The sequence below is a fragment of the Trichosurus vulpecula genome, chromosome 1 (genome assembly GCF_011100635.1).
Source record: "Trichosurus vulpecula isolate mTriVul1 chromosome 1, mTriVul1.pri, whole genome shotgun sequence".
In the NCBI taxonomy this organism is placed as follows: Eukaryota; Metazoa; Chordata; class Mammalia; order Diprotodontia; family Phalangeridae; genus Trichosurus; species Trichosurus vulpecula.
Genome location: NC_050573.1, coordinates 310,061,030 through 310,349,387, shown reverse-complemented (window position 1 = coordinate 310,349,387; position 288,358 = coordinate 310,061,030). Strand labels below are relative to the sequence as shown.

General features: G+C 39.3%; 1 protein-coding gene across 3 annotated transcripts; it reads right to left on the bottom strand.

Moving 5' to 3' along the window:
* Positions 1 to 162,144: 162,144 nt before the first annotated feature.
* On the bottom strand, positions 162,145 to 277,932 carry RNF152 (ring finger protein 152). Of its 3 annotated transcripts, none has more exons than XM_036755716.1 (3): positions 277,869 to 277,932; positions 239,036 to 239,160; positions 162,145 to 171,106 (listed from the first exon to the last, which is right to left on the bottom strand). In XM_036755716.1, the coding sequence occupies exon 3, from the start codon at positions 170,939 to 170,941 to the stop codon at positions 170,324 to 170,326; it is 618 nt and encodes a 205-aa protein (XP_036611611.1). In that variant the 5' UTR covers positions 170,942 to 171,106; positions 239,036 to 239,160; positions 277,869 to 277,932; the 3' UTR covers positions 162,145 to 170,323. The 3 variants fall into 3 exon arrangements, with proteins under 3 accessions (XP_036611611.1, XP_036611606.1, XP_036611617.1); XM_036755711.1 differs by lacking the exon at positions 277,869 to 277,932 and adding an exon at positions 277,102 to 277,623; XM_036755722.1 differs by lacking the exons at positions 239,036 to 239,160; positions 277,869 to 277,932 and adding an exon at positions 277,102 to 277,623.
* Between the last annotated feature and the right edge of the window lie 10,426 nt (positions 277,933 to 288,358).

Genomic DNA, 288,358 nt, shown 5'->3' with positions numbered 1-288,358 from the left:
ACAATAACTATGAATATGCCTGTATACCACAAAATATAAGAAACTCTCCATTTAGAAGGTAGAAGAAGTAAAACATTAATTCAGACACCAAAGAACCAAATCCCCAAACCAGTAAGTCCAACCCATCCAAGCAGCAATCAACTCCCAAAACCAGTAAGCCCACTTCATCATAACAGCAAGGAACTTAAAACACAATATTACAGCATGGAGCCTTGCCATCCCATTAGCCTTCCCTTCTGATGGGGCCTTGCCACAAACACACTCACAGCACAGCTAGCAAGCCTCCTCTCTCTCTCCCTCAGCTCTAACTGCTCTGAGCATTTCCTGCTCCACCCTTTCCTGTTTGTCTTGTTCAACAAGCTCCTCCCACCACATGTAACTTAGGCTTCCTGTGACATAAGCAGGTCACATGAGCCTACTAATGGGTGGAAAAGATCTTCAAATTCACATTACCATTATACTATTTTACAGATGAGGAAACTGAAACAAAGACTAAGTGACTTGCCCAAGGTCACCCAATTCATAAGTGTCTGAAGCCATATTTGAACTCAAGTCTTCCTGACTCCAGGCCCAGTGTACCATCTAGCTGTCAAAAAAGTAGCCCAGAGATCCACCATGTGACAAACTTGCAGTGAGTTCCACTATTCCAACACTATGAACCTTGGTCTATTAAAAAAAGATGCAAGACTTGCTTGACTTTGGGGGAAAAAAAATCTCAGAATTGGATGCCAGTAAAGAGGCTGACCTTAATATGTCATAGCAGAAAGAGTGCTAAGCCTAAAGTCAAGACACCTGGATTTGGATCTTGACTATGTGAGCCTAGACAAGTCACTCAATACTTCTGAGCGTTGGTTTTCTAGGATATAATAATATTATAATGTTTTCCCAAGCTCATAAGGTTGAAAGAAGAAAAGAGCCTTGTAAACTTTAAAGCATTATATAAATCAGACCTGTTATTATTGTGGGGAGAGACAACATGACATAGTCAATAGAAAGTCTGGAAAACCTGGGTTCAAGTCCCAACTCTGACACATTCTAGCCATGTGATCCTATGATGCAAGTCACTTCTTAGCACCCGAGGCAATTCTTTGAGACTTTCAAGTTGCAGAGCATGTACAGATCTGCCTTGGTAGCCAAAACATGGGGAGTTCTCTATACCAAGCAAATCATAGTCCAAAGTCCAATAAAGTCCAGTCCAAAAAAAAAATTATGATACAAGTTTCTTACAAGATGACAGGTTACTGAGATGAAAATGTAACTCTTTCCATTTCCCTGTGTCTATCCAGATGTTAGGTGTCTTGATCCATATAGCAAATCATTTGCACTGGGAAATGAGGTTCTCATCTCCTGGCCAAAACAAATGACATCAGAGGGGAAAAAACTGCTCATGGCTGCCTTGTCTTCAGAAGTGTGGGTGTGTGTATGTCTGTGTGCGCACTTGAGCTCAAGGGAGAAAGAGAGAAAAGGGGGCAGGGAGGGAGAGAGAGAGGTGGGGGAGAGAGGGGAGAGAGAGGCAGGGAGGGAAAGAGACAGAGGGAGAGAGGGGTGGGGAGAGAGGAGAGAGAATGGGGAGTGAGGAATAAACCTGGAAGCGGGGAAGCCAATCTCTGCCCAGACTGTGGTGCCACAGATGATTTTGCCACAGGCTCCTCCTTAGTCATGACTATTCTGAACACTTTGTCCAGGTTGTTTTTCTGACCCTGCACCATGAGGGTTTTCCTGGCTTTGGAATCACTGTTCTTAACACATGTTCATGCCTAGAAACTGGATCTGGTGATTCTGTTATTGGTAGATTCCAGGCTTTGATCTTTAGACTGTAAGGCTGCTTGCTTTGTTAATTTTCAGTATCTGACTTGGGCTGTGACTCTAAAACAAACAAAAATGGCTGAGTTCAAACTAACCTGTCATAGTTTTTCTACACTCCTTGACTCTCTCATACTCTAAAATCTATTAATCATCCACTAACCCCCGAAACCCACTGCCTCCCACCCCAAACCATCCTAGGGGCTATAATCTAGAGCTTGTCCTCAATAATAAGAACTCGTATTTATAAAGTACAGTTTACAAAATGTGTTCAGACACAAGGGAGGTGGTGTGGTGTGGTGTGGTATGTTGTGGTATGGCATGATATGTAGTAGTGTGCTGTAGAGTGGCATGGCGTGGCATGGCATGGAGTGGCATAGAGTGGTGTGATATGGTAGACAAAGGATTGGATCTGGAATTAGAGGCCCTGGACTCAAATTCCGTCTTAGCCACTGATTGTCTTTATGAACTTGGAAAAACCACTTATTCTCTTGGCCTCAGGCTCTTCTGAAAAATGAGAGGACTGGACTTAGTGATCTCCAAGGTCCATTCCAGATCAAAACTGGGAATTCTAGAATTTCATTTGTGACTCCCAACACCATTAAGCAGACAGTTCTAGATGAAGCACTGGGAAGTTCATTGGGTTGATGAAGTTTACACAACTAATAAGTGACAATCAAGACATGAACATTGGACTCCAAGTTCCCTGCTCTTTCATCTATTCAAGACTTTGTTGTTGTTATTCAGTTGTTTTAGTCATGTGCAACTCTCTGTGACCTCATTTGGGGTTTTCTTGGCAAAGACATTGGAGAGATCTGTCATTTCCTTCTCCAGCTCATTTTACAGTTGAGAAAACTGAGGCAAGCAGGATTAAGTGATTTGACAAGGTCACACAGCTAGTAAGTGTCCAAGAGCAGATTTGAACTCAGGAAGATGAGTCTTCCTGACTTCAGGCCCAGAACTCTATCCACTGTGCCACCTATCTGCCCCCTATTGTAGGCTACCTATCATGTGTCTGCTTGTCTCTTTAGCCATCCATTTATAATTTTTACAAAGGAATATATTTACTTCAAAAGTACAGTAAAAAGCAAATGTACAAGCATTTTCTCTAATATTTGGGGGGGGAGGAGAAGTTAAGAACAGGGAGGGGAAAATAGCCTCAACTTGTCTCAGATGCTACCTAGCATTTATCCCTCCAAATTCATGTCCAGATGCAGCAGGTCTGCAAGATGAGTCAGCTTCTACCCATCTGGGTCCAGAAAGATTTTATTTGCTCCTAAAGGTGTTGATGCTGAGCTTGCCACAAAACCCAACCTTGGAACAGCAAGACACTGAAGCTCCCTCTGGATTTTGGATGCTGGGGTGTCCTCTGCATCTTTTGAAACTCACAGGGTCACAGAGGCTCCATTCCCTTCACTTAGAACAGAAAAGAACAAACACAGAGGCCAAGGATTGAGGTCCATTTTCTGGGGCTACATGCCCTCAGATGGGGGAAGACCCAAAGGCCTTTCCCCTTACAACCTGGTCTTCTACTGGATGCCATAGATGAAGAAGGAGTCCACAGCCCCAGGCACAGAGAAGCCAAAAGAACTGAGGTTAAGATTGCTACTTGCCTTTATTAAAAATACACATACATATATACATACACACACACACACACACACACACACACACACACACACACACCACTAAGCTGCAGCCACGTGAAGAGAGCACTAACAAGATATCCATCAACCTGCCCTTATGTGGAGGAGGCAGCAGGACAAAGTGGAAAGTAGATTCACTCTGAAGCAAGAATCCCATGGACAAATTCTGCCTCTCATGCTCGTTAGGACAGTGCAATTAACATCTCTTGGCCTCAGTTTCCTCACCTATAAAGTGAGAGGGTTGGGCCACATGCCATCTGAGGTCTCCTCTAGCCTTCCATCTATGACCTTATAATCAAGTTATTGAAATCAAACTTGCTTTATAAAAATGAAATGAAACACTTACCCATTGTATTCCAGACTTCCCACTGCTCCCATCCTCCACGACTCTTTCATCATACTTTAGAAGGGAAGAAAGAACAAAAGGTAAAGTACTGACATTAAAAGAAGGGAAACTTCATTCCAACCATTTACAGAAAATGCCAAGCCTGAAATGGTGCTCTCATTTCAAACTCTGGTGGCTTATCTAGCCAAAGAGGTTTAATTCACTGTAGGCTGAATCTTGGATTATCAACCAAGGAAAAGCAATTTTTAAAATCTGTGACCTTTTCAGTTTGAGGGTCATTTTAGGTTGGAGATTTGGTGTCTGCTATGTCACCTCTAATTTTCAGGAGACCAGCCTTAAAAAGCTGACTGTGCAGATCATCAGCATTCAACTGCTGTTGGGAACTTATAGGCTGCAGTTCTCCACCCCAATTCACTCCATTTTTTTTCTACTTCCAACAGGCAGTTTGATTTCCAACTTTTCAACCCATATGCAGTTTTGTTTTATAGACTACAATAGAGTATGGTGAACATATGAGGATACATCTGATTGTAACACCATGATTAATATACAAGAGGAAACCTGAATTCATTTAAAATGTTACTTACTCTTTGGCAACTTTCCAGTAAAGTGAGCAGGGACCATAGCATAGATATCTATCAAATAGAATGTTCAGCTCCTTTGATGTTACATCTTAAGATGAGAAGCTTTATTTGACAGCTTCTGCTGGGGAAGATAAGTAATATATTGGATGAATAACCAGGATCCATAAAGATCTTGATCATCGATACGATGGAGCTAATAAGATGAGATAAGATAGGGATAGATACAAAGTCCTAACCTTGGGGCCAAAAAATCAACTGCTTAAGAACAGAGGAAATATAGCTAGGCAACAATTTATGGCAGGGGGTGGGGGTGGGGAATGGGTTTTTAGCCAAAATTGCAAACAGAATCCTTCTTGAATTGATAGACTTACAGTATCTAGACCTTCCCCAAAATCCTTTTCCAATGCCTTATCATGGCATTGTGGTGACCCTATGTTCTCAAAAATCATGCCAACAGAGTTTAAGTATTGGCAGAATCTACCAAACTAGGAAGGCTTCAAGTACAGTCCTGGCAACAAACTATGTCTGCTACCAAGGACTAGCCTGAGCCCAGAGAGGCTCATTAGAGATAGGCTGACCTCTAGGTGATGAATTATTTGTCTATGGCAACCTACGAAACAAAGACAAACACAAAGTGACCTCAATCCTGGTCCATTTCTGCAGTAGCTGTCCTAATGATGGAAAAGGGGGACAAAGAAAGCTAAGAATCACACAATTTTTAGATTGTCAATAAAATTGTGCTTTCTGAGATTTCCATCAAGTGACAAGTTCACAAACTGCTACAATAACTGAACCATACCAGTATTGACAGTTTCAGTATGAATTAAACCAGAAGAAATAAAGAAATTCAAACCAAGGGGAAGGATGACTCACTCACAGGTTCTAAGTGGTAGCTAAAAATGTCAGGGGAATTAACTTCATTAGGCAAAGACAAAGAAAAACAATCTCCTGAGACACCTGTCATCTCACCTTGCTGTACACATAACGATAATTGTAGTTCATGCACCAACATTTGTTGCAGAGAATAAAGAGGGAGAAAAGTCCTACAAAGAACTTGACCAGACCTTCCAAAACAAGTCAACACAAAGTACACTTAAATGTAAATGGAGAGGACAGCAAAATTATGTTCGAAAGTATGGTTTAGGATTAAGAAGTAAAAGCAAAAGGCTTATAGCCTTCTTATAAGCCTCATACCTACATATCATTAATATCTTTTTCAAAAAAAAAAACCTGGAAGATCCTGGGCAAGGAAAACAAGGAAAAAGGAAGAAAGGAAAGAAGGAAGAAAGGAAGGAAGGAAGGAAGGAAGGAAGGAAGGAAGGAAGGAAGGGAGGAAGGAAGGAAGGAAGGAAGGAAGGAAGGAAGGAAGGAAGGAAGGAAGGAAGGAAAGAAGGAAAGAAAGAAGGAAAGAACTGACTTTATTTTAGACAGAAAATGATGAACTACTGTATAGATGTCATAGTCATTTTTAAATCAACTATGTGTGTGCAGTTAAAGTAAATAGATTAATTTAAATAAAGGTTAAAAACCCATCAAATTAGAATAGAAGAAAGGATAAATCACCACACATAGCTTCAATACGTACAATCTAATTTATTCAAACATGCTGTTGATACAAAAAAAATAGAAATTAGCAAAGGAAAAACTAGAGACCATCACCATTTTCTACAGAGTTTAGCTTGTATAAAGTAGTTGACATAAGGACAGAAAAACTCCCCTTCAGGCAATAAACACTTAATATCTCCTTGCCAACTAGAGAGGGAAGCATTAGTTTATAATATAACCTAATTTGAAAACATTACAAAGGAGAATGATAGAAGACTACCACATTAAATTAACTCATAAAACAATGAAGAATGGTAGAGGAGATTCTTTGTTGTGAAACTCAACCGATAATAATAATAACTGACATTTATATAACACTTTAAGGTTTCCGGAACCTTTTACATACATTATCTCATTGGAGCCTTACAACATTCCTGTGAGGTAGATTCTACAGAAATTTGAGGGGGTTAAGGGATTCATCTGTGGTCACATAGCTGGCAAAAGTCAGAAGCAAGATTTGAACCCAGTTCTTTCTCACTCTAGGTATAGTAATATATCTAAACTCTCTCTTTCACTGAGCCAAATCATCCCAAGAATATTTATGGATGAAACTGGAATTAAGACAACAAGCGGATGAAAAAAGGAATAGATTTGTCAGCATTTCTAAAACAAACCGTTTTTATTACTGATGACAGCAGAACCACTACGTTTAGATTTTAGTCTTCTTGATGTGATGTGTAAGGAAATGGAATTGGCACCAAAGAACACAGAGGGAAAAGCAGCTGGACCAGACCAAGTAGAGTTTAGTTCTTGAAGGGAGGAGTGGTTAGGCTTTTTTGGTTGTTTTGTTTCTTTGTTTTGTTATCATTGTATCTTCAGTGTCTAACTCAGCGCCTGACACTGAAGAGGTATTTAATAAATATTAATTGAACCGAAATACATAAGAAGAAGTCTTTTCTGGAGGCAACACAATTTTGAAAGCTCTAAAGAATCAATGTTTTCAAATCAGAGAAGACATCAGACAATTAGAAAAAAATCATGGGTGGAAATGTCACATCCCATCCAGCCATATACCCCAGGAATGTTGTCATCTGCCTTGCCACCAATTTCCCTCTCCCTGCCCAGAACAGTACCTGACCAACGCTCTAGAGACCATGCTGTGCCCCTCTCTGGGGGAGTTAATCCACCCAGTTTTGAACTGGGTCATGAATGGTGAGTGACTGGGATGAGTGGAGTGAATGAGTGGAAACCTGCCTAATTTAATTATATTAAGCCAGCCCTAGGCCATACTTCACATGCCATGTAGCCATCCACACAAGGAATCTTACCATCTTCCCTATACCAGGTAAGTAAGAACTCCCTTGCCCCTACTCGCTACTTTTTGTTCTGAGAACAGTAATCAAATCAGTGTTACCATGGCTTCTCCAAAAAGAGAGGCACTCTACTTATGTCACCATTCCTGTGACTTTACAAGACAAAATTAAAATACCTAACCCCCTATATGTGTTGTCTTCATCATTACAATGGAAGTTCCTTGAGGGCAGGTTCTCTATCATTTTCATATTTGTATTATCAGAGCCTAGCCCAGTATGTAGCATGTGGTAGGTGTTTAATAAAAGCTTTTCACTTATTCATTCATTTATATTTTAGTGCACCTGTAATTTTATCAACTTGGGTATTTCCTCCAATGATGAATCATGACCCACCCATACCTCCTCCTCCTGCTTGACTCATGTCTACATCCTCTTGAAATCCTCTAAGCGAGGCTACCTAACATTCTATGATCTTCCTCTAGATCTTTTGGCATTACATGGGTACCAATGCAACATGCAGGCTTTCCACCTATTATCCCTTGCTCTTACTATATGATGACAATATTGCTGATAAAAGGAGATTAATCAAGAGGTCTTCAATAGCTAATAACCCGTATTCCTACTTTCTTATCACTGAAAAAATATCAGAATGATCTACTTGCATACGTCAATGGTATTATTGATAAAAATATGAAGACAAAGGCAAGTTATTTGCCATTGTTATGCATCAGAATGTCATACATGGAGTCTAGCCAAAGGAGTTATCCCCTATAGATACTGAGGTCCTCCAGATGTTCCTATTTACAGGTGTTGTGCTGATTGCTTCAAACCCCAGAATACTATAGAGCCTCCTTCGATAAAATCCACAAGAAATCAAAAAAAGATCTGCCCAGTAATCCACACCAGAGGAAACAAGTGAATGAAGAGCGCCCGTTGTCAATGCAATGACTTATAAGATCTATAGATAGACAAAATACTGAACTCAGAATGGAAGGGGAGGAAAAGAATAGGATTGGTTGCATTGGGGGAAATGGACAATACTGTCAATAACATCTGCTTGTCTGTATCCAAAACACAGAAAGAAACAAAACTAATTTTTTTAATAATTACATCCTTCCAATGATGCTATATGGGTGTGAATATTGGAACATGACAATCTGACAAATTTTAAAGAATTAGAGCTGCAGGTAGACAAACTCAGATTTTTTTGACTGCACATGGAGCAGGGATACTGAAGGTAACACTCAGAAGCCTGCACTTCAAATTCTATACATTAAGAATAGGCTTACTTTCACCTATGGCTTAAGTTAGAGGGGTTCCTAACCTTTTTTCCTTTAAGTTCCAACTAAAATCTCATCTTTTGCAGGGAGCCTTCTCTAATCCCTCTTAATTCTACTTTCTGTTAATTATTTCCTATATATAATTTGTTTGTGTATTGTCTCACCTATTAGATCGTAAGCTCCTTGAGGGTCAGGACCATCTCTTCTGCCTCTTTTTTGTATCTAAACAACTTAACATACAGGACGCACTTAATAAAAGTTTATTGATTGATTTTCAGTTCCCAAACCCATAGACTTTCTTTATATGTGTGTGTATATATATATATATATATGTATATATGTATATATATATATATATATACGTGTGTGTATGCATATGTATATACATATACATAGAGAGAGAGACAGTGATAGTGATTGATAGTGATAGTGTGCATGTCTATGTAAATATATGTGAGTTAATTTATATATTTTTAGTCTTCAACATTCACTTCCATAAGTTTTAAATTTTCTCCCCCTCCCCAAGACAGCATACAATCCAATATAGGCTCTACATATACATTCCTATTAAACACATCTTCACATTAGTCATGTTGTATAAAAGAATTAGGACAAATGGGAGGAACCATGAGAAAGAAAAAAAAACAAAACAAAACAAAAAAAGAAAATAGTCTGCTTCCATCTGCATTCAGACTCCACTCTTCTTTCTCTGGATGTGGACGGTATTTTCTGTCATGAGTCTTTTGGAATTGCCAAACCCATAGATTTTCAATGGACCTTCTTGCGTCCCCTATTCAATATGAAAGAAAATACATTCTGAAATTTACTATCCAAATGCACATAAAAATAAAAGTAATTAATTCAAAAGAATAAGTTATTTACCAAATATTCCCCATACTCTTCAAAAAGCTTCTGCTACCCTCTTGGAGTACATATACTCCTGGTTGGAAACCCATGGCTTAAATTGGTCCTTCGTACGTATAGGCAAATCAGGTGATGATATTCATTTAAGTTATTTTCATGATTAATGCCAATTAACATAGCCAGATTGATGAGTTAATGGTCTTTTTGTTTTAGTCACAGCCCAATTATACATTTTTTTGACCAATATGGCCTCTGTGGCCTTGTAATAAAACATTTGTCTAAAGTTGTTAGAAAAAATATACCCTTTCCAAAAAGTTATTATGAGTTGAGAGGTGATCCTAGATGGATACGAAAAGTTCATAGGATAAAATATAAATGTAGGACCTTAATTATTTTTAAATTCATAAGGGACATGACTATACACTTCCTAGGGCCAGATGATGATTGTCTTGAGCAAGTGAATGTGTGTATTTGAGTCTCTAATAAACTGGGACATCCATTCTGAGTCAGGTGGTCTGATAATTGGGGTATGGGAAGAGGGAGGCTCTGTAAAGAGCTGAGAGCCTTGTAGGAAAAAGTACTGAAGTGATAGGGGTGAGAGTTCTATTCCTTGAGTGTTTTACTACTAAGGCATTATAGGGGGAACCTCAGAGCAAAAAGTTACCAGCCCAGCCTGCAACCAACCCCAACTTATATGATGGACCACTTCCCACATTCTCTTCTTCCATTCACAGTGGACGTGAGATGGTGTTGATGTTTCTCCTCTGGCTATTACCCTGGTGGACTGGATCTATGGAGGGGGAGCTCACCATATCTTTTTCTTTTTAAAAATCTATTCTGAACAAAACATGAAATAAAATGGGTGCTTTATTTTCCGAGGTCTTTTGGTTTTGTTTGTTTTTGAGTCCCTCTTCCCAACCCCTCAACATCCACTGGAAAAACAAAAACAAAAACAAAGTGCTTACACCAAATATGCTATCAACAATCCCCAGGCCTCTGATCTTTATAACCTTTAAGGCGTTACAATGAAAGTTATGATTTATAATCTTTACCAGTCTCAATTGCCCTTTATCAGCTCCCAGCTGGTGGGAGGAAAACTGCCAGCTGAAATCAGTATAGTACAGAAGAAAGAACACAGAGTCAAAGGGCCTCAGTTCAAATCCCACTTCTTGGGCAAGTCAATGTACTTTCCTGGGCTTCAGGTTCCTCATCTGTAAAATGAGGGAATTTGACTATATTGTCTCTGTGGTCCATTTCTGCTCTAGAGGCCCTTTGATCAGACTTTGTATGTCTGATGTTGCTTCCCTTCACTTTGAGTGAGGCTTCCTGTTTCCATATTTCCTTTCTGGCTCAGTAGCTGACAATGTACCTCATTCAATGAAAGCCTGGTCTTCCTCTAAGTGACTGTACTTCCACCTCGTTCTCCCCCACAATTGAGAGACTGAGGATGTGGGGACCAGCTCTGATGACATAAAGAGGCTGAAGAGAGGGAGGCAGTGTTAATAGGTGACAGAAAATAGGCAGGACTCTTCAACCCATATGTTGATTCTGTGCTCTCTAGCCAAGAAAATTATCAGACAGAATGAAGATGGGCAATTCAGTGAAAGAAAAGGAAGTAAGGCTGAGCCCATAACTAGGACAAAGACTAGTCAAAGATTTCCTGAGGGCAGAATTCGGAGGGACACTGAGTTGGCAAGACAGGTGAATGTCAGAACAGTGGTTTTGATATGGAGCCAAAGGGGACAAGAAAGAGATCCCACAGTCCTCAAGGGGCCAGAGGCAACAATTCTGCCTGAATAAACTAGCAAAAAGGACTCTAATTTATAAGGGGGTGGGTCTACAGACTGAAAATGGGTCACAGGATTTTAGGGACAGAAAAAACCTTAGATACCATTCAGTCAAACCCCCTCGTTTTAAAACATCAATGTGGAGTTGTGGTTAGAGTTTTGGCATTGGAATCAGGAATCCCCAGACTCAAATGCCATCTCTGATAATAAGTGACCATAAGTAAGTTACAACCTCTGAGCTTCAGTATTCTCATCTCAAGCAATGGAGTAAGTAATACCTGTAAGACTTCCCTAATAAGGTTGTTTTACGGTTCAAATGAGATACCTTATGAAAAAAAATACTTGGCAAATGTTAAGAAGTGCATACAGGCCAGGTATTGTCTTAGATATACATAGATAGAATGCTTTCTCATTGGCCCTTCTCCTAAGAGTCAGGGTCAAGATAAGGATTAGGGTTAGAGCTAGGTCCTTTCCCTAAGGGGAATTGGAATGCTCCCCCAGCGTGTTGGCACAAGCAACCCAACTTTGTGAAAGCTTATATTGTTACTATAGATGAGGAAACTGAGGTCTTGAAAGGTTGTGGCTTGCCCAAAATTACATAGTATAAAAGCTGCAGAACTAGGATCTGAACCCTGGTCTTTCTGACTCCAGATTTAATCTTTTTTCTACTGCACCACCATGGTGAGAGATCCTGGAACGGGCTGTTTTATACTATACATCTGTAACTGGCTAATTGAACAATGAGATTTAATTTATATTCTACCTCCACTGTATAAAGTTTAACCTCAAAATGCTCTTATAAATTTCTAAGACTAGTTGTGTGCTTGAATTCACTATAATGGTGTTTAGAAAAGAGTCCAACTGAAGAAGAAAAAATGGGAAAGGCCAGGAAGCCAGGGTGATAGTCTTCAAAGAACAGAGCACCCCACCCACATTTTACCCTCAGTGGTGGCAGCAAATGGTTCCCTAGGAACTAACAAAGGGACTGGGAAAACCTGGCAGGGAGATTGCTTTGTTTGGAGGCTGCCTTTGATGGGTCAAGGGTTTTGTCACTGAGACTCTCTGACTAAAGGATGATAAGGAATCCAACCAATTGCCAAATCACTGAATAAACAAAGGACATTGGACTAGTCTCTGGAATTCCTGTCTTTTTAATAGGAAGCAAGGTTAGAGTTTTATTTTGTTTTCAAGTTTCCATCGTGAATATAGGATTAGCCTCCTTTTTATGTCAAACTGACATGGGGCTGACATTTGCCTCAATAGTCAACCATCTGATATCAAACTTTTATGTTCAGGATCGCAGATTTAGAGCTTGAAGGAACCTTAGAGGTTATCTAGTCCTCTTGACTTCATTTTACAGATAAGGAAACTGAAGGAGAAATTAAGCAACTTGTCCAAGGTCACACCAAGACTAAGTCACAAAGTAAGGATTCAAACTCACATGCAATGGTCCTCTATCTCCCAATGCAGGGCTCCTGTCATTGTACCATAATGGGGTAAAGGTTGACCTGCGGTAAAGTCTTTGTATTCATGTGTAGGGTTTTAAAGGAGTTCTATTGCATTTTGGCCTTTCAGAATTCTTCACCTCTTGAACAAAAATGACCCCTTCCAATTATGACCATTGTATCCCTAAACCACACTGAACCAGATTCAGCCATTTTCATCACACTAGCAAGAAACACTAATTTCCCTGGCACTGGAAGCATTTACCTTGCCTCTCAACCTTGCTCATCCAGTTTCATGAAGGAGTTAACGAATTCCTCATATTAAACCTCATACACTCATAGAGCCATATGACAAGGAGAAGATTTTTTTTAATGTCCCCCTTACTTCTAATCCATTATCTATGATAATCCATTGTGTCCCATGGGTACTTAATCATCAAAGCAACCTTAAACCTCTTTTTGAAGATCAAATGGTTCTTTAATCCATTTACTTAGAGCATACAGAGTGATAGAAAATTAATCAGAGGCATAAGTTAGTCAGACACTAAGTTTTTCCTGATGCCTGTTAACACCCTTCCATTGATAATTGCTTAAAAGCAGAAGGTGGGTCTAAAATGTGGAACAAATCACCTTGGTCTGTTTCCTTTCCCTGGGCTGCTCACTGGGGCTCCGCCATTATGTCTGGCTGGCCTACCTCACCAGACCAAGATGCTATCCCTAAATTATTAATACTAAGCAACTCTGAGAGTTAATAGGACTTTAAACTTCCTGCAGAGGGTATCATTAATTCTCATCTTCCATTTTGTATCAAGTTAAATGAAAATACTTAGGAAAAAATCATCCTAGGCCCCTGAAGACAGAAGGAAAAAAGGAAGCAGGAATTGTCATTAGGCGCTAGTACAGGGTTCCAGGGTAAATGGATCCTGGCCCTTTGACCTGTTCTCAGTCTATGCCTGCAGCTACTGGGAACTGATGTGAAGAAACTGATGTGAAACTACCAGCATGGCCCAGTAAAGTGATAGGGAGGAGAGGGATTTCACAACCGACAGAGAAATGATGCCTATGTCTCACTCTAGATTTTCATACTTAGAAGGATTAAAGTATAATGAATGCTGTTTCTGCCCACCCGACGCCCCCTTCAATAAGTGGCCACATTGACTAGAAATGCTCAGTTGTTAATAGCCTTCCTCTGGAAATTCCCTTTGCCACGGGAGCTTCAATCACTCCATCATCACTTCTGCATAATTAAAATACCACAATTTAAATTCAGAAGTAAAAAGCTGGCAGAAGTAGTCTACAGTGACTGTTCTGAACCTATGCCAATATTCTTTAAGGTAAAATATCTTTCTAAGTAGCTGCATATTCATACGACATAAAGAAGGACAATATGTTCTTGAATCTTTTGCAAATAAGAGGTCATTGGATAGACAGATAGACAAAGATATATACATATATATATATATATATATATATATGTATATATGTATACATGTTCTCCAATATTCAAAAAGTTGTTAGGCCATCAAGGGGGGCATTGCCTCCAGAGGTACAGATTGTAACACATCTAGGCGTACCCATCCTGTGCAACTTGGGTCCCTACCCCTCCATAAGTTCACCATAGGGGTTCTACCCAATAGGTTGGTAACCTCTTGTATAACAATAATAATAATAACAATAATAATAATAACACTTAACATTAATATGGCACTTTAAAGTTTGCAAAGTACCATATATATATACATATATATGTATATATAAAATCTCATTCAGTTTTTATAGCAACTTTATGAAATAGGCACTATTATTATCCATATTTTACAAATGAGGACACTGGGGCTGAAAGATGTCAACTGACTTACCCAGGGTCACACAACTACTAAGTGACTGGGGCGGTATTTGAGTTTGAGCACAGGTCTTCCTGCCCAATAAGGTAGTAACAATGGATCTAATGATGAAAAACAAAAACAAAAAGGCAAACCCCAGCCTCCTATCTCTTTAGAAAAAGAAAGAAAGAGAGATGATAGAGACAGAGTCAATGACAGAGTTAGAGATGGAAACAGACAGAGAGAGAGAGACAGACAGACAGACAGACAGATCACATGTATAGGTTTAAAAAGATCATAGCCATGGATTGTTAACACATTTCTCCCCAAGTGGGTTTTTTAAAAAACTTTTAAAAAATGTCTTCATACCTATTGTTTCATATTAGTTTTATTTCCAAATATATACCTCCTCATTCTTCTCCCCAGAGAGTCACTGCTTATAAGTAAGAAAACAATTCCATAAAACTAATCAACATAAGCTGATATATAATAGTATATATCCTGTGTTCCATACACATAGTACTCCGTTTCTGTAAAGAAGTAGGGGGGGAGGTGTATTTCCTCCTTTTTTTCAGGCCAAATTTAATCACTGTATTCATAGTATTCAGTCTCTTTTTTTTCTTGTTTTCTTTTTCTTGCTGCTTCTCTTTCCATTTGGATTATCATAATTGTGCTCTATACTACTTCCCAGATTCTTTTATTTTTAATCATTATTTATTTATTTAATATTTTTTTGTTTTCAGCATTAATTTTCACAAGAGTTTGAATGACAAATTTTCTCCCCCCTTCTTCCCTCCCCCCACTCCAAGATGGCACATATTCTGATTGCCCCATTCCCCAGTCAACCCTCCCTTCTGTCACCCCACTTCCCCCCATCCCCTTTTCCCTTTCTTTCTTGTAGGGCAAGACAGATGTTTATGCCCCATTGCCTGTATATCTTATTTCCTAGTTGCATGCAAAAACTTTTTTTTTGAACATCTGCTTTTAAAACTTTGAGTTCCAAATTCTCTCCCTTCTTCCCTCCCCACCCACCCTCCCTAAGAAGGCAAGAAATTCAACATAGGCCACATGTGTATCATTATGCAAAACCCTTCCACAATACTCATGTTGTGAAAGACTAACTATATTTTGCTCCTTCCTATCCTATCCGCCTTTATCCAACTTTCTCCCTTGACCCTGTCCCTTTTCAAACGTGTTTGCTTTTGATTACCTCCTCCCACTATCTGCCCTCCCTTCTATCATCTCTCCCTTTTTTATCTCCTTCCTCCTTCTTTCCTGTGGGGTAAGACTCCCAATTGAGTGTGTATGTTATTCCATCCTCAAGTCAAATACAATGACAGCAAGATTCACTCATTCCCCCTCACCTGCCCCCTCTTCCCTCCCAAGAGAATTGCTTTTTCTGCCACTTTTATGTGAGATAATTTACCCCATTCTGTCTCTTCCTTTCTCAACATGTTCCTCTCTCATCCCTTAATTTGATTTTATTTTTTTAGATATGATCCCTTCATATTCAACTCACCCTGTGCTCTCTGTCTACATATATATATATAATATGTATGTATGTATATATGTTTATGTATATATGTATGTATCTATACATGTGTATGTATATATGTATGTATATTCCCTTCAGGGAATATATATATACACACATACATATATACATACATACACACACATATACATATGAAGATATGTACATACATACACACACATACACACATATGCCCTACCCTAATACTGAGGTCTCATGAATTATACACACTATCTTTCCATGTAGGAACGTAAACAAAACAGTTCAACTTTAGTAAGTCCCTTATGGTTTCTCTTTCTTGTTTACCTTTTCATGCTTCTCTTGATTCTTGTGTTTGAAAGTCAAATTTTCTGTTCAGCTCTGGTCTTTTCACTGAGAAAGCTTGAAAGTCCTCTATTTTATTGAAAATCCATATTTTGCCTTGGAGCATGATACTCAGTTTTGCTGGGTAGGTGATTCTTGGTTTTAATCCTAGCTCCATTGACCTCCAGAATATCGTATTCCAAGCCCTTTGTTCCTTAATGTAGAAGCTGCTAGATCTTGTGTTATTCTGATTGTGTTTCCAGAATACTCGAATTGTTTCTTTCTGGCTGCTTGCATTACTTTCTCCTTGATCTGGGAGCTCTGGAATTTGGTGACAATATTCCTAGGAGTTTTCTTTTTGGGATCTTTTTCAGGAGATGATCAGTGAATTCTTTCAATTTCTATTTTACCCTCTGGCTCTAGAATATCAGGGCAGTTCTTCTTGATAATTTCTTGAAAGATGATCTCTAGGCTCTTTTTTTGATCATGGCTTTCAGGTAGTCCAATAATTTTTAAATTATCTCTCCTGGATCTATTTTCCAGGTCAGTGGTGTTTCCAATGAGATATTTCACATTGTCTTATAATATCTTGATTTCTCATAAAGTCACTAGCTTCCACTTGCTCCAATCTAATTTTTAAGGTAGTATTTTCTTCAGTGGTCTGTTGGACCTCTTTTTCCATTTGGCTAATTCTGCCTTTCAAGGCAGTCTTCTCCTCATTGGCTTTTTGGAGCTCTTTTGCCATTTGAGTTAGTCTATTTTTTAAGGTGTTATTTTCTTCAGTATTTTTTGGGGTCTCCTTTAGCAAGTCATTGACTTGTTTTTTATGGTTTTCTTGCATCACTCTCATTTCTCTTCCCAATTTTTCCTCTACTCCTCTCACTTGCTTTTCCAAATCCTTTTTGAGCTGTTCCATGGCCTGAGACCAATTCATATTTTTCTTGGAGGCTTTTGATGTAGGCTCTTTGACTTTGTTGACTTCTGGCTGTATATTTTGGTCTTCTTTGTCACCAAAAAAGATTCCAAAGTCTGAGTCTGAATATGAGTCCATTTTTGCTGCCTGGCCATGTTCCCAGCCAACTTACTTGACCCTTGAGTTTTTTGTCTGGATATGACTGCTTGTATAGAGTACTTTGTCCCAAGCTTGAGGGGCTGTGCTGCTGTTTTCAGAGCTATTTCTACACAGCAAGCTCTGCCACATCAGCACTACTCTTCCCCCAAGAATCGCCAACCCGGACTGGACTCAGATCTAAACTGGCTCTGCACTCCCACTCAGATCCGCCACTTACTCCCACCAGGTAAGCCTAGGGCTGGAAGCAACTGCAGCTGTAGTTCTGTAGCTGCACCTTCTCTGCTGCCAGTGGCCAAACCGCCAACTCCTTTCACTCTGACCCCCACAGTTTTTCCCACTAACCTTCTCTGTTGTCTTTGGTGTTTGTGGGTTGAGAAGTCTAGTAACTGCCACAGCTCACTGATTCAGGGTGCTAGGGCCTGTTCTGCCTGGCTCCTGGTCTGGTTGGTCCTGGTGAAGCCCATGTTGGGCTCTGCTCTGCTCTGCTCCCAGTTCTGGGTGATAGACCCTTCCACATGACCATCCAGGCGTTCCTGGGCTGGAGCTCTGCTTCCCTCTGGTATTTCATGGGTTCTACAGATCTAGAATTTGTTCAGAGCCATTTTTTATAGGTTTTTGGAGGAATCTGGTGGGGAGTTCACTCAAGTCCCTGCTTGCCAGCTGCCATCTTGGCTCCCACTTCCCAGATTCTGCTTATTGCCCTTTGCATAAGTTCATATAAGCCTTCCCACGCTTTTTTTGTACTTTTCATATGCAACATTCCTTAAGGTGCAATAATACTCTGTCACATTTACATTTCACTAGTTATTTAACCATTTCCCTTAAAGACGGGTATCTGCTTTTCTTCTAGTTCTTTGCTATCACAAAAATCAGCTACTATTAATGTTTTTTATGTATATGGGAACTTTCTTTCTGTCCTGAAGTCTTTTTTTTAACCTTCTTGGGATACATGCTTAGAATCCAGCTCAAAGAAAATTATTTTATAAAAGTCTTCCAGTTCCATTAGAGCCTGTTAGCAAAGTAAACCAGGCTAGCATTTTACAAATCAATTTACATTTCATACTCAGAAACAAGACTCAGTCAACACTGACTGTTTTTCTAAAAGATCTGTTTGTTTGTTTGTTTGAGACCAGGTCTTTCTAACTTGCCCAGGCTAGAAGTGCACCAGCCATTCATAGGCCATAACCTACTGCTTGTCAGCATGGAAGTTTTGACCTGCTCCATTTCTGATCTGAATTGGGTTGACTCCTTCTTAGGGAGCCTTGTTCACCACCCCCTACACACACACACACACACACACACACACACACATACCACATTCTCACTGGTGCTAGACTTAGTGCAGATATCCAATTAGCTTTAGTCCCATTGTAGCTCAAAATTCCTGAGCTCAAGTGGTCCACCAGCCTCAGCCTCCCTGGCAGCAGGGATCACAGCCATTCTGAACTATGAAAGGTTTCTAAAGGATATTAATTGGGGAAAGAATCCTTTTTTTTAAGGCAACGAATAACACCTTTAGGAAGAAAAGCATAAACATAAGCATGAAATCAATGCTCATACTAACAGTCAGTCTTTAGCCAAGAGCATAAGTTAGCATATTCAGTACCACACTCATTCATTCCCAGGCTTTTTTTCACCAATGATATTCTACTTCTAATCAAAATTATCTTCAGATCCATCCACCAGAGGAAAAAAAAAAGATGCTGAATAAAAAGAGGCAGCTGTCTACTGCCCATGTTAGTACCATTGGTAGCTGCTCTCTCTGTATTAGTCTAAACACCAGGAGGAAGAATGTGTGGCAGGGAGAGAATACTGATGGCATCTTGGTCTTCCACAGAGGAGAAGGAAAGCACTGGGAGATGCTTGATTCTCTTCTCTGTATTTGAATAAATGAATAAAAACCATTTATTAAGTGTCTACTATGGGCAAAGCACTGTGCTAAGTGTTGATGGAAAGTCCCCATGATTGTTAAGGTTCAGCAGCAAAGCAGGTGGCAAAGGATCTTCTTCAAGGTATTTAGCAGGACCCTTCTTTTCCCTTCTGTTCCCTTCCCTTCCAGTGTCACTCACATTGTTAGGAAGTTCTTGCTTATGTACACCTCTCTGCAACTTCTACCACTAGGATCTCTAGAATCAAGAAGAACAAATGGAATCCCCCCTTTCACATGGCAGCCCTTCAAGACTTTAAGACTTCTTTTTGGGAGAGGGGAGACACAAATAGAAACACTGTTTAATATTTGGCAATGATTTTGATTTGCTTTTATTTTAAAGGAATCACTTCAGTCAAACCAATTAAATGTAATGAGTTCGGAAAAATGCACGGTGCTCCATCTCTTCTTCGGGTTGGTGGTTAGATCAGAGATTATGTGCCTTCATTACAAGGCTCATCTTTAGAAAATATATTCACAAACCTTTCATCTTACATTATAATGCCTAGTTCAGCCAATAATACCTTAATATAATATTTCAAACTAAAGAATATGAACTTATTTAAATTTTTTTTATATTTTTTATTTTTCTCCAATTACATGTTAAAACAATTTTTTTAACATTTGGATTTTTTTTTAAGTTTTGAGTTATAAATTCTATCCCTCCTTTCCTCCCTCCCCTTCCCCCTCCCTGAGATAATAAGCAGTCAGAAATAGGTTATACAAGTGTAATCATATAAAACATTTCCATATTAGTCATTTTGTACAAGAAGATTCAAATAAAAGAAAAAGAATGAAATAAAGTGAAAAATAGCATGCTTCAGTTTGTATTCAAACAATATCAATTTTTTTCCTCTGGAAGTGGATAGAATGCTTTATCATTAGTCTTTTGAGATTGTCTTGAATCATTGTATTGCTGAGAATAGCCAAGTCATTCACAGTTCTTCATCGTATAATATTGTTGTTACTGTGTACAACATTCTCCTGTTCTGCTTACTTCACTTTGCATTAGTTCATATAAGTCTTCCCAGGTTTCTCTGAAATCAGCCTGCTTGTCATTTCTTACAGCACAACAATATTCCATTATAATCATATACCACAGCTTGTTTAGCCATTCCTCAACTGATGGGCATATCTTCAATTCCCAATTCTTAGCCACCACAAAAGTAACTGCTATAAATATTTTTGTACAAATATGTCCTTTTCCCTTTTTTGACCTCTTTGGGATATAGACTTAGCAGTGGTATTGCTATATCAAAGGGCGTGCACAGTTTTATAGCCCTTTGGGCAGTTCCAAATTGCTCTCTAGAATGGGTGAATCCATCATGGCTTCATTAAACCTTCTCTTCTCAATACTGAGCAATCCCAAATCTTTAACTAATCCTCAAATTGTATAGTTTCCAGTCCTTTGCCCATCCTGATCACCCTCCTCTGTAGGCCTTCCTACTCGTGACATTCCCAAAAAATAGAGCCCTAAACACAGTTCTCCAACTGCAGTCAGAGAGGTCAGAGTACCTTGGGACATGATGCTTCTATTGATGAAACAATGTTGAATTATCTCTCCTGACTGCCACATCACACTATTGACTAATACAGGGCTTACAGGTCACTAAAACCCCTAATTCCTTTTACTTTAATTGTTTTCAAGCCATGTTTGCTGAACTTAAGCATTGGTACCTGGGTGTGAATCTATTATGTTGGAATGATTTCCTCAAAAAATCAAGGGGTTGAGAAAAGGGGATGAACTAGGGAAAGGAAGAAGGAAGAAGTAGAATGGGGAAAATTTTTCTCACATAAAAGAGGTACAGAAGGAAAAGCTTTTACCATGGAGGGGAAATTGGGAGGGGCAGGCAGTCCTTGAACCTCACTCTCAGCAGAATCAAAGAGGGAAGAATACAAACATACACACATACACACACACACACACACACACACACACACACACCCAATTGTGTATAGAAATGTAACTTACTCATTTGGGAACTAAAAGGGATGGGGATAAAGGAAAGGAGGTAGGAGATGATAAAAGGGAGGACAAATTAAGGGAGGCAGTGATGAGAAGTAAAATAGGAGGGACAGTATAAAAAGAGAGAGAGGAAGAAGAAGAAGAAAATGGGATGGAGGTAAATATACGGTAATCATACTTGTGAATGTGAATGGGATGTGCTTGCCCATAAAACAGAAGCAGATAGCAGAATGGATTACAAACCAGAGTCCAACAATATGTTGTTTACAAGAGATACACTTGAAACAGAAAAACACACATAGAATAAAGATAAGGGGCTGCAGCAGACTCTAATATGCTTCAGTTGAAGTGGAAAAGGAAGGGGTAGCAATCATGATTTTAAACAAAGAAAAAGCAAAAATAGACCTAATTAAAAGAGATAATCAGAGAAACTACATTTTGCTAAAAGGTACCATAATGATACGGACTTCATAATAACCTGGAAAAACCTACACGATATAATGCTGAGTGAGGGGAGCAGAACCAGGAGAACATTATACACAACCACAGATATATGGATTCTGTGATGACTAATCCTGATAGACTTGGCTCTTCTCAGCAATACAAGGTGCAAAGACAACTCCAAAGGACTCATGATGGAAACTGCTATCCACACCCAGAGAAAGAACTATGGAGTCTGAATGCAGATTGAGGCATACTTTATGCTCACCTTTTTTTTCTCTTTTGTTTTTGTCTTTGTTTTTTTTTTTTTTTGGTTTTGTTTCTTCTTTTTCGTGATTTATTCCATTGGTCATAATTCTTTACAACTTGACTATTGTGTAAATAAGTTCAATGTGAAGTTATATGTAGATGATATACCAGATTCCATGCAGTCTTGGGGAGTGAGTGGGGAGAAAGAACTGGAACTCAAAGTTATGTAGAACTGAGTGTTGTAAACTAAAAATAAAAAATCTTCATTATGAATAAATAAGTAAATAAATAAATAAATAAAAGGTACCAGAGACAATAAAGTACTACCACAAATGTTTACAACATTTGTGATCAAGGCCTCATTTCTCAAATATATTCTGAGTATAGAACAGAATTAAATATATGAAAATAGGAGCTATTCTCCAATTGATAAATGGTCAAAGGATAGAAGCAGGCAGTTTTCAGAAGAAGAATTCAAAGCTATCTATCCTGAAAAAATACATTCTAAATCACTATTGATTAGCGAAATGCAAATTAAAACAACTCTGAGGTACTACCTCACACCCATCTGAAATGACAAATGCTGGAGCTGGTAAGGGAAAATAGATACACTAATGCACTGCTGGTGGAATAGTGAACTGGTCCAACCATTTTGGAGAACTATTTGGAACTATGCCCAAATGACTATAAAACTGTGCATATCCTTCGACCCAGCAACATCACTACTAGGTCTGTACCCAAAAGAGATTAAAAGAAACAGACCTATATGTACAAAAATATTTATGACAGCTTGGTTTTTGATGACAAAGAATTGGAAATTGAGGCGATGCCCATCAATTGGGGAATGGCTGAATAAGTTGTGGCATATGATTGTGATGGAGTACTATCATGCTACGGGAAATTATGAGGGGAGGTGGTTTCAGAAAAACATGGGAAGAACTATATGAAAATACAAAGTTAAGTAAGAAGAACCAGGAGATCATTGTACACAGTAACAGCAATCAATACAATGATCCAAGACAATTCCAAAGATTCATGATGAAAATATGCTATTCACCTCCAGGAAGAAAACTAATGAATGAACTCTGAGTGCAAATTGAAGTATAATTTTCTCTTTTTATTTTTCTTGCTCTTTTGAAATAAGGCTAATATAGAAGTGTGTTTTGCATGAAAAAAAACATTCAATTGTGAATTGATTCAGGGAGAAACTTTAACAGTAAAATCTCTGCAGATCACTGAACCATTCCCCCTTCTATCCATACCTATTGACACTTAGATCCTTAGTTCCATGTGGCTCTTGCTGGCAATTCTCCCTGTTTATTGCCATCCCTATTACACTACAAGCTGTCACTGGGAACTCCTAAGTGTGGCTTTTTATAGAAGATTTCCTGGCCTTTTCTGACATTCCTTTCCCAGGTGCATTGATCAGCAGTTAGCAGACGCCTATCAACACCCTAAAGCAAACAGTAACTGCTCTCAACTATTATGTGTAATATTTTCATTAAAAAAATCACTACTTCCACCCATTTTCTACCTTTTTCTCTTCCTTCTATTTTCTCACACTCTGGCTGCTGCTTTGTATATCTTCAGTACACTATCATCTTTGGATGAGAAACACCACCTTATCAATGCCTCCTATTAAAACTATGCCCCACAAACTGATCAACATCCAGATGTGGTCTGGCCAGTGCAGAATGCAGTAGAACTACAGTAGAATCTCCTCATTCTAGACACTCTACTCCTTTAAGGGCAGCATAAGGTCACACCAGCTTTTTTGTAACCTAAAATTCTTGATGAAACAAACATTTATTAAATGCCTAGTGTGGTGTGTAGAGGCCAATGCTAGGTACTAAGATAGGTATATCATTTCGATATAACATGGTCCCTGATCTCATAGAGTTTACAGTCCTGAAAAGAGTAAGAAGCAAAAATAACTCTACCACAAAATACTACATCAGTCACAGAACCATAGAATCTCAGTTGGAAGGGACCTCAAAGGTCATCTACTTCAACTAGGACATGAACAGGAATTCCCTCTACAACAACATCCCTGAGGAGTGGTCATCCAGTCTTCACCTGTAAAGCAGTAAGTGAAAGATTTTTCCTGCCCACTGAATAGGCTTCAGGTGGGGCCAACAAAGGGAGGCCTGATTAGAGACAGGCCCACAGTCTTTCACTAACTAGGTAAGAGGCCCCAGGCTAGTTAGCAAACTAGTTTGCTCGTTTGTGAGAGATGTGAAGCCCTTGGGGCCCTAAGGGAAGTTGCAAAGACCGGAGCAATGGTATGCGCACTGAGGTTCTAGTCAATCAGATGACAGCTAGGACTGTATAAAAAGAAAGCCCAGAACTGGGAGCAGCAGAACTGGGAACACAGCGGCAGGATTCAGAAGCAGAGAGCCAGCATCAAGAGAGAGTGCTGAACAAGAAAGTGTTGCGGACATCAAAGAGTCAGCAGAGCTGCAGGAGAGAGTGCTGATCGGAGAGTTAGGATTCATGAACGATCTTTTCTAGGAAGGCCCTACCATCAAGGGGAAGTTACAAGTATGACTTGATTCCTTGCTATAATATTTTGTTATAATTTTCTTGTTACTACACTGAGGTTGGCTTACTGGTTTGGGAACGTTATTGCTACTATATTAAATTGGGGTCATTGGTCCTTGGATTTGATCTTCTGAAGTCTAAATAAATGTTACATTTCTTCTGCCTTCTACATAGAAAATTCCTTATACTTCGTGATTCCAAACCACTCAGGCATGTCCACAGCCCTCTCAGAGGTCATGAATTTTGCCTTACTACTATATCACCTGAAGATCTCCCATTCTCTGGGGCTAAGTGGACTGCCTAAACCCTCTTCCAAATGTTGTTGTTGTTGCTGTTCAGTCATTTCTGTTGTATCTGACTCTTTGTGGCACTGTTTTGGGTTTTCTTGGCAAAGACTGGAGTAGTTTGCCATTTCCTTCTCCAGTTCATTTTACAGACGAGGAACTGAGGCAAATGGGGATAAGTGACTTGCCCACAGTCACACGGCCAGTAAGTATTTGAACTCAGGAAGATGAGTCTTCCTGACTCCAGGCTTGGTGCTTTATCCACCGCTCCATCAAGCAATAACCCTGCAAATACTTAAAGATAGCAATTATAAACTCCCTCAATGTCTTCTCTTCTCCTCTCAGCCAAACACCCCTTGTTCTTTCAATGGATCTTCATATGATGTGATGTTTAATCTTACCAATTTGGTTGTCCACCTTTGGTTTCTCTCCAGCTCACCAAATTACTTCCTAAATCATAGCTCTCAGATCAAAAGAAAATACACCAGAACAGTATATAATGAGATTATGACTTCCTTTGTCCTCTTTAACTATTCTATTAATAGGGACTGTTTTTTGCCTCTTTGTTTCCCCACTGTTTAGTCCAGTATCTGGCACATAGTAGGCACTTAATAAACGGTAATTGATTGTTGCCAAAAGTCTTAAATTTTTTTTGTGGGGGGTGGGGGCTGGTGCTATTGTGTCACACTGCTGACTTATACTGAGTTTGTGGTCTACTACACTAAAACCTCTAGATCATTGATACTCAACAGGCACTTAATAAATGCTTGATGAATAAATGAATTAATACTGTCTGGTACATTTAATGGAAATGAAGGAGTAATGTTGTTAAGAATAATGACCTATCATTACTAAATAATATCCCTCAAGGAATCATATCCTCCTATTATTAAAAACCACATTCAGGGCACAGGCTGATGTTTCATCCCTTGAATGGTAATATGACCAGGATGATTGCCCATAAAAAAAAAAAAGTTCTGGCTGAGCCATGAAAAAACACATCTTACTGCTGCAAACAGAAAGAAATCAATATAGTCTTCAAAGGATTAGGGTTGTGTGGTCAGAGAGTTAAAGTGGCTTGGGTGGATCAGGGGAGTTAAAGGAGTTGACCCAGAGCTTTAGAAGCATAAAATATCACAGCTGGAAAGTGCTTAAGAGATTGAGTCTAGCCCCTGCCTCCTAGAGACAAAGAAACAATGGCCCACAGATAGATAATATTTACATGTAGTAGCCCAAGGGGGCCAGGACTAGAACCTAGTTCACCAAACTCCAGGTTCAGCCTTCTTTGTCAGAGCAAGGCCCAGGACCCAAATCTTCTCACTCCTAGCATCATGTTCCTTCCAATTCCTCCATCATGCCTCCCTCCTTCCACCAATAGACTGTAATGGAGCACTTTGTTTTTCCTGACAATAAATCAGGAAAACACAAGCAATCAGTCCCTTCATCCATTCGAAAAAATGATTTGTTGGGTAAATCATTTGTAATCTACATTGTGTCCATTGTTTGCTTAATGATCAACTATGTATTTTCCTAAAAGTTTTGGCATCTTTCTCATTCAGGAATTGGTCTGGTTGTGTTTATTTCCAAGCCAGAGAGACTTTGTTCACCCAACACATGGCTATGACATGCTTGACTACTCAGAGCTTTCATGCTTCAAAGGAACTATGCCCCTTCTCCAAGGAAAATCTGATACCTACTCACTCTTCTTTGCCCCCTCCCTTTTAATTAAAGGGAAATGTCTTGAAATTCCCTACATATAAGTATCAAAGACTCTGATGATCTTTTAGGATCCTGGAATTTCAGGACTGGAAGATCTTAGATGACATAATCCAACCCCATCATTTTATAGATAAGAATACCTGAAGGAGGCCAGAGGGGGGGGGAAATTGATATGTACAATCATGCTGCTGATTAGCAACCCCTATTCCCATCATCCCCTGCCTCCTAACTTCAGTTCCAAGGTTCTTCCCACTATACAATGCTGCCTCTGTCCAGAGAGGGGTAGGAACATGGGCAAAGAGTTAACAGATGTTTTTTAATCTCAAATGGGCAATATGTGTATAACGATTCAGACAACTGAGCAAGCATTGAACCAGAATGTGCTGGAAAATATTTACACTATGGAGATTAGAAAACACGACTTGCCTTGTACTGGAAACAAGTCAATGAGCATTGCAAATTAAGAAGTCTAAATGTGAAGAGGTCTCAACTACAAATGGCCTGCTGCGTTCTACCCTGGTTCATGAGCTCAGGAGTGGAACTTGGTGGAGAAAAATTCTTACTGGAGAATGACATGGGTATTATACCAAGTTTAATGAATTCAACGAGCATTTATGGAGTGAAAACATAATACCTTAAGGTAGAGAAATGGTATGGTACTGTAAAAGCATAAAGTAGTCAAACGAACACTGAACTTGTAGCCAAAGACAGAACAGAAATCTGGTTTCAAGTCCTAACTCTTCCATTTTCTGGCTGTGGGATCTTGGACAAATCCCTTTACCTCTATGGATCTCAGTTTCTTCATCTGCTACTTGATATTCTTCATGTTCAATATTTCATCTCCCATCTCTGGGCTTTTGCACAGGCTCTTCTTCATGCCTGGTATTCAATACTTCCTCACCTGTTGTATTTTCTAGTTTCTTTCAAAGCTCAATTCAAACGCCACCTCCTACACGAAGTCTTTCCCTATTCCCCTCCGCTTCTACTGTCTCCTCACCTACTCATTACCCAATATTTGTTTCCCCAAAGAATGTGAGCTCTTTCAGGGAACTGTTTCATTTCTTACTTTGTAGCCTCTGCACAGTTCTTGGCACAGTAGGCACTTACTAGATGTTTGCAGGTTGATTCTTTGTAAGATGGATCTGGACTGCATGATCTCTAAGGTCCCTTCAGCTCCAATACCTACTATGTGCCCAGCTCTGTGCTGGGTACTCTGAGAAACAGAGAAAAAGTAAAAGACACTGGCTCTGCTCTCAAGAAGCTCACAATCTTACTAGGAAGGCAACATTCAAATGGGAAACAATACTGGAGCAGTAAAGAATCAGCAGTACCAGGACCACTAGAAGGAGTAGGCCTTAGATACAAGACAACTGACTGGGACCAGGAAAGGAGTATCTAGGCTGGACATAGTCAAAAACCAAACTGGCTGTTGGGAGATATCACAGAGAAGCGGAAAAGGTGATGGATTTGGGGTCAGAGGCGTTTAAGCTGGGCTAAAATCTTAACTCTCTCAACTTATTACTTGTATGATTTTGTGGAGGTCACTCTACCAGTATGGGCTTCATTTTTCTCATCTTTAAAACAAAAGGTTTGGATTCAATCTAGCTCTAAATCTATGACCCTGAGCAAGTGCAGAAATATATATAAGTTGAAGGTCAGAATAGAGCAATAAGTCAGAAAACTGGGCAGCAAGCATTAGACAAGAAATAATTGACTAATGGAGGTGTCGGCAAGCAGTGGGTCAGAAACCTATTAAGTAGACAGGAAGACACAAATACTAAAGTGTAAGGCATGGGGGCAGGTCAGGTGTCCAGGCAGACAAGCAAAGGCAGGCAGGAAAGCTGATGAGAAGCATCAGCACTAGAATGACCTTGAGAATAAAGGTCATCTATTGCCAGAGTCAACCAGGAAGTGTTAGTAAAATTCCAGTTAAGGCATAAATCTGCACCTAAATGTGGAAATGCTAGAACTTACAGGTGGAAGCAAGTGAGCAGAGACACAGACAGAACAGAGAAAGAGAAGTACAGGTGGAGGAGGCAGCCACATAACAGTAAATGCTAAAGGTTTACCTCAAGGGCTGTCACCTACAAAGACTCTCCTGATACTACAAATGGTTAATGCTCTCTCCTACAGTCCCAAATTACTTTGTTAATCCGTGTGTCTGACTTCCCCCAATAGAACATAAGCTCCTTGAGGGCAAACCGTTTCATTTTCATTTTTGTACTGCTAGCTCCTAGTACAATGCTTGGCACATAGTAGGTGCATAATAAGTGCTTGTCAAATTGAACTGAATTAGCTCAGCACAGAGTCAACTCTTCAATGTTCCCTCCTGAGCAGGATGCTCTTCTAGGGCTCATGAATAGTAAGAAACAATAGCCAGATGATCACCATCTTCAGATAATTAATCAATCAATAAATATTTATTAAATACCTTCTATGTGCCAGGAATTGTGCTAAGCACTAGGGATACAAAAAGAGGCAGAAGTCAGTCCCTGCCCTCAAGGAGCTTACATTCTAATGGGGGAGACAACATGCAAACAAACATATACAAATAAGCTATATACAGGCTTTAAAAAAAGGATATAATTAACAGAGGGAAGGCACTAGAATTAAGGGGGGGTCGAGAAATGCTTCCTGTAAAAGACTATCTTTTAGTTAGGACTTAAAAGAAGCCAGGGAAGTCAGTAGACTGAGACAAGGAAGAAGACACTCCAGGCACATTTAAAGGACCATCAACCAGAAGAGGTTTTACGTTGGCCACTGAGGATGACAGGCTTATGGTGAGCAAAACCGTCTAACGTAGATTGTCACTGTGTGATGAAGCTTGGAGCTTGTCTGAGGAGGAACTGAGATGCTGCCTTTGGAAACATAGGGAGGGAGCTTAGGTTAGCTTTATTTGACTTCATCTACCTGGAGATGATGAGCTGAAAGGAACCAGAGAGTTCATCTAGTCTAACTTCTTCATTTTACAGACGAGGAAACTGAGGCCCAAAGAGGTTAAGTGACTTACTTGCCTAATATAACATAGTTAGTATACATTTGAGGTAGGGTCTGAACCTAGGCCCTCTGATTTCATAGCCAGTACTCTTTTGCTGTTGCACCAACCTGCAAATCTAGCTTCAAACACTTCCAAGACAAGATTCTGTGATGCTGCTGAAATAATACAAAACCCCTCAAAGCTTTGTGATTAGATTGGTTCACATTTCAATCACCAAGGAGTATCTGGGTGGGGTCCAGGTCCAACTTTTCCTTCAATCAGAAAGATGCATCATCACTAAAAATAAATAAATAGATAAATAAATGAATGAATGAATGAATAAGAAGTCTTCTTTCAATAATCATTCCTATCACAAGGCTTCTTATGCTAAAACAGAGATTTTGACCTAGAAGAGATCTTGGAAATAATTTAGTCCAGTCTCCTTATTTTACAGATAAGGGACTCAGGACAGTTAAGCTGTGTGACCATGAGTTAGCCATGTAACTTCCTTGTGCCTCAGTGTCCTTGTCTTTGAAATGGGAATAATGCCTGATCAAGTAAGACCATGTAAATGAAATACTCTAGAAGCCATAAGTTACTAGATAAACGTCAGCTGTTATTACTTTTGAGGAAGGAGCATGGTGATGGAAAACAAGTAGTTGATTTGGAATCTTATGCAAGTTTCTCATCTCTAAGTCTCAGTTTCCTTATTTGTCAAATGAAGGTTTTGAACTAAGATCCCTACCTTAAAATCCTAGGATCCCAAGAAAAGAAAGTTTAGAGGGAACACAGGCTGAGATGATCAATGTTTTAGACCAGGGAAGGCATTTAGAGGCTATCTAACCCAGCCCCCTGTGTTTTACAAATGAGTAAACTGAAACCCAGAGAAGTTACATGACTTGCCCAAGGTCATACCAGTAGTAAGGGACTATTGTCCCTTAGGTTCCCCCTAAACTTTCTCTTCCTGAGATCATAGGATTTTGAGCTAGAAGGGATCTCGGTCCAAAGCCCTCATTTGACAAGTAAAGAGCCTAAGACTCAAGGAGGATAAGCAACTTTCGTAAGGTCACACAGTCGAATCCAAACCTAGATTCTTTGACTCCAAACCAAAGGGGTTACTTTGCCCAGAGTCACCCAGCTAATAACTAGGAAAGCCACGTCTCCTAGCATTCTTTGCCGAGTGCTCATTCTACTTTACCAGATTTCTACATCACGGCTTCAGGACCATAGTTCAAATTACATCATTGTATATTTATGGACCCACAGCCAGAAAAGTTATTAAAAGCCGAATTATTTCATGTAGTGTAAAATATCACCCAAAGTCTTCTTTAATTAGGAAGTGACTCTGGCCACATTGTTTAACATTTGTGGCATCTGACCACATCATTTGAAAGAATGTAACACAATCAATATAAAACAATTTGTCAAACACGTGAGATGAAGCTCATTTATAATTAATTATAAAAACCATCTAGTTACACGGGTGTGCGTAAGAATACTGAAGTCAGCTGCTGAAAACTCTCTTTAAAAACAGAAATATCCATTTCCAAACCAACATATGAACTATTAGTCAACTCTCCCACCAGCCTGCCAAGGGAAAAAGAATCTTATCGAAAGAAGGTTGTAACGCCCACCTTTCTCTATAAACATGACCCTTCGAGAATAAATTAGGAAAGAAAATAAGACTTTCTAGTCAATAATTCACAACATATTACTTAGAGAACCCAAAGAAGGCATCCTGTATTGGACAGGATCTCTATGGTGGTTTAACAGAAGGAAACATGTAAATATCTCACAGAACGAGAGTACATAAATGGGTTGTGACCTGTACCCATAGACAGAGTACCCATAATTAAGGCAGAGATCCGCTGAAGCACATTTTTAAGGGAATCAGAGAAAATCTGCACTGAGAAAGTCTCAAGCTAAGGAGACAAATAGTTTCTGGATTTAAGGGGAAAAGAAGGATGTGAATTAGACTTTGAAGGATGAGCAGGAAGGAGGCAGTAGTTACCAAATTGCACAAACATTAAGACAGAATCAGGTAAAATGAGGTCCCACTGGCATATACAGAAGTGACAACAAAATAAGCTAGCACTTCAAGGGAGATGTTTGAATCTGACTTTTTTTTTTAATTCTGATCTTAAATATATCCTCCAAAATGATCATTTCCATGTACAAAAAGTAGGACAGAAAAAGAAACTGTCCTAATTATGTGTTCTTCTAAATTTCTTTCTGTTCTCTTCTGTGAATTTTTAAAATGCTTCAATAATCCTCTTTACTTTATTTTTTCATGCCAGTTCTCTGGGCCAACCTCTTGCTACTTGAAGGGGTCCCTTCTTCCCTGCAGTGGATCAGAAAGATGCCCTTCCATAGCCTGCTGGTTTCCTGGCCTGGCCTCTTCTTGCCAATAGGGCTTCAGAGAGATGTCACTGGGTTCGTCAGTCCCCTAGGCTAGACCCTTCCTGATTACTGGGTGCCCTTCTTGCCTGCAGGGATTGGAAAGTTGCTGTTCCATCACATGAAAGTCTCCTGACCTGGTGTTTTCTTGCTTACAGGGGACCTCTCCTGCCTACGGAGGACAGATACAACTAGGTGGCACAGTGGATAGAGCAGTGGACTGGGAGTCAGGAAAAGACCTCAGTTTAAATGTTGCCTCAAATACTAACTGTGTGATCTTGGACAAGTCATTTAACTTCTGTTTGCTCAATTATAAATTGAAGATAATAACAGTACTCCCAGTGTTCCAGCGTTGTTGAAAAGATCAAATGGGATAAGACTTGTAAAGTGCTTAGCACAGCACCTGCGCCTGGTATATAAATGCTGGTTATTTTTATTGTTGTTCCTTCCCACTCACTTTTTTTCTCCTGGCTTGCGTACAGGGATAAGATAGAAACACTATTCCATAAGCAGCCCCTACTGTTCCCCTCACCTGAGCTGCCTAATACTCTGAGAGGATACCACCCTTAAGGCAAACCCCTACTGATGTTAATAACATTCCTAAACTCATTTCTCAATGACCAATAAATTCCCACCTGCTCATACTCTCCCCATCCCAATGATCTGGACCCCTGGCTATCATTATACAAGTCTTGTCTTCCACCCTCCACCAACCACTCCCTTATTCTCATCCCCCTTAACCAAACCCCTTCATTCCCACCCCCACCGCCAGCTATCCCCCAGCCCCTAGCTTAATGTCATTCTCAGAAGCTAACCACCCCTTCCATTACGCCCTATGGAATACGTGCTCTTTATGAAACAAACTTGTTTTCATCTTAAACCTCATCCTTTACCACTCCTTTTACCTTTTGGCTCTCATCGAGTGAGACCTGGCTCCCCCTTGGTGACACAGACTCTCTGGCCACCCTTTCCATCACTGGCTGCACTTTCACTTATTCCTCTCCCCTCCCCCTATTGGTTGAAGAAGGGGAGGTTAAAGTACTTCTTGTCATTTCCAGGCTCCATCACCATCACTCAGTAACCTCTTTTCCCTTTGAGGTTCACGCAATCCTCATATCTACAACCCAAGCAAAATTGTGGTAGCTGTTGTCTACCTCCCTCCAGGACTCTTCCCTTCCTTCTTCTATGAATTCAGTGCCAGGCTCATTGTCTTTCTCTCTTTTTCCCAATTACTGTTTTTGTACAAGAGGCCTTAAACATACATATTGATGCTTCCCAGTTCCTCTATTTGTTCACTTCCTACTTCCACTACAAACACATTCTTGATCTTGCTATAAGCCACAAATGTTCCACTTCCATGTTAAAGAACTCTGAACTCCCTTATCTGATGACGAACTGTTGCCCTCCCTCTGCTTTGTAGTACAAAAACCTCCAGTCCCTCAGTGCTTTAGCTCTTTCTCCCTATTACACCTACATTGGCTATACTTTCTTCCTTTGTTCATCTTGACTGGTTGGTGAGCTGATACAGCTCTACACAGTTTGCTCTTGAAACCCTTGTACCTTCATCCTATAGCCAGTCTTGCCCCGTCAGGCCTCAACCCTGGATGACTGCCATTGCAGCTTTCATTCCTACTCATGAGCTGCCAAACAAAAAAAAGGCTAGAAAAAAATCACAAAACCACACTGACTAGATTTACTCCAAACTTATGTTACCTAATCTCAAATGAGCCCTCACTGCAGCAAGGCAATTATTTTATGCCTTCCTAATAGATTTAATATCCCACTCACCACCACAGCTTTTCTAAACGTTTTCATCCCTCTTCAAAATCCCATAGCTCCCCCTCCTCTACCCTTCTCAGGTGACAACCTTGACTCATATTTCACCAAAAAAATTAGTTTGTTCAACAAGATCTTCCTCTTCTACCTTCATCCTCAACTCACACCATCCAGACACCCTCTGCCACTATCTCCACCATCACCTCTATCTCACATAATGAGGTCAGACTTCTTTTTGCCAAGACAAACCCTTCTACATGGACAAGTGATCTCATTTCATCCTGTCTCTTCCAGTAGATTGTCCTCTCTATCATTCTCACTTTCATATTTATCACCAATCTGTCTTTGTCTACAGGCTGCTTCTCTCCTGAACTCTGATTGGTTAATAATTAATGAGAATGAATATTATAATGAGAGGTAGACCTATTCTAATGAGGTACTGAGGGACTTGATTGATTATGTCACTCTTACTCCCATATCACCCCCAGCCTTGGCAAATCTAGAGAGAGGATCTACCCTCCCTCCCCTACCAAACCTGAATATAATACAGTGGGCTTGCCCACTTGGATGGGGTCTGAACAAGATTGAGTTAAAAATTAATCCAATCTCATTACCAGCAATGTCTTCCACCTGCCAGCTGAATAACCTACAAGGGGCTGATTTCTGAATGAGGAAATAGAAAGGGGGAAAACTCAAGTACTAATTCAATAATTGATTATTTATATGAGAGAAATAATCATTTCTCTTGCATATATTAAAAAGGACAATGATAAGGCTAAGAGAATCCCCAAGAGGGCAATTAGAATGATGAGGGGGCTTGAATTCAGGCCATATGAGGATGATTTGAAGGAACTGGGTATATTCGACTTATAAAAGAGAAGACCCAGGAGATCCATGATGACTGCCGTCAAGTATTTGGTGAGCTATCTTGTGGAAAAGTAATTAGACTTGTTCTCTTTGGCCCAAGAACTAGGAGCAGAGAATGAAAGTTGCGAAGAGGAAAATTTATCCTTCCCAACAATTAGAGCTATTCAAAAGTAGAATGGGCTGCCTCTAGAAATGGTAGAGATTCCATCACTGGAGGTCTTCGAGCAGAGGCGGTATGACCATTTTTCAGATAGGTTCCAGTGGAGCTTCTTTTTAGATATAGTTGGAAGAGATGGTCACTGAGATCCCTTCCAATTCTCAATTTCTGTGATTCTGTGAAGATGGAGGGAGTGTGACTAGAGAGATATTTATGTAAAAAAATCTGAGGATTTTAGTGGATTGTAAATTCACTCTGAGTCAAGATGACAACCAAAAGCGCTAATGCTAACCCTGGCTACACAGACAGGAATAGCGTTCAAAACGATGGAGGCGATAGTTCTGTTCTACTCGAAACACACTTGGAATACTGCTTTCAGATCTGGGCACAACATTTTAGAAAGGACATATGCAAGATAGACGTGCAGGATGAAACAACCAGTATACCAAGATGAATTGAAGGAACTGCGGATTTTCAGGGTGAAGAAGAAATTATTTGGGGGTAGGGTAGGAGGATGGAGGAGGAAGAACATATCTGTCTTCAAGTATTTAAGGGAAAATCACACGGAAGAGCCATTAGACTTGTTCTTGGCCACAAACGAGAGAACTAGGAAAAGCATGGAATCTGAGAAGTGGATTAAGACTGAAAGATAGGAAGACCTTTATATCAATTAATCAAAAAGTTGCCTCAGGAAGCAATGGGTTCTCTTCATTGGGGTGGGGGAAGATTCTTTAAGTAAAAACTAGAATAAATTTTTTTTGATTATGTCATGGGGATTCTTGTTCCATTGTGGGTTGTAGAAGATGTCCTCTAAGGTCCCTTCCAGCAAAGGTAGTCTGTGATTCTGTGAAGCCAAATCCCTTAGAAGATGGGAAGGAATGGCTTCTAAGGCCCAAGTGAACGGTCAGATTTTAAAGAGACAGGATATCCCTTCCTATGAAACTGAAAGGAAGGAAACAATATGAGAGAAGGAGGAGGAGAAGGAGAGGAGGGAGGGAGGGGGAAAGAGAGACAGAGAGAGAGACAGAGATAGACAGACAGAGAGACAGAGAGAGAGAGACAGACAGACAGAGAGACAGACAGACAAAGTGGGAATGCTGATGTGGAGATAAGGGTAAATGAAGGACCTCAGGCCACTTGATCTTGATTTTCTAAGTAAAGAAGAAGGTGAGATTATATTTCAAGAGTGACACCCAGCAGGTCAATAGAATTTGGGCTTAAAGATAAAAGAGAATGTTTATAATAGCTAAGAAATAAGGAATACACAAACAGTGGAGGACTATTGCAGAAAGGGCCCAGGTGCAGTTGGATAGAATGAATTTGTATATTAAGCCTTCGAGTGGTTCTGGGCTTTCCTCTTGCAGCCTCCGGTGATCTAGGAGCAGGAGGAGAGAAAAGACAAGGTAGAGTGATCCATGACTGTAGATTAGTGTATTAGTGATAGATAGTAGAAACAATCCTGGCAAGCTCACCTCACAGAGGTAACTTTATAGACCAAATCTATAATCCTTTCTTTAATAGAACCAGACTCCTTAGTAGCTTTGCCCACCCTCACCCATCCTCCCCCTCTGAGATGCCTCTGCCCTGATCAGTGAGGCCCTAGCCCAGTCCTCCATCGTGAGAATCCCCAGCCATGCTCACCTCACTCCCATCTCAACTCACTGCCTGGGTTTCCCCACCTCTCCCACAAGAGCTTTGGCCCCCATCCTCTCCCTCCCTCCCTTCCTTTCTAGCTCCCTTTGTGTGTTATCTTCCACTACTAGAATGTAAGCCCCTTGAGGGTAGGAACTTTCTTGTCTGCTTGTATTTGTATCCCCAGCATTTAGAGGCTCTTGGCAGATAGTCTGCTTTTGTTATTCTTGGTTTTGTTGACAGTGCATAACCAGATAATGTTTTAAGGTTTGTAAAGGACCTTACAAATATTGTATTATTTTATCCTCGCAGCAATCCTGCGAGGTAGGTGCTACTATTATCCTCATTTTATATAAGGAAACTGAAGCAAACAGAAAAGACTTTCCTAGCATCACACAGCCAGCAAGGGCCTGACGCTAAATTTGAACTCATGTCTTCCTGACTCCAGGTCCAGCACGCTAGCCACTGCACTACCTAATAAATACTTTATCTACGCATCTGGGGTCATGGCCTTTTACAGGAGAACAAAGTATGGAATCTCCCTCACATCTACTCCAAATGAGAATGACATTTGCTCTTAGACCAGAAGGACAATTCACTCCATTTCTCCATTGATGTTATTAGTAACCATCATTACCATATTATCAAATATCTAAATTCTCACCCGTTCCAGAAACTCTCAATTGGAAATACAGCCCAACTCCATTCTGTTCAAGTTCAGATGACAGAGAAGCTAAAAGAAAAAGAAAACAGGGAGCTCATTTCTCAAAAAGTTAGTCTGGCTCAGCTATGTTCTACTGTCAGACTCCCTTAGACACAAAACACCAAGTTTTATCACCTCTCAGTAACGTCTTTCCTCACTCCAGTCAGAAGCCATGAATCAAGTCTCTATTATGACCAACTTTTCAGAGTACTTTGAGGAAGATTTGTTCAACAAGGAGAAACAACGCATATCACTTTTTTTTTAAAGTATAGTCTTACTCTTAAAATAAAAATATCCTCTGGTATCCACGAGGAAGGAAATAAACAAGCATTTCTTAAGCACCTACTATGTGCCAGATGTTGTGATAAGCACTTTACAAATATTTTCATTTGATCCCCATCTGAGAGGTAGGTGTTATTATTATAATACCCAGTTTACAATTCAGGAAACTAAGGCAGACAAAGGTTAAGTGACTTGCTCAGAGCACACAGCTAGTAAGTGTCTGAAGCCAAATTTGAACTCAAGTCTTCCTCATTCCAGGCCCACCATGCTATGTCATAATATCCACTGGGCCGCTTCACTGCCTCTAGCAGTAGGAAAAAAAAAACTTTCCTACTTGGTTCTTCCTATCAAAAAACAATAATAATGTTTTCTGAGACTCCTAGATTCAGAGGATTACACTAAGACCAACACAAAGTTAGTTCTAGCTGCATTCACTCATTAATTAAACTTTTAAATGCCCCTGCTAGAGTAAGGCTAGGAGCTGAGGGAATCGAGAGATAATATAGAGGTCAAGGACCTTGCCCTCAAGGAGCAAGGTAGTAGTGGTGATTAGGCAGGTATGCTGACAAATATCTTTGGGTTTGGTTCTGGCTTCCAGCTTTGAGAGAGAAGGCACTGATGATGCCACACTCTTCGGGGTGCTGAAGGGAGACAAGAGCCTGGGAAGAAGCTAACACTTAGAACTTCAATCGTGTCCTTATTCCCAGTTTTGCTACACTAGAGACTTTGGGGAATTTTCCCCTCTGGATGAGATCTGGGACTTTATCTCTTGGTTGAGCTGAGTTAACTTGCTCCCAATGGGAGAGCTCCTTGACACGGTATAGTCTGGTATATAGCCTGGGTATATTTTCTCTGATTTGTGTTTTGCTATTTACTTGGACGAATGGGTTTCTTTGCTAAAAATATATATCTTTACACACACATGTATACATATATATACCTACATATATGTGTATGTGTATGTACATATATATATATATATATATGTATATACACACACACACTATGTACATAACAGAAGAAGGTACTAGAAGATCAAGTGAAGGAAGGATCCCCCTTGAGAGAATCAGGGAAAACTAAACTCTTCCTTCTTCTTTGAAGGATGGGTGGGGTATCTATAGGTCTTAAACGTAAAGAACAATGTGAATAAACGCGATGAAGTGACTATGTGAAATGGTGTTCAGGGGATGGAAAATATTCTGGTTTGGCTAGAGAGTGAGGTATTCGACAGGGAACAGCAGTAGATAGGGTGGATAGGGAGGATGAAGCCGATTGCGGAGCACCTTTAATACCAGAGCCTAGGGTTCATAAGATCATAGATTAAGAGCACAAAGAGACCTCAGAAGCCACCTACTCCAACTCTCTCATTTAAGATGAAAAGACTAAGTACCAAGGAGTTTACGGCTTGAACGGGGCTGCACAGGTAAGAAGCAGTGGCAGGTAACAGGGAAGCAACAAAGGCTTCTGGGCAGAGGGCTGACATGATCAGACTTGTTCAGGGGGAACACAGATATAGTAGCCAAGTGTGAAATGATTTGGAAGGAGGAGACTTGAACCTAGAAGACTTGACTACATAAGAAAATGAGATATGGCACAGAAGGTCAGACCTGTGGCCTACCCAGTCTAATGTTGCTGCTAAGGTTAACCTCTAGCAAATAAAATCTTCAACCTGTCAAGGCCGATGTATTAAGTGCGAGCTTTCCTGATGTGCCCAACTGCCAGGGAGAGAATTTCTAATAATCACTGCAAACTTCAACAGTCATGGACCAAAAACTTTCTAAAAATAAGGAACAATGATAAATTTGAGCCTAATAGTTGTTTCCCTTGACATCAAGTGAAGGACTTCTTCATCTCAAAGCAAACCAAATAAATGTGGGCCCATCTATAAATGTCTACATTCCAAGCTCCTGGATAAGTAGCTAAAACTCAGACAAAGTCATGTGAAAGTGCCTTTCTCATCAAAAGTTCTGATAAGGACACAGTTTCCAAAGCTTTGGAGGACCCAAAGCAACAGATACAGACTGAATCCCTTATCTTAGCCAGTCATCTAACTGTGAATGATCTGTCCTCACAGGGCTACTAGCTAAGAAGCAATACTTCTGCAGTCCACCATCTGCTGCTGCATAGAGTGGTAGAAAGAGTAATGATTTGGGATCACAAGGCCTGGGTTCAAATCCTACAGATTCAAAGATTTACACGCAATCTGTACAATCCTGAACAAGTCAGTTAACTTTGGTGGCCCTTAGCGAGATGACAACATTGAACTATGGGACCACAAAAGTCCTTTTCAATTCTATATCCTGTGATATAATACTGGGAAAAGGCATTTCATCAAAAAAGAACCCTTCAAGAAGTAGCAAAATCAGTCAACAAATATGTATTAACTACCTACTATGTGCCAGGCATTAGCAGCACTCCAGTTGGTTACCTAAGGATTGGCCAAGTAGCCAGGGGATTTTACCCATATAACTCGATGTCCTAAATATATAACTTATAATATGAAACTATAACTTTGAGTGGCTTAGGGAGGTTACTAAATATAATAGTATTATTAAGACCCCCTTTCAGGATCTCATAACTTTAGGCTATCTAGTCCAATGCACACTTTAAAAGGAAGACCCTCTGAACATCCCAGGTAAGCCCTAGGATCACAAGACCATAGATTTATGTCTGGAGGGAACTTCAGGGACTATCTAATCCAAACCCTTATTTTACAGAGGAGGTGAGCCTGGGGATCAAAGAGCTCAAGTGATTTGTCCAAGGTCACACAGTCATCTAGCCCTCACTTGAAGACCTCCAGTGAAAGGAAACCCACTATCCCCTGAAGCAGCTCTACTTTGGAGTAGCTCTAATTGTCATGCAATTTTTCCTCACATCAAGCCTAATTTTATCTCTGTAGCTTGTACCCATGAGTCCTTGTTCTGCCCTTTGAGCCAACTGGTCTTCCTCATGACAATCTTCCTCAATTCCAGGCTTCAGAGAGGGCATCAATCACTTCATGCCAACTCCCTGATCCTAGTTCTACATTTATGAGCAAAGTTGGCTGGCTGGCTGGCTGGTCTAATAGGCCAACCGGGATTCTCTTCTCCCAGGTAGTCAACAAAGGGTGGCAATAACACTTGTGGATTTCCCAGTGCCCACAACTGTGATTTCATCTTGCTGCTCTACAATTGCTTTTCCTGAAGCAGTCAGATCTCCTCATTTATGGGTATTCATCGATAGCTACAGTTTTGTCCTAGCTGTAAGTGGAAAATGCCAACAAATAAACCAAAGAACATTTGAAAGGCAGATCATAGCAATTTAAGGAAAAGAGGCACATTCCTTCCCCTTTCTAAAGCAAGGGTACTCCTTGTACCCGATTAGATGTGGTCTTAGGTAGTTACAATGGACAGAATGAGGTTACAAATCCAAGTGTCCTCCGTGACATCCTAGCTAGCACCAGAGTCATAAGGAAAATATAATCCTGGGTGTTTTCAACATTAACAACCTGGAATTATCATAAAGAACTATGGCAACAACAGGCAATTAATTCCCAATTATTCCTATTACCATAGAAACTGGACCAAAATACCAGAAATTACCTATAATTTCTCACTCTCAACATTCAAACCTGGTATATAATTTCCATGGTAATTACCTAGTAGTAATACTGTAAAGTTCTCCATTAAAACTTGAGAGAACTTTGTCATAGCAAGACAAAAACATAATTTGAAAAATCCCTCTGACTACCTCTCTACCTGCTTGTACTGCCCTAGCTTGCTCTTGAAAACCCCATCCACGGGAATTAAATGCCTTCCTTGTGTTGAAGATTATGTTGAGGAAAAGAAGGGTAGTGATTGCAACATGTATCCAAAAGGAGCTAAGCCTGTGGCCTCAGAAGACAAATCTTGCATTGTTTACAAAACGAGGTTCAGCAGAACTGTCTGCAGACAGGGTTGCTGTAGTTCCCGGTTCAAGGGCACAATTATCCCATAACACGGTGATCCATCAGGCCTTAATAATTTGACACTGGCTTACAGAACTGAAGAAAGTATGCCCCTCAGGATTTGTCCTTTCCTCAAGCCCCATCATTCTTTACCTCGAGGGCTTGCAGTTTTCCCAGTTCCTGCCGCAAGAAGGATTATGAATTGTTCCTCCTTTGGTGAAAACATTCATCAGCACTCCCTCAGCTCCCCATCTCAAATCAAGAAAAGGAGTATTTTCCTTCCTGAAATGGGCAAGACTAGGTGGGCCTAGAAACCCTGGGTAAAGGCCAGGGAATGTAGGAACTGGGCTGTCATCACCATTGCTGCCACAAGCTTCCTCAAAGTGCATTACTTAAACACCCATCTGGGCTAAGGAAGTGAAGAAGGTGGGCGTGGAATCCCACTGGGGAGAAATATCCTTGAAGGGAGGCTCTTGGCAGGCAGATGCGGATGCGCATCATCTGTCTTGTGTTGTACTCCTGGGGTTTCTCTTTTGGCATGTCTTTTCAGAATTTGCTAGAATGTAAGCAGAGTTTTGTCCTAGGAGGTCCTTAATCAAGGTTTCATAGGGGAATCTAATATTAGGCATTGATACATGGTACAGCTAGGTCCCAATGAATCCCACGAAATGATTGTATTATTTGAATTCACACTATTTAAAATTATAATTTATGTAAAATGTGGTAATTGGTTCCACCCCAATGGAAATATGCAGTGCAAATTCAAATAATGCAACTATTTTATGGGATTCATTATTCATACTAATAAGGACCTAGCTGTATTGAATAGGCCAAGAGAATATCTTCTAAAAGCACACAGAATGAATACATCAATGTAGTGAAACTCTGAACTCAGTCTCCTAATCCACATGCACACTAGCAAGTCAGGTTCCCATAGAAAGCTTCACTAGATTTCCCCATCAGGGTTCTAGAAGAACCCCTGATGGGATGTTATTGCTAACACCACTGACTCAAGCAAGCCCCTGTTCTGATATATTCTCTCCAATATCAATCATCATCAGTGACCCAATATGATTTAACCATTAGGATAAAATAACTTTTTGTTTTGTTTTTATTTGGAGGCAATCAGGGTTAAGTGACTTGCCCAGGGTCACATAGCTATTAATTAAGCATCTGAGGCCAGATTTGAACTTAAGTCCTCCAGAATCCAGAGCCAGTGCTCTATCCACTATGCCATCTAGCTGCGCTTGTAAAATAGCTTTTACAAAAGGATATTTTCTGAGAAGATACATCAAGATCAGAAGCATAAATATCCCCCTCCTACCCACCAATACCCAGGAGCTCACTATCCCCTATATCACCTTGGTCCCTAGGGAAAGTAGGCTTAAATATAAATAATTTCTACAATGCATTTGCCCCACCAAGTTCACATCTGAAAGTTAATAACCCATGGATAAGTCCCTTCCTCTAGGGCCTGGCATCTTGGCTACAGAGTCATTCCATTGCTGGGCTGGGTCCTGGTGACTCCTCAGCTTTGTGCTATAAGACTAACTGGCCTGGACTCTGCTAGCTCATTCTCCTGAACTTTCAGAGCTAAGAAGACCCTGCCTTAGCTGCCCAAACTAATGACCTTTCTCTGAACCTCACTTTTCTTGACCTCATCACAGTCTTTGACATTTTTAATCACCCTATTCTTGATACTCTCTTCTCTCTAGGTTTTCATGACACTGCTCTCTCCTGGTTCTCCTCCTATCTGTCTGACTAGTCCTCATTCTCCTTTGCTAGATCTTCATTCAGGTTACGCCTACTATCATGAGTGTCTCCTGAGGCTGTGTCCTGGGCTTTCTGTATACTAAGTTGCTTGGTGATGTCATCAGCTCCTACGTATTCAATGCACATTTCCATGAAGATGATTCCCAGATGTCTTTATCCTTATTATTTAATAACTTTCAAATGATAACCTTGCTTCTCACTTCTGGTCTTGAATCTTCAACTGTCTTTTGGATATCTGGAACTGGATGTCCCATAGACATTTTAAACCCCCCCATGTCCAAAGCTAAACTCATTGTCTTTTCCCTAAAACCATCCATTTTTTACCTTCCCTATTACTGTCAAGGGGGCCAAGCATCTTCCTAATCACCCCGGCTTGCCATCTAGATGTCATCCTTGATTCCTTACTCTGGCTCAGCCCCTATATCCAATAGTTGCAAGTTCTATAGTTTTTACCTTTATAACATCTTGTGTATACACCTCCTTCTCTCCTCGGACACTACCACCACTTCATTGCAGGCCCTCATGCACGGACTATTGGAAGTCTGGTTGGCCTCCTTGCCTCAAGTCTCTCCCCGCTCTAGTCCAATTAGTTGTCAAATTAATCTTCCTAAAGCACAGATCTGGCCATGTCACTCCCCCACTTATTCAATAAACTCCAGTGGCTCACTATTGCCTTTAGGGTTAAATAGAAAATTCTCTGTTTGGCTTTTCAAGCCCCTTGTAACCTAACCACTTCCTACTTTTCCAGAGTTCTTACACCTTACTTCTAATCATATGCCCTGTGATCCAGTGACAGTGCCCTCCTTCCTGTTCTTTGAACTCAGTGCTCCATCTTCCAACCCTGCACATTTTTACTGGCTGTCCCCCATGCCTGGAATTCTTTCCCTCCTGGCCTCTGCTTCCTGGCTTCCTTCGAGTTTCAGCTAAAACTCACCTCCTGCAAGAAGCCTTTCTCTGTCCCCCTTAATGAAAATGGCCTTCCCTCTGTGATTATCTTCAATTTACCCTGTATCTTCTTATTTGTATTTGTATGTAGTTGTTTATATGTTGTGTCTCCCATTAAGATTCAAGCTCTTGGGGCAGCTAGGTGGTACAGTGAGTAGAGCACTGTCCCTGGAGTTGGGAGGACCTGAGTTCAAATCCGACCTCAGACGCTTGACACACTTACTAGCTGTGTGACCTTGAGCAAGTCACTTAACCCCAAGTGCCCTGCCTTCCCCCCTCCAAAAAAAAAAAAAGATTCAAGCTCTTTAAGGGCAGGGGCTGTTTTTGTCTTTCTTTGTATTCCTAGACCTTGTGCCTGGCACGTAATGAGAACTTAAAAATGTTTGTTGACTGACCAACTTCACCCAAGAGTAGGAAATAATAGATACTACAGAGACAGAAGCAACAGAGGGATCATGAGCTCATAGCCATGACTGGCCCAAAGTCCCCCTCTCCCAACCCAGACATTTACAGCAGCCCTTTCCTCCTCACTCAAACACACTCAGGCAGAAAAAGAAAATGTCTTGGCCAGTTAGTGTATTTTTAAATACATTCTCCATTCTGGTTCAGTGGTCAATTGAAAGGCACCTCTTCTGCATGTAGGAAGCAGGCTGGAAAAATACCTTCACAAGTTCTGAAGTCCACATGAGGATTGCGTCGGCAGAGTGTGCTGGGTGTGCTCATAAACACTGGCCTCACCGGGCTGTCCCAGGCCTCTGTCACATCTATAACATTGTCAAAACAAATAAAAATAGAAAATCGCTATGTAAAAGCCCAGGATCTGGTGAACTGACACCACATCTAATTAAAGTAGTTGAATAATGTATTTCAAACTGTACTCTTATGTCTGTAATACTATTAAAAGGAAATGGAGGGTCAGGGAAGACTGTCATGGCTGCTAAAAAATAGAAGTTTTGCAAGTGAGTATTTTTTCTTCAAAGACAATCAAAGTTAGATGATTGTAGCATTTTTTCTGCTCCTTAGATCTTTGGATGCTGGAAATAGAAAGATAGAAAGATTCAGGGCATGGAGGTAAGCACTATACCATGAGTGAGCTCAGAGCTTTCAGATAACTCAGCCTATCCGTCTTCCCAAGGGTGGTTGTGTTCTGAAGTGTGGCATGAAAATTACTGATGTACAGAGGTCACTTGGTACTTGAGGCAGCAAAGTTATTTATTCAAGGACTTCAGAAAAATAAATTGGCATCCACAAAATTGTTTTTACCAAGCGAGTTCTGCTAAAAGGCAGTTTTCTTTCTGTAGTATAGAATGAGCAACTAAGGCTCAGGGTAATATTAGCTGTATCAAGAGAGAAATAAAAACAAAAAAAAACTCTCATATTTCTAATAGAAGGACTTTCTAAAAGTCCCATGACTAGACCCACTACCAAGAAAATCACCCAGGCTCACCCTCACAGTCTCACTCTCGTCCTGTCCTTTGTCCCCAGCTCCTTCTTCCTAGCCTTGGATCACACATCCCAAAATAGTTGGGGGGTAGGGGGGAGACACCAAGCATCCGATTGTTCTGCTCATTCCCAGGGCCTTCTCTCCCCTTATCACCCTAAAAGAGGGTTTCTCCATGGGAGGGTCGCTGCTTTCTACTCTATACCTGCAGGGATGGAGAATTGGTCTCATTTGCTGGAGTTTTATATAAAAGCTGAGGTGTCAAACGATGCACTGAAAAACACAACATTTTTATGAATAAGAATTTGCTAATTTGGAGTCACTGGGAATGAAAAGCAATCTACTGTGCCTATTGATGCCTGCAGTATAACAGCTGGACTCTTGGGAAGGCAAATGAAAAACAACTTGAAGCTCTGTAATTTGGCCACAGAGACAACTGCTCTCCAGCCTTGCTGGACTCCCTGGCATTTTCTTTTCTCCGGATAGTTTCTTGCCCGTGTAGATGCTTGTAAATTAAAAACAGACACTCCACCAGACTGTGTAGATACTCCCTTCCTAATGCAAAGGGAGGATACATGTTTTGCATTATACTGTGAGCAAAGAGAGCAGCACTTACTTCTAGGGAACATCTCACAAGAATAATGTCCACTTGTTCTTCTCTCATCATCCATCACGTAGATGTCTTCATAGTCAAAACTGATCTTGGACACATGATCCTTGGGGTCAGGGTTGGCCTTTCTGGCTGTTTCTGTGTGTTAGGAGGCACATGAAAGGGAACCTCCCATGGAAGCCTTGTGGTAGGAGTCGTGAGAACTGAGAAGCTGGCTGGGTCTGCGTAAAGAACCTTCAGCTCCTGGGAGTGGAGAACAAGGGACTGGTGCCACACCAGGAGCAGTAACCGTGACCTTGTACGCATCTGTGTAGCATCTCCAGGCCTTCACTTCCTCCGCTTTGAAATGAGAGGGATTGTACTAGAGAGGTCAAGGGTTCTTTTCCATGATTTTTTAAAAAGACTGTATTTCAATATAATTGATTTATTTGTGCTTGTATTTAAAAATATGATTCTGAGAAAGAAATAATAGATACCACAAAGAAGCAACAGAATGGTCCTAAGGCTTCACAAGAGTGCTAAGATCCCCTGCTGTGAACAGTAATAACAAAGGCAACTAGAATGTATTAATAGCTGAGACAGCTAGGTGGCACAGTGGGCAAGAGAATTGAACTTGGAGTCAGAAAGACCTGAGTTCAAATCCCACCTAAGATATCTACTAGCATCATGACCTTATGCAAGTCATGTAACCTCTCTCAGCCTCAGTTTCTTTATCTGTAAAAAGAGGATAATGATAACACTTGCCTCCTAGTGGTGTTGTAAGAATCCAATGAAATAACATGTGTATGGGGATTTGCGAACCTTAAAGTGCTATATAAATCCTAGCCTATATTATTATTAAGCTATTATCAGTAATATATTAATATAATACTATGAAAATATTATTAATAATAATTGTTATTATTTTAAGGTTTGAACAGCCATGGCATCCATTCTCATTTGATCTTTACAACAACCTTTTGAGGTCGATGCTATTATTTGCCCCATTTTACAGATCAGAAGACTGAGGCTGAGAGAGATTATGTGACTTACCTAGGGTCACACCACTCATCAGTAGCTGAGGCAAGATTCAAATTCAGGTCTTTCTGACTCCAAGTCCAGCATTCTAACCCATGTTCTATACCACCTAGTTGCCTAAGGACAATTTCTCAGGTCTGGATGATTCTTCAATATCCCTTCCAACTCCAATATTCTGTGATTCTACAAGATTTTCTTGTTAAAGCATAGACCCCAAAAGAACACAACATGAAATGAGAACATGAAGCAGGGCAGTTCTCAGCCAAGAACTTTGCTGACACTGCTGTAGAAACACTCAAAAGTTGATTCCAATATCTCAAAGTGTTATCAGTTTGGCTGGTGTGCTCATTATAGTGATTCTGCATTAGTTATTCCTCAAGGATCAAGTCCAGGAAAAAAAAAAAAAGAAGAAATGAGTAGGACAAAGTGGAGAAAGCAGTGGGCAAGGAATCAAGCAACCTAGGATCCTATGCAAGCTCTGCCCCTAATTAGTTATGTGACCTTGTACAAGTCACAACAACTACTCAGGGCCTCTTTCAATCCATAAATCAATGACATTTATTAGTTAGGCACCTACTATGTGTCAGAATATTAAACGAGGCAAAAGATAGCCCCTGCCCTCAAGAAGCTCTCAATCAGATAGGTGAGACAGCAAGCAAACAAGTCGGTACAAATAAGCTATACATAGGAAAAATAGGAAATTATCAAGTGAGAGAAGGCACCAGAATTAAGAGGAGCTGGGAAAGGTGTCCTGTGGAAGATGAGATTTTAGGTGATACTTAAAAGAATCTAGAAGGTCGGTTAGGTAGAGATGAGGAAGAAAGAGCATTCCGGGTTGGGGGACAGCCAGTGAAAATGCCCCTTTTCCTCACCTTTGAAATGAAGCTGTAAAATTCCTTGATCCTAAACCATCATTTCATAGGAAGCATCCCATATAATACTAGACAGGCTTTGGTGGTTTTAAAACATAGAGGATGAATATGGCTTGCACTTGTATGCATTTCTCATGCCAAAACTACATGACGCCAGTAGTAAGAGTGTAGACACAGAGCCACAAAGACCTGAGTTTGAATGCTACTTCTGACACTTACTAGCTACTGACCCTTGGCAAATAGTAGCCTCTCTGTGTATTAATTTCTTCACTTTTAAAATGGGAATGATTCCTATAATCTTAAATATATCCATTTTTAAAGAAGGAAGCAAACATTTATTAAGTGCCTACTGTGTGCCAGGCACCGTGCTAAGCATTTCACAGGTATTCTTTCATTGAAACCTCACAACAACCATGGGAGGTAGGTGCTATTTATTAATCTCCCCATTTTGTACTTGAAGAAACTGAGGCAGACAGAGGTTAAGTGACTTGCCCAAGGGTAACATAGCAAGTGTCTGGGGTCAATTTTGAACTCAGGTCTTTCTGACTCCAGGCCTGTGCTCTATTCACCACTGAGACCTAGAAGCCTATTTACATACAAGTTGTCCTTCCATTCCTTCCCCTCCTCCCATTAGAATGTAAGCTCCTTGAGGTCAAGAACTGTTTTCCTTTTTAATTCGTATCCCCAACTGTGTGGAAGAAGGCAAATAAAAATTGTTTAATAAATGCTTATTGGTTGATGGATTAACAGAACCTACCTCATAAGGTTGTTTCCAGATTCAAATGAGTTAATAAATCTAGAGCTCTTTGCTAACTTTAAAATGCGATAGAAACATCAGCTGTCATTATAATTTTCATTTTCAACGGTTGATATTAAGGAAGAATTAAGAATGTGTCATTAAGCTTTCAGCTCCTCACTTCCCCTCTGAAAATTATGGAAAAGAAGGGTGTCCACACTCCTCTTCTTGGGTTCCGTCCCAGGTAGTTGCCCATAAGTGACCGTCAAATATAAACATGGAAGGGATGTCTCTTGTGCCCACTTAGTGTGAATGTGGATGGCTGAAGCATTTTAAAGTTGTTTCATCCTGATAGTTATTAGAGAGGTATTGCCATTCACAATTATTAATCTTTATGGGAATCCCCATAAAAAATTATTTGGTAGTCTATTCAGAAGGCCTTGCTATTAAATAGTCCCAGAAAATAGATCTGTGATTAAATAGCCCCAAAGGCTAATAATTATTCTTTCTAGCATAGACTGAAGTCATGCTAACGCGGAGCTTACACTCCCCTCCCCCTACTCCACCATGGTATTAATATCCTGGGAGTGAATAAAGGACATCAATCCCTTCAGGTGCCTTCTTCCATAGTTGGCACTTTTCCTGCTTTTGAATGAATTTTGTACTTAATCAGGCAAAGGACAGCCCGCATTAGCCAGAGACAGGCAGAATGTGTTCAGGTGCTGTGAAAGAATCCCAATATAGCTCCCTAAAGCACTTCTGACCTCATCTCTAACTTCAAGGTTATGCCAAAACAAAGTTGTTTTGGAAGCCAAGGTGATAGATGGTGGCAAACGGCCCAGTAGGTTTGTGATATCACCATCAGCCCAGCCTCAGACCAACCCAGAGGAACACGGGATTGGGGCAGGCTGTGTCCAAAGTACTAAGCTTAATCACAAGGAAAATCAACCAACAGAGGACAAAAGTTTTATTTGCAGAGGCCTAGGAGGGGCATCACCAACCTAAAATTTATGCGGCAAATAAAATGTTCCCCTTGGAACAGAACATAATGAAAAAGGAGACTAGCCTAGGCTTTAGATGCTCAGAGTTCCAACCTCAGTTCAGCAGGGTCACTTCAGAAGTCATATCAGTATTTTTATTTATAAAGGTGAGTTCATTGAATCATAGATTTGAAACTAGAAGGGACTTTGGAGATGGTTTCCTAACCTTTCTCCCTTTCCTTCCTCTTCCCCTTTGTTATAAAGGATGACTAGCTATGGAAAAGGGAAGAATACTTTGGGGGGGGGAAAGGTGATATAAATCAAAAGATATCAGCAAAAACTTTAGAAAATAAAAAGGGAAATTATAAAATGCTATGTGAATGTCAAGTAACACATTTTCTTTTTGTCCCTTTTAAAGAAAATTATGCTTCTGGGTAATCCAGAGACCTAAGCCATGTAACTCCTTATTCAAATCAGGTGGTTCCTAGGATTGCAGATTAACGTGTTTGAGGGGAAAGAGAGCCTGGGAAATGCTCCATCAGCTGGCAAGAGAAAAGGCAGGTCTAGCACCCCTCTTTTTGCCATTGCAGCCCTCCTTCTAGAGGTATACAGTCAGCAGTTCCTGAAAACCTCTGCCCTAAGGGACTTGAGACTGGAAAAGACAAACTAAAGGACTTTGGACAGCTAGTCCCATGGGCCAAAGGTAAAAAAATGTAGCCAGAAATTCACAGTAGTCAAGCACTCGAATAAGTCTGTGTAAGCAATAAGAGGATGTTGATAGGGCTTTAACATCACTGGAGTTTCCAAGGTAAAAGAAAAAGGTCAAGGAATGGAGGTGGATTGTGGATTTAAAATTAACCTGTTTGTGAATTAAAAAAAGCAAACAAAGATTAATTGATCTCCTCCTACTTGAGAAACAGGACTCTGGCATTCCAGGAGTGAAATTGATTAGTGGAGAATACAAACTGCTTGCTAATTAAACAAGGAGGCCAATCGATACGGAGGTTCAGGATTAGAAAGCAATGGGCCAACTAAAGGAGGAAGTAGAAGAAGGGGCTTTGCGCTTCGGCAGAGACAACAGGCCTTTGCGTTGAGGCATTTAGAAGCCCAGCTCCCTGAAAAAAACCATCTCTGATTTCAGTATCAGCCCAGGCTAAAATGGGAATTCCAGCTAAGAGTACTTCTCTTTGTAGCAAATGACAAGATGTAAAGGGCCCAATTTGTGATTACATGGTTCACTTAGGCAACAGCAATTAAGCCCTGTGTTAAGTTCATGTAACTAAATAAAAATTACAATCGAGTTACTTATTAGCTACCTTGCACCTGCAGCCTCGATGGCTACTAGGGAGTCTGACAAGTCAGATGCGCAACCAAGCTGGAAGAATTTGCTTGTTCTCTGTGGTTATTTTTAAAACAGGAGGGGCTGCCGTGATAGGGAATAAAGCACATACCACTGGAGATATCCAGAGATTACTTACAACTAATCAGATTACTCCGACCCACCAATTAATTATTTGCCAAAACAATCAGGTCTTAATCAGCTGAGCCCAAACTAATTTTTTTTTCTGGGAAATGACTGAGCCTAGGTCTTTAACATTAACACTGGCACAATCAGAAAGAAGCGGGCATGATCAGAAGTGGGAAAGTAAGGGAGGCACAGAAAGGTAGGAATAGATTTCCTTTTCTCACAGTATTTCAATTCAATTCAGTAAACACTTATTAAGCTCGTGCTAGTGCTGGGATACAAAAAGACACAAAAGACAGTCCCTGTCCTCAAGGAGTTTACAATCTAATGGGGGAGAGAATATGAAAACAAATAAGTCCAAAGCAAGATATAGACAGGATAAACAGGAAAAATTAACAGAGGGAAGGCACAGGAATTAAGAAGGGTTGGGGGAGGTTTCCTGTAGGAGGTGGGATTTTTGTGAAGGAGGTCAATAAGTGGAAATGAAGATAGAGACTGTTGCAGGAATAGGGGAACATCTAGATGCCCAGAGCAGAAAGATGGAGTATTGGGGCAGCTAGGTGGCACAGTGAGTAGAGCACCTGCCCTGGAGTCAGGAGGACCTGAGCTCAAATGCAGCCTCAGACACTTGACACATTTACTAGCTGTGTGACCTTGGGCAACTCATTTAACCCCAATTGTCCTGCCTTCCCCCCTGCAAAGAAAAAAAAATTTTAATGAAAAAAAAAAAAAGAAAGATGGAGTATCTTGTTCCTGGAGCAGCCAGGAGGCCAGTGTCACTGAATTGAAAAATACATGTCAAGGAGTAAGGTATAAAAAGACTGGAAAAGAAGGAGGCTAGGTTATGAAAGACTTTCAATACCAAACACGGCCTTTTGTATTTGTTCCTGGAGGCAAAAGGAAGCCATCAAAGTTTGCTGAAGAGGGGGTGGAACATGTTCAAATCTGTTGCTGAATGAAGAATGGATTGAAGTGGAGAGAAACTTGAGACAGGCAGACTGCCCAGCAATGAGGTAATGAAGGCTTCCACCAGGGTGGTGATGGTGTCAGAGGAAAGAAGGGGGTATATTGGAGAAAGGTTGCAAAGGTGAAAGATGAAAGCTGGCTGGTACATGAGAGCAGGGAACAGAAAGTAGGAAATGTTTAGGAAGATTGGGAAACAGAGAGATAAATTGTTAAAATGCTTTAATTCCCAACTAAAATCTTCTACACCTTCTACAGGAAACCTTCCCCAGCCCTTCTTAATTCTAGCACCTTCTTTCCTATTTATCCTGTATATAGCTTGCTTTGTCTATGTTTGTTTGCATGTACTCTCCTCCATCCTATTGAAAGCTCCTTGGACAGGAACCATCTTTTGCCTATTTTTGCATCCCTAAGTTTAGCACAGTGCCTGGCATACAGTAGGCACTTAATAAATGTTTACTAATTGATATTGATATCCAGCTACAGTCTGATACTTTGAAAGGGAACACCTCAATGTATAAGGAGAAACGCTTTGGTCTTAGAAGCCTGACTCTTACTCCACTTGACAAATTGTGAGCTTTTGATAAGTCATTCTCGATCTTTCTTATGTTTTTGTAACTTCTTGAGACAACACCAGAGCTTTCTACATCTTGTTTATTTATTTTCTTATATTATTGTATTTTTAGCCTGAATTTATTCTGGTAAATAAGATGAACATTTCCATATACAAAGGAGAACAGAAAAAGAAGCGCTGCACGTGAAATTACAGAGCTCTACTATGTGTTACTTGCTTTTCAACATCTTTATAATACCTATGGACTTAGGATAAGTGGGTGGTTCTTACTTATTGTCAGGTGCAAATTTTGCTTTCCCAAGCTCACAGAGAGCTAAGTCAGGTCCTCTGACCTTAAATCCAGTGCTCAAGATTTGTGACTGAGAACACTGAGAAAAAGATGATGAATGACTCCTGTAGGAATTGCTTCTGTACTGAAAAAGTGTATTTTCTGAAAACAATCCCCAAAAATGACCTTCTAAGGAACCAAGCTGGAGAGAAAGATTATTTGCATATGTGTACATATATATGTGTTCATAAATATAGCACTGCCACTGAACTACTCCCCTAACTTGCACTCACAGAGTGAGCTGTCTACTACCTTGGCTTCTAGGGAAACTATTCCTGCTACCGATGCTCATGAGCCCCCACTAGTGTTCCTATTAACAATCAGGCAATAGACAATTTGTTGTTCTTCATGACCCTTAATAAGGAGTCTTGACCCACAGTTTAAGAAGCGCTAAAGGGGGCACGGGTAGAAAAAGTTTAAGAAGCCCTGCTCTAGACCGTACCACACCAGGCCCTTCTATCTTCATCTATATCCCCAAATCTGTCCAAGCTCATAAACTGTTGGACACCTTATGACCTAACAGGCTCGTCTTCTGGTGTTATTGCAGTATAATATTGTCCATGGAGTTTTCTTGGCAAAGATGCTGGAGTGGTTTGCCATTTCCTTCTCCACTGGATCACCTTTTGTCAGAACTCTCCACTATGACCTGTCCATCTTGGGCAATCCTGCATGAATAGCTCATAGTTTCATTGGGCTACTCATGCTCCTCCACCACAACAAGGCAGTGATCCAGATAACTAGCTCTTAGCAAATGTTAAATTGATATTTACTAAGATGATAGTGTAAGAACAGTCAGTAAAAACATTCCCACTGAAAATCTGTGGAACACTATCATACAAATGCAAAGTGCCTATAGAAAGAATAGGCTCCAACTTAGAGCACAGTGGTAGTAAGTCACACATGTAGAATACATATGTGGCAATAGTTAACTCAAAACTCTTGTCACTTTGGGGCCTAGAAGTCTTTTCTTTCTTCATAAAATTCTCACGCAGCTCCCATTGGGTACAGCTTTCTGTTGGAAAGGCTGTTCGGCTGAGCTCTCAAGATCTGCTTTTTTTCCTAAGAATAGCTGACCTTCCTTTGTACCAAGAGGGGTGATCCTCTTTGAAGCAGCCTCCTTTCTTGAGTTACTACTATCTTTCCATACTCATGTCTACCCTCGGTATGTACCTCTGTTCCTAGCTAGCAGCTCTATCTCCCACTGGCCCAGTAACAATAATGACACGGTAGATAAGGGTGCTAGAGTGAGGGGGAAGGGGATCTGACTCCACAAAACACTCATGCCTTGTATCTTCCAACTGTTGAATGGAATGACTGATTCTTTCAGCCAGTAATTCTTCCTATGTAGTATCAGTTGCATGCATTCAATAGCCAAAGCCCTATAATCTGTTAAAATGATTAAGCAGCAATGCACACATTGTGATAGGAATACAGGGAAATTCCTTAGCACCTACTTAACTCTGGAATTATATTCTGGGCCTTCCGTAATTACACTAATCTGAGGCAGAGGGCAATTCTCCCTTATATAAGTACGTATGTAACAATATACATAACCAAATACATATATGCTGACTACTTTTTAGGGTGTGTAACTATCTGAAGGCAATACCCTTGAAGATTTGCTCAACTCATGGTTCAATGACAGCATAATGAAGTTTTTCTGATGGTATTTTCTAGATACTTCATATTCCCACAGACACACTTTTTTTAAATACAATTTTCTTGTAGTTAAAAAAATATGCATCAAGGATATAAAAAGGGACTTTAACCTTCCTAGAACTAGAAAGAGGTCTTCAACCATCCAAATCTATATCACTCCCAACCAAGGCATCAGCTCAGTTTCAAGCTGAAACTCCTTCTTTCATGGACTGCAGACTATACTCTGTATCTCTCCAGTTTTCTTTTTTCCTTCAGTACTCATCTGTTCACTCTTCTTTGGGTAGACTGTGAAAAAGACAAAGTATATCTTCTTGCCTTTCATCTATTCTTTCCTTTCTTCTGTCTTATTTGCCCTTACCCCCTTTCCAGTATCATCATTCTCTCCTCCTGTATCAAAACTTCCTCATAAAGTCATTCATACTGAAATGGCAATGCCTTTGAAAGGTTTACTGTGTTGTCCCTCTTGGTTAGGAGTCAGCAAATTATGTTCAGTTTAAAAAAAATTGTTCTTAGCCTAAGGGCCAGACAAAAACAGGTGGAAGGCCATGACCTCTTGTGCCAATTTGGCCAGCAGATCTTAGACTGCTCATCTACCTTGCCCTTTTAGATCAGCACTGACGAAGCTCACAGACCATTTGTCACTTGAAAAAGATTAGGAAGCCCTGATGGAAAGCAGTATTAACTCCATAGCTATATATAATTGATTACCAACTTGAAGGGGGAAGATACCAACATTATTTGGTTTCCTGATGGAGTGCTTGGGTGCTTGTGCTTAGACCCTAATTCTAACATTTCTCCTTAGCCTCTGCTTGGGTGCCTATGCCTGGACCCCAATTCTAAAATCACATCTCTCCCTAGCTTCAAAGCATTGGCCCTAGCAGTCCCTCTCCAGTTCAAGGGCAGCATGACTTAGCAAAACGCTTATCTTTCCTCCTGATACTGTGGCCAGCTGCACCTATAGAATTTATTAGTCCTACTCCCTGTGTATGTGCTAATTGGCTATGCATTGGAACATAACAATATTTACTACTTACTGACCTTCCTGATATGTATCCTAGACACAGTCAAATGTATACTCCCTTACATTCACCTTGTCTAACAAGACATTTGATGGAAGCAACCTGGATATCTTCAGCCAGCTATATTGTGAAGGCAGAATTTATGATTTCAAAGAGAATCATATATATGTCTGAATGGTTCAGAACCACAGGATATAAGGAATTCTCTAAGTAGAAGGCAGAAGAATTAAAGCATTTATTCAAGCTCCAAAGTAGCAGAGCCATGAACCAGTGTCCCCATTTTGATATACTGGTCAAAAGCTCCCAGGCCCAATAAGTCTGCCTCACAAGAATAACCAGGAGGTTACAGAAAAACATGATGGCATTAAACCAAATCATATTCGTGCTTCTCCTCTCCAGTAAGAAGATTACCCACTGGCCTCAAGCCCTTGCTCAGCACTCCGGTCCACACGTGGGTCAGCCCTGCTACCAGCAGCTCCTGCTTCTTCAGCTCCTTTGGCTTTGGCTTCATCTTCAGCTTTGGCTGTAGCTGTCGCTGTCGCTGTTGCTGTTGCTGGCTCCAAGTCTCAATCTCCAAGCTGTGCTCTCTCTTCTTACAGAGTTTCAGACGTCATCAAGCGTCATCTGAATGACCAGAACTTAGGCTCCTGTGATTGGCTCTTGAGTTAGCACCTCCCCTTAGTCAGCCCCACCTTGGGCCCCACCTTAGTTACCAATCCACACCCATATAGGTTTTACTCCTAATAGGGGTTTGGGCCTGGGGCTTAGCACCTAGGAAGACTCAATGAAATACACTGAATTACTCAAAGGAAACAAAAGCCAAACTCTTCGAGGGCACTTGGGTGAACTAAGTGCTAAGAGCCCATTTTGCTTACCAACACACCAGCCCTGACCGATTGTTGACTTAGTGACATTTCATGGTCAAAACCACACCCCCAGGTAGCCCCCCTTCCCCCCCCCCACCTTGGGCTATTTCCCAGTGAACTCTGGGTAAGATACCTGTGCAGTAGATACAAAAAGTACATGTTCCTTTAAGAACTGACCACCCCTTAACCACTCCCTGGTCCCACCCCAACACACTTAATTGACAGGTTTCACCCCCAAATCTCATATTTAAACTTCCTCTGTAGCCCTGTAAGGTTGCAGGTTCCCTAAGAACTCTTTCCTGCTGTAAAGTGTAATAAATCTTTGCCACCTTGACTTAAAGAATGTTTGAGATTGTGAATTCATTCCAGACAGCTCCAACCCTCTCCAGTACTCGGCAGACCTTAAGCAGTTAGTGTCTGTAAAGGTGCTCCACCCTCGGGATCCCTTCCTAAGTGGTTAGAGTCTGTAAGGATGGGTAAAACCAATTTGATTCCTGAATCCCTGGGTTTTTCCCCCTCAACATTCCCATATTAGTGAATAACAGATAAGTGTCATGTTAATAAAGTATCAGAACCCCTATTGAAAGTATCATAACCTCCTAAAGTATCAAATCCCCTAATGAACACCTTTCTCTAGTTGAATCAGAAGGGACAATGCCATTGGCTGGGATATTGGCCATACCTGTGGAGATTTCGAACGGTCAAACCTGCCTAGGAAGATTGCAGAGTTCAAAGCAATTGGAGCACTCCATTTGACTCAAGCCAGAAATCAGAAAGAAAACTAGTTTCTTGGAGGGAATCAGCTTGGGCAGGAAAGGGACACTTCTCTCTCCTCCCTACCCCACTCCTGTAGGCCATGGTACTTTGTTTTCTTTTTTATCTGTTTGTTTTATTTCACAAAATATTTACCAATTACATGTAAAAAATTTTTTAGAAATTTTGAGTTCTAAATTCTCTCCCTCCAACCCCTCCCCCTTCCTTGAAAAGGTAAGCAATTTGATCTTGATTATACATGTGAAGTCCTGCAAAACACTGTTTGTTCTTCATTTCATTTCAAAGAGGACCGATGTCTTGACTTGCTCAAGAACTGGATTTTAGTGAGGCAGAATTGCACAAAATCAGCCTCGCATCGAAGTCCAGTGAAAAGGCAAAAGTCAGGACGACTGGTGATGGCCTAGGATATGGTGGATGACCTTGGTACCTTCAATATTTGACCAAGCTCTAAGCACTCTGAAGCACCTGCTTCAGCTGCCTTCATGGTCATTGGAATGAATTGTTCTTATCTACCCATTCTGCCTAGGGAAGTCTTCACATGCTTGAGGTGGGCACCCCCCAACTCAATGACAGGTTTGAGGCAGTGGTGGGATTCAGCCAGTCTGCACTGGTTCGGTAGAAGTAGTACCTAATTTTATGTTGAGTTCTGCCAACTGGTTGTTAGCTGGGGCAGGGCCTGCACCCTCCATGTCAGCAGCGGGGCCTTGGCTTATGTAGAGAACTGGTTGTTAATTCATTTGAATCCCACCATTGGTTTGAGGCCTGGGTTACCCTTAACCTGGTTTAGTCTGTCTGCTGAGATGGTTTACCAGAGTGCGGCTGCTACACATGCAAGAGCTTCTTGGAGCCACAGATGAGAGTGGAGTGAATCACGTGGACACCAAAGGTGAATGAGCAGCCCTGAAATGTTAGTCTTCACTGAGTACCCCATATAACCCCATGTAAAACATATTTCCATATTAGTCATGTTGCAAAAGAAAATACAATAAAATAACTTCTTTTGCAACATGGTCAAGATACTTTGAATCAGAACAAAAGGAGACAATCCAGATCTGAATAGAAACACACCATGCCCAGATAAACAGAGAAAGGCCACCCCCTCATGGCCAGAGGACCAGGACTTGTGGCAGCAAAAAAGAGAGCAGGTTGTGGGCTCAACAAAGAGCTAGTCCTAGCGATCAAGAGAAACTCTGTGGAGAGGAAGATAAGTCTGGAAAGGAAAGCTCTCAGAAGAGGCCTAGCGTGAAGCCTAGCCAGAATCTGGCTGTCAAGACCAAACTTAGGGCTGGTAACCAGGAAACCTACAGGTAGAATAAGTAAAAAGAAAGTCAAGGAGTCAGAAACCAGACAGATATCCAGGACTAAAACAACATAGCACCAGAAACAACCTTGAAAATGAGGCAACTTCTGCCACAGACAGGAAGCCTATTATTCATTTCCTGGTAGTTCGGAAGCCAGTCTCAGTAATTGCTCAGCCCAGAATCACCCAATTTAGGGACATGGTAAGTGGATTAACATGGCTTGGACAGGAAATGTGGGGGATGGGGCCAAACTAACACTCATCATTGCTTATTCCTATAAGAGGTCACATTTTCCATCAATATAAACCTCTTCTAAATCAAAACAATGACAAATGAAACACACAGCGCATTTTATACTAATGACCTCAAAAAGCTAGATTTTATTCAGTCACATTGTAGACATGAATTGTAGGGAGAATCTGACACAGAGCTCACTTTTAGAAATATCAGAAAGGTTCTACAAAATCAGCTATAAACTATCACACGGGCTCTGTGGTCCTATTCTTAATGGAGCCAAGGAAGTCTTAATTGTGATGAATACAACCAAAATATCTTCTAAATATTTATTTTTCTCTTTTTGTTTTATTTATGGCTCTGAAGGCTGAGTTACAGTTCATTCTGCAGTTTTCATTGTCAAACAGTTATATTGGGTCAGAATGAAGGTGAGAAAAAAATGGGGGGCAGTCCTTAACACATATTTAGCCTTGACAGGTCATCTCCATCACTACCACCATCAGGAGAAAGAACCCCTAACCTACTCCCACTCCTAAGACTAGGTGGGAGCTAGAGATATCTCTGGTTCTGTCTCTTTGTCTCTCAGACTGTGTGTGTGTGTGTGTGTGTATGACAGAGGGGGTGGGGAGGGGGCGGTGGGGAGGGTGGGTAGTGTCTTCGCTGGTGGCCATCCTGGGAATTATACTCAGAGCTGAAGGTCAATTTCAAAATGTCATCTCTGAGAAGCAATGCTCTCTGTACACAAGGACCCCCTCGTCTTGGGACCCCCAAAATGACATAGCAAGCATTTAACAAATGCTTAAGTGATTGATCGAATTGCCCTGTCACCAAAAGATGTTTCTCTTGATCATGGGACCCTAATCTGACCCCATCATTTTTCATTATCTTCCCCTCACATATGCCCTTTTCTGTTATTATCCCAGTCACTCAATCTCAAAACATTAGTCATCTTTGATTCATTGTTCCTTTGCATTGTAGCCACTTAATGCCTCTTCCCCATACGTAACCAGGCACCAAGACCTAGATCATCCTTCATTGTGTATTTTTAAGCCAAGCAGCACTGGCACATACTTGTAGTCCTTGCTACTAGAGGAACTGAGGCAGATGGACAGCTTGAGTTCGATAGACCTAAAACCAATCACTTACCCACAAGAAGTCTGGTTCAAATATAGCTAGCTAGCCCCTGGTAGCAGAGGAAAAGCAGAGAGGAAGGAGGCAATTGGAGATAAGAAAACACCAGGCTCCCCTAAGGAGGGGCAAACCAGCCTGGGTTGGAAAAATAGAGCAGGTTCAATGCTGCACTTCCAGCCTGGGTAAGATAGGGAGACCTAGTCTCAAAAAAAAATTAAAAAACAATGTATTTTTAATCATAGTGTAACATACCCTTAAAAGCAGCCCACTCTTCTGCACAAGAAAGCATAAAGTATCCAGGGGCTTGAAAAGCAGTTTGGGCTCTCTAACTGGGATGGGATAGGCTGCATCCCAGATATTGAATGTCAAGGCAAGATACTCAAAAAGACAGTGCTTTTAAACTATCTTCTATCTTTAAAGAGACAGAAGAAAGGAGGGGGAAACCATGAAGGAACTTGAGAGAAAGGTGTCCCAGTGCCAGAGGCAGCAATAGTTTTAGAATAGCAGGAGGGCATTTCCTCCATCCCCCTACACTGAGAAAGCAAATATGAAGACATCAATGGTTATTGGAGAGGAATGGAGACTGCAATCTGATGAGAGCCTCTGATGAGAGAAACATACAGACAAACTGCTAAATGCCTGGTGGGGAGGAAATTCTATAATTCCCCCAAGCAGAACCTTAAACTAATTTGCTTTCTCCTACAAGAGTGAGCTATTTGTAAACAGGAGAGTAGCTGAAATTATGAGGATGGGCTTTGAGCTATTGCTGTCTTCTCTTCTTCCCATACTCAAAAGAAGGGGGGACAAGGAGGAAAAATCCCACCACTAAGTAGACCCAGGAAGGTTCTATGAGGATTTGATTCCACCCTTCAGGGGTTGGACCAGAGAGGGAGTAGAACAGAGTCAAGTTTCACAACGATACCTACCTGTTACAACAGCATCAAAGAGTTAGAGCTGGAAGGTAATTCAGAAGTCATCTAATCCTTTCCCTCAGGAGGCTGATGACCTTGCACAGCCCTGTCTCACTTAAATCCAATTCACCTGCAAGTCAAAACACCACCTTCCTGATGTCAGTGGTCCTCTTGAGAAGGATGGACAACCACAGTCATTTCCCCACCCCCATCAGACTCCTCTATGACCATCACAGTTCAGACTCTTAGCTGGCCACACCTGAATCAGCACCTGGCACAATATCAGGCACTGTAGTAGGCACTCAATAAATGCTCATTGCCACAGAATAGTAAAAAGAACACTACACTTTTACCTCTAAAACTGATTATTTCAGTGGCCTTCTAAAAGCCCTCCATAGTTTTAGAATGAGATTCTCTTGCACCACCACCCCAATTCTCATACACCTTACATACTGCTGATTAATCTTTCTAAAATACTATTCATTCGTTTAGCAAAAATTTATTAAGCACCTACTATGTATAATGTTAGGTGCCAGGGAAGATACAGCCATAAATAAAACATGTCTGCCCACAAGGAGTTTGCCATCTAGTAAGAGTGATAAGAGAAATAATACAAATTATACTACATACATAGTACAACATTCTAGGAAATCAGATGAGGGATAATTTCCAGCTGAGGTCAATGGGAAGGCGATTACAGAAGACTTCACAGTAGAGGTAACATTTGACTAGGTCTTGAATGGTGGTTACCACTTCGTTGTTTCACTTTTTCTTCTCTCAAACAAATTTCCAATGACTCCCCCTTTTCCACCAAAATTCTTGACACTCAATTTCCTTTATAATTTTGCCCAATTTGTAATTCAGAACTCATCTCCTACTACGACTCAGGTATATCTTCGGGACACAGTGATCCACTTGCTGTCCCACTTCTCGGTCCCAAACATAGTGAGCCTTTCCACCAATGTATCATTGCTTTGTTGTTCCTCTCACCTGGGATATGTCCTCCCCAACTCCCTTCTGCTTTACCAAAGCCTTATAAGACCACTCAAGTCTAATCTCCTTCTAGAAATCCACCCATCTCCTCCAACTCCAAATTCCTATAGTGTTTAAAACCTTTACCACTGATTTGACAATTAACTGCAGAGTAACATATTCTTTGTCTCACCAACTAGATTATAATTTTTTTTAGAGCCAATGGACCATGTGTGACCACTTTTGGAATTTTGACAATTATGCAAAAAGCAGGTACTGAACAAATTCAGTAGATACAATATTTATGGAATCAAGTCCTCTCCCACTAGAACCTTGGACTTTGCTCCTGGAACCCCGGGACACGTGAGCTTCTGCTGTATCTTGCCAAAATCAGGCTTTCATGCAACTTCCTGCCTATTTCCAAACCATGTTTCTGTGCCTACCAACACCCTTCCCTTCCAGGTCCCAATTTTATGTGTCCTTTTCCTCCGTTAGAAAGTAATCTCCCTGAAGGCAGGAACTTTCTTGCTTTCTACCCCTGGGGCTTAGCCCCTGGCCCATATTAAAATCTTAATAAACTTTATCATTTATTCAATGAATGAATGTAGATGGGAATTGTGCATCATACAAACTACCTTCTCTAGCAACCCAAACAGTTCCTTCCATTGTGTCCAACTTTACTGGTAAGCTTAATGGAAATAAAGGTATCAATGTTACCTTCTCAGGAAATTAAACTGGTTTAAAGCAGGAGCTTCCCGTGTATATCAGAAATAGAGATGTGAGGAGAGCCTTCACCAAGCCAGACCTTTTTTCCCTTCATTGTGGTATTTAGTTAAAAAAAAATGCTGGACTTGGAGTCAAGAGTACTTGGGTCTGAATTCTGACTCCCACACTTAATAGTGTTACTTTGGACAAATAAGGAAACCTCTTTGATCTTCACTTTCCTCATGAGAGTTTTGGACTTGATCACCTCTGTGACATGTAAAAAGTTAGAGAGACATAGTTTCTGAGTAATCATTTTATGCTATCATAAAATATCATTATTATAATATGCTAGCAGTTATTAATAAAAGGATGGTCATTTGGCCAGCTTTCCTAAACCAAAGACACCTGATGGAACCCACTCAACACTTGAGTATTCCTGAGGGTGGAAATCAACACTGCTTAACAAGCAATGAGAAAATTAATATTATAATGAGGGGTGGCCCTATTTTAATGAGGGGCCGGGGAACTGATTAAGTCACTCTTACTCACAGACCACCCACAGGCCTTGGGTAATCTAGACAAAGAATTTACTCCCTTCCCAAGCCTGAGTAGAACACATAAGTAGAACACAATCAGCTTCCCCATTTGCGCAGAGTCTGAACAAGATTGAAGAAAAAGTTAATCCATTCTCATCATCAGCAAAGTCCTTCAGATGCTGGCTTGACCTAGTAGAGAAAGAGGAAACAGGAAGGGAAAAAACCCTGCATCTTCCCAATAATTGGTTATTTAATAATCATTTCTCTTACCTCAAAGGACCATTCTAGCTCTAAAACTCTGATCCTGTGATGTCTGAAAGGATACATGGGGTTAAGGTGAAATCTCAGAAGATAGATATGAAATGGAGGGAAGTAAACAAGCATTTATTAAGTGCCTACTGTGTGCCAGGAACTGTGTGCTAAGAGCTTTATGAATATTATCTCATTTGATTCTCACACAACCCTGGGAAGTAAGTACTCTTATTATTTCTATTTTGCAATTGAGGAAACCGAGGCACAGGTTAAATCACTTGCCCTGGGTCACACAGCTAGTAAATGTCCTGAGATCATATGTCAGCTCAAAGCTTTCTGATTCCAGATCCAGCCCTAGTACCTTCTGCTCATCTGGAAAAAAAAATGGTTCCACCCAGGAGGGGTATGACCTGTCTTTTTAAACATCCCTCATTCACTATGTGTATGGCATCATCCATAGCTCACTATCCCTTTTTCTGGCCTTCGGTAAGTGAAAAACAAAGTAAAACAAACAAACAAAACCCAACCCTGTTTCAACCCTTCACTATAGCTGTTCTGGGTGCTCAGACTGCCAAGAGCCCCACCACAAGGGTAGGGGGCCCTGGAACTGTTAGTGATTAAGCTCTCCCAAGTTTGTTCAAGAAACACAGTGCTGGCTTTTTTCAAAGCCCAGGGTGGGAGAAACCTGCTGAGCTGGTGGTACTCACAGAGAGCACATTGTGTGCTTTGGCAGAAGAGATCAGTCTTTGGGGACTTGGTGGGTTTTTTCCTCTAACAGGAATGTCCATCTATTCAAACCCAACTCTGTGGGAATATCAGAAATTAAAAAAAACACACACACACACACACAATAGCAACAAGAAAATGGAAGTGCTTCCATTTAAAGTCCTGTTGAGAGTTTTTCTTAACTTCCTTTCTCCAAGCTCCAAACTCCCTTAGTATAAGGGGATTAGAAACACACTCCTAACTGTGCCCCTTGACCTTCAAATACTACCAAGAGAAAGTAGAGGATAGAAAAGGACAGAAGTCCCTGAGTTCTTTCTTCCTCACAATATGAGGCACGGGGCTTCGGGAAGAGACTGAGAAACTAAGAAACAAGAGAAGCAGATGAAGGAATCAATGGCAAATTGAATGAATGACTAGATTCACACCAGGTAATCCAGGCAGCAGCTTCTCAGACTAATTTAAAACACTGGTTGGCAGGGTTGGCTCAAAGTGAATTAGGTAGAAATCTTAACCACCTCTTTCTGCAACTTTTCATACCCTTCTCCCCTTAGCCAGAGGTTCCCAAAGTGGGTGATACCACCCCCTTAGGGGTGCTGGAATAATCCAGGGGGGCAATAGTAGCCTCAGGTGCAATTGGGGGGCACTGAATAAAAATAAGGGGACTGTGGAAGCATAAGGAATGAAGAAAAGATAAGAAAATTTTGGAAAATTGTTCGTACATATTTCATCTATTGCATAAGAGTTAAAGTTGTAGTGATTACATTATTTTCCAAATAAACACACAAAATGCAAGTTACAGCCAATCAGTGTTCAAGTCAGCCAACAGGTCTTAACAAGCAAGTGTTGGCAGGCAAGTGTGTCATGTATTGTCAAGAAGTCCAGCATGTATTGGCAGGAGTATGTGCATGGAAGGACTTGTTTACAATATGACACTATATGGTTACATGATGCAATATTGCATCAGCAAAATTTCAATTCAGGAAAAAAACATTTACAATAAATTATTAAATTTAAGGTGTATCATTTCAAAAAAAATTGTTGAAATGATGCACATTTCAAAAAAAATGTTAAAGGGTCAAAGAAAGTAGATTTTGGAGGGAGGGGGTGCTGAGTAATTTTTTAAAGTGTGGGGGTACCCTTTGGGAACCTCTGCTTAAACCATCCCTCCACAGTCCTCTCTCCAGCCTCACTCCCCCTTCTGGGGATATGGGCTGATGACTCATTCATTAATATGTAAATCTAGATGGTTTATAAGGTTTAAAGCCCCAGTATGTTACCTTTACTTTTACAAAAGGTACTGATGGAGAGGCTGTGTGCACCCAATTCACATAAAAGCTACTTTCCCAATAAACTTCCCAGATTGACTAGAAATACCCCTGGCATACAGCTTTCTCTCATCAACCCCCAGGGCCAGATAAACTGCCTGAGGCAGCTATAAAATTATGAAGCAGGAGAATTGTTTTTAGTTTCCACAACTTCAACCTCAGTTTTTTATAACTCATTTACATCCTCAGCAAGGCCTACTCTCCACCTCTTCAGTAGTGCCTTCTGGATATTTCCAACCATGTATTCATTAGTATAAATGTGTTCTAGTATTCTAGCACTCAACAGGCATGAATACCACAGTTATGGTTCTTAAAATCATATATAAGTGGTGTCTCACCTTCAATTGTAGAATGAGAGGCATTATAACTTGTTAAAGAAATTGGAGACATCAGTGAGCAGTTGAGGGGAGGAGGCAGACCTTCTGGGAACCCTAAAATCATACTACATCTCTTCAAAATGCCTCTAATAGCTGATATTGATAGAGAACAGGCCCTTCAAGGCAGAAGAACCTGGGTTCAAGTCCCACCTCTGTCCCCTACGAGGGAAGTGATCTTCAACAAGTTATTTACACTCCCAATCTTCCAGGGAAGGGCTATAAGCAGCCCGAAGCAGATTAAAATACAATTGAGAAAAGTTTCACAAAATAAATAAAAATATAACAACCATAAATGCTAATTTATGGTTTTCTGAATCGACATGCCATTGGCAGGAATCTTTTTCTAGAGTTTAACATCATTGCCCTAAGACTCTAAATTACAGAGAAAGTGCATGCAGATATATATTTAGAGGAAGTTTCCTCATCTGGGAGTTCCCTATGCCAATGAAATCACAGATGCTTCCCTATCCCTTTGTTACAAAGTACCTTCCTCCAAACAGACTTATAAAACAATCCCAAGAGGAAGATAGTAAAATAATAGAGATTAAAAAGCTTTACCTACATTACCTTGTGTAAGGCTCACAATGACTCGAAGGTCAGTAAATAAGTGTTATTATCCCCTTCCATTTTGTGGAAGAGGATCCAGAGGTTTAGAGAGTTTAAATAACTTGCCTTAAATCCCACAAATATGAAGAGACACCCTCAAAACTCAAAAACGAATTGTTCTGACTAAAATCCTTTGCTCTCCCCACTGCTCCATACTGCTAGAATCACTGAAAAATATCAGGTCAGGATATTAGCCCTCTCCCCCACCATTTCCAAAAAGTACAAACCAGGGGCAGATGCAACTATAGGTACTGGACTCTTACACCTACTTTCTTCCTCCAGCAGCTCAATCCAGCCAAGGACCCAGGAGCTGAAGTCCATCCTGGCCTCACACCGGAACTAAAAATTAAAGGGTGAAGATGTATGGTGACCTCAAAACAAAGACTCTGATAGTCTTTAACTCATAAATGTGTCCTGTGAATCTGGGAAGAGTAATATTGCAGAGGGGCTGAGGAGCATGAGTAGATCGGTCTGGGTACCTGGGAAAGGACTTGGCTAAGGTGGAAAGAATTCTGGAGGTTTTAGACATTAAGTGTTCCTGGATCACTCATAATTCCATTGTGTCCTACCCTCTGTTGATTATTTCCTATTTATCCTATATTTAGATTGTTTGTATGTGGTTGTTTGAATGCTGTCTCCTCTGTTAGATTTTGAGTTCTTGAGGGCAGAGACTGTTGAAAGAGTGTTGAGTCAAAGGGCCACACTTGAGGACATAGACGACCACATGTGGCCTTGAGGCTGCAGGTTCCCCACCTCTGTATTGCCTTTCTTTACCTCTCCAGTACATAATATTGTGGCTGGCACACAATTGACAGTTAATAAATGTTTATCGAATGACTGACTGATCTATCTCATAATTCTAAGATTTTAATTATATCCATTTGCATAAGATTATTATTTGCCTAATTACCATGCTATGTAATCAATGACTATTATTAATAATTTTGTAGTTTTAATTGCTTATGCCACAAAATTCTGCTCCTGTTTTCAGTCTTCATAATTTGGGACGTAAAATAGGATAGTCACATGCTCGTGTAACTTAGTCTTCAGCTCTGCTTTTAAAAATAAGAGAGAACATTGTACATAGACAGCCACTAACCTTGTTTTCCTGCTTGGAGTCTTGGTCTATAAAGAGCTCCTCTCATTTCTCCTCTACTGATTATCTTAGCCTGATGTTGACCTTGAGGAGAGGGAGCTGCTCTCTATGCTCCCCTGTCACACATATACACACACATACACACACACACACACACATACACACACACACACACATGCGTATCAGGAAAAAATAAATTGGAAAAAAGTAGAGAAAAAAAATAATTGAGACTGTGGGTCTTAAAATTTTGAAAGATGAGAAAAATAATTAAAGTACCCATGCTGGGAGGCAACTTAATGTAGTGGATGAAGAGAAAACCTCTGAAGACTCCTCCAAAAAATATTGGCTGTTTGTCTCTGGGCAAGTCGCTGAACTTCTCATTGCTCCTAGGCCATTCTCTAAAATTATAGGCTATCAGTATTAGTAGAGGACTTTCCCTCACCAGGGCTTCTTAGCCTGGTTTCAGAGGGTGAATGAATGTGAAGAGGAAAAAGTTTTTTTTTCACTAGCCTTTAACAAATTTAGCATTTCTTTTGATTAAGAGTTTTTAAAAATTATTCTGAAAAGCGCTCCAAGACTTCATCAGATCCACAAAAGGGTCCATGAAACAAACAAAAAGGGTTAAGAACCCCTTCTTTATACCAACAAAATCAGACATCTGATTTTTTAAGTGTTTTTTCCAGTGTGACTCCAATTTTGTTACCCAAACCTAGGCCCTTGAAAAGCCTGCCCTATATGAGAAAATAACCATGTTTGGGGATGGAACTTCCTACACACAAAGGGTAGGCAAACATTCCAATCACCAGCAAATACTTCCCTCCCCCACGACATTCAGCCCATATTAATAAAACTATTAGAAATAACTTGTTTGTTTGTTTGTTTAATTAAAAAGGGAAATCAATCACAATCAGTCATCATTGTTGGCCTGCAGTGAAGGACCAAGGCTCCCCTGGAGCTAGCTCTGGCTCCCCAGTCTCACCCTCTATGCCCTGGGGGAGTGAGTATAGAGGTAGGGAGAATTTTTTTTCTTTAATTCGAGTACCTTTTACCTCTCCTCCCCAGGAATTACCCACAATTTGTTTTGACCACGGAATATAATCAAATGTTGCAGTTTTTCTGTAGTGACTAATCAGGAATCATTCAAAAAATAACATGTTTTTGGACACACTGCCTCCCTCAGGACCAATTTTCTGCAAAGCATTGACTTTAAATCTATCTTCTCTGCCTCCTGACACTTCCTTTCAATAGCTCTGTCAGCACTGGGAAAGATCACCTGCTAGCTAATCCTTTAAATACAGCTCATGGAGCTCCCATACGTGTAGATCACCTCTCAGGAAGGGACGGTATAGGAGAAATTGGTATGTAAACACATAGCCGCTGCCAGCAGCAGGACAATGGCCAGATTTCCTAAGCGACAACCTCAAACCAACCCTGGCTGTGGTCAGTTCCATCAAAGGAAGAACTTTTTTAATGCTAACACGCTTCTTCCTGCTAAAGTCAGCAGCGTCTTACCTGTCTCTGAAAACCAAGTTTCAGCAACACTATAATAGTAGATAGGTTACCTGTCCTCCTGCACCCCATGACTATCACTTCTTGCTCCAAAACTGGTCTCTGTAAGTAAAGTGGTAATATATCTCAGGGGAAAACTATTGCCATAGGAAAAAGGTAGTTTCCTATTCAGAAGGAAAAAAATGTTTGGAGACGTATAGTAGAATGGAAAGAATGTTGGACTTAGAGTCAGAAGACCTTGGTTCCAACATTTGTTAATAATATGATCCTGAGTAATTGACTTTACCATTCTAAGCCTCCATTTTCGCAGCTGTAAAATGGGTGTAATACTATTCATTCTACCTTGTAATATTGTTGTAAGGAAAGAATCGTATAAATATCAAAGTTCTATAAAATGTAAGTTATTATTATTTTTTGAGATTTGGGAAAACAGGCCAGATCTCTTTGGCCAAGAGCTTACACTTATACTTGTGACTGACAATGAAGCCCAGATATAAGTAAAAATAATAAGAGGAAGTCGTGAATAAGTAAATCCAACATGCCTTTGGATGAAAGGATGCCATGGTAAATGCTCCCTCAAAAGGAGGACCCAAAAGCACAGGCACCAAGCATCTCCCGAACCTCTCTTAATTAGGTAGTAATCATATTCTCAATTTCTCCTAAAGTAAGAGGAGCATTTATGTGAAGTGTCATGAAGGTACTTTAAATATCATCATCATCGTCACCATCAACTTAAATTTATTAGGTACCTAATGTGTGAAAAGCATTATACTAGGTTCACGAGGAAATAAAAATTTTAATTACAATACAGCACCTGCCTTCAAGTAGCGTATACAATCTTTGGGGGAAAAGGAAAGCAGAGAAGACACCAATACATATAGTAATCATATGAATGCGTTAGAGAGTTGTAAAACAAAGCACTACATGAGGTCATCCAGCGGATCTGGGAAGGATTCGTAGAGGAAATGTTATTTTAATTAGACTTTGAAAGATATTTGAATAAGAAGTCAACAGCTGAAGAGAGAGAAGGAGCTCACTTCTTGCATAGAGAACAGCGTGAACAAAGATGGGGAAGCAAGAGAGCATAATGCATATTTTTAGTCCAGTTTGGCTGACATGCAGAGCGCATAGAAGAGAGTGATAAAAGTTGAAATAGGAAAGGCAGAGAAGCGCCAAACTATGGAGTGTCTTGAAGGCCAGGCATTTAATTTATTTTACTTATTTACTTTGTTTAGTAAGCAAAATGAATATCTCGAATCAGGAAAGTGATATGCCCAAAACTATGCATAAGATCGGTTGGAAATATATGGAGGAGGGATCAGAGAAGAGATTTAAAGTAGGTAAGATCTTTTTGGAAATTAATAGAGTAGACCCTTGGCACCATCACTCACCTGGTGGAAGCTTTTCAGAGGAAGAGCAAAAACTTTCAAAAATGGTTTCCAAGTTGTCTTCAGTTTGTACGAAGGAATATTACAGATCATTCAATTTCATTCAAGTCAGCTTAACAGCTATCTGTTGACACATTTTTATCAAGGACTTGAATAAAAGCATAGAGGGCATAATCATCAGATTTGTAGATGATATGAAGATGGGAGGGAGAGTTCACAGAATGGATGACAGTCAGAATCCCAAAAGGTATTAACAGGCCAGAGTATTGGGCTGAATATAATAAGATGAAATTCAAAAGAGATAAATGTAAAGTCTTATACTTTGGTACAAAAAAAGTTATCTTGACAAGGACAAGACAGGGAAGGCATGGTTAGACAACAGTTTAGAGAGGGAAGTATCCTATAGGACCATAAAGAAATCTAAGATTTTGGTAGACTGACAGTTTAATATGAGTCAGTAGTTTGATGTGGCAGACGAGAAATCTAACATAAATTTGGAAAGCACTGAGAGGAATAGCTTCCAAGAATAAAAAGATTTAAAAAAAGGATAAAAAGTCCCTCTGTACTTTGCCCTCAACAAACCACATCTAGAGTCTTGGGTTCAGTTCCAGTTGCCACAGTTTAAGAAGGACAATGATTACTTATGGACTATACAGAACTGGGCAATCAACATAGTGAAAGACTTTGAATTCGTGTTGTATTAAGGTTGCTTGAAGGAGCAGGATATATTGATCCTATAGAAGAGAAGACTCAGGAGAGAACTGATAGATTTGTTCAACTATCTGTCTTTCAGAAGAGGACTTCTGCTCATTCTGTTTGATCCCAGTTGACAGAGTCAGGAATGATGGGTGAAGCTGCAGAGGAAAATGTAGGCTTTCTTACCACATTAGAGCTGTTCAGTAGTGGAAGGACTGCCTCAGGAATCGGTGGACTCTTCCTCCTTGGGAGGTCTTCCTGAATAAAGGTTTGATGACCACTTTTTGTCTATTCCTAGTGGGGATTTCCTTTTTTTATATCTGTTAAACTATGTGGTCATGGAAGTTCCTTCCAGCTCTCAAATTCTGTGATTTTGCAGAGCATCTGCTGTGCTCAGAGGACTGGGCTAGGGCTGGGAGAGATGCAAAGCTTAGATAGAACAGGGTTACAATAATAGAAGTTACATCCAACCCTGGTTGTCACTCTGAGTCAGGTGGTTGCTCCTGCTGTTGAAAACAAATGGTTTAAAAGATTAAAAAAAAAAAAGGAAGAAGATGCTGGTGAAGCAGGGGCTGAATATGATTGAACTTCCACTGAGAGCAAAAGTCGACTCACTCAACGAACCCAGATGAAAGGAGAAAGGAAAAGAAGCTTGTAGTCAATCCCCCTTCCTGCACTACCCGCAAGAAAATCCAGAGTGACAGAGCTGTCAGCACCAGGGGACATCTGGGACATATGTCTAATTAAAGCAAAATATATCTTTTCAAAACCCAGCATACCATTCTCTTCATAGGTTTCTAAATATAGCCTGGCAGGGACTCAGTTTGGGGTTGAAAATGGCCAGAGGCAAAACAACTGTTAAAAGTGTCATGAATGGAGCCAGTCAGAGCTTCTCTTGACATTCCTACTTTATCCTTGTTTTTTTATGGGCACACAGGAGATAATGGTAGAGTCAGGTGTTTGGTTGAATGTTTGATGGCATCTGTTTAGATGTTATTGTGACATTGTCCATCTGGAGTGTGACTACTTCCAAGGAGGAATTTGAGGAGTGGGGAAAAAAAAGACTGACATTCAAAAAACCCTCCTGTCCCCCAAGCTCCATAGGCCTGCTAGCAATGCTTAATATCCACACTGTTCTTCTTCCTCTTTTGAATTAAAGTATATTCTGTAGATGGTTTCTTTAAAATATAAATACCTTTTCTGAAGGTGTTATATATATGTATATATATATGTATATATGCATATATATATACATATATATATTTATATATGAACCCATAGATATCTATTTATCTTGTTTTGTATCCTGAGGGCTTACCACAGTGCCTGGCCCATAGAGGGTACTTAATAAATGCTTGTTGATTGACATTGATTGGTTGAATCTGGTTAGTTCTTCAGATTAGCTTTTGTCTTTGAGCTGAGAACAAGAGGAAGGGGAAGGGAATAAGCATTTATATTGCACCTACATGTGCCAGGCACTGTGCTAAGCACTTTTTACAAATATCTCATTTGATTGTCACAACAACCCTAAGAGGTAGATGCTATTTTTATCCCAATTTACATTTGAGGAAACTGAGGTAAACAGAGTAAAGTGACTTGCCCAAGGTCATAGAGTTAGTAAGTATCTGAAACTGGATAAGAACTCAGGTCTTTCTGATACCAAGTCCAGTGCTCTCACCACACAACTGCACCACTAGCTACATAGGCATGAGGAGATAAGACAGAAGACAGGGAAGAACCGAAAGGGAAAAGGAAATATCACAAACATGGGTCTGCGAAGAAACAACAAGCTTGAATCCTCTTCATGAGTTCAAATCTGGCCTCAGACTCTTACTAGCTGCGTGACCCTGGGCAAGTCACTTAACCCTGTTTGCCTCAGTTCCTTATCTATAAAATGAGCTGGAGAAGGAAATGGCAAACCACTCTAGAAACCATTTCTTTGCCAAGAAAACCCCAAATAGGGTCACAAAGAGTTATACACACCTGAAAAACAACAACACTACCTTATCCTGTCCAGATTTTACAGCCACCACCCTCTGAGGGCTTTAAACAACCTCGGGTCCATAAGCTTCTTATACGTCTTATGATCTCTGGACTGTTTGTGGGTAGTAAATTAGCAGCAAGGTCACACTCAGGCAAGCTGTCCTAAAGTACAACTCAATTATTTTACTTTGTTTGGGGAATTCTTAGGTACGAAACATATACAGATATATAGGCTAGTAACAAAATGCAGCTCTGTCTAGGGTGACATGGAAATAAACTTTATTACCAAAACCTGTTTTCTCCTTCTAGTATCATCCTGCTTCCAGCCCCAGCTAGACTACTTCACCCTGCCCCTTTCATAGCCCCTTTTTTCATTCCCATCTCTCTTCCTTCTTGCTGGCTAAGGAGAAAAGCAAATATCTTTTGCCTGATTTTGCAAGTCTTATCCTCAAGTTAAAAAAAAAAAACCCACTGCATCCTCAAATAAGAGCATTTTATTTTTTGCACTCAAAGAAACCCCCAGGATTTTCTCCTCAATTCTGGTTGGTCATCCATTCAATGACCAATTACACCCTTCTCCACAAACTGTCTCCTTGCTTTTAAATTATCATTCTCTATTCTCTGATACTCCTCCACATCCTCCATCCTCACCAAAACTTGACATTCAGTACTTTTGCTTTATTGCTGAAAGTCAGGGTAAGTACTCAGTTTGGATCCTTTCCCACCAAAGAAGGCCTTTTACCTAAGTCTATACTATATTTATCAGTAAAGATATTAATAGTGGGAGCATTTCTTCACATGGGACTATACCATGTTTACTAGGAAAGAAGTACACAGTGGGAGTCCTCCTGACTTGGGGAAAGAGTACCCACATTGAATGCTGCAGATGGCAGCAAGAGGGTGCTGAAAACTGAAGTGAGTGGGAGAGGAAAATAACCATTGATGGCGAAGAAGGCCTTAAAAGAAAAAAGGACACTAATTTTGGCCTGATAATCCCCCAAAACCAGTGGGCATAGCTAGAAAGCTGGGGAGGAGGAGGAAGGAAAATACAACAACCTCTGAAAATAAGTTGCTTTTTATGCAAATGCTTGTAGAACAGGAACCAAGCCTTCTCTCGGGCCTGAATAGTAAATTATTGGACATTTAATCAGTACTAAAATCATATTAATTAATTCATTTATTAAGCATCCATTATATGGAATGCACTATGCTGGGAAAGGGGAGGAAGCATAAAAGGTAAATAAGGCATGGCCCCTGCCCTCAAGGAGCTCGTAATCCATTTTTATATCCCATTTCATTTTTTTCCTCAATTACATGTTAAAACTATCTTAAAACTTTTTTTTAAGTTTTGAGTTCCAAATTCTATTCCTCTTTCCCTTCCCCCTCCCTGAGATGGTAAGCAATCCAATATAGATTATAAATGTACAATCATGTAAAACATTTCCAAATTAGTCATTTTATACAAGAAGACAAAGCTCTTGTAATCTAGAAAGGAGCACATACACAGATAAGCATACTATAAAATAGAATTTAAAAGTGTATAAAAGGAGTATAAAGTGCCTTGAAAGGTAAGTAGAATATCTACAGGTAGAAATGGATTGAAAAAATATTCTAGAAATAAGAAATTGTATGAGCAAAGGAAAAGAGAAGAGAGCATGGAACATGGTCATGGCAGGGAAAGAAAAGCGACAAGTAATTCACTTTGGCTAGAGCATAGGGTTATGCATGAGATCAAAGTGGAAAAGTAAATTGGAATCAGATTGCAAAAGCCCTTAAATTTCAGCCGAACTTTAGGTAGTACTCAGGGGACAATGAGGAGCCATTGAGGGTTTGTGAGCAGGGGGATGAGATGACCTAATATATGCATTAGGAATATCAATCTGACAGGGGTGTATAAAATGGATGGAAAAGAGGGAAAGGAGAGTTAGAAGGTTGGAAGGTACTTGGCCTAGCTCCAAAAACAAGGGTTGAAAGAGCTGTGGTACCAGAAAACAGATTTCCCTATAGGAGGATGGTTTGAGAAGAGAATATATTAGTGATCCTGCATTTCAGTGGAAGGTATAATCTATCAAGAAGAAATTCTGTGATGGAAACATCCCCATTAATGAAGCTCTGCTATGGCAGCTCCTATCCCAGAGGGGAGAACACGCCTTGCTTCCCATTGTCATATAGAAACTTTCCTTCAATCACCATCACTCGGTAATCTCTCTTCCTTTGAGGTACACTTAATCTAAACTTATTTTTCAATCCGGTTACATTCCCTATTAACACTCAAGACATTCTTTTTCAATGAATTTGGGGCCTAGCTTGCAGTCCTTCTACCCCAATTCCTGTCCTCATAAATAAGGGAATTCAATATATGTATTGAAGCTCCCTCAAACTTCATTGCTTCCCAATTCCTCTGTCAACTCAATTCTCATGATCTACTCCGGCTCAATCTCAGCTAAACACAAAGATAATCCTTAATCTTCATTACCTACAAGAGTTCTATTTCCATACTCATGCACTCTAAAATTTCCTTATCTAGTCATAATATTTTATTATTCAATCTTTTCCTAGGCCTTTCAACCTCAACCCTGTTCTTCATCTCCACCAGGACCTCCATCTCATCCTTCATTTCTTTCCTGGGTCATAAATCTCAAACCGGCTACACTCTGTTCCCTATCTCAATCTCTTAGCAAACCAGTTCACCTCTATATCATTTCGTATTCTTGAATCCCTGACTCATTAATGAGTTCTTCCTAGTGCCTCCATTTTGGGGAGGGATTCAGGCAGGGGTGTGCTGGTAAATGTTTAACAACTGCTTTCCAAAAATTCATGCCACATTTTTAGTTTTTATCTGAATTACTAATATTTCTCCATCATTTTATTTTTTTAATAGGATCTCTTCTTTTTTTCATTAATTTTTTTTAACAGACATATTGATTCTGTGATGACTAACTTTGATAGACTTGGCCTCCTCAGCAATACAAGATTCAAAGACAGCTCCAAAGGACTCATGATGGAAAAAGCGAGCTACATCCAGAGAATGAACAGTGGAGTCTGAATGCAGATTGAGGCAAATTATTTGCTCTCTTTTTTTCCCCTCTTTTTTTTTTGGTTTTATTTCTCTCTCTCATGATTCATTCCATTGGTCATAATTCTTCTTTGCAACTTGACTATTGTGTAAATAAGTTTAATGGGAAGGTTTATGTAGACTCTATATTGGACTGCATGCTGTCTTGGAGGGGATGGGGGAGGGGAGGGGAGGGAAAGGAAGAAAATTTGAAACTCAAGAACATGTAAAAGTAAGTGTTGTAAACTAAAAATAAAAAATCTAATTTAAAATTTTTTTTATTTTTTTTTTAATTTTTAGTTTACAACACTCAGTTCCACAAGGTTTTGAGTTTCAAATTTTCTCCCCCCCCTCTACTCCCCCCTCCCTGCCCAAAACAGCATGTATCCAATGTAGGTTCTACATATACCTTCACATTAAACTTATTTACACAATAGTCAAGTTGCAAAAAAGAATTATAACTAATGGAATGAACCATGAAAAAGAAGAAACAAAACCAAAAAAAGAGAGCCAATAGTTGGCCTCAATCTGCATTCAGAGTCCATAATTCTTTCTCTGGATGTGGATAGCCTTTTTCATCATCAGTCTTTTGGAGCTGTTCTTAGAACCTTGCATGGTTAAGAAGAGCCAAGTCTATCAAAGTTAGTCATCACAAAAGCAATGGTCTGTGGTTGTATACAATGTCCTCCTGGTTCTGCTCCCTTCACTCATTATCAGATCATATAAGACTCTCCAGGTTATTATGAAGTCTGTCTGCTTCTCATTTCTTATAGCACAGTAATATTGTATTACATGCATATACCACAACTTGTTTAGCCATTCCCCAATTGATGGGCATCCCCTTGATTTCCAATTCTTTGCTGCCATAAAAAGAGCTGCTATAAATATTTTTGTACAGACAGGTCCATTTCCCACTTGTATGATTTCTTTGGGATACAAAGTGGTATTGCTGGGTCAAAGGGTATGCACATATTTATAAACCTTTGGGCATAGTTCCAAAGTGCTCTCCAGAATGGCTGGATCAGTTCACAACTCCACCAACAATGTAACAGTGTTCCTATTTTCCCATATCTTCTCCAGCATTTATCATTCTCCTGTTTTGTCATGTTAGCCAATCTGACAGGAGAGATTTAGTACCTAAGAGTTGTTTTGATTTGCATTTCTCTAATCAATAGTGATTTAGAGCACTTTTTCATATGACTATATCTCTAATTTCTTCCTCTGAAAACTGCCTGTTCATGTACTTTGACCATTCATCAACTGGGGAACGACTATTATTCCTATAAATTTGATTCAGTTCCCTGTATGTTTTAGAGATGAGGCCTTTATCAGAGACACTGGTTCATTACTTTCTTAAATCGAGACAATCAGCAAAACAACAAATCAAGCCCTGATTTATAGCATTTGCCAATATTGGAGGTGTAAACGCTCACATCAAAAAATTTAACAATCCATTTTCACCAGTACAAACTGGCTTCAGCACAGCCTTGGACCCAGGCCAGTCAACCTCCATTCCCCTTCTCTAGTTATGCTCAGACTTTCCAGACTTCAACAACATATGCCCATGCAAGGACGTTCTCTCCTCTCCCCTCTATTAGAATGGAAGTTCTGGAGATGGGGGGGCGGAGCCAAGATGGCGGCTGGTAAGCAGGGAATAATGTGAGCTCCATACGGAGACCCTCCAAAAACTTATAAAAAATGGCTCTGAACCAATTATAGAACGGCTGAACCCACAAAACAGCAGAGGGAAGTAGGGCTCCAGCCCAGGACAGCCTGGATGGTCTCTGGGTGAGGTCTATCCCACACGGAGCTCGGAGCTGGGAGCTGGGAACGGAGTGGAGCAGAGCCCAGCCTGAGCAGCGTGGACCATTCAGACCAGAAGCCAGGCGGAGGGGGCCTAGCGCCCTGAATATGTGAGCTGCGGCAGTTACGAGACTTCTCAACCCACAAACACCAAAGGCTGCTGAGAAGGTTAGTGGGAAAAGCTGCGGGAGTGGAAGGAGTTCGAGGTTCGGCTTCCAGCCCCGGGGGCAGCGGAGGTGGGGCAGCAAGGAGCTGCTGCTGCTTCCAGCTCCAGGCCCACCTGGTGGGAGGAATTAAGTGGCGGATCAGAGCAGGGGTGCACAGCCTGCCGAAGATCTCAGCCCAGTTCGGGTTGGGGGTCCTTGGGGAAGGAGCAGTGCTGGTGCGGCAGAGCTGGCACCTCCCCCCCAAACGTGGAACATAGAACTCTGTAATCTACAAGCAGTCGTACCCCACTGAAAAACTCAAGGGTCAAGTTATTTGGCTGGGAATATGGCCAGGCAGCGAAAACGCACCGAGATTCAGTCTCAGACTTTGCATTCTTTCTTTGCTGACAAAGAACACCAAAACATACAGACAGAAGAAATTAATAAAGTCAAAGAGCCTACAACAGAAACCTCCAAGAAAAACAGGAACTGGTCCCAGGCCATGGAAGAGCTCAAAAAGGAGTTGGAAAAGCAAGTTAGAGAAGTAGAGGAAAAATTGGGAAGAGAAATGAGAAGGATGAGAGAAAACCATGAAAAACAAGTCAATGACTTGCTAAAGGAGACCCAAAAAAATACTGAAAAATACACTGAAGAAAACAACACCTTAAAAAACAGACTAACTCAAATGGCAAAAGAGCTCCAAAAAGCCAATGAGGAGAAGAATGCCTTGAAAGGCAGAATTAGCCAAATGGAAAAGGAGGTCCAAAAGACCACTGAAGAAAATACTACTTTAAAAATTAGATTGGAGCAAGTGGAAGCTAGTGACTTTATGAGAAATCAGGATATTATAAAACAGAACCAAAGGAATGAAAAAATGGAAGACAATGTGAAATATCTCGTTGGAAAAACCATTGACCTGGAAAATAGATCCAGGAGAGATAATTTAAAAATAATTGGACTACCTGAAAGCCATGATCAAAAAAAGAGCCTAGATACCATCTTTCAAGAAATTATCAAGGAGAACTGCCCTGATATTCTAGAGCCACAGGGCAAAATAGAAATTGAAAGAATCCATCGATCACCTCCTCAAATAGATCCCAAAAAGAAATCTCCTAGGAATATTGTCGCCAAATTCCAGAGCTCCCAGATCAAGGAGAAAATACTGCAAGCAGCCAGAAAGAAACAATTTGAGTATTGTGGAAACCCAATCAGAATAACCCAAGATTTGGCAGCTTCTACATTAAGAGATCGAAGGGCTTGGAATGCGATATTCCGGAGGTCAATGGAGCTAGGATTAAAACCTAGAATCACCTACCCAGCAAAACTGAGTATCATGTTCCAAGGCAAAATATGGATTTTCAATAAAATAGAGGACTTTCAAGCTTTCTCAGTGAAAAGACCAGAACTGAATAGAAAATTTGACTTTCAAACACAAGAATCAAGAGAAGCATGAAAAGGTAATCAAGAAACGGAAACTGCAAGGGACTTACTAAAGTTGAACTGTTTTGTTGACATTCCTACATGGAAAGATGATGTGTATGATTCATGAGACCTCAGTATTAGGGTAGTTGAAGGGAATATGCATATATATATATATGTTTATGTATATATATATAGGTGAATGTGTATGTATGTATCTATGTGTATATGTATGCATGTGTAAGTAGGTATATATATATGTGTGTGCTTTTATATATGTATATACATATATATATATATATATATATATATATATATATATATATATATATAAAAGAGAGAGAACAGACACAGGGTGAGTTGAAGATGAAGGGAAGATATGTAAAAGAAATAAAATGAAATTAAGGGATGAGAGAGCAACATACTGAGAGAGGGAGATAGGGAGAGATAGAATGGGGTGGATTATCTCGCATAAAGGTGGCAAGAGGAAGCAGTTCTGTGGGAGGAGGAGAGAGGGCAGGTGAGGCCTCATCAGATTCGGCCTGAGGAGGGAATACCATACATACTCAGTTGGGTATCTTACCCCACAGGAAAGAAGAGGGAGGAAGATAAAAAAAAATAAAAGGGGGGAGGGATGATGGAGGGGAGGGCAGATGGGGGTGTAGGTAATCAAAACAAACACTTTGGAAAGGGGACAGGGTCAAGGGAGAAAATTCAATAAAGCAGGATGGGTTGGGAAGGAGCAAAATGTAGTTAGCCTTTCACAACATGAGTATTGTGGAAGGGTTATACATAATGATACATGCGTGGCCTAGGTTGAAGTGCTCGACTTCTTAGGGAGGGTGGGTGGGAAGGGAAGAGGGGAGAGAATTTGGAACTCAAAGTTTTAAAAACAGATGTTCAAAAACAAAAAAAAAAGTTTTTGCATGCAACTAAAAAATAAGATACACAGGCAATGGGGCGTAGAAATTTATCTTGCCCTACAAGAAAGGAAGGGAAAAGGGGATGAGAGGGGAGGGGGGTGATAGAGGGGAGGGCTGACTGGGGAACAGGGCAACCAGAATATATGCCATCTTGGAGTGGGGGGGAGGGTAGAAATGGGGAGAAAATTTGTAATTTAAACTGTTGTGAAAATCAATGCTGAAAACCAAATATGCTAAATAAATAAATTTAAAAAAAGTAAAAAAAAAATAATGTGAGAGATCAGGAAAAGCTTTGCAAAAGAGATGGCATCTAAGGTGATCTTCTAAGGAATCTACAAGATGGAGATGAGGAGCAAGAGCATTCCAGGCATGCAGGATAGCTTATATGGAGATGGTATATTGAGTCCACAGAATAGTAAGCGGTCCAGTTTGGTTGAAATATAGTTTGTGGAAGGGAGTAACATGGAAACGTAAGTTGAAGTCATATTGTAAAAGGCTTACATCCCAGACTGAGGAGTCCAGGAAGCATTGAGGAGCTACTGATGGTTCTTAAAGAGGAGTATTCTAAGGTATTTTAAGGATAATAGGTGGAAGGAACCTGAGGGATCATCTAGTCCACCCCTCGTTTTACAGATGAGAAAAATGATGCCCATAGAGGTTAAATGACTTGCCCAAGACCACATAAGTAGAGTCAACTGATCTAGAATTTGAATGGACATCCAGTGATTCCAGGCTCAATACACTTTCTCTTTAGCACCGCGATGGTGGCTAACTCAGAGATACAAGAGTATTCACCATCTCTCTGGCAGGATGGCTCACACACATATGAAATGTGTGAATGAAATCATTCATACAAGGATGCATATAGGGGCCAAAATGACAAGTTAGTTGGTCAGTGCTAGCGAGAAATTTGGAAGGAGGACTCAGCGTGGAACTCTACACTGTGGGCTCTACAGTAGAGCAGGAAGGTTTCATGAAGGAAGTGGAATCTAAGAAGACAGGACAAGATTTCCAACCAGGACAAATCTTAACTTGTAGACTCAGGTTGGACTAAGACTCTCTTCTACCCTTTCCACCACTCCCTCTCTAACCCTCAACACACAACCAGAAGCCTGCACTGATTTACTTGGAACTCCTCAAGTTTAAACTCTTGCCACAACACTACAATAATGGAATGAAAAAGGAATTTTCAAACAAACTTTTCTTTAAGATCACAGTACTGCTTCATATTATTTTTATCATGTTATAAATAAAATTATATTGATAACTTCAAAAAAAAAAAAAAGAATGTAAGTTCTTTGAGGGTAGGTATTGTTTTTCTTTTTGCTTCTATTTGTATCTCCAGGACTTAGCACAGCGCCTGACACATAATAAATACTTAATAAATGCTTGTTGCCTAAATGTTTGTCTGTCCCTTTGTCCTATCATCAATCCCACTTTGTCCAAGTCCAACTGAAGATTGTTTTCATCATCCACCTTCTTCATTCCTTCTTATGTACTGATAAACAGAGCTGAGGGAAATCATGAAATGTTGCTGATACAGTCCACTAAAATTTTATTTTATCTAATCTCACCATGTCCAAGCAATCCTTCTCTTCCTCCTTACCTGATTCACTATGCCACCGGCTGTTCCAGACATTCTCTCATTTCCTCAAGCCTCCCACAACACCCACTCCTTCCACTCTCTCAGCTAGGGATATCATCAAATACCTCACCAAAAAAAATTTACTATTCGACAAGAACTCCTTCTTTTCCCCTTCTTTTCTTCTCACATCCCTCAGATGCCACCCTTCACTCAAGGCCTCTCTTCTTATCAGCAGCAATCCTTCTCCATGCACCACTAATTCCAAAGCTTCCATTCTTTTCCAGACAATTGCCCCCACTAACTTCCCCATGGATTCCCCTAATCCATGATGACGTCTCTTTAGCTATTGACTCCTTCCCTGCTGCTTACAAACATGCCCCTCTAAAAAACCTCTCACTTGATTTGATTTCTTAGTCCTGTTAGCCATCATCTTAGAACTCTTCTGCTTGGCTAAACTTCTTGAGAAAGATGCCTACACTTGTGGCCTTCTTGCAATCTAACTGTTATCTTCATGATTCAAATGAAGGCATTCTTTCCAAAATGACCAAGATCTCCTAATTTCCAAGTATAATTGTGTTTGTTTGTTTGTTTTTATCCTTATTGACTGGTCTACACAGCATTTGACACTATCAACCATCTTCTCCTCCTGAATACTCTCTTCTCTCTGGGTTTTCATGACACTGTTCTCTCCTTGTTCCCCTACTATTCGACTGCTCCTTCTTAATCTCCTTTGCTGATCTTCATTTATATCATCTCTACCCACCTATGGGGTGTCCACCAAAGCTCTGTCCTGGGCTCTTTTCTGTTTTCACTCTATACTGTCTCACTTGGTGATATAAGCTACCAAGGGGTCAATTACCATCTCTTTGACAATGATCCCCGCATCTAAATATCCAAGCCTAATTTCTCTTCTGAACTCCAGCCCTGCACCACCAAGCTTCTCTTAGAGATCTCAAACTAGAGGTCTCAAACAAAAAGAGAACTGACTGGAACTGTGCCCAAAGGTCTATAAAACTGTGCATACCCCTCCAGGTCTGTATCCCAAAGAGATCAGAAAAATGGGAAAAGGACCCACATGTACAAATATATTTATAACAGTTCTTTTTGTGGTGGCAAAGAATTGGAAATTGAGGGGATGCACATCAATTGGGGAATGGCTGAACAAGTTATGGTATATGAATATAATGGAATACTACTGTGCTTTAAAAAATGATAAGCAGGCAGACTTCAGAAAAACCTGGAAAGACTTATATGAACTGATGCTGAGTGAAATAAGCACAACCAAGAGAACCCTGTACACAGTAACAGCCACATTGTGCAATGACTGACTTTTATAGACTAAGTTCTTCTGAGCAATGCAAGTATCTAAGACATCTCCAAAAAACTCGTGATGGAAAATGTTATCCACATCCAGAGAAAGAACTATGGAGTCTGAATGCAGATGGAAGCATACTATTTGCTCTCCTTTTCTTTTGTTGCTTTGTTTTGTTTCTTCTTTCTCATGGTTCCTTTCTCCCATTAATTTTAATTCTTCTTTACATCATGACTAATGTGGAAAATATGTTTAATATGAATGTATCAGTAGAGCCTATATCAGACTGCATTGCCATCTTGCAGAGGGGGGAGGGGAAGAAGAGGAAGAAAATTTAAAACTCAAAATCTTATGGAAGTGAATGTTGAAAACTAAAAATTAATTATTTTTTTAACAGAGAGAACTAATTATGTTTCCCCCAAACCAACCCCTCTTCTGAATCTCCCTATTACTGGTGTTGAGAACACCATCATCTTCCCAAGGCTCAAAACCTAAATATCATACTCAACTCTTCAGTCTCACTTACTCCACATATCCATTTAATTAAAGGCTTCCTATTACCTTCAGATGAAATGTAAACTACTTTTTTCTTTCTTTTTTTTTATTTTTTTGTCATTTTAAGCTCTTTATAACCTGGACTTTTCCCGTCTTTAGAGTCTTCCCAGACTTTAGTTGTCTCTATAAACTCTCTCTCTCTTCTGTCTCTATGCCTTTGTAGTAGAGATCTACTGGAATGCTCCCCTTCCTTATCTCTGTCCCTTAGTTTCACTGGATTCTTTCAAGATTCATCTTAAATCCCACTTTCTTCAAGCCTTCCCATACTGCCCCACTTGCAAGTGACTTCCCTTCTAAGATCACCTTCTATCTACTCTTTCTATACCTTATACAGACTTACCTGTTTCCCTGTTGTCTCCCTCATTAAAATGTAAGTTCTTCAAGGACAGGGACTAATTTTGCCTCTTCTTTTTAGCTTTAGGTCCACACAGCACACAAAGTTAGTACTTAATAAGTGTTTGTTGACTGAATGACATCTGGACCATGTGTCATTGTATAGGAAATAAATTTTATAGGATATGAATATATGTATGTGTGTATACGCAAAGAGAGTCACATACATATAGGTACTGTGACATTTTAAAAGTTCAAGAGAAATAGTTTATTGGTAATTAATCATTTTATTGATAATGCTAGCATTTTATTAATAAAAGGGTGAGAGACATTCTCAGATGCCAAAGACCAATCATGGTGGTAAGCTTACAGTTCATATGCCCTTGGAAGAGTGGGTGTTCCTGAGAGTGGCAATCAACTATGATTGGTTAGAAATTAATGAAAGACAATAAGAGGTGGGCCTATTCTAATGAAGGGCTGGGGGATGTAACTTTATGTCATTTACTTCTAAACTGCCCAGCCTTGGGCAATCTAATCAAAAAATTTGTACCCACCCAAATCTGTGTAGGGCACAATGGGCTTCCCCACCTTTGATTAAATTTGGGTGGGGTCTGATCAAGACTGAGGAGAGAGTTAATTCAATCTCATTAGTAATATCCTTCAGAGACTGAACTTTGAAATGAGAACTTTAGAAAAAAGGGGGAGAACTCTGGATTTCCCCAAATCATTGGTTATTAATAATCATTTCTCTCAATACAAGTATATTTCATTATATATGTGCAAGGGTATGCTGGTAAATGTTTAACAACTAGCTCACCAGAGGAAAAATGTATATTTGACACCCTTTTAAGCTTAATCTGGGAAATTTAACATTTTATCCAACGTCTTCTTAAATCTAGACCAGACCTGCACATCTTGGCAGTAGGTAGGGACCAAATTAAAATAGGCTTAAATTTCTTCAGGCAGCAGATAGATTCGATTAGAGACAGACTGATGATGGTTGGTTGCCGAGGGTCACGTGGCAAATGGCAAAGTGCACAGTGGCAACCATACATTTTTCTCAGTTGCCCAAAATCCTTTTGTGGGATTCAAGCGGCCCGAAGGCCATATGTTGTACAGTCCCGATCAAGACAAATCAGCAGTATAATAAATCAAGTGCTGATTTACAACATGTACTGATTTTCAAGGAGCAAATGCTCACTCTGAAAATTTAACAATCAACTCTCATTAGTCTATTTAAGCTGGCTGAAGCCAGCACGAACTTATATATGTGTACACATATATTATATTTGTATAAGTGTGTCAAAAAGAAGACTTATAGTAATCTCACCCTCTCCTTGATTTCTAAATCCTAACTGGAATTGTGAAAAAATGCCTGTGTGGCCTTGGGCAATCATTTATTCTTTCAGGACTTCAGTTTCCTTACCTATAAATGAAGAGGCTGGGCTAAGTGATCTCTAGGATTCTTTCCAGTTCTAGATCTATGATCCTATAATGTGATCTCTAGGATTCCTTCTGTCTTCAGAAATCCTGAAACAAAAACTATGAAAATGCTTCTCATGTCATACAATATAAAGCATGAACTATAAGCAAATGTCAGAAACAAGTTTTCAGAGTGAAATTAAACTTTGTCGTTGTCGTTCAGTCATTTTTCAGTAGTGTTCCAGCTCTTTTTGATCCTGTTTGGGGTTTTCTTGGCAGAGATACTGGAGTGACTTGCCATTTCCTTCTCCAGCTCATTTTACAGATGAGGAACTAAAGCAGACAGGATTAAATGACTTATGCAGGGTCATACGCGTCTGAGGCCAGATTTGAGTCTCCCTGACTCCACTTGCCTACCTAGCTGCCCAAAGTTAAACAACTTAAGACCAAAGACTGTTTAAACACCCTCATACTTTTTGCAAGTACATATTTATATTTAAATAATTGAAATACTCATTACAACATATTCATATTTATTACAGCTAGCTCCAAAGTATTTGAAAGTAATCAAATTTCATGTTTTGTTTTGTTTTGGCAAATGGCCTATAATTCAGATTTTTTTGACATTTCAGACTGGCCTCTTTTCATAGTTAGTCTGAATCAACAAGAATTTATTATACTTGTTCTACTAAGAAATAGCCTCTGAAGTCACACACAAAATGTCGAAGTGGTTACATATAAGAAATATGTAGCTGAGCCAATGAACATTTTATTAACTCAACAAACATTTATTAATCACTTACTCTGTGCCAGGAACTGGAGATACAAGGACAAAAATGAAACAGACCCTCTCCTCAAGGAAATTATATTCAATTTTGGGGGAGGGAGTACAGGGGAAAACAAATATACAGATAATTAAATACAAAATATATACAAAACAAATACAGGGCAATATTTTAGGGGGAGGTTTTAAATGACAAATTGAGGAGTTTGTATTTCATCACAGAGGCAAGAGGAAGCCAATGAAGCTTCTTGAGTGATGAGTAACATCAATTTGTCATCTATATGAAGAATGTATTAGAGAGGAAAGTTGCTCAAGGAAGGGAGACTAGCAATAGGAAGCTACTGAGATATTCTAGGAAAGAAGAGACGAAGACTCAAACTAGGGTGGTAGCTATGTGAGGGAAAAGAAGGGGAATGATGGGAGAGATTTTTTAGGGGTAGAATTAATAACACTTGGTAACTGAGCAGGTATGGGGAATGAGGGTGACGCAAAGATAACTCTGAGGTAGGGAATGTAGGTGATTGGAGAGATGGTGATGATCTCAATAGAAATAATAGAATGGAAGGCTTTGGAGAAGATGAATTCCATTTTGGACATGTTGAAAGAAATGATGAAAAAGCATTAGGTGCCTGCTATATACCAGTGCTCAGTCCTGGAGATACAAATACAAAGCAAGACAGTCCCTTGTCCTCAAAGAGTTTACATTCTAATTCAAGAAACAATACATGTAAGGAGTCGTGGAACAGGAACAATGCTTTTGTTTGGGAAGTCACAAGAATGGTTCATGGAGCCATATGAGCAGTTAACTGGCACATCCTTTCTAATATCTATGTTACTATTGATTTGATTATGCCTTCCAGAGAAAAGGCAGCTAGGTGACACAGAAGATAGAGCGCCAGGCCTGGAGGCAGGAAGACTCACCTTCCTCAGTTGAAATCTGCCCTCAGATACTTACTAGCTGTGTCACCCTGGGTGAGTCACTTAACCCTGTTTGCCTCAGTTTCCTCATTTGTAAAATGAGCTAGAGAAGGAAATGGCAAGCCACTCCACTGGTTTAGAAAATCGCAAATGGGGTCATGGAGGGTCAGACACAATGGAAAAACAACTGAACACATTCCCAGAGGAAGGGGTAGAAAGGAAAGAAGGGTGCTTACATTCAGGTCAGGGAAGATGACAGGATGATAGCTTGGGGCCTAATACGAAGCATAACTGTAGACAGCTATGTATATTGGGGCATCTAGTCATGCGTTTTTGTCCATCACTCATCAGTCAGGACAACTCAGGTCTCAAAGCAGGAATTTCAGAAATAAATAGGTTGAGTCCCCAACCTCTATTGGACCACATATTCCGTAATCCAGCAACACTGTCCCTTAAAGAAGGCACTTCATCTTTCAGTCATTTCCATTGTCTCCAGTGCCTGGAAAGCTCTTTCCCTCATCTCTGCCTCCTGGCTTCCCTGGATCTCTGCAAGACTCAACTAAAATTCCATCTTCAAGATAGGAAGCCTTTCTTGATTGCCTCTTAATTCTAGTGCCTTCCCTCTGTTATTATTTCTAATTTATCCTGTATATAGCTCATTTATATATAGTTGTTTGCAGATTGTCTCCCCTATTAGACTGATCTCCTGACTGCCTTTTGCCTTACTTCATATCCCTGGTCCCTAGCACAGTGCCTGGCACATAATCGGTATTTCATAAAGGTTTACTGACTGACTAATTGACCCCTCCCTACCACAGGACATGATCTAGGGGTCTAGAGGGCTACTGAGGGGCAAATGGCAAAAGTGGAATGTAAAGCATGGATAAAGCCAGCTAGATATAGTGGGCCATCTAACTCCATGAGACTAAATCAATCATGACACCATGGATTGACTTTAAAATGCTTAAGGGGCATTTAGTTGGAAATACTCAGTTGTAGTAGTTGATAATATGGGAATATAGCTCAAGAGAGAACCAAAGCCTATATTTTGGCACCTAAGTAGAACAGTGGACAGTGCCAGGCCTACAGTCAGGAAGACTTGAGTTCAAATGTGGCTTCAAACACTAGTTATGTGATCCTGAGCAAGTCACTAAACCTGTCTGCCTCAGTTTCTTCAACTGTAAAATGGGGTAATAGCACCTACCTCCCAGGGTGGTTGTGAGGATGAAATGAGATAATACTTGTAAATTATCTGCACATTTCTTAGCACATAGTAAACACTTAATAAATGCTTATTCCCTTTTTCCCCTTCAACAGCAAGATATAGCAGAACCTAGAGAAGCTGATAAGATCACCAAAAGGAGAGAGGGAGACAGAGAGAGACAGGAGAGAGAGAAAGAGAGGAGAGAGAGAGGAGAGAGAGAGAGAAAGAGAGAGAGAGGGAGGGAGGGAAAAAAGGAGGGAAAGAAGGAGGGAGGGAGGGAGAGACAGAGATGGAGAGAGAGTATGTGTGAATGCAGAGTGCCACCCTTTCCCATTGGCTTTCAGTATTCCAAGTAAAACTTTCAGTGGGAGGAATGGAAGATCCCTGAAGTGAGACAGAGATGGCTATTAGCCAGAATGATTTTTGTCCAGAAACCTTAGATAAAGGTTCTTCCTTTGATTGTGTCAATATGCTGTCAGTTGTAGTAGAAAAGTGCCATACTAGAAATGAAGACATCTGGATTCCAGTCCCACCTTTGACATTAACTTATTATGGGATGTTGAGTAAAACACTTGAGTTCTTTTGGTCCTGTTTCCCAGGCTGTAAAATGAGGGAGACAGGCTATACTGGTTAGCTATCAGAGCAGGGTTTCTTAACCTTTTTTGTGTCATGGGCCTCTTTAGCAGTCTGGTGAAGCCTATGGATCCCTTCTCTGAATAATATTTTAAATACAAAAAATAAAATACATAGGATCACAAAGGAAACCACTTATATTGAAACGGTTACCAAAATTAATCAAAAAGAGTCCTGACAGTCCCCAGGTTAAGAACCCTAGCAGTAGACCACCTCTGCAGTGCCTTTTAGCTTTGTCATTCTATGATCTCTACACAGAAACCTTGGGCTTCTTCTCGAAACTTTGTAACAACATATTGATTGTGCCTCTCTTAATTCTGGGACAGGATGAATTTGGCTCTCCCCATTTTACAGAAATGAAACTGTAACAGAAAGAGATTATGACAGCTGCATGAAATCTCAGAAGGGCTGAAGGGGAAGATACAGCACTGGAAGACTCAGCCCTAGACTTTTAAGTTCCTTCCTTAAACATGGTGCCATACTGCCTTATTTTCACAAGGGTAATAAAAATAAAGACTTTAAAGCGTATTTCTTACCCTGGAGGGCTAGAGAACTCTTTCTCTTCTGTTTTTATGGCTCTAGTTGTGCCTATAGAACTAAGTGGGCCTATAAATCCCCAATAGCCTCCTACCTGCTGTTCTTCCCTGGTGAGACTTGAAGTGATTACTTGATATGGTTTCAGGCTTTACAGAATGATAGGAAACTTAAAGAGTTTGCTTTTCCACTCAGATCTGCTGGGGAAAAGAGTCTAATTTAAATAGTGTTTCATTACTTCCAGAGAGGTGGCAGTAAATATGCTTTGTTACCTGGAGCAGACATTTAACTAATGGCTATTATTGGAGATATTTCAATTGGAATTAGGAGCAAAATTTTCAGAGTTCCAACACTTTGCCTTCCCTTGATTAGGCGATCATCAGTATTGTCAGCTCCACAGGGCTTAGTCCCAGCTAGAACCTATCACTCTCCCAGAGACTGCTTTGATCCGGTGGTAGGGGGTCCAAGAAAGAGAAATTCAGCCCTTTATCTTCAAAGGTCCTGTTGGTCCCTCATTGGTCCCTCAGACAGGGGTAATTTATAGGTGCCCTCTTTCCTTCCAGATGGGAAGAAATTGGGAAGCAGGCTGCAAGTTGTCTCTTAGGGAGGGCAACACCTGCTTCAGCCCCTAAGTTACTGAGAAGTACACATTAAACCAGAATCTCATTAGGACTGTCAGAATTACATTGATTGACAGCTGGAAAATCTCATTACACATTTCAGCAGAATTACAGTCTAGCTTTGATTAATATTTAGGCATTCACATTTGCAGGAGCAGCATTTTTGATTTGCTTTTCAAATACCACCAACACTCAGCCAGTCAGGAGATTCTCAAGTATTTCCAAGGTGAGACCAAAGAATGCTCTGCAAAAACAAGCTCCCTTTTGTTTTCTTTTTTGCTAATCTCCTCTGAACTGGGACTAAGTCTTTTCTGCTAGAACATTCTAATCTTACCTTTTCTCAAAGAAGGAAGCAGCTGGACCAAAGTCATTAAGCCTGAGTTTTGTTCCAGGTCGTGCCCAGGAAAATTCCTGGTGACCTTTGGAAATCACCTGTGGGTGACAAGAATGAAGGATGATGGCAGATCTTTTTTTGAGATCCTAGGATAAAAGATCAAGTCATCATCTTCTTTTGGATTAAAGAGGCCAGTTCCACAAATCTGGAAAGATCAAAACCTCTGACTATGGCAAGGGTCAGTCATAACATTTCTATATAGTTTTAAATCATATTACTGGCTAAAACCTCCTTATCCTTCATTTTTTTTTTCAAGTGGACAAAAATAAATAATTCAACCAGATTTTTTTGTTTTTCTTTCTTACTCTTTTTTTCTTCTTTCCTTCCTCCCTCCCTCCCTCCCTCTTGTTCTTTCTTTCTTTTGTTCTTCCTTCTTTCCTTCCTTTCTTTCCTTTTCTTCCTTCCTTCCTTCCTTTCCTTTTCTTTCTTTTTTCCTTCCTTTCCTTTTCTTTCTTTCTTTCTTTCTTTCTTTCTTTCTTTCTTTCTTTCTTTCTTTCTTTCTTTCTTTCTTTCTTTCTTTCTTTCTTTCTTTCTTTCTTCCTTCCTTCCTTCCTTCCTTTCTTCCTTCCTTCCTTCCTTCCTTTCTTTCTTTCTTTCTTTCTTTCTTTCTTTCTTTCTTTCTTTCTTTCTTTCTTTCTTTCTTTCTTTCTTTCTTTCTTTCTTTCTTTCTCCAACTATTAGCTGTGAAGAATTAGCTAAAGTATGATAAATTTGTATCAGGGAGGTGTTCCCTCATCAGAAGTCCTTGGGGAAACAGTCTAAGTAATTGATCTGAAAAGCATTTTAGGAGATCTTCCTCAACTAAAGTTTTCCTGACATAAGCACTTGATATAAAACAAATCCATAAGATCATAGAGTGCTTGTAGACTTAGAGCTGGAAGGAACCTAAGAGGTCATATAGCCCACCCCCTTGTTTTTTTCACATGAGGAAATTGAGGCCCAGAGAACTTAGGTGCCTTATCCAAGGCCACATAAGTAGAAAGTTACAGAGTGGGGATTTTGAACCTCTTTTTAACCCCAAATCCAGCATTTTTTCCACGATGCCACTATTTCAAGGTCCTATAGAGTCTTCACCTACCTTAAGCTTTCAGAAGGAAAATCTTGACCTTCAGTCTGGCTTTGCTTCTGAGAAAAGAACCAGGAAATCACAATAGCTCTCTCCAGAAAAAGCCTTGCTGGTTCTGTTCTTTCAACAAGAGACAATTGCAGAAAGTTATCTAAGACCTCAAAGTTCCCATAAAACATTGTGTTTCAACACAATATCCACTTCACCAATGCCCTCTAAATCTCTGAAAACCATTTTTTGGAGGGTTAAATAACCCTGAGAGATTAATTAGGAAGGAAGGGTGGTGTAGTGGAGAGAACACTAGTCTTGGCTTGGGAGACCTGGGTTTACATCTTGACTCTGAAACTTGTTGGCTCTGTGATCCTGAGTAGGTCACTTGACATCCAGGAGTCTTGGTTTCCTCAGATGTAAGAAATACTAACATATTCTTTACCTCATAGGGCTATTGTAAGCAAGGTGTTTTGTAAACTATAACAAAATTCTGGAGTTGAAAAGGACCTCAGTTGCCAACTAGTCCAATCTATACCTGAAAAGGAATCTCTGCTACAATGTATACAGCAAGTGGTCACCTAACCCTTGCTTAACAATCTCCAGTGAAGAAAGGCCCACTATACCTGGAAACAGGTCATTCCATTCATGGTTCTATATATCCTAAACTTCAATGTGCATGTGAACTATTATTAAGTAAAGGACCATGCTAGGTTTTTGTTATTAACCGGGACATACTATATGAACCCACTGAAGGCCTTTCAAATAGCACAAAAGCAAGGATTTTTATATAATTACAGATAAGAGACTGAAGAAGGCCTTGTTAAACTCAGAGGAGGGAAAGGGAAAGGAGGGAATCTGCTGCCAGATTAATCTTCTTTATACATACATTTGGTCATATCACACCTCTGCTAATTAAAAAAAAAAGTTCAGTGGCTCCCTACTGCCTACATATAAATCTCAATTTCTTTTGCCTGACATTCAATGCCCCTTAGGTACCATATGACTCTCTAGCCATGTCTCATATAACTATTTTCAACACACTACTTTTGGTCATTCATACCTGTATTCCTCTTTGCCTTTGATCATCTTGCTCCTTAGGCCTGTTGAATTCCTAGCCATTTGTCAAAGTCCATCTCAAATGCCATACCCAAGAAGTGCTCCTTGATCTTTTTTCTGTAAGCACACAAAGTACCTTCTTTGTATATCCTTAATATGCTTTATTTTTAATTGTTTTAAATTAACAACTATTTTTATTAATCTGTCCTTTTCACTACCTTCTCCTACAATTAAGCAAATTAAAAACAAAAATTAATCCCTCAATACTTGCTACATAGTCTAGCAAAATAAATTCCTACATTAGCCAGGTATGAAAATGTGTGTCTCATTCTGCATTTTAAGTTCATCACCTCTCTACCAGGTGGTGAGTTTCATCTTCATTCTTTTGGTCTCACAGATTATCATTCATTGATCAGAGTTCTAAAGGTTTTTTTTCTATGATGTTATTACAGTATAAATTGTTCTAATTCTGTTCACTTGTCTGTAAATCAGTTCTTAAAAATCTCTCCAGTTTCCTCTGAAGTTATCGCTTTCATAACTTCTTATGCCAGAATAATATTCCATTACATTCATATATCACTATCTGTTAATCTGTTCCCTAATAGGAGGCCAGCCCTGTAGTTTCCAACCCTGGGCAACCAGGAAAAGAGCTGCTATAAAGGAAAGAGGATTCTTTCCTTTTTTCTTTGATTTCTTCAGAGTATAGACCTAGTAGTAGTATGGGTCAAAGTGTGTGTGTATATATATATACATATACATACATACATATACATATAGATACATATATATATGTATATACACACACATATGGAGAGAGAGAGTTTGGTAACTTTCTGGGCATGGTTGCAAATTGCTTTCCAGAACTGATGGACCAATTCACAGAACCACTAACAGCATATAATGTATCTGTTTTCCTAAAGCTCTTCCAGCATTTGTCTTCTTTTGTCATTTTTGCCAGTCTATAAGGTAGAACTTCAAAGTTGCTTTTTTTCTTTGGAGGGGGGAAGGCAGGGCATTTGGGGTTAAGTGACTTGCCCAAGGTCACATAGCTAGTAAATGTGTCAAGTGCCTGAGGCCGGATTTGTATTCAGGTCCTCCTGACTCCGGGGCCAGTGCTCTACTCACTGTGCCACCTAGCTGCCCCTTCAAAGGGGCTTTAACTTGCATTTCTCTAATTATTAATTATTTAGATATTTTTTTATTTGATTGTTGATACTTTGGATTTATTCCTTTGAAAACTACCTGTTTATATCCTTTGACCATTTATCTCTTGGAGAATGACTCTTAGTCTTACAAATTTAAATTAGTTCCTTACATATCTTGGAAATGAAACTTTGATCAGAGAAAGTTGTTGTAAATATTCCCTCCCCCCGCACCTCCATTTCCTTTCTTATTTTTTATCACATTTAGTTTGTTTGGGCAAAAGCCTTTTATTTTTATGTAATAAATGTACCTAATCTGTTCCACTGACTGATCTTTTTTTAAACCAATACCAAATAATATTAATGATTCCCTTTTTGTAGTGTAGTTTAATATCTAGTGCTGATAGTCCCTCTTTCTAAGTACCTTTTCTTCCCCTTGAGAGTCTTGACATTTTGTTCCTCCATATGAATTTTGTTATTATATTTTTAGCTCTGTAAAATATTCTTTTGGGAGTTTTATTGGTACGGCATTGAATAAGTAAATTACTTTAAGTTGAATTGTCATGTATTGGATCATCCTAACTAAGCACAATTAATGTTTCTCTAATTATTTAGGTTTATATTTCTTCAAAGAGTGTTTTATAGCTAGATTCATATGGTCCTTGAGTGAGTCTTGGAAGATAAACTTTCAAGTATTTTATAGTTTCTGTAGTTATTTTGAAAGAAATTCCTCTTTCTAGCTCTTCTTTGTATTGGTTATATATAAGAATGCTGATGTGTTATGTGGATTTATCATACATTCTGCAACTTTGCTGAAATTATTAATTATTTCAGTTGATTTTATACTTGACTCTCTAGGGTTCTGTAGTACACCACTGTATTATCTGCAAAAAGTGATAATGTTGTTTTCTCTTTCCATGCTTAGTCCCTCAGTTTCTTTATCTTGTCTTATTGACATAGCTAGCATTTCTAGCACTATGTTAAATAGCAGTGGTGATAACCAGGCATAATTTCCATACTCATGATCTTATTGGAAAAGCCTCTAAGCTTCTCTCTATTACACATAATATTTGGTCTTGGATTTAGATGAATATTATTATTTATTAATATTATTATATTGAAGAAAGTTTCAGTTATTGTTATGATTTTTAGAATTTTTTTTTTAAAATTACTCAATATTATTTACAGACATATAAGTGAATATAGTACCTACATTGCAAGTGCTGCTGAAGAGATGAGAGACTCAAGCAAACACTATCCCAAAGTTTAGTCTTGGAGACATGTTTCAGCTTAGATTTCTGGTACCGTGTTTTGTGTTTTCTGGTAGATTTCCTCTCCCTTTAGGGAAGGGCTGATTTCAGTCAGAGAAGCTGATTAGGTTTCTGCAGCCTGCAGCATGAGTGCCAGCATTTTCCTATCTGAATAAACTCCCTCCCCAGCCCCCTATTTTCCATTGTCCTTTCACTGCTATAAGTTTATTTCCCCCTTATATAAAATTAAAATCTGACATCCACTAGGTCTTGTCTATTTGATTAATGCTAGCATGAGTAGGGATTTGAGGAAAGGTTTACATTTTTATAAAGAGACAGCTTTAGAAAAGCTAAGCTATGCAGGAGGTGGAACACATAGTGACTCTATCTAGAAGTCACAAACAAAATGGAAGCACATTGAAATCATACACCAAAGCAAGCAAAACAGGAGAACCTATAAGCAGAGAGAGATTCATAACATAGATGGGAATATACCCTCTGACCTAGAAGAAATGGAGCAAAAGCCAGCCTTTCCCTAGGAACAGGGGATAAATGCTAGCCATGGGAGCCATACCTCTATGTGGTACCCAAGGAAACAAAAAGCTCCCTGTATATTTGTTGCTAGTTGGATCCCTGTTCAAGTGATACATATGGGGCCTCCATACCAATGTTACCCATGGGCACCTCTTCTCCCCAATGAAACACTGAACACATGTTCACTTACGTATGTGTTTTATATATATAGATATATACATATGTGTGTATATGTAAAATTTTACAAGGTTAAGTACCTGTATTAGACCTTACACTCTATAAAGTCAGAGGTCATGTCTTATCTGAACCTTTATCTCTCCCAAAGCTTAGCATATCTAGCCTGTCTCCATACAAAGCAGGCACTAACTGAAAGTTTGTTGAGTTAAGGTAACTGGAGTAATTCCATTTGACTGATGGAGAAAATGCGACAGGGAGAGGTTAAGTAACATACCTCATTTGTTCAATCATTTCGCAGTTGTGTCCAACACTTCATGAGCCTATTTGGGATTTCTTGGCAAAGATATTGGAGTGGTTTGCCATTTCCTTGTCCAACTGATTTTACAGATGAGGAAACTGAGGCAAACAGAGTTAAGTGATTTACCCAGGGTCACACAGCTAGTCTGAGGCTAGATTTGAACTCAGGAAGATGAGTCTTCCTGACTCCAGGCCTGGCACTTTATCCACTGTGTCACCTAGCTATTCCAATGTCCCTCATATGGCCTTATAAATCCATGATGAGAGATCTGGCCCTTCTACCTACCTTTCAGAGACACAAATGCTTCCAAAAGTCAGAGGTCAAGAGATCAAAAGTTGGTTTTTCAACTCAAAACAACCCAGGTATTTTTACTGGCAATATTTTCATGGTGGTGGTATTGGGTTGTTTTGTTTTGTTTTGGTTTGGTTTGGTTTTTTTGGTTTGTTTGGTTTCCCTTAATTTCCTTTTGCCTCCTTTGGGAAAGAGAAAAAACATAGGTGTTCTCCGCTGTGTTCTGGATATTGCTGGCAACAGGATTAACCCAGTACATACAATAGTATGTTATGGGATTTTCTGCAAAATTGTACCAGCATTTAAATCAATCCATACTTAGGGCCTCTTTGTCCACTATCCACTTCCTTGTCCTATTATCATTCATCAGCCAGCTCCATGCATCTGATGGAAAACAAGATCCAAGAGTTCTCAGCCCTGCAGGGGAAAATGAAAAGATGCTCTCGTTGCTGCCTCCTCTCCCTCCCACCCCACCCCCCAGCTCCTCCTCACTACCTCCTAGAAATCTGTTACAGGCCAGATGAATTTGCTGAGTGCTCTCCATGTAAAAGCAGCTGCTTGCAGGAATCCAGAGACCATTTTTATGTAGCTTAAAGTGCTGCACATTGCCACTTAAATGCTAGGTGAAGCTATAAACAAAATCCAAGCCTCTTTAAATGTAACGTTATTCATTCTGAACCTATTACTAAAACACCAGGGATTATAGGCTTCGGAGCCCTCTGCAGCCACACACAGGGATGTGACTGTAACAGCACCAGCAGTGGATACTTAGGAATATGCCTTATCACCATAAGCATCATTTGTTGATAGAAACAGAGAGTAGCGAGTGTCTCGTGCTGTGGGAAATATTCTATGATTTGCAATGAGAGTCATTCCTTTCGACCAAATAGGAAATAGTCTAGAAGACACACAAAAAGTTTTCTATTGTGTCCTCTATGACCCTGAAAAGTTCCACTAATTTTCCATGACAAATATTAACCTAGCACATCTGCAGCTAAATTTTCTTCAGCTAGCTGAGTATATTTCAAATAGGTAATCACTGCAATACCCCAGGAGATCTGAGGTCCCTAGGGGAACTACCTAGCCTTCATATCAACATGCCTCACTTTCCTTATTTATGAAATGAAGGGATTGAACTAGGGGATATCTAAGGTCTACGCTAAAGGTGACATTCTGTTTAATTAGGAGAGTGAATGGGGTTAGTAGGAGTAGAGGGAGGGTGAGAGAAAGATCCATTTATGTATTCTTTGGACCTTGAGCTCAGGAAAAAATCAAGGGGAGATATGTAAGAACGTTTCACCCTAGAAATACGCTTGTATTACACTTGTAACACACACCGGGAAGCTTACACAGAGAATACACTAGCTATGCTGGCACTTCCTTGGCCAGGTCCTTCCCTGGAAGGTTCCACATCTCTCATGCTCTATACACACCTGTGGTACTATTGTCTATGGAAGAATGTTTTAACAGCTCTCATTCAGTCGCCCAAGTCAGCCAGACTAGTCCTTCCAAACTGATTTGAGCTGGCTGCCTCTGCAATGGCAGTCAGGGAGAACCTGAAGGTTCCTGTTATTTTGTTGTATCTGTGAAGCATTCCAACAACCTCTGGGGAGGCCCACTGTCAGACTTTGTAAACACCGTGGAGGAGTGAGAGGAAGGAGGTACAGAAATGTCGGACATAGAGAAAGAAAGACCACAAGGAGGTAAGCTAGCATGCATGGCTGGCTGAGTACATCTCTTGCATCCATTTGCACCTATTGGAGTAAGTGATGGCTCTTATACATGGATTTTTTTCATTGTCACCTTAAACAACTTGACTATACTAGTGCTAAAGCCAGGCACAGGACCATTTGAACCAACTGATGGGTATTCAAGTCAAAGGGATTTTAGATGACCATCTGGTCCAACCTCTTCATTTTGCAGATGGGGAAACTGAGTGCCAGTAGGGCAAAGGGATACATTGGCAGTAAGGACCAAGTCTGTGCTGTTTTTACTATACCTACACCTATATCTATGCCTTTATCTATATATCAGCATACTATATCAATCGATTCTGCATCTGGGAGAGAGAATATTGAAGTGGTTACCTGAATAATTAAAGGGCAGCTGGGTGGCACAGGACTAGAGCACCGGGCCTTGAGTCAGGAAGATTGGAGTTCAAATCCAGTCTCAGACCCTTACTAGCTGTGTGACCCTGGACAAGTCACTTGGACTCTGTTTACCTCAGTTTCCTCACCTGTAAAATCAGAATAATAGCAGCACCTACACCCCAGGATTGGCATAGTGAGTGCTATAAAAATGTTAGCTACTGTTATTGTTACCTATTATTCTTATTGATTCAAGTAAAAAAAAATCTTACCAACATTTCCTAAAATGTTCAGATAAAAGAAACAGAAAGGATAAGAAATACTCTGGCCTCCTTTCTTACAACTTATCTTTGATTTTAAAAAGTTCCAATTAAATCCACTAAGGTACCAGAAACCACCTGGCATAGTGGATATCTTGTCTCTGACATATACTGGCCGTGTGATCCTAGGAAAGTCATTTAACTTCACACTCCAGCAACTTTCTAAAACTATGAATTAAAGAGCAGGTCCTAACCAGAATGAGTAGAGGAAGTTTCCTGACTCTGGTTCCCTATATTAATAAAATCACAAGTCTGATCTTAAGAAAAAAGAAATAGAAATTATAAGAATTTTTTAGAAGAACAGTTAAATTCCAGTCTTTGACCCCTAATGTCTTTCCCTTAAATGCCTCTCAGAATGCTATGGGTGCCATTATCTCCATTCATCACTGATGGCAGCTAGGGAGGGTAATTGATTAGAATACCATCCACAGCAGAAGTGATTGGCCAAATTTCCCTCAGTTCTGTCCTGTAATCAGAAGTTACTTCCGTCATTCAGTACTTTAAGGATACATGATTTCCTCAACAGAAAAGGACTTACACAAATCACTATCTCACCATAATACAGTCTTGGAGAGTTACTGTGGCTAAAAACCCTCACCCTGAGCCCAGCTTGGTGATGAACCTCCAGCTATTCAGCTGGTAGTGGAGACACACAGTCCAAGTTGGGCCTTCCAGCTTGAGAAGGGATGCCGAAGCTTGCATTCTGCTGACATGTCTTCCAGAAACCAAGGTCAGTTTTGATTAAGCCATCCATTCATTCACCCATCCACTCATTCATCATCCCACAAACAATTTAATAAATGTGCTATGCGCAAGGTACATAATGGAAACTCACTTATTAAGTGCTTCCTGTGTGCTAAACACTGTTCTAAACTTCAAGGATGCAGAGAGAAAATCAAGATAGCACCTACTTTCAAGGAACTCATTGGGGAAAACAATCCATAAAGGAGGGAACATGGCAGAAGGGAAATCCAGGTACCTAGGCAGGGAAAATAGCAGGACCAATGGCAGGGCCTAGAGGCTCTTAGGAAATGATGGCAGGACAGATGATCAATCTTACCAAGAGGATAGTGGGTTTAAGGGTTGGAGTAGAGTGGGGCTCTGGGATATCTCCAACAGAAGTAGGGATGTTGGGGTCAGTATCAGCTGGCAGTAGGCATTCTGTACCTGGTGGGAATTTGGTAGATGGGCAATGAGGTTGGTTGGAGAAGGGAAAATTCTATGGCTCTCCCAAGGAACAGCAGGTGTAACTAGTGGCCTCTCTGTGACCTATCGGCATATCGGGGGAAGGGGAAGAAGGTATCCTGCTCCCCACCATGGGGACAATTTTACGTAAGGGAAAGGAATAGCTACAAGAATGGGGAACATAGACTTGGGGCTGGGAAACCATTGTAAAGACTTTCAGCAACCAGATGGGAGCATAAGGGCAAGAGGAACTTTGAAAAACTGAAAGCAGAAAGAGAGGTGAAGAAATGAGAATTAGGACACATAAAACAAACATCACGTAGTTCACAACTTCTCCTAAGGCTGTTTCTGCTCTGTTCCTCAAATGTTATGGGAGCTCAGACTATAATACTATACTTTGAGGTTAGCTGATGCCAGCTGAATATACAAAAGTCACAAAGTTGAAGGCAGGGGTCCATTCTTATTTTACCTAATATTAATATTCCCCATTTATTTAAGCACTATAGAGCAAGAATTCCTAGCTTTGATTTGGTAATAGGCCTGCACACCTTCCATCATTTCAAAGGGTATCACAAATTCTGAAAGTAAAAATTTATTTTAGTTCACATTAAGGTAAAAAATAATTGTGACTTAGCACTTTGGTAAGCTGGAAGGAAAAATGGGGGATATTTGAGGAAATATGTTGGAAATTAATCAAAGGAACCAAGTTTCTTCAACAAGGTCAGAACCATAGAGAAGAGTATTTGCTTGCCTGACAATCATGATCTTTTTCGAGAGTTTAGCTGGAAGAAAGGAAATTGTATCCACCCACCGTCTTCATTACAACTATCAGGAAGGAAGTGAGGTCAAATCATCTAGGAAAAACAATTCCTATCCTCAGAAACGACAGCTGTCAAGGAGTCCTTTAATTTATTCATTTATGGACTGTCCAAGATACAACTTCTTAAATTGAAAGTTTAATTATACAGCGTGAAGTAGGGTTAAACAGTGCTTACTATCTGGGGGTGGACAAGGGTAGGAGACCAGCTTTTTCAGGGAAGGGAGCTCAGTGGAGAGGAGGTTTAAGGGAAGCAAGCCTGAGTAAGAGATTTAAGCCCTGCCATGGGGCTGTGGGATAAGGACTATACTGTCATCTGAAAGGGCTTCTTTGGGGTAGTAAAAATCCAAACCGCAGCTTTAAGGTTTCAAAAGCAGTAGTGATTTTATGACAAATATGCAGTGGGTGACTGGCTGCCAAGACCCAACACTGAATATTTCACCAGTGTCATTTCACAAAGTAAGTTTTTAAGATTCAGAATTTGTCGGAAGTTGCACCTCTCATCCTTGACCAGTCAGAAACAATGGAATTGGAAGGCAACAGGGCTAAACAGTGATTAAAAAAAAAAGCAAGAAGAAAAATACAGGCTCCTTTGGGAGAGGATCTAAGGGTGAGGCCCTCCCTAAACCAGTCACCTACCCACCACCCACCGCCAGCGTGGAAAGACCCTGTAATGTGTTTGGAGTCAGTATTTCCTAGCAGAAAGTTTGCTTTTCCAGGCTCCTTATCCTCTCAGGCACATAAGCCATATTGCTTTCTTCCCAGTGCGAAGTTGCAAGGTGCAGTTTTGTAGAGGACAACTTCTCCTGCTGAAAGCAATGTGAATTGATCTCAGAAAAGCAAGTGAGGAAATCCTGTATTGATTAACAATGTTATCTGTAAAGAGCACACCTTCAAGTATGCAGACCAGAAATGGAGTGTGGTGTCAATTTGCGCTGTCAGCTGGGTTTTGTTGGAGGAAAGCAGACTCTTGTTCTTCAGGACCAGGACCATGCTCCTGCAAACCCAACTGTGGGGTTCACCTTCAAGATTTCCTGGGCCTCCTTTCAATGCTCCTCCCCCTCCACCACCACCACTGACATGCTCTACCTAGCTGCACTACCTTTGCCCTTTCTCCCTCCCCTCCCATCCTTCTTTTACAAATGCAAACATCTTCCGAACTGACAATTCTTTCCAAAGTCCTGACCTTCTCCCATCCCTCTCCACCTTGGCAATGGCCGCAAGTGATAAATCCCCGTGCCTGGAACCTTTACAGCCAGCCACGTTTCTGGAGAATCTTTCGACTACAATCCTTTGTCTCACTGTGGCGAACCATTCTACTTCCATTCTACCCAATGCCTAATTAATGTTCCAATGTTGGCCGTAGGAGGCAGCTAGGTGCCTCAGTGGCTAGTGTTCTGGGCCTGGAGTCAGGAGGTGCTGAGTTCAATTTTGGCCTCAGGCACTTAATAGCCATGTGACCTCGCACAACTCTGTTAAGCTCTGTTTGCCTTAATCCACTGGAGAAGGAAATGGCAAACCATTCCACATCTTTGATAAGAAAACCCCATGGACTGTATCGGTGTGTTTGGGTCACGAAGGGCCCAACACCACTGAACAACAACCTCAGTTCTCCTCTCCTTTATCTGGTTTAGTGACATGAAATGGCAGGGAAGATGCTATCTTATATCTTGTCTTAACAACCTGATAAGAAGTTTTGAATATTTCGAGCTCAGGACTTTGGGCTTTAATAACTGTTTCTGTGGCTTTCCAGCGCAGTGTGAATGTTCTGATAGCCGCCAATAAACTGTCACCAGCAAAGCCAGTTGACAGCACTGGGGTTTTTCATTGTTATTACTGTTATTGTTGCTAATGGCCTTCAGACCACGGTCTTCATTGGGTCTGCTACCCACCAGCCTCTAGTGGAGTTGCTTTGAATTAATTAGAGGCAGCTAGATGTGGCAGAACGGAGAGACCTGAGTTCAAATCCAGTCTCAGAGGCTTACTAGCTAGGACTCTGGCCGAGTCATTGTCATTTACCACCTACTTCGGTTTCTTCATCTACAAAACAGTTCCTACTTCCCTGGGGCTGTTGGGGCGATAAAATGAAATAATATTTGTAAAGTGATAGATATATATTAGCTTTTACTATTAGAAGGCAGGCGAGGGTAAACGGGAGAACTGATAGGTCAGTTCTCACTTTTATAAATGCTTCCCAGTGACAATAGCTCTATTCCTACCATCCCATAAGTCCAACCATTAGCATACACTGAGCTTCTCTCTCCTGTCATACTGTGAGGCAGCTTTTTATTCAACAGAATGAATATAAATGACTCTTATTTGCTAAAAGGAAAATTAACTAGGGAAAAGCAATTCATTTACTCAACTTTCTAGCAGTTTTATTTTGTTTTGTTTGAAAGACTAGGGACAGGGTGGGGAGTGGCAGCTCATGCCTGTAATCTCTACTGCCAAGAAGTCTGAGGTGGATGGATCTTCTGAGCTCAGGAGTTCTCAGCTACAGAGGGCAAAGCACATCCAGTGCCTGTACTAAGTTTGTCAGTAATATGGTGAGCCCCTGGGGAGGCTGAGGGGGGAGGTTGCCTAAGGATGGGCAAAGAGGCCCAGGTTGGAAATGGAGCAGGTCAAAGCTCCCATGCTGATCACTGATACCAGGATGAGAAGAATGTACTTCCAGAAAACTGCAGATAGGGAAACTAAATCTTTAAAAAAAATAATAAGTAAGACCACCTAGATCAACCCTCCTTCTCATCTCATGTACTCACAAGTATATCTCCCAAAAGCTCAACTAAGAAGGCAAACAAAATTAGTTAATTAAAAATTTAGTTAATGCTATTATATATAGCCCACAATTTACTCAATTTGGAATCTGCATGAATTACTGGGTTTATTTGGAGCAATTTTGGAAATATGTACCTAAATTTTTTTGAGCCCTCATCCCAACTCACCTGAAAACCTTTAAAAATCACCTTAACTTAGTCTGCACCTGACTAGTAGACCAGAGAAGGGATGTACATTTTAAAAGGAAATATCTAATCAGTTAAATGACTCGGTGGATAGAGTGACATGTCTGCAGTTAGGAAGACTCATCTTGAGTTCAAATCTGGCCTCAGACACTTGCTGGCTGTGTGACCTTGGGCAAGTCACTTAACCCTATTTGCCTCAGTTTCCTCATCTGTCAAGTGAGCTGGAGAAGGAATGGCAAACCACTCCAATATCTTTGCCAAGAAAACCCCAAATGGGGTTACAAAGAGTCAGACACTGAAAAACAACTGAACAACAAAAAACAATTAGCAAGAGAATAGGGAAGATAATCTTTGCAAAAACATAGTGGAGATTAGGATCCAATCCCAAGTAGTGGGGAAAACAACTTCTAGAAAGACTTGTGCTGGAGATGTCTAGTGAAGATAGTGTCATAAAAGTTTACAGTCAAGCCTAGCTCCCCTAGAAATCTGCCCAGAAAAGATGAAATAAGGTCACCAGGTAAAGCACAATCAACAAAACCAAAGGCAAAGTCCAGAACTGCATGGAAGCCTGCATAGGAGAGCTTATGGCCAGTGCAATGTCTGCAACTGACCTAAAACCACTGGGATTTCAACCCTGGCCTCTGGGAGCTACAGTAGCAGTAAATTCAGGTTCCTTGTTAATCACTATACTAAGAAGGAAGATGGCTCTGCCCCGATAGAGAGTGTTTACAGTTATCCCTTTCACATAGCAAGTTTCCCCATCAAGATTTCAAGATATTGCAGGTCATCATAAGAAATTAAATGGGTATTTTGGGGGAGTTTTGAGGAATCTGTAGATGGCACGTGAAGCCCAACAGGTGACACAGAAAAAGTTTAGAAACTCAAAAATGCATTCTATATGTGTGTGTGTGTGTGTGTGTGTGTGTATGTGTGTCTGTGTACACAGAGAGAGAGAATTGTATAATATAGTCTATAACCAAATACTTAACCCAAATTTTACAATAAGGTACAATAAACACCTCATAAAAAGAAAAAAAAGTTCAGACTTCTCTGGTACAAAGGGAGGGCCAAAATTCCTTTTCATGGGGTGGGGGGAGGGTGGGCCTAATCCCCACAATGTGGAAGGGATAACTGTATATACCTCTTGGCCTTCCAGCCAATCAGTGTTAATCTTATCAGAATCACAACAGGGGCAATGCTAGATCCTCCCAGGCCATTTTACAAGAAGAAGATCTTTACAAGAAGACAAGTTGCTCAGGCATTCTGTCCAGGACATAGGGGGAACTCCAGAAGACTTCAAACCAGTGCGATCTCCAATATTCAGGGACCATAACAGGGAATCAAGTTTATAGAGTCAAGGCAAAGGAACCCCAGAACCCCACAAGAGTCCTGAAGCCAGTCTGATCTAGTCAGGGCTTAAGAGGATTGTAGCAAAGGACAATACCAACTCTTGGCTAGTGACGTCAATCTGAAACAAAGAATTCGACCAAAGTAGCAGAAAGTAAGGTCTTTTAACCAAGGAAAGGGAATGGTAATTCTGGGCCATCATGTAGCACCAAAGTACTAGAGTCCACAAGAGGGGCAGAGTGGGGCAGGGTTAAATATATTTCAACAAGCAGGGAGTCTCATGAGAAGCACAGCCCAAAAAAATTATTAGGTAAGCCGTTTTAGCTAACAACCCAAAAGTCCATAGAGAAGGCTGGGGTGAGGGGGTCAGAACAGAAGGCTTGGGCTCCAGGTACAGCAACAGGGAAACAGTTTGGACCAGCTCTAATCATGGGATAAGCTGATATCAAAGTTAGGAGCCCCTTTGGATATCTGCATTCAACATTCTGTTCTTGACTGGTTTCAGTCCCCCTCAGGAAGTTCCTAGCACTAGGATCAGACAAGGTCAGCAGCTACATTCAACAATGACTTCACCAGAGAAAGACAGAAGGGTTGGGACCAGCAGCCAATAAGAGAAAGGCAGAAAATGGGTATTGAAGAAGAGGACTGAGCCTGGTCCATGCATGAGGTTCGCCAGCCCCCTGTGAGGATTGTGGAAGAGGAGATTAAGGAGTACCAGGAATCCCCTCATTCAGAATGGTGTCAGGACAGTGACAGTAGCATCTAGCTTGTAGAAGGGACAAAACCAGGGATGACTAATCACAACCAACAGTATGAAAAGGGATGAAATTTGTCCTCAATACAAATTCCCAGTCTAGAAACTAGAGCTGGAGATATATATATATATACAGAAGAAACCTCATAAAAACAATGAAAAATATTATAGCTCAGAGAAGCTAAGCCCAGAAGAAGAAAATAAGTCTCCAACAATCACATTTAGTGATTCAGAAAAAAAAAATGATTTGCTACAAAGTCTTTAAGAGTTGATAGAAAAAATAAAGCAAGAGGTAAAAAAATAAAATTAGAGCTCAAGAAAAAAATGGGAAAGGGTTAAGTAAATTTAGGATAGAATGTAGAAAACTTTACCCACCTAGTGGACCCCCTAAAAAACATAATGGAAAAAAAGAGAATTGAAATGTTCTATAATACAGTCAAAAATATTAGAGCTTTCTCTTGGATTTATCTGCAGATACGCATTTCATCCCAGTGAAGTCAATGGGGGATGAAACGAATCAACTTTGCAAATTCCCAGAAAGAGATAACTCTTAACTTCACCACCAAAGGAAGAAAATAGAACCTATGGGGTATTTACTACCAAAAACAATAGGCCTGGAAAACAGGTTTAGGAAAGATAATTTAAGAATCATCAGATTCCCTCAAACTGACCAAAAAACCCTAAAAAACCTGAATACCATCTTTCAAGAAATCTGCTCAGATTATATAGAACCAGATGACAAAATAAAAATAGAAGAAATACCTGGTCACCTTCTGAAAGAGATCCCAAATTGAAAATACCTAGAAACATCATAGTTGAGATCCAGAGCTTCCAGGTCAATGGAAAAATATACAAGTCTATACAACTATTCTAAAGTAGAGGCAATCTTAGACTACAATATGACAAAAGACAAAGACAAATAACCAAGAATAATTTATCCTGAAAAAGAGTGAGTAATGTAAAGGGTGGCTGGGGGTTGGGGGTGGGAATTTAGGGTAGAAACATGACTTTTAACATAATAGAGAACTTCCAAGCACTTATGATTAGAATTTTAGAGCTAGATAGAATATTTGAAACACAAATATGAGGGCGGGGCAGGGGGGAGGGATAGAAAACTAGAAAGTTAAATACATTTGATCAATCAAAAAGGGCTAAATGATGACCAATTGCTTACATTCTTATGGGAGAGGGGGGAGGGAGAGACAATCGTCCCTCAAAATCCTAATGCCTTAAAAGGTCAAGACAGTGCAAAGACAAACATAGAACCTGGGTGTACTCTTGCTAAGCCAGGAAAGAAAAGGAAGGGAAAAAGGAATACATGAGGGAAGAAACGGGTAAAGAAATAAGTGAAATTTATTACTTCTCATAATATGCAAAGATGGAAAAGTTAAACATTTCATGAAACTCATTCTTATCTGAACACACACTTTCTATAGAAATACATTAAATTCACCTGGGAAATAAGTGGGGATGAGGAGGGGGAAGAGTGAAGTTTAAGGAAGAATTGGGGATGGAATAGTCACAAGCAAAACAAACCAACTAGAGAGAGAACCTCTGGGAAGAAAAAATTCAAATTTAAAGTAGTTGCTACAAAGAATTTGCCCCTACAAAGCTCACTTCTGAACATGCCATAGCCAATCAGTGAGTCACTCTCTTTTGTCTGCCTTAAATCCACTGGGTCATTCAGCTGCATGAACCTTTATCAATGCATCTCTGGTGGCTTGTTCTTCTGACCTTTCATAGTTGACAAGGTTGCAGCATAGTCAATTCCATCTCCAAGATGTTAAATCAAAAAGCAAAAGTTATCAACCCACATACCATGAGCCAGACATTATACTAAGTGCTCTAAGATAAAGAGAAAGGCAAAACAAAACAAGAAAAAATGGTCCCTGCCCTCAAGGGCTCACAACTTAATCTAACATGCAAACTAATGTGTAAAAAATAAGTTGAAAATTATCAAGGCACCAGCATTAAGGAGAACGAGGAAGGAATCTTATAGAAACTGAGATTTTAACTAAGAATTGAAGGAAGTCAGGGAAGAGAGAAAAGCCAGAAGATGGAGATAAGGGGGTAGAGAATTATAGGCATGGGGGAGAGCCAGTGAAAATTCATGGAGCTTGGAGGTGGAATGTATTGTGTGAGGAACAGCAAAGAAGCCAGGATCACTGCATCATGGTGTATGGAGGTGAATAAGATGTAAAAAGACTAGGAATGGACAAAGTTATAAAGGACCTTAAAAATTACAAAAAATTAAAAAGGAGGTTTTATTTGGTCCTGGAGGTTACAGGGAACCACTACATTTATTGCTACCTCTCTGTATCCCTGATATTTCCTTCCATTATAGTGTCTTCTCTTAGTTCCCCCTCTTTTTTCTCCAGTACATATGTCTCTGCACTTCAAACCAGAGTCCACACTTCACCGTGCAATCACTCTGTATTGTACGGATACTGTCTCTTCAGAATTGAATCTTGGGAACTTTTCCCAGTGCATGACCTTTCTCTAGGCCTTTCCACCAACACCTCCCATTACATATAAATAGCATATTAATTTTAGATCAAATTTACAATATTTTTTAAGCATTCTATGTCCACTTTATAGTACATCGGGCACTATGCTATGATAAATATGTCAGTGAATTTATGCTCATTTTATAGGGCTTAAGACAAAATTTTGTTAAATTTATTAATAGAGTTTTCTTTTGTTGTACCTTTGCTTTTATAATATATTATTGGCCATATAAGTGACTTATTTGATGCCTAATCCTTGGTCAGGAATACAAGCACCAATTCGTGACTTGTTTCTGTGGGAAAATACAATCTTTACAATAGTTTGTACACCAATATCTGTTGGAAAGAATGAAGAAGTAGGTAAGTTCTTTAAAGAATTTATTATGGGGGGTGGTAGGCAGAGTTAAAGCAAGGACTCTCTTGAGCTCTTCCCCAAACCTCTCCAAATACCTTTAAAAAATGACTCCAAATTCTAGAGTAGCAGTACCCACAAAAAGAGGAATGGAAGGTCAGCAGGAAAGATCTATTGCACCAGGGTGAGAGAGGACTACAGTCCAGCACAGGCCCCAACAGACCAGACCCCAGAAAACTAGAAGCAGGTCTTAGAAGTGACTAAGTCAGCAGTGGCAGTGGTGGCAGCAGCAGCAGTGGCTGTGACTGCAGCTGCTTCTGAAGCTCTCAGCCCACAGACAGAAAGGGGGTAGAATAACAGGTCAAAAGGAGACTACAGGGTTCTTTTTGCTAGCACTGAGGCAGGACTCTGTAGCTTTGCCCATACTTGGATCTGGGTCTTAGTCCCAGGGCAAGGAGGAGCACTAGCATACCAGAGCTTGCAGCAGCAGTGGAGAGAGGATGCTCCTCACAGTTCCAGGGCAGAAGAGAGTGCTTATGGTCACTCACAGACTAGAGCACAGGCCAGGAGAGTAATAAACACCTCTCCTTAGACCATACCACCTTGGAAGAACTGAAAACTTACAGGTTCCTAGAAGTATCTGAAAATAACGGTATAAAACCCCTAAAGCTTGGGACACCCTCCACCCTGGAAGCACAGCCCTACTTTAACAAAGAGTTAAAAGTCAAGTAACAGTCAGGGAAAATGAGCAAATGACAGAAATAAATCTCTGACTATAGAAAGTTACTATAGTGACAAGGAAGATCAAAATACATGCTCAGAAGAAAACAACAAAGTCAAAGTTCCTACATCCAAAGTCTCCAAGAAAAATATTTCAGGCCATAGAAGAGCTCAGAAAAGGATACTGAAAATCAAGTAAGAGAAGTAGAGGAAAAATTTCAAAGAGAAATGAGAGAGATGCAAGAAAATCATGAAAAACAAGTCAACAACTTGCTAAAGGATACCCCTAAAAATGCTGAAGAAAATAACACCTTAAAAATAGACTAACCCTAATGGCAAAAGAGGTCCAAAAAGCCAACAAGGAGAAGAATGCTTTAAAAAGCAGAGCTGGCCAAATGGAAAAGAGATCCAAAAGCTCACTGAATAAAATAATTTTTTTAAAAAATTAGAATGGTGCAAATGGAAGTCAATGGTTTTATGAGAAACCAAGAAACAGTAAAACAAAACCAAAAGAATGAAAAAATTCCAAAGTGAAATATTTCATTGGAAAAACAACTGACCTGGAAAACAGCACCAGGAGAGATAATTTAAAAATTATTGGACTACCTGAAAGCCATGGTCAAAAAAAGAGCCTAGACATCATCTTTCAAGAAATTATCAAGGAAAACTGCCTTGATATTCTAGAACCAAGGGGTAAAATAGAAATTGAAAGAATGAAATTGAAAGAATCCACCAATCACCTCCTAAAACAGATCCCAAAATGAAAATTACCAGGAATACTATAGCCAAATGCCAGAGTTCCCATGTTAAGGAGAAAATATTGCAAGCAGCCAGAAAGAAACAATTCAAGGATTCTGGAGCCACAGTCAGGATAACACAAGATTTAGCAGCTCTTACATTAAAGGATCAGAGGGCTTGGAATATGATATTCCAGAGGGCAAAGGAACTAGGATTACAACCAAGAATCACCTACCCAGCAAAACTGTGTATAATCCTTCTGGGGGAAAATGGACTTAATGAGATAGAGAACTTTCAAGCATTTTTGATGAAAAGACCAGAGCTGAATAGAAAATTTGACTTTCAAATACAAAACTCAGGAGAAGCATAAAAATGTAAACAGGAAAGGAAAATCATAAGGGACTTAATAAGGTTAAACTGTTTACAATCCTATGTGGGAAGGTGATATTTGTAACTTATAAGACCTTTCTCATTATTAGGGTAGTTAGAAGGAGTACACGTAGACAGAGGGCGCAAGTACAGTTGAACATGAAGAGATGATATCAAAAAAATAAAATTAAGGGGTGAAAGAAGAATGTACTGGGAGAAAGGGAAATAGAGAGATAGAATGGGGTGAATTATTTTACATAAAAGAGAGAAGAAAAAGCTTTTACAGTGGAAGGGAAGAGGGAGGAGATCAGGGGGAGTGAGTGAACCTTACTCTCATCAGAAATTGTTTAAAGAGGGAATAACATACACACAAAATTGGGTATAGAAATCTATCTTATCTTAAAGGAAAGTAGGAGAGGAAGGGAATAAGAGAAGGAGGTGAGGGGGGTGATAGAAGGGAGGCAGATTGGGGGAGGGGGTATTCAGAAGTAAAACACTTTAAAGGAGGGACAGGGTGAAAGCAGAGAGAGAATAGAATAAGTAGGGGGGGCATAGGATGGAGGAAACACAGTAAGCAATAGTAACTGAAAAATATTTTGAAGCAAGTTTCTCTAACACAGGCCTCATTTCTCAAACATAGAGAACCAAGACAAATTTATAAAAATAACATTCCCCAAGTGAAAAATGATCAAAAATATGATCAGTTTCAGATGAAGTAGTCAAAGCTATCTATAGCTATAAGAAAAACTACTCTAACTCACTATTGACTGGAGAAATGCAAATTAAAACAATTCTGAGGTACTACCTCATATCTGTTAGATTGACTAATAGGACAGAAAAGGGAAATGACAAATGATGGGGGATGAGGGGAAAATGAGACATTAATGCACTATTGGTAGAGTTGTGAACTGATTTAACCATTCTGTAGAGCAAGTTGGAACTATGCCCAAAGGACTTTAAAACCATGCATACCCTTTTACCTAGCAGTACCACTACTAGGTCTATAACCCAAAAGAGATAAAAAAAAAAACAAAAAGGAAAAGGACTATAAGTACAAAAATATTTTTAGCAGCTCTTTACTGAGGGAAAAAATTAGAAGTTGAGAGGATGCACATCAATTGGGGAATGGTTGAATAAATGACATGTGATTATAATATAATACTATTGCACTGTAAGAAATGATGAGCAGGAAGCTCTCAAAAAAAAAAACCTGGAAAGACTTGCATAGGCTGAGGCAAAGTGAAATGTACTATGTTCAAAGTAACAGCAACATTGTAAGATGATCAGCTATGAATGACAGCTATTCTCAGTGATAAAACAATCCAAGACAACTCTGAAGGACATACGATGAAAAATGTTATGCATTCCCAGAGAAAGAACTGATGGTGTCTGAATACAGGTTAAAGCATACTTTAAAAAATTTTTTTTCTTGAGTTTGTTTTCTCTATGTTTTCTTTCACAACATGACTATTATGGAAAAGTTTTATATGACCACACATGTATAACCTATATTGAATTGCTTGGCTTCTCAATGGGGGAGAGGGAGTAGGGAGGAAGTGAGAGAACTTGGAACTCAATGGTTTAAAAATGAATGTTAAAATTTGTTTTAACATATAACTGGGGAAAAAATACTAAATAAAAGCTAAAAAAAGAATTTATTAGGTTCCTCCAAATAAAATTGATGCATACTTTAACATTCAGTTAGTTCAATGCAATGTCAGGCATAGAGGAAAGCAGCAAACACATATTGGGGGAAAACATGGCTCAAGACAGAGAAACAAAAAAAGGTCAGAGGTTGCTAGATTAGAATGACATCTTTTCCCTGTACATCATATATGTGTGTGTGTGTGTATATTTATATATGTATATGTGTGTATGTACATGTGTGTATATGCATTGAGAGTTGAGGGTCTTGAATATTGAGGTCCCCACATGACATCTCTCTCATCCCCAGCAAAGAAAATCAAATAAAGCACATCTTAGCAGACACCTAGGCATGTATCACCAGACCGTTGACTTGTTAGAGCAAAAATCAATACCAAATTAAAAAACAAGTGTAAAATAAAAAGCTATGGTGTACAATTAAAACAGCTCCAAACTGATCTATTTTAATAAGCTACTGATACTGAAGAATGGAAAATGGATACCACAAAAGTCATTACCATCATAATTCAGGTTAGATTACTGCCACAATAAGCAGGAATAAAAGCCTTAAAATAGCCCCAGAGATTAATACTTCACCTCTCTGTCAAACAGAGAACAATGGCAGCTAATGGTAATTTAGGTTTAAACTCTAAACTCATTTACAACATCTTACAGAGGAGAATGGGAAAAGATTATGAACACCACCTCAAGAAACATGGAGAAGCATAAGCAACAAAAAAGAATTTATAGGAAGCGTGCTGACTAAGTGAGATTATCCCAAGAGTATTTGAAGATGGAACTGAAAAGAAGACTAAAGGACATTGAGGGACCAGTTCTCAAGACACCTGAAAGATTGTTGTCTCTCAGTTGCGTCTAACTCTTCATGACCCCATGGATGATAGCATGCTAAGACCTGCTATCCTCCACTATCTCTCAGTCTGTCCAAGTTCATGTTCATTGTTTCCATGATATTATGTATCCATCACGTCCTCTCCGGTCCCCTTTTCCTTTTGCCTTCAATCTTTCCCAATGTCAGGGTTTTTTCCAATGAGTCCTGTCTTCTCATTAACTATTTAACTAATTAACTAATTAACTATTTAAGCTTCAGCTTCAGTATTTGACCTTTCAGTGAATAATCTGAATTTCTTTAACTTTTGATTGATTTAATGTCCTTACTGTGTAAGGCACTCTCAAAAGTCTTCTCCAGCACCACAATTCAAAAGTGTTGATTTTGCAGCACCCAGCTTTCCGTATAGTCCAACTCTACCAGCCATACATCGCTACTGGAAAAACGATAGCTTTGATTATATGGACCTTTGTTGGCAAGGTCTTGTCTGCTTTTTAGTATGCTATCCAGATTTGTTGTAGCTTTCCTTCTAAGGAGCGTCTTTTAATTTCGTGGCTGCAGTCGCCATCTGCAGTGAGCCCAAGAATATGAAATCTGACACTGCGTCCATTTCTTTTCCTTCTGTTTGCCAGAAAATGATGCAACCAGTTGCCAAGATCTTTGTTTTTTTGATGTTAAGTTTCAAGCCAGCTTTTATATTCTTCTCCTCTTTCACCTTCATCAAGAGGGTTCTAAATTCTTCTTCACTTTCTGCCATCAGAGTGGTATTGTCTACATATCAGAGACTGTTGATATTTTACCTGGTAACCTTAATTCCAGTTTTTGATTCATCCAGCCTGCATTTTGCATGATGTATTCTGAATTTAAGTTAAATAAATAAGGTGACAATATGCAGCCTTGTCATACTCCTTTCCCAATCTTAAACCAATAAATTGTTCCATGTTCTTTTCTAATTGTTGCTTCTTGGCCTACGTACAGGTTCCTCTGGAGACAAATAAGGTGATCTTGTACTCCCATCTCTTCGAGGACTTTCCACATTTTGTGCTGATCAACACAGTCCAAGATTTTAGTGTAGTCAATAAAGCAGAAGCAGATGTTATTCTGGAACTCCCTTATTTTCTCCATAATCCAGTATCTGAAAAAAATACCAACTGATTGGATAAAATCATGGATGTGATTGCAACTCCCAAAAAGGCAATTGAGAAAATAATAATTACTGGCCCATTTGCCTACTTTCTTATTTCCACAATTTTGAGAATAAATATATCAAGGATATCCTTGAAGAAAATATGAGGTGTAAACCATCAGACTTTCACAATGAACTTCTGCAGCAAATCTTATCTTCATACCTACATAACTGACTGAAAGGTACAGAGAATACAAGATTCCCCCACTGACATGAAGGAGATCAAATGGAAATCCAGTATCTGCCTGGACAGCAGAACACTTGTTTGCTTAATATCAGGAAAGAACAAGGCCAGACAGACAGAGGTGGCCATATGCTCATAGCTGCCTTGACCAGGTGAGAGAGCAGCTCCTATTTCCCTCACCTACTCCAACCTGGCAGCTCAGTACAATCCTGTCTCTTTCAGCCACAAGGGAAAGAGAACCAGATATGAACATAGTAAGCTGAGTTCTAACTCAGCAACTCCTGAACCATCAGTTCTTTTTAGCTCCATAGCCAATTAGAAGATTTTTCATTCTCACCTAGTACTGATCTCTGAATTGTCAGAGTCAGCTTCCCTAAATTTTCCACAAGGTCACTTAGATTGAAACCAGGAGAGGGAATATATTGTCTATATGTATATGTACGTGTACATGCTTGAAGGACTGCTCCCATCCCCACCGGCCAGTTTATCCCATTACAAATATAGTTGGGGAGGGCAGAGATTTGGCTCAGCGGATAGCGTGCAGGTCCTGGAGTCAGGAAGACCTAAATGCAAACCGAGCCTCAGATACTTACTTGCTGTGTGACCTTGGGCAAGTCACCTAACCTCCTCTTGCTTCAGTTTCCTCAGCTATAAAATGAGGATTATAATCGCACCTCCCTCCCAGGGTTTTAATGAGGATCAAAAACATTTAGCACAGTGCCTGGTACATAAAATGGACTATATAAATGTTAGCTATTCTTTTTAGTATCGTAGATATCATCAAGGTGATATATGATTAGAAAAAGTGGAAGAGGTCAAATGGTCATGTAGCGGGAGCCAGTGATACCGATGCTGGCCTGTTGCAGGATAATGTCAAGACACCAAGGGAAAAGTCTCCAGCATATTGCGTAGACCCTATTTAGAGGATTTGCAAGAAGTCATTGATGATTTGCAGTCTACACTTTTGGAGGGGCCTTCTAAATCAATAAGATTAAAAAATCCATTGAAGAATTTATGCAATAATAACAGCAGTATGAGTATAGTACTTTCAATTACCAATTATTTTCACTGTATACGCATTTTCTTTTAATCCTTACAACCACATGTAATGGATAAGCAGGGTAGATATTCGAAACTACATTTTATAGATGAAGAAACTGAGGCACAGAGTTATTAAGTGACTTACTCAACATCACACCTAGTGAGTGGTATTGTCAGATGAAATTCCAGGTATTCTAACTCATAAGCCAGTGTCTTGATTTAGTGATAACTTGATGGGGAATATGGAAATGGATATATTGCCCAACAGAGGTTACTATGGAAGAAAATATGGATGAGGAGTACTTTTCACCCTCTTCCCTTGATAAAAATAGCCAGAATTGACCAAGCTTGTCTCTACTCACTGTGACTCATCTAGGATCTCCTCTTAACTTCTCTGATCCTCTCTCTGTCTCTCTCTCTGTCTCTCTGTCTCTCTCTGTCTCTCTCTGTCTCTCTCTCTCTCTCTCTCTCTCTCTGTCTCTCTCTGTCTCTCTCTGTCTCTCTCTCTCTCTCTGTTTCTCTCAGTCTCTGTCTTTCTCTTTCTCCCCCCACCCCCTTAGAGGAAAATGCAAAAGCTCCTGGAGCAAAGCAACTCATCTGCTTGGAAATAAAAAGATTAGGTAGAGATTAGGGCTGGAGTGTTTTACTCTCGGATTTATGTCTCCATTCTACATGACTTCCTTTTTCTGCAAAGCTTAAAAAAAATTAAAAATACAAATAGTAAATAAAATTTACAAAATGCTCTGAGCCCCCAGACAACATGTTGATTGCCAGGTTAGGAAGGTGATCTCTCAGGCAGTTGGATGTGGCTTAATCCATTACCCATAGGTATCCTCTGTCTCATTACACTCAGTAGAAAAACACAAACTGAAAATGTAATTTAAAGTATCTTATCTTTATCAACAAGCCATTGTAAAAATGTAAATGAATAGTAAGCAAAACTTTTTAAATATCAATGAAACCCTTGGTAATGAGCTCTACCACCTAGGGCATTGGAGAATAAAACAAAAGGGAGAAACAGAGTGGAATACTTTCACTATGTTTCCAGCAGTTTCTCTAAATAGTCAGAATTCAGTCACTCTCTGCTGGATTCTCTTAATAAAACAAACTGAGCCAAGGAAAGAATACAACTCTAGTCACTGTAAGGCTTTGAGTCAGACTCTTGGGAAGCTTCCTCCATCTGCTGCTGCTTCTGCTTCTGAGCCTACCACCACCTCTCTCTCCAGCACTCCATCCCACTCTTCTACTGGGTCCCTCTCCAGAGAGATATTTTTGAATGCCATACAGTGGAAAACTCCACCCTCTAATCCAGATCCTTGAGACTAGAGAGTCCTTTCTTCACAAATTGGGCAGAAATACAATTGCAATTCAGGGCGCCTTGCCAGAAGAATGATTACAAAGCATTTAGGAACAGAATGGGATTGCCTGATTTGATATAAGAAGGTGTTATATCAGACTTGCAAATAGCAAGGGACCTAGACAGGACTAATATCAGGAGTAATACCATAGCAGAAATAGATAAGACTGGATTTATTCTTTTATATTGAGGTATCTCTGGAGAAAAACTAGTAAAATTTGAAGAACTTGTGAATTTGGAGTTTTAATTTGGAGCATTAGGCTAAATTAGGCAGTAAGTGAATTGACTCAGAACTGGATCTAGTTTAATAAAAGGGGTGAGAAGAGCATACTATAGACTAAAAGAGTGTTATGAAAAGAAAAAATTAAGAACCATGCAAAACAAGTTCTGAGTTAAAGCAGTATGAAAATAAAGTATGATTATTGGGAAGGCTTAAAAGCAAATATGCATTGGAAGTTTCTAAGATACAGAGTCCCGTTTGTGTTTCTTCTGTATTACCCTAGAACCTAGTAAAGTGTTCTGTCTTCACTACATGTTATTGACTATTTTCCTAGTAATGGGCCACAGAACAAATAATAAACATTAACTGTGATGCAAATTTTTTACCTAGTGAGCAGTCCCCACCTCCCATCCCGCCCTCCTATGAGTCCAGGAAGAATTCAGAGCAATGGTATGGAAATATTCAAGAATTTGTTGATAGGTACTGCTGCCAATCACACTTATCAATACAGAGAGACATTTTATAATCAATTTATTATTTGCTCAGAGCATTGTCCTATGGTGAATAAAGACCAATAGACCCAGAACAGCATTTTCAGTGGCCTTATATAGGACAAAGCAGGATGGAGGGCAAAGGAGTGGATGAAGATTTACACATTGATAGCAGAAGGGGATGGGGAAGTTAGGAGGCACAGTGGATAGAGCACTGGGCCTGGAGTGAGGAGGACCTGAATTCAAATCTGACCTCAGACACTTACTAGCTTTATGACCCTGGGCAACCCTCTTTGCCTCAGTCTCCTCATGTGTGAAATAAGCCAGAGAAAAAAATGGCAAACCACTCTAATATCTTTGCCAAGAAAACCCCAAATGGGGGTCATGAAGAGTAGGACATGACTGAACAACAACAAAGCAAAAGCAAAATATCTACATTGGATAAACTCATAAACAGATCAGTAAACACTAGGGGATCTGTTCTGGAATACACAACTAGCCAGGAAATTCTTATCATGAGTAAATAAAGCTGAGCCAGAAATTCTTTTATCATTAACCAGTTAATCACATGGATTAAATTTTTGGCGGTGTCAGCTAAATTCCACAAAAAGAAAAAGCTTCAGTTGGTTACATGACTTTCTTTAAAATAAAATGGCTGTATGGGAGCCAATAGAAAAGAAATTTAAAATCCTCTTATGACAGTAATCGGGGTAATTCAGGGTAAGTTCTATGGGCAGAAAATGTGGAGTAGTCAAGATCAAGCACTTATGAGTAAGTTAGGTTTTATGAATGAATTCTTTACAGATGAACTCAGTAAGGGGATAGTGGAGACTAAGTTCAGAGCTGGTCACTCAGGCAAGCTGATTAGTGTCTTACCATACCAGTCCCTCAAAGAGTAAATGTGGTGCTAAGTAAATTGATAAAATGTTCCACTTCACATTAAGATTACCGAAAGTGGTGCAGTATGTATCATACATACCAGCTGGAGATTCAGTGCCCTGAGCCCTCTTGTTTTGAACCTGTCAGTACAAGAATGGAGTTTTAGGTTTAGTTGATTCTTCTTCACAAACAGTAACTCTTGGGATTGTTCAGCAAATGAGATTTGTTTTGGTTGAATATCACTTAGTAAAACAGATACACCTTTCCACCTGCCTCTTATGAACACTCCATGAGAAACAGAGGGTATGAAGGACTTTCAAGGACAGAGACTTTTAGGGGGAAATTGAGCTCCATAAAAATATGTAAATGTGTCGAAAATAATTTCTATTAGTTGAAAACAAATATTTTCGCAATAACCCTACTGTTACTGACAAATAAGCATTTATGCAGATAGAAGAAGATCAGATTACAAATCGGTACCCCCACTGACTTGTCATGCTTGATACCATATCCCATAGTCAATCTTCTCCAAACCAAGCAGAGAAAGAAGAGGAAGAGCTGTGCACAAACTGGATAGGAGCCAGACCCAGAGAGAATGATGTGGTCTCTATTCTCACCACAAGAAAACGGAGCCAAGAAAAAAAAAAGAAAGAAAAACACAGAAAAAGGGAGTATTTTAACCAAGTCATTACTCTGCTTTCCAGTTTAGAATACTAGAGACAAAGGAAATGTGTGACCATCAATAGGGAGCCAGAAAGAAAGAGGTCAAGATGGAGTCCCTGACCTCACAGAAAGTGAATAGGTAGATCAGCAGTCTGATTTGGGTCTTCCCCACATACTTCCCTCTATTTCGATTCTATGTAGACCCTCCACCTAAGCAAAAGTTGCACCTTTTGTATTTCAAGCAATGGGTGCAGTAAAATGATCATCATTAATGTCATCCTTTAAATAAATAGGTTATATCTGCATAGAAAAGACCTACCCCTCTTAACAACAGAAAACCACCTCTTCAGTCCAGTTATATACCCCACACCTCCTTTTCTAAGACCTATTTTCTGGCTTGAATTTAGGAGATTCATGTTATTGTAGGCTATTCCAGATAAATGGAAGGAAAATAGTTCTCAATCAACGGACACAATAATATTGTCAAATATACCTACCCTAATGATTTAACATCACACATCAGAGGTATATCAAATCATGTGAGCTGCTTTCACATCAGAGTCAGGTTACATGACTGATATGGGGAAAGTAGAGCTGATTTTGGTGACTTTCCTTATATTCCCCCCACCCCAACTCACACACTCAGCACCCCAGTTCATTCATCACCTTTTGCCCTGGGCTGTTACAACTGCCTCTTGTTGGAAGCAAGTAAGGTACCACCAACTTGGGAGTCAGAGGGCAAAGTGTCAAAATCCAGGTTTTGGTGTACACTACCAATGTAACCTTGGTTCAATCAGTCCTTCAATAAGAAATTAAGCTCTTATCAGGATTTGTGGAGTAAGTTCAAGAAGGACTGGCACCTGTGGTGTACTCATACACCTTTGGACTCCACCTTTCATCCAGCTCTCACCTGTGGCTCCAAGAAGCTGTAGCATATGCAGCAGCCACCACGCAGTAAACCACCTAGGAAAATAGGCTAAACCAGGTTGAGGAAAGTCCACAGACCTGTGGGCAAGTTACTTACCTCACGCATGGGAAGACTTACCCCCGTGGAGTGGGTGGATAGAACAATTTGTTCCAATAGCCATGCAGGCTGCTGAAACAGGCATTGTGGAGTGCTTAAAGCTTGGTCAGACATTGAAGATGCCAGGGTCACCCACTGCATTCTGGGCCGTTGCCAGTCATCCTCACTTTTTTCTTGCTCCTAGACTTCAATGACACTGGAAGAGAGTGTGAGGCTGATGACTTTCTGCAGTTCTGCCTCACTTAAATCCGATTCATCTACAAGTCAAGACATCACACTATGATGTCATCGGTCCTCTTTAAAAATGAAGGACAAACAATAACAACTAGGTATCCTGGGAAAAAAGCAAAAATCAGTCCCTGTCCTGAAGGAGCTTATATCCAAATGCTGGAGACAACATACACAAATTTGGTAGATAATAGATACATACCAAAGAGATGAAAGGCACCCTTAGACAGAAAGGCTCTAGCAACAGGAGACCAAGAGAGACCATCTACTAAAGGTGTTTGAGCTGAGTCTTGCAGGAAGCTAGGGATTCTACAAAGTAGGAGTGAAGAGGGAAATCATTACAAATACAGGGTAACTCTTCAGGTAGCTCTCCACTTTCCATCAGCAGTTTTGCTTGGTTTGGACTCCAGGGAACATCATGCTCCAGCAAGGATAAGCTGATCACCTGAAATCTGGTATCATGTTGATTATATCAGCTTTGGATACTCAATACCTTCTCAGCTCCCTTAGCCCCCTCTCCCCTTTGATTGGAAGAGCACTAAACTCCTCTCAAGGCTTTCCTTTATAGAGGGCTGGGATCTGGACTTCTACAAAACTCTCCACTCCCATCAGCAGCTCTTCTAGCCTTGAACTCTGCAATGCACCATGCCCTCAAGTTGGGTATCCTCTGTTGCCCCCTTCTCCAACTTTTCAAGTTCCTTTTGTGTTTTTTTTTTTTCTGTTAGTTTGTAAGCTCCTTAAGGGCAGGGACTGTCTCCTCTCCCTGCCCCCATCTATATCCCTAGCATTTAGCACCATGTCTGGCAAATAGTAAGGGCCTAATGAATGTTTATTGTATTGTACTGCACACAAGGGACAGACTGTGCAAAAGTATTGAGATAAAAAAAATGGAGGGTCATGTGTGAGGACCATCAAGTGGCCCAGTATGGTTTTTCTGGAGCAGAAAGAAGGAGTAATGTAGAGGAAAACTGGACAGATAGGAAGGGAATAGGTTATAAGGATCCTTCAATACAAAACAGAGGAGTTGATATTTATTCCCAGAGGTAACAGGGAGCTACTGAATTTTACTGAGTTAGGGATGAGGAAGATAGTTCAGACCTGTACTACAAGAAAATTACTTTGCTTGTGTAGAGGGTGAATTGGGGTAGGAAGAGACTTGAGGCAGAGAGACCAGTTAAGAAGATATTAGTATAGTCTAGGCAAGAGGTAAGAGAGAGAGACAGAGAAAAGAGAGACAGAGAGAGAGAGAGACAGAGAGACAGAGTCAGAGAGAGACAGATAGAGAGAAAGAGAGAGAAGAAGAGAAGAGAAGAGAAGAGACGAGAAGAGAAGAGAAGAGAAGAGAAGAGAGAAGAGAAGAGAAAGGCAGCTGGATGGCATAAGAGACAGAGCACTGGGCTTGAAGTCATGAAGACTTGATTTCAAATCTACCCTCAGGCACTTACTAGCTGTGTGACCCTCAGCAAGTCACTTAACCTCTATATGCTATAGTTTCCTCACTTCTTTTGTGATGGTCTTTTGGATAAGGATGGGTAGGGTCTTTTGGGTAATGATGAGAAGAAGTCAAGCTTGCAGATATAAGCTTGAAGATACCCCTCCCAGAGAAACTAATGGCTTTGTTGTTTTTGAAAGAAATCATGCTTCTAGACCAACAACATTTAGAGGGACAAATAGATATAATTTTAATCCAGTATTCCCTCTCTCAAAGGAAACCAGAGTGACTGGACTCATGGCCCTCTCTTGCTCCCCTCAAGGTGAGACTCAGATTCCCCCTTGGAGAGGGTTGGAGAAGATTTCATATTTCGGAGATATCTATCCATGCTTCCACAAGAGACACAATTAGACATACATAAACTACATGAGCTGTACGCCCTTTACACAAAGATCAGAATAATAACTGTACAAAATAGAATAAGCTTTGGGCATAGTTTCTGTCCCTCCTTGGGAAGGAAGGAGGGAAGAGGTTAGGGAAGATCATACTTTGCACATCGGTATCTATTCTCCTGGGTAGAAGGTGAGCAGCCACTTCTCAGACACCTGCTCCTCAGCATCTCCACTTGTCCCATTCTGGGCACTGAGAATTAAAAGTGGTACAGTAATGGGACTCCAGCAGAGGTCCAACAGACTACTATATCTGTTACTCAGGCAATTACCTGCAGGCTATCATATCCCCAGTGCTCAGTTCCCTCTTCTCTAGACTCTAACTCATCTCATCATCTCATCATGGGAATTCATGCATGTGAGGCCAGTATTGCCAAAATGAGCCTTGCAGCTTCTTGCTCCCCAGTGCTCCATTCAGGCAGAACTCAGTTTCATCATTTGTGCCCAGGCAGCCAAGCCTGGATCAAAGCTCTGATAGTCTCAGCCCTTCCCAGGGTTGGAAGAAAATGCTGTGTCTATACAGTACTACATCTCCTACAATCATTCCCTTGCCTTCCCCTACTCTGATCTTATTTTGCAGCTAGGCTCTTAAGACTTCCTCTGCCTGCAGAGGTCCATCTCCAAAATCCCCTTCCAAATGAAATACTATTGTTCCATATGAATGGACAAATGTGAGGAACTTAAAGAAACTTGAGAAGACTTATATGAATTGATGTAAACTGAAGTAAGCAGAACCAGGAGAAAAATTTACCCAATGTCTACCATAATGTGAAGAAAAACTACTTTGAAAGACTTTAAAACTGTAATTAATGAAGTAAACAACTGGACTTCAGAGGACTAATGGTAAATATGCCTCCCACCTATTAGGAGAGAGGTAGAAGACCATCAGTACAGAATGAGGCATATAGTTTGAGACATGGGCAATGTATTGATTTGTTTTCCTTAACTGTATGTAATTCTTTGTTATAAGGGAGAGTTCCTTTATAAGAACTCTCTCTGTCTCTCTCTCTCTCTCATGAACCCATGAGACACTTTTAGGTTTAATTGGCATTACTAACATTTTCTCCACCACTTTCTCAAATCGAGATGATCCACCCCTATTCCTTCTATTTTCTTTAAAGGCCAGACTCCTGTTAAGGTCAATTAGTCTCTGAAGGGCATGGCTGATTGATGAGATTGCTCCTAGCCCTCAAGGTCCATGCTTGTCAACTTTGGGCAGGACCCCATCCAACTAAGAGATCTAACTTCTGTTTAGAGTATAAACAGAATCCAGTCTGGGTGAGCACTTACCCTGGAGAAAGGAAACTCTGTCCTTGGTACCCTCCATTACAGTTTAGGGTGAATGAGCTTGTGAAGGAGAAAACCACCCAGAGTGGTTTAGATGGAAATGACTTCCCCTGCCCAGATTTCTGGAGGCTGTTGAGTCTCTTGTCAAGCCACATTTTCATCAGGAGGAGCAAAAGACTTAGCCTACCTCCTCATTAAATGTTCACCAATCAGGGTTTATTTTCACTTGAGGGAATTCCCTTTCGGAAGGTATTTAAAGCATTTCAGGATTTCCCTTGGCATCTTTGATTACCCAGAAAAACCACTGTTTCAACAATCCGGATAGCAGCTGCTGTGGGGATGAAAAACCAACACAAGCCCAACAACAAGAATGCTGCCAGCATAGGTTCTTTTGATCTGCTTTACTAAGGAAAGCAATGTTAAGGGGTTGACAATCTCACTTTAATCCAGCATACAAATACCATTCATTTAGTTCAGGGGAAAAAGCCAGCACCCTGAACTTCGGTGCAAATACAAACAAATTACAAACATCAACAGACAGACCAAATACAATTCATAGTTACCAACATCTAAGTTCAGCCCGGGAGCTCATAACAAGGGCTGGTCCAGAGTCACACATGCCACCATGGCTGTGGGTAAGAACCCCGAAAAAGAGAAAGCCAACCCCTGGTTTTATATCTTTTTCAGGGTCAAGGGTGAGTCACACATGCGACTCATGCACGTGACCTAAAATCATCACAAAGAGGCAACTTAAACCCACGTGGTCTAAAAGTCTCTGACGTTCCAAACATGCCACTCAAACCCATGTAAACTAGGCCCTCCCCTGAGGCAAGGAGGTCACCAAGGACTCCCAATCTAATCAAGGAAACAAAGGCCAAACTCTTCAAGGGCACTTGGTTGAACTAAGTGCTAAGAGCCCATTTTGATTGCCAGCACAACCACTGACCATCAATTTATTGATTGCAATTAATAAATTGATTGTTAATTACCCAGAAAATCTGTCTCTCAGGTTTTCATTGATCTTTAGCCTTTGGCAATTTCTGAGGGTTAAAACTTATACTGAAAAAACTGGTTTGAACTGGCTCTGGTACACCCCTCAATAGATGAACAGCAAGAAGTTGCTCTCCATTTATCCAGAATTAGAGGCTAACCCTAATCCTGACAATGATTAGCCAAGTCGTTAGTAATATGAAGCTAATAATTGACAAGTGATCAGTAATACTCCCATTCATTAAGCGTGAAATTTTTGTGAAGGATCATGAGAATCACTGATAAAATATATTAAATGCTCCTTACACAATAGGTCCTCAAGGCCCAGAATTCAGCTTTGTCTCATAGAAGGGTAACTGATACCTGCCTCTCTAAGAGTATCAATTTTGCCCCTCATTCTAGATCAGAGATTCTTAACCCTGGGTGAAGATCCCCTTTTAGGGATCCATGGATAGATTTCAATGGGTACATGAACTTGCTTTTGAAATATTTTAATAACTGTATATCAATATAATTAGTTTCCTTTATAATCCGATGCCTTTGATTTTATGCATTTAAAAACCTATACTAGATGAAGTCCTTAGGCTGCCCCAGACTGCCAATAGTACTTAACTCCCAGAGTTTTGCTGTTAGGATAACATGAGATAATATTGGTAAAGTACTTTGCAATTCTTAAAGTGCTACATAAACCTTCATTGTTATTTTTATTCTTATTTTTAGAAAGGTTAAGAACTAAGAGTCTTAAATGGATGTTGGTCTTTTGTTAAGATCCTGTCCATAGATTCCTGGGAGGGATGCTTCCTTCATAACTTCAGACTATAAATATACTGGCTGAGGACTGTCCCTGATTCTTGTCCAAGTCTCATGAGTACATTCCCTCCTAAGGACAGTCAGGAATGACTGTCATGAACTCTGGAGACCACCATCGCAACAAACAGATCTTTTTAGTTGACAGTATAAGTATCAACAGAATCCTGATTAATGAATTCCTAGCAGCTCTTCCCTATTCCCAGACATTAGCTCAAGCTCTGCAAGTTCTGAAGCATCCTTTGCTGTCACTTCTCCTCAATGATTAATAAGCATTTTGAAGGAACATTAAGTTCCCTTATCTTATCAGATGATAGTAAAGCTGGACTCCCCTTAGGGGAACCATTGTGTCTAAAACCAAAGGGCCTTTGATTATTGTAGTTTATTGTCAGGCCAGAGACCAAAGTGACTTGTTCTTTCATTTTTACCCAACATTTTTTATTGACGTCCATGGAAGGGTAGCAACTGTTTTCTCTAGGCCAGGCTGGTTTCCCCTTAAGGAGCAAGGAGACTGTCCTCAGGATTTGGTTGGTCAGGACTTTGAACCATTGGTAGGTTCCTCATTGCCTAATTCATAAAAATCATAGCCTATGAGGAGTTGGTGCTTCTGAGGTTTGTTGGGAGACACATGGCCCTACATGTTACTCTACTGTTGCCATCTTGGTGAATATGGAGGCAGACGTGAGCAATGTTCCTTTGATTTGCAAATCTTAAAGTGCTACATTAATGCTAGCTATCATTTTTATTTTTAGAAAGGTTAAATACCCTTGCTTTAGATGAACGGTGGTGTTTTATTAAGATCCTGTCCTTAGATTCCTAGGAAGTATGCTTCCTTCATACCTTAAACAGAACTCTAGACCTTTCTCCACCCCAATCAGTGATTGTGTCCTTTTTCATCTTTTATTGTTAAGTAAACTTATTTTTATTTGAATTTTATAGTTGTCATGAGTGTTTCATTGCATTCCAATCTCAAGCCTGAATCCCATCATCAGCCTGAGTTAGGTGTGACTCATAAAAATGTATCCCAGGGCAACTGTTCTGCAACAGGGGTGTTGTGCATGAACTGGGATGGGTAGGAAGCATGGTACGGTGTAAAAAGTACCACATTTGGAGTCTGAGGTCTCTGGTTTAAATTCTGATTCTGCCATTAACTACCCATGTGACTTTGGGCAAGTCATTTAACTTCTCTGAGCCTCATCTGAAAAATAAGAGGGATAGTCTCTTCCACCTATGATTAATGTATTAATGTCAGAAATTGTCCAGGCTTGCATTTTAGTGCAGGGCTTCTTCAAAGACTTCCTTCCTAGTTTGAGGATGGTGAGGCTATACCTAATGGCTGCAAACTTTCAGAAAAATAGCAGTAATGCTTCATGTCAAGCTGTGCTTTTTCAACAAAACTTGGAATATTTTCATCAATTATTGTCTTTTTGCCTGATGGAGATAATGAAATGCAGTGAAGAAAGTGATCTATTTGACAATCAGTGAGTAAGGGATGTAAAAAATGTCTCACAACAGTAATTCCCAAGAAGCTATGCTTGCAGCCAAATCCTCGAGATCCATTTTAATACTGTTCTGCTTACCAGAATGCCATTAGCATTGGCAAATTAATAACTGTCAAGCACTTTGAAAACGTAAAGTACTGTGTAAATACTAAGCATTACAAATATTGACATGCCTACATCTTTGCTCTCTTCAGTCTCAGGGCTTCAAGAAACCCCAAGATTCACTGTGAAAGGTGCTTAATTGTGGCCCTTCATTTAAACTCAAATGCCTTGCGTAAGATTAACAGCTTGCGGGATATATAGATCAGACAGATGTCCAGTTGAAAGTCAAACCATCAAAAAAACAGTAAGTCAGAGAATGGGCAGGAGGATAAAGATATCTTAATTTACAGAAGGGAGCTGATATTAATATCTCATTGCTAGGTTACAGGTTTCTAGCCTAGAGCCCCCAGATGTTACTATGTCTGGGAACAGTTCCCATTTTGGTCCCTGGGTCCCCAGCTGCACACAGACCTAAAAAATCTCTCTAGTTTGGGAAAAAAGAATGAGAAAGTTGCCTGCCTGTTGCAAAATCTCCACTGGAGGAGGCAAGAGAGAACCATCTTATCCCTTGGGGCTGCCTTTAAGCTTTAACTCAGTCAGAATGGAGCCTTCTTATTGGCGTGATGACTTCTAGTACTGAGAGGAGAAAAAAATAAGAGTGCTCACTAATCTCCAGCTCAGTTCAATCCTACAAAAGGCCCAGGCCAGGACCCCTGTTTCCCCCGGAAGATGGAAGAAGTGATTTTTGACTACTATATTCTTAGTTCCTATCTGCCTTTCTAACCTTCAGGGTAGAGGTCCAAGTTGCTGTAGTTAAAGACAAGGTTGATCAGATATGGAGTCAATCTGTGGTTCCAGGAGAAGGTTGGCGTTGACCTAACTTGGTCCTAGTCCCACCACTGTTCAATTCTGTATTTGCTCATGTTTCTTCTACCAAGGAATATGTTCTACATTCTGAGAAAAAAGAATAAAAACGGAATTGATAAACAAGATAAATTAGGCGACAGTAAGAGAACATCAAACTGTCACAAATGAGTTTACATCACTGGGCCCTGAAACATGACATCCCAGGGATTAAAGGGGCTGACAGCTGCAGTTTATTGAGCATTGTCAGTGATCCCCAAGGATCCTTAGTGAATATGAGAGGTGCCTCAGAACTGTGGCATCTAGGTGGTACAAGGGTTAGAGTACTAGGCCTGGAGTCAGGGAAACCTGAGTTCAAATTGTGCCTTTGACAATTACCAGGCTGAGTTTTCTCATCTGAAATAGGGGTAATATTAGCGACTACCTCTCAGGGTTGTTGTGAGGATAAAATAATAGTGCTTTGAAAACCTTTGAGCACTACATAAATGCTAATTGTCACTAGGAGTAGTAATAACATCTAGATGGCATGTAAATTACATTTACAGATGAGAGGAAACCAGAAGAATAACTAATACAATGAATAGTAGAATCAGGATCCAAAATATCTCAACAGGGAAGAACAAGAATGAAAAAGATAAAATACCATTTAATAGAGATTGACATAAAATCTTAAATATTAAACAAATCAGTAGTATAAGCATAGGATACAGATATGACCTGGCTTAACGGCAGTTTATTTGAAAAAATGACCTAGGGGTTTTAACGAATTTCAAACTCGGTGTGAGTCAGCAGGGTGATGTGGCGGTCAAAAATCAAATGTGACAGTAGGATAAATTAAGAGAAATGTAGTGTCCAGGGTGAGGAAGGTAATAGTCCTGCTGTACTCTATTCTGGTCAGGTCAAATCCATAAAATGGTATACAGATATACGTGTTTGTCCTTCATTTTCATAGAGGACCACGGCATCAGGGAAATGATGACATGACTTGCAGTTGACTTGGATTTGAGTGAGGGAGGGCTGTGCAAGGTTACCAGCCTCACTTTTTCCTCCAGAGCCATCTGGGTCCAGTGGCCTGATATTCATCAGGATGACTGCAGATGGCCCAGGATGCAATGGGAGACCCTGACCCTTTTAGGCTAAGGCCTTTTCATGTACTCACTTAGAGGGAGGCAACGCCCAGACACATTTTAAAAAGAAAGATGGAGAATATCTAGGGAATATTGACCAATATGGCCCTAGGGTCTAAAGCAAGGATTCTTAAGCTGGCATCCACAGACCCTTAAGGAGACTGAGGATAGATTTCAGGGGCTCCATGAATTTGAATAGGGGAAAAATGATATCTTTACTTTTACCAACCTCTAACTGAAATTTAGCATTTCCTCTAATTATGAACATACAATTATCCCTTCCACATCATGGGGGTTAAGGATGAGGTACCCCTGCAATCTAGAATATCCACATAAAATTTTTTGGTCCTCCCTTCCTACCAAAGAAGAGACTGAATATGCAACACAGGTGTTGTGGATGAGTGATGAATCTTCTACTTCTCCCTATCAGTTGGTTCTTTTCCTACTACCTTCAAACATGCCCCAGCCTTGCTGTTAATGAATAGAATACAGTGGAGAAGTGAGAAATTTGAGGCAGAGGCACCAGTTGGGAGGCCATTATAATAACCTCAATGTAAGAGTGCTGTCACCAGCACTTAGCACTTGGTTGGTGCTTAAATGCTTTTTCATTTATACACTCAAGTGCTTAATAAACATCAACCAGATGAATGCTATTGATGGCATTGCCAAATTGAGGGTTCAAAATAGACTTCATTGCCCCCTCCAGAAGCTCCTCCTCCTTAAAAATGATCACTTACCTAAATAATTTTATTTTTGTAAAATTTCTTTATCATTGACTTTGTATAAGTCCCATATATAGGTGCTAATTTTTTTTTATTCTCAGATATTTAGTACATTTTATTATTACTGTATCTTAAAGTCCATTTGTCTTTCTGGCCCCCTTTTTTTCTGATTTGTATTGGTGATACTGAATGAATGAAAGAAAATGCAGTTGTTAAATGATTCCTATGTGTCCAAAAAAAAAAATGATTGGTTAAGGGACCACTTGGTACAGCTCACTACTCAAGTCTTTGACTTTGCTAATGTAAACACCCTAAAGATGTTAAAAAAATAGCAAGTTGCACATAGTAGAGTTGCAGTTTCACGTGCAATCATCTTTTTTTATTATGCTATGTTATGGAAAGTTTGTTTTATGCCACAAATTAAAAATAAAATAATTTTTAAAAAAATGATGTTAAGTACCAAGTATAAGGATCTGTTTGCTGCATTTCTAAAAGTATTAATAATTCAGATGAACCAAACAATAGGGAGATCTGTATAGCATTTTTAAAAAGAAACCAGTGCAAAACGCAGAAATGTAATGGTTATTCATAGATCTGGAGCACTAAAGGTCCTTAAAATCATCTAGAGCTTTTTTCTTTTGTTGTATTTGTTGAGTTGTTTTTTTAAGTCATGTCTGATTCTTCTTGATCCCAATTGGGGTTTTCTTGGCAAAGAAAAGTGGTTTTGCCATTTCCTTCTCCAGCTTATTTTACAGATGAGGAAACTGAGGCAAGCAGGGTTAAATGGCTTTGCCCAGGGTCACACAGCTAGTAAGTGTCTGAGGCCAGATTTGAACTCAGAACTCAGAACATTGAACTCAGAAAGATTGATTCCAGGACTGGTATTTTATCCACTGTGACACCCAGCTGCCCATATTTACCCCCTCATTCTAGAACGAGGTGCCGAGGTCCCACAGGTGAGTGGCAGGACCAGAAGTTAAAAGATTGTCTTCTGATTCTGAATCTAGTCTCATTCCACTGTACATGGAAGATTAGCATCAGAAGAAGTTGATGGCAGGAATTCTATGAAATGCAACAATATAAAGTAATGATTTCTTTATATTGACAAGCAAACATGGTAAACTCAAAATAATTTTGTTTCTCTCTGGAATCCCTTGAAATTCACAATACACACTGCTTATATTAAGTTTCAACTGATCAGACCGAATTATTGTTAATACTCTCTGTACTTTTCTCATGCCATTTAGAGAAAATAAATTTTGCCTTATTAGAAATAAATAGAATTTAAAGGGTATGAAATTCAAAAATCAATTATCTGACAGGTTCTTTGATTTTCTAGATTAGTATAATTTATTTACCTCCATTCTAAAGAGAACAAGAATTTTCTCACATTTCAGCTACAATTTCTCAAACAAATATAAACCTTATTTATTCAAATAATCTCAACATGGCTGATTTTTTGAGGCTTTTGTCTTTCCCAATTCCACCCCCCGCCCCGGGGTGTGGGAGGGAACAGCTTCATCCTCCCTATTATTAGTGGTTATCAGTTAATAATTATGATGATGAATTATGTTTATATAGCACTCTGCACTTTACAAAAGCACTTGTTATTTTAATCTTCTAAACAGTCTTCTGGGTTGCTTATGCCTAATGCCTCCACTTCCTCATTTCTATTTTCTCAACCTATTGGAATATGGCTTTTGTTCCCACCCCTTTTTTGGAGCTACTTCCTCAAAGGTCATCAAAGACCTACCACTAATCAACAGATTCACTGGACTTATTTCAGCACAGCCCCACAGGACATGCCACATCTCACATAGTTTTTAGAGCTAGTATTCAGGGTGCTGGGGGGTCAGTTAAGTGGCACAATGGATAGAAGGCCCTGGCCTTGAGTCAGGAAGATCTGCGTTCAATTTCCCCTTCAGATACTTACTAGTTGTATGACCCTGTGCAAGTCACTGAGCCCTGTTTGCCTCAGTTTCCTGAACCGTAGAATAAGCCGGAGAAGGAAATGGTAAAGCACTCCAGTATCTTTGCCAAGAAAACCCCAAATGGGGTCACCAAGAGTTGGACATGACTGAAACAACTGAACAACGACAATTCAGGGTACAATCCTTTCCAACCCCTCTATGACTCATTTTCCATGAGAGGCATCTTCAAAAAATTCCTATTTGCCCAGCTTTCTTTGCTTTTACCAAATTGGGCGTGGCGTGGGGAATGTTGACCACTTTGGTCCTTTTGGATAGTCTCTCCTTCCTTGCCTTCATAGACACCACCCCTTGTTTGCTCTCCTACCTCTCAAACCAGTCTGTCTGGGCATTCCTCGCTAGATCCTTGTCCTCTTCCTGACTCCCCAAATTGGGTCTTCACCAGGATTCTATCACAGACTCTCAGAGTTGTAAAGAACCTCAGCGGCTCTCTAGCCTAACTTGTACCTCCAGGGGTGGGGAACCTGCAGCCTTGAGGCCACATGTGGCCCTCTAGGTCCTCGGGTGAGGCCTTTTGACTGACTCCAAGTTTTACAGAACAAATCCTCTTATTAAGGGGATTTGTTTCATGAAGTTTGTATTCAAAGTGCTGCACTTGAGGACCTAGAGGGCCATGTGTGATCTCAAGCCTGCAGGCTCCCTAACCCTGTATAGGCCCATAGGTTCATCAATTTAGAGTTGGGAGTGATTTTAGAGGTCGTCTAGCTCAAGCTCATCATTTTAGAGAGGTTAAATGACTTGCCCAAGGTCACACTGGCAGTTAGTAGCAGAAGGTCTACTTGTCCAAGAATTCCTTCTACACCATCCTATTCAATTCATTAGGTATTAATTAAGTGCCAACTATGTGTAAGGTCCTGGGCTAGGTCTTGGGGATATAAGTGAAAGATTCTCTTTAAAAGAGCCTCCATTTTACAGGTAGTCTATAATAGTTAAGTGGATATAACATAATTTGAGAAAGGAGAAAGAATTTAGGGTGATCACTAAAAATTTCTCAAAGGAGAAAACTGGAGTTGAGCCTTAGAGGATTCTACCAGGAGTGAGTCACTTGAGATAGCCTAGGTCTAGGGGCAGCTAGGTGGTACAATGAGTAGAGCACTGGCCCTGGAGTCAGGAGGACCTGAGTTCAAATATGACCTCAGGCACTTGACACATTTAGTAGCTGTGTGACCTTGGACAAGTCATTTAACCCCAATTGCCCTGCCTTCCCCCCTCCCAAAAAAAACAAACTAAAAAGAGATAGCCTAGGTCAGGGGTGGGGAACCTATGACCTCAAGGCCACATGTGGCCCTTTGACTGAATCCAAATTTCACAGAACAAATCTGTGAAATTTGGGTTCAGTCTGTTCGTTTTTGTATTGAAATTTGCATTCAGTCAAAGGGCTGCACTTGAGGACCTACAGAGCCACATGTGGCCTTGAGGCCAAAGGTTCCCCAGCCTTGGCCTAATAAAAGGAGAGGTAAGTAGGCCAGTTTGGCTGAAATGGAGAGCACATGAAGTGCACTATTACAAAATAAGGTTGGAAAAGTAGGCTGGAGGCAGACTATGAGAGGCTTAAATGCCAAGCAGAGTCTGTAGGATCCTAGAGGCCATAGGGAGCCACTGAAGATTGTTGAGCATGAGAATGACATGATCAACCTTGCTTTAGGTAAATTGTTTAGTATCTTGGTGGGTTGTAGAGGTGAGAAACCGGAAACAGGGTGACCAAGTAGGAGGCTGTTAAAGTGGTCCATATGCGAGGTGATAAGAGCCTGAACTAGAGTATTGGCAGTGTGAGGGAAAAGAGACAGATATTATGGAGACGCAATTGGCAAGACTTGGTAACAAATTGGGTATAGAGTTTATGGGAGAGCTAAGAGTTGAGGATAACTCCAAGACTACATATGGCAGATGTAAATGGAAATTTGTCATACAATGGGAGATACAATTGTCATACAATGGGAGATTCAGGACAGAGATTAGGAATGGCTATATAGTACTGGGAGTAATCTGCATAAAGGTGATACTTGAACCAATGAGAACCGATGAAATAGATTAATGATTGAAAAGGGTGCACATTAAGAAGATGGTCCAGGACAGAATCATGGAAGTGATGGGGATAGGAGCTGAACCCCTAAAAGAAAAACACAATGTCTTTGAAAGCACCCAGTCCTTAATCCCATCTAGACTCTTCCTCTGTGACTTCTGGACTACCCCAGGCTACTTGCCACTCCTTAATCCCATCTAGATCTTCCCATGATCTTTTTCTGTATAAAAACATCATCCCATCCTCATCAAATGTGCAGATTCCTTAAGAATCTGGCCCACTCATATTGGCAACACAGATTCACTAGGAATCTCGACCACCCAACTGGTATCTTAATAAATGCATTACTTGGACTGAAAGAAGATTTGAATGGTTGAATTCTTTCAAGGGAGACCCTTGACCTGTACCCTTGCATCTTGGGGTTCCTAGCACCCCTAGACTACAACAGAAGGACACCCACGGCTAGAGATAAATACCTACAATGACTCAGCAAAGAAAACAGAGAAAGAGTGGTAATACAGGTTAAGAGGAGAACCCAGGACAGATCATTGTTACAACAGCCAAGAGAGGAGCGTGCCATTGTGACATGATCCAAGAGAGGAAGGCTGAGTGTGTCCCAAACCAAATTATGATGTAATTGGGAAATATTTAACAAAATAAATGTTGTTTAGTTGTTTTCAGTTGTGTCCAACTCTTATGACCCCATTTAGGGTTTTCTTGGCAGAGACAATGGAGTGTTTTGCTATTTCCTTCTCCAGTTCATCATACGGTTGAGGAACTGAGGTAAACAGAGTTAAGTGACTTGCCCAGGGTCACGCAGCTTGTAAGTATCTGAGGCTGAATTTGGACTCAGGAAGATGAGTCTTCCTGACTCCAGGCCTGGAACTCTATTCCCTGTGTCCCTTAGCTGCCCCAATAAAATAAATAAAAATACACTAAAACATAGATAATATTATTTCAAAACTAGGTCAATATGTGGCCTGCAGGGATCTTCATATGTTTTAGTGGCCCTCACTGGTCTGCAGGACATCCAATTTGAGATATCTAATAGGCAGTTGGAGATGCAAGACGGGAGATCAGCAGAGACATTAGATTTACAAAAGCAGATTTGAGTATCATGAACATAGAAGAGATGACAATTGAATGCATGGGAGCTGACAAGATGACCAAGTGAAATAGTATTGAGGGAGAGGAAAATATAGCCCAGGACAGAGCCCACATTTAGTGGGCATGACCTGGATGAAGATCCAGCAAAGGAGAAGGAGAAGGAGCAGTTATTTAGGTAGGAGGAAAACCAGCATTGAGCAGTGCCATGAAAAGTGAAGAGAGTATCAAAGAAAAGATGGTTATAGACAATGTTAAAAGCTGTGAAGGGTTCAGGGAGAATGAGGACTGAGAAAAGACCATTGGCTTTGTTTCTTAGCATGCCAGTTGTCCTCCTCTGGACAATCTCCAGCTTCTCTATCTTTCCTAAAATACAGTATACAGACCTTAATATAATACTCCAGATGCAGTCTAAACAGGGCAGAAAATAATAGAAATATGAATGCCATCATTCTGGATATTGCCTCTTTAAAATATCATTAATGCAATGTTTTTACATCACAGTCCCTTCCCAATGACCCTCTCTATTGCCCCTTCTCATCATATTGCCCCTCCTCCCCATATTGCCCCTCCTCCATTGTAAAAAACAAAGTACAGTAACGAATAATAAATCAATACATGGTTGATGTCTGAAAATACATGCCTCATTCTCTACCAGTACTCCACCACCTCTCTGCTAAGAGAGAAAAGACAAGCTCCATTATGAAGTGCTCTGAAGTCAGTATTGGACATTGCATTTATCTGAGTTCCAAAGTCTTACAAAGTAATTTTCCTTTACATTATTGTGGTCATTTTGCAAATTGTTCCACTGGTTCAGCTTACTTCAATTTGGGCTTTAACATGGATGCTCCCTGAGGGGGCTTTGGAGCATGTCCAAGTTGCATAAGTTGGAGGTACTCTTTGTCCCCTACCACATGGATGGATGTAACTAGAACAGGTTACATCTTTCAAACAGGCAAAACTAAGATGGTAGCTCTTTTCTGGCTTTTGCATTTTCTGGTTCATACTTTTTTTTATGTGCCCTTTCCTAGCATGTCTCAGAGGGTAAAGATTACAGTTCACCCACAGGGTAGGCACCATGAACTGAACCCATGATTGGGGATGGATTTCCTTCCTATGCTCCCCCTCTCTTATTCTGGCTCTGAAAAACAGGCCTTAGGGCAGATAGGGAGTTGGAATCAGGATAGTAGGATGGATGGTGCAGCTAGCCAGTCCAGCAGGGAAGCCAGGAGAATCTAAGGTGCCTGGGACTTGAGCCTCATGGAATTTTGGAACTAAACTCTATAGGAACTGAGTTGAGCTATGAATCTTTTTCCTTTCCCCTCCTCAGAGGTGGTATAGTAAGGTGCAAGGGGGAGTTTATGCCTCCTACATATTAGAGGAATATGTTTGTATATTTGTGATTATATCTTTGAATAAATATTTCCTCATAAAATTGGATCTGACTATTAGTGGCCAAATGGACCTGGAGTTCAAACCTACCCCTACACTTGAGGGAAAACCACAAGTGGCAATTGGAAGCTTTTGTAGGAAAACTAGACATCCTAAAAACCCTTAAGAGAGCCCTGGGTTGTGGGGGTGAAATTGATCCACTTGGCCTTCAGGCAGCGGGAACCAGGGTAGTCTGTTATACTTTCGCCTAGCAATTCATATATGTCTAAATTTTTCACATTTGTCATAGTTTCTTTACATTCATATACTACCACTTGTTTCATCATTCCTCAATCAAATAATAACATTGAAGTTGTTGATAATAATGATAAATAGCAAAGGGTCCAAGATGGATTCCTGGGACCCTCCGCTAGACGCCCACTTCTGACTTGACATTGATCCATTAAGGACTGCTCCTTGGATCTTGTCATATAACCAATTCCAAAAGTCCTTAATTATATTAACAGCTAGCCCAAATCTATCCATATTGTCCACAGGGATATATTGAGATTCTGTGCATTGCTCTGCTTATATCTCAGTACACTAAGTTTTTGACATTTATCTGATCTACCAATCTAGTTACCCCATCAAAAAAAAGTATCTGAGATTAGTCTGGTATGACACGCTGTTTTTAGTAAGTCTGCTTCCTCTTCTTAAAGCTCTCTAATCATGCCTGTGTAGAGGGTGTGCCCTGACATGGCTGGGTCCAAGTGTGAAATTCCCTATATGAGGTGTGAAAGCACTTGATGCCCATTTTTGTTGAGTTTATTATAGAACCAATATCTCCTTAACAAGGTGTGAAATGTCTTTGACAAGGCAAGTAAACTTGCCTGTGCTATATTCAGTGTATTGTTAACTTAAGAGCCTTCCTGAGAAAGGTAATAAAGGGTTCCTTGTCCTTTTCCTGAAAACCTGGCCATGAGCTAAATTTTAACGTTCCTAGGGAAAACTCTGGGTAAGATCAGGAACCAAAGAAGGGACTCTGGGAGAGAAGTCCCCAATATTAAAACTGGTCTGTGCAAGTGGAGGGCCTTGGTTCTGGCCCATGGTTACACCTTTAATTATACATACTAGATTTTTGCCTGGGATACAGGTAAAGTTCTATTTCTGTTTGTGTTTTGTGACTTCCAAGTCCTCCCTTTTTGGAAAATCAGGGTAGCATTTGCTATCCAGAGGTCCTATATCACCTTGCCTTGTCAACAGTCTTTCAAAGATGACTGAGAGTGACTTAATGATCACAGCTGCCACTTTTTTCGGTACCCTAGGATGTTGCATAGCCAAGCCTGGTGACTTAGACTCACTCAGGATGGCTGAGATCCTGCTTAACCAATTCTTCAGTTATGTTGGGTTTTCAATCATATTATCATCGGACCATAGATTTAGATCTGGAAGAGACCCCAGAGGTCACCTAAGCTCCAACCTCCTCCTTTTGACAGATGGAGAGAGTGAGGGCCAGAGAGGCAGCTTTGCCCACGATCACATTGCTAGGTGATGGGAGAGCTGGAATTCCAGTGAAGGTAATCAGGCTACAAATCCAGCATTCCTTCAGCTACCCTGCAATGCCTTTGCAACACCTCCATGGGCCTGTTTTCTCAGCTGCAAAATGGTGGCGTTGTACTTGCTATATGACCTCTCAGCTCTTAAACTTAGATGCTCTGATCCATTTAAAGCATTCTGTCTTTTATCATAAGTATTTGTACATTTCTCTCATTCCCATCTCCTCCTCAATCAGATTATAAACTCTTTTTAAAATTTTTTTAAATTTTTTTATTATAAACTCTTTAAGTCCCTATTTTACCTTGGAACACCAGGCATCTTGCATACATATCTATTGAATTCAATTGCTGGCTTAGTACTAGGGCACTCAGGATAGAAAAAGATGAAAAGATGTCTAAGACACTTACTATCTAATTGGGGAAAGCAGGACATACATATGTAAAGGTAACTAAAAACTACAAGATAGCATATGCTTAGGGCAAGGTTACTAATACAGAGTTAAGTGAAAGAAGGCCACCCGGAAAGACTTCACAAAGGAATTCACAAAGTATGTAATGGTGATCATCAGAACAAAGGGGAGAAACACAGGCAACGTTCTGGCAAAGGCCTTTTTTCCCACTACAGCCTATCAAATTGAAATGATTTCACACACATACACACACACACACACACACACACGTGAACGTGTTAGATTTGTTGAGCATAGGATCACAGACTTAATAACGACTAGCATTCATACAGCATCTTAAGGTTTGCAAAGTGCTTTACAAATATGATCTCATTGGATCATCACGCCAACCTTGAGAGATGGATTCTATTGTTATTATCTCCATCTTATAAATGATGTAACTGAGGCAGACAGAGGTTAAGTAACTTGCCCAGCATCACACAGCCAGTGTCTGAGGCAGGATTTGAACCCAAGCCTTCCAGACTCCAGGTCTAGCACCTGCCGAGGCAGAATTGAGAGTTGGATGGGACTTTAGAGGTAATCAAGTCCAACCCCCTCATTTTAGAGATGAAGAAACAGAAGCCTAGAAAGGCTAATGACTTTCTGGGGTCTTGTGTCTGAGGCAGAATTTTGAACCCAAGTTTTTCTGATTCCAAAGCTAGTGCTCTCTCCACTCCAGTATAGTACTTTTACCAACCTCATTCTTAATTTTTTAGAAGCAAATATAAGACTTTTCCCCCATCTTTCTAAGTTGTACAGTGGAACAAGAACAGCTTCAGGAGAGCTAGGTTCTGTTACCCAGTTCTGTCAACAATTAGCTGTGTGGCATTGGATTGTTGTTCTGTTGTTTTTCAGTTGGGTCCAACTCTTCATGACCCCATTTGGGGTTTTCTTGGCAAAGATACTAGAATGGTTTGCCATAGCCTTCTCTAGCTCATTTTACAGATGAGGAAACTGAGGCAAACACGGTTAAGTGACTGGCCCAGGGTCTTACAGCTCATAAGTGTCTGAGGCCAGATTTGAACTCAGGAAGAAGAGTCTTCCTGCCTCCAGACCTTGGGTAAATCCTTTTAATTCTTCTCTCCTTAGATTTTCTGCCTGCCTATGAAATGAGGGCATTGGGACTAAATGATTTCCTCATAGCTCTAAGTTTTGATGTTCCTGTGAGTCTATGATTGTACTTCTGAACAGCCTGTCCTTGAACTTCTGAATCCTTTGTAAGATGAGTTGAAGAGGCAGGAAAGCTGTTTAATTACATGTAAGAGCGCTTAATAACTGATCACACCTTTTCCACCACTCTGATTACATTAGCCCTCCAGGGGGAGAGTTGTGCCCCAGGCTCTGGAGCTGTTGTTGAATAATACTGCTCCACTTTGATGTCTCTGCTCCTCTCTTCCCTCCCCAGAGATGCCCACATCTTAATGGTAAATCCTCTACAAAAATGGGAGGTAGGAGAACGGAGAGTAAACATTGTGGTGTTGTAAGTAGAGACAGCTTAGTTTTGACCTAGACCGTAAGCTCTTGAAAGGAAGAGACTGCAAGTGTTTTAATTTATATGCTGTAAACCTTCCACCCTGTCATACAAACAGGAGGCTTTATTCCAACAAGCATTCAATAAATATTGATGACTGTGATGATACAGTGTAAATGAGACATCTCAACAAGAAAACCTAAAAGTATATTTTTAAAATTGTTGATGGCAGCTATTACACTTAGCCAAATTAGACATGTATTAATATGTATACATCTGCATATACGCATGTACATCCATACATGCGTAAATATATATGGGCATCTATATTTATGATACATATCCCCATGTATTCAGAGGCCAAACTGACAGGAATATAAATAACACAGGATGGGGAGTTACGAGTTGATAATAACCTGCACTGTTGGAATAAACATCCCTATAGATGAGACAATAGATCCATGGAAGCATCAGTTTAAGGGTAACATGTACGCTCTATCCCTATTTTCTTAGGGTCAGGCAGACTACATCTCCCCCTCGAGGTACTAAGGTACCCTGAGATACTGGGGGTCTCTCTTTGCTGCCATAAGCTCAAGCCCCAACTGTGTTCTCCTTATTTTAGGGGGTCAGTGACTAAAAATCCCAGTGCCATTTAACCACTTAACACCACTTGGCTTTTACAAAAGGGATGTATCAAGAACAAACATACAAACATTTTTCTCAACTTGTTGGGGGAATAATACACCTGTGCACATACATTCACCACCTCAATTTCTAGAGGGCATTAGACTCACAACTTAGCACAGTTCCTACATAGTGTTGGTCCCACCCAGTTCATATCCAAAGCTGGCGTCACTGTTGCCTTCTGATGAGCTGGAGTGCCATCCCTTTGCTCTTCCAGGAATCGGTACTGGGGTGGTTGCAATATCCAACCTGGATTCCTGGCGTCCTAGATCCCTGAAGACTCTACTCCCTGTACCTAAAATAGGAAAGAAAGAAGGAAAGGCCAAGGGTCTAGGCCCATTTTAAGAGACCATATGTCTTGAGGGGAGAAGGGAAAAGTCCTCTGTTCTTCTTAGAGCAGGATTCTCTCACCAGAAGCAGTTAAAGAAGGGGTCACCTTTTTTCCTCAGATGTAAATGAAGCACAGTAATGACAGGTGATGACTCAGACCCTTCCCAAAGTTACAGCCCATGGAAAAAGGCTCCTTATGAATCATCCTCCCTTAGGAAACCGATAGTCTGCACAAGTAATGGACCCCCATTACATAAGAATCCAGAATCCAGAATCCAGTCATGTCTTCTTCTAGCTCTAAAATTCTATAAATCTATAAGAAAGCCGTTTATTTGTCACAAAGCCCACGCACTTTCCTCCATAGAAAAGATGGCAGAGCCATCCTTTGGCTCTTGCCCAGAAAATTATGTGTAAAATAAATAAGAAGATTAAAAGGAGACAGGCACACTAATCAGAAAGTGGAAAGTAGCAACGGATGATGAGATAGAAACCCATAAAAAGCACATAGAAACACTAGAAAAGCAAATAGACGAAAAGATAAATAGGTTGTCACAGTTCCATAGCTCCTGAAAATATCCTTGCATTGTTATAATATAATCATTAATGTTCATAATGATATCCTTGGTCATCAAGAAAGTGCTAAATTATACTAAAGATACTCTGTTTTAAGTGAAGAAAGGGACTATGGGAATTGTTAGGGTCTCTGTCCTGGTTGGTTTTGCTTTATCGATTGTCTTTGTTACAAAGAATAGAGTATGTATGAGGAAATGACGGTGATGTAAAAAGAGAGGGCATCAGTAAAACAATTTTTTTAAAAGGTCAACAAAGCAAATAATAGGCTTCAGAACGACGATCATCCAACATGTTTTTGGCTTCGCTTTATTTTGTTTCTTACAAAAGTAATAATGGTGGTTGTACCTCTCATTCCCTGAGGGTGCTAGAGAGATATTACTACATACTCAATATAAATTAAGAGCTAGTCATGATATATAGTAGTTTTTCGATCATTCCATTTTAAATTCAAATTCTCCAAACATTTAATTTCTTACCAAGTGTAAAGGACTCTGTAAGGGAAAGGGGAAACAACACTGAGTGTTGTCCTCAAGGAACTTGCAGTCTACTGACATAGTACATATCAAATAAGGATGATAACAAGGAAGAGGATAATGGAAGGAAATAAACATTGATTAAGCACCTACAATGTGTCAGGCACTATGCTAAGGGGTTTACAAATATCTCATTTAATCCCCACAGCAATCCTAGAAGGTAGGTGCCATAGCTGTAGAAACTGAGACAGACAGAAGTCAACTGACTTGTCTAGAGACACAAGCTAGTGTATAAGACCAGATTTGAAATCAGGTCTTCCAAACTCCAGACACAGAATTCTATCCACCCAGCTGAAGGGAACAAAGGAGAGCTATATAGAATAGTCTAGAAAGAAGGGAGGAGGAAGAGAATGCTTTTAGTTGGGGAGGTAAGGCTTTATTGAGGAGATGACCCCTTGATCTGGGCTCCCAGCAGTATACTTCCCACAATGCCCCAGATATTGGCTAACAACAAGGCACAAAGATCAGAAACTTTCAGTAACACAGCCATGATGAGGGAAAAAAATCAATGTACAAAACTCTTCTAGTGGACCATGTGACGAATGAGAAAGTGGGCCGGGGATAAGAGAAGTCCAGCTTTCCTGGAGGATTATGGTGTAACAGGAAGAGCCTCGGAGTTTGACAGTATGGATTCAAGGAAGAGAGTGATTTGGATGCCTTTAAACAGAGGTGACAAACACCCTGCCTGAGGGCTGAATGATACTCTCAACACTTCCATTACACATGGAACCAGATTAAAATGTAATTGGGAAATATGTAACAAAGCAAATAAAAAATACAATAAAACATAGGTAATATTACATTATAAAACTTAGTCAATATGCAAAGCAGAGATCCTTATGTACAGATTAGTGCCCTACCCTTTTCTATTTGAGTTTGATACTACTGCCATAAAACTAAGAGTTATGGTTACAATTTTTTTTAAAGCATGTATTAAGTGCCTCCTGTTAAACACTCAGTCAGGCATTAGGGAAAACAAAGTTTAGCTAAAACATGGCCCCCCCACCTTACAGAGACACATAATCTGGCATAATGGGAAAATCCTGGATATGGGGTCAAGGAAGACTAGGGTTCTAACTGTGTCTCTGACATTTAATTAGGTGTGAAAATGGGGCAGTCATTTAAATTTGTGAACCTCAGTTTTTTCATCCATAAGATAGGGAAAATAATACATAATACATACCATAAAGGTTTTTACGAGGATCAAATGAGAATCTTAAATCATTAATAAAATCATTAAATTATTAAATCAATAATAAATATTAATTTAATATAATTTCAGTCTATTGGGAGAGAAGATATCAACACAAATATAATACACAATCTTGTAAAATTAATTACATTACAGTGTTGCAAATAAAGGGTCATGTCAGGTTTAAAAGAAAGGCAATTATCTGTTGGAGTGGGAATCAGGGAAGGCTTCCCGGAGGTGGTAAAGTTTGATTTGGGCTTTTACATTTGGGTAGTATGGTCATTGTAATCTTTTTATTGTTTGATGTTATAGTTATATTGACATGACTCCAAGACAGAGTGGCTTAGGTCAAGTGGTCCTAATTCCCATATAGGTAAAGACAGACAAGGTTGTACTTTTCCACCGTTCTGACCTATGTTAACTCTGTGTCAGGTAGTTAATGCTTGAAGCTTCTAAAGGGATGGAACTCCTGACCAACTAGAGCAGTATCTGTCTCATTCCCCTCTTGCTGCCTTAGACGGCTAACCCTCTCAGTTTCAGGTCCCAGTAAAGAAACTTGCTCTACTCAAGCCTCACCCAAACCTGGTCTTGATAAGTGACCTCAAGAATTTTTCTTGGTAAGAAACAGAAAGCTCCCATAGACTTTTGAACACACATGTGACATAATCAGATCTGTGCTTTTAAAAGGTTATTCTAGCCTAGTTATAAAGGCTGAATTAGAAGCAAGAGAAAGTAGACACAGGGACATATGTAAAGAGGTTATTGTAAGAGTCCCGGGAAGATGAAGAGGGCTTATGACTGGAGGGGTGGCATCAGAAAGAAAGTGAGAAGTACTGTGGCAATGGACGGGCAAGCCTTGGTAGTTCATTGTATTAGAGAGTTGAGGGAAAGGGAAGAGTTGAAGATAACAATAATATGAGGTTATTAACGTGACAGAAAGGGTAAATGGTGGTTGTACAGATAAAAACAGTGAAGTCAGAAAGATGAACAGTTATGGGGGAAAGATAATAAGCAGTCTTCCCTTTGCAGCTCACACCAAATCCCACAACTGGCACGTGCAGTGCAAGACTGGGGAAAACAAAGGCCTACCACAAGAAAGAAGAGCATGAGCTAAGGTGCCTGCAACCAGGGCAGGACCAGGTCGGTGCATGGGCATGACTCTGAGGTAGCAACAGAAAGTACCTTGCACTGAAGTTGGCTCTGGGCAACTTCTCATGGGGCTCAAAATGCTCATCCCACGAAGTCAAGATCATCGATGTGCATCTGCAACATACCCAAAAACCGAGCTGGTCTAGACCAAGACACTAGCGAAGGACGCTACTGTGGTCATCAACAGTCACGCTACACCCTGCCTCTGGGCCAGAAGAAAGGGGAAAACTGACTTATGGAGAGGAATAAATTTTAAATAAGTAATGATCAAAGATGATCTAGAAGAAATAAGAGTAGAAGAAAAACACAACTATCTGTTCTCTTCTGCAGAAGCAATCCCAGCAGGGCAAACTGCTCCCATGCATTGCCTGGAGGACAGGACAGTTTGTCAGAGCAGATGGCTCAGTCATGGCAACATATTCTCAAACCAAAAACAAACTCTAACCCTGAGATGGACTAATAGAATAAATCCCCGGACTGTTTAAGATAAGAGAAGGCAAGGCAAGGAAAGAAATGGAAAGGAAAGAAAAGCCACCTTCTTTGGAAAGTCCACCTCTCCTGCACAGATTCATAGGCTCTGCCCCTGATAGGGTGGAAAGAAAGCTGCATCCCACTATAGGATTTAGATCTGGAAGGACCCGTGGAGACCATCTCATCCAATGAGATTAACCAAGCAATGACTGCTCTCTTGTGATGGTAAAGGGAGGGGGGAGACTGGGGGAGGGAACTGCTCTCTCTTTTTTGACTTAGAATTCCACCTTCAAACTTCATTAAAAAATTTTTTTTGAATATCTTTTCTTTTTCACATTATCTTCATTTCCGGATATGGCCCTCCTCAAACCCAGACAGAAAGCCATCCCCTATAACAATATAAAAGAGAGAAAAAAAATTAAGATAGTTCAATAGAAGTAATCAACAGAATGTAACAGAATATATATGCAATATTGCCCACACATAATTCCCAACTCTGCAAAGGGCAGGGGAGAAGGGGGGGGGGAGGGAGGGAAAGAGAAGTTTTACTTCTTCACCTCTTCTTAGGGTCAATTTAAAAAAAATAACTAGTTGTTGTTTCAAAGGCTGTTTTTCCCCCATTGTGTCAGAAATGGAATTCAAAACCAGATCACAGGTCTGGTGGGGTGCCAAGTTCTACTTTCAGCCTACTACTGCGTTCATGGAGCCCTACACTCCATCTGTCACTTTCGTAATCTTTATTTCACGTACCTAGAGTTGATTCTGTGCCAAATTGTTGAGTAGATGAGGTTCATTTATTTTCACCCTCAGCCTCTGCTTTCTTTCCCTATTTTCCCTTTCATTTAGCATCCTTATGCTGCCTCTCGTTTCCTGGTCAAAGCCTATGATAATGAAAATCTTGATAAGCTCATTCTCACTAAAGTGTAGATGAGTGATAAAATTGTGAAAGGCAGCATATGTAGTACAGTGTCATCAAACACTAACCCATCCATACGCATCCCTGCCAGCTGCACATTGACTTAGAAAACCACATTAACATTAACTATGTTCTATTGTAATTTTATTTTTGTTAAACACTTCCCAATTACATTTTAATCTGACTCCCCTCACTCGGGAGTGTTGCAGGCTGCATTTTTTCAGTAGCAGCACATTTGGCACCTCTGCTACACTGGACAGAATATTAACCATGGAGTCAGGAAGACCTAGATTGGAATCTTGCCTCCACTACTTCCTAGCTGCATAACCATAGGTGGGTCAATCTCTCTGAGACTCAATTTCCTTATCAGGAAACAATTACAAAATAGCCTTTTCATAAATAAAGACAGATCTTAAATAATTGGGGAAATGATAGTTGCTTGTAAGATAGGTCAATATAATTAAAATGACCATACTACCTAAATTAATTTACTTATTCAATGCCGTAACAATCAAACTACCAAAGAATTGCTTTAGAAAGATAGAAAAAATAACAAAATTTATCTGGAGGAATAAAAGTTCAAGAATCTTCAGGGAAATGATGAAGAAATTTGAGAAGGAAGGAGGCCTAGAAAAACCAACTCTCAAACTATACTACAAAACATTAATCATCAAAATTATTTGGTACTGGTTAGGAAATTAGGTAGGCAACATAAATAAGCAAAAGACAGCAGTAGCTTAGTGTCTGACAAACCCCTAAACCCCGTCTGGGTAAGAATTTACTATTTGACAAAAGGTGCAAAGAAAAACTGCAAAGCAATCTGGCAGAAAGTAGGTTTAGACCAACATTTCACACTGTATATATATATATAACGAGATAAGGTAAAACAGAGTGAAACATAAGAGGTAATATCATAAACAAATTAGATAAGGAAGAAAGAAAGATCTATGAATAGGGGAAGAGTTTTTGACAGAAAATGTCCTAGAGTTAGGAAATATTTTTTATGACTTTTCATTTTTAACATTTGTCAGTTCATAATGTTCACAATATGGTGACATTGGAGTGGGAGTCAGGAGACCTGGTTTTAGTCTTATCTTCACAACTAACTTTCTAGATGACTTTGGAGAACCACCATACCTCACTCCACCTCAGTTTCTTCACCTGTAAAATAAAGGAATAGGACTAGATCATTTCTAAGGCTTCTTCCAGCTTTAATATTCTATGATTTGCTCATTGTTGACTAACAACTCCAAAGTAATCGAAGAACAATAATAAGATCCAAAAGTACAAAAAATATTTGCTGAAGCTCTTTTTGTACTAGCAAAGAACCAGGGAAAAGGGGTGCCCGTCAATTGGAGAATGGTTGAAAAAATTATGGCATATGAATGGAAGGTAATACTATAGTTCTATAAGAAATAATGAAGAGGATGGGTTTCAGAGACACCTGGAAGAATTATGGGAACTGATGCAGAGTGAAGGAAGCAGAACCTAGAGAATGATTTATACATTTATAACAGCAATGTAAAGACAAAACAATCTTGGAAGATTTGAGAACTCTGAAGAGTGAGCCACAGTGACTTTCAAGCTACATTTAGACACTCATGTGGATCCATATAATCTATATGGACAACTGATATGCACATACACATACACACACACACATAACATATAATATACATATATATGTGGAAATGCTCATTTTATATAGTATTTGTTAGGTTAAAAATAAAAAATAAAATTAGGAGGTTGGAATATATGGCCTCTAAAGTCCCTTCCAGATCTGAATCTATAATTCTATGATTAAATATTACCATTCTTATACATAGAGGCATTTGAGAGACTTCTAGGTATAATGGGAAAAGCCCGGGAATTGGATTTAGGAACCTGGAGTTCAAATTCTAGCCTTTTTATATACCATCTACATACCTGTATTCAAGTCACTTCAACTCTCTAAGCCTCAGTGTTCTCATCTATAAAATGAGACAACAATACTTGTATCACATATCTCACAGATGTCTTATATGTAAGGACTTTTGTAAACCTTAAACTATTACATAAATATCATCCAAACCCTCATTTTACAAATGTTGCAACTGAGATTCTGAGAGGTTAATTGCCACACAGATAGTATTAATACAGCTGACATTAAAAGACAGATCCTCTGAATTTCAATCCAGTGCTCTTTTGCCTCCTTAGAGAAAATGGATTCAAATCCAATCTCATCTACTAACTACCTGAATAACCTTGGTCAAGTTGTCTCTTGACCTCAGTTTCTTCTTGTGTAAATGATGGGGTTGGATGAAATGGCTACTTTCAGCTCTAAAATCCCAGTGCCACAGAACTATCAGTCCTATAACTAAAAAGCTTATTCCATAATGCTTAGTCTCTTTTCCATGTCATTTATCTCCATACAAATGGCTGAAAAGAGGAAAAGGAACCCAATGATGCTTTTGTTTCATTTTTTAAGTTGTACATGAATCTACTTAGAACTACACATCTCTGCAATCCTGGGAAAGGAGAATGCACGCTGTCTGATGAGACAGCTCTGCCCCAGTCCTGCAGCTCACGGACAATCTCTTAGCTGGGGAGAATGGCTCAATAGTCTACAAAGATTTGTCTCAATCACTAAAGAGAGCCAAATAGCATTTGGTGACACATTTAGGCTTATTTTGCTTTTAGGCTTATCTGCCATCTGTGGGCTCTGGGAGGTTAGCTGCAGGTCAGCTCATGAATATGCACTAATATTGTTTACTGTCTCCATTACCCACATCCCAACCTTGTTCCCTCCCCCTCACAAATGCACACACATTATCCACTTAAATAAGGTGAGGCCTTACCCTCATCACTCTATTGAGCATATAATTTATCAGCTGTTCTCCAACAGAGGTGTCCATAAAATCATTTTCTATTCAGACTCCCAAGGAGGCAGATTCTTCCTAATATATCTCTTTGTCTGTATCTGCATGTTATTGCTGTGGAAAGAAACTAGCCCTCTGGTAATGATGTTTTCCATTTAGAAAGCAATTGATTCAGGGAAGCCCATTTAAAGCTACATTGTTTTGATAGGATTTATTTTAAATCAACAACCTTTTAGAATTGAACCTTATTCTAGCAATATTGCTTTCTATAGGAAAGTCTATGATTATTATTAGTATTATCACCATCATCATCATCATTCTGGATTCATACCAGAAAAAAAATACTTTGTCAGTAAAACTATTTTACTTCTCATGACAGTGGTTGGATGCATCTACCACATCAGAGGTTCCCAAAATTATTTGGCCTACCACCCCTTTTAAAAAAATTTTTTCAGCCCTGCCCCCCTGAAATCTCCTTTCTTAAGCCCTTTTTTAAATTTTAAATCATTTCAAAAAAATTTTTTTAATGATGCATCTTAAATTTAATAATTTACTGTAAATTTGTGGGGTTTATCCTGTATTGAAATTTTGGTGATGTAACATCGCATCATGTAACCATGTAGTATTGTATTGTAAACACACATATTCCTACTGAAACGTACACGCTGGACTTCCCAACAATGTGAGACAAGCTCCCCTGCCAATGCTGGCTTAAGACCTGTAGGCACCAGAGGCCACTACTGCCCCACCCTGAATTGTTCCACTGTGCCCCTAGGAGGTGGTATCACCCACTTTGGGAACCTATATAACGATTATAAGTTTCTTGAGGGCAGGAGTCCTGTGTTATATATATCTTTGTGTCTTTTCTCATGCTAGTACAATATATTTTAAGTAGTCATAAGTGAACGAATGAATGAATGATGCATTTTAGATGAAGTCCAATGCAATTCAACATACATTAATTACGCACCTATTACCTACAAGAGATCCCTGTTTGCCACTGGGGACACAAGGACAAAAAAGAAAAGAAACCATCTCTGCTTTCAAGAAGCATCCATCAAACAGACTTGATGGCTTTGTATGTGTTTTAAATTATACTCTCGCCTTAGTTCCAGCAAAAAGACTCTTCTTCATCAGCGGATTAGCCAACTAGAGTCAGCTACAGAACATCTGCACAAGGCCCTTCCATTATATGTCTTCTTGCCTTTCTGGAAGCAGGCACACTGGCCTCTCCCATGAGGGCCTGGCACAAGCCAAAGCATGCTGCTGCTCGTGTTCACAACCCCCCTTCCGTGCCCCCAGTAGAGATTATTATTACATTAAAAGAACCTTGGCAGCAGGAGACCCCTTTCTTCTCATTCTTAACCACAAAGTAAGCCCTGGTGAGGTGGAAAGGGCTCTTGACTGAGAATGAAAAGACCTAGGTTCTCTAGGTCTTGATCTACCTCTAATTCACTGTGTGACCTTTGACAATTTGCCTCTTTCTAGGGCTCACTTCCTCATCTATAAAACAGTGAGGGGAGAGGAGGTTTGACCATATAACCTTTGAGGTCTTCACTCTGAAGTTCTATGATTCTAAATGGCCAATGATCACCAGAAACAGAGACCCCAGCCCTTCCCAAGCCATCTGTAAGGGCAAGCAAACTGGGACTTTTTACTGTTTTTTTATTTTGGAGTGCTTCTCAGTACTAAGGCAATCAAGTGCCTTTGATTAACCTCTTGCCTTTGTTTGTAGGAAGGCCCACACCCTTTTGCTAGTTAGTCAGGAGAGGTGTGAAGTCCTCAAGAGGTGTGAAGTCCTCTGACCCTGTAAAAGGGTATATATACTCTGAGGTTAGCATTTTGCTTTGGGGGTCATTCATTGGAAGAGCATTCCTGAGATTTTGCCAGATGAGGCTCTGGGTAACTGTTAAGGAGCCCCCAGGCTTTGAAAAGCGAGATGTTGGTTCTTCTCTCTCTGGCAACAGTGTATGTATTGCTATGGTCATTATTTTGCTCTGTTTATATAATTTCTGCCTGTAATTTCTATTTGTGTTTTCTCTGAAGTTCAGGGTACTGACTTTTCCCCCTGAACTACGTGAATGATACACGTATGCTTAATTAAAGTGAGATTGTAAGCCCCTTAAAGTTGCTTTCCTTAGAAAAGCAGATCAGAGAACCTGTGCTAGCAGCCCTCCTGTGTGTTGGTGTTATTAGCTTTACACCCCCACAGCAGCTGCTAGCAGCATTGTTGTTACATCATCTTCTCAGAATACAGCCATATTTGCTCCTTTTGCTTGGCTGTTTTGCTCAGCACTTGGCCTCAAGATTTTCCCTTCCTTTTCTACCTGTTGTGGCCATATTCTCACTCAATCTCTCATACATATCAAGTATACAAGGGAAGTAACATGAGCCTGAAATATTTAGATTAAAGAAAATGGCAAGACCGACCTGTTTAGTCTGGCATTTCCAGATGGAAGGAGTCCTGTTGGCCCCAAGTTTTGAGGAGTTCTTGTTGTCTTCTGCCAGTATTCTTGTGGTGTTCTGATCTTTTATCTGTGTCCAGATATCCTTGGATAATTGTCATGTTATGAAAAGAAATGGAATAAATAAATTTGTTCCAGAGCTCCTGGTGTAAATTCAGCTGAATTAGACATATCTAAAGTTACTCCAATCTGAAAAGCAAAGAGCGAAATGGAGGATCCGGTAAAATGAGAACCAGACTTTCTATTTGGACTAAAAAGAAAGCACTCACTCAAAAGAGAAAGGAAAATTTTGGGAAAAGCAATGAGCAAATGAAGCCATGTTTATAAAGGATGAAGGCCACATTTCTCCAGTTAAGATTTGAATCTTCATATTCCAACTACTATCACATAGAACCCCAGCATGCCCAACAGCTGCTTACCCACCCCCTAACCCTGGGTAGAAACTTTGTTGGAGTTGACTCTAGTTAATGTGGTTCAAATTCCAAGGTCATGGTCTACAGGAGTCCTAGCTGATCAAATGAAAATGGCAAAAAGAGAAGTCACTGTGTAAATATTATCTCAAGAGAGGTGCCAAGTTTACAGCAAGCCTTAATCAGTCAATCAACAAGCACTTATTTAGTACTTTTTTTGTGCCAGAAACTATGCCAATAAGCATTATGGGTAGGGGAAAAAAAGTGAAAATAATCTCTTTCTCTCAAGAGGCTTACAAACCAATCAGAGAGATACTGTATTTCCCCGTGTATAAGACACACTTTAATTTTGGGGCCCCAAAATTTGAAAAAAAATGTATTACATAAAGTTATTGATCTCAAGTTTTATTCATCTGCTCATAGCTTTCAGGCATCTTTTGGGCAAGTCTGGTATGTGTATGCATGCTTAGTCCATTCTGTTTCATGAACCTGAAGCACCAATTATGTCCTCCTTCAAAATCAGTAACTTCTTTTTCATCAACAATTCTTTTTGCCTCATGCTGAACCATCTCTATGGACACAGGAATTCCAATTGCCCTTTACTCTTTAATCCATATCTTCAATTCCCTCTCTAAATCAGGCCATTTTGCTGACTTGCCTCTCATGGCCTTCTTCTGCTGTGGTGTTTTTAGTAGGGTTTCTTCTTCCCGTAGCCAGTCTCAGATTGTTTTCTAAGTTGGAGGTAGGACCAAATTTACGTTCAGCAGCATGATTTCCATTTACTTTTGCAAACTGGATCACTTTTAACTTGAATTCGGCACAGTACGAAAATCTTTTCTGAGCCATTTCTGGGCAGAACATGGCAAAATGTAATGTAATATACCAGTAACAAATGCAAAACGATGAGTGCAAAGACAACAGGTGTGAAAAAGTGGGAAATGCAAGTAAAAAATTCTACAACAATGAGTGCAAAAACAAGCGCGAAAAAGTGGGAAATGCAAGTAAAAAAAAAATCTACAACCACTGCATAAGATGCACCCAGTTTTTAGACCCCAAATTTTTCCCAAAAAAGGGTGTGTCTTATGTATGAGGAAATATGGTAATATATACATATATTGCTACATACAAGATATATACGTAGGAGATGGAAAGTAATCTCAGAGGAAAAGACCTTTGAAGCTGAAAAGACCAAAAACACCTGCTTGCAGAGGGTTAGCACTTGAGTTTAATCTTAAAGGAAGCCAGGAATCCTTAGAGCTAGAGGATGGGAAGAACATTCTAGGCATGAAGGATGACAAGTCCTGAGAGATGGCAGATGAAACATAGTGTGCAAGAAATAGGTGACAGGTTCCCTTCATTGAAGGTCTGACCACTTGTCAGTTATAATAGAGTGGGAGTAGTGTATAGTGGGTCAAACTATTCAGTTCAGTTGTTTTTTTAGTCGACTTTTTGTGACCCTATTTGGGATTTTCTGGCAAAGATACTGGAATGGTTTGCCATTGCCATTTTACAGATAAGGAACTGAGGCAAACAGGGTTAAGTGACCTGCCTAGGGTCACACAGCTAGTAAGTGTCTGAGGCCAGATTTGAACTTAGGAGGATGAGTCTTCCTGATTCCAAACCCGGAGCTCTATCTACTACACCATCTAGTTGTCCCAGGTTGAATTAGATGGTCACTGATATCCCTTCCAACTTTCAAAATCTGTTATTCTATGATTGCATGATTCTATCTCCCACCTGCACACTACAGCTCCTTTGGAAATATCATTTGCTCCCATGGGTTAAATTTCCATCTCTCTGTGGATGACTCCTTGATCAAGATATCAAACTCTATTCTTTCTCCTGAACTCCAGTCCCATATTTGTTGCTGCCTGCTATCCAATCATTACCTCAAACTTAACATGTCCCAAACTGTACTCAACTTCCCTGTTTCTCTTTGTGCACTAACATCCTCCCATTCACCCAGGTTCCTAAACTAGTCACCTTTGACTCTTTGGTTTCTCCAAATCTGCTTAATTGACAAGTCCTATCAATTCTACTTTAATGTTTCGCATAGCTGTCTCCTTCTCTACATTCTATGGCCACTATGCCAGTTCAAGCTTTCATCACCTCTTGCCTAAACTGTGAAAATAGCCAATAGTAGTTGGTCTCTTTGACTGCATACTCTAACCCCTCTTCAATTCATCCTCCCCATATTTGTTAAAACAATCCGATAATGTCAATCAGCTGCCAAAAAAACCAACCCAAAACAAAAAAAAAAAAAACAAAACCAAACCCATACACCTGTCAATACCAGGATACAACTTTACCCTGGAGTTTACAGCCTTCCTTCTGTCCAATCTACTTTTTGGGACATTAATATCATTCCCCTTCACACACTCCATCCAGCCTGGATTATTAGCTGTTCTTTTAATTGGACATGAAGTCTCCAGTGCCCCTGATTCTGGCCTCTGAGGCCAAGGAGAACAAGTTTAAGAGGGATGATGATGATCCAGGAAAAGAGGATGAGAGTGGGCTAGAGACAGAGGGAACCAGAAGGGAGCAATGTCATAGAGCTCAAAGGAGAAGAGAGTTTCCAGAACAAAGGGGATAGTTAGCAAGGTCAAAAGCTTCAGAAAGGAAGATGAAGACTGGAAAAAAAGGTCATTAAGTTCGACAGTTAAGATATATCACTTTTTGAGAGTGTAGCTTTCAATAGAAGGTTGGATCAAAGGTCAAAACAGGAAGGAACTGAGTCAGTGTGAGTTGAGTTTTTGTAGAAGTTTGGTAGTAAAAAGTAGGAAGAGAAAGGATAGCTTGAGTAGGTGGCAGGATCAAGTGGCTTTTGGTTTTTTGTTGTTTTTGGGGGGGGATTTTTTTTTAAGAATGGTGGAGGCCAAAGCTTGTCTGGAGGCAGTAAAGAAGAATATTGGGAGAGACTGAAGATGGGAGCAAGAGTGAATGATCAGTAGGGCAAGATCTGAAGTAGAAAGAGGAGGAGGGGAATGAGGGCACAAAAATAGGGGTTATCCTTGGCAATGAAAAGGGCTCCCTCTTCTCTAAATAATGGAGCCAATGAGGAGAAGACAGTGAATGTAAAGGAGTTTCGATGTGGATTAAGGGGATAGAGGGAGTTAATAGTAAATAGCCTTATGAGAACAATCTTGGAGGCAGATTCAGAAATGACTGCACTGCAGGAAAAGAGTCATTTGGGAGTAGCTCATTAAAAGGAGCCTGATGGGCAGGAAACAAAACAACGTTGCTCTTCATACTCTCAGCAAGAACTTGAATACAGAAAATGAGAAGGTGAAAAAAAGACTTTTCACTCTCCCCAACATTCAAAAAAATACAGCTACAATCCAATCATAATGTCAGGGAGAAGGCACTCAAAAAGCAACTATAAATAGTAACTCTATCCTCCAAGACAAGTCTCAAAATTGACCTCTTCTGGGAAGCATCTCCCAGAACTTCTAATTTTGTTTTTCCAGAATTTATGCTTTGTTTGTTTTTTAATATCTGTACCGTGTCACAACAAGCGTTTTTACCCAGGGGATGGTATCAACAATAGAATTTGCAGCTGGAAGGAACCTTGGAAGACCAGCTATTCTGATCCCCTCGTTTTATAAGTCAAAAAGATCTGAGTTCAAATGCTGTCTCAGACACTTACTAGCTGGTGAGTTAGAAAGTGATTTGGAAAGTGAGCTGACCTTTGTTTGTCTTGGAAAGTGAGTTAGCCTTTGTTTGCCTTAGTTTCTTCAACCATAAAATAGACATTATAATAGCACCTGCCTGCCAGAGTTGTTGTGAGGATCAGATGAGATAATATTTGTGAAGTGTTATATAAAGGCTTTTTTTTTATTGTTGCTATTGTTATTTTACAGGTCAGGAACCAGAGAACCTGAGAAGGCCTATTTATTGTTAGTAAGTGATAAGAGCCAGGATTTGAACTCAGAATGTCTTTCTCCAGAGGGGGAGGGGACGGGGAGAGAGGGAAGGGTGCTTGTGGACAAGATAGCCAAGAAAGATACCCAGTGCAGGTTCCATTTGGGCAAGAGTCTCTAGCTGTAAGAAGCTGGTGCGTCAAGAAACCTGACTGATGCCCAGTGACGCTCTTGTGCTTACAATGCATTTCAACTGGTGAAAATTGATCGGGGGCAGCCCTGAGAAGGCAGGGGGGTGCGGTACAATGAATCATGCATCAGGATGGTCTAGAATCGGTTCTGCTATTAACGTTGCTTCATAAGATCACCTCTGAGTCTCAGTTTCTTTACCTGTGAAATAAATAGGTGGCACTAGATGATGAGAGCTCATTTTTTCTTACAGTGATTTTGTAAAGTAGGCTGTGTGTCACTCCCACTTTATGCATCAAGAAAGGTGTGTGAATGGTTAGGGGACTCAGGTCCTGTGTCATTGCTCTTTAGGTCACCTCCAAAGTCCAACCTTGCTTTACTATTCTACTTGGGGTCTAGGCTGAGATCTGCCACAAGCTAGCTATGAGGCCACACTCTCGCCCAAATCTGTGGCCCTTTACATTCACCCGCTTAGAATTTCTCAGGTGCCATGAGCCAGAAAAGCTAATGCAATCATAAGCTGCATTTAAAAAGGATTGATTACCAGAACTAGGGAGGTGGTAGCTTTGTTGTACTGTGCCCTGGTTAGCTACCTCTTTCAAGTTCTAGGTGCCACATTTTCAGGGTATTGATAAGCAAGTGACTATCTAAGATATTAACCAGATAGATGGATAACCTCAAGACTATTTGAGGGTTGGCTGAAAGACCTAAGGATGAATAGCCTGAAAAACGGAACAATACATGACATAATGATGGTGTGCGAATATTTAAAGGACTGTGATACAAAAGAAGTATTAGACTTGGTAGGCAGCTAGGTGGCATAGTGGATAGAGTCCTGACGATGAGGTCAGGGAACCATATGTTTTAGGGGTGTTTGAGACCCCAAAATACCAACACACCAGGTCCTGCTTGAATGAATTCGACTCAAGCCTTCTCGTAGCCAAAGAAAAACAAAGGTTATTGCAGATTTGCCATAATGGTAGTCTTAAGAAATCTCACCATTTGTGATGCTTGTTTTCACAAGCGGACCAGATTCCATCTGAGGTAGATGGAATCTGAGCACCCCATGGAGGTGATGAAACTTACATACAGAAAGATTGTGGGAGGGATCTAGGGTGGTCCTGGGGTGATGGGAGGAGGGGTTTAGGGAGGGTCTTGAAGAAGAGTCTAAGGAGGAGCTTGATGGGACTGGGGTGAAGTCAGACTCCAGGAACCAAGAGAATGGATGAAGGGTGGGAAGTAGCTGAAGGCTACCTGGAGATGACAGACAATGTAGGCCTAGGTTAGTTTTGAGGTAACAGATTTGGGCATAGACACTTTGATAGGATCAAGGGTGGGAATAGGCAATGGAGGTCTAGGCTAGGTTAAGAGTAACCTAGAGATTTGGGCCCAGCAATAATGAAGGGCTTATGGCCTCAGGCAAACACCTCATCTAGTGGGAAGATTCAAGGAGAGCTCAAGGGGGCTCCCAGAGTCTAAACCTCATCACCGATGTGGAAACTGGAAGCCAGAGTTCAAATCTAGCCTCAGGCACTTATTAGCTGTGTGACCCTGTTGAAATCACTTAACCTCCATCTGCCTCAGTTTCCTCATCTGTAAAATGGGGTGGTTAATAATAACAACCTCTACCTCACAGGGTTATTGTGAGGATGAAGTGAAGTAATATTAAAGCACTTTGTAAAACTTAAGTTGCTATAGAAATGTAAATTTATTATTATTATTATTATTAATTCTGGTTGACCCTCAGGGGCAGAACTATGAGCAATGGGTGAAGTTATAGAGAACTAGATTTATTGGATGTTGAAAACAACTTTCTAACAATTAAGGTCGTCCCAAAGTGAAATGGGCTTCCTTGGGAGGTAGTAAGGTCCCTCTCAGAGGCTCCTTCTTACCCTATGACTATACTTTCAATTTTCTTACACATGACACAGGAAAAGGGAAATACCTAGATGCCTAGGTGATAATAATGCTATCGTTTTGCATGTCGTCAGGACCCAGTTTCCTTTCACACACAAACACTGACATATTATGGAAGCATCCACTTCTGGAAATTAAACTAAAAGCTATCTTTTCAAAATGTTTCATTTGGGGCATATCCTGGGGGTCACCAAGACAAAGAAGAAACAAGTGATGAGGAATGAATAGTAGCATAATGTCACTCAATGCAACATGGCCACACACAGCAATGAACGTGATCTACTGGAAAGGAAAATGGATGTACAAACAAGAAGTTGTCTAGGAATAAAAATGTTCCTTGTGTGTGTTTGAGAATGGAATTAGAGATTTAGGACCTGGCTTCCAATGACAGCTCTGCCACTTAGTGTCTGTGTGACCTTGCGCAGTCACTTGGGTTTTCTGAGCCTCAGTTTCCTCATCTGTAAAATGAGAGTTGGAACAATTGACCTCTAAGGCCCCTTTCAGCTATAAACCATTTATCTTTTGATTTGTTTCCACACACTCCACTCCGCAAATCCCGTTAGGCTGAAGCTCAGCATATCTCCACCCACTTTTCTGCCAAAATAACCCTTTCCTACTTTTCAGTTCAACTCAGACTTCATGGCCCTACTCTGACATCTTTCTCCATCTACCTCTGTCCTTCCAACATATGAGATAAGCAAAATCTGATGACTGGTTGTCTCCTATTATTTTCAATAGGAAGGTCTCAAATGAGACATCTGTGGGGCTCAAATGGTTGGCCTTTTCTAACCATATGGCATGTAGAGTGGAGGGAAGCAGGATGATTAAGTGGATTAGATGAGGCACCAGGAGACCGGGTTCAGCTCACATGCCTGTCTCAAGTTCAGATAAACTTGGTGTGATTTGAGGGACACCTACCTAAAAGGTTATCTATTCCTGACCAAAGATATGTCCCCAAATGGTCTGCCCTTAATGCCTGAAATTCCCAGCTCTGATGTTTTCTGGGAGAGGTGACAAATTAGGTAGCTAAATATTAATCTGATTAACCCATTATTACACAAGGAAAATATCACCTTTGCTTCAGTATTATGGGAAATAATCTCTGGACAGATTCAGGGTTCTAGTCCATCTCTGCTAGTGAATGAACTTGGGCAAATCACATAACTTCTCTTTTGGTAATCTCTAAAGTTCCTTCTTATTCTACAGTTCTATGAAAATATATAAGGGAGGGTTTAATTGCAACATGAGGAGATTTGGGGTCCAGATGGGACGATACCGTATGAGTCTCTAGTAAACCAAGCAATAATGGGGGGGGTGGAGAATGGGATGACAAAAATAAAAACAACTACATACTTAAGGAGGCAGCCAGATGGCTCCGTGGATAGTGCTGGCCCTAGAATAAAACAGATCTGAATTCAAATATGGCCTCAGACACTTACTAGCTCTGTGATCCTGGGCAAGTCACTTAACCTCTGTTGGCCTTAATCCAGTGGGGAAGTAAATGGCAAACCATTCCAGTATCTTTGCCAGAAAATCCAATGGACAATACTAGCTTGCTTTGGTCCACAGGGTCATGAAGAGTCAGATACAACTGAATGACTGAATGTCAATCTAAGGAAGAGTAGATATAAAAAGTGAGGAGGCCTAGAAGGGCATTTGAATAACAATAATATTTATATTGCTTTTAAAATTTGCAAATTGTTTTAGGTAGATTATGAAAGAGCTGGTGGAGTAGATAGCCTCCAAGTCAGGAAGACATAGGTTCAAAACCTAACTGATACACATTGGCTTTATGTCCTGGGCATATCACTTAACTTCTCAGAGTCCCAGGCAAAGCACTAAGATTATAAATTGAAAAGTACTTACTGGTTTGCATTGTAGAAAGTTTCCTCACTGGGACAGGTCCAATCTCCTTTAAACCTTGGAATGAGTCTGAGATCAGCACTATAGGCACTATTATCCCTGTTTTTACAGATGAGAAAACTCAGAAAAGCTCAGAATGGAAATAGCATACACAGAATCTCCTTCCTTCCTACCTTCCTTCCTTCCTTCCCTCCCTCCTTCCTTCCTTCCTCCCCCTAACCTCAGTCCAGATAGGGTATCACACCCTTACCTGTGGGTGCTCTGCCCTAAGGGAATGTAAATTTTAATCTCTGAAACCCTTTTTTACTTCTTAAAGACTAGCCTTAACCCCAAGTCACTGGGCTATCATTGATTGGCCAACTATAGGTCTCAGGCCAAGCTATCCTTGGTCATCGTTTGGGTCCTGATTGGCTCAGAATGAATGTAAATAGCAATTGCTTCTGTTTTGGCCAGAAACCCAGGGGATCTTTAAAGAGGCCATTCTCTGCTTCCTTTCTTATTAAGCTTTAATGACTGAATGGGTGCTGCCTCAGGCAAACTGAGACCTGTTAAAGACCTTAGCTTAAAAAGGCCAAGGGCCTCCACTGCATCCTGGGCCATCTCCCATTGTCCTGATCTATGTCTTGCCACTGGACCCAGATGGCTCAGGAGGAGAAAGTAAGGCTGGTGCCTTTGCACAGCCCTACCTCATTTAAATCCAATTCATTTGCATGCTATGGCATCACCTCCCCCATGTCTTGGTCCTCTTTGAGAACAAAGAACAAACAACAATCCTGACTCCCAAGTTTACCACTCTTACCACAAGTTTAACATCTTACCACACTAGATTGGCTCTATTTCAACCATTCTTCCTTTTCAGAGATTAATTCCAGTTATGGATTCTAGCAGATTGTCGATCTTATAACACATGAACTTCCTTCTCCCCCATTCTTTATCACTAAAAGGCAGGGTTATGGGGCAGCTAGATGGTGCGATGAGTAGAGCACCAGCCCCGGAGTCAGGAGGACCTGAGTTCAAATCCGGCTTCAGACACTTGACATATGTACTAGCTGTGTGACCTTGGGCAAGTCACTTAACCCCAATTATCCTGCCAAAAAAAAAAGGTAGGGTTATATAGTGTGGAATGAGAGGATCTGGGTTCAAATCCTGCTTCTGTTACTATTGGCATCACTTTGGGCACCTGTGTCATTTATCCTCTTTGGGATTTGGTTTCCTCATCTTTAAAATGAAAGATTTGAACCAGTTGATGTCTATGGTCTCTTTCAGCTCTATGATTCTCTATACAGAAGGGATAGGTCCATATTTTACTCCGGATCATCTACCTTTACTCCATCTCCAGCTGTAGGTACTCTGGCGCTGTGTTCTTTACACTGGAGCATTAGCTTCCAAGAATTTTTTTTTTTTTACTACTGTAGGGAAATGTATTAAGAAAATAGTTTACTGGCAGCTAGGCAGGCTTCTGCTCCCAGAATTTGACCAAGTTACTGAAAGTAAGTGTGTAAGGGGAGGAAGTTAACTGGGAGGGGGGGAAGACATATCAACAAGTCTAATGGAAGTAAAAAGAAAAGATAGGGAAACATCCACAATGCTTCCCTTCCCTTCACCATCTACCATCACTTCCCACCTACTATCCATCCTGACCACATATGCCAACACTCTTTTAGTGAGGCTATGTGATTAGCAAGACTGGACCAGGATGGTGGCAAAAATACCACTCTCTTCCTTCTACCTGTTTACTCTTGAGGCAGGCAAAGCTGTGCCCCTGGAGTGCTACAGCAATTACCAAAGTGGGCAACAATGGATGTAGTGGAAAATATTGCATTTGCAGTCAGATAACCTGAGTTCTAATTCCAGCCCCATTAAGTCACAACTTCTTTAGGTCTGTTTCCTCATCTATAAAATAAGGGATTGGACTAGACCCTAAGGGTTTTTTTTTTCCAATTTTAATCCTATAAATGTATGATCTTTATTTCAATACCATAAACTCTGGTTCTACCATATTTCTTTTCCCAACAGTGGTTCTTAACCTGGGTTATGAACTTTTAAAAGTGTAAACACATAGATAATTATTTCAATATGATTCATTTCCTTTGTAATTTTACATACTTTATGTTACACATTTAAGAACATTATTCTGAGAATGGGTCTGTTTTACCCAACTGTGCCCAATAGCCCATGACTTAAAGAGTTAAGACGCCTGCATTACAAAGCCCATAGTCCCTTTGCCCTAGCCAGTGGAAAAAGCTTATCTATCATCTTCTATCCTCTCTTCACCCCAATTCATCACATTATTTTGAATTAACTTTCTAATCAGCTGTTTAACTGTGTTGATGGAAGTTCTCAAGTATGGTCAAATATGCCCAGTAATAGCTGGGGGCACCTTTTTTTTTTTCTTCCTCACTTTAAGGCTAGATCATCTCACATTGGAAATTTTTTAGATATGTGCAAAATAATCATTTAACCTTTTCAAGAAAAGAAGTAACATGTATCAAGCCCTGTTTAGTGTTATGGAATGATTTGAGACTTCCTTCACAGTCATATCGTCAACTGCTAAATCTGTGGGAATTTTTTAGTTACCAGAAAAAGTCAGTATTTACTCCCTTCCCCACACATCTGCCACATTAGTTATAGAGGGGTTGAATTTGAATCTCCTCCTGGTTCTGCCACCTCAGATAGGTCCTTTAAATTCTCTGGGTCACACATTCCTCATCTGTATAATGAGGAGGATGTATGATCTCTGAATGCCCATCTTCTTCCTAATTGACCCAAATTTTTTGAAAAAGAGTTCATATTGCCTAAGGTCCTTTTCCTTAAAACATTTGTCTTCTGAACTTAACACTTTACCATGGCCAGCTCATGCTATGGCTGAATGAATGGAGGCTCATGAAGAGGTGCTCTCAGTGGGGCTCCCACCAGGGTACCAGAAAAGACGACCTTTTGCATCATTTCTAAAAACATCAGTCAGGGCATGGCATACTCTCAAAATTCAAGTCTCAGCAACATGTTTTGCATCTGGACTTTACAAAACCCATAAAGAATGCTTTCTTTGGCCTTTCTGGGGGCCACTTGAAAGTCAGATTCACTCTCAAAAACCTTGGCTCAGAAATTACGTTTTGCTTTATTTCTACCCAAGCCTATTAAAATTTTTAGCGTAACTGATGGATAAAAATTCCAGCCAATTTTTCTTCTTTCAAAAAAAATAAAAACTACCAGACTATTTGAAATCATTTTAAGAATTTTAATCATAACAAATGTTTTAACAGTTGTCATAAAATCAACATTGCCACATATACAAAGGACAAGACATCAGTCTGGCATACAAAAATACCATATATTAAAATAGGGATCAGTGGAAGAAAAAAACACAGGACTCTCTAAGACACCATCTATGACAGAAAAAGCAAGCAAAGAATGCTTTTAAGACATTCAGATTTATAAACAGCAGCTTCATATCCCCTTCACAAAGTCAATATTTGGCAACATTTGGACGATATTTCTACACAGCCCAGCAGCTCATATATCTGTAGGGCTACTTACCCCTTTAAAGAAAAGCTTCTAAAATAAATTATCCACATTATTGCAAATGAAACATGTCACAGACTTGAGTTAACAGCCTCTTAGCAGTATTAATCTAAGCTATTTGACTGGAATATTATCAACTGAAGAAAGCTAGAGAAGAATGAGAACGTACAAATGGAACAGTGAGTCTCTGAGACTTCGGGTGGAAGTTTGTGTGTGGAACCAGCTTCACACCTGCATATGGCAAATGAGCAAAACATATACAAGTAGTAGTGAATATATGACACAAGGAAAAAAAAGAAGAAAATAGAACCTCTAGAAGTTAAAAAGTAAACGTTTCCTCAAATCCAATTGCAATCATCTCTTTAAGTCAGCTTATGTATCCAAAGGAACATGTAATAAGCAGTTCAAAGGATGCTGGGGTTTGTCTGCATTTTTCAGTACAATTTGCCTTGGTCATGTGTCCGAAATTGCCAGGGTGTTAGCAACCTAAGGATAGAAAATCTCAACAAAAAGGGCCCAATTTGACTCTCTTTTTTTGATTGCTAGAATAACTCAAATCCTCCCAGCTTCTCTATAACTCAAATCCTCCCAGTCTCGCCATAGTTAGCACATTCTGAACATGCTGTTCATTTTCAAGCCATTTAAGATCCTGTTGAAACAAGAGGGTTGTTGAAAAGAAGCTTGTGGCATATCTAGTTCATTACTGGTTTTCCTGTTTTCCGCGACTGAGTTTTGCTTGTCATGTTAGAATCTCACAACTACAACTTTTGTTTTAGCCATCACTACCAGACTTTACTACTCTGAAGAACTGACTTTCCTTCTCCAAGGGTATCTCCCCACACATTGGCATTTGGTAAACTATATCCCATAGGGCAAATTTCAGAAAAATCCCTCAAAGAATATTGAAAGTACAACATAAGGATAGTACCACCATGCTAATTGTTGCTAATAAAAGATATCATAGACAGCACCAAATTGATTTCATTGAAGAGGCACCTGCCTCTTTGATCTGTTTTACTTCCATTCAATTCTTTTCTCCACTAATATTATCTACTACTGATACTTATGGATCATCTGACGGTAAACTTCAAACGAAAAAGTGAGAGCCCCTTTGGAAACAGCCTAGGACAAGGACACCACAATAGCCCATATCCCTGGGGATGTGCTACAAATGGAGAGATTTTATTTTTCCCTTGGACCGCTATTTCTGTAGCTTACCATAATGCATTTCAGGGCAATGACCTATTGGAGAAGGGTTTGGCAAAAGGGCCTAAGCTCATAACATCCTTATGAATATGAAGAAGAAAAAAGTCACACTGTGGCAAACTTCAAGAGTTGTTGAATATTTTACCTGGTATATATTGCAAAGTGATTGCCCGTAAGATATAATAATTAGTAACACTAACAACACCTTTGATTTCAAGAATGCAGTATAATCCAGAGAGCTCAGGATACACTTTACCATCATGATGTCTTTTACATGAAAACACAACACAGCAGGGCAAGCTCTGAAATGCACTTTTATAAAACAATGGCCTCTATATGTGAGGTAAACTTTAAAAGATCAATCACACTTCAGGAGTTCAAAAGTCATGTGCTGCCATCTTCATTGAAAAGCCCAAAAGCTAACAAGCCACTTAGGAGGCTATGGATTAAATCTCAAAAGTGGTTATACTCTGCATTGATCAATGGCTGCTGTGCTGAAAATGTATACAATATGAATAAAATCTCCACAAACACGTAATAGACCCATTTTTATCACATACCTACTCCCTGCAGTTGGTGAGTTAATAATAAAGCACATGATAATTGGCTGATAAATTATCTATACATCCAAACTCATTTAAGTACATATAATCACAACCTGGTAAGTACCATATTTCCATCAGGATTTTACACATAATTGGCAGCACACAACTAAAAATGACTAAAAATTTTTATGTAGATATAATTTATAGCTTTTATGGTACATGGAACTAAATACAAATATGTATTCTGATGTTTGGCTATGTCAAAAAAAATCTATTTAGTTTTCACTAATATACTCCCCAAAAATGTTTTGAGATTTTAAAAAGAGTGTAAGAGCATGACTGCCAATGTATATACCCTTAAAAATACACATCCTCATTACTTCTTAAACTAAATAATAAGCCTCATTCTACTTTTGTCTTTCAAGTGTTAAATCCTGGTTAGATTAAGGGCACTGATGAAAAGGGCAACCAGTAGCCACTACTATTGCAAACAGGAAACCCATCAAATGTTGGCCCTCTTTGTTCAGGAATCAAAGATCAACTGGTTTCTTTCATGTATTTACACATTTCACCTGATTCATCTATTTACATATTTTGTCTCCCCATTAGACTGTAAGCTTCTAGAGGACAGGGACTGTTTTGTTCTTGTGTCTGTATTCTTGGCACCTAATGTAGCACCTTGAACACAACAGATGCTCAACAAAAGCTATTTTTGAATTTCATTATTCAAAGCAGTTCAAGCTCCAGTCTAAGTGAAATTTACCACTGGAAAGAAAGGATTTGGTAAGAAACACAAGGTGGGGTTGGAGGAGATATGGTTAAAGGGAATGACTTGGGAGTGGTGGTGACTTCTTAATGAGTATTAATGAGTGATAATTAACTGTTCTTGTACTGTTACTAATAAAAGATAGCATAAAGTACCCCAGATGAAAATAAACCAAACACTCAGTAACAAAAACAAAATAAATATTTAATGAAGAGTGGGGGAGGTGGCATTTATCTGTTTTTCTCAGAAATGTACTTCCAAATTATCATTGTTCATTAGAAGTACCAAGCGTTTGTTCAAATAAACTGTTCAGGTGAAAAGACAAATAAGACATTGAGTTCCTAACACTAACTAGCTATGTGACTTTAAAGCAAGTGACTTGACTTCTGTAAAATTGACTTGGTTGAGGTTGGAATGGATAGTTTTTAAGGTCTTAAAGCTATAAAATCCTGGAACTACTATTTATACGTCACTGTTTATATACCTTTGTGAAGCTAATGCCCCACTTAAATATTAAAGAAATCAGTATCTGTTCTGTACAATTCAAAAGGACACCAAGAGAGGAAGTCAATTCCTACTAGGGGACATAGACAAAAGTCTTGCTCATCTCTTTTGAAAAAATAAGTTATCGGGAAAAAAAACCTCAATTCAAAGGGGAAAACAATCAAATGCTTAGAATCTTCATTCTACTTCAGGTAATAAAATATGAACTAATTTTTACATAAATATTATTATTATTCTGAAATAGACTATAAAGTGGTGTAGGGAAAATATCCTTAAAAGATACATGAGATATAGCATTATCACTGTATAGCCTTTGGGGGAAGAGGTTGGTCTTCACATAGGGATGAATAAACTGACATGAATCCTTGTCTTCTGATTTAATTACCATCATCCCATGACGTTTGATTTTGTCCTTTGTTTGTCATATAAGTATTTCTGTAGTAAAGTTTTGTTTTTTGTAAATCAGATGACTTCTTTAGGAAGAATCAAGCAAATTATGAGAATGAAGTAAAGGAAAGAATTTATTAGTAAACCAATGGGAGGTCAAAAATTCTAAATTCTTTCAGAGAGAAATGAAATATAAACCTGAATAAAGTCCCCTACTTAGTCCTCTCTTTAAAATGCAAAATAGTATTTCTGTTTCAGTTTGGCATCTGAAAATTTATGTATACATATACATCTACATACAAATATACACAGGCAACCCCAGCACAACCACAACTAGCTGGTAGGTTTTAAAGGATAATCAACACAACTTAAGATCTTTTCTATTAAAACACTGCAGGAAATGCTAACTCTTGAATTCTCATACAGGCTAGAGTTAAATGCATCTTACTAAAACATCAATGCACCTAGAAGTGGGGAGAAAGGAGAAAAGTGAGATGAGTAGGTTGTCTTACTCATCCATTAGACATTAATCTGGGGGCCACAAAATTCTGAAACAATTTCACATCATACACCATGCACAGCTTGTAAGCCAAAACATTTTAGAGCTATTGCTTAGTAACAATAGATTTAACAAAGAGAGATATCACACATTTGTCTAATAAGCCTTTTATCACACTGTGGTTCAAAAATCCCATGTGTAGAGGCATGATAGACATTCAAAGCTTGTTTTATTATTTGTTGATGCAAACTAACTAATAACCACAGAGGAGACATCAGTAGACCTTCACCCCTAAATCCTTTAAATATTTGATTTTAAGTCCATTGATAGCCCCAAGAGGAAAATAAGCGGGATTTTCAACTACATATTACCCAGTCTTTAACAAAGACGAAGGCCTCATAGCTCAATCTCAAAAGTGCAACTGCATAAATAATGCCAATATGATTAACCAGCACATAATTACAGCTCCGGCTGTGACCCATGATTTAAATCAACCTCAAATTTAATTTTGTAGTTTTTCATTTTGTTTACAGAAACCTAAATATCTTACAGCTCTCTAGTCATCTGGCATTAGTGTTTTGACACATAAAACTTTATCACCACAACGCATGCCTTCTACAATTGGCCATATCTACCATTATCAAAAAAAATATGCTGTGGATTTTTTGGTTGAAAATTTTACTTTTGAATTGAGTCTTCTTTTGCTAATACTGTATTCATATTGAGTAAGGTTCACTGATAAAGAACAAACTTCATGCTCTTGTTTGCTGAATATTTACAAAACACCTATAGTCCTTTACATATCATTTAAACATTATAAAAATGACTAGTAAGCAATTTTAAAACCTTGCATTTAAGAATCACGTCATTCGACAGTATTCTTTCATTTCACTTATATATCACCAAATAAACCCTCTTTTGTCTCTCAGAGAGGAATAAGCTAAAAATAAATACATAAATCTACCTAAACCAAATAGAGAACAGCTGGTGAATAAGTGATACGCATTACCACCAAAATCAATATGGTACCAACAGAAATCCAGGAGAGCCCACCTATGGAAAAATAGGCAGGTGAATATAAAAATAAGCACTCTCTGCTTATTTTTGCTTTTGTCATGCAATGAAATGAGTAAAAAAGACCAGAGTCAGACCTGAGTTCTCTTCTTGGCTCTGTGTGAAATGATTTCACACCTCTCTGAGTCTCAGTTTTCTCAGTTGTAAAATTAGGGGTTGGGAATAAATGATTTCTATGATCCCTACTAGCCCTAACATTCAATTCTTTTAAGTCCATTCAAACTTGTATTTGAAAAATGAGAAATTGTATTTGTGTGAAAATCTCTGTGTATGTAAATCTTGTCTTTTAGTCAGCTGATATGGGGAGTAGAATTGTAGTGCTATATTGGATACACCAATTGTAAATATCACAGCAGAAATGAATTCAAATACAGGAGGTTAAAATGAATTTCTGTAGGCCCCTTAGTTTTTTTTAAACACCTGACTATTCACAAATGAAAATGAATGATACACAGGTACACTAATAACTTCAGGCAGAATCCACTTTAAAAAATTCAAGAGTAATACGAATTTTTTTTAATCTCAATTTTTGAAAGTTGAATAAAGTAGCAAGAGCAACAATCTATCACAGACTGAATTAGTTTCACACTGTTTAAGTGCAAAGTCCGGATTAGATTGTTAAGTATGACTTTCCTGAACAATTTTTATTTCTGGGTCTCATACTAAGAAACATAGAACATCCTAGGTTAAAATGTAGGTTAAAGTTAAAATAACCTACTCCACACAAGGGGAATACTAGATCATATGTTATTACTACAAGATAGTCCTTTTCTACATACTGTACACAAACAAATTTAGTCTCCAACATTTACAAAAATATGGCACAGCTTAAAATAAGAAGTATGTAAAGATCTTTTGAAATGTAACATTTTTTTAAAAGAAAAATGCATTTTCCAATTTGCTTATGCAATAGAAACAAGCAAATGTCTAGGTTAGAAATTTAGGTCAGACATGCATTATAGCAACCTGGGAGGGTATGAGAAATTGACACTAACCCAATAGTATATTGTGTTACATAATATAGGATAGTATTCAGCTAATATGATACCTAAATTATTAATACCAAATAATTCCCAGATTATCTATTGCATAATGCCCAATGAGTTATACAATATAGCATTTTAACCTAATTTCTTGTCTTTCCAAATGAATTTCCTAAATATCTCAAGAAAAAGAATTGAACAGATTCAGTAATCCTAATACTGAATTGTTAAGTAGGCATTGATACTAAAATAGTCATACTAATTTTCCCTAATATTATCTTTTTCATTTTATTCCAATGCCTTATATCAGATGAACTCTACTGCATTGTTATACACAGTTTTAATGTGTGAAAAGAAAATACTTAAATAACTAAATACAAAAAGTGAATTTGTTCCATAATTTTATAAACTACATTTCCAAATGTGGTTATTGGGGACCTGCTTATCAGTTTCTATTTCTCCTCATTTTCCTTGGTTCAATGGAACTTGAAGAGAGATACCCACAAGTTAAATCCTATTCATATGTTACTGGATTTACCGAACTCACTAAAATTAGAATTGTCAAGCCCACAGGTTCGTTGGGGTTTTTTGATAAGGAAAAAAAATGGCAATGGACAGAGATCCATCATTTAATATTAGGTCCTCCATGGGGCCATGTGAGATAATACACAGTGATTTTTTTCATTTCAAACAGAAATGTATGAAGCTAAATCAGCATGCTACTTTTCTCAACATGTAGATGCTTTCTTCTGTATTGACACTCTTCTATTTTTGTACCAACAATTAAAAAAAATACAATTCCAAGTGGCTTTGTCGCATTGTCACTATCATTTTAAATCCAGATCTATCATTAACTGAACACACCCATCACCATTCAATATTCAGAGAAAAAATTAAAATATCACTTCCAGTTTTTGCCATACTTCCAACCCCAAACTCAAATACAGGAGAAGAGGATCAAGGTGACATATGTGCACTTCTTCATAGAACGGATTCTGTTTTCCCATGACATAGCTTCTTGAAAAATTTCCCTCATGTCCATAAAGGTCTGGCATCCCAAATACTTCCTGAAAGGATTTTAAAACCTGAGGTAAATAAAACACACAGGTGTGTGCATGGACACACATATTTACACTTCTGATTCTTGTTTTGCAAAATGGCTTGAGAGGGAAAAAAAGATATGCAAATTTTCTGCAGTAATAAATCTTTCCTTCCTTGCTATTCGTTTTATTGCTTCTCTACAGGGCTCTGCACTTTAACAAACATATAACTTTAACTACAGGTAAAGACAAAAGGATAGTGCACGACAAACACATCACGTATGAAACACTCCCCCCTCCCCCAAATATTTGCTCTGAAAAACTATAGTCCATTTAACTTATTTTAATTTAGGTGCAATTGCAAAGGTATAAAAATGCCTTATCAACTAAATCAAGACCGAGTTCTTGTTTTAAACAGTTTCCATCTTGTTAAAAAAAAAAAAAAGGAAACCAGCATTGCATACCTGTTACATTGATTCTCGTGTTTAATTCTACTTCTCTACATAGCATTTTGATTTTAATCTACTGCATTTAGAGATCACATCATATATACTTGTACAGTATAACATCTAGGTAGAATATGTTTTAACATGATAAAATCATAAATTACAGTTCATTTAATAAATTATTGTGATGATGCATGCAATCTCCTTCCAAGCTGTGACCGTCACTCAGTACAATTTCCCCTGTATCTTGTTGAGAGGTCCTGCATTCTGCCTTTCGGGTCTATCTTCAGATAATTAAGTGGCTTCCCCAGTGCCCCGTGCCCTGCACCAATTGGTCAGTGTTGCCGTATACACCTCACTGTGATCCCATCACCAATACCTTCTCAACCCCTAAGTTGGCACACACATGAAATGTCACTCTGCGGCCTTCCTCAGCCACAGGAGATCACAGTGAAGCGCTTAGAAATGCAAGACATGTTGTGGAGAACGATGCCGAGCAGGAAGACCAGGACGCAGGCCACCAAGATCACAGTGCAAACCCCTGACCAGGTGGAGCTTTTCACCACGCCCCTCCTGTCTGGCTCCTCCTCCGCCACCGGGTCTTGGGGAATCCCCCCCTGCAGAGGCTGCTGTTCTGTCGGGATCGTCACCACGGTGACAGACTTTTGCTGGCTACCTGGTAACAGGCGGCAGCCAATGTCTCCCGGCAGTAATGCTCGCTCCTTGGAGATGGGTAAGGGTAGCATGTAACACCCATTGCTAGGAAGTCTGATGAAGACTGGGGTGTGCTCCGAAGCGTGAGGGATCGCAATCACCGCAAGCACCTCAGGATCATCAGGGAGCTGGGAGATGGAGAACCCTGGCGGAAGCTTGGTGATACCTCGGCACCAGGGGCACCTCAGGTCCTTCTGGCTCGTCCTCATTTGCTGCAGGCAAACTGAACAGCAGGTATGCTTGCAGTCTAACAACTTGGGCCTCCTTCGGGGACTGTAATAATTGAAACAAATCTGACATTCCAGCAAAGAATCTTGAGAAAGGGTCTCCATCATCACCTCAGGGCAGGGAGGGGCGGATTCCGGACCTGGTGGTTTAGTTCACAATCTAAAGCAGGGTGCGGCTCTGCTCAGGATACACTCTTTTTCTTGGTGTCCTTCCAATTCCAATGCAGGAAAGTGACCAGGAAGTTCATAGGCATCTAGCGTACTTGGTCATGCCTGAAGGAAATACAGAACACAAATAAGTTAATTGAAGAAGTCCACCCTAACTCAAGAAAAGAATGGTGTCTGTGCATGTTTATACACACCCTATTTCAAACCACCTGAGAATTCTTTTTTTCCATCTAGAAATATAAAATGAGAGATTTATAGACGTCAGACACCTCCCTCCACCTTCCACACTCAGAAAATCACTAGATGTTTTCAATCTTAACCTTTTTTCCACAAAACCTTCAAGACCATAAATCTAAATTAAGTCTTGACAATAAGTAAAGACTCTAAAAGTGTTTCTACCCATAAGGCTATGGACTGCCCAGGATGTATGGAAGACAATGTTGATGAAAGCTACATGTATATATCAAGGCAATCCTAAGTTCCCAAGGAGAATGAGATTCTTTTTTAAAGAAACAAACATGTCTTTAAGCTCCATTAGGTCACTCCGTTTCCTCAGGGAACTTTTTTTTCTGTCATTTCTACATTTTTAGAGGAATGTGAGCTCCCTTCCCTGCTAGGACAAACCCTAGAGACATCAAATAATTGAAAACTTTTCCTTAATTCCTTCACTGGATAAACTCCTCTTTTTTTTAATCTTTTTTTTGTTGTTCTGTTTTCCTTGCCTCTCTTGGATTCAATAATAATGACATATTCATTTAGCACTTTGAAGTTTGCAAAGCACTTTACACGTATCTTATTTGAGCCTCACAACAAATCTTCAGGGAGGTACTATTTGCATTATTATCCCCATTTTACAGATGAGGAAACTGATGCTGAAAAAAAAGGTTAAGGGACTTTTCTGTGTTCCCACATTAAGTGTCTGAGTGTCAGAGGCGGTGGGTGTATAAAGATTCCTAAGAGACAATTTTTCTCTGTCCTCTGTGACCTCGTCACACCAACACTGCTTTCATCCTATCAATCAACCAACAAATATTTATTAAGCACCTATGTGTCAGCTACTGTGTCAGATGCCAGGATTACAGAGACAAAACTAAATCAGTTCTACCCTCAAAGAGCTTACACTCTATCAAAACAACATGTATGTATAAATAAGTGTGTGTGTGTGTATACACACATATATGTAAATACAAAGAAATTTGGGGGTGGAAGAAGGGACTAGCAGCTGGGGTGTGGGAGATAGTTACAGAAAATGTGATATTGAGCTGAGCTTTGAAGAACTAAGTGGTGAAGGTGAATTGTATTCGGGGACAGGAAATCACTTATGTAAAGGAAGAGAGTGGAGATGACAGATGAAGAATGAAAAGGAACAGACAACATGGTATACAATCCAGCACGCAAACAACTAACATTTCTTAAGTGCTTATGTGCCAGGATGGTGCTGGCTTTTGAGTCAAGAGGATCTGGGGTTCAAATTCTGACTCTGCTGCTTCCTACCCATGTGACCCTGAGTGTGTCTCAACCTCCCAGGGTCTCAGTTTCCTCATCTACAAGATAAGACATTTTCTAAGACTCCCTCCAGCTCTGGATCTCTAAGCCACAACTGAGTTTGGGTGCATGCATAAATCTAAATTAAGTCTTGACAATGAGTAAGGATTCCAAAAATATTTCTACCCATAAGACCATGCACTACCCAGGATGTATGGAAGGTAATGTTAATGAAAGCTGCATGTATATACCGAGGCAATCCTATGCTTCAAATAGGTTCCCACGGAGAATGAGATAGAATAATATATAATATGCCTAGAAAGATAGGCTGGAGCCAGATTGTGAAAGATTTAAAATGCCAAATAGAGGAAGGAATCTGAATGTGACCTAAAGTCACTAGTTTTTAGATATTAGTCTTTTTTTTTTTTTTGGAGGGGAGTAGGCAGGGCAATTGGGGTTAAGTGACTTGCCCAAGATCACACAGCTAGTACAGTATATCAAGTATCTGAGGCCTAATTTGAACTCAGGTCCTCCTGACTCCAGGGCCAGTGCTCTACTCACTGCGCCACCTAGCTGCCCCACACCAGTATTTGAATGACATGGGCAGGCCTACGCTCTAGGAATAGCACTTTCACGGCTGTGTGGAAAATTAATTGCAAGAGTAAAAGACTTGAGGCAGGGAGGCCGAATGGGGGTTAAGTTCAAACAAGGGGTAATGACGGCCTCAACTACATGACTGGCTAGAGAGAAGGAAATGGATGTTTGCTATATTGTAGAAGTAGAGTCAATGGGACTTTGCAACTGGCTGAATGTAAAGTAAAGTGAGGGACCAAGTATAATTCCAAGATTGCAAATCAATATGACTGGAAGACACTGAGGTTGCAAACGTCAATGACTAGAAGCATGGGGGCACTTGTCACAAAAATAAGCAAAATTAGGAAGAGTGGTAGGGAGGAAGATAATGACATGTTTTAAGTTTGAGATGTCTGCAGGACACCTACTGTTGGTGATTTTCCCTCATAAATGCCTCTCATAGATTCTGATCACTTGCAATAACTTTCTAATTCACACACACAGCATATGTATAGAATATTTCTCATACAAGTAGCATAAAAGTTCCGTATAATAATTATGATTCTTGAAGACTCATGATGAAACATGCTATCCACCTCCTGACAGAGGTGACTGACCAGGGTAAAGGATTGAGACATGTTTTGTTTTGATATGGTCAACACAGAAATGCGTTTCGTTTAACTATACATGTTTGTGACAGATTTTTTTTTTTTCCTTTCTCGATGGGGGGAAAAGGTGGGAGGGAGAGAAGGTAGATTTTCATTGATTGGAAAAAAGTGAAATTTGGTTTTAAAATTTCATAAAAATAAACCATCAAAAGAGATTATCTTCCCCTTCTATGCCATTACCCTGCCAGACTAAATAATCTTTTTAAACCAAAGACACACCCAACCAAATACAGTTTTTGACAGTCAAACACTGGTACAGAGAAAGAAGATATAAACAATCTTAAAATGCTGTTTGCCGTTATAAGCTTAGGCTTGGGTAACCTCTTCATCCTCATTCATCTCTTCCCTAGGTGCAAGAGGAAAACTTTTGCCAGGTATCATTAACTCGCTGATCATTATCAACTGTCATAAAATGAAAACCTGGTTATATGCTCATTAACAAAACATCCTGTAAGTCTGACATAATTTCTTTAAGTGAATCTCATTTTCTCTCTGACATCTATGGTAAAATTAAAGGTGAATTGTCTTGAAAAGCACTTTGGCCCAAGGGTGTAGTAATATAGTTAAAAGGGTATTGGACTTGAAGCCTGGATTTGAATCTAGGATCGAACATATTTTTTTTTTTAACTATGGTGACTGTGAATACATCACTAAGACCCTCTGAGCCTCAGTCTTAGAGGGAGTTTCCTCGCATAGGAACCCCCCATACCAATGAAATCACAGGTACAGTCCCTAGCAGGCACTTAGTATTTTCTAAATTGTTGAAGTGATTAGGTGTTCAGATTATGGAAGAATGTCTAATTAGGAACTATCATTATGTCAATTTAGTGTCTATTGAATTTAATTGGCTACGAAAGTACACTGTCAATAGTCAAAATACATAATTCAGTAGGGGAAGAGCCAATTAGATGAAGCAGCAGAGGCAAGATGGTAGTTATATATTTTATGAATTTGGGAAGGACATTTTTTTTTACAGCAGAAATTACTTTATTCTTGCAACTGGCCTGGATACCAAATTTTTATGAAGGATTTGGCATGCAAAGGGAAAAGACCTATATGCACAAAAAATTTTGATAGCAGCTCTTTTGAAGTCTTTTTGTAGTGACAAAGAACTGGAAACTAAAGGGAGGGATATCAATTGGGGAATGGCTGAACAAATTATGGCATATGAATATAATGGAATACCATTATACCATGAGGCAACCAGATGGCACAGTAGACAGACCCTGGTCCTGGAATCAGAAAGACCTGAGTTCAAACCCAGCCTTAGACATTAGCCTCTGACACTTACTAGCTGTGTGACACTGGGCAAGTCACTTAACCCTGTTGGCCTCAGTTGCCCCATTTGTAAAATGAGCTGGAGAAGGAAATGGCAAACCACTCCAGTATCTTTGTGACCCCAAATGGGGTCACAAAGCATCGGGAATATTTGAACAGCCTTGGAGTAGTAGCCATCCATAAAACTTCCTTCTACCACTACAATTTTTCCACAAAGGAAACTTCACTTAGTCCATAACCTCTTTATGTTCCAAATTTAAAATTTAATTTTATTACTTCTACCTCCATCCATTTAGCCCAATGCTAACATAATGAACAGTATCCAATATCCTCTTTTAAGACCAGAGAAAAGTTAGTATAATTCATATTTTCAGAGCTTAACCACTTAAAGTATTTCGACAGCAGTATCTAATTTATAAATCATTTCATTCTATATTAAACCATGCTGCGCTGCATTCCAGTTTATTTTCTAGGGCATAATTAGTGATGATGATGATTAGTTAGGTAAAGAGAAAGGAATTTATGAAGCTATAGACCGAGTCTAATGATGAACCATTCTTTCCTCCTTTCAACATAAACTAGAAAGCCCTGGGTGAACTTAGTAGAAAGAAAGGAAAAGAAAAGAAGTGTCTAAATAGATTAGAAGACACTCAACATGTAATTTCAATTGTGGCCCAGGAAAGGAAATTTTTGTGAGTGGTGAATTGCTTTGAGAAATCTATTCTAGTTTTGTTTTACTAATATGTATGAGGATACAGTATTCAAATCCTGAATAAATAGGAATGAGTATTTTTACAGATAGCACTCATATTTATTACATAAATGTGTATAAGTAGATATACATATATATACACATACGTGTGTGTGTGTGTGTATACACACACACACACACATATATATTAGAGAGAGAGAATGAGAGAGATATCACTTTGTAGACCCTTGAATGCTGTGTAAATAAATGCTAGCTATCATCTTTATCTAGGAAGCTAGGTGGAACAGTGTATAGTCTTAGACCTCAAGTTCAGAAAGACCCAGGTACAAATCTGGCCTCAGACACTAACCAGCCATATAACCCTGGGCAAGTCACTTAATTGTCATCTGCCTCAGTGTCCTCATTTGCAAAATGGGAATCGTAACAGTATCTATCTTCCATGTTGTAAGGATAAAATGGGGAAAATGTGAGCATAATATTTCCAAAGCATTTTGCAAACCTTAAAGCGTTATATAAATTCTAGCTATTATAATGATTGTTGAAATCTGTAAAAGCTTGAGACAATGTCAAAACTTGAATAATCAGAACATAGGTATACCTTGATTTTGTAATTGAGATCTTGGGGTTTTTTTTGTCAATTTTTTATTCATTTTAAATTTAAATACAACACAAGGAAAGAAAAAAAAGAACATTTCCATGTACACAGCAGAACATAAGAGAGGATTCAACATAAAAATAATAAATTTCCATTTCAAGAAAAACTATGTAATAAACATTACATGCTGTTTTCAAAGCTACCCAACTTTTTTTTTCCTTGTAGGTTGTCTTTTGTTCTCTGCTATGTAGTTTTTACTTTATTTTTTCTCTCCCCTACTACCCTAAAGAAGGCTACAATTAAACACAGAGATAGATATGTGTGTATATGCATATATATATACATATATATACACACATACACACAAATAGATATCTACAAATATACACACGTACACTTACACATATATGTAAGACTGTACTACGCATATTTCTACTTGTCATCTCTTTCTCTGGAGGTGGACAGCATCTTCCTTCATTGGTCTAGGTCTTTCCACGTTTTTCTAAGTGAACCAGCTCATCAATTCCTACATCACAGCAATATTCCAACATAATAACATACTATCTGAGAGATTGTCCGTCAAAGTTTTCAGCATTCTTTCTATTCTTGGCTACGCTGGTTTTATTTATACAAGAAAATTTTTAATTTAAAATAATCAAAATTATCCATTTTATATTTCAACAATGCTCTTGCCTTCAATATACTTGAAGGTTTTTCCCCCCATGATTTCTTTGAAATTCCTGATCTTTTGTTCTTCTGAATGAACTTTATTATTATTTTTTCTAATTCAGTAAGATAAATTTTAGCAATTTGTTATGGCTTTGAATAATTAAATTAGTTAGGCAAAATTGTTGGGTTTTTTAATATTGGCTTTACCTACCCCTGAACAATAAATATTACTCCAATTATTTAAATCTGACCTTATTTGTATAAAAAGGAGAGCTTGTTTTTTGTGGGTTGAAAAAAAATTGCCAGACAAAAAGGACTGGCCAGGGATTAAAAAAAAAAGTTTTGTGGGGCTTCTAGGGAACATATTCGAATGCTTTTATTTTATTTTTCCGATGCAGAAAATTTCTTCTGAGTATATTTATAAATAACATAATTTTAAACCCATTCAGAAAGAAATATTATATAATACTTTTTCATGAAACTTGTCAATGGTGATAGACTAAACATACCCTGCCTTAAGCTTATAATTCACAACAGTTTTTGAAGTCCAGTCTTGGGGACACCTTACTAGAAAGAGGTAGAATAAGTAACTCCAAAAAATGAGGGAGTTAGCCTAGACAACCACTTGCAGATCTAAATTTTATGATTTTATGATTCCATGCTTATATTGTCAGGAAACTTCATATAATCTGATTTACAGTAATAGCAATTTTGTTAATAATAATGACTCATCTTGAACCAATTTGCAATTTCATATTGAGTATATCTTAATGATCATAAACTATTTTAATTAAGGTTCTGTATGATGCCCTTTACTTTAATGGCTGTGTTGATTTTAGCTAATCCTCTCTGGGGAAAGCCAGGAACAAACTATGCTATTTCTCTTGAATTTTATGATTTATCTTTAGAACATTGGTCATATTAAATAATACTATAGGAAAGTATTACAAATATTTAGGTACAATTGTATGAAGTAATTATAATTCTATTTACCTTAATATTTTAGTAAATAAAAAACTACTTAATGATGTTAGATTTTAGTCAACATACTGTATCCCAATTAGGAATATGAATAGATGTGACCTGAGTGGTAATAGATATCCTAATGGCTGTTGTGTCATCTTGTCCATACAAGTATCTAAGTCTGGGAAAAGCTATTTCTAAACTCAATTTTTGACAGTTTATGTTGACTTATTTTATAGTCCAATATTACTTTAGACTTGTCTCACTGGAAAATAGAGGTTTTCATGAGCAATAAAGCTAAAACCCCACTGAGAATTCCTCATGGGTATTTCTTCACAGGATCACCAAATGATTTCTTCTCTTTCCTCCCTTGGTAACTGATTGGATGTAGGGTAGCATCTGTCCCCTGGTAAAGATACTACTTCAAGGTCTCATCATCAATCTTGCTTAGATTGTTGAAACAGCTCAAGTTTGGTCCCTCACTCAAATCTGCCCCTCTCTAATCCATCTTCTACCCAGCTGCCAAACTTATCTTCTTTCTTTTAGGCATATTTTATTAGATAAGAAAGATAGAGAGACAGAGAGATAGACAGACAGATGGATGGATGGATGTTCAGTTGTTTCAGTCATGTCCAACTCTTTGAGACTCTATTTGGGGGTTTGGGCAAAGATAAAGAATGTTTTGCCATTTCCTTTTACAGCTCATTTTACAGATGAAGAAACTGAGGCAAACAGGATTAAGTGATTTGCCCAGGATCACACACCAATACACATCTAAGGCCATATTTGTCCTGACTACAGGTCTCTTGCTCTATCCACTACACCACTTAGCTGCCCTAGATAGATAGGTGTGTGTGTGTGTGTGTGTGTGTGTGTGTGCGCGCGCGCGTGTGCGTGTGTGTATACACACATACAATAAAATTAGTACATTCATATAATTTATAAACAAATAAATGTATACATATTAGAGAAATGTCCTCAAAATTTTTTTATTGATAGAAGTATGTGATACGAAAAGCTTGGTAACACGATACTAATACTGCACATTAGCCTAAAGAGAAGACTCTGGGAGAAACTGGACTGTCTTCAGGTATTTAAAGGATTGTCACATGGAAGAGGGATGAGACTTGTTGTGGTTTGGCCTCAGAGGGCATAAGTAGGTAGAAATGACAAATTTCAGCTTAAAGGAAGGGAAAATTCCCCCAAAGGGGAAGTCCTCACAAGTGGAATGGGATGGTTACCTTTAGAGGTTGTGTGTTCCCTCTCTTAAAGGAGTAACTGAACGCCTAATTGTTAGGGATGTGGGGGCAGGGTAGGGGCTGGTCGAAGAATTCCTGTTAGGTATCGATTGTGCTAAATGGTTTCTGAATCTCCTCTCAGATCCTATAAAAGCTTGTTCATGTGAAATAGTCTGCAAGAGAGCAAAACAGAGTGTAAAGCACTGGTGCTACATTAAGTGTTGGGAAGACAAAGAAAAACTGCAATCCCTGCCTTGAATGGGGTTACATTGTGGAGCAGGGATGAGAGGGCACACACATGCACATAAGTAGAATACATCCTAGGGAAACATGGAAGCAAATGAGGAGAGATCTAGACAAAGTGTCTTATGAACATTTGAAGGGAGGAATGCATGCTTTCACAAGGAGGTGGAACTGAGGTGTCACTTAAACTAACTCGTAAAATATAAGGCTTCTAAAATGCAGAATTGAGGAAGGAATACATCCTCAGGACCAGGGAAGTTACAAATTCTTAGAAATAGAAGACCGCTGTAGAGCTTAAGAAACAACTAAAATTCCATTTAGCTAGAACACAGAGTTCAAGATGGAGAGTAATGTGAAATAAGGCTGGAATGGTAATTTAGAGGGAAGATTCTGAAGGGTCTTAAATGCCATGAAATGGATACTGTATTTTATCTTGACAGCAATGGAGACACACTGAAGGTTTTTGAGCAACAAAGAGAGAAGGTCTGACTTGTGTCTTTGGGAGGCTTTTGTGGCAAGTGTGCAAAAAATGGATCAGAAATCTCAGACTGGAATCTGGGAGGCCAGCTAAGAGGTGATGCAGGCCTAAATTAGTGTGGTACCCATATGGATTGGGAAGAAGGAAGACAGATTTCAGAGACATTGTGGAGTTAAGATAGGAGATTTAGTGAGTGAATGGAGGTAACTGGGGAGAGAGGAGCTTTCAGCCTTGAGTGATGGAAGGATGCTAATTACCCTCAACAAAAATAGAAAAATTGGGGAAAGGGAAGGTTTTGGAGAAAAGAAGATAAGTTCATTTTCAGACAATGATCCTGAAAGCCAGTACGTCGTTAAGGTAGAAATCTTTCTGCATAACTGCTTCTGGTTTAAAAAAATGTGTCAAGCAAAAATTAACAGATAAAGTAGCTGTGGCTGAAAGAATACGGAACTTAAGAGTCAAGAAGATGTGGGTTCACATCCTGCCTTTGCTATTTCATGAAATCACTGAATCTAAAATGCTGGAAATATCCAATATCCAACCATTTATCCAACAAATAATACCCTGGCTTTTGCTTACAGAACCCCAAGAGAGAGGAAATCTACTACTTTCCAAGGCAACCTTTTCCACTTTGAGAATAGCTTTAATTGTTAAGAAGTGTTTTCTTACATAAAGAAATCTTTCTCTTTGGAAATTCCACCCCTTTCCTCTGTGACCTTGAATAGTAATGTCAATAAGCTTATCTAGACTTCCTTTTCCTCATCTATAAAAGAAGATGGCTGGACTAGGAGACTTCTAAAGTCCCTTAAGGTTTTCATGTTTTATTTAAATTATTCTACTTCAAAAAAAAGGAAGAGAAGAAAAAAGAAGAAGTTGTTTTTGGTATTTTCAGTCAATATCCTTCCGGAATCATTCCCTACTACCAAAATTCAAAGATGGTTATAAACTGAAAGTACTCCAGATCATCTTGAAGAATGAAGGACTATGAGGCCAAAAAAGCTGTTTGCTTCTGACAGGAGGGCAATGTTGACTTTGACATTAATCAGGTACATTGTTTTATTTTTAGTCTGTTCTGATTACCCAGTGACAGTAAAAAAAGAAAGGTGGTGACAGTCAGAAAAGCAGGGAGTAGCTAGCTATAAAAGACTGCCAGGGGATCCCAGAGTTTCTGTGGGGAAGGAAGGTAATGAAAGATGCAATCAGGTGGACAGACAAGTGCCATTGGAACATTGATTAATTTCCTAGACTGGCAGAACTTTAAATTAAAAAAAAAACTTATCAGACTATGAGTATCTGCCAGGGCAAATTAAAGAACCCCAAAGATTAAATGGGATATGAAGTGACAACTCAATGGAAAAGTAACACAGAAGGAATGCCCTCTTCAATCTGGAATAAACAATGTATATATCATCATGAAATGTCAGAAACTTAGACATTATGTAATCTAACCAATTCATTTTTCCATTAGGATAGGATCAAAGAGGTTAAGTGATTTGTTCAAAGTTACACAACTAGGTAACAACAAGAAGAGAACTAGAACCCAAATTGCCCAATTTCCTGCCCAGTATCCCTTCTATCACAGCTCAATGTCATGGAGAAACTCCCAAGACCACAGGCAAAGTCGAAATGAGAGCAACAGGAAGGCCTATCCTAATGATAGGTGGATGACATTCTTCAGACTAGAAAGATATTTCTGAATAGTTTCTGGATAAGTTTATAAATATAGGAAAAGGGAAAATGAGTGTGAGGAAGAATGAGATGAGAAACACCCCTTTTCCAGCTCATATGTCATAAGTAGAAAACCTCCAGGTTAGAAAAGCTCTCATCAAGACAAAATGACCCTCAAGATGGTAACAAAGCATTTACTGTATTTCAAAAATGGAAGTCAAGTGAGCACCATGCTGCTGTATGCTTAATCCAAAAGACAGGATGAAAGTATAACAGGGTCCATCAAAGGATGTGGCTTCTCCAATCTGTTCTACTCAACAATGCTGCCCAGGAGCTGCTCTTGTATATGAACTGTCACTGGAGAATGCTCATGCTCATTCATATTTTCTTTCTCTCTCTCTCTCTCTCTCTCTCTCTCTCTCTCTCTCTCTCTCTCTCTCTCTCTCTCTCTTTCTCTCTCTGTCTCCTGGCATAACCCTTTGTAATTCTGTTCTATTACCTATGAGCTCCCCTACCATTCCAAGTATCAGGATTATGCTAGAGTTTGTGGACCTCTGCTTTATATTATGACCCTGCTAATGAATGACATATTTGTCTTTTGAGGACTGGCCTAGTTAAGCTCCGAGGGGCTACCATGTGATGAATTTCTTCAGTTATAGTAACTCATGAACTATGATCATAACTCCCATTGGGGATCACACTTATAATCCTTGAATGATGACATTGATTCAATTCAACTGTATTTTTGGAGCATAAAGCATGCTGGGTAGATCATGGAGCAAAATTTTATAGGGTTTCTCCTTTATTAAGGAAGGTACATTGTATAAACTCCCCAAATATATTAAGCATTCAATGGAAGCTCCGAAGAAGCACATAGAATCACTGATGAAGAACCTTGAATTAATTTGAAGTATCCTAAGGCTAGAAAGGAGTTATGGAGAGAGAAAAGACTTTCTTCAATAGGAAACTAATGGCTTTTTAAAAAATGTTAATTTAATTTAATTTTCAGGTCTGAATTGTCTCCCTCCAATCTCTCCCCATTGAGAGAGCAAGAAAAACAAAACCTACTACAAGCAAAAGAGGAAACAAACATCTTTTGAAATATCTTAAAATTAACTGTAGAAAAATTATTATTGACCTACCTCCACACCAGCCACCTTCCTCCTGTGTGTGAACCGTTCATCTTTTAGAGCTCTCCTTTTATGTGCTGTCTTTCTCTATTAGAATGTAACCTTCTTGAGGTAGGGGCCGTCTTGCTTCCTCATTTTTGTATATCTATTACTGAGCGACAATGCCTGACACATGGTACGTATTTAATAAATGCTTTATTTAGCTAGCTATTATGAACTTAGTAATAACTGCAACAAATAAAGAATTTGGTGTAGTTTTCTGATATCTTTCAAATTAGTTTATGTAAAGGTCACTTCAATGTCCTATTTCCTTTGATCATGCAGTATCTGTTGCTTGACTTAGCCTAATCTCTGTGGACTCCAGATGAATCATCTCGAAAGCTAGGTCTCATCCTTAAGAACATTTCAAAGAGATTCCTAAAGGCACTGGCACAAATGACTATCATTTTGGGTCAGCTGTCAATCTTGTTATCACTTTACTCTTTCTTACTTTTTCTTTCTACTGTAGTAATTATCTTGTATTCGTTTTTCCATTTGGACATATGCAAGTTACATGGGAGAGAAAGAGAAGCCCCAAATAAGTAGATATTAAGGGTTATTAAAAATAGAAAATCAATCGTAGTTTATGGACTTTCCTTGACAACTTCATGTCTAGGAGGTTATTATTCTGAAATTTTCCCAAACGAAAGAGAAGTTAGTTAAAAAGTTTTTTTTTTTCTTTTGGTTTGCAAAGTACTTTTTCGGATTCCTTATTCTATGGAAAACCAAATTTCAATTAAAAAAAACTCATGTAAATTTCTGTTACCACAGACCACTAGGAAGCTCTTCCCATCACAGCAAAACACCATTATTGCAAAAGCACCAAAAACACAAGTTATTCCAATTGAATAGAAAGAACAAAAGATTTGAAAGAAAACCCATTTCTACTGTATGTCCTTGGGCAAGTCATGACACTTCCCAGAGCCTCAACCTCCAAGTCTCCAAAATGAGGACAATTAATCCCCTACCTACTATTTTGAAAATCAAGTGAAAAGAAGTCTGTGGAAAAGCATTGTAACCATAAGTTATCATAAAAATATAAAATTATAATTATGATTGGCAAAAACCTGGTCGACCTTTAGGTTCGATGGACTTTCTAAAGTCACACGTTACAAATACTATAGTTATTAAAGGGACCTTTCTAGTATTTCCTTTTACTTACATCTCACTGCATAGTTTTCCAATGCCAGGTAGAAATGTATGAGGAGTGGAGGTAGGAAACTGTAATAAAACATCAAGAAAAATATTTGTTTTTTTTTTAACCTGGAGATTGTGTGTTGTGTTTGTCCTTCATTCTCAAAGACCGTGGCATCAGGGAAATGATGACATGACTTACAGTTGACTTTGATTTGAGTGAGGGAGGGCAAGGTTACCAGCCTCACTTTCTCCTCCAGATACATCTGGATCCAGTGACCAGATATTCATCAGGATGACTGGAGATGGCCCAGGATGCAATGGGAGATCCTGGCCCATTCAGGCTAAGGCCTCTTCAGGTACTCATTTAGACTGAGGTAATGCCTATTCAGTGAATAGGCCTCTTTATGAAGTGAATCAAGGGATGGCCCCTTTAATTAGAAAAAAAGAAAATAAATCTGATAGGGAAGGCAATGGTTTGGAGATATGAGTATATGATAAGAATAACTTTTATATTGTGTTTTAAGGTTTGAAAAATGCTTTACAGATATTATCTCATTTGATCCTCAAAATAACACTGTGAGGTAGGTTCTATTATTATCCTCATTCAACTGATACAAAACTGAGGCTAAGAGAAGTTAAATGATTTCCCCAGAATCAGCAGCTAATTAATAAGAATCTGAGTTACTGCCTGGATTTGAAGTGAAGTCCTCCTGACTCCAAGTTCACTGACTATTGGGCACTAGAGAATGAAATGAAGTTTCAGAGGCTACTCGCTGCTTGGGTACAGGTACATCATATTAAAATCATTTAACCACTCTCAGTCTGAGCTTTAAGCAAACAACACTCAAGTACCCAATAGTAGTAATAGTTTTAGGAGATGTTTGCTGTTATGATGAAATTAGGTAAAGAGGTGGTCTTAGAGATTATTCTCTTTCAATTTTAATCTTAAATTTACATAAATGTTGGAACATTCCTTTGTCATTGCTTTATAATTTGATTTATGCTGAGGTAGCTTTCAGCAAGGGGATATTAAAGCTCAGTGAAACAACAGTTCTTAAGCTTGGGAGGGCCAGATGTTTCCGTTAATAGAGCTTGCAGAAAAAAAATATCTCTAGCTAGTCACAAATTTTGAAGGTTATTAAAAAGACACACACTATACACAACATGAACAATGCTCAATTGCGCAGATAAGAAGGTAATGCAGTCACTGAAACAAAATTGAGAGGAAAATACTTGTGAGCAGTTCTACAACTACAGTTCTAAGAATGGTGTTTATTAATACAGGAGAAGTAGTATTACCTGATTCTGTAACCAAATGCTGAAAATCAGCTACAAAATCAAAACAAGGAAATCCTATGTTTTAGTCATCTTCTGTTTATAAACTGTCCTGGTCACTTCCCTTCCCAATCCTACTCCCACAAGCACACCTTCAAACCTTGCCTTATGCTTTCTTTGAACAGTTATATAATAAAGGGGAAAATTCAGCACATTAAGAAATCTAAAAACCACTGTGTTTATAAAGCTCTTGTTTTTAAATTTTTAGAATGAAATCAAATTAGACTCTTACATGGAAGAAGAAATATGCAAGGACACATGGTTCTTTCCCCCTTTCATTAACGATATTCACTGTCCTACCATCACCAAAAAGGATCATTTTTTTTTATAAAAAATTACAAACGATTTCAGTACCAAAAACCTAGGCAGCTAGATGGTATCAGGAAGATCTGAGTTCAAATGTTGCCTCAGACACTTAATAGGTATGTGACCTGAGCAAGTCACTTCTATTTGCCTTAGGCTTATCATCTGTATAATGGGGTTAATAAAAGCATCTGCCTCCCAATATTGTTTGGAAGATAAAATGAGATAATATTTGTAAAGCATTCTGCAAACAAATGCTACCTGTGATTACTGCATTATAAGCTCAAAGATATCATTATAGGAATTTTAAGTTCTAGCATGGGACCATTCATTTTGCTTTAAACTGAGATAGTTATCACTTACATAACACTTTAAGGTCTACAAAACACTTCACTTATGCCATCTCTTTTGATCCTTACCATAACCCTGTGAGATAGATGCTTTTGTTATTTCCATTTTACAGCTAAGGAAAGTAAGGATTAGAGAGATTTCACAAAGCTAGTAAGTGTCAGGTCTTCCTACCTCCAGTTACATTGCTCTGCCCACAGTACCATACTGACCATACTGCCTCATGAAAAAAATCACTTCTATTGGAATCCCAGCTCCTCCTCTGAGAATCTGAAAGATGCTTCACCCCCCTGAGTCTGTTTCCTCATTTGTAAAACATGTGGGTGGCACCTGGTGATTAGACTAAACCAGGGGTTCTGGGTTAAAAACATTCTGAAGTTATTTTTGGAAATATTCTGATAACTGTATTTCAATGTAATTGGTTTCTTTTGTGATCCTATGAATTTACTTTGTTAGTTTAATGACATTATTCTACAGAATCCATTGGGGCTTCATCAGAATTCCAGGAGTTCCTGACTTTTTTGGTGTCATGAAGCTGTGGACTAAATGATCTCTATGGTCCACTCCAGTTCAATGCTGTGATTCTGGGAAATGGGTTGTAATAGATCATGTATGAGCTCTAGTCAATTTCATTGATAAAAGTAAAAAAACCCCTCAGTTTCAAGGGTCGATCAATTGCTGCTGAGAAATACTGACTATGCCCCTAACCTTACATGACATCCCTCAATGATGCCAACTATAATAGTTATAATAAATTCCAAACACAAGGAAAATCATTAAAGACATGTCTGTTGATAAGGTTTAAACAAAATTTCATCAATGAATCTTCATCTCCCACCAGGTTCTCCTCCTCTACACTTTTCCATCATGCCTCAGAAACCACTTCATCCTGGAAGATCACTGCAGTCAGGGAACTCACACCTTGGAAGCATCCTCTGCCCTGGGGGTGCCTCCCAGAACCTCCATTTTAGGAGGGAGCCCAGTCCAGCTAGCTCTTCATTTACCACCAGCTTCCCTCTTCTGGATTTCTACAATATGTTCCCTTGACCAGGTATCTAATATCCCTTTTCTTTTTTGGTTCCCTTTTACATGTTGTTCTTCCTCATAAGAGTATAAATTCCTTGAGGATAGGGAAAGCCTTTCTTTTTACCTGAATTTGTATTCCCAAGGCATAGCACAGCACTTGGCAAATATCTGTGGACTAACTAGAAGGAGTCATTTATGTACCCAAATGCACCAAAAAATATTAAAATCATAACCCTAACAGTAGTAGCTTATTCTATAGGTATAGAATTACTTTCTCTCGCTGTGGGAATAGAGAAACCATTTGGGAACTGAAGAAATGGGGAAATGTTTCTTTTCCAATTTATGAACAAACTGAAAAAGGTAATACAAAAAAATCACTGCACCTTGTTTCAATGACCCTTCTCAATACAGTATGACCAAAAAAAACTCACCCAAATATCTTTAAGTTTTCATTTTCACTTGAAACTGGTACACCTCTCAATGACTCCCCACATTTCTGTTTAGTTTTAGAGGTAAAACAATCAAGACATTATTGTTTTCTGCCCTACCTAAAGAGGTTAAAAAAAAAACAGAAATAAACCACTGCTTTAAAAGTGTGTACCTTATATACAAAGGGAATGGAAAGCATATCTTTTAGATGTGAACATCTGTACTAAAAGTTTAAAAAATTATCAAATATTTATTAAGAATTTTTGTGTGCAGAATATTTTGCTGAATCTTGGGAGATACACAGTGTTTTGATAAGACATAGCCTCATGGAGTTTATAGTCTTATAATAACGTCATTAAAAAATGAGAATGTAATGTTCCTTTTTATTGAAAAAATAACTTTGAACCTTCCTATCTTGTTTTAAATCAAAGGTACCTTAGTTTCATTCCATATTATAACATGTAATGTTATACTGCCAGAAAAAAAAAAACAACACAACTCTGGTATTAGTCAGAAAATACTATTTGTGGGATTAAAATGACATTTTGTGCATGTTAATCTTTGTTTCTAAACATTATTTTTTTTCTTTTTGTCAGTCCTCTCTGCCCTTTGTATGCTACCTCGAATAAATCTGTACTTGGTTAGTTCAATATTTCTCACTATTTAATAATTAGACAAGTACATAAATGAAGCCCATGTATTCCTTCCTGAGTCCTAAGGCAGCCTGCCAGTGAAATAATGGAAGAATTGTCTCTCCTACCTAAATTCTAGGGCTGCTACCAAAACTCACAGCTCAGAGAAAATAAGTCAACGCCCTGATTTTGGCATATTCAGCTAATTTACCTACAAAGGTAACTATGACAGTAATTGAGAAGCAGTATAACATAATGGGAAGGAGTATTGGACTTGGAGTCAGATCACCCAGGGTTCAGATACCATCTCTGAAATTCACTTTTCTGAGAAAGCCATTTAACTCTCTCAGTCTCAGGTTCCTGATCTGTAAAATGGGAATAGTAATTCCTTACAGACCTATTGCAGGGATTAAATAAACTAATACAAAGTACTTTTGTAAATCTTAATGTGCCTGATAAATATTACTTATTAGGAAGCCCCAAATTATAATCCTAACTGAAACTAATCACTGATATAGAGGTCAGTGAGAGACTTTATATCAATTTAAATTTGTTTATTAAGACAGTCTGTTACAGTAAATAATATTTTCAGGTTATGTAATAACCTCACAAAACAGGGTCAAACCTAACTTGCTTAAAGGGGCAGGGGGCAAAGAATAGTAATATAATATAAAGCAGCTTCAAATATAAGCTGATTTTAAGTATATGACTGTTAGAGCTGCAAATGTAATTCCAAACTCACATCAGGAAACAATGCCCTTCCAATGATAGCTTTAATTGTGGCAACCCTGCTCTGTTTTCCAGCGTTACAAAACCTCAGTGAAGCTATGCAGCACTGAAGACACATACCAAAACATGATTTAAAACATGATTTCCTGAGGAAATGATGGTAGAAACAACAGCACAAACCAAACAGTACTGAAGAACTGTCACCTGTTATTCTCTTGTCTATTTGTTTTCTTCAGCTGATGAGAAAGAGAACAAGAAAGCGTAGTGACCAAGGAACTATGTGGTTTTTAAAAAATGTCATCTCTCCCAGAAACGGGATTATGATTATCAGATAAAGGGATAGAAATATCATGCCAGCTACTGGAAGAGCTTTTCCTTTCTATCCCGCATTCTAGAAGGGAGTGAAGATGAGTCACCCCAATTTACCTCTTTCAGTGATGTTTACTCTCATAACCCATTAGTTATCACAATCATATCGCACAGTATGCCTACTGGTTTTGTCTATAACATGTCACAGGTAGAACTGGGAATGCAAATAAATTAAACAGGATGCTAACATACAGCTGCTATGTGCCAAGCATCCTTAGTTTGCCATCAAGAAAAGGACGTGTTCCACAGCAAAAGCTACACAATGGGAAACCTTCCTTACAAAGCTGGGGGAAAAAGTTGGGTGCATATTTCCCTATTATTGTTTTTTTTTTAAAAACCCACAGTAGTCACTTACTTCTTATAACCTCTCTACAGCTGCTCCATAGCTGGGTGGTTAACCTTTCCTCATTTCCATGACTATAGAGCTACACCTAAATTCAGAGACGTCCTTTCCAAACCTATGGTACTGTTAGAAGGTGGAAAGATCAAAAGAATTTGAATAGATTATCACAGATCTCTTATGGCTATTGGAAAAATAAGAGCTTCACAGCATTATTTCCTTGTATGAAGGACAGAGTGCTATTGTGTTTGAGAACCATCAGTGTTCCTCTGAGACAGTAAGTATGCCGAAACAAAGAGAGGTGTCAGGCCTGAGGCTGTCAAGGAACTCATAAGGCCAGAAGTAGATTAAAATATAATTGGGAAATATTTAATAAAATAAATAAAAATACAATAAAATGCAGATAATGTTAATTTGTCAATATGCACCCTGCATTGCTCCGTTTCTCTTGGAATTTGATATCACTAAACTTGGAAAACCTGCAATTTCAATAATAGCACTCCCAGGTGGAAAAACTCCCTCTGCAAAGCAGATAAGCATCTACTCTCTGAGAGTTGCCTAAAGCAGTGGTGTCAAACTCAAATAGAAACTGCAGGCCACTAAACCATAACGAGGATCCCTGAAGGCTTTATACTGACTTAGAAAATCATGCATGTTTATATATTTCTTTTTTTATTAATTTATTTTGTTAAGTATTTCCCAATTGGGGTTTGTTTTTTTTTTTGTCTATGTTTTCTTTCACAACATAACTAATATGGAAATGTTTTGCATGACTGCACATGTATAACCTAGTATCAACTTGCTTGCCTTCTCAGTGAGGGGGGAGGGAAGGGAGAGAAAGAATTTGGAACTCAAAATTTTAAAGAAGAATGTTAAAAATTGTTTTTATATGTAATTGGGGAAAAATAAAATAATATTTTTATAAGAAAAATGAAAAATATTTTCATATTTATCAAAAACATTTTCATTTGCTTTAGACTATACTTGGGAGTGTTGTGCATCTCATGCAGCCCACTATGTTTGTTATCTCTTGCCTAGAGCACCATGAAGTTAAAAGTGACTTTCCTGAGGGTCACATAGCTGATACATGTCAAAGGCAAAACGTGGACTCAGGTTTTCCTTACTTGGACTAAGGTCATCCTTCCCTATACCACATACCATGCTACCTCTTTCTTATTTGTTTACATTATCATCTTGAGAAAGCCTCAGTCCTCGAGTAGATGCAAACAGATCTTTGTATATAGCATTCTTTAACCTGCTTTTAAAAAGGTACCTGTTGGAAGTCTGGGGCATTGGAAGCAGCATGGAAATTCACCAGGGAGGAAGAGGCAGCTGAACAGGGACCTAATGTGATAATTGGCCAGTTTTCTGCACCTCTGACTCAGAATCTGAAAATCTGAGTTACCTGAGCTTGCTGGGATTGCTTTGATCACAGATTTTTTGGCTTTTCTGTAGTGAATTACAATTAATAAAGAACAGAGCTAATAAAGAAAAATAACTCCACTCCCTCATTTGTCTAGGTATCAAAATGGTAGCAATTACAATTCATTGAACAAGCAGTTATTAAGCAAATAAAATGTGCATGTGGGGATGAAGAGACAGGACACAGCCACTACTATCGAGGAGGCAGGGAAGAACATGTCACCAAGAACCATGATGTAAGGGAAAATAGTGGAAACACAAAGGAGAGGTCCTGGCAAAGTATAAAGAGAAATGTGCTGTCATCATCACCTAGAGCTCAGGAAGGAGATAGCAACTGAGTTGGGGTTTAAAGGAAGAGGCTTCAACAGAAGGGGAAGATAATGGGAGTCCATTCTAGGCATGGAAAACATGAGTTTCAAGGAGTAATCCAGCTTGGCTAGAATGTACAATGTACATGATGTGAAGGGTGAAAGTATGAGATAACAAGTTTAGACAGCAGTTTAAAGTTCGTAAAGCATTTTAATAAGCATTATCTCATTTGAGTTTCACAATATCTCTGAGGCAGATACAAGTGTTATCATTTCCAATTACTAATCTGTGTACTGAGGTTCAGAGGCTGAATGGTGTCCATGGACACAGAGCTAGCAAGTCACAGGTAGGATTTGAAAGCAGGTTTCTGGACTCAAGTCTAGCATAAAATGACACACTGACTCTGAAAGGGCTAATTGAGGAGAGATTGTATAAATATGGCCTTGAATGCCAGTATTAGGAATGTAGGTCATTCAATAACCAATGAAGAGTCATTGAAGTTTATTTGAGAGACCATTATAAAAGTCTAATGGAGAAGAAATGAGTGACTGAGCAAGAGTAACCTGTTTGCCTCATTTTCCTGATTTGCAGAATGAGACTAAAATGAGCATCTACTTCCCAGAATTGTTATTAGGATCAAATGAGAAAATAATTGTAAAATGCTTAGCACAGTGCCTGGTGCATGATAAGTGCTATATAAATGTCAGCTATTATTATTACTCAGGGGTCACTAGGATTTTAGAGTGGAGAGGGATGTTAGAATTTATAAGGGAGGGAATGTAGGCCTAATTGATAGGTGAGGAAACTTGAGGCCCAGAAAGATGAAGTAATTTGGAAATCAAGCCCTGGTTTTCTGACTCAGATCGATCCATGATGCAAAGGTTTAATCAACAGGACTTAGCAACTTATTGGACATTTGGGATGAAGGAAATGGGAAGAACCAAAGAGAATTCCCAAGAGGAAAAAAAGGGTCAGGGCCCAAAGAAGAGAATACTGATGCTCAAAATCTCACTTGTGTGTTTCGTGCCCATCTCTCAATATGACCAAAGTATAAAGCATATTCCACAGGACCAAAACATTTGCATACTTTGCATGAAAGGAGTCTCCCTCCTTGGCAATCTTACCTTAGCCCAGGCAAGCCCAATATTCATCTGCTGTATAAACAGAATTTCTGTTTACCATTAAAATTCTAGCTGGAAGTAAATGGCAGAATTAGCCCTTTTTAACTTCGGAGGCAATGTTAGGAAATAAAGTACCAGTGCTGGAATACCCAACCAAAGAAAACCCGAGTATGGTTTATTAAGCACATGGCTCCCCCACTCCAGCCACTTCCATCTGAAGCCTCACAACCATCTTGCCCCTGTCGCACTTGCTTCTACTTCCCCTACTCCTTGTCCTCACCAATACTACTATATTATCAGCTGCAACTTTCTGTCTTCTCATTTCTAGTCATCGCAGCCCTTCTTTTGTCTTTACATGAGAAGACTTCACTATATACTTTGATGTTCCCTCCAGCTTCTTTGTCTCTTGATTGTTCAATCTCAACTCCAATGACTTTTTACTACACCTCAGTCACATGCTGTAAGGGGTTGGTGCCGACCCTGGAGCTGCTAGGACCCTAGCGCTTGGCCTGTTTCCTGGGTAAAACCAGACAGGCTGAGTAGGAGTTGGAATGGCAAGGCCTCTGGAGGAAGGGCCTCCATCCTTAACAGCCCCGCCTCGTAGTCACCCTTCTCATGCAGGCAGAGTCCATCCACTAGGGACTCTCAAGCCCAGAAGGAGGAACCCAGCTGGCCATTACCTAATGCTCTTGAACCAGTGCCTAACTCAATTATGCTTTAATTACTGGAAACTTCTTGGATACTTTACAAGGGCATCCTGCCCCATGCCTCACATAGCTCATACAGCTCTGATACCAGCTTGTATCATGCCCGAGCTTTCCCATGCATCCTTAGACACTGTAGAACAGCACCCCCCTTTTGTTCCCATACTCCTTTGGAAACTACCTTACTACAGCCCTAGTTTTTCCCATACACTTGTAGGAATCATAGTTTACAACAATCCAGATTCTTCCCACCAGATATCACTACCTATATCTAATCTAAGTGCTACAATACATTCCTGAAGCACATCTCTGTTTCTTCTCATGCTCTCATCCCCTTACCCCTTGAACACCCGCTTCTGCTTATGTAGTGCAAAACCCTATAAAAATGGATAATGTCTCCCAATAAATCGGAGTTGTATCCACTTCTGACTCCCGCCTCATCATTGTGTACTGAGATTGGGATCCTTGCTGGTCAGGGACCCCTAACAACACGTCCCTGACTGCCTCTATTGCTCCATAAATGTTGCACTCCCAATAATCAAGGATTCCAAAATTCCTTTGTTTGACCTTAACCGCTATTCCATCTATCCTGTATGCCTCACTTCTCCAAAACCTATTCCTAACTGTCACTCTAGTCTCTCAGTATTTTCCAAAACCATCAACCCCTTGCCCTAACTTCACTTTCCCCTCTTCCCAGTCTTGACATTACAACATCCTCTATTCTCAAACCCCCTGCTCACTTATCTTACTGCCACTCATGTCTTGTGAAAGCCAATCCCTGAATTACTTTGACCATCTGCTTCCTATGCTCATACTGCTAGGTGTTGGACAAAGACATGAAACTCTATTGGCTAGGTCCTCTAATCTCAATCAGGCCTTCAGTGTTTCCCGGGAATCCTTTTCCCTCTCCCTAATTACTCCTCTATCTTACTCCCTAAGCAGATGTTCCAAACCTTCCCTGCTCAAGCCTCCTTACACCACCACCTCTTGTTATGTGAAGGATCTCACTTCGTATTTTGAGAAAATAAGAGCCCATTCACCATGAGCTTCCTTTTCCTCTTAATTTATATCTCAATATCCCTTGACAAAATTCTACTTTCTCTCCTCTTTTACTCCAGTCTCTAGTGAATAGTTAGCCCTTCTCCTCACCAAAGCTAACCCTTCTACTTGTACCCATGATCCTCTCATCTCCCATCTACTCTAGTAGGTTACTCCCCCACCTTTATCTTCTTTTCTCTCCCCTATCTACCTGGGTGCATTTCTTGCAGCCCCTATACTTTAAAAACACAATAAAACAAAATGGAAAAAAGCCCCTCCATTCACATATCATCCTGTCATGCTATCATGTTAGATCTTCCTTTACTCTCATGTACAGCAAAATCCTAGAAAAGTTTCCTACTCTTCAGTGTCTATCTTCTCACCCTTTTCTATAAACCTTTTGCAACCTGACTTCTGATCATCACTCAACTGAAAATTCTCTCTCCAGAGTTACCAACGATCTCAACTGCCAAATCCCGATGGCCTTCTTTCAGTGTTCATCCTTCTTGATCTCTCTGCAATATCTGTCACTGTGAACCACCTGCATACTTTCTCCTCTCTGGATTTTTGTCTCCATCTTACCACTCCTTCTCGGGTTCCTTTGGTGGTTTTTCCATCAATATTATGACTGTAGATATGGGTGTATACCAGGGCTCTGTCTTGGGTCCTCCCTCTTCTTTCTCACCTTGGAGACCTCATCATCTTCCATAGGTTAATCTCTAGGCAGATCACTCCCAGATCTAAGTAGCCAGAGCCCCATTTCTCTCCTGAGCTCCAAACCACAAACATCAACTGTCTGTTGGACATTTCAAACCAGATGTCCTAGGGACTCTCAAATCCAACATGTTCAATATAGAATTCATTGTGATCCATATTGTCATCAACAACTTGAAGACACAAGATGCATACTTCTCTAGAAGATCTCTAGAAGACACAAAACTGGAAGCCATAGTTAGTATACTAGATAGATGATAGAATCTGAATTTTTTAAAAAATCTTAATAACCAGGAACAATGGGGCAAATAGGATGAATTTAACTGAGAGAAGTGTAAAGATGTGCACTTGGGTCAAAATCTCAGGTACTCAAAGCCAAAATGAAGATGATCTAGCTTTATTTTAGTAAATTTTAAACGCAGTATGAGCAAACAATTTAATGTGCCTCCTCAGAACCTCCATTTGAGCAAGTACCCATGCCAACCATGCTCATTTCAAACCCAGCTCAGCCCAGGGCTCTCCAGACTGCTTTACTAACTTAGGTAGGTGCCTCTCCCCCTTTTCATCTGGCTTTTATCTGTTATCTTCCCCCATTAGGATGTTAAGAGCCCGTCTTTCTTTTTGCTTGTATTTTTATTCCTAGTGCTTAGTACAATGCCTAGCACATAGTACTTGCTTACTAGAAGCTTTATCTCTGGGGCCATTTGAAAAGGATAATATAATTTTGACCTGTTTTAATGGAAGCATAAGACTCCAATAATAGAGGTAATAGTCTCACTACATTCTATGCTGGCCAGACAAAATTCAGAACACTGTGTTCAGTTCTACATAAGTATCATACTTTAAGAACTGCAGAAGAGAACCAACCAGAATTCAGTATAATTCAACAAATATTTATGAGTAGATGAGAGATCTTTGATCAACATTAGTAAATTGCAGAACATTACCAATATGATTTGCATGCATAAAGTTACACAAATGATATCATCCAGGATACATGATGTGAAAAAAAGATGGGCTATGAAAACGGGCCAAGTTAAAGCGGATATAGTTCAAGTGTTGTATGTCACCAAGTTAAAAGGCCTCTAACGTATTTATTGTGATTCCTCTTCCCCCTAATCCCCCTCCCCCAACCAAAAAAGATTTATGAGAGGACATGGAACAGAGTTAATAGATGGTTTGCAGCAGTGGTGGCAAGCCCATTAACCTATACATAAGGTTTCCTGTACATAAGGATCCTTGTGGCAGAACACTGACTTAGAAAAATATATACTAACATTATCTATGTTCTATTGTTTTTTAAATTTATTTGTTAAATATTTCCCAATTACACTTTAATCTGGTTAAGCAGTTTGAGACCTCTGGATTGCAGATGGTACAAGACCCACTAAAATTTGGAAGTATAGTGTTCAGCACCACATGGGAAAAGAACAGTCTGCTAGCTTGTGGGCATAGTACAAAGTTTAGCTAACAAAAAAAAAAAAACAAAACAAAACAGCCTTCATGTTGTTATTTAACTTTTCCTTCATTTTAAATCTTCTCTTGTATATTACAAGCTCCTTCAGAGTAATTCTATGTTTGGCACCCATTCTATTTACATTCTTCTTGTTCTTCACTTTCCCCTGATATCTTGTTGAGTGCTTAATATTTAATTGGATTTTAACTCTGGTGTCCCTAAGGAAGAGAAGAGCTTGAAATACCTCAGACTGAATTTCTCTTTGTCATCCCTTAAAGACTCCAGAAGTTCAGTGCACCTAGCTAACACCTAAATATTCTAGAATTAGAAAAGCTTATAGACTATTACTTGTTTTTAAACTGATATATGGAAGAAAGTCACCTGGAATCAGAATGAACACAAAGACATTGTATAAACTTGAACCTAATTCTTGGCTTTAAATCATTTCTGATATCTGCTAGTTAGCATCTACTTACTTCGAAACAGCAAGGACTTAAGTGTATACTAGGTATTAATAGGTGCTGGGGATACAAAAATTACAACAACAAAAAAAGATAGCCTCTGGATTCAAGGAATTTATAATCCTAGGAGAAAGTGAAAGATATACAGATAAATTACTATAATACAAGGTAGAAAATGATTCAGTGAATAGGAAAGGTCAAATAGAGCACCCTGGGAGATTCAAAGATAGAGTTACCAATTACTTCTTGCTGGAGGAGATTGAGGGAAGGAATGTTGGAGGAGGTAGTGCCTGAGCTGAGGTGAAGGAGAGAGAAGGGCCTTGAGGGAGTCAAGAGATAAAAGGCTAGATTCACACCAGATCGATGAAATGGTTCTGGAGTACAAGATAATTGGCAGATGCAGTTTGGCTTTCCTAATGACATTTAGTCAGAATTATTATACAGGTGATGTTGAAACATAAATGATAAAGCCAAATAAGCTGAGAAGTTCATTTTAGATGACTGTGTAATAACCACAGAAATAGATACAATATAATTAGAAACACTTACAAATCGCTATGCATATAGTAGATACGCAATTAAATACTGACTGACTAAATGAACACTAATTTTGGTCAACATTTTTTTAATTGACACTGGAGTAGCTTTTTTTTTAATACTTAGAGAAATCACTGGCAATTGTTAAGTGAATTAAAGTCTTTAAAAAATTATATATACATACATAACATACATATATATATACTGAAATAAAATGTCAAGGCAGAAACAGCTATACAAAAGGGAAAAGTCTACAAGTCATTATTTGTGGGAATCTGCCAAACACCTGTTCCTAATGAATCTATCTATTCTTCATTGTGTCCTCCAAGACGTGCATGCTGTGGGTACCTTAATATGTATTTTTTAATTGACAGGAAGACTATTTCCAAATCACACTAGTATCCCCCACTGAATGCCCATTTCCTGTGTTTATCTTTGCTGAGCTATTTTTTGTTGTGTGTGTTTGCATATCATCACTTGTGCTAAGTTGTTTACAAAAGCCAGGCTCCAACTCACAAATGATTTGGAGCTCTAAAAATTCTTAAAAACAAACAAACAGTTGTAGAACTTAGAATTTATTTTCTCAAGGAAATAATGCTATAAATCATGGTTAGGTACCAAGCTTAACCCACGAAAGTCTTCTAAAACCATGATTGTTTGTTTTTTAACTATGTAGTTAAAATAGGGGTATGTGGCTTCTAAAGAATAAGCAATGCTTTCCATTGTGCTGGAGTCATTCTCCTGGGATACCCTATGAGAAGCTGACTTGGGTAGTAGCTCAATTCACTAGAAATCCTGTAAAGGTACTTAGGGAAGCCAGATAGTGAGAAGTGAGAGGGTATATTTTGGATTGTACAGGTCTACAGGTGGTAGTGAGGACAAGAGTGAGAATGAATTGGTATGCAGGAGAGAAACTAGCTGAATCCGGAAAAAGCAAAAAAAAAAAAAAAGTCCAGTGCCCACGTAAAGATTGATTCCTTTGTCTCTCCTTGCCTGTCTGTCTTCCCCATGGTGACTGAGGTGCTTTCATATTTCTGTGTTGCTCCTATAGAGTTGTGGCTTATCCTGTTCCACATCCCACAAACAACATAAATCACATCTAGAGAACATGAAGATGATGAAAGCTGTCTAGAAGATCACAGCAGCCAAACTCACTCCTAATTCTTCAACTTTAAAGACTGGCCCTCTGATAATCAGGCGGCAAATTCATAACCTTGAGTACCAATTTAATGTTTTGATTGCTGGAAAGAGGAAAACATGTCACACCAGAGGAAAGTGGAGTAAGTTACTTTTCTCCCTTTTTGCTGAATACTTCCAAATAAATGAAATTTTTCTCTGGGATCTTCATACTTCCCTTTATATATCTTCGTTCTGCTTCAGGGTTATCTTCTCACTTGAGATTCCTCCATATCCTTATGCTGCCCTAGATACCACAATCAAACAGTCCCATGATCCAAAATTATATACCCACCCTCACATTCCAATCAGAACTTAGAATCCCTCCATACAGATGATCTTAGCTGGGGATTAAGAGGAAACCCCTTTGATTAGACTAATTTGTACTGAGGTTTCAATGAGACAGCTTAACCCTCCCAGCTGTATTTGCATTTTTGAAAGGAGATTCTTGTCAAGCTAAATAAATCTCTACTTAGAATGTTTATAAGCAATGTAATTATAATACTGATAACAGCCAATATTTAGATAGCATCTTATAAAGTGATATAATATATACATACACAGATGCATATAGAAAATCAAATCTCATTAGGTCTTTCACAACCACTCTGAGGCAGGTGCTAGTATTATATAGCGTGGGGGCTTTTAAATCACTTTTGTGTCAAGAACCCAGTTGGCAGGCTAGTGAAGCCTACAGAGGAAAATGGAATAAAACAACTTTCTCCTCAGTAGTTGAATCTCTCAAAGTTTGTCTCTGAGACCCTTATACTCCCTTTCTACATGCTTCTCCCTCTTTTCATAATAATATTTTATATTCATGAAATACAGGATTACAGATGAAACTTATATTGAAACAATTATATTGAAATGTAGTTATTAAAATACTTTCCCCTCCCCCCCATAGGCATTTACTATAAGAATTGTGGCATATAAGGTGAATAAAAAGTTTTTAAAAATCAGTTCAAATAAAAGGATTAGTTGAGGGTGTGAGTGGACTAATAACAATAAAACTTTACATTGTGAAGTGACCCAGTCATCTTGCTGGTAAGAGGTTTAACACCAAAACATATGTACCAGAAATCAGTCCTTGTGAGGCAGCTAGGTAACACAGTGGAGTGCTGGGCCTAGAGTTAGGAAGAGTGAGTTCAAATATGGCCTCAGATATTTACTAGCTGTGACACTGGGCAAGTCACTTAACTTCTGTCTGCCTCAGTTTCCTCAACTTTTAATAGTTGTAAAGTGCCTAACTTAAGTGCTTAGTCCTTCCTTCTTTCCCCATCCCCACCCCACATATCAGACTAGGGATGATATGCCACAAAAAGGATCTTTGTTAGAATTAGAAGTGGCAAAGAAGGCTGTGGAACCAGAAATTTTCCTTTAGGAGAATATGGGAATTCTTGACCACAGTGAAAAGTACAGCATAGAGTTATTTGTAAGTCTTGATAGGATTTCTCCCATCACCAAGACAACATCATAGCCTTAGAATAGAGGACCCATCTAGGATAAAATTTAATGTTCCCTCCCATCCCTGGATGGCAGTGAGGTGGCAGGTGTTGCAACAAGCCTTCAGGATCTCCCTCTGGGTAGTTAAAGGAAGAATAATTCTATGTAGTCTAGGCAATCACGGCAGTTGGTGGCACATTAACTCTAGTAGAGTTGGTTGACATTTAGGAACAGCAAAATGCATAGGCTATAAAAGGGTATGTCAGGATGAACAGATCAATCTACCTGAAATTCATCTTCCTAACTCAGTATCTGCCTACAGATGATAATGAAGTTGAATCTCCAAAAAACAATGCCCATTGAATAGGGTATTGATTGAACTGGGATCTTTATGAACAGTGTAGACAGTGATGAAGTACTCTATTGTCCTCCCTTGAAATGACAACACAATTCTGTTCAATAATTGTTCCTTTCCTCATGTAATATGGTCCTTTTCTACATAGGGCAAATTGAGTGAAAAGCAAACATTAGACTGAAATGTGGAAAGAGGATAATATGGCCTGGGAGAAAATAGCCACCAGACAACCTTGGATCCATGATGAACTCTTTCTACAGAACCAAGACTATCCAGGCTATAGCTGAGGTAAACAAGTTCTTCAGGTCTCTAAATACATGTTCTGCTTCTGACGTGCACTAGGAAATCTTTGGTTTTCTCAGCAGATCATTGATCAGACCAGTTAAGAGTGAGAGGGACCTGGAGACCCTGTGAAGCAGGTTTTTCATAGAGGCGGGAGTCCCTCAATGCAATATAGCTTCTACCATGTGTGTGTAATCAATTAATTAACCAATCATTTATTAAGCACCTCCTATGATATGCCAAGCATTGGGAATACAAAAGGAGCTAAAAGACAGTGCCTGCCCTCAAGGAGCTCACATGCCAGCTTATCGGGTGTCTTGGGAAATCTATCCTTTTCACAAAAGAATACTTCTCCAATTTGGTTATTGTGGTATTGATATGGGCTCTTAAAGACTCAGATTGATCCAGTGTAATGAACAAATAAGTGAAAGAAAAGCATCTTCTGAAGTATTCGCACTATGCCAAGCATTCACCTAAGCTCTGGTAGTACATACAGAAAAAGTTAGACTGTTTCTACCCTGAAAAAATATATCCCCCAAACAAGATGCCCCATCTCTCAGCTGTGGGCATTTTCTTCAGTTATCTTCCATGCCCCAAATGTTCTCCCTCTTCATCTCCAGCTGCTGGCTTCTCTGGTTTCCTTTAAGTCTCAACTAAAGTCTCACCTTCTACAGGAAGCCTTTCTCAATCCTTCTTGTTTCTAGTCCCTTCCATTTCCTTTTTATCCTATATATCTATTATATCTACATATCTATATCTCTATATATCTTGTTTGTACATCTTTGCTTGTTTTTTCCCCCCATTAGATTATGAACTCCTTGATAGCGGGAACTCTAATTTGCCTCTTTTTGTACTGCCAGCACTTGGCACTTAATCAGTAAATATGTTTTGACTGACTAACAGATATACAGAGAAATGATGGCCAAGAAAGATTATTACAGTCTGGGAATTCACAAAAATGGTGAAGTCCCATTCACCATCATTTACCAATTTTGGATTACTACAATTATCCTTCTCTTTTCTTCTCTTCAGCTGCTAAGTGAGTTAAACAGTCCACTACAATTTTATATTATCTAATCTAGGATATCATCTAATCTATGTTATCTAAAATGGAGGTAGAACAAAAGGGTAGTTAAATGACACACCCTTTCCAGAGGCAATGGTAATATGATCTCATTATAGTTCTCTGAGAAAGATGTAGGAAGGTGAAGAAGGGCACAAACATGGGGTGACAGGTCACAGGGCAGAAAATAGCCAGGTCAAAAAGAGGTTGCATGGAAACAGGGCGTGCTGGGGTGGGGGGATGGGGGGGAAGGGTTAATTCTTTCCAAGCATGGTCTCTGGCGGTCTACATCAGGGTGGAAAACAGCCAGGTGAAGAGGCAGCTTAGCTTCTTCTAGACATTATCCTGGAAGTAGGAGCAGATACTGAGATAAACCACTACCCTCCATGGTCTAAGTAGGTACTGAAACACTGAATTAAGAATTTCTGAAAAACTTCAAGGTCAGCAAACAACTCAGGAAGCATAAAATGATATTCACAGAGACCACAATGAGCTTGGAAGGTCATTTTCTGTTAGGTTCAATTTGTTGACTATTATTGCCCCCTGCTAACTAGTCTGTTGGGTCAGCCATCAGAGGCGCTTAACCATCCTAGCTACTGATGGGATTTTTGGTTGTGGCAGTGTCCCAATTCCCCACTTTCCCTTATAATGGATACTACCAGGGCTTAGCAGCAGAAATGTAGATGCAGATAAATCCCTTCTAAAAGATCTTTTCCAAGAATTCAAATACTAACAACTTTGGCCTGGTGAACGACAAGATCCCAGCTATCCTGAATTGGAGGTCCTGAAACTAGGTGATTACAAAATTAAACAGCTTAAGTTTGGGACAATTTCTCACTCTCTTCCTCTAGTCCTGGTAGTGGAAAGGTCCATGATTTGGACAGGGGTTATGGGCAGAATGTGGAATATAACTGTTCTAGGCAATGTAGTTATAATTACTGGCAAAGGAAGGTGACCTTCCTCAAGTTCCACAGATGGCTGGATTATACAATGCCAGCCAACAGATCCTCAGTACCACTGAGAAGAAGGTTATATTTAGGCTGAATACTGGCAAGGTTTCTTCATTCATTCCACAAGGGCTTAGTCTCCTAGGTCATTGTTCTCAATGAGTGAACCTGGCTCCCAGTCTCTCTCTCTCCCCATTCCATTTCCTGGCTTCATACTAGGGGTCTTATAAATGCATCATGATGTTCCCCCAAATAGCATAACTTCCTCCATCTCAGTTCCTCCATCTATGCAGTTCCCAAAATCTCCTCCACTCTACTTCTGCTCCACATAGAGATATCCCTGATCTTGCCATCACCTGTCAATGTTTCACTTCCATGTTTATGAATGCTAAAATTCATTTATCTGATCATAATCTTTTATCATTACATATTCTCTATGCCTAACACTATCATTACATGTCTTTATGTCTTCAATCATTCTACTCCTCCGTTCTTTCCCCAGTCATTATCTTTTCACTTCTCCATTCAAAATCCTGACCCTTTAATGAACCAGTTCAACCTTATACTATCCTTTATTCTTTAATCCCTTGGCTCCCTTGTCATGTCGCCACATATAACTTACAAAAACCCAACTTGGGATAACTACTATGAGTCTCCCCCTGCCCTTTTCTTCTCTTCAGCTGCTAAATGAGATAAAAAGTACACTACAAATTTATCTAATCTCAACTGTGCCCTCACTGCACCAAGGCAGTCCCTCTACTCCCAAAAAGATTTATTATCCCATTCTCCACAGTTGCTGCTCCAAACTTTCTCATATATCCTCAAGCTTTTCAAAGCACTTTCCCCCGCTCTACTCTGCTGAGGACCTCACTGAAAAATATGGAGGCCATTCCCCTAAAACTCCCTCTTTTCCCCTCCTCCTATCATATCTCTGACATCTTGTTTCTCCACTATATTTTTATCTCTTCCTCCACTAGTATCCCATGAAGAGGTGGCCCTTCTCCTTATTAAGACGATTCTCTACATGCACACTTATCTCATCCCATCCCATCCCATCTTCTCCAATAGACGACCCTTTCTATCATCCCCATTTACTCTAATCATTAGTCTTTCCCTATATATTTTATCCTTCTCTGCTGACAAAAAACACACCAATCTTCTCAGTCATTAAAAGACCTTCACTTGAATGGACAAACCCCTTCCACCCCCTTATCGTCCTATATATCTCCACTACTTCTCAACCAAACTCTTTGAGAAAGCCACCTATACCAGAGGTGCCTCCACTTCCTCTTCTTTCCCTCCTAAACCCTTTGCAATCTGACTTCTGGCCTCATCATTCAAATGAAACTATTCTCTCCAAAGTTACCAATGATTGACACTTAAAGCTCTTCACAATCTAGCCCCTCCTAACTTTGCCAGTCTTCTTATACTCTACTTCCCCCCATGCATTCTACAATCCAGTCATACCTGCCTACCTGCTATTCCTCCAACTCAGCATTCCATCTCCCATCATACTTTGAATGTTCTGCCTCTTTGAATCCCTGGCTTTTCCTTCAAGAATTAGTTCAAATGCCAAATTCTGCAGGAGGACTTTTCCATTTCCCTCAGATGCTACTGCCTTTATCTATCATGCTATCTTCCTTCTATTCCATGCATATCTTATATGTAATATTTTTACCTGCTGTCTCCCCCATCACAACATAATCTTGTTGAGAACACAGTCTTCTCTGGCCTTTCTTTGTATACCCAGTATTCAGCAGAGGGCTTAGCACATAAATATTAATAAGTGCTTCAAGACTGATCAATTCTAATAAATTCTTCATGATTAATTCTTCACCAAAGTTGGTATCTACCAATCAGCTCTCACTAATCACCACTACCACTGTGAATAAGTTACTAGTGTACAGACTAAGAGAATGCTTGGAAATGGCCACAACTTTAACTAGACCAAAGATGGGACTTGATAGGCAGCACTGCTATGTATGTTCAAGTAAGTTAGTGGCTAATGCCTCCCAGACAGATATGGCCAAAAGTGTTCTAACAGGGCAAGGAGGGGGTTTCATTCTAAAAGGATTGACATATTCTGGTATGGTCCCTTGCCCTTGAAAGAACTGGTAAATTCCAATGGTTAGCCATCTCAGATCTAAAGGATGTCAATAATCTTTTCAAGCTACTAAAGCAATCTTTCTACAAGTAACTAATAGCTATTTTCAGTTAGGGTAATAGGTTACCTGTCCTGCTAATTGGGGACATCATGATTGCTTGGCTTGGGCTGGATGACAGTTTTGCAAAGACTGACAGTGGGTGAAGAGCCCTGAAAAATCTGCCATCCTCTCAGCAAAGGATCAGGGGCTAGGGAGTGATTCTACTTGCTAACTAAATGAATTCACTTACCTTTGACTATTAAATGTACCTCACAAAGCAGTCAATTCCTCAGATTGGTCCAACTCTCATAGTAGTTCCCACATCTCTAAATGCTCTCTGCTTAGAGTTTTCCACTATGGTAAACATCTCTGCTCTTGTCTGACTGGTTGTCCATTTACTGAACCAGAAAATATTATTCTATAAAGCCTCGAGCAGGACTGCCTGGGTGTTGACAGAATAATCCCAACCCGGAGGAAGAGAAAGTAGTGTCTAAACTGGGAACCAAAACAAGGAAAAACCAATAGACCCACACAAATTGGAGGGAAAGAACAGAGAAGAGCAAGAACAGTAGTTGCAAGAGTGAGCATTCAGGCTTGGACATCACTATTACATTAAAGGCAAAAAGGGGTGGGGATCTGGGGGGACATGCGCGTTGGAAGAATCAGTTTGAATCAACTCATCTCCCTCAAACTTTGGTATTTTAGGTATATATTGCTGGTTGGGGAAATGTGAGAGAAAGGTCAACTGCCTTTCAGAATCCAGGTAGTTGCTATTAACACAGAAAAAGAATTCTCTAGCCAGCTAGATAAAAGAAAGGCCAAAGGGTTAGAGTTAAGATTCTTTGACACATACAGTGTGGTTTCTCAATCCTTTTTCTATCTTGAGGAAATGGAACCAGAGGAGATTTAGATTTATGGGGCGGGGGGGAGAAGGAGAATGGGGGAGAGAAAGAGAGAGAGAGAGGGAGAGAGAGAGAGAGAGAGAGAGAGAGGGAGGGAGGGAAGGAGGGAGAGAAAGAGAAAGTGTGGAGAGAAGGAAGAGAAATCCTCAAAAGATTTTCTGACCAAAAGTTAGGTGACTATTGAACTGGATCTGTGAGACAAGTGGCTGTGCCAAGAAAAGTTCTAAATCAATATTTATTAAGCACCTACTATGTGCCAGGCTAAAAAGAATAGAAGTGAAAAAATGCATTTTAAGGAAGGGACATGCCTGATATCTCAACATAGGCTTCTGCAATTCCTGATACAGCAAGGCTAAAGGAAATAAAAGAATTAGCTTGGGCTCACAGTTATATGTGATTTTAGCCAACAAAACTTTAAAGAGTATATCCTTGGGGCCTAAGCACATACAGCACAGAAGTGATGGGAATCCCAAGATCACATTCTCTAGGAAGACTCTGAGCACCCTACAATGGGGTCTCCTCATAAATGAGGTCTTAAGATTCACTTAACATCACTCCTCTGAAAGATGGACCACTGATAGCGAGTTTGGTAACAATACTTTAAAGTTGTCCAATTGGCACCTCCCTGTGGCCCTTAGGGCCACCTCTGCCAAGCCCTTTATCACCTCTTCCTCATCCAGAGGAAAATCCTATTAAGACTGAAGCAACCTTCCAGGCTATTCGCTGAGAATGCCAAAAGAGGAAAGCTGTAGCCTCTCCTGCCAGGGCGAAAGGCTTACTAAAGCCCAGCCCCTCCAGCAGATTGAGAGAGGACTGAGTTTCAGTTGACTTTGAAGACAACTTTTCTCCTTAGCTGCAGTGCTGAAGCAGAGGAGGTGGTGGCTGACAGGAAAGACAAAGAAGTAGACAAAAGAGCAAATGAAAGGGATGTTTCATCAGCATTTCTACTTAGTACCGTGCAAGACAGGAAGTGACGGAAAACAGCCAGAGTTGACAACCTGATGAAGTAACAGGTAGACAGCAATGCATGGTAAAGAACAGATCCAAAAAACAAAAGCCTGATGGCACAACAAAATACCTCAACAGTTTTGCAGTATCAGAGGCATGAGTTTCTGCTCCATACATTTCCCTTGGTCATATTTCATGAACGGACATCCCTTTGCACAGATACTCTGGGCTATATGCAGACAGCTCCAACACAAAAATCTTTTGGAGCTATACTTTTCCCCACTAATTTTATGTTTTTATGGAAAAGTGAGTTTTATATGGGGTAATGTCATAATATTGCTTTATTTATACTGTTACACTGACAAGCAGCATTGTGTAGTGAAAAGAGCAGTACATCTGAATTCAGGAAGGTCTTTGTTTGAATCCTGCCTCAGATACTTACTCTCTTACTCTGGACAAGTGAGTTAATCTCTCTGTGCCCCAGTTCTTCATCTGTAAAATGGGGACAGTAATAGCACAGGGCATAATATGTGTAAAATGTTTTACAAACCTTTAAGATATACCTATGTGTAGTGTATGATTGTGATGGAATACTATTGTGCTATAAGAAATGATGAGGGTGATGTTTCAGGAAAACATACATGAATTGGTGCAAAAGTGAAGTCAGAGGGGCAGCTAGGTGGCCCATTGAGTAGAGCACCGGCCCTGGAGTCAGGAGGACCCAAGTTCAAATCCAGCCTCAGACACTTGACACACTTACTAGCTGTGTGAACTTGGGCAAGTCACTTAACCCCAATTGCCCTGCCTTCCCCACTGCAAAACAAAACAAAAAAACAAAACAAAAAGGAAGAAAACCCAGAAGAACACAACACAGTAACAGCAATATTGTAATGAAGATCAACTATGAAAGACTTGACTATTCTCAGTGATACGATGATCCAAGACAATTCCAAAGGACTCATGATGAAAATTCCTATCTACCTCCAGAGAGAGAAACTATGAACTATAAGTTCAGATTGAAGCATATTTTTTTCACTTTACTTTTCTTGCCTTTTTTTTTACATCATGGCTAATATGGAAATGTTTTACATGATTTCATATGCATATCTGAGATCATATTGCTTGCCTCCTCAATGGGTGGAGGAGAAGCTGGAGGGAGAGAATTTGGAACTCAAAATTTTAAAAACTAAATATTAAAAATATTTTAACAAGATATACATACATGTTAGCTATTAGCATTATGTAATGAAATAATACTTTTGTTCTGAACTGTTTGCTATTGGGTAAAAAGTCCCATGAACTATGGTTTAGAAAGGATTGTGACAACCTACCAAATACCTAAAGCTAAGTATTGATACCTAAAAGGAGGGGAGGGGCATAACGAGGAGGATCTATACAACCCAGTGCTGATATACTAGTTTGATCCCATTTGTTTCAGAGCTCAACATGGAATAAAGAGATTTTTGTTACCATGTAGACAGACTTTTTAAAAAATCTGCTACTATATATAGGCAATGCAATCCTAACTTAGACTGTCACTATGTCACTGTGATTATTTGCATGAGTCCTGCCCCTTTGTTTCCTTTTATTTCTAAATCTATAGCTTCTTTAAAAGTTTCAAGTTGTTTCACAAGTCTTATCGTCTCCATCTATGCTCCTTTCCACATCAGTCCATCTGAGTAGCACAGAGATTCTCATTATCACCAAGGGGAAAGAACTGGCAGTTGGACATTCTTAAATTAGATGTTCACAAATTAAGGCCCATGCACATTTGGTCTTCCATTTCCTTTATGAATGTATGATAGGTGCTTAATGTTATCCAATTAAGGGGCAGTAATTTGGAGGTAGGGGAAAATGATTCTATGACTACATTTTTGCCTCTTATCTCTTCAATTTCTTCCTCAAAGTAGGGGAAGTCAACAACAAATATGCCACTGACTATTTATTTAGTCACATTCTTATATTTACTAGTGGTTGTTCCAAATGGTCGTATTCTATAGGTATATAGTAATGAAAGCTTGCTATTCCGGGTCCAAGCAAACATCACTCTGTAAAGAAAATGCAATCAGTCTGACTTTCGCTGCCACTAGAAGGTTTAGATCTCAGTCATATCCGTTTAAAATACCCAGTTATTCTGAACCCAGGTAGCTGATTAATTCTGTTTTCTGGAATGTTACTGATTTTAAATCACACGTGGATGGTCGCATCCATTCTTTGTTAAGTCACATAGCCAAACAGCTGTGATTTATTTCACCACAAGTTAATCAAGCTCACACCAGTACTGTTTACCCTGTGATTCCTGAGATTACATTATTCCTACTGAGCATTTGCTATGAATGAGCCATTGTTCCATTTTCTTGCCCACACAATGAAAGCCAGAACAATTCCATACTGTAAACATTTCCTGAAAGATACTTTGTTACCCATTTTTCTAACTCCTGATATAGTTCTATTAACTATCAACCTCACAGCACATGAAAAATTATACCCTAACAGCTAGTTTTTTTCTTTTGGATACAACCTGTCAACTCTTTGATCCAGTCCTAACAATTCCATTGCTATGCCTTCCTTGAGACTTGCTACCATGGAAATTAACACAGAGCTGACACCCAGCTAATTTTTTTAAATCAAAGATGAGAAGAGATAAACATTTGAATATTAAGCTTTCTTGTAGATTCTGGTAACCTTCAAAGATGAGCAAAAATGGATGTGGTTGAGATGGTCCCTACCTCCCATGCAGCCTATATTTGAAGTTTAAAATCTGCTAAAATGGTTAGTATGTCCTGTGCTATAGCAATTAACTCTATGATTCAAAGCTTTTTTTTTACTTTTCAACAAATGAATGTCTAAAATACCTGGATAGCAAGAAAGCACACACGCATACACACACACACATATACATACACACATATGTATATGCATGTATTATATATACATACATACATACATATACATACATACATATCTATTTATACATATATTTATATACATATATATACATATATACATACATACATACATATATATTTATACATATATATAAAAACTGTGGTGGACACAAATGAAACAGCCACAATACTATAGCCCAAAATAAAATTCAGTATGTTAACTTCCTTTACAAAATTCAAAACTATAATAAGGTTTATGAGCAATTTCAGTACAAGACACAGAAGTAGGGAAAAGATACTGAAAAAATCATTATTCCCAATGGCAAAATAAACACTTTTTTACATGAATAAGAAGTTGAATATGCCTCTGGTATTTCTGTGAGAAACATGTTCAGTACTATAGGGACCCAAACAAGTATTTTTGATAAACAAGGTAAACTTCCTTTCACCAAATGAGAAGTATGACTATGCCAGTAATATTTTTCACTCTAATTTTTAACATGTTATTCCAACTCTGTGTTTCCAAAGAATAAAAATAATGAATACTTGTGTGCCTATGCATAAAACTTGTGTCCACAATGAGAATAATAAGATACTTTGCCAACAAATTTAACAGATAATAGGCAGAAAACATTTTAACTAAATTTCAAGGGCCAAGGTGAACTTTAGATTTTCATACTGGCCTTACACAGTCATTTACCCACTTGAACAAGGTAGTAAACAATTTATATTATGAGATTAAAAGAAGAACTATTTCAATTATGTTTAATCCCTGTAATCTTCCAGATAATTAGGTGGATGGAAGGGAAGAATAGCAGGGTGAAAATGTTGGTTACCTAGGGTAAGGCTTTTATATTTTTTTTTTCTGTATGCATTGGAAAAGGGAAAGAAAAGAGCAAAATATGGTTCAATATACTTGGGGGGAAAATAACTAAAATGCTTTGAGGCACTGAAGAGAAAAAAGAGATGAGTGAAATCCTTTGCAAAATCTTGCCAAATAATTAGCATAGTTCAAGAAGTTAGGAATTGTTTGTGATTCCCTGAACAACACTGTAAAAAAATTATTTTAGAGCCATAATGGGTGCCAAACATATCCATTTTTTATTCTACAAAAATATTCATCATCCTTATAATTAGCCAAACAAACCTTGAAATCTAGTTAAAAAGATTTTTTCTCAGAAGCAGATTATAAAGAATTTTGTCTATTTCATTTTTTTGTCCAATAGCAAATGTATTTCCCCCCTCCTGTTTTTGGTTCAGGATTAATTATAAACAGACATCTTTTTCTTTAGTGTATGGACCCAGAGCCAATATTTCTTTACCTACACTTCATCAAATTGAGGCTATAGATTACTACCCTCTACCGCACACATCTTCCCCATTCACCAATGGACATACTTCCCAGTGGCAGATTCAATCAAGCTGGAAATTCTTCCAATTAAAATCTTGTTCTCAGTCACAGTTTCTATTTGATAAATTTGACAGCAAATACACTTAGAAAACATTCAGTCACTGCACAATTTATAATTCTTAAGCCAGTCACTGCAATGTGTTGTGTTGTGTTCTCCATTCCCCTCCCTCTCTCTCTTCCCTCCTCCCTACTTCTTTTTTTCTGTCCATACTTCCTTCCCCCCTTTCTATCCATTCATCCATTCATCCTCCCAAGCGAAAAACATCCTTCTGAACTGCTCTGGCTATCAAAAATTAAAAATTTATGGTGAGGAACAAAATATATTTTAAACAACTTTCAAGACTTAGGAGCTTGAAGCTTTCAAGCTTGAAGCTTGAAAGAACCTTGGAGAAATCTAGTCTATACTCCCTTACTTCTCTCTCTCTCTCTCTCTCTCTCTCTCTCTCTCTCTCTCACACACACACACACACCCACACCCACACATATATATATACATACATACATACGTGTATATATATATATATATATATATATATATGTGTGGGTGTGGGTGTGTGTGTGTGTATTTCAAGACTTGGATCATAGCAGTTGAAACTTGAAAGAACCTTGGAGAAATCTAGTCTATGCTCTTATCTGTCTTCTCTCTCTCTCTCTCTCTCTCTCTCTCTCTCTCTCTCTCTCTCACACACACACACACACACACACACAGTGTATATATATATATATAAATATATATATATATAATTTTTCCCCAATGAGATGTTAAAACAATTTTAACATCTTTTTAAAGTTTTGAGTTCCAAATTCTATCCATCCCTCCCTCCTTCCCTTCCCTAAGCCCCAAAAGAGTAAGCAGACATTAGTTATACGTGTGCAATCATGGAAAACATTTCCATATTACTCATTTTGTATAAGAAAACTCGAAATTAAAAAAAGAATGAAAGTGAAAAATAGCATGCTTCAGTCTGTATTCAAACAATGTCAGTTCTTTCTCTGGAAGCAGATAGTATGCTTCATCATGAGTCCTTTAGGACTGAATTGGATCATTGTATTGCTTCATCAAACAATATTGCTGTTACTGTTCTGTTCACTCCACTTTGCATCAGTTCATGCAAGTCTTTCCAGGTTTTTCTGAAATTATCTTGCTTGTCATTTCTTATAGCACAATAATATTCCATTACAATTATATATCACAGTTTGTTTAGCCATTCCCCAGTTGATGTCTTGAGGAAGGTGGAGAGATTTACCCATGGTCACATAGTAAGAGATTCAGGATTCAAACTCTGCTTAAAATCAGTATTCTTTCCATGAAAATATGAATTAAGATAGTTGCATTATGATCATGAATTTAAAGCTAAAAGGAACCTCACATGTCATATATTCTTAGTTCCTCATCTTATAGATCAGGCCCATTAGGACATTTGGGGGTAGAAGTTACTGCCCATTTAGGGATGTCTACAATGAGGGTAGCCAGTGTTCCATTCCTTCCTACTTAGTTATTCAACATCTTTATGTACCATGTAACTATTTCTAGAGCCTCATTAGTAGAGAAATCCTAGAATCCTATGCTTTGGAGCTAGAAGAGACCTTAAGATGTCATCGAGTCCAACTGAGGATGAAAGAAGGAAAATGAACCATTTCTTCCATGTATTTTGGTACTTAATGTTACATTATTCTATAGCAGTCTGATCTTTTCAGGTATTTAAGTCTTATCTTTTCCAAACACAACTGTAATCCACTTGAGGGCAGGAAAGCATAAAATAGATCTCTTTATTTCTTTTGGTATCCTTTCAAACACAGAGAGAGCACAGGACCAGGAATATGGGAGAGGCTCAAGTGTTTCAAGATTATGTGAGAAAAAAATGTCATAAATAGAATTGTGATGATGCTTTCCCTTTTGCCTCTCACATTTCTCCCTTGTTTTGTTTGAGGCAAAATCTTCATTTTATGCCTTTCTTTGAAGCTCTGGAGTCAGAGAGAATCCCTCTTGACTCACTGCCTCATGCAGTCCTGCTTCCCCAACAGTGAGAAGACAATGGCACAGATCAAAGGTATGAGGTCTGTGAATCTGTGGAGGAGGAAAGAGCTTGACTTGTTCTTATCTTCAAATTGTGCTGTTGGCAGAACCAGGGCAGCAAAAGGGTCAAAGAGCTCCCAGCTAAGATGTAAAATTTTTAGAAATAGGTATTTGAAAAATATTTATAGCAGCTCTTTTTGTGGTGGCAAAGAATTGGAAATTGAGGGGATGCCCATCAATTAGGGAATGGCTGAACAAGTTTTGGTATATTATTATGATGGAACATTTATGCTATAAGAAATAATGAGCAGGATGCTTTCAGAAAAGCCTAAAAAGAGGGGCAGCTAGGTGGCACAGTGAGTAGAGCACTGGCCCTGGAGTCAGGAGGACCTGAGTTCAAATCCGGCCTCAGACACTTGACGCATTTACTAGCTGTGTGACCTTGGGCAAGTCCCTTTTAACCCCAATTGCCCTGCCTTCCCCCCTCCCAAAAAAAACAAAAACAAGAAAAGCCTAGAAAGACTTACATGAACTGATACAAGTGAAGTGAGCAGAACCAGGAGAACAGTGGACACAATATTGTACAACATTGTACAGTATTGAGCAGCAATACAGTATGATGATGAACTATGGATGACAGCCATTCTCCTCAATACAAAGATCCAAGATGATTCGGAAAGACTTATGTTGAAAAATGCTATCCAGAGAAAGATCTGATAAGAGTCTGAATGTAGATCAAAGCATACTGTGTGTGTGAGTGTATGTGTGTGTGTATGTGTTTGTTCTGGTCTGTGTTTTCCTTTACAGCATGACTAATGTGGAACTGTTTAGCATGGCTGCACATGTATAACCTATATCAAATTGCTTGTGAGAAGGGGGAGAGAATTTGGAACTCAAAATTTTAAAAAATGAATGTGAAAAATTGTTTTTACATGTAATTTGAAAAAAATAAAATATTTTTTTTAAAAAGTAAATAGTACTTGAGAGAAAGAGAGGAAGGAAAATGAGATATTAACTAGCAACTTTCTAAAAGGGAGGTAAAAATTATAAAACCAATGAACTCTAAGCTTTGCTACAGAAAGAAACTGTAGTATAGTAAAAATAGACAAATGAATTAGGAGTTACAGGACTTTATGGTTCCAACCCAGACCTTAAACTACTTTTGTAAACTTGGACCAGTTGCTTTCCCTCTCAGGGATTCTATTTTGTTATAGAAAACTAATGTAAAGTAGATGTAACAAGTGTAAAATGAGGGATTGGAACTTATTAGCAAGAAATCTCTAAGATCTTTTTCCTATCCCAAGCTTCTGTGATTCTAAACATGCCATCTCAAATCCATGATAAATTTGCACTGAGATCGGCTTTCTGGAGTAGACTCTGAAATGCTCAATATAGCTTTACGACTGAGAAAAAGCAAACTAATTGTAATTAAACTATAATTAAATTCAGGGATGATAAAACATTGGGTCCAGTATTCTGAGCATAGCCAAAATTCCCACAACTATACTTAAGCCCATTAAGCATGCCATGAAAGTTTTGAATCAATGGAAGTTCTAGGCATTGAGAATTCTGTATAAAGGCTCGCTCTCCACATTACTGATACAAAATTCAAAAATTCTTTGCATAAAAAGGCAAAAACTAACCCCAAACAATAGTACAATCTGAAAGTTAAAATGTCTGTTCAAAAGAATAAAATAGCTAAATTTATTTCAGACAAAGCAACAGAAGCCTGCTCTGGGTTTACTCTTGAGTACTGTTCCCAATATGTGAACTTAGCTAAAGAAGAAAAATGACAATAAAGGACTCCATGTACTTAAAAAAAAACTACACAAATATCAAAGCTCAGTTTACAAGTATTAATGTAACAGAAATGTTATCCATGGAACATCGACAAATTGCAACAAGCTAAACTACCTATAAATAAGGTCTTAGATCTACACTTTGTCCTGTTGTGAAGTTAACCACAGTATGCTAGCAGAGTAAAACTACACAGGTGGAGATGGTTCAAGAACAATCTCCTGTAAGACTGAGTGTTGTCTGTCTTCAGAGGACTAACCTAGTTAAGTTTGGGGAATGGTATCATAGAGTCATAGTTTTAGAACTGGAAGGGCCCTTGAAGATGATCTAAACCTAAGCCCATATTTTTCAAATAAGGTAACTAAGGCCCAGATAGGTTAAATAACTACCAAGGTCAGATTTAGAGCTAGAAGAAGCCTCAGAGATAGATGGCGTGCAGGCCCTCATTTTGCAGATGTGAAAACTAGGCCCATGAAGGATAACTGACTTGTCCAGGATCATATAACTAGTGAATATCTGAGGAAAGATCTGAAACGAGGTCTTTGTCCAGTAGGCTATCAACTACACAGAGTAAATGACAGAGAAAAAATTTCAATCCAGAGTCTCTGTGACTCCAAATCCAGAGTTGTTACTTCATTATTAAATGGTTGGTCACAAGGTAATTATTTTTTTTCCAAACTCAGAGAAAGTTGAAGACCATCTACTAAGAGGAGCTATGATTTAAGTCAACAACAGGGAGGGAGGGAAACCCATCCTACTCATCTCAAAAAAAAAACAATTTAAGTTCTTGGGGTAATTATAATATTTATTGGGGTAACAACTTTCTGGACATTATTAACTACATCATACAGGTTTAAACCATTCTATGTCCTATATCAAACATTTTGCACATAAATGGTTCAAAGAATTTTTAATAGAAAATACTCCTCTCCACAAAAAGTTTGTATAACAAGAAAAGTGATGTAAAAGACAAAATGGGGAAGTATTTTCATTATGTTAGATATGAAATAACTTTCAAATTATAAAATATAAATCACAAACTTTGGCTATCAATTATGTCCATACCATCTCACTGGGAAATCAGAAAAGCAGTAAAAATAAATAATACTATAACAGAACTGTTACTGGCTTAACAGAGTAATAATACTGTTACTGTCCAGCAACTACAGAAATTTAGTCTCAGTCTTTGGCTTTCTACGTGTCACTATGGAGATAAAATTAAAACTGTGGTAGTATAAACAAATTATCACTCCCTCACTATGCAACAGGGAATTTCATTCTGTAAAACTCCTCTACATACTAAAAATGACCATTTTTCTCATATTTCCTGAAAACGATAATAGGAAAGTTACCAGTATGAACGTTTCCTACCACAACTGTTCCTCTCTTTCCAACCCAAATACTTATAAAAAAGAATTACATTATCCCACTTGCTTCCATTATAAATTTAAACATGTTCCCACAGGAAAAAGAAAAACAAACCCAAAGCCTGAATTAAAAGGAGAGGTAATGCTAAATGGCCAGCTCTTGACACGTGGCTGGAATGTATCAAGATTATCTTATGGGCTCTACTGGGACTTATAATTCCATACCAATTTGATTTTCCTTTGCATCATTTTCCTCATTCTAGATGTCACCCTGGACCAGGCATCACAAAAGCAGAGATTCTTCTCCCCTCCCCCATGTCTAGGGATCTCTATCTATATTCATATATTCCAGAACTTAGGTGACTTTCTCCTCTTTTTTTATACTTAAAATATCTAATGAAGCTGGGCTATCATAGTTCACTTCATCAGGAAAAACCGATGTATTCCATACTGAACATTTTTTAATTTACTGGTTTTAGGTGGCATAAGACAACTTAAAATTAGTTGCCCATGCTTTCCTTCCTAAAAATTTATAATCCCACAGTTTGTAAAGAATGAAGCCTACATGTACTACTGCATCAGACTTTATCATTTCCTTCTTTTTAAATGGTCATATTTGGCACTAAAGATTAATTGTTAAAAAAAAATAATAATGAAAGCTTCAGCCAAGCTTTAAAGTTCCTTATGGAATTACCAGTTTCTAGTTCAAAGCCAGACCCTGAATGGGAATGAAATGATCAAGAAAAGACAATCACAAGTAATTTTATCCAGTTCTTTAAAGTTTGTGAAATACACAGTCTCACTTGAGTCTCACAACAATGTGAGTTACTAATTATAGTTATTATTATCCCCACTTTACAAATGAATAAACCAAGGATTCAAGTGGTTAAGTGAACTGCCTGTGGTCACTCAGCCAGTATGTGTAAGAGGTTACATTTGAACTCAAGACTTCCTGAATCCAGATAACAACCTCTATCCTATGTAACTAACATTGATTATGCCTTCCACCATCTATGGCTTGATCTCTCCATCAGCAAAATATACAACGATTCTTATAAATTATTTTTTATTTTAAAAAAGCTAGGGAAAATATGAATGGGAATACTCTAAGGATGAAAATGGTTAACTATATAACTCATATGTTTTGTAAATCTATGAAACTTCTCTGGATATATCTCATACAGGATATAAAACTGGCCTATAATATACTTTGAATTAGTCATTTCATACATCCAATTTTATCTGAAACTAAAGGGAAAAAAAACAACCAGATTTCCTTCTTGGGGCTTTCTCTAAAATGATTTTCTATTCTAAAAGCAATGTAGCTTATTTTTTAAAAAAGCCAAAGAAATGAGTTAAAAATTCCATAATTGGATAATGATCATCATCTTACTTGATAAATATTTCTTAACACACATAGAAAACCTGAGTAACTGAGAGACAGATCCTAGATAGCTGATAGCAGCCAAAACATCCTGAGTCTTGGCTGGCTGACAGGAAATTTGTACTGAGGGGATCTTAGAAAAAGTGTACTTCATTTTGATCACTTTCTAGGAAAAGGGCACAAAGCCAAGTCAGTATATATCCTTGTCCCTGATCACCACCCTAAAAATATGTAGGTGAATAGAAATAATCTTCTGGGGCACACTGAATTCTTACCTCATCCTAGGGACTCTAGAAAGATTATTACAAGTTCAGATGTTGCATGGGAATTGTGGGTATCTTTTCCAATGCCAAACAGATAATATGAATCATTTTTACTGATACTAAATTAATGGTATTTAGCAACAAGTTATGATCTTTTTCAACTTGGCAATTTGTTCCAAGTACACCTGCATTTATGAGATGGGGAAAGAATGTTGGGGGGGCAGTGGGAATGTCCATATTCTCTATATGGATATTTGTTGGCAAATATGTCAAGACTGAATGGGGTTTGTAGACTAAGAAACTTTCAGTCACCTGTGGCCGACTGTTTCAAACCAATAGCTTGGGAAACCTTTGCACATATTACACATGATATAGCACAGTGTTTAGGAATGAGGACATAGGGACAAGAGGTTAGTATTGCCAGGCAGGCAATGAGGGAAGTGGCTGTATTTCCTGAACTTGCCTTTCAATTAAATCTGATTTTAATCCTACAAAATGCTAAGAATGGAGGTGGGGAAGGGGGAAGAAAATGGGTTGAACAATAATCATTAAGCATTTTAAGTATGTTATATGCCAGGACCTGCGCTAGGCACTTAGGAATACAATAAAAATTAAAATATTCCTGACCCCAAGAAGCTTACATTCCATTAAAGGAGATGACATATAGACGTAACTACATGCAAAACAAATACAAGGTAATTTAGGGGTGAGGGAAACCATTAGCACATAAAGGGAAGCAGGAAAGAACTCTTACAAAAAGTTCTTTTTGAGCTGAGCTTTGCAGGAAACCAGGCTTTGACATGGGAATGACTCTAATAAGATGAAATTAAGTAGGAATAAGTGTAAATCTTGCATTTGGGTACAAAAAATCAATTGGTATGGACAGACAGAATTGTTCTGAAAAGGATCTGGGGGTTTTAGTGGAAGACAAATTTAATCAAATGAGTTTGATATGAGAGCCAAAAAAGCTAATGCAATACTGGGCTGCAACAGGAAAAGTATTCCTTCTAGGAACAGGGAAGTGATAATCTATACTTTGCCCTTGTCAGATCTCATCTGGAGTATTTTGTTCTGTTCTGGACACCACAGATGAAGAAAGACAATGAGAAGATGAAGAGTGTCCAGAGGGGAGCAGAGAGTAGTTTTTCCCAACTTTTTTATACTTCTTCAAACTTCCCATGGTTTCCTCTCTGACCACTCACTCTGCTTAGAACATTCCCTTATATTTTTTTAATTTAATTTATTTAATATATTTAGGTTTCAGCATTGATTTTCACAAGAGTTTGAATTACAAATTTTCTCCCCATTTCTACCCTCCCCCCCACTCCAAGATGGCGTATATTCTGGTTGCCCCATTCCCCAGTCAGCCCTCCCTTCTGTCACCCCACTCCCCTCCCATCCCCCTTTCCCTTCCTTTCTTGTAGGGCAAGATAAATTTCTACGCCCCATTGCCTGTGTATCTTATTTTCTAGTTGCATGCAAAAAAATTTTTTTTGTTGTTTTTGAACATCTGTTTTTAAAACTTTGAGTTCCAAATTCTCTCCCCTCTTCCCTTCCCACCCACCCTCCCTAAGAAGGCAAGCAATTCAACATAGGCAACATGCGTATCATTATGTATAACTCTTCCACAATACTCATGTTGTGAAAGACTAACTATATTTTGCTCCTTCCTAACCTATCCCCCTTTATCCAATTTTCTCCCTTGACCCTGTCCCTTTTCGAAAGTGTTTGTTTTTTGATTACCTCCTCTCCCTTCTGCCCTCCCTTCTATCATCCCCCCTTTTCTACCTTCTTCCTCCTTCTTTCCTGTGGGGTAAGATACTCAATTGAATGTGTATGGTATTCCCTCCTCAGATCAAATCTGATGAGAGCAAGATTCACTCATTCCCCCTCACCTGCCTTCTCTTCTCTTCCTACAGAACTGCTTTTTCTTGCCACTTTTATGCGAGATAATTTACCCCATTCTATCTCTCCCTTTCTCCCTCTCTCAATATATTCCTCTCTCATCCCTTAATTTGATGTTATTTCTTTTAGATATCATCCCTTCATCTTCAACTCACCTTGTGCCCCCCCCTCTCTCTCTATATATATATATACACACACATACATATATACATACATACACACACATATACATATACACACACATATACACACACATAAATACACACACACATATATACATATATATACACACATATATGCATATTCCCTTCAGCTACCCTAATACTGAGGTCTCATGAATCATACACATCATCTTTCCATGTAAGAATGTAAACAGAACAGTTCAACTTTAGTAAGTCCCTTGCGATTTCTTTTTCTTGTTCTTTTTCTTGATTACCTTTTCATGCTTCTCTTCATTCTTGTATTTGAAAGTCAAATTTTCTATTCAGCTCTGGTCTTCTCACTGAGAAAGCTTGAAAGTCCTCTATTTTATTGAAAATCCGTATTTTGCCTTGGAGCACGATAATCAGTTTTGCTGGGTAGGTGATTCTTGGTTTTAGTCCTACCTCTACTGACATCTGGAATATCGTATTCCAAGCCCTTCGATCTCTTAATGTAGAAGCTGCTAGATCTTGGATTATTCTGATTATGTTTCCACAATACTCAAATTGCTTCATTCTGGCTGCTTGCAGTATTTTCTCCTTGATCTGGGAACTCTGGAATTTGGCGATAATATTCCTAGGAGATTTCTTCTTGGAATCTATTTGAGGAGGCGATCGATGGATTCTTTCAATTTCTATTTTACCCTCTGGCTCTAGAATATCAGGGCAGCTCTCCTTGATAATTTCTTGAAAGATGATGTCTAGGCTCTTTTTTTGGTCATGGCTTTCAGGTAGTCCAATAATTTTTAAATTCTCTCTCCTGGATCTATTTTCTAGGTCAGTGGTTTTTCCAATGAGATATTTCACATTGTCTTCCACTTTTTCATTCCTTTGGTTCTGTTTTATAATATCTTGATTTCTCATAAAGTCACTAGCTTCCACTTGCTCCAATCTAATTTTTAAAGTTGTATTTTCTTCAGTGGTCTTTTGGACTTCTTTTTCCATTTGGCTAATTCTGCCTTTCAAGGCATTCTTCTCCTCATTGGCTTTTTGGAGCTCTTTTGCCATTTGAGTTAGTCTATTTTTTAAGGTGTTGTTTTCTTCAGTATTTTTTTGGGTCTCCTTTAGCAAGTCATTGACTTGTTTTTCATGGTTTTCTCGCATCCTTCTCATTTCTTGTCCCAATTTTTCCTCTACTTCTCTAACTTGCTTTTCCAAATCCTTTTTGAGCTCTTCCATGGCCTGAGACCAGTTCATGTCTTTCTTGGAGGCTTTTGTTGTAGGTTCTTTGACTTTGTTGACTTCTTCTGGCTGTATGTTTTGTTGGTCTTCTTTGTCAGCAAGGAAAGATTCCAAAGTCTGAGACTGAATCTCAGTGCGTTTTCGCTGCCTGGCCATGTTCCCAGCCAACTTACTTGACCTTAAGTTTTTCAGCGGGGTATGACTGCTTGTAAATAGTACTATGTTCCAAGCTTGAGGGGATGCGCTGTTGATTTCGGAGCTCTTACAGCCAGCTCTCCCACACCAGCACTCCTCCCTCCCCAAGAACCCCCAACCCGGACTGGACTTAGATCTTCAGCAGGCTGTGCACTCCTGCTCTGATCTGCCACTTAATTCCTCCCATCAGGTGGGCCGGAAGCAACTGCAGCTGTAGTTCTGCAGCTGCCCCACCTCTGCTGCCCCTGGGGCGATGGCTGAACTGCGAACTCTATCACCCTGTCCCCAGCAGCTTTTCCCACTAACCTTCTCTGTTGTCTTTGGTGTTTGTGGGTTGAGAAGTCTGGTAACTGCCACAGCTCAATGATTCAGGGCGCTAGGGCCTGTTCCTCCTGGCTCCTGGTCTGGCTGGTCTGTGCCGCCCACACTGGGTTCTGCTCTGCTCCGCTCCCAGCTCCATGCAGGATAGATCTCACCCATAGACCATCCAGGCTGTCCTGGGCTAGAGCCCTGCTTCCCTCCACTATTTTGTGGGTTCTGCAGTTCTTCTCTGTTGTCTTTGGTGTTTGTGGGTTGAGAAGTCTGGCAACTGCCACAACTCACTGATTCAGGGCCCTAGGGCCCACTCCGTGTGGCCCACGCTGGACCCTGCTCTGCTCTCAGCTCCATGAGTGAAAGACCTCTCCCAGCAACCATCCAGGCTGTCCTGGGCTGGAGCCCTGCTTCCCTCTGCTATTTTGTGGGTTCTGCTGTTCTAGAATTGGTTCAGAGCCATTTTTTATAGGTTTTTGGAGGGACTTGGCAGGGAGCTCATGCTAGTCCCTGCTTTCCAGCCACTATCTTGGCTCTGCGCCCCCCCCCCCCCTTATTTTTTCACTGAAAAAATTGAGGCCATTAGCCAAGACCTCCCTCCTCCCTTTCTCCTCATGTCACATCATTCCAGTACCTTTTTCCACTATCTCCTTCTTCACCAGTCTAACAGGAAGAGGAGCCCTTCTCTCACTAAGGCAAACCCCTCTACCTACACAAGTAATCCATTATATCCTGTCTTTTCCAGCAGACTGTCTCCTCTATCATCCTCAGGCTCACTATCTTCAACCCCTCCCTTTTTACTGGCTGCTTCTCCCCTGCCAAAAGACCTTCCTGTGTATCCATCATCTTCAAAAAACTCTTACTTCATCTATCCATCCCTGATAGCTATTTTACCAAACTCTTCCCTCTTTTTCATGTCTAAAGTCCTTGAAAAGGCCATGTACAATTAATGCCTCCATTTCCTTTCCTCTCATTCTCTTAATACTCTGCTTTCTGGCTCCCAATCTTATCCTTCAACTGAAACTACTCTCTACAAAATTACCAATGACTTCTTAATTGCCAGATCTAATGGCTTTCTCTTAGTCCTCATCCTTTTCGAACTCTTTGTATGTATGATACTGTAGATCACTGCCTTTTCCTGGATATTTTCTTCTTTCTAGGTTTCCATGACACTACACTACCCTGGTTCTCCTATCTATCTGACCAGTCCTCAGTCTTTCCTGGATTTTCATTCGAGTCATGCCTGCTCTCAGTGGACATCACCCAGGACCCTTTCATGACCTCTTCTCCTTCTATATTATTTCACTTGGTCATCTCATCAGCTTCTATGAATTAAATTATCATCTCTACACTAATGATTCTCAGATCTATTTGTTTAGCCTTAATCTCTCTCTTAGTCTCTAGATTAGCATCTTCAACTTTCTACTGGCCATCTTGAACTAGATGACCTATAGATATCTTAAACTCGACAAGTCCAAAACTGAACTCAATATCTTCTCCCTCAAACTTTGCATCTTAAAAACTCTCACCCTTTCTAAATTTCCATAGTACTGTGAGAGTGCTACCATCCTCCCAGTCACCTAAGCTCACAATCTAGCTATCATCCTTAACTCCACACTCTTTCTCACTACCATTAGCCCTTTATCTAATCTCTTGCTAAGGCTTGTTGATTTTAACCTTTGTAAAATCCCCTTTCTTTCCTCTAAAACTGCTACACCCTGGTCCCCCAGGCCTTTATCACCTCATACCTGGACCATTGTAAAGGCCTTCTGGTTGGCCTCCCTGGCTTCTCTCCCCCACTTCAGTCCATCCTCCATTCAATTAATCTTCCTAAAGCATAAGTCTGACCACATCACACAGCCCCCCACATTCAATAAAATCCAGTGGCTTCCTTTTTATCACTTCCAGGATCAAATAAAAAATCATCTGTTTGACATTCAAAGCACTTCATACTCTAGGTTCCTCCTACCTTGACAGTCTTCTTATACTTTACACACCCCTGGGTACTCTAATCCAAGGACAATGGCCTCCAGTGACATCAATGGCCTCCTTGTGGCTCCTCCTATGTATTTTCACTGGCTTTGCTCATGTCTGGAACGCTTTCCCTTCTCCACGCTTCTCTGGCTTTCCTTCAAGTCCCAGATAAAATCTCACCTTCTATAAGAAGTATTCCCTGATCCCTCTTAATACTATTCCCTATTTATTTCTTTCCCCTATTAATTATTCCCAATTTATCCTGTATATAGCTTAGCTGTACATAGTTGCTTGCCTGCTGTTTCCCCCATTAGAATGTGGGCTCCTTGAGAACAAGGACTATCCTTAGCCTTTCTTTGTATCCCAAGTGCCTGGCACATAGATGGCGCTTAATAAACGATTATTGGCTGGCTTACTAAAGGGTTCATGATGTATGAGGAATGGCGGAAAGAAACTGGCATGTTTAGCCTGGAGAAAAGAAGATTGGGGGGAGGGCAGAAATGAGAGTTGTGTCCAGATACTGGAAGGGCTGTCATGGGGAGGAAGGATTAGGCTTGTTTCATTTAGGCTCAGAGTTCGGAACCAGGAATAATGAGTTGAAATTGCAAAAAGGCAAATTTTGGCTTGATGTCAAGAAAAATTTCCTAACCATGAGAGCTGTCCAAAAGTGGCATTGATGTCGCCCAAGAGGTGGTGGTTCCTCCTTCCTTAGAGACCTCTGAGCAAAAGCTGTACAATCACTCATTAGGCATGTTACAGGAGGAATTCCTTCGTGTATGGGTTGGACTAGATGAGGTCGCTTCCCATTGTCAGAATGTTTAATTCTGTGATTCTTCATTCTAAAAGGCAGAGGTGAGAAGGGAATACATCTCAGGCATGGAAGACAACAGGTGCAAAGGCTCCAAAAGGAGAGTGGATGTCTTTTTTTTAAAAGAGCAGCAAGATGACCAGTTTGGATCAATTATAAAATATATAACAAGGAGTGATACACAATAAGCCTCAATAGGTACATTCAAATTAATAGGGAATCACTGGATTTTACCATAGTCAGACGTGCTTTAGGAGTATCACTATGGTAGCTGAATGGAAAAAGGATTAGAGTAGCAAAGAGATTTCTACAGTGAAGCTAGGTAGGAAGCTATAACAAAGCTTAGGCCAGAACTGAGGGCCTCACCTATGGTGGTGGACATGGAAGCAAAATGGACACTAAAGTAGAGAGAAGGAGAAGGACACAAGATGTGTTGTGGAGATAGATGCAATAAGTCTTGGCAGTCTTCTCACAGACTCTTCTGAGAATGGGAATAAAACTGTATCTGTTCCAAGATTTCACTACCTCTTAAAGATATAGTAACAGGATCTATAGTAGGAGAGGGTATTAAAGTTAGTGTTACACACACACCCATGTATATTTGTGAGTTATTGGTGTAGATCTGATAATTAAAGTCACATATACCCAAAGAGAACAAGAAAATTAAGGAAAAGGGTTCAAAACAGAGCCTTAGGGTACAACCATAGATATGAATGATATAAGAAAGGAAACTGAGTAGAAGCAATCAGACAGGGAAACAAGGGAAGGGAAGGGAAGGGAAGGGAAGGGAAGGGAAGGGAAGGGAAGGGAAGGGAAGGGAAGGGAAGGGAAGGGAAGGGAAGGGAGAAGGGAAGGAAAGGGAAGAGGAGAGGAGAGGAGAGGAGAGGAGAGGAGAGGAGAGGAGAGGAGAGGAGAGGAGAGGAGTGAGAAAGAGAGAAGAGACAGTGCCTAAGAGGAAGTGTTAGTCCACACAGTCAAACGTAGGGAAGACAAGAAAGATGGGGATGAAAAAAAAGATTGAATTTGGCCATTGGAATTGAGAAGAAAATGGGAGGCTAGGAAGTACATAGCTTTTCTATGAGTTTTTTGTTTTGTTTTTTTTTAAGAAGGGTTAAGGATAGTGGAGATGTGTGTGTGTTTATAGGTAGCAGAGAATTAGCCCATAGATACAAATGGAAAATTAGAGAGAAAGGGAAGAGAGAGAATGGGAGTAATCTGCTGGGACAGATAGAAGGGTCTGGGATCAAGGAATCAAACGGAAAAGTTGGCCTTGGTCAGGAGAAGGGCCGCCTCTTCATCAGACACTAAAGGAGGAAAGAAGGGCGGAGGGTTAGGAAGTGATATCATGGCATTTTGAGGCAGAGAGTATAGGAGAAGAGGGAGCTTGGAGTGAATGGCTGCCATTTTGTCAATAAAGAGGCAAGGTCTTTTGCTGAAGGTGAGGGATGATAGTTTAAGAGGTTTGAGGAGAAAAGGGAAAGTATGAAAACAGGTGCTGGGGCACTAAAGTGAAGAAGCAATTAGAAAAGAGGGAGGAGTCAAAGCAATGCCATGTAGCAGTGAGGACCCATTTCAAATTTGTTTAAAAAAAATGTAACGGACTGAGTCAGCAAGATTGTGTATACCAATAACATGGGAATAGGAGGAGAAGAGGAAAATGGTAAACGCAAGGTTGGAGTTTGGTTATCTATCATCCAAAACCAAAAAAGAAGGGGAAGGGGTTTGAGGGTAGCTATTGGTGTAACACTGAAGTTGGTTAACTATAGGGTCAAGATTGGGAATGGATATAAGTGAAGTTGGAGCAGGGAAGACAACCAGGGAGAACCAAGGAGTAGAGGGACTGGAGGTCAAGGTGAGGTTTAAAAGGAAAGAAGCATTGGGAGAGATGGAATGATAGGATAAAGGAATTTCAATGTTCTTGTTCATGATGGTAGTAGACCATCTCTACATGTGGCTGAGGAGGAGTGGAGGAGACAGTGAAACTGGGAGGTCAGGGTGTTTGAGGGAATGCCAATGTATATGCTGAAATCTAGCATTTGAGCAGAGAAAGAAAATAGCAATTCATTAAGTACCTACCATGGGTTGGGGATAAATATAACAGTAGCTCATATTTATATAATGCCTCAAAGTTCACAAGTACAAAGTAGTTTTCCAAGAACTGCTCTCTGAGGCAGGCTGTGTGAGAAATTGTTATCCTTATTTTATAGATATGGAAAGTAAGCTTCAGAGAAGTTAAATTGCCTTTGGTCTTATAAGAGTCAGAGACTCAGGATTTGAATTCAGATCTCCTAACTCCTGTTCCAATGACCCCCTAAATCCATTTTTTAAAAATGGTGCTGCTCTTGCCTTTTCAGAGCTTATAAGACATACACAAATTATATGGATAAAATGTGATAAGGCAAGGAAGAGATCTAAACAAAATGCTTCAAGAAAATTTTGAGCACAAATCCCATACTGGTTCCCATAAAACATAAAATGACCAGAGGATAAATTCTTTCAGGTTTTGTAGATCTTATGCAAAAGACGATAACATAAACAAGAATTACACAGTATGAGAAGGGACATATGAGCTCTAATCTGCACTAGTGAAAGGAGTATCCACTTCAATGAGATTGCAAATACTTTGAAATGAGGAAATAAATTGTTGTAAATTGTTGACTGCTGATTGAAGTGTACCCTTGCACTATGCTCCCTGCACCTACAGAGATGGCCCTAGGTCCTTACTACAGGTAACCATGGTTTGGCAAGTATTATTCCTATTTTATAGAAGAGGAAGCAGAAAATTTCAATAATTTGCCCAAGGTTACATAGTTAGTAGTATTTGAGTCACCATCCAAAACAAACTGAAGCAGCCTTGATAAAGGAATAGAGTATGGCTTCTAACCAAGGGAGGAATCCTAGGACCAAATCTATGAAATCCCAACTCTACTGCAATGTACTCTTTGTGAAAGACAGCTTGAAACAGTTGGGGGTGGGAGGTGGGGTTCCCACTAAAGAAGGCAATAATGAATGATAGCTTTCCAGAGGCTGCTTAAGGTTATTGGCAGTAGTTGTTTCAAAGCAGGAGTTAAAAATTTTTATTTTCTTCTCCAAAGTGGAGGATGGAAGGAAAATTACTGTATGTGAGTACATAGAATATTTGGGAATTCTCAAAGAGCTATACTCCTTAAAGCAATGCTCTATATTGAAGTATTTATCCCATCCTATTTTTGCTCATGCATCACTTTTAATAATCCTTTGTACAATGAAATGTTAAATTTGCTTATTGAAAATGTTTTAATGGCACCACCACACACCACTTTATTAGCCAGTGATACCCAAGAGTGCTAGTTAACCAAAATTCTTTTTTTTTACTAAAAATATATTATAACTCATCCTCCAACTAAATAACTACAGGTACAAGTGTCTGAAGACACGAGAAAGAGTTAATTAAAGACTCAATTTCCAGGTAACTCTTTTAAGGAAAACATAGCTCTTAAAATTCCTCAAAAAGAACTGATTTATAATCTTATCTTGCAGATGCTTAAATACCTTTGAGATTACCAGCATGTTAGGGCACATTTTCCAAATTAATAACTTGAGTGCTCACCAGAAAGCTAAATTACAGGTGCTGATAACCATGAAAAGCTTCTCAGCTAACTAAATATTATTCAATTAAAATGGCTCTGATTTTTCAGACACAATCTATTGTTCGCATAATTGAGAAAATCTTGTTTATAATTTTACTGAATTTCCAAAGCTGACATATCTTAACTAAGTAACCCATTTGAAAAAGAAAATCTATTGTAAATAAACTAGTAAGATAGAGAAGTGCTTTAGAAAGGGTTTCACTCCTTGCTTGTACCATAGCTTGGAATACTATGAGAATTCGATTCAATTCAATTCCAATCTTCATTTGTTTAACCTGACTCGGCCCTAATAACTGATTATCATAAATCTGTTCAAACCAAGCAGCTTCCCTGATAGCATACTGTCAACTATGAGATCTGTGTAACTATTCACTCAACAGATTGGTAACATGCCCAAAAAGGGGCTACAGAGGAAAATAAAGCAAGCTCATATTTAAAGCATAGAACAACGCATACCTGCCAAGAGAGTCACAAACACCAATATATTCTCAAAGAAAAATTCAATAAGTGATGTTCTGAGTCAGTCTAGAGTAGTATATTCTCAATTTCATTTGTGCCACTTTTGCTTGCCCACACTCTTCACATGGTTAGAAGAATGTGGGTGGTGATAGCTAAGGATCCTGGTGACTTTCCTCTGTCTTGTAGCATAGCCAGTTAGAACTGTCTGAAGGTCATAAAGGGTGATACCATGGGCAAATTAGGGGAGCATGGAATAGCTTACCTATCATATCCATGGATAGGGAAGAATTTATGACCAAACAAGAGATAGACAGCATCTATGAGATGTAAAATGGATAATTTTAATCATATTAAATTAAAAAGGGTTTGCACAAACAAAACTAATACAGACAAGGTTGGAAGGAAAGCAGAAAGTTGGGAAAAAAAATTTTTACAGCAAAAATCTCCAATAAAGGCCTCTTTTCTCAAATATATAGAAAACTGAATCAAATTTATAAGAATGCAAGTGATGCCCCAACTGATAGATGGTCAAAGCATATGAACAGCCAGTTTTCAGATAAAGAAATCAAAGCTATTGATAGTCATATGACAAAGTGCTCTAAATCGTTACCAATTAGAGAAATGCAAATTTAAAAAAAACTTTGAGCTACTACTTCTCATACCTATCAGACTGACTAATGTGACAGAAAAAGAAAATGATAGATGCTGGAGAGGATGTAGGAAAATTGGGACATTAATGCACTGTTGGTGGAATTGTGAACCTATCCAACCATTTTGGAGAACAATTTGGAATTATGCCCCAAAGACTATAAAACTGCATACATACCCTTTGATCCAGCAGTACAGACTACTAGGTCTGTATCCCAAAGAAATGAAAAAAAGGGAAAAGGATCTACATGTATGAAAACATTTATAGCAGATCTTATGGTGGCAAAGAATTGGACATTGAAGGGGTGGCCATCAGTTGGGGAATGGCTGAACCAGTTGTTGTATGTGACTATAATGGAATATTATAGTGCTATAAGAAATGATGAGCAGGATGCTTTCAGAAAAACCTGGAAAGATTTACATGAACTCATGCAAAGTGAAGTGAGAAGACCCAGAAGGATATTGTAGCTAGTAATAGTAATATTATTATGATGATCAACTGTGAATGACTTAGCTATTCTCAGCAATACAATGATCCAAGACAATTCCAAAGGATTCATGATGAAAAATGCTGTCCACCTTCGAAGAAAGAAGTGATGGAGTCTCAATGCAGATTGAAGCATAGTATTTTGCATTTTATTTTTTTCATGGTTTGTTTTTTGGTGTGCATTTTCTTTCACAACAAGGCTATTATGGAAATATGTTTTGCATGATTACACATGTATAACCTATATCAACTTGTTTATCACCTCAGGGAGGGAGTAGGGGAGGAAAGGAGAGAATTTAGAACTTCGCATCTTTGGTCACTACATGTGTAAGTTTAGGGTGAAAAGGAAAAAAATAATAAACCCATGCTTGAAAAACTGATTATCCCATTTCTTAGGCCAACAACAAATCAAACCATATAAATATTTGACTAATTTAACTCTTGGACCTAGACTCTGCCTGTATTCTTATGTTCAATATGTATTAAAGGGATGGGGGTGTGTGTGTGTGTGTGTGTGTGTGTGTGTGTGTGTGTGTATGCATGTGCGTGCATGCATCACTGTTTCCAAATGATGAAAGAACTTAGGAAATAAACAAACGTTATGCAAGAAGTATAATCTCAGTTTATCGAAAACAACAAACTTTCAGGTGAAACTCTATGATAAAACTTTTATCAGAAGGAGACAAATGACAGAGAAATAAAATAATATTCAGGAATTTAATAAAAAAACAAACTTCCACAGGCTTCCCTGGCAGGGTGAGGGATCAGTGCTTGCTTACTTAGCTTCTAAGCAACATATAGTGACACTGGAGGATTTTGAGACACAAGATCCTCTGCCACTGAAGAAGGCTATAATCATGAAGGCAGAGAAGGGTTGTGATGCTTCAGTCACATTAAAGATTAAGATACAAAGATTTTCTGGTTACTCATCAATTAAACAAAAAATACAATTAATACAATTAATACTTAATTCCTCAGGTATCCTAGTTAATCAAAGTTTCACTGCATTTGAATTGTATCACTTTCTTACTAATAAACTGCCTAATTGAAAAAGAAAGTACTCCTGACTAAGAAACCATCACTGACGTCTTAATATAACCTGAAGGCTTCTTACTAAATCTACGTATTTATAAAATTCAAATATGACTAGACAATATGAAATTAAATAACCAAGAAAACATAGACAGTGGTGTGGTGGAAAGAACACTAGCCTACAAATTAGAAAACTTGGCTTCTATTCCTAGTTCACCACAGATTAACTTTGAGACATTAGGCAAGTTTTAACCTTTCCGAAATCCAGTATCCCCATGCGTAAAATGAAGGGATTGAACTTAGGGGACCTCCTATCCATATTTTATGCATTTGTAGTTATTTTCAACAGAATTCTCTTTTCTAATTATTTCCTCCTGGCTTTGCTATTGTTATGCAGTATTTTATGGATTTATTTTGTTATCTTACTATTTTACTAGAGGTGCTGGTCTCCATTATTTGCTATGCTGATTCTGTAGGATTTTCAAAGTAAGACCATGTCACTTGGAAATAAGATAATTTGTCTTCTCTTTGCCAATGTTAATGTCTTTCAATACCTTTCTCTTTTTTTATTCCTACTGCTAGCATTTATTGAAGGTCAAATAATAGTGAAGAGTAGGGCATCTTTGTTTTACCCTTGTACTTATTTGGAAACCTTTTCTCCATTACAAATAACGCTAGTTTTTTTTTAGAAGATACTTTTTTTCATATTAAAAATTGTCTCTTAATGCCTAAGGTTTTTTTCAGCATAGATGGATTTATATTTTGTCAAAGGTTTTTCCATAAGTCGACATCATCATAAGGTTTTGGTTGTTTTTCTTTTTAATATAATCATATTTTTCCTATTGTTGAACAGTCCTTGCCTCCACAGTATAACTCTAACTACCATAGTGAACATATATACATATATGAAACACACACATATATATGTTACATACACATACATATATACACATTTATTGCTACAGTCTTATTGTTAAGATTTCACTTAAAAGTCTTGCATCAATATCCAGTGATGATATTTGTCTATAGATCTAGGGATAAAATATGAACCTCCATGACCCTATAAGAGTACCATTATCTCCATGTTAGTTAAAAACCTCTTACTGTTCAAACCAATTACTATGACTTTTCTCTGGAGATCCTTTAGAAATATTAATATATTGTGGGGAAAGGAATTCTTATTTGAAATCTTATTTGAAATAGGAAGTAGGGGTTTACTCAAACAGTTTACTTCTATCTGATTTGCATTTCTTTTCAACCACTTGCTTGCTTGCTTGGGCCAATGAAACTAAGTTCACAGATATAGACATTCAGCCCAATCACAGTTTTAAAACTGCCCACTGGGCAAGAACCCAGGTCACTTGGCTCTGAGTCCCAGGATCCCTTCCACTCTAACACATTTTCATCACAATGTGAAATTCAAAGGGAATACAAAAAATGGTTTTTACATTGTAAAATTCTAATGATTCTTGGGTCTTATTTTTGAGACTTGTAGTCTCAGAATATTCTGCTATCTATGATGGCAAAATGAAAATATGTTATTAAAAACATCTACCAAACAAACAAACAAATGAACCCAAAATTGGTGCTTAGAGACCCGATTTTGGTTTTCTACAATGGAAGTAACAGGTGGAAACTTTCTTCATAACGTGCTGTGATTAGATAATTTTCCCTGTAACCTACTGCTATGATTTAATTTCACAAAAGAAATATTATTTGCCATGTACTGAACACAAGAGGGCACAAAATTAGCAAATAATTCTTGAATGCTAGACTATATTTTCTACAAGTTTTGCTGGCAACTAAGAATATCAACAAAGTCTCTCCACTGTTTAATGACACCACATCTTGAAGCTCACCCTCTATTCTGACCAGTATGAGTCATTTAAGTGACTAAGATATGTGAAGGCAGTATATAAATATTTGTACTTAGTTGTTCTGCCTCAAATCCTACATATATCCATGGAAGAAATCGTCCTAACAGAATTGGAAAACACCAAATAGTTTAAATACTACTATAATGCTTTAAAAGTAACAGGAGTGAAATAAATATAGTAGTTGCTAACCTTTATAAAGCATTGTAAGGTTTGCAAAGCACTTTATAAATATTATATCTCATTTTATCCTCACAGCCACCTTGGGATAGAGGTACTATTATTACTATCTCCGTTTTACAGATGAGAAAATTGAGGCTCATAGTAGTTAAAAGACTTTTTACATACATCTGTGTAAGATCACATATCTAGTAAGAGTCTTAAGCAGGACTTGAATTCAGGTCTTCCTCACTCCATCTCTAACATTCTACTATGCCTAATCTAGGGACACAAATGTTTGTTGAATTAAGTTGGTCCAAAGATAGTTATAGCATTAGTAATAATTAAAATCCTCTTTGCTGAGGTCCCACTATGAGTTTTTGCTGATCTTCAGAATCAATCCATCGACAGTAAGGTGGTACAGACCTACTCTTATCAATGTGGAACAATGAAGAGAACACTGGCTTTAAGGGCACAAGACCTCGGTCTGGTTCTCAGCTCCGCCTCTTATTAGATGTGTGACCTTAGAAAAGTCACCTAACTTATCTGTGCCTCAGTTTCCTTACCTGTAAAGTGAAGGAGGTGGACTAGATGACCTCTGAAGTCCCTTTGAGTTCTAAACCCATAGATTCTAAGATCTACAATCGCTCCAGTTCTAATTAAATTCCTTTTCTTTTTTTCTATACTTAGGAGGAATGAAATCCATCGGCAGCCCTGCTCATAATTTATCTTTCACTTAACGAAAGCTACCAGAGGAATCTATGGATAAGCATTTAAGCCACTTTGCAGGTATGATGATAAGACAAATTTTATTATCCTGTCTTTAAAAGATGGGAAAAACTCAGGTAAAAAAAGCTACCAAGGAATTTTTAAAGTCCACACAATAAGACCGAAAATAAATCTACACTTCCTAAATCCCAGTCTGGTATGACTACTATGCAGAACATATTGGACTAGCATGCTGACCCTTGTGGACTGTACTACTTAGCAATGATTTCAGCCAATTGTAGAACTTTCATTAACTTATTTAAATAATAGCTAATCCTGCCAAGGCTTTCTTCCATCTGTGTTTCTCTCCTGTGTGACAAAGCAGGGGCACTATTGGGTTATCCTATGGTGCCGGTCACCTATATCGCATATTACCATTAAGAAGCCAATATGAACTCACCCAACCTTTTGGAATGAGTCAGAGTATATAGTTGCTCAGATTCCCCCCGCAGTACTTCTAATAAAATCGACTGTTTCAAATAAAGCTGAAACTGCTTTGGAGTTTCCCACTGGCACCATCTAGGAGTCTTGGTTTCAGGCTTAGCTGACACCACTGAAACAGGCAGCAGAGCATGAAAGAATTGTTTTGGTTAAAATTCAAACTATAAATTGCTTCAGAGGTACTGCAGAATTCAACAAACACAATATATCTGCGAACTGTGTGGGACATGAATTTGAGATATTTCCACAGAATGGAGAAAGGACCGAAGAAGGAGACAGAAGATGAATATTCTTTATTTTACTTTAGCGACTTTTGATTCCAAGTCCAGGGCAGGATGAACTACATATATAAGTAGGCAGAGAGATAGAAATATAGATATAGTAAATATAAATAGATGAGAGACAGAGAGAGACAGAGACATTCCTCTCTTCCCCCCTAAAAATAGAAATTTTAGCTATTTCTCAAATTTTTTGTCATTATGGAAGAAATCAGGCAACAGAGGGAAGTACTATGAGAAACAAATGTGGAAAACTCTGAAGACATGACATTTGGCCTGCATTACAATTTTATATCTAAGTCATATACATTTTGGATGTGTCTTACCTGTCCTCTGAATAGCACTAAGTAAAATCCCACCCATCGTAACATATAATTCCTACACTTACTCTCTCATTATCCCAATACTTGTAGCATAGATGGCAACAGGCACTTTCTCAATATAGAAGTACCTCACCTAAACCACATCTAATCATACACATATATGTATGCAATATAAAACTGCTCATAGGACAAAAGTAAATATTGAACTCTAAAATATTGAACTCTAAAAACTCTAAACTCTAAACAAGGCAATTGCTATCTATATTACTGTTCTATGATATAATATGGTTAACACAAAAAGCAATACTATTTTTCTCTATGAGACTTCATGTGCTTTTCAGAATTCTTTTGTGAACTCCCTAAATTATAATCCTGAATAATCTCCGCTCCTCCCCCAACTGACTCTATTCGCTTGCTGATATTAGCACACTAAGTCACCAGCAGTACAAAGGGGGACATGATGGACTGATATTTTGGGACACAGAAAAACTGTCTATTTTCTCAACAAGAGAATTTAGACATATACTTGTTTCTATTTCAAATAAACAAGGTCACTTTAAAAACTGATGACAAATATCCCCATCACTCAAAAATGTTCATGCATAAAACACTGACCATTTTCTTTTGTTTATCCAGAACTTGTGACTATTTGATATTGCCGATGATTTGACAACCTCCTCTCTTATCTACAGATACAGTGAACTATCTATAGTGTCTAAAAGGCAAGAAATGAAGCAGGCAGAATGTTATACCACAGTACAGGGCTCCTTTTAAAAATCGTTCAAAAAAATAACAAGCTGAGAAGAAAGCAGACAAAGCACATAGTGGCTGGTGGAAAAGCCATTTTAGGACTGAAAAGGGCTATGGGCAATCCACAAAGCAAATAATCAAAAACTAAAAGCAAATACAAAATAAAAATTAACACAGTGAAAGTTCATTGAATTGGCTAAGTTGGATTTCAACATGAAAAGTCTGAATCTGCAAAGAGTTCACATTAAATATGGCCTTATTACTTTTAAGTACAGTTAATCCCTGCAGGTCACCACATTGTATACCTGGATACCATGCCAAAAGTAAACTGTATTTCCCCAGTATAACAATGCTATAATTGGGGCATATTCCTGAGCAAAGACATCCCATTGATAAGTTCATAGATGTAAAAAAGAACATATGACAAAAAAGCAAAGATATAACACCTATAACTTTCTATAACTATTTAAAATAACAAAATTATATTTCAAGTCCTCTAAAATACCCATAGATTGTATGCTGATTATAAAAGCTCCAAAGTACTACAAATTGTATTAATAGCATATTTTTAAAACTTTAATGTACTATTAATTCATGCTAAACTTACAGGTTAGCTATAAACCTTTAATTACAAATAGCTTTTGTTCACCTTCTTAGAAATTAAAAAAATTTTCTGGGTATAATTTGGATCAACCAAATCTCCCCTAAAAAGTTGCTTGGGGATGTTTGAACTGATTTCGCCATTTTTTCTACCGATATATTGTCTTATAACAAATATTCCACTGACTTTAGAGCCACCTCCAAACACATGCTCAATACATATTTGTTGATGTTGATGAGCAGATAGTGTTTCTTCCACTGAAAAGCATTTTTCAAAGGTTGACCCAACATTTCTGCCTTTCACCCCTTTACATCTCCTCAGTTTATTCAGTTACAAAAAAGTACAGCTATAGTTACCCAATATCAAACCATACAAAGTCAAACAGAAATAACAATAGTAATATTATTATAGTTCATATTTATATTTTGTACTATGAGGTTTGTAAAGCAATTTCTTTTAGAAGTAAGTGAATGTCACTTTGAGTCTAGACATTGGTCTTATAATTGATAGTTGGAACTTGAGTACATTAAATGCTTATTTATTTGGACTCAAAATTGGTCTTACTACTTCTTCTCCACCCCAATCCATCCTCCCACACAGGTGCCAAAGTGACTTTCCTTAAGCATAGAGCTGCTCATGTCATTACTCTACTCAACCAACTCCAATGAGTTTACATTTATAGATGAATAAACCTAGGCTCCAGAAGCAAGTTAACTTGGTTATTATTATACTACTAAGTGAGAGTCCCTGGGATATAAACCTAGTTTTCCTACTTTGAAATCCAGCATTCTCTCCACTTTACACGTTTGCTTAATTGAACTGTCCAGATATAGAGGCTGATTCTTTGTTAATGAGTATCAAGATGCTGCACAGTTAAACACTTAGCAGGTGAGAATTCTTCACTTGAATTATAATATTCAACCAGATGTGTTAAAATAGGTATGAACAATTCCTAAATACCTCTACCAAATCCTAAATACCTCTACTGAACCACCCCTTTTACACTATTAACATACGTAACATAACCTCTCATGTAATTTAATATTCACTAAGACTTAGCCAACTCAAAGTGAGCTCATTTAGCTACCATCTTCCAACCCTCACAAGTTCTCTGCATCATCACTCATTTGTTTCTCCTTCCCTCATATCACAGACCTTTATTTCCTAGCCCTCTCCTACCTGACATCCCATCTCTCAGCTCCAGGCATTTTCTCTGGTTTTCCTCCATGCCTAGAACACCCTCCTCCCTCTGCTCTGACCACTAACCTCCTTGGCTTCCTTTAAGTTCCCACTAAAATCCCACTTCTACAGGAAGCGTTCCTTAATCCCTCTTAATTCCAGTGCTTTCCCTCTTTTAATTATTTCCCATTTATCCTGTATATATCTTGCTTTGTATATAGTTGTTTGCATGTTTTCTCGGCCATTAGACTATACTCCTTGAGGGCAGCAGGGACTGTCTTTTGCCCCTTTTTTGTATCCTCAGCACTCATCAAAGTATCTGGCATATAGTAGGCACTTAATAAATATTGAATGAATTTAACTGAATTGAATAAAAGACTATCCCTAACACTATGCAACATCAAATTTCTCTAACTGTGCTTTTGATTCACTTTCCTCCTGACTCTAGGACTGCAATCCAACAACAATCCTGTTTTTCTCCTGAATCTTCAGTTTCTCCTTCACTGGCTCATTCTTATCTGCCTATGACCACGGTCAGGTTTGCTTCCAAGCATATTCCAAACTCTCCTATTGAGCACTGTTTTTTTTTTAATGCTAGGAAGTTCCATAGCCCCCCTCTTCACCTACATGTCCCTAAAAGCCCAATTCAAAAACTACCTCCTCCAAGAAACCTTCCCTGATTCTCCAATATTAATGACTTGTTCCCATTTGGACTTCATATTGCATTTCATTTTGTACCTAATATACTCTATCATATAATATTTTTGTACTTTAGTTATCTATGCATGTTTCCCATCTCTCATTAGGTGATAAGCTCTAAAAAGGCAAGCACTATGCCCCTAAACTTCATATGTACTGCCTTATTCCAGCACCTGACTGACTTCTGCATACAGTAAGGGTTTGATATATATTGCCTGAATTTAACTGAATGTAGTAATAAGGTAAATTCCAGGATAGTTTCTCTTTGAATTATCACAAATGCCACTCATTAGAGTCAATCAACAATCATTTGTTTGGTACTGTGCTAGGTTCTAGGGATATAAGACAAAAGCAAAATAATCTCTTTTCTCAAAAAGCTTACATGCTTCAGGGGGAAGACAGAATTGATATACATAAGTGTATATATAGGATAAGTACAATTCATCCTTGGAAGAACTAGAGAGGAGAGCACTAGCAGTTGCAGGGAGTAAGCAATCATGTAGAGCTTGATTTGTGACTTGAGGGGAATGAGGAATTCTCTGAGTCTGGGAGGGACGGGTGTGAAAATGGAGTGCATTCCTGGCATGGCTGAGGGCCAATGCAAATGCATGGAGATGGGAGGTGACGATGGAATGCCATGCATGAGGAACAGTGAGAAGGCCAATTTGGATGGAGTACAGACTATGGAAAAAAGAAGTAATGGCCAATAAGGTTGAAGAGATAGGATGAGGCCAGGTTGTGAAGGGCTTTAAAAGCCAACTGGAAGAGTACATTTTATTCCAGAGAAAAGAGGGAGCCATTGGAGTTTACTGAGTAGGGAAACAATATGGTAAAATCTTCACTTAAGGAAAGTTACTTTGGTACCTATGTGGAGGATGAATTGTAGTGGAAAAGAGTCTTGAAGTAGGGAGAGTAATTCAGAATCCAAATAAATAAACATTTAATGCATGCAAATTTTAACTATGAATTATAAGAACAGTATCTAGATTCAGAGAAAAGGTGTTATCTGCTTCGTCTAAGTCTCTGAACATCTATCTATAAGTGAGAAGAAAAGATTCTAGCAAACATGGCACATTCTGCTACTGAATGAAAGCCAGCTCTTAGTATTCAACCAAATATTTATATATATGTATACACACACATATGTGTATCTATATATGTATATGTGTGTATCTATATGTGTGTATATATATACACATACACACACATATGTTAAAGAGGCTCCTAGCATTCTACACAAAACCAGGGTGAGATTTGGCCTTTTCTTGTATTAGAGTAACAGGTCCTAGTAGCCCTTATTTAGCTGAATACTAGGAGCTGGCTTTCATTCAGTAACAGAAGGTGCTATGTTTGCTAGAATCTTTTCTTCTCACTTATAGATGTTCAGAGACTTTCTTAGAAGGAGAATAATGCCTTTTGTTTGAACTTAGACACTCTTCTTATAATTTATAGTTAAAATTTGAGTATACACACACACACACACACACACACACACACACATCTATGACCCTACTTTAGATTCTAAATTAGAATGAAGCACTTCAGAGTCACTCAAAACACATGCTTAGCCCCCATACTTCCCATGTTTACTTTACCTTAAATCGAAGGAAGATGCAGCAAAACCTGGTTTAAATAACATTAAATTAGGAGTCAGGAACTTTGCCTAGGGTCTGGTCTCAGGGCCAAGTCACTAAATGTTTTTCTGACTCCACTTTGCCATCTGTAAAGTAATAATAATAGTATGTTGTAAGGAGGGGATGAGAGATAATAAAAGTGAAAGGAAAACTGGGGCCCCTTACATTTAAAGATTTTGAGTGTGTTAAGGCTATTCACTCTTGAGTCTGTGAATCTTCACACCACACACACTTGACTAGCTATATGACTCTGGACTTTGCCTCAGTTTCCTCAACTGTAAAATGGGGATTATAATATAATACCTCCCAGGGCTGTTGTGAGGATCAGAGAGGATAATTTTTTTAAAATGCTTAGCCTAGGGTCTGGAGCATAATCAGCACTTAATTAATGACTGTTTCCTTCCTTATCACAAAATAAACACCCACAGACCATTATGATCTGGACTCCTGCATCCTGCATCCTTAGGCAGACGTCTGTTTTGGTACCACTGCTGTTAGTTCTGTGGGCACTAGCAGCTGACATTCAAGAACTTCTCCCCTCCCCCTATTTTTATTTGTATTGTAACATACCTTCTCATGAAAGTGAAATAAAGAGCATTAATAGTAAAGAGTTCTTTCTGTTACTAGCTGCTTCCAAAAAATCTTAATACAGTATTTGGAAAGTATTTGGAAAGTCTAAACTAAGATATTCTAATTTACATTGTTACTAGTATTATAATGTCTTTCAAAAGCAAAACTACCTGCTGGGTTACAAAATTGGGAAATGAAGTATTTATAGAACTTAATATCAAGACCTTTCAAAAAAAACCCTTTTGTTTTCTTTCTCAAGAAAGGAGTCTTTTGAAGCACTTAAGCTTAAAGCACAGGAAAAAAAAATAGAACAGGTGCAACAATCCAAATATCATTTAATGTCTAAATGCTAGTAAAAGTTTGCCAACCCATAAAATCCAATAAAATGGAACATTTTAATACATTGTGCCTTTTAACAGTTAAGGAAGATAAGCTATGTAGTGTGGTGAAAATTATGTGGGACATGTAGTCCTGCTTCTGACACATAACTAACTGTATGATCAAGAGTCACTCGATTGATTTCAGCCTCTGTTTCCTCATCTGTAAAATGGGCCTGACAGAAATATCTACCTCATAGGGATGCGAGGATCCAATAAGAGACCTTAAAGCATCACATAAATATCAGTGATTTTCATTTGTTTCTGCGTCGGCAATGTGAAACCCTAGTTATGCAAAAGTAAATTAAGAAAAGTCAGTCATCTAATATATTCATTGGGTAAGCAAAAACAATTTCTTCATAACTAGAATAATGCCAATTTGTTTTGAAAGAAGAAACCGAATCAATTGGGAGACTAGTATAGCAGTGCCTAACTAATTCATACTAATTACTGAGAGCTTTGCAGCTGATGGAACTGTGATTTAGCAAGTAAACAAACCTTATCAAAAGAAAATTAAAGCTCTTGCTTTCCCAAATGCATTTCCCTCATTTATCTTAATAAGTGTGATTTAATTTTGTTTATTGTGATCATTCTTCATGTTATATTAAGTTTATTTTGTATAATTAATTAAATCTTAGTAATAGGAAAACTAACTGCAGACATCAACTTTTTTTTAACCTCTTCCGTATCTGAATTGACCCTAATGGCTATAAATCCAAGATTAAGTTCCTAGCCAAGATCTTAAATACAGACAGGGACTAATGTAATTTGCAATTTGCCCCAAAGTCAACTCTGTTGGTAATGGGACTAAGAGCAATCAAATCAAGAAAGCCCAGATGTCATAGGTCCTAGAACCTCAGCACTTAAAGAAATAGTCCATCTGATTACAGAAGGATAATATCAAAACCACAGAACACTTAGGCTCTCCAAAAGACAGTCTTTAGAAATAAACTTATCCAAGAATAAAGCAGCTGAGTTAATCCCCATGGAATCACAGACTATTAGATCTAGAAAGAATCTCAGGTCACCTACTGCAACTCCCTCATTTTACCAAGGAGGAAAATGAGACTCCAATGAGTTAAAGTGACTTTCCCCAGGTCACAGAAGGAGGGAAGGCAAGAACTGACATTTGACTCCAAGGCTTCCAACTCAAAGCCCAACATTCTTTGGACCATGTAATACTACTTCACTTTGCAGATAAGAAAACCGAAGCCCAGAGAGCTTTAATTAAATTATCCTAATGGCACATAGCCAGCTAGGAGCAGAACGAGGACTAGAACCTAGGACTCCTGACTCCCAAGCTCATGCTCTTTTCACTATACCACACTGTCCTTCAGGTGGCAGACACACCTGTCACACACCCAGCTCAAAGAAATGACCACCACCTGTATTTCTAACGCTGATGCTGCCTCTGAATTCTGTCCCAGACTCATCAGAGTCATCTCTGAGACAACATTTACATAAAAAGAAAAGACACTGTAAGTAACAACTCATTTCTCAATCACCCTACATAGTCTTACTGAGCTCCTACCTAGTGATTCTGTATAAGTTGGGAGGGGGGGGGGGGAGAATAATATAATCCAATGAAAAGTTAAAAACATGCTAAAAAAATAAGAGTAGCATTTCTAGAGTACTTAAAAGTTTTCAAGATGCTTCACAAATGTTATCTCATTTGATCCTCACAACAATTCTGGGAGGCAATGCTATTATTAGCCCCCTTTTACAAAAGAGGAAACTGAGGCAGACAGTGGTTAAGTGACTAGCCCAGGGTCATACAGCTACTAACTGTCGGAGACCAAATTTGTACTCGGATATTTCTGACTCCAGTCCAGCATTCAATGTACTACGTGCTACCTGAATGCCTCTACATCTGTATCTTATAAAACATATATATGTATATATACTATCTCTGTTATAGAAAATATATTTATATCTCTATAATTTATAAAAGACAACACAACAATACAATAGACATCACAAAGGTATTTCATTAATTGCCAAAAGCATGATACAGATAGAAGAAAGAACTTAGAAGAAGATGGAACCTGGATTCATCTCTTCCCTCTGCAAATAAATATAATGTAAATGAATTGTACTTATTACTTGTTTGAGGAGGTTGGTGTTGTCCTCTAAGGTAATAGGGAAGGTTGGGTAGGGGGGTTAGGGGAATAAGGTTTAGGAAGAAAGATAATGAGTTCAATTTTGGACATGTTTAGTTTAAACTGTCTACTGGATATCCAGCTCAAGAGGTCTGAAAGGCAATTGGAGATGTGAACTAAACGAACTGGATGGGCCTAGGCCTAAGTGTGAAAAACCTGGAAGTGACCTGGTAGCTATCTTAAATTCAGTGCAACAAATATTCAATATCTACTATGTGTAAGGGATTGCTCAAGGCTGGAGAAACAATTACAAAAGTGACAATAAAATACAAGATAATTTTGGGAGGAAGAGAGAACCAACAACTAGGGAAATGAGCACACACTTCTTACAGCACGCAGCCTCTCCAGACTGGGACGAAAGATTAGTATTCTTATTAGATTTAAACCAATACTTCACATCTAACTATGTGACCTAGATATAAAAGGTCACATCATAAACAAATTAGAGAAACAAGGAAAAAAAAGTACCTCTAGATCTATGAACAGGAAGAAAGTTTATGACCAAAAAATGAATAAAGAAGATGGATCATTTTGATTACACATAATTCAAATTTTGATACAAACAAATCTAACAAAGCTATGATTAAAAGGGAAAAGGGGACAAGATCTTTGCAACAAGTTTCTCTGATAAAGGTCTCTTATCCAAAATATATAAGGAACTGATTCAAACTCATAAGAGACATTCCTCAACTAATAAATGGTCTAAGGACATGAGCAGACAATTTCTTAAGGGAAGCAATCCAAGCTATGCGCTCGTGAAAAAATGCTTCAAATCACTAATTAGAGAAATGCAAATTAAAGCAGTTCTGAGATTCTACCTCACATCTATGGCAAAGAAGGAAGGAAGGAAAGAAGGAAGGAAGGAAAATAATAGATTTAGAGGGACTATGGTTAAAAAAAAAGGCACACTGATGCAGTTTTGGTGGACCTGAGAATGGGTATCAGCATTCTTGGAAAGCAATTGGGAATTATAGATGAAAAGCTACTAACGGTGTGTGTGTGCCCTTTGATCTAGCAATACCACTGTTAGGCTTATACCCAAATGAAATTTTTGGAAAAGAGGAAAAAGCCTTCTGCTTATAATAATGTTTATCATTGCCCCTTTTGTGGTAGCAAAAAGGTGGACACTAAGAGGATGTCCAAGAACTGAAAAATAGCTGAATGAGTTGTGGTATGTGAATGTGGAGTACAAATATGCTATGGAAAATTAGGAAATTGATTATATCAAAGCAATATGGAAAGACTTCTATGAACTGATGAAAAGTGAAGCAAGCAGAAACAAGAGAATAATTTATATAGTAAAACGAGTAACTTTGAAAACTGTAAGAACTAGAATTGATGCAATGACCATTCATGATGCCAGAAGACTGATATGAGATCCACAGCAGAGATGGAACAGAATTAGAGCAGAGTGTTAAGCACATGGCTCATAACACTTCTGACCAAACCAGATTAAAATGTGATTGGGAGATATTTTAAAAATAAATAAAAATATAATTTAAAAAGATAATATTACATTTTAAAACTAAGACAATGTGTCTTAGTGATCCCCAGGGATCCTTATGTATGGATTAGTGGCCCCTATTTCCATTTGATACCACTGGTGTAGAATGAGACATTTGTTTTTGCATACATCCACTGAAGGAAGATATTTTGCTTGATTAATCATATTTTTACAAGAAATTTTTTTTCCAATTCAGTGGGAGATAAAGTCAGTTTCTGTTAATTTTAGAAATGGAGGTAGGGATATTACAGATATGAAATGTTGCATGCACTTTCAGCTGAAGTCATGGCATAATTCTTTTTAGTTGACGGTTTTGTTTTGTAAGAAGGGATCTCTCACAAAGTGAGAAATAATTTAAATATTTGTAATATAAAAATAAAACACATCAATAAAACTTAATAAGTTAATTTAAAAAAAAAAAACAACAGTGCAGAGGTAAAAAAAAAAATTATCCAGAAGAGAGTGCAAGGTATAGAGAAACAGCTTATAGTGCAATTTAAGAACAATTAAAGCTTTTTTAATAGAATTGTCATCCTTATGAAATAAGGCCTTTTTTAGATCATGCTGCTTCCATTCAACCCTTCCTGCTCAAACCTTGTCCCCCGCCCCGCCAAGAATCATTTTGACCTTGTTACTGGCTCCCTGGGAAAGGGACCAGGAAAGATATGGCTTTGGCCTTTTCTTACCGAGACCCAGGTGAACAAGTCACTTCTTGGCCATCTCCATGTATTGTCCCCCTCTCTTTTAGCTCCCCCCCAATCTAGCATCCTTTTGAGTGCCATCTTACCCAATTAGAACAGAAGTTTCTCGAAGGCAGGGACTTGCTTGCTTGTTTGTATTAGCATTCCCACAACTTAGCACAGTGTCTGATACATGGTATCATCATCATATTGAGTATTTTGTCAGTGAAAGTGTTTGAACAATTGCTGCCTGTCCATCTGTCAGGAATGTCGTAAAGGGTGTTCATATGTGAGTTAGGAGTTTGGACTAGACATCACATCTCTTCTAACTTAGAAGAGTTTCTCATAAGAAGTAAACATGGAAGGATAAACTAGAGACTTAGACAGGGTGAGACTGCACAAAGCCATTCCAACACAGTAGAACAGGAGTCTCCAACAGGTGGATCTTTATCTATTAAATAAATCTTATCTCTTCTCCCCCACCAAATCCTTGTTGTTTATGAAAATTTCCTGTGGGGAACACAGTATAACCAGTAGCTGCATCTGGTCAGCCCTTAAAATACACATACACTTCCACTTTGAAGACTTACCACAAGGTCCTTGTGGCCACAGAGGCTTGTAAAGTTAATCAATCAACAAGCATTTATTAGCACCAACCATATGCTAAACCTTGTGCTATAAGTAGAGACGAATCAATTCCTACTAAGAACAAACTTAATTTCTAATGGGGAAGACAGGAGCATATGTAAGTACATAAAAATAATTATAAAGGGAATAATATTACAAATAAGCACAAAGTCAATATAATGTGTGAGAAGGAAAACACTGGCAGTTGGGGGTGAGGGAGGAATTGGAAAAGGTTTCATGTAGAAGGTGGTGTTTAAGTTGCATCTGAAAAAAGAGAGGGATTCTGTGACGAAGAGGTGAAGAGAAGAGTGCATCCCAGGCATTAGATAGAAGATGGAGCACCATGTGTGAGGAAGAGAAAGGCCAGTTTGACCAGAACGCAGTATGCAGGAGCGGGGAGTGAGGCTGGAGAGGGATTGTGGCCAGGTGGTAAAGAGGGCTTTAAAAGCTAAACAGAAATCACCAAAACTGATTAGGTAGGAAACTGACATGGTCAGATAAGAACTTAAGGAGAATCACTTGGATAGCAGTGTGGACAATGAACTGGAGTGAGAAGAGACTTGAGGCTGGATGACCAATTAGAAAGCTATTGCAATAAGGGCCTGAACTAAGGTGTTATCTATGTGAGTCCAGAGGAAGGGGTTATTAAGGTGTTATCTCTGTGAGTTGAGGGAAAGGGGTGTTAAGATGATGCAAGAGATGTAAAGATAGAAAAGGCAAGATCTGGCAATTGAATGAATATGTGGGATGAGTGTAAGAAGTCAACGATAATGACTAGCTTACAAACACAGGAGATTGGAAGGATGATAGTGCCTTTGAAATAAACTGGGAAATTTGGAAGAGAGGAACATTTTTAGGAGAAAATAATAAGTTCAACTTGGGACATAGTTGAGTTTGTGATGCCTTTAAAACATCTAGTTTCAGGTGTCCAATAGGCAACTGATATGGGACTGATGCTCTGGGAAGAGGGAGACTGGATATATATGTAGGTGAAGAATGCGAATAGATGTTAAGTCTAAGGGAACTAGAGAGAGTGAGAAGGAGTGGGAGGGGGAAGAGATAGAGACAGAGACAGAGAAAGAGAATGACATGAATATGAATAGAGAGGAAAAGAGAGGTGGAGGACAGAACCTTAAGAAACATCTACATTTGAGTAACTTGATAAGAATGATAAGCCAGCCAAGCAGATGGAGGAATGCACAGCTAGGAGGAGTACCAGAAGAGAGTGTTAGGAAAACGCAGACAGTAAAGAGTATCCAGGAGGAGAGGGTGGTCATCACAGTGTCAAATGCAGCAGATCTAACCATTAAGAGCCCATTGTTAACTTTGGAGAGAACAGTTTCAGTGAGTGAAGAGAATGGAAGCCAGATTGCAAAGGGTTGAGATATAAAAGAGGATAGCTTGAAGGAATGGGAATTGATAGTGAAAGTTGTTTTGTTTTTGTTTTTTAAAGAATAGGGGAGATTTGGGCACAATTGAAAGCAGCGGGGAATGAACCCTTAGATGAGACAGAGGAGAGATACTGTTTACTAATGGAGGGATAAGGTAGGGATGGGGGACAAGAGATGGGAGGTTGTTAGCATGAGTGGTAAACAAATAGCAAAATTCAGTCTTCAGGGAATTTGGCAAAGAGTGCTGGATTGGATCTGGATTTAGGTGGCCCCCAGCCCCACTGCTGCTTCTCCTCCTCTTCTACGGCTGGGGGAGGGGGAGGTCCTCTGACTCTTCTCATTTGGCCATACTGCCAAAGACTTAAGTATTTATGTATGGAAGCATAAGAAATAAGGCCAGACAGGTGGATTCCTTATCATGGAAGGTCTTAAGGCTAAAGAAATTTTAGCCTTTGAGGTAGGCAATAGAGAGCTATTGAAAGTTTCTGAGCAAGAGAATGGCATTTTAAGAAGAAAAATACACAAGTGTTATTGATGACAGATTGGATGGGAAAATAAATGGATATGAAATCAAGTGGGATGTAATTTTTAGCAGTCCAGGAGTAAATTAGCAAGATCTTATCCTAGGATAGTGATAGTGGGAATAGAAAGGATGAGTCGGGTTTTGAAATTTTTCTTAAAGAGATATTATAAAGAAAAAAGATTTAGATAACAATGACTGAGGATAACAGGAGTTAATAATGACTCAGGTTTTTAACCCAAATGCCAGTCAGGGGAGGAGATGATGAATATACTAAGTTTTATAGAGAGAAACTGGGAAAATCCAAATGAAAATATACAGCAGGCAATGAAAGCACAGGGAAATAAGAGCTCAGGAAAGGTCAATGCTAGAAAAGTAAATTTGGGAAGTCATACATATGGAGAGCATATTTAAAACCATGGGAATGGGTGAAATCTCTTCAAGGTAGGCAGGATAATACTTTATTCATGTAATCAATAGACAAAGCTTAAAAAAAGATTACTCAATAAAACACACCAAAAATGGAATCAGAGTTAATGGTAATGAGGATACTCAAAATACCTAAAAGCACAGTACTCATTCATTGAAATGATGCAGCTCAGACCATGACTGGTACTTGGTGGACTGCTAACTTAAAGTGTTTGACAGGTATGACAAACTTACTGTGGGTAGCTCTTTTTAATAGGAATTGATGCTAATGTAAATAAATGAAGCAGAAATTAAGCTAGTCTCTGGAAAGTCACAATTTACTCAGAACCCAGAAAAGCTAAGGGTCAAATGGTTTCAGTTACAGAAGGATTCAGCAACAAATTTTTTTTTAAAAAATAATTTTATCCTGTAACCAAGTATGTTGCTGCCATCTAGATAAGTTCAAAAAAGAGAAATTTTTCCCAAAGCATTTTGTCAGTGGCTCTGTGTAGATACAGCCATAAATACAATTAACTGCTTCAAAGAAATCCAGAACCAACTTTAAAATTTAGACTTCTACTCCCCCGCCCCCCACCAAAAATCAAGCTTTTAGTGGTTCAACATTTTAAAAGACACTTTAATCCACAGTACTTAACCTGACAAGGCACAAAGACATTTGTTTCAAACACTGTCACATAACATAGTGATTTAATAATGGTATGGTGAACAGCTGTGACTGTACTGTATCAACATCTGTCCCTTTTTCTAAACAAATTATGATACATTTAACATAAATTAAACACAAGTACTTTTAAAATCCAAGTCATAAATGTCACCAAGTCACCTCACATTATGTTCTGATATTATATAATATCCTTCACCAAAGTCCTTCTTTCAATGCCTTCTCATGGCATGGAGGTGACCCTGGATTCTCCAAGGTGATGCTAGCCAAGTGAGTACAAGCTCCAAGCAGGTCCTACGAAGCTGCAAAAGCTTTGAGAACTGGGACTAGTGACAGATTGCATGGCTATCACTCAAGGACCAGACTCAACAGTTCCCCAAAAAGCAGGTCACAGCTATTTTTTTTTATTTTGGCTATGACAGCCAATTAAACTGAGTACTAAAGCATGAAGTGATTGAGACCAGATGAAATATTAAGGTATAATATACAAAGAAGTAATTACCAATCCATTTCGCATTTTAATAATTTTCTAAATTATTAACCAAAATTGCTTGCTTGCTACATGCTACCTTTACTGTCAAAAGTTGGAAGAGAAGAGGAAAACGTTAAATGTACCATTATACCTCTTTTATTTGTCTGTTTCCTTATTTATTGGCTTTTGGTTCTGAGCTGTGATTTCATCAGCATAGGGAATACCCCTTATATTTGCTCCAGTAATTCAGGTCTGAAATTCCTCTGTAGCTTACAATCTTCAAGTATCCTTGTGGCACTGAATGATTAAGTAATTTGCCCTTGGCCACACAACTACTTCCAAGGTGTCAAAGGCAGGGCCTGAACCCAGATTTTTCCAAACCTCAAGCAAGGCTGGATCTTTATTGATTGCATCATACTGCTTCTCATTATCCAGTTATAACATGTAGTATGTAACTACCAAAAACTACAGAGATAAGCTTGATGCTACAGGGAGAAAAAAACAAAACAACTATGCTTATCCTTTAAGATTAGTGCCCCATAGCCCTCTACCTTAGGATCATAGCGTTAGAGCTGGGAGGAACCTCAGAGAGGTCATCTAGTTTAACATGCCCATTTGACTAATGAGTAAAGCAAGGCTCAGTGGGAAGAAATTACTTTCTTTGGGTCACTAAGGCAAGAAGCAGAAAAGCCATAAGTTGAACTCAGATTCATCTCTCTTGGCTGACAAACTGGAATACTAATGTCACCTGTCAAAAGATTTCACCAAACTTTCTGTTTTCATTTTCTCCAACACTTGGATCACCTGTCTACAATTCTCTTCACATTTAATGTGAAAGACACCACTATTCAGCATTGTTATTTTCTCCCATGGCCTGAATGGAAAGCAAGCTTTACGGTAAGTATTTGTTACTAGTTAAGGACCTCATAAGTCAAGCTCAAATGCCTCCTTGATTGATTACAATCTCCTAATAGTCTTTCTACAAAAATTATGAACACAAAGCTTCCGCTAATGATATAATCCTTCAGGTCAGATGTTACCTTTTAGGAAACAATTACTCCTAGTATACTACAGAAATGTGCATTAGTAAGTGGCAAAGTTCCCATTCCTGACTCAAGTAACTTTACTGTAATCACACTGGAAATGTCCTACAAATAAAATCACACATACCTATCTTAAAGTCAACATCAAAACTACTCAGGTAAATATAGCTAGCAGAATTATCCACCTTGAGATAACAAAAAAGAACCTTGCATATAAAACACCTTTTGATAAATTGTACTTCAGTAAATTTGCTCTTTTCTTTTACTCAGAGGATGTTGTGAAGTTTTGGGGTTTTTTTTCAAGTAAAAATTTTCCAAGAAAATCTTCACTGCAAAGGAGAAAAAAAAAAACTTCCAAGCTTTTGGGGAAGAAAGGTATGTGGCCAATTCTTATAAATTATTTCATGTGTTAACCTTATTAATAGAAAATGTCATTTATTTGAAACTTCTAAATCACATACAAACTATTATACATGGTTTAAATCAGGTAATTGGACATGAAATTGCCTGCCATAGAATGTGTATCTTTCTCTTTGTTATTCACTCCAGTGTCTCCCTTGCACTACTACTGCCCCCCTCCCAAAAAAAATTTTTTTTTTGCTTTCCTGCTGTTTTATTTTAAATTTTACCATAGTCAGTTTTGGAAAACAATGTATTCAGCCTTTATATACTGCTCAAAGAAGAAAAATACGTTTCTTAAGCCTTTGAACTCCAAATCCTGGTATTCAAAGCCTGCCATAATCTGTTCCAACAAACATTTCAAGTCTTAGCCTTTACATTTTCCTTCATTTACCCCATTTCCAGACATATTGAGCAGTTCCATCCATGTCTTCATCCTGCCTTCTCCTATCTCTATGCCTTTGATCACACACTCTTTGTACCCCGACCCTGCCAAAAAAAAAAGGAACTGGAATGCTTCTTTTGTACTCCATCTACCTCTTTTTGAAAACCTTCCTTTCCTTCAAGTCCCAACTTAAATGTTACTCCTCTCCCTAAAGTCTTCTCTTTTCTCCTACACCCTGGCAAAGATGATACTTCCTTTATATTCATATCATTTTCCTTTTTATCAGTTATTTGTGCATATCTTTCTTTTACATACTTCATCCATCATTAGAGTTTAAGCTCCCTGATGGCAGATTCTGTGTTCTACTTTTGTATCTCCAGCACTCAGACAGTAGTTGGAAAATAATGTTGGTAGCTGAATTGACTTAACAGAGATAAAATCATATGGGGAAAGGATCTAGGATCAGGGGTGGGGAACCTGCGGCCTTGAGGCCACATGTGGCCCTCTAGGTCCTCAAGTGCAGCCCTTCAACTGAATCCAAACTTTACAGGACAAATCCTTTTCCTGCCCTTTGGGACGACCTAGAATCTAGGTCATCCCAAAAGGCAGGCATAATAGTATTCAAGGTAACCTCTCATATTTCTTCTTTCTGGAGCTTTAAATGAACCATGCACTGCAAAAAATTAATCAATGATCATCAACACCAATGATTTTGTTTTAAGTGAAACTATTCCCACCTTTAAAAAAAGGAAGGAAGGAAGGAAGGAAGGAAGGAAGGAAGGAAGGAAGGAAGGAAGGAAGGAAGGAAGGGAGGGAGGGAGGGAGGAAGGAAGGGAGGGAGGAAGGAAAATCTGAGGAAAGAATTGCAAAGAAAACATACCATTTTGTTCTGCAGTTTGAGTGGGCAGCATTAGAATCTGCTAGTGGCCTACAAGGTCACGTGATCAATTGTCCAAATGAAGGATTCATCATTGGGACACTATTTTTCTAATTCACTCAGACAGTCTTGTTATGCTTTTAGCCCCTTTTCTAAACCAAGCAGTTGAGCTGAGGAAAAGGATGGCAGAATTGGAGCTGAGCTAGGCACATGAAGAACAGTGTTCTCCAGAGTAGTTAAACAGATAACAGAATTTAAAGGTTATGATGAATCTGGTTTAGGTAATATGGAGTAAACTTTGAATTGAGTCTTTATTATACATAAATTTTCTTAAGACTCTCCTTTTTTCCTCCTCCATTTCAGACTGGACAATTCACTATACACTAGACAACTATTATTTTAGGAATATGTCCTATTTATATGGTGCTTTATAATATCCAAAGTATTCTCATCACAAGAACCTTGAGAGATATGATTGTCATTATCTTCGGTTTTAGTAAAATAGATACTAGAATTTAAAAGTTATGATGAATCTGGTTTAGATAACATAGAGTAAACTTCACATTGACTATTGTACATGAATTTTCTTAAGTTTCCTCTTTCCTTTTCCATTTCAGACTGGACAATTCACTATACACTAGAGGACTGTACTTTTAGGGGATATATCCTATTTATATGGTGCAAAATACTGTCCTCAAATGTGGCATGATTATCATTATCCTCAGTTTACACGTAACAATATTGTCCCGGCTAGGGGAAAGAAAGGCAAAGGGTCCAGTTTCACTAGCTTTAAGAATCCCTTTTCAGTCTTACCTCCTCACACACACACATACACCTCTTCAAGTCCATTTTTTGTCATCTTCTCACGTTAGAATATAAGCTCCTTGCAGGCAGGGACCAGCACCCAGTAGGAACTTAATAAAAGGCTTTTTGGCTTGTCTTCCTCCAGAGCTAGTGGAAACCAAGGGCATTAGAGGAGTTATGAAGAAATCCTTATCCCAGCTCCTTTGCCATTTTGCTAATAGTACACAGATGATGAGATTTTAGATAAAATTTAGACCTAAATCCTGATCAGATTCCAATAAGATTCCAAGGTCCAGCAGAAGAAAAGGAGCTCAATGGAATGACTGAAAAATCCTCAAAGGCTTCTCTGGCTTGTGGTTTTTAGCCACAATACGAATAAGGCTTTTAAGAGGTAGTACTATGCTTACCATCTCAGAGAGGGGGAAGGGGAGGGAGTGAGAGAGAAAATTTGGAACTCAAAAATTTTTTTAAGATGTATGTTAAAAATTGTCTTCACATGTAACTAGGGAAAAATTATAGATATAGATATAGATATAATCTTTTTTTAAGGTAGTAATAGGCTTCTTCCTCTGAAGACTAGCTAGCACATGCAGGGAAGTAGCCACATCATCCCACCCCTGCAGATGGTAGGAGAGAGAAGCTCAGTGGAGACCAGAACAAGGAACATCGGAGAACCTACAATCTAAGTCTAAGCCACTTCTCCTATTTTACTAAGAAGGAAACTGAGATCCAGGCAGGTTAAGTGATCTGCCAAAGGCAAGCAGGAAAGCAACAAGCAATTATTTAGGACTTCTTATGAGCCAGGCACTCATTGCACACATTGTGTGTGAGACAAGAATCGCTCCCTAGTTACATGTGTTTGTTCCCTACATGCGTTCCACTCTATGTGTGTTCTCTGGTCATCATGTTCCCTGCAGGTTTTCCCTTCCCCCTCCCCGGCCCCACCCAATGCCTTGGCACATGTAGGGGAGTGTAACCTCTATGCATAAGAAACCTTAGTCACCTATTTTTCTATGATCGATTATACATTAGTGTCCTCTGGTTGGCCTGTAAAGATAAAGACTTAGGGGAAGGCTTGTGATCGACCTATGGTTTTCGGTACATGCTGACAAGGTGTTCTCTGAAGGAACATGCCCACATGTGGGAATGAGCCCTGAGTGCTACCTCCCAGTAAGGAAATGAAGGATTTAGAAAAATGATTTGTCCAAGGTCACCTAGCCAAAGCACCAAACTCAGGAGACTTCAGGTAACCTGCTGGCAAATCCAGCCTCTCCAGGACGGGTTTCATGGTAACTGCATAAAACCAGAAGGATATATATATGGTTCCCTACTGAGGAGAAATGCTACATGTATTATCTTTTCTTCTGAACACAGTAAAAATCCTAGTAACAAGGTTATAGAGTTGTTATCTGTTTTATTTCCAATGTTACTATTTATTTCAGCCTCTCTTACTACAGATTTGTAAAAACAACAGTAAACTTATTTTCTCAGCAAACCAACTTTGTCAAGATAAAAATCTTCCCATTAGAGATACATTATTTAGTCAAGGAAACAAGTTTTCTAAGATCTTTTTTTTTCCTTTACCATTCTGTTAAAATGTATGAACTTTTCTCATGAACTCTGATACTACTGAAGAGAAAAGAATAAATCACTTCAATCCAGTAATGAAATATCAAGGGCCCGCTATGTAAAGGCATTAGTCTGGCTAATGCAGACGCAAAGACAAAAGGAAAAGCAGCACTCTGCTTGGTTGAGATGTGCTGATTCTGTGAGTGCCGACTGTGTGCTGAAAAAAGGCACTCAATTAAGTGGATCCTACTGGCCTAAAAGCTTACAAGAAAGTAAGCCAGTGACCTTTTTTTTCTTGGGGGAACTATTACACACACAAAACAGCTGTTCTGATCAGGAACACTAAAGTAAACACAAGTATGAGATATTAGCAGCGTATCTGGTGAATGATAACTGTTTTAAAAGTAAATTCTCCTTCCATTAGGGATTACAACAGATAAAACCCTGGCATGCAGAGATACTGGATATGGGGATACTCCTCCCCGAGTGCTGCCTCCCTCCACCCCCACCCCACCCCCATGCACCATTTGCATGGGATTTACAGAACTGATACAATTAGCAATATAAATACAGCACTGAGTGATTAGCTGTACACACTGCAAGAACCAACTTAACATCACTAGATTATAAACTATAAACAGTAGCATTCCAGGGGGAGAGACTGAGAATACTTTGAAAAGACTAGAACAAAGGGCTTTGTCATTCGTGGTACCTTCCAAAGACAGTAAGGAGCTTCCATTTATCTGTGGTTCTCTATTGTTCCCATCAACCAGACAGCTTCAACATATGGATTCAAAGGAGCAGAGCCATTAGAACTCAGGACTGGGAATTTCCTTCCATCCCCCCAGTTCCCTGAGACTGAAGACTGGATATCTGTGTGTCTCCTTCCCCCCCCCCCGATATTTTATATATGTGTGTACATATGTACTTGTATGTGTGTGTGTGTGTATATGCATATATGTGCACGTATAGATACAGATCTATTCCCTGTGTTGCTCTCCCTTTCGCAGCTCCAGTTTATGTAATAGACTATCCCATAAATCCTTTTGGTGTCCTTCAGTGCAGGATTATGTGCAGCAGGTGCATAAACCTCATCACAATACACAGCACAGTCATGTTTCAATCCCACCCTCTCCCACCCCCCTCTTTACAATAGGGACATTTTCCAGGGGCCTCACTGCTGCAAACATAAGGCAGGAGAAGGCGATTTTAAAAAGACAAGGACAGCCATTCTGTAAACATCACATGCTGCTCCACCCAAAAATAAGAACCTGGTGAAGGTCACAGGCCTGTAAGTCTGTACAGATGTCTTTTGAGAAAGAAATGATGAAACCATCACAGCAACATATGTCTCAATGGTGATAGTTCTTTGATGAAAAGTAGCGCATACTGGAACTCACTTCCATCATAAAGGTAAATGATTGGCTGCATTTTCTTCAGGGTCGTGGAGCTTACTCCCATCAATGGCTGCTATCATGGCATCTCTAGCCACATAAAATGCCAAAGCCTCTCCTTCAAAATGCCCCAAAGAGATCAGTGTATAATTGGCTTCCACAGTATAACAGGTCCCTTCTGAAATCAAGCCCAATTTAAATCTACATTGTGGATTCCCATTTGCTCCAGGACAAGCCTGAGGAGAGGCAAGGAGACCAAAAATCACAGATCCTTAGAGCTAGAAAAGATCTCAGAAATCATCTAATCCAATTCTTTCTTTTTACAGATAAAAGGACTTGAAGCCAAAAAAGGTTATTACCCAATGTCATAGATATAACAGGTGTGTGCTCTTCTACCACACCAAGGGGGTCTAGTCTGAGGGGCCTAACTTCATTTGGGAAAAGTTGAAACTCTGGTTATAATCAGGTGCCCCTGGCCTAGAAAGATTACCTTCTCTCTCACCCTTGATCTCCATGCCACCGTACCAAACCCACACCCAAGACCTTTAAGCACTGACACCAGTCTAAATTTGAGGCCACCTTTACAGTCACAAAGTTACCTCTGATGAACACTCGGAAGCCTCCCTCTTTTGATGCAGTTCAATCAGCTGCTGGGGGTGCAATCATTCCATAACCATCAAGAACTAGAAATGGTGCACAGCCAACTAACTTTATTCTGCCATAAGCTCTGTGGTCTTTCTTTGGTCATGTGCCTTAGAAGCAGCACTTGGAATAGAAAGAACATTGCACTGAGAGTCATTAGTCCTGGGTTCAAAACCCAGCTCCACCATGTACTGTCTGTGGAATCTTGAACAAGTGGCCAAACCTCTCTGGGTCTCAATGTCCTTGTATGTAAAATGAGATATAACTAGATGACCTAAGGAAACTCCCTTTTAGTTCTCAATCTATGGTAGCTGTTTGGGAACTGTAACTGGATCTGATTATAAGCTCAACTTTTATATTAGTGTAGATATAGTGACATCTTTCCAAATACAACATCTTTAAAAATTATTTAATATTTTAAAAGAACACATGATGTGGCGGCAACATCTTATTAATGTGGGTTCTACCATTTCAGAATTTTTGCGTATTTTAAGGGAAATAAGGTAAAGTTTACCTTTGTCCTATCCATGAAGAAACTAGTTCCTGAGTAAATTATCAATGTAAACAAGAGCATAGCAAAAAATATTTAAACTAGTTAAGAGAACAAACTTAAAATACTTTAGGCAACACAGAAATACCCATTTATACCAGATTTGTGTTATTTGTAAATATTTCTGACTTATTTATGAATATAGGCCAGTTGAGTTTATGACACAATACTCTGTTAGTCTAAAAATTCTATAATTCAAGTGTTTTCCTAATTGAGACTGGCCTTCCCAACACTATACCAGTTTAAACTATAGAGCTTTAATGTAACTAGGGATGAAGGGAGCTTTTCCTAGAGTAACGTAGACAAAAGGAAAAAAATTTAAAGTGAATCATCTTCTAAAAGTCCTTTAGGATTTTAAACAAAGACATAAGATCTTCTCTATGGTCTGCAGTATTGAATGAGATAACACACGGAAAGTGTGCAAATGACAGATAACACTGGCTATTATTCTCTGCCGAGTCGTTGCTTTTGATTTCCTTGAAGCCTTCTGTAGTTACTAGATTTGCTAAGGTACTCGTTAAGGTGTGATGGATGAGAAGAGAAAGTAGCCCGAATATGGCTACCACTACTGGTCACATTTCTTTCCCCACTGGGAATTCCACAAGCAACAGCAACTATTGGGTTTCCTACAATATGTAAAGACCAGTCAACTAAGGACTGTCTCCCACCTCCACCCTTTCTTCTCTTCTTCCCCCCACCACAACCAGTATGAGTAGTTAGTTTTCATTTCTTGCTTTCCTATGGCCCACTTCTGTGTGACATTGGGGAAGTTACTTCATTTCTTTAGTAAAGTTAAGGAGAGAGGGCTGGATTAGATCAGGCCTCAAGGCCGCAGGTTCTCCACCTCTAGATTAGATGATCTTGAAGGGTCCTTCCAGCTCTAAATTCTGCGCCTCTTTTGTCCTCTGCACAGCCTTGGCACTTAGTGGGCTCCCTATTGGTATCTGCCACAAACTCTAACAGTCTTCACCGTACAATTTTAGCCCTTAATTATGTGCTACATTGCATAGTTCAAACTTTTGATAGTTGTGTCTCCCTAACTAGATGACAATTCAGACAGGCCTAGCATCGATCCAATCCACCCATCCTTACCACACCTTGTCATTAATTCATATTAAAGAGCTTTTGTGTCACTGAGAAAAGAGAGAGAAGAGGAAGAACAAGGCTTCCTTGTGGCCCCACAGTGCTATCAATTAAATATACATTTACTAAGGCCTACTACCACCATTTGGGATGGAGAGATTAACAACACAAATAAAAGGCTCAAGCCTTAAAAGAACCTATATATTCCTTCCAGGAGGGGATACAACTGGCAAATACAGTAACTAGAGGGGGAAAAGAGAGCTTTCACCTCAGTGACCTTAGGTACATAATTAAACCTCTTAGATTTTGTTTCTTTAAGGCAAAACAAAGGAATTGTACTAGATGGCATTCTAATACGTCTTCCAGGTCTTAATCTATGTTCCTACACTAATGGCTGGGTGACCAAGGAAGGTATCCGCCCTGCCTTTGTAAATGGTGCTTAAGCTTAGGCTTCATTAATACTTGACCATTAACTAGGACCAAATGAGATAGGTACATGGGACACCATGAACTCAGAGATGAGTGTCAAATATACTCTGTCCCCTCCTTCTCACTCCTCCCTATATTAAAGGACAAGATACCAGAATGCAAAGCCCATGGATCAGCCCAGTACTATTTTTACCCCAAAGGTGGCTTAAATTAATGATGTGGCATCTGAAAATAATCCTTTTAATAACATAGCTGGACAGGAATGCAGCAGGTGAAAACGACGCTATATTGTGATTATACCAACCCCAGCACACAGTTCTTAAGTGTCAATGAGATGGGGCAGGGACATCTAGCATGACGCTTAGTGTAAATTAATGCTGTGCCTCTATCTGCATGGCTGATTTGGTTATTTTTCACATAAAATTATGAGAGGAGCTCGTAAGTTACATGCAACAAAGGCGTAAATTCTCCAAACAGAGTAGAGAGACTTATCTATGTGCTTCCCAACCACATTTAATATAATATTAACCTTCAAAGTAGCAATTTTCAAACCTACCCCAAAGCACACAACTGCAAAAGAATATCACACCAAATATGTTATTGTTTTTGAAACTATTATCTCAGCTTCATTCACTATCGGTCAAAACGAGAATGTTATTTTAATGTTAATGTATTCCTGGCCATTTTCTCCCAGCAGCTGAGCACATTTCGCTCTTTCATAATAACAGTATCCATAATGATCAGGAGTTCTGAGAGTCACAAAGAGGGTTGTTATAATGTGAATGAGGATACTCAAATCAAGGGAGGTAAGGTAAAGCAGATGTCTGCCACAAAGAGAGTTTCAGCAGCAGGGCTAATTGCAGAGGGAGTATATTGGCCAATTACAGACTATAGTCACAAAGTCCTGACATACGCAAATGAAAATCAGCATTTCCCAATGGAGATTGTGACCAGCCTGGTGGGGTGTAAGGTTATAGCATTTTTTTTCAACATGTGTCACAGAGAGCAGGTGTTCCTTTTTGAAGTGGCAGTCAAGTAGAATTAAAAAACCAGACAGTGAAAGGTGTTAAGGGAATGCAGAAAATTTCAGCATAGGCAACACTCACACATATTCTCATCCCAACACCCACAGCATTTCACAGTAGCATCATTAATACATTATAGCTAGGGCTTTCCCCCAGCTAGTGAACAGCATTGGTATGCATACACGTAAAGGACTGCTTTAAAACACAAACACGGACACAGACACATACACAGACATAGGCACAGACACATACAAAGACATAGGCACAGACACACACACACACACACACACACACACACACACACACACATACACACACACACGAAATCTTTCATCTGCCATTTACCTTGCTCCAAGACAGACAGATGTGAGCAAGGCAGGGCAGTAGGCAAGCACCAGGAGGGATAAGACATGAGAATGAAAAGGGGAAAAGAAGATTAGGGAAACCACCAGAATGCAAGCCCTGCCTGGGGCCAAGGGTAGGAGTGTTAAACTGCTGGTGGCATGAGAAGAAGTGAGCACTAGAAAACAACTGTTTTTAGGAATGAAATTCTCACCATAACTAAACTCCACAGTATCACAAAATCCAAATATAATTTGATTAGGTCAATCACTAACAACATCAGCCAGTTGTTAATCAGAGGCAATGCAAGCTAGCAAAAGGCATTATTAACTCCAAAGTATTGGCCTGCTGACTATCTGATTTGTAAGATGGTTCCTATGGAACTATATATATTTTTTGTGTAATATCTTTTCATGAAACCAATTAATGACAACTGGGAAATATGCTTAAAAGAGCTAGTTCTATAAAAATTATGTTCTCTTGCAAAAAACACTAATTTCTCTCCCTGTGAATCCAGGTAAAAATATCACTACCTATACATTTGGGTCTTATAGTATCTGTTTTATTATTTATAAAATATTTATAAAAATGTTAAACGCATCAATCCAAATATCCAAGTGTAATTTTCATTAGTATTCATACTTAACATCATTTTCAATCAGGACACACATCAAAAGTCTTTGTATTCCTTTTTTATCACTAATTCAGTAGAAAGCCATTACTATTCTTTTCAATTATAATCAGTGAAATTCAACAAGTACTGGTGGGACCTACTATGTATCAGATACTATACTAGAGCCAATAAAAAGGCAGAAATGAAAAAAGTCCCTGCCCTCAAAGAGTTCAGAAAATGACAAGCCTGGCAAAAAGTTAGGCATCCAGAAGTTAACTTGCCTACCATGTGTGCCAGGTACTGTGCTAGGTGTTATAAGGAATACAAATAAACATGAATGGAAGTCTGGTTCTTGTCCCCAAGGAGCTTACATTCTACTAGAAAATTATAAGTACACATAGGTTTGAGAATAAAAGGTGTGTTCTTCACAGAAGCAAAATTAGTCACAAAAATAAGTATCTAATGAATGGTATAGATGAGTGTCACAGAATGGAAGCAAGAGATTGATACTGGCTGGGATGATGTAGAAAGGCTTCCAAGAGAAGATGGTATGTGAGCTAAGCCTCGGAGGATGGAGTAGGGTTCCAACAAGTGAGAATAAAAGGAAAAGAATTTCAGATTTAAAAAAAAAAAAGGCATGTGCAAAGTTTGGAACAATAATGTACAAAACAGCCTGGGGGAAGAGTCAGAATGAGTTAGAACACTTTGGCTGAAATGAAGAGTTCAATTGGAGAGTCGCAAGACAGAAGGATGGAAAGATAGGTGGAAGCCTCATTGTTGAAGGCCTTGAATGCCAGGCTAATTAAATTTGGATTTTTATCCTTTAAGTGACATACAGCTACCAAACATTTTTAAGCTGGAAAGTACTGTTTTCAGAAGACAATCTGGCAATGCTTGACAGAAGAGACCAAGCAAGGAAACCAAATGGTCCAGGTGCAAAGTGATAAGGTCCTGACCCAGATGAAGGCGATGGGAAGGGAAATGAAAGGACCAATGTGAGAGAGTCGTCAGAGGATTCAAAGCATTAATAATACAACATGCTTCCACAGAACTTTTCATCCATTCTCTCATTAATTCTCACAGCACCCCTGTCAGGTATGCAGCAAACATTGTTATACAGATTTATAGATAGGAATTGAGCCAAAGATGTTAAATTACTTCAGTAGGTAAGAATGAGGGAGAAAAAGCAGAAGAGAAAACTTGGAGTAGCCAGGGAGGAGCGATGTGGCCTTTATTGACGTTGGGTCACGCTAAGCTGGGCCATCACTAGCACATCTCCTTCAGTGGGACATCTGGAGCACATGGGAAATGAGGTCGACATAAATGTCTTAATATATCCAGAAACCTTTTGTACCTATCTTTTGAAAGATGTATAATAAATCTTTATATAACAATATATTTTGTATAGTGATATATTATTTATATAATATATCGTAAGTTTATGTACAATGTATTTCATATATACTATATAAGAATACAATTACATATTTATAATAATGATGTATATAGTAAATACCAAATTAAATAGTGATCTATGTATTTATGTAATAATAATAATTAAAAAAACAACAGTAATAATGGCAGCGAGCATTTATATAGCACTTTCAGGTTTGAAAAACACTTTACAAATATTTCATTTTATCTGTACAATCACCTTGGTGGGGAGAGGGAGAGGGTAAACGAGGGCGGGAGGGAGAGAGAAGAAGATGGGGAGAGAGGAAGAGAGAGAGAGAGAATGAGTATTACTCTCTCCACTTTACTGATGGGGTGGACAAAGGTTAAGTGGCTGAAGTCACATTTGAACTCCTGAGTCTAGCAGGTCCGGTGCTCTGTGCCACCTACAAAACTAAATAAAGCAAACAAAAAGGACACATCTAAGGCACATGGGGAAGCTAGGTGGTGCAGCAGATAGAGCGCTGGCCCTAGAATTAGGAAGGTCTGAATTCAAATGCAGACTCAGAGACTTATATGTTATGTGACCCTAGGTAAGTCACTTAACCCTGTTTGCTTCAGTTTCCTCATCTGTAAAATGAGCTGGAGAAGGAAATGGCAAATCACTTTAGTTATCTTTGTTAAGAAAAGCCCAAATAGCGTCACAAAGAGTCATACACAACTGAAACGACAGAAGAACAACAACCTAAGGCACACAGAACTTTATTTGCATCTCTCCAATGCAATACCCACAGGTCCTATAACTGTGTCATATCATCTTACTAAATGTAAACTCCATGAGGGAAGGGCCCTGTCTTATCCTACACTTTGTACTTCCCCCAGGACCTAGCACTGCATTCCAGTACTCTACAGACAAAGCAAGTATTCAATGAATATTTATCAAATTGATTCTAACAGATTTAACCCCTGTAAGAGAAGGGAGAGACTTGGGTTTTTTTTTTCCATTTTGTAACCCCAGTTCCTGCACGTGGTCTTGCAATACGCCCTCAATAAGTGCTTACTGAACTGATTCCCTTGGGGAATGAAAGTGAAGAGCAAGGAAAAGACAATAGTAGAAAACTCTACTTATTAAAAGTTCCCCAAATCCTACTTCAGGAATAATTACCCAATGTGGCTTCTCTATTGCACAAGAGCCAAAGGAGGTCTAAAGTAAGAGACCCCAGAAGCCTTTGGTTGTCATGAGGTCACCCACCACCTCAAGAGTTTGGCTCTAGGAAAAGGCCTCCTCTACTCATCTTACTTGCCTTCTATTCTCAACAAAACTTCAGATCCATTCTTGAGAGGGATCATATAACCAAAATTTGTTTCCTTTTTCACCTGTCCCATCCATTACTCTTTCAGATGCTCCATTATGACTTGAAACATTTCTCAGTGAGGATCCTAGGTTCTCATCCTAGAGGATGAGAAATCCCTCACCTTACTTGCCTTCAATTAAACAACTGGTTTACAGGGTGGCGAAACAGAGTGCCACATCCTTGCTCCTTCACTGAAAGATCTCCAGGTAATTCTTCACTACCACCACACTCAGGGATGAAATGGAAAGAGTTATTTCTGGGAAAGACAATGAGGCTCCCTCTCCCTCAGAATCCTGTGACAGTTCTCACTGGCTCTTGCTCCCTCTTCTCATCTCCACCTTGTAAAATCCTGGATTTCTTCAAAGTTCAGTTCAAGTGATACCTCCCCAAAGGAAATCTATCTTGGTCTCCTCAGTTACTAATGCCTTCACCACAGAAATTATATTTTTTTCTATGTATTTTTCCTTTGGGCAGTAGCTTTTCAATTTTTGTCTTTAAATCCTCAGTGCCTAGAACACAGAAGGTCCTTAGTAACTGTTAGTTGAATGCATGAGGGAATCTTAGAGAGAGGAGTCCATCCCACTCCCTTCATTTTATGGATGAAGAAACTGAGCCCAGAAAGGAAATGTGCCTTCACACACAAAATTCAACCAACCAAATAGCATTTTTCATTAGGTGCCTACTAGATGCCAAACATTGTGCTAGGAACTGGATCATTCTGAGATACAAGGACGAAAACCAAAGTCAGCATCCTTGAGGAGCTTACATTCTCTTGGGGGAAACACAGGTATAGGTAGAATAGACAGAAGTTAAACCTAGGTCATATGACTCCTCATCCAGCATCCTTTCTATGGTACCACACTGGCCCTTGGATTGAATCATCTGTCTCTCAGGTTTAGCAGGAATCCTCCCAGAACTTCCTTTTCCCATTGCATTCTTAGACCCTGATTCTAAGGTTGTTGCCTTGTTCCATGCACTTGGGATGAGAGCATGTAGTAAAGTCCTCATCTACATTTCTCTTCCTATCTTTTTAATGTGTTTTCTCATCTTCCAACTGATAGTCACTTTTTGGTGAATTTTATTACTTATGTTAAATCATCCCCAAAACAGACATACAAAATTCTAAGTTTGAAAGTGATCCCACATTTGTTTTGTATATGAAACCATGAAAATTCCAACTTATGCAAACATACATGTCTCTCAAATGGGAATAAGTATTTATATAGCACCTACTATGTACTGGGAACTGTGCTAAGCATTTGTGGCCAGAGTGGCCTTTGTTTTCCTTGAGTGACTCAGCTTACCTCATTGAGCCTGCTGGTTGCTGCTGCTTCTCTTCCGGGAAGCAGAGAACTTCCTGTGTGATGAGTCGTGGGGCTGGCTGAGGGGAGGTGTTAACTCCAGAGCCATGCCCTATTGGGTATTAACCTGGTCTATGCTAGGGGGAGGGGCCAACTCAAGAACCAATCGGCCCTGGTCATTCAGGAGGCGCTTGAGGATATCGAAAACTCTGTAAGAGGGGAAGAGGACAGCTTGAAGACCCCTTTTTCCTTTTCCGGTTGGAGCCAGAGACACCTACAGCCGAAGCTGAGCTGCCGGTAGCAGAGATGACCCTCATGGAGTGAGGAGCGCTGAGTAAGGACTGGAGGCCAGTGGGTAATCTTCTTACCGTAGAGGGGAAGCATGTATACGATTTTGCCTTATACCATCTCGCTTCTCTGTGGCCTCCTGGTTACTCTTGTGAGGTGGACTTATTGGGCCTGGAAGCTTTTGATCAAAATATCAAAATGGGGACGCTGGCTTGTGGGCCTGTTACTGTGGAGTGTAAATACATGCTTTAGTTCTCCTGCCTTCTGCCTAGAGAATTCCTTATATCCTGCAGTTCCGAACCTTTCAGGCACGTATGAGATTCTCTTTGAAATCATAAATTCTGCCTTCCTAATATGGGTTGGTTGAATGTTTCCCTGTTTTTGGACTGCTCTTTGTACTTTGGAGCCTTAGGAGCAAGGAAGGCCTGAAGGAAAACAGGTGGGTGGAAGTGCTGGGTGAGGTTTCTCAGGGGCTCAGAGCAGGAGATAATCCCTTCCTCCCAGGGCTTAAGCTGATAAGCCTGGCCCTGGAGGACTGTGCTGAAAGGGCCAATTTCTTGAGATTATATTGTACATAGAGTTTTGAGACAGGAGCAAAAGGGTCTTGCTCCATTGATAGAATAAAGTTGGGAGCTAAGGTATGGGTAAAACAGAAGCCAGATGAAGTCATACTCGGAGGGAAGGTGACCTCGTGTGATTCACGGAGGAAAGCTTGTACATTTGGGGAAAGGCTGGGAGGACAATCCTAGTCTCCACCTAGGGTGGGATCCTCTTGGCTTCCTCATCATGTTCCTTTTGAAAAGAAACATTTCCCACCTGAGTTTGCCTCTGATATTGGATCTCTGCATAACTGAAATTTCAACCAAACCGAAGATGATTTTATTTGAAGGATAATAGCCCATACTTGCCTACTTTTTTTTTTGTTCTTTGAGATGATTTTATTTGGAGGATAATAGCCCATACTTGCCTACTTTTTTGTTCTTTGTTTTGGTTAGCTTTGTTGCTAGTTCTGTCTCCTTTAGGCTTAAGTACCCTGCACTTTCCGGTGACTACCTAAGCATGTAGTGTTCTTGGAATTCCTGCCAGCTCGCTAAAAGAACTGACCTCTGGAACAGGACTCTTTGGGGCAGGCACAGCTCTACATCCAATTTCAGCATGAAGAAGCTATGGAAAATGAGACCTTCACCCCTTACCCCAAGATTTTGAGCCCCAATTGTTCGGGCGGGGGGGAATGATGATAGTGTTCTGTGTACTTATTTTGTATTATCCTTGCTATATTGTTTTATTGTTATGATATTATTGATCCTATGTAATGGATACAAAGATTTAGGGGTGGACATTTGAATTATTAATAATTATTTAGGGGATGATTGATTGAAGAGATTATCTTGCTGGGACCTAGAGGTGGATCACATGTGAATCATAAACCAATATTTAGGAATGCCCTGAATGATATGTTTTGCTTTATTGTGAATGATGTTTTAGTTTCCTTCGTAATTGGATCATAATGTGTGCTCTAGGATACATAATCTAGTCAGACATGTATCCTAGAGCACAAGGGGTGGAGTGTAACCAGAGTGACCTTTGTTTTCTTTGAGTGACTCAGCTTACCTCATTGAGCCTTGCTGGGGGCTGGGGGCTTCTCTTCCGGGGCAGGAAGCCCAGAAACCATGCCAGGAAGAAGAGAACTTCCTGTGTGATGAGTCATGGGGCTGGCTGAGGGGAGGTGCTGACTCCAGAGCCACGCCCTATTGGGTGTTAACCTAGTCTATGCTAGGGGGAGAGGCCAACTCAAGAACCAATCGGCCCTGGTCATTCAGGCGGTGCTTGATGATGTCAAAAACTCTATAAGAGGGGAGAGGACAGCTTGAAGAGTTCTCTTTCCTTTTCTGGTTGGCGCAGCAGTGGTAGGGAGCGTGACTCTGGGCCAGTCCTTTCTCTCGGGCCGAGCCCAGATGTTGGTAACTATGAATTGTATTGGGTCTGTCTGTTGATATTTGTAATTTGTTTGTATTTTGGTTTTGAGGTTCGGGGTGCTGGTTCTTTTCCCCCCAAACTAAATGAATGTTCTGAACCTTAGGATGCTGGTTTTTTCTCCTGAAGTATGTCTCTTGATGCTTGTATGTATGCTCCCCTGAACTAACTGAATGCTAACTGAATGCTGGCATTTTTCCCCTGAACTAAATGAATGTTGTCTGTATGTTAACTGAATGCTGGATTAAAGTAAGCTGGTCAACCCCTTCACCATGCTTTCCTTGTTTAAGCAGATAAAAAGAACCCGTGCTTTCCCAGCGTCCCTGCAGCCTCCTGGGTGTTGGCTGTGGGGGGGATCTTATGCCCCTACAGAAGCTGCTAGCTGGATTGTTAATACAGCATTTTACAAATATTATCTTATTTGATCTTCACAACAACCATGTGAAATAGGTGCTATCATAAATCCCCATTTTACAGTTGAAAAAACTGAGGGAAATAGAGGTTAAGCCCAGGTTTACACAGCCAGTAAGCGTCTGAGGCTGAACTGGAACTCGGGTCTTCTTTACTCTAGGCCAGAGTTCTCTTCACTGTGCCACCTACCTGCACTAGTTTTGGTTGCATCAACTAAGACAACGGTTAAGACAGTGACCTTAAGTTACTCTAAATGTTTACCTTGAAGCCCCAGATATTACTTAGAAGACTTCTCGAAGATGATTTCATGTCCCATGGGGAGCATAATTATATTAACTCTAAGGAGTGAGGAGAACACCTGTGAAATGCTTCTCTTATGGACTCATACCTGCTGCAGAATATCTCTAATCTGTTTGAAATATCCTTGGAAATTGACACTGGCCCTCCCACCCGGGATAAATGTAATTTCTTTCACTTTACTACCAATATACTATCATGGAAAATATCCTAGTGAATTATTCAGTTCATAATAAAAATATGCTAGAGTCAAAGAATCTCAGAAATGGAAGGGACAACCTACTTTGTACTGGTCAACTCTTATCAAAAAGCCTGAATTCCTTCTCTGATATTCCTAAAACAAGATGGCTCTGGGACAGCTAGCTGGTGAAGTGAGTAGAGCACTGGCCCTGGAGTCAGGAGGACTTGAATTCAAATCCGATCTCATACACCTGACACACTTACTAGCTGTGTGACCTTGGGCAAGTCACTTAACTCCAATTGCCCTGCCTTCCCCCCTCCAAAAAACAAAACAAAAAAACCAAGATGGCTCTGGGGGAGAAAGTGAGGCTGGTGACTTAGCACAGCCCTCTCTCACTTAAATCCAAATCATTTGCATGTCATGGCATCACCTCCCTGATGTCATGGTCCTCTTTGAGAAGGAAGAATAAACAACAACATCTTCTTCAACAGAGAGAGAGAGAGAGAGTGCAATTCCACTAATTAAATACTAGCCCATTAAATTTTCTGACAGTTCCAATTGTTAGGAAGTTCTTCCCTAAACTCAGTCAAAATCTTCATCCCTATCATTTCTATCCATTCGCTCTGGATCTGCCATTTTCTGCAGATCCAGTTTAATCCCTCTTCCACAATGACAGCCCTTCAATGATCAAATCTGCCAGCCCACAAGGTTTCTCTTCTCCAGGCTAAACATCCACATATGTTTCAACCACTCTTCATAGGACAGTTTCTGTTCTTCCCCCTCCCCTCTTACTGATTACCCTTCCTCCACTCAACTGAAGATGTCCATTTACCTCTTAAAATATGATACCCAGAACTTAAAAGAATACTCTACTAGGCAAAGCAGAATGGGACTATCATCTATCCTATTCTGTAAGCTTGTTGTGGTTCCGTCATTCAGTTGTGTCCAACTCTTCGTGACCCTGTAGACCATACTGCACATGGGGTTTTCTTGGCAAAAATATTGGAGTGGCTTTCCATTTCCTTCTTCAACTCACTTTACAGATGAGGAAACTGAGATAAGGTTAAGTGACTTGGCCGCAGTCGCACAGCTAGCAAATGTCTGAGGGTCAGATGTGAACTCAGGTCATCCTGACTCCAAACCCGACACTCTGTCCACTGAGCCATCTAGATGCCTAACCTTCTTTCAATACAACCTAAGAGGCAATATGACAAACACAGTTGCTAGAGTTTGTGCTGAAGACAGGGCTGATATGGGTTTGGGTTTAGGTCCTACCCCTACCCCTACCCTACTACCGATATGACCTTAGGCAAGCCATTTAACCTCTCAATGTCTTAGGCAACTCTCAAGAAGAATAAGGACCAATGTGTACTGATAGAAGAAATTTCCTCAGTGGGGAGCTCCCTCCAAAGAAAACACAGGTCTGGATAAAATAGCAGCATTTTTGACAGTTGTCACAACTTTGGCTCATACTGTGCCTGCATTCCACAAAAACCCAAGTCTTTTTCACATGGACCTAAATGTGAAATCCATTATTTTTCTATTAATAACAACTGGGTCAGGGCTTATAATGGCATTTCCTTCTTCACCCAGCTGTATCTTTTTTTTTTTCAAAATAATGTGAACTAATAGTGTACGTGACTTTGTATACTTAGAACAAACATGCTTCAGGAACTTCCAAGCATTTCATTTGTTCATCATGCATTAAGCATCTAGCTTGCCAAGAAATGTGTTAGACACTAGGAATACTTAGGCAAAATAAGACAACCTCTGACCTAAAGGGGTTTACACTCTACTGAGGAATACAAGACATCCACAGACTAGTAGATGGAAGATGAATAAGTAAATAAAAAGTCATTTCTGAGGTTAGATAAGGGGCCACTAACAATGGGGAGTGGAGAGGAGCTTACCCTCTAAGGAAGCTAGGAGATCTAAGAGAATGCTGCAAGTAGCAGAAGAAACTGTGGAGAGGATGAGACAAGAGACGGTATGTTAGCGATGGGAATCAGCAAACAGGCCAGCATGGCTGGAACATGGGAGAGAGAGTAATGAGTAATGAAACTGGAAAGATAAGCACCAGCCAGATTGTGAAAGACTAAGTGCCAAACAGAGGAATATTGATTTGTGTGTAAGGAACTGATCTATTCATTATCAATCATTCTTCTCCGTGCATTAAGGCAGGTTCTTTATAAGAATATATGTAACACTTTAATATAACAGTTTAATTTATGGCATATACTTGAAAATGATGAAACTCATTTCTCTAAGAATATTTTCTAATTCAGATTTATTATTATTTCAGACTAGCCTTGTCCCCATTTAGTCCAAATTAAGAAGTTTTATTGTATGTTATTAAAAAGTGAATATATTGAATATCCAGACCACAATAAGCCATCCTGGCTTCATCCAAAACAGGTCACATCAGAGCGGCCTTTTTTCCTTTTCTGACAGGGTGGAGGAAGAAGTGTGTTGACATAATTTATATCTGTATTTTAGCAAACATTTGAATCTGGCTAATGCTATCCTTGTGGAAAAGATGGTGAGAGTGGGCAAGACAAGTGGGTAAGTATAGTTAGATGGATTTAGAACTGAATAAATGACTGGAACCAAAGACTAGTCATTAATGGCTCAGCTTTGAGTGGAATTCCTCAGGGACCGAGGCCATTCCACACTTTTAAGGCACAGATGGGAGTAGTACCTACTATGTGCCAGGCACTGTGATAATATGTTCGTATAAATATCATCTCATTTTCACAATAACTCTGCGAGGTAGATGCTATTATTATCCACATTTTACTGCTGAAGAGAAAGGCAGAGGTTAAATATGACTTGCCCAGGGTCACACAGCTAGTAAGTATCTGAGACCAAATTTGAATTCAGGCTTTCCTGACTTCGGGCCCAGCCCTCTAGCTGCCTCAGCATAGATGACCAACAAGTTTATCAAGTCTGCAGATAACAGAAAGCTGGGAGGAATGAGTAACACACTGGGTAATAGTCTCAGGATCCAAAGAACAGTGTTGATGGAGTACAGCATTGGACTAAATCTGGTAAGATGAAATTTAATAGGGATAAATGTCAAGCTTTATACTTGGTTTAAAAGATAGCAACTTCACAAGTATAAGTTGGAGAGGCTAAAGGCAGTTTGTCTTAAAAAGATCTGGGAATTTTAGTAGACCACAAGATCAATGTGAATCAACAATATAAGGAGGTAGATGACCCGACTATACTCTGCCTTGCCCAGATCAGACCTGCTCTAGAGTACTTTGCTTCTAGCATCACATTTGAAGGAGGAAATTAGCTTATCATAACTATAATTCATACAACATAGATTTTGTATAATTGTAAAAATGTAATAATTATATATTAGGTAAATTAATATAATTACAATTAATAAAAGACAAGCAAGCAAAATGATTAAAAGGCTTCAAATTCATGCCACATTAAGATTAGATGAAAAAATTAAGGATATTGATCCAGAAAAAGATAAGGGATATGAGATGGGAAGTTGGGATGTCATAATTTTTTTTCAAGTATTCGACTGGCTTAGCATGCTTGAAAACCAGGTGTCCATTCCACTTCCTAATCATCTTCACACCATGCCATATAAGAAAATCATCTACCCCATCCCTTTCCAGCTCCACTTTATATACAGTAGTCTTTCTCCATTAGAATGTAAGCCTTTGGAAGGAAGGGACTGTCATCTCTCTGCGTAAATTCCTAAGTTTTTATCTATCTGTGCAGAAATGGGATTAGATTAGATTAGATCTGCTAAACTCCAAAGGGCAGAATTAGGAACAGTGGATAGAAGTTGCGAAAAGGTAAATTTAATTTCAGGTAATAAAGAATTTTATCAAAAATAGGGCTATCAAAAATGTTATAGGCTTCGGAAAATAGTAACACTCCTGCTCACTTACAGATGTGGTCTTTTTCTAACCTAGAAGAGGGAATTCTCACTCAAATACGAACTTGGCCAGGTGATCTCTGAGGTCTCTTACAACTCTGAGATAGAGAGATTTAGTCCTATACTTACAAATAAATGGTCCCATGTTCCAAAAGTTAGCTCACAAGATATTTAGAACCTAGAAACCTATTTTTTTTCCCCCAAAAGAAGCAGTTTAGGTTTATAAGCTAGTCCAAAAGAGTCTTAACCCATTATCATCAGTGTTGTTGAGTCCTTTCAGTTGTGTTCAATTCTGTGACCCCATTTAGGGTTTTCTCAGCAAAGATGCCAGAGTGATTTCCCATTTCCTTCTCCAGCTCATTTTATAGATGAAGAACTGAGGCATACAAGGTTAAGTGACTTGTCCAAGGTCATACAGCCAGTAGGTATCTAAGGCTACATTTGAACTCAGGTCCTCCTAACTCCAGGGCCAGTGCTCTACCTAGCTGCCCCAAAATCAGTGCTGGGGACATGCAAACCCTAAACAATGTAAACCTGCAGAATCTGAAAATGTAAGTATAGTACCTGGAACAAAACAGTGAACAAACTGAACAAGACAAAAAAAGTGTATTGCTAAGAAAACCAAGGTGCTTCTCAAATCTCATGGAGAAAAAGGTTACTAAGACAAATTGTGTGATCTAATTCATCTTAACTTGTCTTGGGTAACAGAATGGTTGTTTCATCTATTTAGACCACTATCAAAGAGACTCAAAGAAGGAGAATTTGTTACTGATTCTCTAACAGTTAAGATTAAGAACACTTAGATCTGATGCTGTACATATTTCAAACCTGTTTGGTAGGTCTAAATAATAATGATGATGATGATAGCTAGCATGTATATAATATTTACTGTGTTCCAGGCACTGTGCTAAACACAATTATTATCTAATTTGATCTTCACAACCACTCTGGGAGGTAGGTGCTTTTATTATCCCCATTTTACAGATGAGGAAGCTGAGGCAAACTGAGGTTAAATGATTTGCCCCGGGGAACACTGCTATTAAGTGTCTGAGGTCATATCTGAACTCAGGGCAGCCTGATTCCAGGCTCAACACTCTATCTACTGCACCATCTAGCTGTCTGGTCTAACATTATACAGGTAGTTGTGTCAAAAAAGAATTAAAAAAAGGATTCTGTACTTTTGAGGTACTACCTCTGACTGTGGAGTTTATGAATTGTCTTTACTCCGCATCTTCTCTTGCCCTTGGTTGCAAGAAGGTGTTAGCCTTAGTCAGTGATGTCAAACACTGAATAAAAATGGATCTCTGCTGGCTACATAATGACTCAGAAAACCACAAATTCACATTATCTATGTTGTACTGTATTTTAATTTATCTTGTTAAACATTTCCCAATTACATTTTAATCTGGTTACAGAGCATTAAGAAGTTTTGCCTGCAACCCACAGGCCATGACTTTGACACCTCTGAATTAGTGCTTCTTAAGAACTTAATTTAAAAGATGTACTCATGATGATCTGGATAGAGAAAGAATACTAGGTTATTCACAGTATTGGCTGCTTGGGAATAAGGGGTAAATCTAAGAATATCCTTTGAAGTAAAACTAGAAAAGTTAATACTTGTGACAGGTGTGGGCAGAAATGGGCCTGGGCAGTCATTTTCCAGGTTGGAGACAAAGGGGGAGCTGGAGTTCATATACTGCTACAGGATTCCTATTCACCAAAACGCTGAAAACCACTTGACCTAAACAAAATTGAACCTGAAGTTCCATCACTTTAATGTAGATTTAAGTTTTTTCTAATTACTTTTAACCTCGCATGTTATTTCATCTTGCAAGGGGGAAAAGTATAATATTATATACTTTTCCCCCTTGCAAATCACAAAATTGGAACACATGGGAACAGCAAGGGATCTTAAGAGATCATTTCATCCAAAAATGTCATTTTACAGAAAAGGAAACTGAAGGCCTGAGAGGTAAAGGGATTTACCCAAAGTTATAAAGCTAAAAAGTCACAGAGGCAAAACTGGAACCCAGGTGTTCTGGGTAGTTTGGCCCAAAAGCAGAGAGCGTTCTCTTTATCTACTCTCCTATAAAAAACACAAGCAGTCTCAGAAATGATCAATGGAAACTGAAAAGCTGGAAACACTTGGCATCTCATGGTGGTACCAGCAGAGAAAAAACCCAAATCTCTAGAGAGTGGGTTTTACGGCTTCTAAGCCACAAACAAAGACCTCTAAGGAAAGAAGACAAGTCTTACTATGTGCGAAGCGCTGTGCTAAGAAACCCGGCAGAAAATACTGGCTTAGGATAAAATACTAAATGGTCTGGAATCAGATTTTAAGTTCTGTTAGACTCTCCATTACTTTAAGCTGCAAATGAGAGCTGCAAGTGTTCCTACCCCCACACTGTTTACTTTGTCAGATTATACAACAGTGCCTTTAGTTTCAAAGGTTTCCACTCCTTTAATCAAGTTCAATACTAACAGGAACAGGACAATACTATGAAAAGAAAATGGCGCCAACAGGATAGACTGGTTCCAACAGCCTTGTAAAATGGTAGGGAATAATGTATAATGGAGGACAGAAACCCTTGGCTTGGAACAACATGAGGAATTCATGTAAACATTGATGGAGCAGTTTCTTGTGGTACTTTGTATTCACTCCTTACACTCCTCTGGAGAATGTCAGGGTTGATACTAGATAATCCTTAAAGTTCCTTCCAGCTTTCAATTACATGACCCAACTCTAATTTGTACCACCATTATTTGTACATGTCTTAGTTTTCCAATTAAACTGTAAGCCCCCGAGCAAAGATTCCATAGAGTCATCTCTATAGCCTCCACAGCAGCATCTTTGCACATGGTAGGCACTCAATAAATTGTTGACTGGAACTTAATTCAGCCCAAGGTTTCAATGAATAATTCAAGGATGAGGCAAAGAACATTTTCTAACTACTGTTTTTCCAACAGTGGAACAGTTACTTCTAAAATAGAGTAAGCTCCCTGTTAAAGGAAGTGTGTTCAAACAGGGTCGGAATAACCAACCACCTGTCAGTGACATTATAGATGAAGGTGGAAATTGGGACTAGATGCCTTCTGAGATCCCTTCCAATGTTAAGTGTCTGTGAACCTTTACTAAACCATACAGTCAGCTACACAAAGAAAACAAAATGACAAATATTAAATAATGTTCTTTAAAAAGAAATCTCAGTCACTCATGAATATAACTGCAACATATCATCCTACTTATTACTGCACAAAATTTAAAACCTCAAGTTGCCCTGTGCATATCTATGTACTTGGACATGAACTTACATGCATAGATAGCCTTTTCCCCATGTGAATTTTTGTTTGTGTTGAATTTTTTTTTAAAGTTTTTTTTTAAACCACACCCTGTGCTTCTATTACATTATGACGCTCCCCATTATTCTGTTCGTTTCTTTTTTTTTCTTTTTTGAGACAGGACACACCCTGTAAGATTGCTGACATTAACATTACTGGTCAAAAATATTTCTGTCCTAGAATTCTTTTTACCAAGTCACGTAATTTCAAAACCTTGGCCTTTGTTTCAGGAGTGACTAGATAAAGCATTCTTTCCCATATTAATTTTAAACACCTTGAACAAGAGACTAATGACAATAGGATGGATTTCCTTAACAAAAGAAAGCAAATCAAACAAATACACTACAGGTGAGTGGCATAAGCTTTTATATGTGACTTAAACTTTATTCTTCAAAGAAAATTAACAACAGATATGTGTGATGATCATAGTATAGTACCACAGATAACATGACTGGAGAATACTTTTCCCTCATACCAGAAAAAAAAATGCAAATACAATTAAAACACCAGAAGTAACCATTCAACCTCCAGTCTAGTTGTATAGATCACAGGGAACTATGTCCTCAGAAAAAACCAGCAGTCAGAATCCTAAGAAGGCTGAAGGTAACATTTTTTCCCCTTTGATATCTAGATATCTATCAGGATAACCCACAAATCTATTTATATGGCAAGCAAATCGCAATTATCCTTGGAAAGAGAAAGGACTGAAGAAAAGAAATTGTGAATCAAAATTCTGAAGAACCAGTGACCTACAGAAAAAATGTAGAATCAAAGAGTACACTGGTTCCATAAATGGAAACTTTATAAAAGCTTGGTTTCTTTGTTCTACTAATACAGCTCTCTCCTCCACAACCTCATCAACTTATTGCATACACATCTATGACATTGTGAGCAGTCACAATAAGGTAGGAGGTGGGGAGAATTATTTGAGTAGAGAGTCCTACAACTAAGTCCTGGGGGGTAGGAGGGGAGGTAACTCTAAATAGATTCTAGGAATGACACCTTTTCAAATGTCAGCTCCAGGAACACAAAGCCAAAATTTATTATTACAAATGGATAACTAAGCATGTTGAATTCCTATCTACTGATAAACTGTCTGTGAATAGATTATGTTAAAATTGCAAAGGAGGTTAGCAGAAAAGCATGCAACCCAAAAGTCACCCAGCCTGGAATTAACATTTCAAAAAAGATGTAGAAAGTCACTAGCATTTCCCTACTAGGAGGATTGCTATCTCCCCACCCTCCAACAACCACCCATACCCTCCCTTCACATAGGTGGAAATTATTTGATGCATTTAGAAATACAACCCAGACTGATCTGTATAAGCTGTGCCCCACAAGGATCCAGAGATATACATGTGGCTGCCAAGAGTCTTTGGGGTTACCTGAATCTGTCATTGCATCCCTTTTACATTTGGTATTTTGCTGGGAAGAGGCTGACAAGCAGGAAGCACAATTGTGACAGAGCTTTGTTCTGCCTGCAGTGAATTACATGCAGTAAGGGTTAGAGACACTGGCAGCAGACAGAAAAAGAAATCAAAGAAAGCATCCTTTCAAGCCAGTCTGTCATGTTTGGTTCTGAGGGGGTATATTGGAGAGTGGTTGGGGTTTGTGGTGAAGAGGGGACAGAGATTTTACATTTTCTAGCTGCCTCTGTTAAAAAAAAATAACCACTACCTCATATCATCTCTGCAGCTTCCCTGGCCCCCAAATTCTTCCTTTGGTTGTACAGACACTTTCAAGCAAGTATGGTACCCCAAACAACAACAAAAAGGGAGGGAGCAAGGGCAGGATAAGAGACTACTACCCTGAGATTAACAGATACTGAAGACCTAGACCTAGCTAGCCCGTTCACATGTGAATAGACTGAAATCCATGCCACCCACATAGACGCACACAAACTAGCGCTGCATTTCCAGGCTCCGTTTTCTCTCTTTTTAGCCCCTGATATGGTCCTCTCCCCGCCTCCCCATCCGCATCCCTTCCACCCACCTCTTCTTTATTTCTTTATTTGGTTTTTGGTTTTAATTTCCCCTGCTACCAGGTCTTTGGAAACACTGTACCAATGCCCCCAGGCAGGAAACAGGCAAAGCCTCCTTGGCGAACTGCAATGTTTTCCACAAGCCCTCGCTTGCTCTTTGTCCTGCTACTTGCCCTTTCAGAAAAAAAACCACCTCACTCTAGTCAAGCGGGATTGGCCACATGAAAGCCCTCAAAACATCTGTCCCTTCTGCCCCTGATCTGGAGAAAGGAGATAAAGGGAGAGCTAGACCTGGGTACACAGCTGGCTAACTTCTTTTTCTTTCTTTCTTTTTTTTTTTTTGTTTGTTTTTTTTTTTTTTTTTTGTTTGCCCTAGGGGAGAGGGGAAAAGAATTGAGGGATTGGTCAGGAGGGGGCGTTGCCTATCTCTCAGCCCACCAGCAGTAGCTGCACTTCCCCCCCTCCCCCCCCACCACACACTCAGATTCTCAGTTTGACCAGAGCTCCAGGGGGCATCCGAGGACTCCAGGAACAGACACAGACATCGACACTCGGCGATTTCCCCCTCCCCTCCCCCAAATACCTCAGTCATCATGCTAAAATTCAGTCCAGCCAATATTTATTAAAAACCTCAACTCCCAGCAGACTATCCTATCCGCTCCCCTCCGCTGTGAATGCTTCTCACAGCCAGAGAGTGTCTCTATTCAGCCCCTTGCACCCAAGTCCTCTACCAATGGGCCAGGCAGCGGGGTACCAGCACCCGCAATTGAAATAAACTCTCTCTCCCTCTCTCTCTCTCTCTCTCTCTCTCTCTCTCTCTCTCTCTCTCTCTCTCTCTGTGTGTGTGTGTGTGTGTGTGTGTCTTTTTCTGTCTCTCGCCAAATAAATAAAGCACATCTGCAGCAGCCAGTGAGAACACTGCCAGCTTTTTGGACTTCTCTGATTTTTGGAAAATCTGACACCACCCTACCTCCCTACCCACCTACCCACCCTCTACGAGTCCTGGGGGCCTGGAAAGAGAAAGGTGGAGGAAAGCGGGAAGACAAAACGAAACTCACTGACCTTTCTGTTTAGCCTTCTTGGGGTCTGCCCTAAACAAGCAGCGGCGAAGACAGTAGCAGCAGCAGCAGCATCCCTAGGTTGTCCTAGTTCGTCCCGTGCCCGCCGCTCGCTCGCTGGTTTCCCTCGGTCTTGGTCTGCCTCGCTCCCTAAGACGCACACACACGCGCGCGCACACACACTGACACACACAGAAACACAAACGCGCGAGCGCGCCAGGAAAATGCTGGGACTCCCCACGAACTGGCTCCCGCCGCTAAGCAGAGGAGAGCGGAGGGGCCGGCCGGGCAGCGCCGGCGAGGAGGCTGGAGAAGCTATGGGCTCAGTCCGAGCCGCCCGCCCGTCGGCCCGGCACGGGTCCGCTCCTGCAGCCCTGCGCCTACCGGTTCTTCCCGGCAATGTCCTTCGACCCCCGCTGCCTGCCTGGCCCCAAACAACGACGCCGCTCCTTTCTGTTTCTGTGTCTGCACAAACTGGGACTGGATCTTTTTGTGGCACACCAGAGCGCGCACATACACACACTCACACCCGGGGACACACACCAAGATCAGACAGCGCTTGCAGGAGCTTTTCTCCTCCCCGGGCACCGCCCCCCACCCTGGGCTCCGCCTCCTTCCCACTTCTTACCACTCTCCTGCCCTGCAATGTCTGTGGGTCAGTCTGACTGTCCGGCTGTCCAGGAAACTGAACTCTCCAGGCAGTAGAGAAATCTGACCGCAGTTAATGCCCACCCTCCAGCTCTCTCGTCCCTTCACCCCCAGTGGCCCAACCTCATTCCCAGCGCTGGGGTTTTTCCCTCCACCGCCGTCGAACCGGAGCCCCAGCTGGAGCCGGACCCAGGAGAGAATCAGGTGTGAAGAGCCGAAAGCCAGAGCAGCTACGCGGAGGGGAGGGCGGAGCCCAGGGATTTGAAGTGGAGGGGGCGGAGCCGTGGAAGAGGCCAGACACTTGGGGGGGGGGGGGGCGGGTGGAGGGAGAGGAGGAGGAGCTTGGCTTATCACGTTCCCAGAAACTGGCATGGAGCCACTTCAGGTCTACTCCGTTTTGGCCGCCCCCAAAATTTCTCACAGTAGGATTAGGAAAGGGGCCCTTTGTGGAGCGACAAATGCAACTGAGATATGTTGAAAGAAAGAGGATCCTTCTGTCCGAGTGAGGCACTCAGGGCCCTCAGTACTCCATCTCAAGGGGTACAAAAATACATTTGACTTCAGGGGATGGCCAAAGTATCGGTTGAAGACTTCTCCGTTATTTCCCTCTCACCCCATGCCCAGGTTTGTAAATATATCTCGCTACAAACAAATTCTACCCTCTACACAGATGATATAGCTAGAGTGTTTTACCTCCCAAGGAAAACTTAAGAAACACCCCCGCACACACACCCCCTTGGTTACCTGCAGAATAAACAGATCTCTCCCATGTCAATGGAGGAGCTATTTAGATGGTCTGACTAAAGAGAGAAAAAGGAAGAAACTAGGCAGGTACCGTTTCTCTTGCTTTAGCAAGATTCCTTTCCACATACACAGATCACATTAGTAACTAACCCTCCGCAACCTGTCTCGATGCCGGGTCCCTTTCAGACGTCTAAGTCTTCAAGCCTTCCATAGGCTTCTGGGTTTTGAGTTGAAGAGTCATCTGCTATTATCTTGGTCTAGAAAATTAGGAAACTGAGGCCTTCCATGGTCTCTCAGGAGAATATCAGCTAGGATGCTGAGAAGAGAAACAAAATAGGCAGTGAGCAAGCTGGGTAATCATAAGTCTTACTAATGATTACATCCGAAGGCCTCAGTTCTCCCTCCTTGCCCTGTCTGGCAAATATGGTTGATTGTGCTTCAAAAATTACATACTAACCTCATAATGGAAATCTGTATTCATGAGATATAGATAAAATCTCACTCTCATTAATCATACTTTCCCTATGTCTATGTATCCCTTGAAACCTTGTTGCCTCTTCTTTCTATTGCACCCATGCTATTTAAGTACACTTGTCCTCTTATTTAATCCTTAATGTCCTTCCCTGTACTTCCAAGAAGGGAAATCCACGTGTTGGAATTTTGCGTGTGTCCCTAACAATAAAAGAGGGCCAAGGCTGCTTAGCAGCACTATTCTAAGAATCTATTTTCAACTTTCAGCAAGAAAGCAATTTCTTTAAGGAAGAAAGGATTTTCCATGAGAAATTGGAGGCTGTGGGAGGTCCAGGAGCTTAGAATAGGGTAAGTTGGTTGTTAGTTTCAGGGTACATGTCCAGGAGCTACTCTAATAGTTATGAAAAATATAAATTTTCAAGATTTTTTTCAAACTGGTTTTGACTATTGTAAAGCAAATAATTACACATAATTATCATTTATTACTCTTTTCCTACATAATCTCCTAACATACTTAACCATTCATTCTAATAATGAATAGACTTTTTGTTGCTGGATGTAAGCAGTTAAATTCTAATGGTCTTCTAACTTACACACCAATATAAAAATTTAATAGACTTTGTCAACTGAAAATTTTCTTTCCATGAATTTCAACAAGTTAGAGATAAATCTCTGAAATAGAAACATTTTCCACTTCTAAATCAAATCATACCACATGCTTCATAAGGAGAACACATGTCTAAAAGAGCAGCCATATTGAACTAAGAACTAATTTGGAAATGGCAGTTGACTGATTTTGCAGTATTGTTACACATGCCTAAAAATATTGTAGCACCAACAAAATTATCATATTGTATGATAAATGATTATGTAAATTTGCTTTAAAAAACTTTGTACACGTAATTAGAATTTATGGAATTTTTAGTACAGAATTATCAAATATTTAGAAGTCTACATATTAAGACACACACAGAAAAACTATATGAAAACTACATGAATACAGCTACAAAACACTCTGCAGAAATAAAGATGGACCTAAATAAGTGGAAAGGTATTCATTGCTCAGAGGTATGATGCACAAATATAGTAAAAATTACAATATTACCTAAATTAATTTATATACTAATCAAACTATTTTACTTTCAGTTGAGTGATGTCCAACTCTTGGTGACCCCATTTGGGGTTTTCTTGGCAGAGATACTGGAGTGGTTTGTAATTTCCTTCTCCAGATCATTTTATAGATGAGGAACTGAGGCAAACGGGGTTAAATGACTTGCCCAGGGTCACACACCTAGTAAGTGTCTGAGTCCACATTTAATTTAGGAAGATGAGTCTTCCTGATTCCAAGAGTAGTGCTCCATTCACTGGACCATCTAGTTGCCCTTTGACTTTAGAGAACAAAAATAATAATAAAATGCATCAGGAGGAATGAAGGGAAGGTCAGGTTCTCAAGGGAAACAATAAAAAAAGCAGGAAGAGGGCCTAGCAATATCAGATCTCAAACTATATTTATTCTACGAAGCAGCTGAATCATCAAAACTATTTGATGCTTGATAAAAAAGTAGAAATGTTTAAAAATGTACTCTGTCAGGCACATATCATACAGAAGGACATGAATATAATAGCAGAGTATTTGATTAACCCAAAGACCCCCATCTATTGGGATAAAGACTTACTATTTGACAAAAAAAAACTCGAGAAACTACAAAAGAGTCTGAGAGAAATTTGGTTTAGACCAAGATTTCACACCATATACCATGGTAAGCTCCAAATTAATACATAATCATGAACAAATTAGAGGCTTAAAGAAGAAAATATCTTTGGTAAGTATGGATAGAAAAAGAGTCAATGACCAGACAAAGGATAGTAAGGCCCATAGAAGAGAAAATGGACAATTTTGCTTATATAAATTGAAAAGGTTTATAGAAACAGCATCAATATAGTTAAAATTAAAGGGAAACAATTCATTGTGAGGGAAATATCTTTACCAAATTTCTCTGATAAAAGTCTGATAGCCAAGATGTATAAGGGGCTGATTCAAAAGTATAAAAACAACAGCCATTCACCCAATACATAAATGCTTAAAAGTTATGAATAAGTAATTCTTAAAGGAAGAAATCTGAGCTTTCAGCATCCATGAAAAAAAATTACTATTAATTAGAAAAATGTACATTAAAACAACTTTGAGTTTCACCCTCATATCTATCAGATTGGCCAAACCAAAGGAAGGAAGGAAAGAAAGAAGGAAGGAAGGAAGAAAGGCAGAAAAGAAAAGAAAACTATAATTGTGAGAAAGGTTCCAAGAAGGATAGCACATTGGTCTGAATTGGCTTTACCTTTCTGGAAAGCAAATAGGAATTATACATAAAAAGTCACTAAGCTGTGTATATCCTTTGACCTTGAAATACTACTTCTAAGCTAATACTAAGTCTAGAGATCAAAGAAAAAGAAAAAAAAATCACCATGTGTAGTCATCTGTTTATTTTATAAATATTTATATCATATATTTATGTAACTATATAATATATTTAGAAATAATAAAAATATTTATAGCAACCCTTTTTGTTGTAGCAAAGAACTAGAAACAGGAGATGTCCATCAGTTGAGGAATGTCTGAACAAATTATTGTATCTGAATGCCATGGAATGTTATTGCATCATGAGAAAGGACAGTTTCAGAGAAACCTGGAAGCTTGTACAAACTGATGTAGAGTAAAGTGATCAAAGTCAGGAAAACAATTTATATAGTAACAATTGTATTTGGTGCTGCTGAAGAAGATATGAAATAAAAATGGCTCATTGAAGCATTTTTTTTAAACGCACAAAAGAGAACAGGAGGTTCAGAGAAAAACAAGTACAAGCAGAACAACTTTGAAAGTAACATGTTGAATTTATTAATCATATATATGTAGATAGATATATTTTAAATCAATATCTACAAAATCAAGATTTTTAATTTACAAATAATCCTTTTGTTCCTCCTCTTCTACTTTGTGTATGGAAAATGTTCTCTTTTTTGGTGGTCTTTACATTCCAAATTTTAAAAAATTGATGAATTTATAGAATTTTTGTAAATCTGGAATGAATCTTATAAATTATCTACCCCAATCCTTGCACCCTTTATTTACAGATAAGGGAACTGTGGGAAGTCAAGTAAACAAGCCTTTATTAAGCAATTTATAAGATAAGTAATATGTGCTAGACACTATGCTAAGTGCTAGAGATACAAAGAAAGACCAAAAAAAAGTAAAGGACCTTTTCTCAAGGATCTTACAGTCTAATGGAGGAAAAAGCATGAAAACAACTGTATACAAGTAGATATACAGGATAAATTAGAGATAATCTCAGCAGGACAGCACTAAGATTAAGGAGGACTTGGAAAGACTAAGGTAGCTGAGCCTTGAAGGGAGCCAAGAAGAAACGAAGAGAGTGAGAGTTCTAGGAATGGAGACCGGCAAATGAAAATGCCCAGATTGGAGAGATGGTGTGTCAAGTGCAAAGAATAGCAAACAAGTCTACTGAATTAAGCAATTTTCCCCAAATCCCACAATTTGTATTCATTACACACTAGTTATACAAACTATATAATTCATGTCATCTGACTGCTAGTACAATACTCTTTTTCTCTATACTATTGTTTAAGGTCAAAAGCACTTATCTAAACAATTCCAAAATAGGACTCATTCTCTTTCCTCAAAAAGCTCCTCTTTTCCAAGCTTCCCTGTGAGGTGGTGAACATCCCCCCAGCACCCAGGCTCAAAATCACAGCATCATCTTCCACTCATTTATCTTACTTCACCCTTCATATCCAATCCATTGCCAAATCTTGTGATTTCTACCTATACAGAATAATATCATCCCCTGTTCTCTACTCAGCCACTCTCCTAGTTTAGGTCCTCAACTACTATGGCAATAGCCTTCTAACTGGTCTCTGTCCTTAATGTCTCTCCTCACTCCCATCCATCCTTGACTCCACTATCAAAGTGATTTTCTGCAAGTGTAGGTCTGACCTTGTCACCTCCCATTCAATAAACTCATTGGCTCCCCATTACCTCTATGGTCAAAGATAAAGTCCTCTGTTTGACATTTAGAGCTCTTCTCGAACTAGGCACGTGCTGCCTTTCCAGGGTTTTCCTCTCCATGAACCCTATGATCCAGCTACACTGACCTTCTTATTTCTTCAGCAAAAACTTCCTCTCCTCACCTCTATGAATTGTATGGACTGTCCTCCATGCCTGTTATTCTTTCCTCTTTTACTTCTTTCTCTTATTTTCCCTGACTAAAACTCAGCTCAGATCTCACTTTGTTTAGGAGTCCTTTCCCAGTGCTCTCAATAGCCAGTGCCTTCCCTTCTGAAATTACCTCCCATTTACTTTCTTTGTATCTTGTACGCACACAATTATTTACATGTTATCTTCCCAATGTGCACTCCATAAGGGCAGGGACCATTTTTTTTGACCTTTCTTTGTATCCCCATTTCTAACTCAGTACAGTGCCGGGAACATAGTAAGTCTTAATGAATGCTTGTCAATTGACTAATCAGGGTCCTATTTATGCTTGTTCATTCTATTCGTTTGCTGGTTTAAACTAAGATCTGATTCCACAAAGTGACTAGTATCTGTTGGTTAATGACAAAGTGTTTAAATTTAATAAATTTGTTTAGCTTTCATACATCTGATATTTTGAAGCAGGAACCTATTCAGTCAACATTTTCATGTAGTGGTCATTGTAACTGTAAGGATGCAGAGATGTCATCTAAGGCCAGATTTATGAAAGTCCATCAAATTTATAAGAACCTAGGAAAACTACAGTACCTTCCTTCATCATTCTTGGCAATCGAGACACCTGGCAAGACCAGCTTTTAGAAGACCTTAATCTCAACTCCCCATTTGGGGGCTGTTTATTCCCATTACAAGATGGAAGCATCCAGTGATGCCTTCAAGTGGATGTTCATGATATTCCCATTATTATTTTTTAAAGCAGCAATTTTCAGATTTCATAGCAATAGAAACTTTAGTATAACTAAAACATTTTTAAAAAAATATTTGAAAGAGATTACTTAGCCCACCAGATAATGCTGACACTACTTTCTTGAATTCATTTAACAAATATTTAGAGAGCACCTACTGTGTTCAATGGACAGCTAGGTGGCATAGTGGATAGAGTGCTGGGCCTGAAGCTAGGAAGACCCATCTTCCTGAATTGAAATCTGGCCTCAGGCACTTACCTGGGCAAGCCACTTAACCCTGTTTGATTCAGTCCTACATTTGTAAAATAAACTAGAGAAGGAAATGGCAAACCACTCCAGTGTCTTTGCCAGGAAAACCCCAAATGGGGTCACAAAGAGTCAGACAGGACTAAAACAACTGAACAACAACAAAATTGTGTGCGAGGCACAGTTATAGTCTCTGAGGGAGATAAAGATGAATAAGTCTTAGAAGTTTAAAATGCCTACAAAACACTCTTATAGGAAGGAGAACACACACTTTAAGCACACTAAGGGAAGTACTTTCCTATTTCCAAAATACATCAGGGCGATATGGAGAAAAAATAAGCACTTTAAGAGATGAGCACACAGGGATGTATTACGGTCCCCAGGGTCTGAACCTAGAAAGCTGCCTCTCAAGTAACAGGCTTGACAGTTGCAGTAGGTTCAGGATCCAGGGAACTGAAAGGACCCCCAAAGAAAACCAACCCTCAAACTAGGGGAGTTGATATCTCTCCTTTTTGCATAGAGCCAGGGCTGAGAATGGAAGCAGGTCAAAAGACAGTCTCAACCTCTACCTCCACCTCTCAGTCTCAGATCTAAGAATCATCTGGGAAAATACAATTGGATACAGAAACACTTATAAGTATCCCTCACAAACAAAGCTGGTTGCCCAAAGAATGCCACTGTGTTTACTCCTGGGCTTCACAGCCTAATGATGCATCATTAGCACCTGTTCAGCTAAGATAACATAAAGAAAACATTAAAGATTATCTTGTGCCAGGCAATAGACTAAGTGATAGGGATACAAAGAAAGGCAAAAACAGCTCTTGCCTTCAAGGAGCTAACATTCTGATGGGGGAGAAAACACGTAAGCTAGGTATGTACAAGATGTATACTGAGGAAGATGGAGGACTAGATATTTTTTCCAATCCTCTTGACTACTCAAACTTCTCCAAAATAGGAATTCTACATAAAGGATTGTAACAACAATGCTGCTAGCAGCTGCTCCGTGGAGGCATAAAGCCAATAACACCAGCACACAGGAGGGCTGCTAGCACAGATTCTTTGATTTGCCTTTTTTTTTTAGGTATACAGTTTTTATTTTCCTTTCTACAGTATCCAAGATTAGAAGAATTGCATTTCTCTGTACTGTTTTGTTCCCTTGGCAACAGATATATAATATAGCTCCAAGGAAATAGTGATTTGATTTGGTTTTCTGAGCTCATGATTTATGTCACAAACTGTGTTGTCACTTCCACAACAACTTCTGTTACAAATGTTCTCCCCTTTTCTACCCTCCCCCCCACTCCAAGATGGCTTATATTTTGATTGCTCTGTTCCCCTGTCTGTCCTCCCTTCTGATCCCCAATCCCTGCCCCTATCTCCTTTCCCCTTACTTTCTTGTAGGGCAAGATAGATTTCTATACCCTATTTCCTGTATATCTTATTTCCCAGTTGCATATAAAAACAACTTTTTTTTGATAGAACTTTGAAAATTCTCTCCCTTCTTCCCTCTCCACCCACCCTCCTTGAGAAGGCAAGCAATTCAACATAGGCCACACATGTATCATTATGCAAAACACTTCCATAATAGTCATGTTGTGAAAGACTAACTATGTTTCCCTCCACCCTATCCTGTCCCCCTTTATTCAGTTTTTTCCCTTGACCCTGTCCCTTTTCAAAAGTGTTTGCTTTTGATTACCTCCTCCCCCAATCTGCCCTCCCTTCTATCATCCCCCCCTTATCCCCTTCCTCCCTACTTTCCTGTGGGGTAAGATACACAATTGAGTATGTATGTCATTCCCTCCTTAAGTCAAATCTGATGAGACCAAGATTCATTTATTCCCTTTCACCTGCACGCTCTTCCCTTCCAATAGAACTGCTTTTTCTTGCCACTTTTATGTGAGATAATTTACCCTCATTCTATCTCTCCTTTTCTTCTTCTCCTAATATATTCTTCTCTCATCCCTTAATTTTATTTTTTTTTTAGATATCATCCCTTCATATTCAACTCACCCTGTGCCCTCTGTCTATACATATGCGCATTCCCTTCAACTACCCTAAGACTGAGAAAAGTCTCAGGAATTATAAATATCATCTTTTCATGTAGGACGGTAAACAAAATGGTTCATCTTTAGTAAGTCCCTTATGATTTTTCTTTCCTGTTTACCTTTTCATGATTTTCTTGATTCTTGTATTTGAAAGTCAAATTTTCTATTCAGCTCTGGTCTTTCCATTGGGAAAACTTCAAAGTCTTCTATTTTATTGAAAATCCATATTTTGCCTTGGAGCATTATACTCAGTTTTGCTGGGTAGGTGATTCTTGGTGTTAACCCTAGCTCCTTTGACCTCTGGAATATCATATTCCAAGCCCTTCAACCCCTTAATGTAGAAGCTGCTAGATCTTGTATTATCCTAATTGTGTTTCCACAATACTCAAATTGTTTCTTTCTGGCTGCTTGCAGTATTTTCTCCTTGACCTGGGAACTCTGGAATTTGGTGACAATATTCCTAGGAGTTTTCTTTTGTGGATCTTTTTCAGGAGGCAATCAATGGATTCTTCCAATTTCTATTTTATTCTCTGGTTCTAGAATATCAGGGCAGTTTTCCTTGATCATTTCTTGAAAGATTATGTCTAAGCTCTTTTTTTTGATCATGGCTTTCAGGTAGTCCAATAATTTTTAAATTATCTCTCTTGGATCTATTCTCTAGGTCAGTTGTTTTTCCAATGATATATTTTACATTGTCTTCCATTTTTTCATTCCTTTGGTTCTGTTTTATAATTTCTTGATTTCTAATAAAGTCATTAGCTTCTACTTGCTCCAATCTAATTTTAAGGTAGTATTTTCTTCAGTGGTCTTTTGGATCTCCTTTTCCATTTGGCTAATTCTGCCTTTCAAGGCATTCTTCTCCTCATTGGCTTTTTGAAGCTCTTTTGCCATTTGAGTTAGTCTATTTTTTAAGGTGTTATTTTCTTCAGTATTTGTTCGGGTTTTCTTTAGCAAGTCATTGACTTGTTTTTCATGATTTTCTTGCATCACTCTCATTTTTTTTTCCAATTTTTCCTCTACTTCTCTTGCTTTCTTTTCCAAATCCTTTTTGAGCTGTTTCATGGCCTGAGACCAATTCATATTTTTCTTGGAGGCTTTTGATGTAGACTCTTTGACTTTGTTGACTTCTTCTGGCTGTGTGTTTTGATCTTCTTTGTTACCGAAAAAAGTATAGTTTGAGTCTGAGTCCTTTTTTGCTGATTGCTCATGTTCCCAGTCAACTACTTGACCCTTGAGCTTTTTGTCAGGGTATGACTGCCTTTAGCGTGGAGAGTACTTTGTCCCAAGCTTTAGGGACCTTTTGCTGCTGTTTTCAGAGCTACTTCTGCTCCAATAACCAAAAGCTCTGCCACACCAGCACTCTTCCTCTCCCAAGAACCACCAACCAGAACCGCCAAGCAAATCCAAGCAGGGCAAAACAAGAGAACCCTGCCTCTGTGGCAGCAAAGTAATCCCTGTACTCCCACTCTGATTTTCCACTTGATTCCTCCCACCATGTGGGCCTGCGGCCAGAAGCAGCCTCCACTGGAGCTCTGGAAGCAGCTGCAGGAGCTTCCTGTTGCTGCTGCTGCAGCGCCACCTCTGCTGCCCTGGGGCTGGGGCCAAACCACACACTTCTCTCACCCAGATCCAGCAGTTTTCCCACAAACTTGCTCTGTTGTCTTTGGCGTTTGTGGGTTGAGAAGTCTGGTAACTGCTACAGCTCAGCAATTCATGGCTCTAAGCCTTGCTCTGCCCGACTCCTGGTCTGGTTGGTCCTGGAACAGCCCACACTGCACTGCGCTCCTCTCCCAGTGTGGTGTGATAGACCTTCCCCAGCAACCATCCAGGCAGTCCTGGGCTGGAGACCTGCTTTCCTCTGTTATTTCATGAGTTCTGTAGCTCTAAAATTTGTTCAGAGCCATTTTTACAGGTATTTGGAGGGATTTGGGGGAGATCCTAAGCGAGTCCCTGTTTTCCAGCCACCATCTTGACTCTGCCCCCTTCTGATCTGCTTTTCTAAGGAAAGCAACTTTAAGGGGTTTACAATCTCGCTTTAATTAAACATACATACATCATTCACTTAGTTCAGGGGGAAACATCAGCACCCTGAACTTCAGAGAGAACACAAACAGAAATTACAAGCAGAAATTATATAAA

Bases quoted from the DNA above. Each gene is read 5' to 3' on its own strand.
- RNF152 (XM_036755716.1), bottom strand. From the start codon at position 170,941: ATGATGGAGACCCTTTCTCAAGATTCTTTGCTGGAATGTCAGATTTGT.